Source organism: Phyllobates terribilis, unplaced genomic scaffold, assembly GCF_046119375.1.
Source record: "Phyllobates terribilis strain yellow unplaced genomic scaffold, ASM4611937v1 Scaffold_11__3_contigs__length_659146591, whole genome shotgun sequence".
Taxonomy (NCBI): Eukaryota; Metazoa; Chordata; class Amphibia; order Anura; family Dendrobatidae; genus Phyllobates; species Phyllobates terribilis.
The window spans coordinates 37,196,771-37,485,128 of NW_027362771.1; the positions used below are offsets into that span (position 1 = coordinate 37,196,771).

The window sequence follows — 288,358 nt, forward strand, 5'->3', positions numbered from 1 at the left end:
ACTCAGAACATAATAAAAAAATAGTAATTCCTGCTATTCCATTTGACTGGGCTAAACCTCTATGCCTTTATTGTCTCCCCCACCTCCCCCAATACATTCTACATTATTCTTAGTTGTTTTCCTTCATGTAGAAATAACCTACAAGGAAAGAAAGGGTTTATTTTAATTCCGATATTTATGTCCCATTGACTTGCATTGGTTTCCGGTATCGGAATCGGCGATATCCGATACTTTTTCGGTATCGGTCCGATCCAATCCGATCCGATATTTCCCGATATCGGAAGGTATCGCTCAACACTAGTCATAACGTGGAAATTGGAGGATGAATTTGAAAATAAATAACCTCCTTACAATATAGTTCACAAAAAAACGTTTTGGTGTGTCCTTCTAGTTAAAAATGTATAGGTTGAAGTCCAGGGGTAAAGCCCTACACTAAATATTATAGAAATAAGCAGTCATTCAGTCTCTTCCAGGAAATAAACTCTTTTGGGCTCTTTTAGTCTACAGCTGAACAAGATCTCTTAGGAATGAAGGATCATAAGGCAATTGGAACAGTTGGTGCAAATCTTAAGGGATGATTTATTAAGACAGGGGTTGTACATAAATGGTTTATTAAAGGAGTGTGATGCGGTAAGAATTAAATAAAAGGCACATGCCACTGAATAAGTTAGGCTCATCTTCTCCTCGCCAGTAATGCTACTCCAGTTAGGGACTGAAGCAACATTTCTAGGGTAAGGTTATGTCTCTTGAGTGGCAAAATGTATGACGAATTTAGCAGACAGGTGCCGCCACGCCACTTACTGCCAGTGCTCTACCAACTGAGGTGGATCTGGCCAGGAATGACCTGAAAATGCCAAAAGTTGCTCAAACATGTTGCTAATTTTCAAAGTGGTTTATGTCAGAAAACTGACGTTAACACTTTAATGAATCGGCTCCATAGTGTCTTCATGACGCAATATAGATTTTTTACAGACAGGTGCTCAACATTTAAATGTAAAGTTAGCATTATGAAGATGTCATTTTCAAAGATGTCAAAATCGGTTTTCTGTCTGGTTAATGAACGGCCTCCAAATAATAAAGCTTAGTGTAAAATGAATGATGGTAATTCTTGGAATGTGAGTTGATGTGTTACTGCAGCTAAAATGTGGAAAATGTTCGTCATGGATATACATTTACTAAAGGGCAAAGATGATTTGACCTATTCAAAAGAAAAGTGCTATCTTACACCGCAGAGCTCTAAGTGTCTTCAGATACAGACAGGGGATTGATCTTTGAACATACGAGCCTCGTATAACCAACTATGCTTTTGAGTTTTCCCAGAAGGATGGGTAGATTACAAAATGCATAAGTTTTCTAAAAGCATCTCATGAGACGGCATATGGAAATATTGCTGAACAGCACATGAAAACTTTGGGGAATTAAAAATTGGTGTGGCCTAATTATAAATATTGTACAAATATTGTACAAATATTGTACAGGGCTTATCCAGGCAGTAATTAAATGTGAAATATGCACAGCACACTGTCTTAATTTTCTGGTGTTGATGGGCAGTCATGAGACCATACCAGGCCCGAATTGGCAATCTGCCATGCCAGGCAAATGCCCGATAGGCTGGAGCACTAAAGTACAAAGTGGGTAGCCGGCCCTTTAAAACTTCTATATGCTCGCGCTGTGTGTGCAGCACACACAATGCCGCTGCAGTGCACAAAGTGCTGTTACCATAGAACAAACAATGATCTTCTATACAAGTAGACTCCCCATCAGAGAACACATATAACCTGCCGAGCACACAAAAGAGGTAATGGGATATATTCAAAAATAGTACAAAAGTTTATTTAAAGATACATATTACAAATACTGGTACACCTGCAGACAGGTGACCAAGATACATAATAGACAAAATATAGTCAGATCATAGAATTAACACATAAAAACTATATACCCCTATGTGCATGCATATCCAGTGTGTTAGTTATCAAGTCCATAGATGGCCATTATAAACTAAAGCTTGAGCTAATATTAGAAGATAAAATATCTCTATATAGATCAATATATATAAATTATAGCACATTTCTCACATAGATAATCCAAGAGATAGAGGTCAAAAAATGAGGAAACACCACACAAGCTCTAGCACCATGCATCTACAGATAAACCGTATGTTATATCATTGATCTAACAGTAATTGGAATTGCTAGAATATGCTTCTTTGTCGGAGGTCTTCTTGGTATAGCTGCTTGGGCCGGTGACCCTCTCCCTCACCTCCTGCAGAGCATAGGGCTATTTGTGCCCAATCTGAACCAATGACAGGACACAGCAGCCCCACTCTCAAGATTCCCAGAGGTGTCATTTACATTTCCAAACTGCCCTGAAAAACTAGAATCTTGAGGATAGATCTGCTGTGTCCTGTTATTGGTCAGATAGGGCACAACCATCCCTATCCATCTCTGCAGGAAGCGATGCAGGGGCACTGGCAGACACAGGCAGAAAGGACCTCTGTGCAAGAACAATATATGGGCCCTTTGCAGCCAAAAAGCTCATTATAATGCACAGTTCCCCCTGCTTTGGAGGTGGTAGTGGGCCCCTTTACCTCTTGGGCCTCTGCACCAAATTCTCTGCAGAAATAGGATATGTCCCCCCCTGTGCAGGGGACACAAACAGCGCACTGTGCTTATCATTATTTTATAGCCAGCTCATACACTCACTTCCCAGAGGTGTCATTTATAAACACACAAACATTATTATATATACAGTGAAGTAAATAATTATTTGATCCCTTGCTGTTTTTTTAAGTTTGCCCACTGACAAAGACATGAACAGTCTATAATTTTAAGTGTAGGTTAATTTTAACATTGAGAGATAGAATATCCCAAGGAAATCACATTGTATAAATTAGATAAATTTATTTGCATTTTGCAGTCAGAAATAAGTATTTGATCCCTCTGGCAAACAACACTTAATACTTGGTGGCAAAACCCTTGTTGTAAAGCACAGCAGTCAGACGTTTTTTGTAGTTGATGATGAGGTTTGCGCACATGTCAGGGGGAATTTTGGTCCACTCCTCTATGCAGATCATCTCTAAATCATTCAGATTTTGAGGCTGTCGCTTGGCAACTCGGAGCTTCAACTCCCTCCAGAAGTTTTCTATGAGATTAAGGTCTGGAGACTGGCTAGGGCACTCCATGACCTTAATGTGCTTCTTTTGGAGCCACTCCTTTGTTGCCTTGGCTATATGTTTTGGGTAATTGTCTTGCTGGAAGACCCAGCCACGACGCATTTTTAATGTCCTGGCGGAGGGAAGGAGGTTGTCACTCAGGATTTTACGGTACATGACTCCATCCATTCTCCCATTGATGCGGTGAAGTAGTCCTGTGCCCTTAGCAGAGAAACACCCCCAAAACATAATGTTTCCACCTCCTTGCTTGACAGTGGGGATGGTGTTCTTTGGGTCATAGGCAGCATTTCTCTTCCTCCAAACATGGCGAGTTGAGTTAATGCCAAAGAGCTCAATTTTTGGCTCATCTGACCACAGCACCTTCTCCCAATAACTCACAGAATCATCCAGGTGTTCATTGGCAACCTTCAGACAAGCATGCACATGTGCCTTCTTGAGCAGGGGGACCTTGTGGGTACTGGAGGATTTTAAACCTTTAAGGCGTAATGTGTCACCAATGGTTTTCTGGGTGACTGTGGTCCCAGCTGCCTTGAAATCATTAACAAGTTCCCTCCGTGTAGTTTTAGGCTGATATCTTGCCTTCCTCATGATCAAGGATACCCCACAAGGTGAGATTTTTCATGGTGCCCCAGATCGATGTCAATTGGCAGTCAATTTGTATTTCTTCCATTTTCTTACTATTGCTCCAACAGTTGTCTCCTTCTCACCCAGCGTCTTACTTATGGTTTGGTAGCCCATTCCAGCTTTGTGCAGGTCTATGATCTTGTCCCTGACATCTTTAGAAAGCTCTTTGGTCTTGCCCATGTTGTAGAGGTTAGAGTCTGACTGATTAATTGAGTCTGTGGACAGGAGTCTTTTATACAGGTGACTATGTAAGACAGCTGTCCTCAATGCAGGTAATGAGTTGATTAGGAGCGTCTAACTGGTCTGTGGGAGCCAGAACTCATAATGGTTTGTAGGGGATCAAATACTTATTTCTCACTGCGAAATGCAAATAAATTTATCTAATTTATACAATGTGATTTTCTTGGGATATTCTTTCGCTCAATGTTAAAATTAACCTACCCTTAAAATTATAGACTGTTCATGTCTTTGTCAGTGGGCAAACTTACAAAAACAGCAAGGATCAAATAATTATTTTCTTCACTGTATGTACACACACACATACATACATATAACACATGTCCCTTTCCATGTCTTTAAAAGTTAGGAGTCATGTCCTTCTGTGACTGCATGTATCTGCGGTGACTGCACTGTCACGAGTGTGTCAGATGCAACAGACAGTCGCTCTGCATTTGGCATTGGAGACGCCTTCTTAATCCTTCTGACTTTTGGACCCATTGGCAAACTCCCTCCTGCTCTGATTGACACTGTAACATACCTGGCGGCATGCTGGCTTAACATCTCCCACCATGCAAGATCGCCAAGTTACCTACCAGTCCAGGCTGTGCACAGTGCTCCTCTACTTGCTGTGTGATTGTCTCTTGTTTGCAGTCTTAGGGTGGTGGCTCTGGAACTTCCTGAGTCTTAAAGGGACAGTGCACACATTCCTAATGTGTCCCCAGCCTATTGCTGTGAGGCACTGGATACTTAAGGCACCCCCACCCAGTAGGAGGTGCCTGAGCAACACTTTCTCTCAGTGTGTTCTGTGCAACTGTGAGTTGCCAGGTCCTGTCCTGTATCTTGCCTGTTTCTGCCACACTGGGGGCTGAGCACCCAGGATTGTACCTGTGTTCCTGTATCTATCCTGTTCTGCCACCCTGGGGGCTGAGTACCCAGGCCCGTTACCTGTACCTGAGACTTCTAGCCTATTTCCGCCACCCTGGGGGCTGAATTCCCAGGCTTGTACCTGTATCTCGCTCCTGTGTCAGTTCCTGTCTGAACTGTGTCCTAGCCCGTTACCTGTCTCTATGTCCGATCCTTTCCTTTGCCTGCAGTGTCTGTACCAGAACCTATCTCCTACCTGTTGTCTCTGTACTCCAGTTTGTGAGTGTGTCCACTCACTACTTCATAGCAAGTACCTTGTGTGTATCTGGCTCTGCTTGTACCGTTTCCCTGCCCCTGTATCTACCTTCCATGTTCTAGCTACCTTCCAGTGCTTTCCCGCCTGGCCGCTCCTGCGGCATTCCCGTCTGGCCACACCTGCGGCTCTGCTCTGCCCCGCTTCCCGTCCGCACCTGCCGCTCTGCTTCCTGTCCGCACCTGCAGCTCTGCTTCCCGTCTGCACCTGCGACTCTGCTCTGCTTTCCATTCGCACCTGCGGACCTGCTTCGCCTCCGCACCTGCAGCTCTGCTCTGCTTCCTGTCTGCACATGAGGCTCTGCTCTGCTTCCCGTCTGCACCTGCAGCTCTGCTCTGCTTCTCATATGCACCTGCAGCTCTGCCATGCCCTGCTCCACTTCCCGTCTGCACCTGCGGCTCTGATCCTGTATCCCAGTCTGTACTGGTCCCTATCCAGCCTGTCTACCTGCCTGCCTGTATACCAGCCATGCCCGCCAGTACCTGCCTGTTCCTGCATACCCCGGTGTAGATCAACAGTTGTGTGACCGGGGTCTGCGCTGGAGTAGCACCTGGGCCACTTCCCTCCTTTGTTCACGGAGTCGACTAAGCCGCCGTATGAGCCAGGGTCGGATCTGGCGAGGCCCCTAGTCAAGGCCCTCCAGGCTCTCCTCGGTTTATGGCCCAGTGAGACCACTAACAGGCGTGAGCGTAACAGACACACCCTAGTCTGGGTGTTTATAAACTCTGTCTGCTTCAGGGAGTTGCCATTGATATTCTCATTTTCCCTTGTGAAGTTGACGCGCCCCCTGGGCCGTGGGGTACCCGGTGCCGGGCCGGTAGATGCTGGGGGTTGTAGTCACTGTGGCGGTGACCCGGTCCGTGACCCTGGGCGGTCAATCCAAGGGGAATTTATATGTATAGGTGTTAATGTCCGACTACGCCACCTGTGGAATGCGGCCATTGGAGACCGCCGCTGCGGAACAGTCCTCTGAAGCTGGTGGTTTTGCAGCAAGGGTGGTATAACTCCCCACAGGAAGAGTTAGCTTCAGGGCAGTGCGTGGATAATGGTGGTTGTGCAGGGTGTCAGTAATAACGACAGAGTCAGTATAGTGTAGTCCCAGGGTCTTTACTGATGACAATTAGACAAGCCTGGACTGGAGTACTGGCTAGAAGTAAGAGTCCGGTCAGCCTGGAAGCAAACATAGAGTCCTCCTTGCCAGATGGAGTTGTAGGCCTGCCCTGCTCACTATACTCTTTGGCTTTACTGATTGTAGCTGTGTTGTAGCCCACATCCCTGAGTGTGACGCTCTGTGCTCACCCGTATGGCTGGCAGCTCAGGCCTTCCTCATGCATTGCTCCCTTGTAGCGGTGCTGGTCCCTCTGTGCTGCTGAGCCTCCGGGCGTCTGATGGGGCCAGGAGACCTGCAATCTCCTGCCCTACGGTATCTGCTGCTGGACCTTCAGTGCCCCACAGCTTCGGTGTCCGGTCCTATGTGTATTTCAGCTAGGACGAGCTTCCTCAGCTCCAGTCCCTAGCTCCTCTCTCCTCGACGTCCTAAACTCAACTCCTGACACTGAGACTAACTAACCACGCCTCCAGATCCCAGTTGCCAAGGGGAGGGGGCTCTACTTGCTGGTCTGGAGCCAGGAAAGTGTTGCATATGTAGTGTACCGGACTAAAAGGACCCCTGCTTGCTTCCAGCAATGGCAGTACCTATTTTGAAGGAGGCAATACCACTGTGGCAACCGGACCCTCTGGGGTGCCACAAAGGCTTGGAGCTATTGCAGTCGGCTAGCTTCCTCTCTGGTGCCCTTGGAGGACGTTTGGTGTTATCCCTTTGGTGTCTGCTCAAGCTAAGTTTTGCCCCTTTATTTGTCTCCATTGTTGTCTTTAGTTTTATAGTGGGGACTGACCAGTGCTCTCCCCCTCCCTATCTAGGACCTATCTCTAGTGATATACAGGGATTAGATTTCCTGTTCGGCGATTGGTGTGGAACAAATATAGGAACAGTAGGGTAGGCAGGATGTTATTAGATCAGCCCAAGGGTCTCCGCTACCCCTTTCCCTAGTGTCTGGGCTTCCTTCCCCTCATCCCTTCGTGGTGCACGTAGTCTTTCCCACACTGTGTCTGGCATTACCACTAGCCGTATGTGTGTTTTGTTTTTTTCAGATGTGGGTTTTTTGTTTTTTTTTTCTCTTGGTTCATGGATCCCACTCACTATGCCGAACGCTACTGTGCTCTTTATGAGAGATTTTGTCAGGACTAAAGAATCAGAAAAGTGAAATTTCAGCTTATTTGAGGACACCATGTAAAAATGAGAACTAATGTATTTTTATTGAAGAATCACTGCTCTGTACCGCAGCACACTGTGTAAGTCTAGAACTAATCAACGGAGCATAAATTCCAACACTGCAGAAATTTAAACCTTTCAGTGTTAAACAATTATCCCATTTGGTTCGCGAAAAGTAAATGCCCCAATAGCGCAGACAAAAAAAACACTCAACTTCAAACTTACTCAAGTGAGAGATACTTGCATAAAACTAAAACCATCAGAAAAACACTGCATGTCGACAGTTATTCTCATCTTTTTATTATTTTTTATTTTCTTGGGTTGCTCTTCAGTGTAACGCCATGCTCCTCTTCACAACTCTTTTACCACCTGCTCACCAGAATGAACTACAAATCCTGCGCTGGCAGTGAAGTTAAGCACTGTACTGTAAATCAACCTAGGACTGTGTTCCTTTCATTCTGCTGGGCTTAGAACTCCACCGATCAAACATTGATGATCTATAATAGCTTAATTACCAACTATTGAACTTGCATAGAAGCAATGTGTGGTGGGCCTACTTTATCCTATACTTTACACACAGAAAGACCCGATACAGACAACGGCAGCGCTGGAACACAATGCAAACACGTTTTCTTCAGCGTTGCTCAAGGTGAGCTGAGTGTCAGTGGAGAAAATCTCTTTTAGTAGAGGATTTCATCCACTATAAATTCATGCTAAAACCTATAACTCTGCCCTTCATCTGGCCAAACAATCCTATTTCACCACCCTCATTACTTCACTATCCAACAATCCAAAACGACTTTTTGAAACCTTAAACTCCCTCCTGAGCCCTAAAGTACAGGCCCCCATCACCAACCTCAGCGGTGAGGATCTGTCCACTTATTTCCTAGAAAAAATCAACCACATCCATCAGGACATCTCAGCCCAATCTCCTCAGTGCCTGAATCCCCTACCCTGCCGCACTTCAAGCTCACTAGTCATCTTTGAACCTTTTACAGAAAAAGAAGTTATCCAGCTCCTCATTTCTTCTCGACCTACATCCTGCAACAGTGACCCCATTCCTTCACGTCTCCTGCAGTCTCTCTCACCGGTGGTCACAACACACCTGACTAAAATATTTAACCTCTCTCTCTCTTTAGGTATCTTTCCCTCCTCATTTAAACATGCCATAATAACCCCTTTACTGGACCAGAACTGCACTGCTAACTACTAGTTTTGAGCCACCCCCATAGTGTTCGGGTTCGGTTCGTCGAACACCGGCATGTTCGTCGAACGGTTTGTCGAACTATTCGTCGAATACCGTTAAAACCAATGGCAGGCAAACAAAAACACATAGAAACACATAGAAAACACCTTCAAAGGTGTCCAAAAGCTGACAAACTGCTCAGAATAGAATAGAATAGAGCATCACACATAGATTAGATATATATGTGACTGACATGTTTCTATCTATGTACAGTGACAGTGTTGGTTACTCTACTTGTCATTTAGTGTTAAAATAAAGGATTTATAAAAAAAAAAATGGCGTGGGGTTCCCCGTAAATTTAGTCTCTAGCGGAGGTTAAGCAGACGGCTGGGGCAGATGTTTGAAGCCTGGGAAGGGGGTAATACCCACGAAGCTTCCCAGTCTACTAATATCAGCCCCCAGCTGAATACCTAGCTTTTACTAGCTATTAAAATGGGGGACCCAAAAAAAAAATGATGTGGGGTTCCCCCTATTTTACTAGCTAACAAAAGCTAGGCAGACAGCTGGGGGCTGATATTAATAGCCCAGTAAGGGTGCCATAAATATTGGCCCCCTCCCAGGCTAGAAACACCAGCCGTCTGCCGCCCCAGAAATAGCTCATCCATAGGATGCGTCAATTCTGGCACTTAGCCTCGCTCTACCCACTGCCTTGTAGCGGTGGCAGTGGGGTAATAGGGCTGGGGTTGATGTCAGCTTATAATGCCAGCTGACATCAAGCCCAGGTTAGTAATGGAGAGGCGTCTATAAGACACCCCCATTACTAAACCCCAGAGTGAAAGTTAAAAAAACACAAACACCCAGAATAAAATCCTTTAATTGAAATAAAGACACAATTCTTTAATCTTCTAAATTAAACTCTAATTACCGTCACGCTCATTCCAGCTGAAGCCAATGTCTTCTGCAATAAAAGTAAAATAATAAACCAACCTCATCCTTACCTTTCCATGGTTCCCAGGATGGCTTCAGCTCTGCTACATTGACATGACAGGCTGGATCGCAGCAGAAAGCTGCCATCCAGCTTGCCATGCCGCAGACACTGAGAAGCGCAGGCATGCTTGCGCTCCTCAGTGTCTCGCTGTGACGGCATCCAGATGAGCCGAGTTCATGTCCAATGAACTCAGCTCACATCATGCACGTCACTGACAGCGTGAGAGAATTCTCCTGCGCATGCGGTGCCGGCAACTGATGTCACCGCTTGAGCAGGAGAATTTTCCCACGCTTGGACGGCATTGAGATGGCAGGCTGGACGGTAGCAGAACGTTGTCATCCAGCATGCCATCCTTCAGAGACACTGCAGAGTGCAGGCAATATCTCTGAAGGATGACAAGCTGGATGGCAGCATTTTGCTACCATCCAGCCTGGCATCTCAATGCCTTCCCAGCGTGGGAGAATTCTCCTGCTCAAGCGGTGACGTCATTTGCCGGCACCGCATGCGCAGGAGAATACTCCCACGCTGTCAGTGACGTGCATGAGGTGAGCTGAGTTCATTGGACATGAACTCGGCTCATCTGGATGCCGTCACAGCGAGACACTGAGGAGCGCAAGCATGCCTGCGCTTCTCAGAGTCTGCGGCATGGCAAGATGGATGGCTGCTTTCTGCTGCGATCCAGCCTGTCATGTCAATGTAGCAGAGCTGAAGCCGTCCTGGGAACCATGGAAAGGTAAGGATGAGGTTGGTTTATTATTTTACTTTTATTGCAGAAGACATTGGCTTCAGCTGGAATGGGCGTGACGGTAAGTAGAGTTTAATTTAGAACATTAAAGGAATGTGTGTTTATTTCAATTAAAGGACTTTATTCTGGGTGTTGTGTTTTTTTAAATACTTTAGTAGAAATTCATGGCAGTCATGTCTAATATTGGCGTGACCCCATGAATTTCGGGCTTAGGGCCAGCTGATAATACCAAGCTGGCCCTAACCCCTTTATTACCCAGTGAGCCACTGCACCAGGGCCCTGGATGAGTTGGGTACAGCTCCAGAAGGTGGCGCTTCTATGAACGCGCCATTTTCTGGGGTGGCTGCAGACTGCAATTTGCAGCGGGGTGGCCCCAGAAAGCTTGGCCACCCTACGCTGCGGATTCCAGCCCCCTGCTGCTTAGTTGTACCTGGCTGGACACAAAAATAGGGCGAAGCCCCACGTCAATTTTTTTAAAATTATTTCATGAAATTCATGAAATAATTAAAAAAAAGGGCTTCCCTGTATTTTTGTTTCAAGCCAGGTACAAATAGGTATCTGGGGGTTGGGGGCAGCCCGTTCGTGCCTGCTGTACCTGGCTGGACACAAAAATATGGCAAAGGCCACGTCAAATTTTTGGTGAAAAATTCATTAAAAAATTAAAAAAAAAACACATTTAGGGACTGCATCTTTATTAACCCCTCCACTTGAGGGGTTACTAAAGATGCAGTCCCTAAATTATTATTATTTTTATTTTTTTATTAATTTTTCCCAAAAATTTTGACATGGGCTTCGCCATATTTTTGTATGCCAGCCAGGTACAGCATCCAGGAACGGGCTGCCTCAACCCCTGCTGCCTATTTGTACCTGGCCGGACACAACAATATAGGGAAGCCCTTTTTTTATTATTATTTCATGAATTTCATGAAATAAAAAAAAAAAAAAAATGTGGGGCTTTGCCCTATTTTTGTGTCCAGCCAGGTACAAGTAGGCAGCTGGGGGCTGGAATCCGCAGTGCAGGGAGGCCCAAGCTTTCTGCCCCCCCCCCCCCCCCCCCCCCCCCCGCTGCGAATTGCAGTCCTCAGCCACCCGAGAAAATGGCTGGTTGGTTTTTAGAGGGCCTTTGGTTCTCTTGATTGGTAATTCACACTGTTTTTTTTGGGCGAATAGAAATCAAGGGGTTAAGGTGAATTGAATGTCTAAATCCTCCCACTGAGTTCCTCCATTTTGTATAAAAAGTGCCCTAATTTATCTTTTTCCTCGTAATTCCACCTGATGAAGGCAGCAGATCGCTGCAGAAACGCGTTGTGGGTATAAGATTGTCGAATAAAGAGGTTCGTTTTCTTTTAAATATCCTTCCAGTTGTTTTCCCAGTTCCTGGCGCCCGAATTTGACCACAATCTATCTGTACACTTTCTGTATTCCCCGCTGGGATTTGTGGCTCGGAGCTGCAGGGAACTGTATGCGCTCACTGGAACCAGGACCTTGATGACGTGACCGGTACCATACCCGGTACCACGTGATTGGCAGCAGACAGCGGTCATCAGAGGCCACGCACCATATGCTGCAGCAACTACCTTTAACATCAGAGGCTTCCATACCTGGGTTGTGCGGTTTGCACAACCCCCCAAAGGTGAGCAGCCTACCATTATTCGCATAGCAATTCCATTATCTATCGGGTTCACACAGGCACAGCGCTTCTAAGTTAGAGGGAGGACATGATGTTAGAGACAGCAGACAGACAATCCTTGGTATTTTGTATTAGGGTAGGGGTGATGTCAAGGGAAGAAGTGTAAAATTGGGTGTCGTCAGCATAGAGATTATAATGGAACCCAAATCTGCTGATTGTTTGTCCAATAGGTGCAGTGTATAGAGAGAAGAGGAGGGGGCCTGGGGACTGAGCCCTGCAGAACCCCGACAGTAAGGGGACGAGGAGAGGAAGATGAGCTGGCAAAAGATACAGTGAAGGAGCGGTCAGAGAGGTAGGAGGAAAACCAGGAGAGAACGGTTTCCTTTAGGCGTATAGAGCGGATCATAGTGAGGAGGAGCTGGTGATCCACAGTGTCAAATGCGGCAGAGAGATCCAGGAGAATCAACAGGGAGCAGTGACCTTTCGATTTAGCTGTTAGTAGATCATTAGAGACTTTAGTGAGGGCAGTTTCAGTGGAGGGTAAAGAGCGTAAACCAGATTGTAGAGGGTTGAGAAAAGAGTTATCTGAGAGATAGCGGATTAGACGGGAGTGGACCAAGCGTTCCAGGAGTTTAGTGATGAAGGGAAGATTAGAGACCGGTCTGTAGTTAGTAGTGTTGAGCCTCCCCCGTAGTGTTCGGGTACGGTTCGTCGAACACCGGCATGTTCATCGAACACCGTTAAAACCAATGTCAGGCAAACAGAAACACATAGAAAACACCCCTATATCCATTCGTTCACTCGCTCTTGTCACCTGCATCTTAAAAACATCTCCAGAATCCGACCTTTTCTCACCTTTGAAACTGATAAAACTCTTACTGTCGCTCTTACTCACTCTCGTCTGGACTACTGCAACTCTCTTCTGATTGGCCTACCTCTTACCAAACTTTCTCCTCTCCAATCCGTCCTGAATGGTGTTAGAATGGCCAAGTCAAAGTCCAGACCTGAATCCAATCGAGAATCTGTGGAAAGAGCTGAAAACTGCTGTTCACAAACGCCCTCCATCAATGAGCTCGAGCTGTTTTGCAAGGAAGAATGGGCAAGAATTTCAGCCTCTCGATGTGCAAAACTGATAGAGACATACCCCAAGCGACTTGCAGCTGTAATAGCAGCAAAAGGTGGCACTACAAAGTATTAACTCAAGGGGGCCGAATAATATTGCACGCCCCACTTTTCAGTTTTTAATTTGTTAAAAAAGTTTAAAATATCCAATAAATTCGTTCCACTTCACGATTGTGTCCCACTTGTTGATTCTTCCCCCCAAAAATAGTATTTTATATCTTTATGTTTGAGGCCAGAAATGTGGCAAAAGGTAGAAAAGTTCAAGGGGGCCAAATACTTTCACAATGCACTGTACCTGTATGACCCATAGTAGAGGTTTGATTGCAGAGAAATGTGTTTTTATCAACTCTGTTTTGCACATGCTTGGTGTCCCCCGGACGCCAAGAGATCCACGCCTATCTTCTTAGTAATCCCCGCCCATGTGTTTAGTTAGCATATTGCCCCCCTCCCCTGCACGTCACAGGGACCTGTGATGTGCACTGTTTTCCCTCAGTTCCCGAGCATGCGCAATCGAACCCTGCGGCGCAGTGCACTGACAAACTGGGCCGGGAGGGAACAAAGCCCGCTCTATGTGAGCGGCGCTTTGCACATGCGCGGGAACTGACGGAAAACAGTGCACGTCACAGAGCCCTGTGATGTGTAGGGGAGGGGGGCAATATGCTAACTAAACACATAGGCAAGGATTTTGGGGATTACAAGAAGATAGGTGGGATTTTTTGGTGTCCGGGGAACGCCAAGCATGTGCAAAACCGAGTTGATAAAAACACATTTCTCTGCAATCAAACCTCTACTATGGGCCATACAGGTATGTATAGATTTACTTTTCTATAACCTGTATGCCCATAGTAGAGGTCTGATATCTCCCAGGGGGTGACTGATTCCCTTTAAGGGATAACAAACTATACGCCAAACTAGAAAAGGGTGTTTTTGCCGTCCAGGAGGTTTTTGGGGTACCTGTTATCATCTTTGGGTTTTCGGATGGATCCAGAGAAGATCCGTGCTGTCCTTGATTGGGACCATCCCGAGAACCTGAAAGCTCTACAACGTTTCTGGGCTTTACTAATTTTTACCAGAAATTCATCCAAAATTATTCAGTAATTGTGAAACCCTTCACTTACATGACAAGGAAGGGATCTGATTTTTCCAAATGGTCGGATGCCGCCCTGCAGGGTTTTTCCTCCCTAAAGAGCTGTTTTGCCACGGCACCAATACTCAGTCAACCCAATGTTTCCCAATCTTTTATTGTGGAAGTTGATGCTTCGGAGGAGGGGTTTGGGGCTGTGTTGTCTCAGGGTCCGTCTCCTGGTAAATGGCGTTCATGCGCTTTCTTGTCTAAGAAATTATCTTTGGCTGAGAAAAATTATCACATGGATAATAGGGAGCTTTTGGCGATTAAATTGGGGTTTGAACAATGGCGACATTGGTTGCAGAGGGCTGTCCATCCTATTACTGTTATCACTGACCATAAGAACCTGTCATATCTTCAATGGGCTAAACGTCTCAACCCTAGGCAAGCTAGATGGTCCCTGTTTTTTACTAGGTTAAATTGTGTTGTCACTTTCCATCCAGGGGTCAAAAACATCAAGGCTGATGCTTTGTCCCGGAGCTTCCCTGGTGGTGGGGACCATGAGAACCCTGCCCCGATTTTACAGAAGGGGCTAGTCATTTCGGCATTGTACCCTGAACTGGAGGGTGAGATGTTGGAGGCCCAGGGGGACACTCCTGCCTCCTGCCCTTCAGGAAGGTTATTTGTACCATCTAATCTGTGCCGCAAAGTAATTAAGGAACATCATAACTCTGTGCTTGCTGGTCATCCAGATGTTAAGGCAAGTGCAGACCTCCCTTCTCATCATTTTTGGTGGCCGGGGTTGCATTGGGATGTGGTTGAACATGTATCTGCTTGCAGTATTTGCACACATTCTAAAGTATCGCATACCTGTCCGTCTGGTAGTCTTCTTCCGCTACCTATTCCTAGTAGGCCATGGTCACACTTGTCGTTGGATTTTATTACTGACCTACAGGCAAAACTGTGGTTTTGGTGGTTGTAGATCGGTTCAGTAAAGTGTTTCACTTCGTCGCATTACCGGCACTTCTGAATGCCAAGACTCTTGCTCAGGTGTTTATAAATTAGATCATGAAGCTTCACGGGGTTCCCTCCAATGTGGTGTCAGATCGTAAGACCCAGTTTGTGTCCAAGTTTTGGAAAGCATTCTGTTCTCGACTGGGGGTGCAGCTGTCCTTTTCCTCTGCCTTCCATCCTCAGTCAAATGGACAGACCGAGCGCGTTAATCAGAATTTGGGGACTTACTTCAGGTGTTTTGTCTCCAAAAATAAGGAGGATTGGGCATCCTACTTACCGCTGTCAGAATTAGCTATTAATAATCATAGTCAAGAATCTACCGGCACGTCACCGTTCTTCAGTGCACATGGTTACCATCGACAGTTTGGTACTTTTAGTGGGGGAGGGGCTTCGGGAGTTCCTGAGGAGGAACATTTTGCTTTGTCGCTCTCCTCAGTGTGGCGGGGGTTCTCAGTAATTTGAAGATCATGGCAGTAGTGTTGAGCGAGTATGTTCTGTTCAGAGTATGCTCGGGCGAGTTCCGAGTATTTACAGCAGCTCGGTGATATGTTTGAATCGCTCCCGTGTGCATGATTTGCAACTGTTTGACAGCTTTATTACATGTGAGGAATGTGTAAGAAATAGACATTCCTCACATGTAATAAAGCTGTCAAACAGTCGCAAATCATGCACACGGGAGCGATTCAAACATATCGCCGAGCAGCTGTAAATACTCAGAGCTCGGCCCGAGCATACTCGGCGAAAGGGTTAACAGAACATACTCGCTCAACACTACATGGCAGGTACAAACGTATGGCTGACAGAAAATGCTTGCCAGGTCTGTACCTGACTGTGAATGACTTTGTGTGGTTGTCTACCAGGAATATCAAGCTGAAGGTTCCTTCTTGGAAGCTGGAACCTAGATTTATTGCTCCCTATAAAATAACCACCATCATAAACCTAACAGCGTTTCATCTTGAGCTACCTCAGGCCCTTAAGATCCACAATGTCTTTCACAAGTCTCTGCTCAAAAAATATGTGGAACCTCTTGAGTCCTCACCCCTACCGCTGTCCCCAATAATGGTTGATAATAATCTGGAGTTTCAGATTTCGAGGATTGTAGATTCTCATCTCCATCGTTGTTCACTACAATACTTGGTGCACTGGAAGGGTGATGGTCCAGAGGAAAGGATGTGGGTTTCAGCATCAGAGGTGAATGCGCCCAGGCTGGTTCATTCATTCCACACTTCATCCTGAGAAACCTGGGCGTCAGGCCACTCGTAGAAGGGGGGGTACTGTCACAGGTGTGTCAGATGTAACAGAGTCGCTCTGCATCTGGCTGCAGAAGGTCACTGCATTTGACACTGCAGACACCTCCTTAATCCTTCTGACTTTTGGACCCATCGGCAAACTCCCTCCTGCTCTGATTGACACACCCTAGAGTCTGGGTGTTTATAAACTCAGTCTGCTTCTGGGAGTCACCAGTGATATTCTCATTTTCCCTTGTGAAGGCTTGGAGCTATAGCAGTTGGCTAGCTTCCTCTCTGGTGCCCTTAGAGGACGTTTGGTGTTATCCCTCTGGTGTCTGCTCAAGCTAAGTTTTCCCCCCTTTGTCTCCCTTGTGGTCTTTACTTTATAGTAAGGACTGACCAGTGCTCACCCCCCTCCCTATCTAGAGCATAGCTCTAGGGATATACAGGGCTTAGGTTTCCTGCTCAGCGATTGGTGTGGAACCAATATAGGGACAGTAGGGTAAGGAGGGTGTTATTAGATCTGCCTAGGGATCTCCACTTCACCTTTCCCTAGTGTCTGGACTTCCTTCACCTCATCCCTTCGTGTTGCACTTAGTCTTTCCCACACTGTGTGTGACACCCACCTGCTCGGACAAATATTTTAATTTTTGTGGTGGTGGTGGGGCCCAAGAATTTCTTTGTATGCCCCTGTCCCATATATAATGTATATACAGCAGTTGCAGTGTCTCCAATAAAATATATATAGAGCAGCCACAGTCTCCTATAAAATGTATATACAGCATCTATAAATATGCTATGCAAATTGAACAATTTTCTAAGTAAATATATATTTCATCATTGACATGGAATTCTCACCAGATTTTGGTAACAATCCATCCACAAAAGCAAAGAAATCAAACAGTAGATTCCATAAATTATGTAATAATGAGAAATGATGCGGGAAAAAGTATTGAACACGCTTACTGAAATTTAAGTAATACTTCATACAAAAGCTTTGTTGGTGATGACAGTGTCAAGATGCCTACTGTAAGGAGAAACTAGTCACATGCATTGCTCAGGTGAGATTTTGGCCCATACTTCCACACAATCTTCGAATCCTAAAGGTTCCTTGGGCTCCTTTTATGAACTCTGAGCTTTAATTCCTTCCAAAAATTTTCTATTGGATTCAGGTCAGGTGATTGGCTGGGCCATTCTAGCAGCTTTATCTTCTCTGAGACCAACTGAGTTTACTGGGCTGTGTGTTTGGGATCATTGTCTTGCTGAAATGTCCACCATTGTTTCATCTTTATCATCCTGGTAGATGGCAGCAGATTTTTTATCAAGAATGTCTCAGTACATTTATCCATTCATTCTTCCTTCAATTATATGAAGTTTGACTGTGAAGTATTCTGAAAAACAGCCCCACACCATGATGTTCCCACCTTCAAACTTCACTATTTCTATGGTGTTTTTGGGTTGATATGCAGTGCCTTCTGGCCTCCAAACATGGTGTGTATTATGGCATTCAAGGAGTTAAATTTTGGTCTCATCTGGGGTTAATGTATAACTTTTTCCTCACTTTGCTTAATATACAGTGGAAACTTTAGCCCTCATATACAATTACAATCAAAATTTTTGAACCAGTGTTGCAAACTTGGTTTATTAGCAGAATTCTCAAACTTACGCAGTATGGACTCATAGAAGTGTATTGCAGACACGAAACGGCAGTCGTCCTCGCTCTCCACCTCCCGCATACATACCCCTGTCTTCCGCAATCATGTCCTATTTGATGGATTAAAGGACTTATAAGGAAAAGAATTTGGTGAGTGCCGCTTTTCTTTGATCTTTCGCATTTACTGCTTGAATCTAAGCAGAGCACCACTAGTAACTTGGAAATGCTGAAGTCTTCATATATGGAGGTACAGAATCAGAAGCGGAGGGTAGTTTGGTGCTTGAAATCTCCTTCTTTTGGCATATTCACAAACTTTCTGTTCCCCATAATTTATTGAATCCGTTCTGCTCTCCACCCACTGCAATTTTCCAGTGCTTGAGGAATCAAAGCTGTTAGAACGTTCCTGTTTTTTTCCATCTTGTGTTTTGCGGTCACGTGACCATCAGCCTTTATATTCCAGCTCCGCCCTTTTGGCTGTGCTGGACTTCAGTGTTTGACTGTTTCTAAAGCCAGGTGCTTCTGTGCCTTTCTCCGTCAGTTCTTGGTCCTTCTGGGACCTCTAGTACCTATTTGTCTGTTTGTCTTTTTGTGTTCTGCAACAACTTCTCTGTTTAGGAGGTGTCCCATTTTTTGTTCCAGTCCTTAGTTCTTTTAGGGACCCCTCCCCTTATGCTATAGGTCTTCGTTCAGACTAGCCGAGGACTGAGGCGGGTCTGTTTGCTAGGAACAGGCAGCCCACTACATCGTACGGATTCAGCTTAGTCTTACTGTAGAGACAGTTTTCCCTTATCTTTCCTTAGTACTTGTTGCAGATCATAACAGTAAGTCCAGCCAAAAAAAAACAAAAAAAAACCTAAACTAAAAAAGGAAAGAAATTCGGGGATCAGTATGGTTTCCGTCCAGGATTTGGCTCAACGCCTGCAGGGATTGTCTCAGGAGGTAGCCAAGTTCCAGCAACACGTGAGTAGCTGTTCAGAAGTGCATTTTGTGGAACCCAAGGTAGGACTGCCTGATGTTTTTTATGGTAAACAGCAAGATTTTTTTTCCTTTAAAAATGCTTGTTTGTTATATTTTCGTTTGAGACCAAGGTCCTCTGGGAATGAATCACAGCGCATTGGTTTTATTATGTCACTTTTGCGCAAAGAACCACAGGGGTGGGCCTTTTCTCTCCAACCTAATGATCCATGTTTAAGGTCTGTAGAATTTTTTCTGCTATGGGGCTATTATTATATGACGATCCTGATCGAATCTCATCTGCTGAGGCAGAACTCAGGCGTTTGAATCAGGGGTCAGGTGATGTTGAAAATTATTGCACACACTTCAGAAGATGGGCCTCAGAAGTAAAATGGAATGATCCGGCTCTGAAATGTCTATTTCTTGCTGGTCTGAGTGAAAGGGTTAAGGATTTGCTAATTGCATTCCCCAAATCTGAGAATCTGAAGGATGCCATGCAATTAGCTGTTCGTGTGGATAGGAGACTGAGATTTAGACAGAATGAGGTAAAGACTCCTGTAATGCCAGGTCCTAGTCCCCAGAAAATCTGCTCTGACGACGGAGAACCGATGGAGGTTGGGGCGAAGTTGCTCCCCTCTCAGGAAAGAGACCGGAGGTTCGCCGAGGGATTGTCTCTTTATTGTGGTAAAGCTGACCATTTGATTAAGTATTGTGAGCTTCGTCTAAGGAAAGGAAAAAAAAAAAAAAAAGGTTAGTTACACCCGTATAGCTTGTTTACGCTCTGCAGGAGTATTTCTTTCTGGGAGTACTACTTTGCAGGAAAATTTGATTGAATTTCAGGTATTTGTGGATTGTGGTTCAACACTTAATGTGATTGATAAAGGGTTTTTGGAAAACCTTAAATTGAAATCCAAACCTTTGTCATCACCTATTTCTGTGATTGCAATTGATAACACTCCCTTGAAATGTATTACTCACAAGGTTGCTGCATTTCCCCTCACTATCAATAGAGTTCACCAAGAAATTTTGGACTTGGTAGTATTAGATAATTTACCCTCTTAGGTCGCTTTAGGTTTCCCTTTGGTTAAAACTGCACAATCCTTTGCTGGACTGGTCTACTAATGTGATTAAGTCTTGGAGTCCAAAGTGCTATGAAAAATGTTGTAATGGTCGCATTGCGGCTGTGGAAAAAGGGGAATTACCTGTACCTATTCAAGATTTTTGGAGGGTTTTTTCAGAGGAGGAGTTGCAAGTTTCACCTCCTCATAGGGATTATGATTGCGCCATTGAGTTTGTTCCTGGAGCTACGCTTCCCAAGAGTCGCTTGTTTAATCTGACTATCCCTGAAAGAAAGGCCTTGGAGGAGTACATACAGACTAGCCTGGCTGCTGGTCACATTAGACCTTCAAAGTCGCCTGTGGCAGTTGGATTTTTCTTTGTTAAAAAAAAGGACGGGGGTTTACGTCCATGTCTGGATTTTCGTGAAATTAATAAGATTACCATACGCAATTCCTACCCATTGCCGTTAATTCCTGACCTGTTTAACCAGTTGGTGGGGGCCAAGTGGTTCTCTAAAATTGATCTCCGGGGGGGCATACAATTTGTTATGAGTGAAGGAGGGTGATGAATGGAAAACTGCTTTTAACACTCCTGTAGGTCATTTTGAGAATCTGGTGATGCCTTTTGGTCTTACCAATGCACCTGCATTTTTTCAGAACCTTATTAATGACATCCTGAGACCTTTGATTGGTAAGAATGTGGTTGTGTATTTTGATGACATTTTGATTTATTCACCAGATCTAGAATCCCATTGGCAGAGTGTACGTGAAGTTTTGCAGTTATTGAGTGATAATTCACTCTTTGCTAAGCTGGAGATATGCGAGTTTGCTGTGCAGAAAATTAGTTTTTTGGGCTACATTGTCTCCAGCGAGGGCTTTGAGATGGACTCGGTGAAGGCTCAGGCTGTGCAGGAATGGCCTAGACCTATTGGTTTGAAATCTATACAGAGATTTTGGGGTTTTGCCAATTATTAAAGGAAATTCATTAAGAATTTTTCTGTAATTGTTAAGCCTCTGACCGATCTCACCAGGAGAGGTGCGAATACGGTCCAGTGGACTACTGAGGCCATTGAAGCGTTTGAGTATCTCAAAGAGAGGTTCAGTTCTGCCCCTATCCTTATGCAGCCTGATGAGACCAAGCCTTTTTCGGTCGAGGTCGATGGTTCATCAGTGGGGGTCGGAGCAGTTTTGTCTCAGGAGAACAAGGATGGAGTACATCCTTGTGCCTTCTTTTCAAAAATTTTTTCGGAAACCGAACTGAATTATGATGCTGGAAATCCGAAGTTGCTGGCTATTAAACTTGCGTTTGAACATTGGTGTCATTTTTTTTAAGGCGCTAGATTTCCTATTCAGGTGTTCACAGATCATATGAATTTGATCTATCTGGATGCTGCCAAGAGCTTGAATGCCCGTCAAGCTAGGTGGCCATTTTTTTTTTCTCGGTTTCATTTTTCTGTTACCCATATCCCTGGTACTAAGAATGTTAAAGCCGATGCTTTATCTCGCAGCTTTTCTCCTGCGGTCGGTGCCGAGGAGGAGGAGAGCATTTTACAGAAAGGAGTTGTGGTGGCGGCATTGGACTCCGTTTTGGAGAATGGGATTCTGAAAGCTCAAGATGATGCTCCATCTCACACTCCCCATGGGAGGTTGTTCGTGCCTAGAACCTTTAGGAGAGATTTGTTTGTGGAGTGTCATGAGTCTCGGTTGGCAGGTCATCCAGGAATTTCTGAGACTAAGAGATTTTATCAGTCGCAGTTTTTGGCGGCCTTGATGGCAGAAGGAAGTCATCAAGTGGGTGCGGCAATGTACTGTGTGTGCTAGGTCAAAGGCTTCACATACTCCTGCTGCAGGGTTGCTTTGCCATCTGGAGGTTCCTAGTGCGCCTTGGATGCATCTCACAATGGATTTTATTAGTGATCTTCCTGTGTCCGAGGGTTTTACTGTCATCTGGGTGGTCGTGGACCGTTTTAGTAAGATGTGTCATTTGGTTCCATTCATTAAGTTGCCCTGCGCCAAGACACTCGCTAAGGAGTTTGTTAAGGAGATTGTCAAGCTTCATGGCGTTCCCACGGATATTGTTTCTGATAGAGGACCTCAGTTTGTGGCTCGCTTTTGGCATGCTTTTTGTGACAGGTTGGGAGTCCATTTGTCATTTTCGTCTGGTTATCATCCTGAGTCTAATTGATAGACTGAAAGAAAGAAAGAACCAGGAAGTAGAACAGTTTTTGCGTTGCTTTGTGGCGGACAATCAAGACGTGTGGTCTGAGTTCCTGCCTCTCGTGGAATTTGCTCTTAACAATCATACATCCTCCTCTGCTGGGTGTTCTCCTTTTTTTTTGTACTGGGAGACATCCGTCTTTTGGTTCGTTCTCCAAATTGGAGTCGGCGGTGCCGGAGGAGGAGAATTTTTCCGGTGATTTGGAGAGAGTTTGGACTAATGTACGTTGCAACCTTCAAGAGGCTAACAAGAAGTCCAAGAAGTATTTTGACAGGAAACGTAAGGAGGTTTTGTTTACTGTGGGTGACATGCTTTGGTTGTCCTTCTCTGTTTAAGAGGTGTCCCATTTTTTGTTCCAGTCCTTAGTTCTTTTAGGGACCCCTCCCCTTATGCTATAGGTCTTCGTTCAGACTAGCAGAGGACTAAGGCGGGTCTGTTCGTTAGGAACAGGCAGCCCGCTACATCGTAGGGATTCAGCTTAGTCTTACTGTAGGGACAGTTTTACCTTATCTTTCCTTAGTACTTGTTGCAGATCATAACAAAAGCCACCCTAGAGCAGGAGCAGGGAAGGTATTCTTTTCAATGTATACTTCTTTTTTCTTCCTCCAAACAATGCTCTAGACCTGAAAAGTTCAGTTTTTGATTAATTGCTCTACACATCAGGATTCAATAACTTCTGTGGCTCATCTATATGGTTTTGAGCATATTGGAGCTAACTTTTCTTGTGCTTGTCGATCAATAGAGAGGTATGTCTTGTAGCTTGGGAATAGAAACCATCAACATTTAGTATGCACCTGAGGGTTAGTTCACACAAGCATATTTTCGGTCAGAGTGCGGTCTGGAAAAAATGAACAGCACTCAGACCAATGTTATATAGTGCAAAACAGATGAGCGTTTTTTTTTTTCCACTGACCAAACTTGCATGTGGGGGAAAACAAAATTATAAATAAAAGCGGATACCATGCAAAACCACAGTATAGCATCCGATTTTACGGATACATTGCATTTCTGTGACATAAGAAACTGTAAATGGTATTGTAAATTAATAGCAAGTAGGATCCTGGCACTCATGTGAAATTATCCGTTTATTGTTGTCTCAACATACAAGTCATCAGACATTTCAGCCCCTCCTGAGCTTTTTTTTTAATAATAAAGGAGGAGCTGAAACATCTGATGACTTATGTGGAGACAACAATAAACGGCTAATTATTTCACACATGAGTGCCAGGATACAACTTGGTTTGATCAGCATTTCCTCCAAGTGTACCGCAAGAACCATGTGGAGTGCTGACCAACCTGCCTTTTCCTTGTAAATTAATAGCAGTTGAAAAAAATGGGTTGCATAAGGACTGCACATGGATGATAAGTCAGAAAAAAAATCATCCTACTTTTCTGGATGAAACGCTGAACATTTTTTTTTTTTTTTTTTTATACACTCGTGTGAACCTACCCTTACTGTGTAAGTTACAGTTCCTTTGCAAATGCTGAAAGGTTTTTGACCACGTGCCTCCTCATGAATCTGGTGTAAGTTGGTGAGAGCTTCCTCAGCCTGCCATGCCCAGGTAGAGTAGCCAATGTTCCTTTAACTTTGAAATCCCAAAACACGAAGGCAAAAGAGCAGCACCACGTGCTTATAGTCAGTCTATAATCAGTTGTTTTTGGAATAGTCAACTGAGGCACCTCGCCCTATGGAGGCTAGGTGCTCTCTCAGGACAAAAAGTGAGTTCATCAACAATTCAACAAAAGAAAAAAAGAGCACTAACTGGTCTAAAATCATCCTTTAATTCCAGGTACTCCCTGGACCGGTAGAAGCGTAGTGTGCGCGAATCGGCCGTCTGATGAGGTGTACCGCTTACCCCCCTGCCATGGAATTTTAAATGGACGGAATTAAAGGATGATTTTAGACCGGTTATTGCTCTCTTTTTTTTCTTTCACTGAATTGTTGATGTACTTCCTTTAACTTTGAACCTGCAAACTTAGCTTACAACTGTGTCTCTAGGAGAATTACCATCTTTGGTATCGTTTTCTTTGCTTGTGCAAGGCAATGAGTTCTTCTTTTAAATTCTTGGACCATGAACTTAGCCATATTGTCAACATGTAATAATACATCATATTCAAGAAATGCCTACCCAGTCCAGGTATTTGAGGTGTTTAATCTCAAATACCTGATGCAACTTATGAAGAACTTGATTAGTTGTATCAAGTGCATGAGACATTTGATTTATAAATGCGTGCTCATAGTAGGGATTCTATTCAGGGGGATGAATAATTCTGAGACTGCAGTGGTCAGAAAAAGCAGAAATCTTGTAAATTATGTCATGTGACTATAATGAGACAACGCACCAACTTCGCAGGAAAAAAGCCTCCGGGAGGCCAAGTATGAAGTGTTTTTATTTTATGTGTTGAAGTTATTAAGGGGCTGTCCAGCAGTGCAACACCCCCTATAAGCGGGTGTTCATATCTGTCATATTTTACAGGAAAATTACTTCATATACTGCTATTTTTTTCGGTCAAAGCTATACAGACACTTCTGTAGAACCTGGCGTTGTTCATGCTGGTCTTGAGGAGGGGATGTGTTGGAGTCGGATGCTCCTGATTCAAGAGGAGGTGCAAGACTCTTAATGAACCTGGAGCATCTAAGGAGTGGCATGCACCTCTGTGTGCCATGCTAGAAATCTCACTACAGTCAGGTACTTCAGTGACACTTCTGGCATGGGGGGGGGTACCTCTACAGCTTGTCATGAATTAGATGAGCTTTAATGTTCCACCCCAGCCGCGCCCTTGTCCCAGCTTCGCCCATTTAGGCAGAGCTGGGAGAAGCTGGTGTGAAAATGGCAAAATTAGCAAAAATTAGGGTAAACTCTGAGTTGCTCCTAAATTTGGTTACTTGTCAAAGCTGTTATGCCAGAATTCTGGCCTGAAAGCTTTGATGAATCTGGCCCTTGGATTTAGTAACTTGCATGAACATCAGTTCACTTGACAGTTCATTTACCTGTTAGAATTGATGAACATTTCCTCATTACCACTGCTTGCAATGACATATTATCCCTATAAACATACAGGCAATGACTAACCAGCTGGCTTAAGTGGTTCATGGGACGTTGAGTCATGGTCATGGTCAACATCCTACTGGCATGTGGAGCAACAAGCAGCATTCATAAGGGAAATCATTATAGGAAAGTATATGGACAAGGTCTCTATTATCTTTACTTTTTGGCTTAGTTAAAAGATTTTTTTTACTCATAAAAGACCCCAAAGACCCCAATTAAATACAGATGTGCAATAAATAAGTTAAATAGGTCAGAAAGTTATAGTAGAGAAATATTTTCATTTCACACTTGTTTTATTACTTTTAGATCACAAAAATAAACTTTAACAGTTCAACCAAACTTTGCTTCACCCATAAGAAAACGTACAATGAAAGGAAACTTTGAAAATCCTTATCTTAGAAAAATGTAGCTGCTACACCATGGCTCACAATGCACTTCATCTGATAAAACCATCATGATTTTACTAGATTGTCTAATCAATGGACACTTAGAGCAGAACAGCAAAAAGGGTAACATAAAAATAGTGCCCGATAAAGTTTCCCTGTAGATCGGATGAATATATTTTTCCTTTAAGTGTGCTTCTTATCTTGGTTTCTATCATATTCATATTTATGAAAAATACTAAAAATAGGTAGCAATGTGTAATCTCTCTATGACATCAGCTACGCATCAGGTAGTGGTAAAATGATATGTAACAGAAACTTGGACTCACAAACCATCTGCATCCCACACCCAAGATAAGGGAAATAAATATATTCAGACCCAAAATATATGTTTAGCACCTTTTTCAATCATTTATCTTTGTTGTATTAAATGTAGAGTGGAATTGACTGTATGGCTTTAGCTTTCCAGAATCTCCCAAGGTTTCACTACTCTGGATACCAGGCGTGAATTAGAGAAATTGATAAAGTTCTAAAAACAGAATGTAAAAACAAAAATATAAACAAAAATAAAAAATCAATAATAGCAGGATATGATGCATGTCAGTCAACTTCTGTTAATCCACAAGGCCGTAGAAATTCTTGTCCTCGTTCATGAAACCATTTATTTGAAACTAGAAACAAAAACAAAAAATCAAAGCAGTGAACATTGCAATACATAAAAATAAATAGTGTTGCCTGCAGCATATCTTTACAATGATACAACCAACATAGTAGCCTCAAATACATAATTTTAAGATTTTTCTTCAAGGGGAAACGGTCAGCAAGTTTTCAAACCCCAAAGTAATGTCATTACAGTAAAGTACCAGCAACTGTAATTGTTTCCCCTGTAACGGTTTCCCCTGTACGGACGGCGCTCTTCTCCCTACCGTCAGTACAGCCTTGTAGAGTAGGGAACTTGTGCGCAGGCGCTGGGAAGGCTGGGCACAAGTTCCCTGCTCTAAAAGGCAGTACGGACGGCAGGGAGAAGAGCGCCGTCCGTACAGGAGAAACAGCGCAGGCGCGGGATCCGGCCGGGAACAGAACGTCACAGGGCCCTGTGACGTGCCGGGGAGCTGGGGTAAATATGATAATAGAGCTAGTAGGCGGGGATTTCTTGGCGTCCGGGGGATGACAAGCTTAGCAGAAATCATTTAATAAAAATGTGATTAAACAGAAACCAGACCGCTAATATGGGCCATACAGGTAAGTATAATTCATACATGAAGAAAGCGAGGTGGCACACCGATGTAATAAAATCTTCTTTTATTCCATTTCCATTAAAAATGCAGGGAAGCGGCGCCTTTTGCGGACGACGGCCGTTTCGCGTGTCTATCACGCTTCTATGGGTCCAGGAATAAAATGGAATAAAAGAAGATTTTATTACATCAGTGTGCCAACTCGCTTTCTTCATGTATGAATTGTGACTTACTTTGTTTCTGGAGGGAGTTGCACCCGATGGTAAGATTGATTGCTCCAGCGGATGAGGTCGAGCTTCTGGAGTCGCTGCACAAGGACTGAGTCGCTGCAGTGCTGGTTGCCTGTGCATTTGTATACAGGTAAGTATAGATTCACATTTCTATCACCTGTATGCCCATGTTAGCGGTCTGAAAAGTCCCAGGGGTTGACAGATTCCCTTTAAGAAGAATGACCATCCATCATTTTATTACAAGTATTATAAGTTAAAGGTCAGTTATCTTGTGCAGCGAGCCAATGATTTGAAGCACAGAAGAAAAGTCCACCTTTGACTTGCTCAAAAGAGACAAAATAAAGATTTTGGAGTGGCAGAGTTAAAGTCCTGGCTTGAATCCTACTTGGATGCTGTGGCAAGACCTTAAAAAAGTGTTCAATGTCAAAAGCCACCCAAAGTAGCAATTCTGCCTGCTGTGTAAAAAAGACTAATGACAAGTATTTGATAACATTTGTTACTTCGCCGGGGTAACACAGCAAGGTTTAGCAGAGGATTTACTTTTTCACATAGCACATAAAAAGGTTTTCAAAAAATGTTTATTTTCAATAAATAATCATATAAAATCGGCAGATTATGTTTACTCATGTTTTATTTATTAAAATAAATTGAATGATCTCTCATATTCACTGCACTTGCAACATTTTTCCATTATGAAAGAATTTCTAAAACAGTCTCATCTTAAATTATTTATGGAAAGATCTAACTAAAGAAAATAACACTTGGCTGTGAGTAAAGTCACTTCTACGACTCCAGACTGCCCATAGACCTACATTGGCACTTTAGCATGCAATTAAGTATGGTACCGACAAGCAAAACTGTTACTTGGAACGGAGTTAAAAAAAAACTCCAGCAGTGTCAATGAGATTTACCTACAACGATGAGTCAACCTATCTATGATCACTGCGTAAGGGAAAAAGTCCTTGGAAAAAATTATCTAAAAAGCATTTTTTGTTTGTGGTTCAAAAAGAATTGGTCAGAGAAAAGAAAAACTGAGAGCCAGTACTCAGCAAAGGTACATGGTGCACAAAGACATAAGATAGCCTTGCGCATAGGGCTGTAAGTTTATTAGATAGTATGCCACATTACAGCATGGATATCTAAATTCTAAATCCCCAGAAGGTATTTGGATAAGTTAATTGCCTCATTTCATGTGCTTACCATATCTAGATTGACATGTATCTCCATTATATACTCTATCCCTTCCTATGAAGGGGACTGGATAAATTCTTTAAAAAGTGTTTGGAATATAAATGTTTGCTTTAAAACATCTGTCAATGTAAAATAGAAATATTACCTGAAAATAACTTACCCCACTTACTGCCGACTAATACAGGACAAGCTGCGTGCCTTGTCCTATAGTCGCCCTCTCCACTTTTGAAAAGATTGTACCAAAAGACTGCAGTACCCTGCAATAAGAGAAGCATCAAAACTGCTTAAACAGTACTTCACAGCTAGCTATATTTTGGCAAGTTCTAGTAAGTGCTCAATAAATTATATATGTAGGAGAGCATTAAGGGTCCATAATACCGACAATTGGAGCTAGGCTTAACAGCCTCTAAAAATACCACTCCGACACAATGCCACTGTGCATCCATCCCAAATATTAGCACAGAGATCCCTAAAGCCCATTTGCCAAAACAGAGATCCATCACTCTGCTCCACAATGGTCATAAGTATGCCAAATGTCAAAACCAAGGAGATGGGTTGGCCCATTTCTTTGGTTTTGCTTTCATCCCTTGTACTCTGCACAAATATGGGGTGTGCCCCCACATTTTGGGGCTCTTTATCTGGTCTATATTGCTTTACATGGGCAGGAGCAAAACAGTTAGGCTTGGGTCCTGCTCTGTTCCAGTCTATTAAGGTCTGCTGGCACAGAGGCGAGGTACTAGAGATGGAACCATCCTGATTGGGTACACGCTGTCGCGGTAAGATGGCTTTTATGCCTTTTTGATCAAAATAGTGTCAACTAAGTACCCCATGTTATTTACATGTACTATTACTATATATTTACTTACTACAGAGTATTCGCTCAATGTTTTTATCCTAGGTTTTGTGTCTGCCAAATTACAAACTCTGCATGTCTCTGATTTGCTCATAACAAGGACACTTTAATCCAACCTTAAAGGGTTGAAGAATTATATAGACATGGAATCTTTCTTTTTTCAGCAAAAAAGGCACCACACCCATCCACAAGTTGTTTAGTATTGCAGCTCAACTCTATTTACTTCAATTGAGTGGAGCCTGTAAATTATAAAAAGTAGCCTTTTTTTCTAATCAGATACCCCCTTTAACATCCTTTGGAGATACTGGGACCACCATGCATGCATCCAGCATTTTAACAATTTCTTTGCCAAGAACATATCTCCTCACAGGAAAGCACTTGAGTAGACAGGAATATACACTGCTCAAAAAAATAAAGGGAACACTTAAACAACAGAATATAACTCCAAGTAAATCAAGTTTCTGTGAAATCAAACTGTCCAGTTAGGAAGCAACACTGATTGACAATCAATTTCACATGCTGTTGTACAAATGGAATAGACAATAGATGGAAATTATTGGCAATTATCAAGACACCCTCAATAAAGGAGTGGTTCTGCAGGTGGGGACCACAGACCACATCTCCGTACCAATGCTTTCTGGCTGATGTTTTGGTCACTTTTGAATGTTGGTTGTGCTTTCACACTTGTGGTAGCATGAGACTGACTCTACAACCCACAGAAGTTGCTCAGGTAGTGCAGCTCATCCAGGATAGCACATCAATGCGAGCTGTGGCAAGAAGGTTTGCTGTGTCTGTCAGCATAGTGTCCAAAGGCTGGAGGCGGTACCAGGAGACATGCCAGTACACCAGGAGACGTGGAGGGGCCGTAGGAGGGCAACAATCCAGCAGCAGGACCGCTACCTCCACCTTTGTGCAAGGAGGAACAGGAGGAGCACTCCTAGAGCCCTGCAAAATGACCTCCAGCAGGCCACAAATGTGCATGTGTCTGCACAAACGGTTAGAAACCGACTATGAGGGTGGTATGAGGGCCCGACGTCCACAGATGGGGGTTGTGCTCACAGCCCAACACCGTGCAGGACGCTTGGCATTTGCCACAGAACACCAGGATTGGCAAAGTCGCCACTGCCGCCCTGTGCTCTTCACAGTTGAAAGCAGGTTCACACTGAGCACATGTGATAGAAGTGACAGAGTCTGGAGATGCTGTGGAAAGCGATTTGCTGCCTGCAACATCCTTCAGCATGACCGGTTTGGCAGTGGGTCAGTAATGGTGTGGGGTGGCATTTCTTTGGAGGGAAGCACAGCCCTCCATGTGCTCTCCAGAGGTAGCCTGACTGCCATTAGGTACCGAGATGAGATCCTCAGACCCCTTGTGAGACCATATGCTGGTGCGGTTGGCCTTGGGTTCCTCCTAATGCAGGACAATGCCAGACCTCATGTGGCTGGAGTGTGTCAGCAGTTCCTGCAAGATGAAGGCATTGAAGCTATGGACTGGCCAGCCCGTTCCCCAGACCTGAATCCGATTGAGCACATCTGGGACATCATTTCTCGCTCCATCCATCAACTTCACATTGCACCACAGACTGTCCAGAGTTGGCGGATGCTTTAGTCCAAGTCTGGGAGGAGATCCCACAGGAGACCATCCGCAACCTCATCAGGAGTATGCCCAGGCGTTGTAGGGAGGTCATACAGGCACGTGGAGGCCACACACAATACGGAGCCTCATTTTGACTTGTTTTAAGGACATTACATCAAAGTTAGATCAGCCTGTAGTGTGTTTTTCCACTTTAATTTTGGGGGTGACTCCAAATCCAGGCCTCCATTGGTTAATAAATTTGATTTCCATTGATGATTTTTGTGTGATTTTGTGGTCAGCACATTCAACTTTGTACAGAACAAAGTATTCAATGAGAATATTTCATTCATTCAGATATAGGATGCGTCATTGAGTGTTCCCTTTATTTTTTTGAGCAGTGTATCTGATGCATCCTTTCAACTAGAGGCTTTAGCTTGGGTTAGCCAAAAAATAAAACCATGATTTTGACAATTCAGTCACAGTTTGAGAAGACTGAAGTGAAGCTGCAAAGACTTTCAGTTCTCACTTCTTCCCTTTTGCTCCTTTCTACAGACAGATGGGCTGACAGCATGCACAGAGATTGGAGGAAGACCTATCCTCTGTGTCCTTGTGTGACTTTAGATGTCTTCTTGATGACTATATACATACATATATACATACACACACACACACACACACACACACATATATATATATACAGTCACATACAGTAGAGCTCTGGCAAAAATTAAGAGACCACTGCACAGTTTTCTAAAAATCACCTTGTCTACATGTCTGACAGCCATTCCGTTCCAGTGTCAGTTGAATTCCAACCAAAGTACACCTCATTCTACTTAATGTGCTTCTGATTAGGTGATGACCTGAACCAAATCTTATGTAACGAGGGAAAGTATAAAAAAACACTGCTGTGGTCTTCACAGTCCTCTTGCAATAGGTCAAGCGGAATTGCAAAACAAGAGCTAGGAATAGCCCAAAAGTAATTTGAATGAAAAAATAACTTTTAACCATGCCAAAGGAGTTGAAAAGAAAAGTCTTGAGTAAGGAAAAGAAGAGCTCAATTCTGGCTCTACTAGCAGAGGGATACAGTGAGCGTCATGTTGCTTCCATCCTTAAAATTTCGAAGATGGCAGTCCATTCCAACAAGGTCAAGCAGCAGACATTGGGGACAACAAAGCTACAGACCGGCAGTGGGTGAAAGCTACTCTCCACTGACCGAGATGATATTCATCTTATTCAAATGTCACTCAGCAACCGCAGGATGACATCTAGTGACCTACAAAAGGAATGACAAATGGCAGCTGGGGTGAAAAGCGCGGCAAGAACAGTTCGTAACAGGCTCCTAGAGGCAGGCCTCAAGTCATGTAAAGCTAGAGAAAAGCCTTTAATCAATGAGAAGCAAAGGAGAGCCAGGCTGAAGTTTGCCAAGACCATAAGGATTGGACCATACAGGACTGGAGTACGGTAATCTTCTCTGATGAGTCTAATTTTCAGCTTTGCCCAACACCTGGTCATCTAATAGTTAGACGGAGACCTGGAGAGGCATACAAGCCACAGTGTCTTGCACCCACTGTGAAATTTGGTGGAGGATCGGTGATGATCTGGGGATGCTTCAGCAAAGCTGTAATTGGGCAGGTTAATCTTTGCGAAAGATGTATGAATCAAGCCGCATACAAGGTTATCCTTGAAAAACACTTGCTTCCTTCTGCTCAGGCAATGTTCCCCAACTCTGAGGACTGTTTTTTCCAGCAGGACAATGCCCCATGCCATACAGCTAGGTCAATTAATCTGTGGATGAAGGAGCACCACATCAAGTCCCTGTCAAGGCCAGCCCAATCTTCAGACCTGAACCCCATTGTAAACCTCTGGAATGTAATCAAGATGAAGATGGATAGTCACAAGATATCAAACTGCTTAAATTTTTGTGCCAGGAGTGGCATAAGGTCACCCAAAAGCAGTGTGAAAGACTGGTGGAAAGCATGCCAAGACGCTGTGATTAAAAATCAGGGTTATTCCACCAAATATTGGATTTCTGAACTCTCCCTGAGTTAAAACATGAGTATTGTTGTTTCTAAATGACTAAGAACTTGTTTTCTTTGCATTATTTGAGGTCTGAAAGCACGGTTTCTTTTTTTATTATTTTGACGATTTCTCATTTGCTACAAATAAATACAAAATTTTTAGCTTTGAATTTCGGAGACATGTCAGTAGTTTATAGAATAAAACAACAATGTACATTTTACTCAAAAATATACCAATAAAGAGAAAATTAAAATTTTGTAGTGGTCTCTTAATTTTTACCAGAGCTGTACATACGCGCACATACATATATATACATATATATATATATATATATATATACATACATATATATATATACATATATATATATATATATATATATATACACACACACATATATACATATATACAGTACAGACCAAACGTTTGGACACACCTTCCCATTTAAAGGTTTTTCTGTATTTTCATGACTATGAAAATTGTACATTCACACTGAAGGCATCAAAACTATGAATTAACACATGTGGAATTATATACTTAACAAAAAAGTGTGAAACAACTGAAAATAGGTCTTATATTCTAGGTTCTTCAAAGTAGCCACCTTTTGCTTTGATGACTGCTTTGCACACTCTTGGCATTCTCTTGATGAGCTTCAAGTGGTAGTCACCGGAAATGGTCTTCCAACAATCTTGAAGGAGTTCCCAGAGATGCTTAGCACTTGTTGGCCCTTTTGCCTTCACTCTGCGGTCCAGCTCACCCCAAACCATCTCGATTGGGTTCTGGTGACTGTGGAGGCCAGGTCATCTGGCGTAGCACCCCATCACTCTCCTTCTTGGTCAAATAGCCCTTACACAGCCTGGAGGTGTGTTTGGGGTCATTGTCCTGTTGAAAAATAAATGATAGTCCAACTAAACGCACACCAGATGGAATAGCATGGCGCTGCAAGATGCTGTGGTAGCCATGCTGGTTCAGTATGCCTTCAATTTTGAATAAATCCCCAACAGTGTCACCAGCAAAGCACCCCCACACCATCACACCTCCTCCTCCATGCTTCACGGTGGGAACCAGGCATGTAGAGTCCATCCGTTCACCTTTTCTGCGTCGCACAAAGACACGGTGGTTGGAACCAAAGATCTCAAATTTGGACTCATCAGACCAAAGCACAGATTTCCACTGGTCTAATGTCCATTCCTTGTGTTCTTTAGCCCAAACAAGTCTGTTCTGCTTGTTGCTTGTCCTTAGCAGTGGTTTCCTAGCAGCTATTTTACAAGGAAGGCCTGCTGCACAAAGTCTCCTCTTAACAGTTGTTGAAGAGATGTGTTTGCTGCTAGAACTCTGTGTGGCATTGACCAGGTCTCTAATCTGAGCTGCTGTTAACCTGCGATTTCGGAGGCTGGTGACTCGGATAAACTTATCCTCAGAAGCAGAGGTGACTCTTGGTCTTCCTTTCCTGGGGCGGTCCTCATGTGAGCTAGTTTCTTTGTAGCGGTTGATGGTTTTTGCAACTGCACTTGGGGACACTTTCAAAGTTTTCCCAATTTTTCAGACTGACTGACCTTCATTTCTTAAAGTAATGATGGCCACTCATTTTTCTTTACTTAGAATTTGTATTATGGCAAGAAAAAAGCAGCTAACAGTCTATTCAGTAGGACTATCAGCTGTGTATCCACCAGACATCTGCACAACACAACTGATGGTCCCAACCCCATTTAGAAGGCAAGAAATCCCACTTATTAAACCTGACAGGGCACACCTGTGAAGTGAAAACCATTTCCGGTGACTACCTCTTGAAGCTCATCAAGAGAATGCCAAGAGTGTGCAAAGCAGTCATCAAAGTAAAAGGTGGCTACTTTGAAGAACCTAGAATATAAGACATATTTTCAGTTGTTTCACACTTTTTTGTTAATATATAATTCCACATGTGTTAATTCATAGTTTTGATGCCTTCAGTGTGAATGTACAATTTTCATAGTAATGAAAATGCAGAAAAAAAATCTTTAAATGAGGTGTGTCCAAACTTTTGGTCTGTACTGTATATATATATACATACACAAACACATACTTTACAATCAAATCTTTATCCTAGTCAAGTTCTATAGCCATACACATTACATGATACTGTCACAGTAATAAGAATTTGCCCCTTTAGTGACAATCTGAAAAATTGCAGCAGTCTCGAAAGGACACCAACTGTCCATATGCCCAATAAGAGTATATAAATGTCGGGGGAAGGACTATTAGCTAGAACTTAAAGGGGTATTCCCATGTCTAAGCTCCTTTATCAATATGTAGTACATGTAATATTAATATTAGCAAAAACCTCCAGTTACAAATGTAGCATAGTTTTTCTGACCAGCTATGTCTTTTTCCTCATGTACAGGCATTGCAGGACCTTAAGTATCCATGGTTACGACCACTCATATAGTGACAGATAGTTGCTAGTGATTGTAACCATGGATACCTATGGTCTTGCAATGCCTGCACATAAGGAAAGAGACATAGCAAATCAGAAAAACTATACTACATTTCTAATTGGAGATATACAGTGGAGGAAATAAGTATTTGATCCCTTGCTATTTTTGTAAGTTTGCCCACTGACAAAGACATGAACAGTCTATAATTTTAAGAGTAGGTTAAATCTTAACATTGAGTGAAAGAATATCCCCCCCCCCAAAAAAAATCAAGAAAATCACATTGTATAAATTAGATACATTTATTTGCATTTTGCAGTGAGAAATAAGTATTTGATCCCCTACAAACCATTATGAGTTCTGGCTCCTACAGACCAGTTAGACGCTCCTAATCAACTCATTACCGGCATTAAAGACAGCTGTGTTACATAGTCACCTGTATAAAAGACTCCTGTCTACAGACTCAGTCAGACTCTAACCTCCACAACATGGGCAAGAACAAAGAGCTTTCTAATGATGTCAGGGACAAGATCATAGACCTGCACAAAGCAGGAATGGGCTAAAAAACCATAAGTAAGACACTGGGTGAGAAGGAGACAACTGTTGGTGCAATGGTAAGAAAATGGAAGAAATACAAAATGACTGTCAATCGACATCGATCTGGGGCACCATGCAAAATCTCACCTCGTGGAGTATCCTTGATCATGAGGAAGGTGAGGGACCAGCCTAAAACTACACGGGGGGAACTTGTTAATGATCTCAAGGCAGCTGGGACCACAGTCACCCAGAAAACCATTGGTAACACATTACGCCTTAAAGGTTTAAAATCCTGCAGCGCCCGCACGGTCCCCCTGCTCAAGAAGGCACATGTGCAGCAAGTCTGAGGTTTGCCAGTGAACACCTGGATGATTTTGTGAGTTATTGGGAGAAGGTTCTGTGGTCAGATGAAACAAAAATTGAGCTCTTTGGCATTAACTCAACTTGCCGTGTTTGGAGGAAGAAGAAGGAGGAGTACAACTCTAAGAACATCATCCCAACCGTGAAGCATGGTGGGGGAAACATTATACTTGGGGGTGCTTTTCCGCAAAGGGGACATGACGACTGCACCGTACTGAAGGGAAGATGGATGCAGTCATGTATTGCGAGATTTTGGCTAACAACCTCCTTCCCTCAGTAAGAGCATTGAAGATGGCTGGGTCTTCCAGCAAGACAATGACCCAAAACATAAAGCCAAGGCAACAAAGGAGTGGCTCAAAAAGAAGCACAGTGGCCTAGCCAGTCTCCAGACCTTAATCCCAAAGAAAACCTATGGAGGGAGTTGAAGCTCCGAGTTGCCAAGCCACAGCCTCAAAATCTTAATGATTTAGAGATGATCTACAAAGAGGAGTGGAACAAAATTCCTCCTGACATTTGCACAAACCTCATCATCAACTACAAAAAATGTCTAACTGATGTACTTGCCAACAAGGGTTTTGCCACCAAGTGTTAAACTGTTGCCAGATGGATCAAATACTTATTTCTCACTGTATAAATTAGATAAATGTATTTGCATTTTGCAATGCGATTTTCTTGATTTTTTTTCGGATATTCTATCTCTCAATGTTAAAATTAACCTACCCTTAAAATTATAGACTGTTCATGTCTTTGTCAGTGGGCAAACTTACAAAAACAGCAAGGGATCAAATAATTATTTCCTTCACTGTATATACTAATCTTATACCTACTACTAACTATTGAACTCGTTCTATGCCCGGGTGGCGAGCATTTTGTTTCAACTTTGTGTTTATTAAACATTTTTCATAAAAAGAAAACATTGTCATTCATTTTGCAAATAAATGAGGTACAGAGTCAGAGTGGGGAGACAATGATATGGAAAATAAACAGTAACAGTAAAGGGAGTAAATATATAATTCTAGAGTTCTCTCTTCGGTCTTGAAGTGAAACGTAAGATGTAAACAGAGTTCCACATGGCTTGATGAACATTCCTCACAGGTACACAATATCTATCATTGTTACAGGTTAGTGAGAACATAACAATGAACTTTTAAACATAGAAGGGTTATAGACGGAAAAGTTCTCTAAACAGGTCCCATAATCCCCATATTTTTTCGAAACCATCTCCAGTGTTGTGTAGGTTTCTAATCATTTTGGTGGCGAGCATTTTTATTGGTATATGCTCCCCCATCCTGCTACGTGCAGCCCCCATCCTGTTATGTGCAGCCCCCATCTGGAAGCCGAAGGAGGAGTGTGGCGCCAGAGTATGCGTGTGCCCATACCACGCTGTCCGGAACCAAGGTGTCTTCACTAAAATGGCGCCGGATAGTGCGCTATGCGTCGACTCAGACGCCGCACTCCTCCCCCAGACTCCAAAACAGAGGTGCCGTGGCAACATTTCTTCGGGTCAGGTACAGTACAGACCAAAAGTTTGGACACACCTTCTCATTTAAAGATTTTTTTCTGTATTTTCATGACTATGAAAATTGTACATTCTCACTGAAGGCATCAAAACTATGAATTAACATGTGAAATTATATACTTAACAAAAAAGTGTGAAACAACTGAAAATATGTCATATTCTAGGTTCTTCAAAGTAGCCACCTTTTGCTTTGATGACCTCTTTGCACACTCTTGATGAGCTTCAAGAGGTAGTCACCGGAAATGTTTTCACTTCACAGGTGTGCCCTGTCAGGTTTAATAAGTGGGATTTCTTGTCTTATAAATGGGGTTGGGACCATCAGTTGTGTTGTGCAGAAGTCTGGTGGATACATAGCTGATAGTCCTACTGAATAGACTGTTAGTATTTGTATTATGGCAAGAAAAAGCACCTAAGTAAAGAAAAACGAGTGGCCATCATTACTTTTAAGAAATGAAGGTCAGTCAGTCCAAAAAATTAGGAAAACTTTGAAAGCGTCCCCAAGTGCAGTTGCAAAAACCATCAAGCGCTACAAAGAAACTGGCTCACATGAGGACCGCCCCAGGAAAGGAAGACCAAGAGTCACCTCTGCTTCTGAGGATAAGTTTATCCGAGTCACCAGCCTCAGAAATCGCAGGTTAACAGCAGCACAGATTAGAGACCAGGTCAATGCCACACAGAGTTCTAGCAGCAGACACATCTCTTCAACAACTGTTAAGAGGAGACTTTGTGCAGCAGGCCTTCCTTGTAAAATAGCTGCTAGGAAACCACTGTTAAGGACAGGCAACAAGCAGAAGAGACTTGTTTGGGCTAAAGAACACAAGGAATGGACATTACACCAGTGGAAATCTGTGCTTTGGTCTGAGGAGTCCAAATTTGAGATCTTTGATTTCCAACCACCGAGTCTTTGTTTGACGCAGAAAAGGTGAACGGATGGACTCTACATGCCTGGTTCCCACCGTGAAGCATGGATGAGGAGGTGTGATGGTGTGGGGGTGCTTTGCTGGTGACACTGTTGGGGATTTATTCAAAATTGAAGGCATACTGAACCAGCATGGCTGCCACAGCATCTTGCAGAGGCATGCTATTCCATCCGGTTTGCGTTTAGTTGGACCATCATTTATTTTTCAACAGGACAATGACCCCAAACACACCTCCAGGCTGTGTAAGGGCTATTTGACCAAGAAGGAGAGTGATGGGGTGCTACGCCAGATGACCTGGCCTCCACAGTCACCAGACCTGAACCCAATCGAGATGGTTTGGGGTGAGCTGGACCGCAGAGTGAAGGCAAAAGGGCCAACAAGTGCTAAGCATCTCTGGGAACTCCTTCAAGATTGTTGGAAGACCATTTCCGGTGACTACCTCTTGAAGCTCATCAAGAGAATGCAAAGAGTGTGCAAAGCAGTCATCAAAGCAAAAGGTGGCTACTTTGAAGAACCTAGAACATAAGACATATTTTCAGTTGTTTCACACTTTTTTGTTAAGTATATAATTCCACATGTGTTAATTCATATTTTTGATGCCTTCAGTGTGAATGTACAATTTTCATAGTCATGAAAATACAGAAAAATCTTTAAATGAGAAGGTGTGTCCAAACTTTTGGTCTGTACTGTATGTACTTATGGCGCTGGAGCTCGCGGTATGCATTCAGTGTCTACGCATACCGCGATCTCCAGCACCATATACTTCTCTTACCTGTAACCGCTGGATGCGTTCTTCTGTCTGGAGCCAGACTGCACAGGCGCGTCGCACCTTTGCAGCCTATAGAGACTTCCCCCCCCATCCTGGTATATGGCACCCCTGATCCCCATCCTTATATGCAAGGCCCCCATCATTTTGGTATGCAAGGCCTCCCTCATCCCTATCCTCGTATGCATGGCACCCCTCATCCCTATCCTGGTATGCATGGTACCCCCTCATCCCCATCCTGGTATGCATGGTACCCCCTCATCCCCAGTCCTGGTATGTATATGTATGGCCCCCCTCATCCCCAGTCCTGGTATGTATATGTATGGCCCCCCTCATCCCCAGTCCTGGTATGTATATGTATGGCCACACCTCATCCCAAGTCCTGGTATGTATATGTATGGCCACACCTCATCCCAAGTCCTGGTATGTATATGTATGGCCACACCTCATCCCCAGTCCTGGTATGTATATGTATGGCCACACCTCATCCCCAGTCCTGGTATGTATATGTATGGCCACACCTCATCCCCAGTCCTGGTATGTATATGTATGGCCCCCCTCATCCCCAGTCCTGGTATGCATATGTATGGCCCCCCTCATCCCCAGTCCTGGTATGTATATGTATGGCCACACCTCATCCCAAGTCCTGGTATGTATATGTATGGCCACACCTCATCCCAAGTCCTGGTATGTATATGTATGGCCCCCCTCATCCCCAGTCCTGGTATGTATATGTATGGCCACACCTCATCCCCAGTCCTGGTATGTATATGTATGGCCACACCTCATCCCCAGTCCTGGTATGTATATGTATGGCCACACCTCATCCCCAGTCCTGGTATGTATATGTATGGCCACACCTCATCCCCAGTCCTGGTATGCATATGTATGGCCCCCCTCATCCCCAGTCCTGGTATGCATATGTATGGCCCCCCTCATCCCCAGTCCTGGTATGTATATGTATGGCCACACCTCATCCCCAGTCCTGGTATGTATATGTATGGCCACACCTCATCCCCAGTCCTGGTATGTATATGTATGGCCACACCTCATCCCCAGTCCTGGTATGTATATGTATGGCCACACCTCATCCCCAGTCCTGGTATGTATATGTATGGCCCCCCTCATCCCCAGTCCTGGTATGTATATGTATGGCCCCCCTCATCACCAGTCCTGGTATGTATATGTATGGCCCCCCTCATCCCCAGTCCTGGTATGTATATGTATGGCCACACCTCATCCCCAGTCCTGGTATGTATATGTATGGCCACACCTCATCCCCAGTCCTGGTATGTATATGTATGGCCACACCTCATCCCCAGTCCTGGTATGTATATGTATGGCCCCACCTCATCCCCAGTCCTGGTATGTATATGTATGGCCCCCCTCATCCCCAGTCCTGGTATGTATATGTATGGCCCCCCTCATCCCCAGTCCTGGTATGTATATGTATGGCCCCCCTCATCCCCAGTCCTGGTATGTATATGTATGACCCCCCTCATCCCCAGTCCTGGTATGTATATGTATGGCCCCCCTCATCCCCAGTCCTGTCATGTATATGCATGGCCACACCTCATCCCCAGTCCTGGTATGTATATGTATGGCCACACCTCATCCCCAGTCCTGGTATGTATATGTATGGCCACACCTCATCCCCAGTCCTGGTATGTATATGTATGGCCACACCTCATCCCCAGTCCTGGTATGTATATGTATGGCCACACCTCATCCCCAGTACTGGTATGTATATGTATGGCCCCCCTCATCCCCAGTACTGGTATGCATATGTATGGCCCCCCTCATCCCCAGTCCTGGTATGTATATGTATGGCCCCCCTCATCCCCAGTCCTGGTATGTATATGTATGGCCACACCTCATCCCCAGTCCTGGTATGTATATGTATGGCCACACCTCATCCCCAGTCCTGGTATGTATATGTATGGCCACACCTCATCCCCAGTCCTGGTATGTATATGTATGGCCACACCTCATCCCCAGTCCTGGTATGTATATGTATGGCCGCACCTCATCCCCAGTCCTGGTATGTATATGTATGGCACACCTCATCCCCAGTCCTGGTATGTATATGTATGGCCCCCCTCATCCCCAGTCCTGGTAAGTATGGTACTCCTCATCCCCATCACGCTGCACACACACAAAAAAACAAACTTCTACTCACCTTTCTTCCCTGTGCTCCAGCGTTGCGTCACGTTCTGCTGGAGGCCGCGGGAGGAGTGTGGCACCGGAGTACATGCGTGCCCATACTGCGCTGTCCGGCGCCATTTTGTTGAAGACACACTGCAAATGTGTCTTCAGTAAAATGGCACTGGATAGCGCGCTATACGCATGCGCCGATTTCGACGCCGCGGTCCGCCCCCAGCCAGAACAGAGGTGCCGCGGCAACACTCCTCTGAGCCAGGTAAGCATGTCCTTATGGCGCCGGAGATCGCAGTATGCGTTCAGTGCTTATGCATACTGCAATCTCTGGCTCCATATACTCCTCTTACCTGTAATGGCTGGATGCATTCTTCTGTCAGGAGCCAGACTGCATAGGCGCATCACGCATGCGCAGTCTATAGAGGCTTCGGACAGAGGGAGGCATCTACCGCTATATTATAGATATATTTGGATAGGATCCTGGAGATGGGAATACCCCTCTAAAGTAAGCCTAGATATGGTAGAGTTGAATAGCCAATATTACATGGTCACCCAATTGTTTCAGTAGATGCCTTGCAAAAGTACACACCAGTAACAGTGTCATTCCACAGCAATAACAGCTGGCTGCAGGAATTTACAGACACAGGGCACATAGAATGCTTCAATATGGTTAACCTATTACGGATGAGGCTCTTTTGAGCATTACAGGGAGTCTTGCCAGAGGTTTTCTACCCATTAAACCAACAATAGTGGCGGGAAGAGCCACAAATCAGAAGTCATAGCAATATTCCAGAATTCCACTACAGAGGCGTGAGATTATATCACTGAATAAAGTAATTAACATTGTAACAATCAATTAAGACCAAGTGAAATGTGTGGTGATGGGTATACTGAAGAGAAAGTGAGCACTTACCCCACCAATTGGCATTTACAACTTCTTTATCATATTGGATACAAGTAAGATTTCTCATTTATTATAACTCTATCAAAGACCATAAAGTTAAGTATAAGCAGATCAGTCACTGGGTTTCACAAAATAAATATTATTGATTAGATCTCTTAATGATAAGGTCGATATAACAGCAATATAATCAAATTAAAATGAGCATTATTAGTCCAGCAAGAGATAAGCCCAAACATGCTCACTTTAATATTAGGCAGGGATACTTTTAAAAATGACAAACTTTTTAAAAGAATTATACGGCTATTCTGACATTTACTTCTACAGTAAGTAAACCAGCTTCTTCAGGTCTAAGATGTGTTCAGTTTGTATTGTGAAATCTGGAAACAGATTCATTTTAACACTGCTATTTTCTGTGCTACTACACATTGAATGGGCAGAAAAAAGCTGACATACCATTTGAGGATGTAGGAATTATTTATTTATTGTTTTAATCACCACATTCAAAAAGCTGTACTTATTCATCAATGTAAGCAAATAAGGACCTACTTTTTGCGGTTTGTTTTTTTTCATCTAGTATTTAAAGTGCAGTACACATGACAGGTCACTTCATTCTGCTAGTCAAAACGATTACAATATCAAAATATAATTATTTTTGCTTTACTACTTTTGCACAATAAAAACAGTTTTCTATCAAGGGGCAATCTAGCATTTCCAAATGTACCTTTTTTTTAATTTGTGTCTTTTGGAGGGAACAAATGAACATAAACAGCCCCACATGGTCCTGCATACACAATAATGGGCCCCACAGAGTCATCAATACAGAATAATGGGCCCCACAGAGTCATACAGAATAATAGGCCCCACAAAGTCCTGCATACAGTTCAATGGGCCTTACATAGCCCTCCAAACAGTATAATGGCCCCACAAAGCTTTCCATACAGTATAATTGTCCCCATATAGTTCTACAAAAAACAATAATGGGCCACACAATGTTTTGGATGTGCAGTTTTCTTTTGTATGCACCCTCTTTGCATTTTGACGTTTTTCCAGAGACCATAGCTACCTTGTCACTTTACAAGCAACATAAAAAATTGTGCACCAAAATTTGTCACACATCAAACTGTCCTACTTTCTAGAGCGGAATATGCCACAAACTGGCATAAAATACTTTGTTGATGTTCTGTAGGCTTGTATATCTGAGAACTAAAAATTATTTTTTAAATTATTAATTTTAGCAATATGCTTTGAGTTAATTAGTTACCTTTCTGGGGTAGATTGCTGCTCCAAAATCTGGGAACACAGTTGCACCTCCCGACTGAACATCGCTCATCTATGAAAAGCCATGTGAAAGTTAAATTAAAAATCCAGAACTTCTAAAACCAAACTATATGTAATATGACCCCAACCACCTGTAGGGAAAAAAAAAAGATTTTCAAATCTACAGCCTGCATATGTTGAGGAGATGCTACAGATTTTCACAGCAGATGACACCAATTATATACGAATAAAGTGGAATCCGCAGTAAAGCTTTACCACAACCAGCATGGATCAAGTGTGAACATTGCTGTAGTAGCTACTGCAGATTAGCAGAATTTTTCTGCCGCATGTAAACCTAATGGTCTGCATTTACTTTCACTAATTTCTGCAAATATAATCTAAAATTAGTCTGTAGATATGCAAATTAATACTTATATTTAAATATCAGGAATTAAATAATTTACATGAAAACAATGTGCACATTGCCACAAAAGAGATTGCAGAGGCCTCAAAAATGTATTTGATGTTTTGTAAATAATTGAGAAAAAACAGTATCGAAATTTTCCAGCCAAGTGTACAGTCAGCCACATACATGGGTAAAGGTGATATTTTTATTTTTATTAACAATGACAGACAAGTTGATTTAAAAAATGCTACTTGTATATTGCATATTGTGCCCCCATAAGGTCATAAAACACCTATTAGGGATATTGAAATATTTTTATTTTCATCTTACTTTCCTTGTAACTGGGCTGGTATATTAGCTCCAGGTACAGGGGACTTCTAGTCTTCTGGATGCATAGCAAAGGTGCCTGGGTCTCCTATGTCCCAGCAGCTCCTTTCCTCCTTTATACACAGCAATTACTGTCCACTGAGAATGGAGGAAGCACCATCAACACTTCCTATCTCTGTGTACACAGCGCTTTTTTTAGTGCAGTGTATGAAACGATGGATCCCTGCTTTCGCAGCTACACGATCACATATAGTTGCGCCCTTATGTGGTGACATTTTAGATTGTCAATGCAGAGTAGGAGCAGGGCCGCCTGGATGTTTATAGCCCATGGCGGGCCAGAAGCAGTAAAAGGGAGTCTGTCAGCACAGAATGACTATTCAAAGCAAGTACAGGCGCTTGGTGCACTCTTGGCGTGGTCAAACATATACAGTGGGTACGGAAAGTATTCAGACCCCTTTAAATTTTTCACTCTGTTTTATTGGAGCTATTTGGTAAATTCTAAAACATTCATTTTTTTCTCATTAAAGTACACTGCACCCCATCTTGACTGAAAAAAAAAAATGTAGAAATTTTTGCCAATTTATTAAAAAAGTAAAACTGAAATATCATAGTCATAAGTATTCAGACCCTTTGCTCAGACACTCATATTAAGTCACATGCTGTCCATTTCCTTGTGATCCTCCTTAAGATGGTTCTACTCCTTCATTGGATTCCAGTTGTGTTTAATTAAACTGATAAGACTTGATTTGGAAAGGCACACACCTGTCTAATAAGACCTCACAGCGCATGTCAGACCAAATGAGAATCATGAGCTCAAAAGGAACTGCCTAAGGAGCTCAGAGACAGAATTGTGGGAAGGCACATATCTGACCAAGGTTACAAAAGAATTTCTGCATTACTCAAGGTTCCTAAGAGCACAGTGGCCACCATAATCCTTAAATGGAAGAAGTTTGGGACCACCAGAAGTCTTCCTAGACCTGGCCGTCCAGCCAAACTGAGCAATCGTGGGAGAAGAGCCTTGGTGAGAGAGGTAAAGAAGAACCCCAAGATCACTGTGGCTGAGCTCCAGAGATGCAGTAGGGTGATGGGAGAAAGTTCCACAAAGTCAACTATCACTGCAGCCCTCCACCAGTCGAGCCTTTATGGCAGAGTGGCCCGACAGAAGCCTCTCCTCAGTGCAAGACATATGAAAGCCCGCATAGAGTTTGCTCAAACACACATGAAGGACTCCCAGACAATGAGAAATAAGATTCTCTTGTCTGATGAGACGAAGATAGAACTTTTTGGTAATTCTAAGCAGTATGTGTGGAGAAAACCAGGCACTGCTCATCACCTGCCTAATACAATACCAACGGTGAAACATGGTGGTGGCAGCATGATGCTATGGGGGTGTTTTTCAGCTGCAGGGACAGGACGACTGGTTGCAATTGAAGGAAACATGAATGCGGCCAAGTACAGAGATATCCTGGATGAAAACCTCTTCCAGAGTGCTCTGGACCTTAGACTTGGCCGAAGGTTCACCTTCCAACAAGATAATGACACTAAGCACGCAGCTAAAATAACAAAGGAGTGGCTTCAGAACAACTCTGTGACCATTCTGGACTGGCCCAGCCAGGGCCCTGACCTAAACCCAATTGAGCATCTCTGGAGAGACCTGAAAATGGCTGTCCACCATCCAACCTGACGGAACTGGAGAGGATCTGCAAGGAAGAATGGCAGATGATCCTCAAATCCAGATGTGAAAAACTTGTTGCACCATTCCCAAGAAGACTCATGGCTGTACTAACTCAAAAGGGGGCTTCTACTCAATACTGAGCAAAGGGTCTGAATACTTATGACCATGTGATATTTCAGTTTTTCTTTTTTAATAAATTTGCAAAAATGTCTACATTTCTGTTTTTTTCAGTCAAGATGGGGTGCAGAGTGTACTTTAATGAGAAAAAAAAATGATTTTTTTTAGAATTTACCAAATGGCTGCAATGAAACAAAGAGTAAGCAATTTAAAGGGGTCTGAATACTTTCTGTACCCACTGTAAGTGCACATTCCTGCCTTCTTGTTTTCAATCTATCTCTGCCTCTACATAGTCCGATCTCTCAAAGACTGGGAGGGGGGTGGAGATCTAAAGAAAACATGTAGGTGGGAAGGTGCACGTAAATGTTGTGCCACACCATGATGCACCAAAAGCCTGCATTTGGTTTCAACAGTTATTCTGTGCGGAGACTCCCTTTAAGAGAATGGGTGGACTGGAGTACCTAGACAGATTACCAAACTTGGGGTTATTCAGTTTGGAAAAATGAAACCTTAGAGGCGATTTTATAATGCACAAATATATGATAGGACAGTATGGCAATGTTTCTAGTCATCTTTTTACACCTACAGGGTTGAAAACGGGGCAACTTGTACATCTAACGGAAAAGAAGGTTTCATCATCACCACAGATTGTGATTCTTTACTTTAAGAGCAGTGAGATTATGGACCTCTTTGCCATATGATGTTGTGACAGATTCATTGAACAAGCTCAAGGAGGGATTGGCTGTTTTTCTTTAAAAATATATTATTACGTGCTATGGGTACTAGTCCTAGACGTTGATCCAGGGAATTAGTCTTGACAGACCTATTTTAAGTTGGAAAGGAATTGATCCCCTAATATGGGACAGTTAGCATCTGCCCCATTGGACATCTTCCTTAATCTGGATTAATATGCTAAGACTTTGGGTTAACTTTGGACTTGTGTCTATTTGCATCCTTAAAATTACAACAAATTTACAATAGTATCCGTGCGCATCATAGTCTTATTTTTAATGGAAGAGCCTAATCCTAAAACGTGGGAACTCAAAAGGTTAAAGAGTACCTTTCACCAAACTCTTCTACATTTTTTTATCGTAATTATTGGGCAGTAAAACCTGATCTTACCTGTATGCCCAACGTTAGCTATTTTTATTGTCAGAACTAAACACACAATTCAAAACAGAATGATCTTACAATTTATGACAATATGTTGCCGCTTTAAAATAAAAAGGCAAAAATGAAAAGATGAATTAGGTGGAATTTTTTTTTTTTCTTAAAAAGGGGCAAAACCTCAAAAACTCTACAAAAAAAAGGCAAACGCAATAATGAATCGGGCCCTTAATGATAAGTACTCTTTACGGATCAAAGTGTTGAGGCACCATTAAAGTTAGTACTTTAAGAAGGGGTTCCTGCTGATAGAGTTCCATTTTTGAAATCTGAAGAGTCAAATCACTTTATAGAAAATGTCTCAAGGTGTTAAAAATGTTTCACTAAATGAACCGTAAGAGTTGGGACGCCAAAAGTTCTTGTCTCTTGAATGTTGCAGACCTGCAGTAGCAAATACGCCACACTGATAAGAGCTGGAGGTATACTGTGTTGTGTTTTAACAGGAATTTTTTTTTTTCTAATCCTGTATAACACTAAAATTTAAAATGCCCTGGAAAACACAAAATTAAAGGGCGGCTGCATATATCCTTGGTATAACATGAACTCTATCCCCTCTATCTATTTCTGTAGTCAAAAAGGAAATCAATCAGAAATTTTCCAAATGAGTTCAAGAGGTTGACTCATTTGGAAGTGTCCACGCTGGTGGAAACTGTAGGCAGTCAGTGGCAGCTGTATACATTATTATATGGCGCACACAAATAGAAGTGAGGGGGGCGAGTGGGAAAATTTTTTGTAAAGACACTCTACTCTGGTCAATAGAATGTGGTCATAAACTGGGGTCCACTTTCTTTCATGTGTATTCGACCTGAGCAGATGGAATAACATCTTTAACCCCTTAGTAATGGAACCAATTATGTCCTTAATGACCAGACCAAATTTTACAATTCTGACCACTGTCACTTTATGAGGTAATTACTCTGGAACGCTTCAACGGATCCCCCTGATTCTGATATTGTTTTCTCCTGACATATCGTATTTCGTGATAGTGGTAAAATTTGTTCAATATGACTTGCGTTTTCTAACTTTCAATTGTCATGCCTTTAAATCAGAGAGATATGTCACACAAAATAGTTCATAAATAACATTTCCCACATGTCTACTTTATATCAGCACAATTTTTGCAACAATTTTTTTTTTTTGTTAGGACGTTATAAGGGTTAAAAGTTGACCAGCGATTTCTCATTTCTCCAACAAAATTTACAAAACCATTTTTTTTTTTTTTTTTTAGAGACCACACCACATTTTAAGTGACTTTGAGGGGTCTATATAAAAGAAAATAGCCTTATGTGACACCATTCTAAAAACTGAACCCCTCAACGTGCTCAAAACCACATTCAAGAAGTTTATTAACCCTTCACGTGCTTCACAGGAACTGAAGCAACGTGGAAGGAAAAAATGAACATTAACTTTTTTCACAAAAATTTTACTTTAGACCCCAATTTTATTTTCACAAGGGTTACAAGAGAAAATGGACCACAAAATTTGTTGACCAATTTCTCCTGAGTATGCAGAGGGAAAACCACTATTTGGACGAACGGCAGGGTTCGGAAGGGAAGGAGCGCCGTGTGACTTTTTGAACGCAAAATTGACTGGGATAGAGAGCAGACGCGATATCACGTTTGGAGAGCCCCTGATGCGCCTAAACAGTGGAAGCCCCCCCACAAGTGACACCATTTTGGAAACTACATCCCTCAAGGATTTTATCAAGGGGTATAGTGAGCATTTTTGAACCCAGAGGTACGACACAGAATTTGATAACATATTCAATATGATGACCTAATGTTATCTCAAGTGACATGCTCGAGTCCCCACCCCACATGTTTCGCGACTGTTCGACACCCAAAAAAAGATGCGGGGATTTCCAGTGTATGGCAGGCAATCCCACGTGTTTTTGTTGGCTGTATAACGTGGGGTGGGGACTCAAGCATGTCACCCGCGATACTTGGTGCATACCTGAGCACCCAATGCAAACTCAAGCAGCGAGCACTTGCGCTCAAGACTAGTCATCATATCGTCATCATTTTTGTTTTCTTTACTTTTGAAAAAATCCCAACCCTAACCCAACACAACCCTAATCTAACCCAAACCCCAACCCCAACCCTAACTGCAAAGAATGGAAAATTAAATATTTTTTTATTTTTTAATTTTTATCTATTTTATCTAAGTATGGGGGTGACAAAGGGGGATTTGATTAATTTTTTTTTTGCTTTTGGGGTCCATCACAGTGATCAAAAGGAACAAATAGGGAAAATTCTGGCCAGCAGACCTCGGCGGGAGCATTGCGCATGCGCCCGCCTTTTTTTTTTTTTTTAATACAGGAAAAGGACGGAGGGCCGGATCAGGAGATCCGGGGAACAGCGGAGGTACAGAGTGGGCTTGGGGGGCAATCATTGTAAGCATGGGCAAACTTTTTTTTTTCCCCGTGATCGCCGTTATTCACTGAATAACGGTAAATCATGTGATCTGGGACCAGAAAAACCGTCCCTGATCATGTTCTCCAGGGTCTCAGCTAACCCCCGTAGCCGAGACCCCAGATATTTTCCGACGCTGGGGGGGCACTGCACTGTTATTCCTCAGCGCCGTTAAACAGCAGCGCTGAGGAATTAGTACCCTTAACGACAACCATGAAAAGGCATATCGGCGGTCGTTAAAGGGTTAAAATACCCAATATTACAAAAAAAAATAGACAAGTACACAAAAAATATCTTTTAGCAAACAAGCATATTACTATATGGTTAGCAGCTAGTAATACTTATTTGCATGTGCAGTAGGGGCTCAATATTTTCTACGAACTCTGCTCAGATGGAAACACCAACTAAAAGGGTCATTTCTTTCTAGGAAGCTATTGATTTCTCAAATTGCTGTAAAACAGGTTAAGATGTGGAAAATCCACTTTTTAAAATAATTCTAGAGAAACATGTTTGTACTGCTCTGACTTGTCACATCTCATGTGCATGTTTCCTGTTTATTTGTGGCTAACCAATTTTTATGAATGTAGTGAACATTTAACCAACATTTCCTGACTAGCAACATGTTTTCCATCAAACAGCACAGGCTGCAAGAGTAAACCATGTACTTAATAATGGTCGATGGTGGATCTGTATAACAGGGTATACAATATAAAAAGGTGCTACAAGGGAATACAAAGTTACCCCAAAAGACACTTTAATACTAAAATAAAAGCAACATGAGGCTGCTAAACTTGATGCTTGTGTTACATCTCAGAAGTAATTTTGTACAGACAAGTCAAAAGTAAGTATGGACAGTTTAAGAGTTTTTTTTTCATAACCCAACATTTGATATTCATTTAATACCATATAAAGATGATGTAGCTGATGAAAAGCTCTAACAAAGTGACTGTTCAAAATTATATTACCCGATCAGCATTGTGGCATTTTCCATTAGCAGCCTTCAGGGTCTGACATCTACAGTGGTTTAAATAAGTATTTGATACACTGCCGATTTTGCAAGTTTTCCCACCTACAAAGAATGGAGAGGTCTGTCATTTTTATCGTAGGCACACTTCACCTGTGAGACCGAATCTAAAAATAAAAACCATAAAGTCACATTGTATGATTTTTACATTACATATTTTATGCAATAAAATGCTAATTAATTCTAATTAATTAAGTATTTGATACAACAGAACTTAATATTCTTGACCAAGTTTGCACACAATGCAGCAGGGATTTTGGCCCACTCCTCCATACAGATCTTCTCCAGATCTTTCAGGTTTGGGAGCTGTTGCTGGGCAATATTGAGTTTCAGCTCCCTCCAAAGATTTTTTATTGGGTTCAGGTCTGGAAACTAACTAGGCCACTCCAGGACCTTGAAATGTTTCTTAAGGAGCCACTCCTTAGTCGCCCTGGCTGTGTGTTTCGAGTCATTGTCATGCTGGAAGACCCAGCCACGACCCATCTTCAATGCCCTTACTGAGGGAAGGAGGTTGTTGGCAAAAATCTTGCGATACATGACCCCATCCTTTCTCCCTTTAATACGGTGCAGTCATCCTGTCCTCTTTGCAGAAAAGAACCCCCAAATTAGGTTTCACCACCATGCTTCACGGTTGGGACAGTGTTCTTGGGGTTGTACTCATCCTTCTCCCTTCAAACACGGCAAGCAGAGTCTATACCAAAAAGTTCTATTTTGGTCTAATTTGACCACATGACCTTCTCCCATGCCCACTCTGGATCATCCAGATGGTCACTGGTGAATTAAAACGGGCCTGGACATTTGCTTGCATTAGCAGGGGGACCTTGCGTGCCCTGCAGAATTTTAATCCATGACTGCATAGTGTGTTACTAACGGTAACGTTTGAGACTGTGGTCCCAGCTCTCTTCAGGTCATTGACCAGGTCCTCCCGTGTAGTTCTGGACTGATTCCTGACCTTTCTCAGAATCCTCCTTCCCCCACGAGGCAAGATCTTACATGGAGCCCCAGACCCAGGAACATTGACCGTCATCTTTTGTTTCTTCCATTTTCTAATAATTGTGTCAACAGTTGTTGCCTTCGCTCACCAAGCTGCTTGCCTATTGTCCTATAGCCCATCTGACATTGTGCAAGTCTAAAATCTTGTCCCTGGTGACCTTACACAGTTCTTTGGTCTTGGCCATGGTGGAGAGGTTTGAGTGTGATTGATTGTGTGGACAGGTGTCTTTTATACAGGTAACAAGTTGAAACTGGTGCAATTAATACAGGTAATAGGTGCAGAGTAGGAGGGCTTCTTAAAAAAAAATAAAAAAAAAATACCAGGTCGGTGAGAGCCAGAATTCTTGCTTTTTGGTAGGTAATCAAATACTTAATTAAATTACATTTTATTGCATGAAATATTTAAAAATCATACAATGTGATTTCCTGGTATTTATTTTTAGATTCTGTCTCTCACAGCTGAAGTGTACCTACGATAAAAATTACAGACCTCTCCCATTCTTTGTAGGTGAGAAAGTAGTTACTTACCGGTAACAGGATTTATCAGAGCCCATGACGGCACCACGGAGAGAGGAGATCCGCCACCTCTCTCCCGCATCAGTTGTTTACAGAGCAGAGAGAGGACCCCCAGGTTAGTAGCACAAATTTTAACATTTTTAAAGGAGCTTACCAGACACACCCTGTGACTAAACATAGGTAAAAAATAAATGTGCACACCCATGCGTGAAGGGAGGGAATGTACGGGTGCCGTCATGGGCTCTGAGAAATCCCGTTACCGGTAAGTAACTACTAGTGTTGAGCCACCCCCGTAGTGTTCGAGTTCGGTTCGGTTCATCGAACACCTTCGAACAACGTTAAAACCAATGGCAGGCAAACAAAAACACATAGAAACACATAGAAAACACATAGAAAACACCTTCAAAGGTGTCCAAAAGCTGACAAACTGCTCAGAAGACATAACTAACACATGGAAAAGTGACAAGTACATATAGTCATGCGAAAAGAAAAGAGGTGGAGGAGTAAAAGGAGGGGGAGACACAGATATAGGCATGTCATGCCCTTCTAAAATCCAAAAAGTGAGAAGCCGACACGGCCAGTCCGTTCCTGCCCGTGCCACCTCCGTGTCGCCGGGTTTGTGCCAGAGCCACGGTGGACCCTGACGGCCAGCCCCCCCTCTCCCAATACTGGTGCCTGTCCGCTGGTGGGTCGAGCGAGCCCCCCTGTGGTGGAGGCAGCTCTAAGCTTTTTAATTTAAATTGTCTCTCTAATTTGAATGAATACACTTTAAATCCATTTACAAGGATCTATTGGAGGGCAAGTCTCATGCCAGCAGCCGCGTAATTCCAGCTCCAGTAGCGTCCACTAAAGCTGCTGCAGTTAAAAAGCTTTTATAAGGATCGAGCTCGGCTGTCCACCGCAAGGCATCCTACTGCCAGTCCCAGCCCCTATGCCTTGGGGTGCCTCCTGATGCTCTTCACTGAGTATCCCGTGGTCCCGAAGCATTTCCTTTGAAAAAATTAAGTGTCCAAACTACAGGTGGTGTAGCTTGCTTAACAGCCGGGATAATCCGCTGACTAGCAAACACTGCTACTAGGCACAAAGTATTTCCTGGGCTAGATGCAGTTAAAAATTTGTAATTAGATACTCTCGTTGGATGCTGAGAAAGCATTCCATAGAGTCTCCTGGCACGCCATATATTATTCTCTTAAAAAGTTTGGGGTAGGGGTCTAGGGGACCCTATTATAGCCAAAATCACGGCCCTGTATCGCAATACGTCACCTAGGCTGAAGATAAATGGAACTGTAGCACCCTGAGGGCTCGGTTGCTACAGAGGTATTGCACCTCACCCAGAGGTGTGATATCTCACTCTCAGGTAAGGATGGAGTGTGGATCAGGACCCGACACCTGCATGCATTACACCACATTGCCGTGGGGCAGGGCGACCAATATGCCCCTGAGATGGGCACGACAGTCCCTGTCCCTGGCTGGAGTGGGGGGAGGGAACACTGAGGAAGGGGAACCCTGTAGTGCAGGAGCAGGGAGGAAGCAGTTCCTGGGTGCATTGAGAAGGGAGTATAAAAGCTGGGCACCATCTTTGTTCCGTGCAGAGAAGTCTGAGCAGAAGTGACAGGGAGCAGGGGCTCTGCATGAGCTCTGCTCCGGAGGCGGGCCTAGTAACAGAGGCCCAGGCCTGGAAGAGGGAGAAGGAAGGAAGAGGAGCGGAGAAGGCTGCAGGAACGAGGAACGAAGGGATCCCAGGGGTGCGGACGGTCGAGTCGCCACCGCACGCCCGAATCCACCTGCGTGGAGGGGTCAGGCCAAAGGGGGAGACCGGTCCCCGAAACTAGTGGACGCGGGAAACGACCCTCAGCTAGAAACCAGAGGCTGTGACATTTTATGTGGCGCAGCCCCTCGCTACACCCGCTAGGAAGGCACCACATAGGGTCAGGGAAACTGGCGCCAAGTTTACCAAGAGGAGGCCCGAGGCAGCCGGACAGAAGGGTTGGTAAGAAAGGCCAGACAAAGGACACACAAAGTGGGTCCTGTGAAGCGCTCCAAAGTTATCTGGGAGTTGTCTGGGACCCTCACCTGGTAAGCCCAGTACGACGTGGGCAGCCGTTACCTGCAGACGTGGTCTGGATAATAAGAACTGTGAGTAAAGGCCCTGGACTGCATCACTGACTCCGTGTCGTTACTGCTGCTGCCCTGCACCATCACCCCCATCCTCCGCATACACTGCCCTGAGGCTATACTCCTCCCGTGGGGAGTTATGCTACGCTCTGCTGCACCCACAACACCAGCCTCAGCGGTCTGCCCTGCAGCGGCGGTTCACTCTGACCGCAATCCACGGGTGGCGTAGTCGGACATTTAAACATCAAAACCACATAAATAGTTCCGCCACTGGTTTGACCGCCCTGAGCCACGGAACCGGGTCGCCGCCACGGAGACTACAACCACCAGCATCCACCAAAAAGGGTCCGGCTCCGGGTGTCCCAAGGCCCAGGGGGCACGTCAGAACATTTTCATCACCTTTCACAATCACCAATGGGACAAGGCAGGGATGTCCTCTGTCCCCTCTCTTATACATCCTAGTGACGGAGCACCTGCTCTCATCAATTCGCCATAACCCCAATATTAGGTGGATTGAGGTGGGAGGCACCGAGTACAAGTGCTCTCTATTTGCTGATGATGTCCTAGTATATATGACTCAATCACATATATCCATCCCTGCTGTTATGGCTGAAATAGATCACTTTGTTACATGGTCGAATTTTAAAATCAATGCAGCGAAGTCTGAGGCCCTCGATGTCTCCCTCCCCAAATCCATACAGGATTCCATCCAGTCCAACTTTCCCTTTGCCTGGCCCTCACAGGGTATCAAATACTTAGGAATTCCTATTCATAGAGACCTCTCCCATCTATGTTATCTTAATTTTGGGCCATTTATTGAACAACTCCATACAGACCACGGTTGGCAAGTTAGAACTGTAAGATTCACTACGTGAACCACTGGTGTTTTGTGGAAAAGCACATGTACACTGTGTTCCAAATTATTATGCAAAAAGTGTTTAGGCGTGATAAGGGAAGAATTTGTTTGTCAGTTAAACTCATTGATGGTGATGTGTGTCAGGGCTCGTTATATCACTGTAAGCAATTGCAGACACCTGTGCTAATTAGTTTGGCAGGTGGGTCCAATGAAAGGCAAGACTACTTAAGAAGACTGTCCCACATTATTAAGCAGCCTACATTTTCTGGCAAAATGGGAAAGAAAAAGGATGTGTCGGCTGCTGAGAAGCAACAAATTGTGGAGTGTTTAGGTCAAGGCATGACTACAATCAACATTGTGCGATGATCAGGATGAAGTGTCTTGGCAATCAAGAAGTATGTAGCTGATTCACAGTACACACGTGTGCGTGCTGATAAGGGCAAATTGAGGACTCTTTCCTACAGGCAATTACGTCAGGTTAAAAGAGCAGCGGCAAAAAAGCCTTGTCATAGCAGCAGACAAGTTTTTGAAGCTGCTGGTGTCTCCAACGTCCCCCGAACAACAAGATGCAGGGTCCTTCAGAGGTTTGCAGCTGTGCATACGCCATCCTGTCGACCTCCTCTATTCACTTCACACAAGCAGAAACGGCTCCAGTGGGCCAAACATTACATGAAGACTGATTTCAAAACTGTTTTGTTCATGGATGAGTGCCGTGCAACGCTCGATGGTCCAGATGGATGGAGTGGAGGATGGCTGGTTGATGGACAACCCACGCAAACATGGCTACAGCGCCAACAAGGAGGAGGTGGAGTAATGTTTTGGGCTGGAATCATGGGGAGAGAGATTGTCGGCCCTTTTAGGATCCCTGAAGGGGTAAAGATGAACTCCATAATGTATGTGGAGTTTCTCAAACAGCACTTCCTGCCATGGTTCAAGAAGAAGAACCGTGTATTCCACAGCAAGATCATTTTTCTGCATGATAATGCACCGTCTCATGCTGCACATAACACATCTGCATCTCTGGCTGATATGGGCATAAAAGGGGACAAACTTATGGTGTGACCCCCATGCTCCCCTGACCTCTACCCCATTCAGAACCTCTGGAGCATCATCAAAAGGAGTGTTTATGATGGCGGGAGGCAGTTCACATCTAAGCAACAGCTCTGGGAGGGTATTCTGTCCTCATGCAAAACAATTGAAGCAGAAACCATCCAAAACCTGACAAATTCAATGGACGAGAGAGTTCAGAAGCGCCTTTCGAACAAGGGGTCCTATGTGCAAATGTAACATCACCTAGAATAAAGTTTTGAGTTGAAAACTGTTTGATTTCAGTTTCTAATAACCTGCTAATGCTTATAATTTCAAAAATGACAATTTTTTTGGTCTTTATTAAAATGAAAAGGTTGATCGAAGAGTGTGGGGGATCTAAGAGTGTGGCAACCCAGTAGTCAGGATTATTTCGAATTCTGACAATCTGAGGGTCATGTTGCAGGTAGTGCAGCAAGAAGGCACTTATGTGTCTTGCACATCTCGGAGCCCCAAAATTATTTTCCGGGCTAGATGAAGCTAAAAATTATTATTAATTTTAAATCTGGTGGAGCTTAGTATAGATGGCCTAATAGAATCAGTACTGCACACTGCTACAAAGCCCAAATTATTTTCCAGCCAAGATACAGATAAACATGATTAGTAATTTTAAATCTGGTGGAGCTTAGTATAGATGGCCTAATAGAATCAGTACTGCACACTGCTACAAAGACCAAATAATTTTCCAGCCAAAATACAGATAAACATGATTAGTAATTTGAAAGCTTAAAATTGTTGGTGAAGTGATTTTAACCAATCATCAAGCTTTTACTCTCCCCAGGATGACACAGGGGTAGAAAAGTCGTTTCGGATCCATGATTTGTTCATCTTTATAAACGTGAGTCTGTCTACATTATCAGTGGAGAGCCGCGTGCGCTTATCTGTCAGCACACCACCAGCAGCGCTGAACACACGTTCAGACAGAACGCTGGCTGCGGGGCATGACAAGATCTCCAAGGCGTAAGTGGCTAGCTCCGGCCATTTATCCAGATTGGAAGCCCAAAAAGAGCAAGGGTCCAGTGATACAGTCATGGCTTCAATGTTTACTTGGAGATACTCCTGTACCATCGTCTCTAGGCGTTGACTATGTGTCAGACTTCTTGTCTCCTGTGGCCTTGCAAAGGATAGGCTAAAAAAGTGGTGAAATGATTCCGCAAAATTGATGTTACCAGCAGATACTGTGTTTCTGTTACGGTTTGAGTGCTGAACACTCGACGGTCCCACGGTTGGCAAGTTGGAACTGTGAGATTCAGTACGTGCACCACTGGTGTTTTGTGGTAAAGCACATGTAAGATTCTGCAACAGTCTCTGCTGATACTCCTGCATGCGTGCATCCCTTTCTATGGCAGGAATAATTTCTGCAAATTTACTTTTGTACTGGGGATCTAACAGTGTGGCAACCCAGTAGTCAGGATTATTTCTAATTCTCACAATTCGAGGGTCATGTTGCAGGTAGTGCAGCAAGAAGGCACTCATGTGTGTTGCGCATCCAGGAGCACCAAGTCCCTGTTGTGTTGGTGGCGAGGTAACAATCATGCTTCCTTCCTCTGTCCTCTCCCCCCAACCTCGCACAACAGAAATGTGATCAAGGTCTCCCTCATCTGATGAGTCTTCCATCAGTTCGTCCTCCACTTCTTCCTGGGCTCCTGCACCTTCCTCACTAGTTTGGCTGCTACCATGCGCCCTGGTAAAATCATCTCCCCCACCCTCACATGCCTGCCGCCTTGGTGCTGCCGACCGTCTGGACCTTGCAGATGTTAGCCCTTCCGCATACAACTCCTCCTCCTCTACTTCCTCCACCTCCTCTTGTGCCACCACCTGACTCCGAATTCTGTTTAACATGTGCTCCAGCATGTAAATCACCGGAATAGTCATGCTGATAATGGCATCGTCAGCACTAAACATCTTCGTCGCCATTTCAAAACTGTGCAGAAGGGTGCATAGGTCCCTGATCTGAGACCACTCCTCCAGCGTGATTTGCCCCACTTCTGGATCTCGTTGGCCCAGGCTATACATCAGAACGTATTGCACCAGGGCTTGTCGGTGCTGACACAGTCGCTGCAACATGTGCAGAGTTGAATTTCACCGGGTAGGCACATCGCATTTTAGCCGGTGAAGTGGCAGGCCCAACAACTTCTGTAGAGATGTAAGTCGCTGAGCTGCGGGATGCGAACGGCGGAAGTGAGCACACAGCGACCGTGCCCTCTGCAGAAGGCCATCTTGTCCGGGATAGTGGGCTAAAAATTGCTGGACAACCAGGTTCAACACGTGAGCCATACAAGGCATGTGTGTGACATTGCCCCGGCGAAGGGCCGCACCCAGGTTTGCAGCATTGTCGCACACGGCCTTCCCTGGTTTCAGGTCCAGTGGAGACAACCATTCATGAAATTGGTTCTCCAGAGCTGACCACAACTCCTCAGCTGTGTGACTCACATTTCCCAGACATTTCAAAGTAAAAACCGCCTGATGACGTTGAGCCCTACTGCCAGCATAGTAAGGAGGTGTGCAGGATCCCTTCTGCGCAGTTAGAAAGCTTGTGGCATGACCAGACAGGCTTTGGGTGCAGGTGGAAAACCGAGAGGAGGTTGAGGAGGCAGAAGCAGTGGAGGAACTTTGACATAAAGAGGATTGACGCACAACTCGTGGGGACGGCAAGACTTGGACAGCAGCCCCTTGTCCTGCTGTCACCATAGTTACCCAGTGCCCAGTCAGCGACATGTAACGCCCCTGTCCATGCCTACTCGTCCAAGTGTCTGTGGTGAAATGCACCCTGTCACACACAGAGTTTCTCAAAGAAGAGGTGATGTTGGGTGCGACATGCTGGTGGAGCTCAGGCACACCTTTCTTTGAGAAGTAGTGCCGACTGGGCATCTGGTATTGGGGCACTGCGACGGACATAAGGTCTCGAAAATCCTCTGTGTCCACCAGGCGGAAAGGCAGCATTTCTGTAGCCAAGAGCTTGCAGATGGTGAAATTCAACCTCTTAGCTTTCTCATGGCTAGGAGGAAATGGTCTTTTACTTGTCCACATCTGAGGGACCGAGGGCTGGCTATTGTGCTTAGACGGGGTTGATAAGGGTGTCCCCGGCAAACTGCCGGTCTGTGAGGAAGATGCAGGCGGACATGTTAGGTTGCCTTGATCGAAAGGTGGTGCTATCGATGTCGGACAGCGCTCAACACCAGCTGGTGTTACCACCTCCAAAGAAAATGATGACCTGCCAATCACGCTGGCTGTTGCGGGTAAAGAGGTGGCAGGTCTGCGCCCCAAAACAGGTGTGACTGCTGTCCCCCCAGTCACAGAGGATGAAGAGGCCGCGGATGCACAAGATATGGCAGACGGTGGTTGGCCCGGCTGGCTAGGCCGCATTGTAGCACAGTGAGCTTCCCACTGCAACTTATGCTTCATGTCCATGTGCCGGTTCATGCATGAAGTACTCAAACTATGTATTTTTTGGCCTCTACTTAGCTTTTGCTGACAAATGTTACAGATAACACGAGTTGGGTCATCTTTATCGATCTGAAAAAATGCCCAGGCTATGCAAGGCTTAGCACCCATGCGACCTGAAGAGCCACCACGACTTGTGGTGAGAGGCAGAGTTGTGTTTGAGGATGCAGTTGTTGACGTGCTTCCAGTACTACGTCTCTGTCCAGGAAGGGGCAACCTGACCTCGTCGTCACTAGCATCCTCCTCCACCTCCTCTGCTGACCTCATCTCTTGGCTGACTGTGGGTTGACAGTAAGTGGGATCTCCAACCTCATCATCATCACCCTGTGCGTTATCACACCCGTCGTCCTCAGAGCCAACCTGTTCCTGCCCTGACAAAAAACTAAAGTTGTCGCTCCAATCAGGTATTTGAGTCTCATCATTGTCTTCCTCATTGTCTCCACCAACAGGAGTTACAGTTTGGGAATGAGGGTCTACATTATGGTCAGAACCTTCTGCGTCTGGTCCTGGATCCGACTCAAAGATTCTGGGCATCAGTGCAGATCATTTCCTCGTCTGGATTCACAGAAGCGCTGGAGTCGACCTCTGATTCCCAAGCTATAGTATGAGTAAACAGCTCTGCAGACTCAACCATCTGTTCTACCTCATACTCAGACGGGCAGCTGGAGATTTGGGAGCTGTGAGGAAGCAAGTGCGATTGGGGTGACACCTTTGAGGACTGGAGTATTTGTGATGTTGAAGTTGATGTGGAGGAGAGCCCACTTAAAGGAGCACTTGATATCCGTTGAAGCACCTGCTGTTTTTGTGCCTCATCTGGAATTCGTAGCGATTGGCGTGGCCGTAAGAAAGGGATCTTATCACATTGTCCGCTAAAAGAAGTAGACATTTTAGTTTGGCTGGAAGATGGTCTTTCTTCTGCAGATGTTACTGTTGCTTTAACACCTACCCCACGGACACAACCTTTTTTCCCCTTCCCAACACGCCTATTCCCCTTTCCACCAGCAGCAGGCCTTTTTCCACTCATTTTGGTGGTTAACTAATTCACAACTCTGGAGTTGTTTGCACAAAAAAACAATGGATGGGAACCGAGCAGAGCTGAGTGGTCAAACTGTGGTATTAGGCCAAAACTATTGGCTGGGTTAGATGCAGAAAAAAATTATATTCAATTTGCAACCTGATGGAGGTCAGTATAGATGGACTAATAGAACAAGTCCCACACACAGCTAGAAGCCCAAATATTTTTTCAGAGGTAGATGCAGAAAAAAATTATATTCAGTTTGCAACCTGATGGAGGTCAGTATAGATGGACTAATAGAACAAGTCCCACACACTGCTAGAAGGCCAAATATTTTTTCAGAGCTAGATGCAGAAAAATATTATATTCAATTTGCAACCTGATGGAGGTCAGTATAGATGGACTAATAGACCAAATCCCACACACTGCTAGAAGCCCAAATATTTTTTCAGAACTAGATGCAGAAAAAAATTATATTCAATTTGCAACCTGATGGAGGTCAGTATAGATGGACTAATAGAACAAGTCCCACACACAGCTAGAAGCCCAAATATTTTTTCAGAGGTAGATGCAGAAAAAAATTATATTCAGTTTGCAACCTGATGGAGGTCAGTATAGATGGACTAATAGAACAAGTCCCACACACTGCTAGAAGGCCAAATATTTTTTCAGAGCTAGATGCAGATAAAAACTATTTTTAATTTGCAACCTGATGGAGGTCAGTATAGATGGACTAATAGAATGATGCTATGCCCAAAAGGTTTTACTTCACTAGGTGCAGTAAAAAAATTGGTATTCTATACACAGGTGGTGTATCTTGCAACACAGATAGGCTACTCCACTGACTAACACACTCTGCAATAGGCCAAAAAGGATTAGCTTTGCTAGATTCAGCCAAATGCTGTGAAAAAAACTTGCACAGCACTGGCACAGACCTGCCTGGCAAAAACTGATAGGAACTGATGTAACTTAGTCCTGAAAAGGACTGCAATTACAATTAGTCTTTACTCCCACAACCTATCTATTTAAGAGCACAGCCCAGCCTGATAAAAGTCGTAGGAAATGTGTAACCTAGTCCTTAAAAGGACTGCAATCACAACTATTCCCTACTCCCAAGCTATCTGTAGATTTGTGCGAAAATTGGCTTGAAATTAACAAGGTACAGCGCACACAGCAACAGCGGTGCCGTCTAACAAGCAGCTGCAGCAGTGCGAAAATGGTGGCGACGGGGAAAATGGCTGGGTCTTATAGGGCAAGGACATGTGACATACACTGCCAATGACACATGCCCTTGCTTGTGTGAAAAAAAGCACTTCGCTCCGTGTGTGCGCTGCTGATAGGCTGACAGATTGCACCTCCCCACTGTAAATGCGGGAAAGAGAAAAAAAAATAGAGATCTTCATTATTCCTGCAGAGATCCATCCCCTGCCCCTCCCCCCGCCCCGCTGTACACTCAAACTGCGTATTAACATTAATTTTCATCATTACTGAGAAAAAATCCAGTTATGATTTTGGTGCACTGACCGTTATCGAACATAACCTCGAACAGCCGAATTTTTCTCAAATTGTTCGTGTTCGCCGAACGGCTCGAACACCGCCCAAAACAGCTCGAATTTGAGATTGGCGAACAGTTCGAGTAGAACAACGCTCATCTCTAGTAACTACGTCATTCTCCTTCCCCCATGACGGCACCACGGAGAGTATTTCAGAGAAGTGTCGTTTAGGGAGGGACCACCACTTCCAGAACCCTTCTACCAAAGGTAAGGTCCGAGGAAGAGGTTAGATCCAGCCGGTAGTGCTTAAAGAATGTAGAAGGGGAAGACCAGGTTGCAGCTCTACATATCTGTTTGATTGAAGCACCGGCTTTCTCCGCCCAGGAGGCTGCCACTGCCCTAGTCGAATGAGCCTTTAAATCCTCCGGGGCGGTCTCCCCGCTTGTTGAGTATGCCAGGGAGATGGCGTCCCTTATCCACCTTGCCAGTGTGCCCTTGGAAGCTTTCTGCCCCTTCCGAGGTCCCTAGAAGCACACAAAGAGAGACCTGTCCTTCCTATACTCCCGTGTGGACTCTAAGTACTGGATAATGCACCTTCTGAGCTCTAAGGTGTGTAGGTCTTCTTCCCCCGTTTTTAGGATTTGAGCAAAAGGAAGTGAGGGTGACCTCCTGCGATCTGTGGAAGTGTGATCCCACCTTAGGAAGGTATGCTGGGTCAGTCCTAAGTGTCACCCTGTCCTCTAGAATTTGCGTAAAGGGGGGCCCTGTTGATAAGGCTTGTATGTCGCTAACTCTACGTGCCGATGTGAGGGCTACTAGGAGAGACGTCTTAAGAGCTAGAACTTTTAGAGATGCATTCGCTAAAGGCATGTTTGGTTATGGCTGAAAGAACTAAATTTAAGTCCCAAGGAGGAATATTCCGGGAGAGGATGAGCCTAGACCTGTGTGATGCCTTGATGAACCTAGAAATCCACCTATTTCTGGCCAGGTCGCAGTTGTATAGGGCTTCTAGTGCCGCAACCTGAACCTTTAGAGTGCTTGTGGCCAGACCCCGCTCCAACCCCTTTTGCAGGAACTCTAAGATGGAAGTAATGGGGGCCTGCCCTAGTACCTTCGAACCCGCAAATGAGAGGAATTTTTTTCCAGGCTTTACTGTAAAGTCTGGTGGTTACAGGTTTCCTACTCTGTAGTAGAGTGGAGATTAAATTCGGGGAAATCCCTCTATCCCTTAAGAGCGCCCTCTCAAAATCCAGGCTGTCAAGTGTAGATTTGCTACCTGAAGGTGGAAGACCGGTCACTGAAAAAGGAGATCCGGAATCTCCGGAAGAACCCAGGGGTCGGAGGTGGACATTAGTTTCCTCAGCCAGGAAAACCAGGGCCTCTTTGGCCAGAAGGGGGCTATCAGAATTATGTTTGTCTCGTCTTCCCTGACTTTCCTCAGAACCGCCGGAATCAGAGCGATTGGAGGAAAGGCATAGGCTAGCTGGTGGTTCCATGGAATTGAGAAGGCATCTAATGCCACTGGGTTCTCCTTGGGGTTGATTGAGCAGAATATGTCCACTTTTTTGTTCTGCGAATAGGTCTATGGAAGGGTTCCCCCAAAACTCCGTGATTTGGTTGAACACCAACTGATTCAGCTCCCATTCGCCCTGTCTCAGCTGAGTCCAGCTCAAAGTCTGCGGTGATATATTCTGTTCCTTTTATGTGGAGTGCAGATAGGGACTCTAGATTGTTCTCTGCTACCTGGAGGATGGATTTTGACACCTGTAGTAGAGAATGGGACCGGGTCACCCCCTGGCGATTTAAGTATGCCACTACTACCCTGTTGTCTGAAAAAACTCTTACATGGTGTCCCCGTAGGGTGTTTAGGAATTTTGAGAGAGCGAATTTTACTGCCAGAAGTTCCTTCATGTTGGAAGATACCCCTTCCAAATCCTCAGACCAGACCCCCTGAGATATTTGGTCGTTTAGGTGAGCCCCCACCCCCCTAGGGCTTGCATCTGTAGTTAGGACCTGCGACACTGAGATTGTCCATGGAACGCCTCTGGTTAAATTGTACACCTCTGTCCACCATGTTAGGGAAAGCAAGGTTTTAGATGACAAAATTAGCCGACCTTCTAAGCGCCCTTTTAGTGACTTTTCTGCCCCCAAGATTTCCCATTGCAAGTCCCTGGTGTGCAACTGAGCCCAGCGGACCCCCGGGATGCAGGCAGTCATGGAACCTAGAAGGGACATTGCTCCCCGCAGAGTCATAGAGGGATGGTCTTTCACATGAGATATCCGGGCTATAATATTCTGGATTTTCCCTGCCGGGAGACGGCATTCCTGATTCCTCGAATCTAATAGGATACCTAGATACTCTTGTACTTGATCCGGCTCCATCCTGGACTTTTTTAGGTTCAGAAGCTAGCCTAAATTCATCAAGGAACCCATGACCCTTGCTAGATGGAGATGGTCCTTGCAATGGTTGAACGAGTTGCCTATTAGCAGATCGTCCAGGTACGGGGTGATCAGGATGTTTTGCTCCCTCAGATGAGCCATTACCTCTGCCACTGTTTTTGTGAAAACCCTTGGGGCTATCGCTAGACCGAAGTGAAGGGCCATATATTGGTAGTGTTTGACTATACCTTTTAGCGAAATCGCTACTCTTAGGAATTTCTGGTAATCTCTGTGTATGGGGAGATGATAATAGGCGTCCTTGAGATCCAGGACAGCCATAAAACAATCTGGGAACAACAATTTCACTGACGATTTTATTGACTCCATCTTGAAGGATTGCACCTTTAGAAATGTGTTCAATTTTTTCAGGTTTACAATTGTCCTGAATGTCCCGTCTAGTTTTTTCCTGAGGAACAGAGGGGAGTATAATCCTTAACCTTCCTCCTGTGCAGGGACTTCCTGGAGGACTGCTTTCCCTATTAGGCCTAGAATCTCTTGTTCTAGTGCTAGTTGTTCTACTCCTGATGACCTCATGGGGGTTATGACGAAGTTCAGACGGAGAATGGAGTGAAACTGGAATTTTAGTGAAACTGGAATTTTAGTCCTGTTTTTATCAGGTCAAAAATCCAAGAACTGTTTGATATTTTTTTCCCAGGCTGGGGGGAAATTAAGAAGTCTCCCCCCCACCTGGGGCTGACTCTCATTGGGCGGGTTTCCTGCTGTCGCTGGGGGGCCTGTTAAACATAAACCCTTTGGCCTTTTTTCTCCTATCCTCCCACCTATCCTGGTCTTTGGGGGGTTTTCTGCGCATAAATTTCCTGCTCCGAAAGGACTTCCTGTATGAAGTACCGGAGAGAACAGGGAAGCGTTTCTCGTCATCCCCGGCTTTGTCAAGGATATCATCCAGAGTAGATCTGAATAGGAACTCACGCTCGCAAGGAATGGAACACAGCCTAGATTTTGTTTGGTGGTCACCCGGCCAGCATTTAAGCCAGAGGGCCCGCCTGGCTGCGTTAGAAAAACTCGCAGCCCTGGCTGGCAGCCTGATGGAATCGGCTGATGTGTCAGCCAAAAAAGCTGCTGCGCCCTTCATTACTGGGATGGAGCCTAGTATGTTATCCCTTGACATTTTGTTTTTAACTTTCGCTCCTAGCTGATCTACCGAGACCATTAAAGATCTGGCTGTGCATGTGGCTGTCACTGCGGGTTTTAACCCTCCTCCTGCCGCCTCCCAAGCTTCTTTCAGGAAGGAGTCCTTCCTTTCCGGCTTTTTCCATTCCCTCTTAATAAGGGAGTGGACTTTATCATTAAGAGGGAAAGATCTCCTTTTCTTTTGTTCCAGGCCACTAAACATCATATCCTGGACTAATTTCTTAGGGCGAGGATCTACCAACCCCATAGTGGACATAACTGCCTTAATTAAATTATCCGTACCCTCTATAGGGAAACAGCTACGACCCCCACACTCAGAAGATGACGAGGACGAAGATAAGCAGGACGAATCTGAGTCTACCAACTCCCCGTCCGAACTGCTAGATCCTGATACAGGGGATAGGTTCCTGTTTTTTTCTCGTTTCTTCCCCCCCCCTTCTGCAGGAACCTGAAGGTATCCTCAACCTGGGATTTAATCACGGATCTGAGCTCTGAGGCGAACTTAGGGGTCTCCTCGCAGATTGTTTGTTCAATGCATGAGTTGCAGTCTTTTTTGCCATGTGGTGGGCAGATCCTCTGCGCAAAGCGCGCAGGTCCTGTGTTTGGACTTGCCCGTACTCTTCCTTCCCTGATGAGCGAAGAAAAGAGAGGGGGGGTCCCAAGTTACAAGTGAGCTTTCACGAAGATCACTTACCGTCCCATTGTAAGAGGGAATACCGGATTTGAAGAGGAACCCGTTCCAGTAGCTGGGTCTTTCCTCGAGGTTGACGCCACGCTGGAGTCCCGCTCATAGTCAAAAAGGTGCCAGAGTGTGCCAAGAAGCACTTCCCTTCTGCATTCCCGGCAATTTAACCACTATAGGGCTCCGCCCCCCCCCTCACCCGGCTTGTCCACCTGTGCACCTTCCAGCATGGGGGACCCCCCCTCCCCCCACAGGGGAGTCTATCCCTCCCCCCAATGCTTTCTTTTGATGGGCATCCCGGTTCCCTCGCGCACGTTCAAACGACACCCAATGGTGCACTGCGGCTCGCGTCAGAGGGAAGTTGTCAGCGAACGCGCGCGCGCTTACGCAATGGCCCCCGGAAGCAGCAGTGTATGAAATACTTATTTTCACCACTGTATAAGGAATTATTTCCGCTGTGTGTTTTTTGAGGGGTTTCTTACTGAATCTCAATAGAACCTAGATCCAGCATTTGACTTCAAGTGGTTGCCCCATGAACAAAGTACACTTTAATTAATAGTTCTAGGAATAAAAATAAGTTTCTCAATTGGATGTGTTAAAAAAAAATGTTCCTGTGCTGAGATAATCTTATAGATGTGCCCTTGCTATGTACTGTGTAATGACTGAGTCTTACCATGCAGGAACATGGTCTGATCACAAAACACTTCCTTGGTAGGAAAGGAAGCAAAAAGAGTGTACAGACAGGACAGCATGGGATCACAGCTGCTGCTTTTTGTAAAGAAAAACAATTCCCGGCCTGTTTAAAAACTTGTTTTACCTCACAGAAAGAATCAGCTGTGATACCATGCTGTCCTATCTGTATACTCTCTTTTGCTTCCTCCCCTGGCCAGGAGATGTGGTATGATCAGACCATGTTCCTGCACATTCAGACACAGCCATTACACAGTACAGAGCAGGGGCACATAACTGGAGGGGATTAAGTTTACAGTTGACTTCAAAGCAAATAACCAGGAGCCTTGTGGATGGTGGCTTTCAAAAGTCTGAATGCTAAAAGGAGAGTTAATCATTCTTTGAATATATAGTGGTGGGCAAAAGTATTGGCACCCCTACAATTCTGTCAGATAATACTCAGTTTCTTCCTGAAAATGATTGCAATCATAAATTCTTTGGTATTATTATCTTCATTTAATTTGCTTGCAAGGAAAAAACACAAAAGAGAATGAAGCAAAAATCAAATCATTGATCATTTCACACAAAACTCCAAAAATGGGCCAGACAAAAGTATTGGCACCCTCAGCCTAATACTTGGTTGCACAACCTTTAGCCAAAATAACTGCGAACAACCGCTTCTGGCAACCATCAATGAGTTTCTTACAATGCTGTGCTGGAATTGTAGACCATTCTTCTTTGGCAAACTGCTCCAGGTCCCTGATATTTGAAGGGTGCCTTCTCCAAACTGCCATTTTGAGATCTCTCCACAGGTGTTCTATGGGATTCAGGTCTGGACTCATTGCTGGCCACCTTAGAAGTCTCCAGTGCTTTCTCGCAAACCATTTTATAGTGCTTTTGGAAGTGTGTTTTGGGTCATTGTCCTGCTGGAAGACCCATGACCTCTTAGGGAAACCCAGCTTTCTCACACTGGGCCCTACATTATGCTGCAAAATTTGTTGGTAGTCTTCAGACTTCATAATGCCATGCACACGGTCAAGCAGTCCAGAGCCAGAGGCAGCAAAGCAACCCCAAAACATCAAGGAACCTCCGCCATGTTTGACTGTAGGGACCGTGTTCTTTTCTTTGAATGCCTCTTTTTTTTCCCTGTACACTCTATGTTGATGCTTTTTCCCAAAAAGCTCTACTTTTGTCTCATCTGACCAGAGAACATTCTTCCAAAACGTTTTAGGCTTTCTCAGGTAAGTTTTGGCAAACTCCAGCCTGGCTTTTTTATGTCTCGGGGTAAGAAGTGGGGTCTTCCTGGGTATCCTACCATACAGTCCCTTTTCAGTCAGACGCCGACGGATAGTACGGGTTGACACTGTTGTACCCTCGGACTGCAGGGCAGCTTGAACTTGTTTGGATGTTAGTCGAGGTTCTTTATCCACCATCCGCACAATCTTGCGTTGAAATCTCTCGTCAATTTTTCTTTTCCGTCCACATCTAGGGAGGTTAGCCACAGTGCCATGGGCTTTAAACTTCTTGATGGCGCACAGAAGACACAGGAACATTCAGGTCTTTGGAGATGGACTTGTAGCCTTGAGATTGCTCATGCTTCCTCACAATTTGGTTTCTCAAGTCCTCAGACAGTTCGTTGGTCTTCTTGCTTTTCTCCATGCTCAATGTGGTACACACAAGGACACAGGACAGAGGTTGAGTCAACTTTAATCCATGTTAACTGGCTGCAAGTGTGATTTAGTTATTGCCAACACCTGTTAGGTGCCACAGGTAAGTTACAGGTGCTGTTAATTACACAAATTAGAGAAGCATCACATGATTTTTCAAACAGTGCCAATACTTTTGTCCACCCCCTTTTTTAGGTTTGGTGTGGAATTATATCCAATTTGGCTTTAAGACAATTCTTTTTGTGTTTTTTCATTGAAGACAAATTAAATGAAGATAATAATGCCAAAGAATTTGTTATTGAAATCATTTTCAGGAAGAAACTGAGTATTATCTGACAGAATTGCAGGGGTGCCAATATTTTTGGCCACCACTGTATACACAGTATATAGCTCAGGCCCCTCGAAGCATAGATTGAACAAAACTTATGAGGGTGTCCTATTGTATCTGGCATGAACACATTAGTACCAGAAAACTTAGGCCACATTTCGAGAAAGCATAAACAGCATTTTTTTGTCTGGATTTTCTAGACAAAAAATTTACTGTGTTTTGCAGAAGCTGTATTGGGGATGAGATGGATCGGCGCTTTGGATTTGAAATTTGTGCATATTTAACCCTTTGCAATGCAAAGGATGAAATGGGTTGCCTACGAGTACCATTGTGTTACGATATCTGTAGACATTTTTGCAACAGCTGGATACCACAATGGTAAAAAAAATGTGTATATGCTTATGTGTGATATATTATCAAAATTCTAAGTAAATAAAAAGTAAATAAAAAGAAATCTAAATCAAATCAGTGTTGATGTGACATTCTTTTAACTTCAAAACATCAATTCTTCTAGGTAGACTTGCACACAGTTTTTGAAGAAACTCTGCAGCGAGATTCTTCCAAACATCTTGTAGAACTAACCACAGATCTCCTGTGGATGCAGACCTTCTGCCTCTCGATGTTATCCCACACAAACTCGATGATATTGAGATCAAGGCTCTGTGCGGGCCATATAAGAACTTTCAGGATTTCTGTTCTTTAACCTGAAGAGAGTTCTTAATGACATTTTCTGTATGTATGGAGTTGTTGTCCTGCTGCAGAATAAATACTGTGTATAAGGAAGCTATGTGGGGGCTTACAGTGTATATTTTATTGGGCTATGTGGGGGCTCACATTGTGTATAAGGAGGCTAAGTGTGGGGTCATATGGTATATCGGGGTGTCAGCATACTTAATTGTGCTCAATAGTAAGTGATACAATTTAAAATAATAATTTGGAAAATTAAATTGCCCACCCCTGACTTACTCTATACTTTGTATGTGTTTCAGACAAAGTGGGCATGACTTTATTGAAAGTGGGTGTGGGTTTGGCGGAAATTTCTGTCACAATATAAGCGAGCTACTAATTAGCCAGCTACAATAATGATATTGGAGCTTTGGTGACCTAATGTGAGGATTGCAGGTAGTTTAGTATTCCTTGTGGGCATTCCCTTTGTGATTGTAAATCCTTGAATCTGTAAATTGCTTGACATTACCCTATGAACAAATGTGACTCACTAAAAACCTATATGCATGCAGTAACAAAGACATGACATTTCTTACTAGTTTTCACCACTTTTGGTACAGAGGTTTTGGCCATCCAGAGAAGCAACCAACCAAATAAGGCTGAACAGCAAGTGCCACATCTGATTTATGAATAAAAGCAATAGCATTTTTACATCCCTTTGACAAAGTAAATTACGCTAAATGACCATCTATTCAGAGGAAAAACAGAAAACGTAAAATGCTAGGTCCTAGAAAAAAAATTAGGAATATACGCATTTATTAAAATATATGTCAGGAGACCAGATTGATTTTTTAAATTCAGATTATAGCAGCATGGGCAAGTTACATATACTACAAATGACAATGCCTATGAAAAAAAAGATGGAACTACGAGTGAATCGGATGACATTAGCCCATTGTGTTAAATGAATACTACCTCTGCTTCTTGCAACCATTCTATTATACTCGCCTATATTCCCGCTTTGTGGAGTACAACCTTCCAGATTTATTGGAGCTACCATACTTACGTAGTTCAGAAAGGTAGCCACACGATTGCCAGTCCCTAAACGCTTGAATACATCAGGTTCCTCTTTCTATAAAATTAAACATGAGAATAAAATGCAGACCTGAAGGGGTCGCAGGACAAGTAACATGGTACTTACATAGTTAAGATATGTTGCAAGCCTATTTCCATCCGATTTGAGATTGGAGTCAAAGGGACGCTGCAACAGATAATAACTTTAACCCAAAATCAGGAAAAAATAATCATGATCGTTTGTTTTTAAGTATTGAACACAAAATACAATTGTACTTTGCGTAAAAGTCCAGCCAAGAAATAGATTGTCTAGTGAGGGCACTTGATACCAAATTTGTGAGATTACACGTCTTAAACGAGGGAGAAGGTGAACAGCAAAAATATGCAAACCATGGCAAAGTGCCTAGCTTCATACAGTCATGCGTTGGCTTAAGCTCTGCAGCAAGTCAACAACTAAACCAGACAGGATTTTTGGTCAGCATTTCATCCGTATGAGCAAGCCAAAACAAGGAGCAGTATTTTGGCTTACTAATATTTATGCAAAATACCTATCAGCATAAAGGACATGTGAATAAGGTCTTAAGGCCACATTCACAATTTCAGTATATTACAACAGTATTTGTAAGCCATCAGGAGAGGAACAATCAGAGCAAAAGTCTAATAGAAACACGTCACCACTTCTGTATTTATCACCCACTCCTGGTTTTAGCTTACAAATACTGATGTAAAATACTGACCAAATACTCTACGTGTGAACAGGGCTTTAAAATGAATTTATGTGACCTAAATGTTGATGGCCTACAAACAAGCTAACAAGCACAACATCCCCTTCATTGTGTATACAAGCATAGCAACAAGCAGCAAAATCCCAAAGGCCTCCTTCACAGGTCAGTTTTCCAGTACGTGTTGTATCTGTTTTTTTTCATGGATACCACACCTACTCATGATAATCTATGGAGCTGTGCACATGTCCACATTTACACACGGATACACTGTACAAACCACACAGAGACATGTTAGTTTTTTCCAGCAGCACGGATGACAAGTGTCAATACAAGTATATGGCATTTGTGTGCTGTCCGTGTTTAACATTGCGAAGTATAGGAAAAGCTTTGTAATTCATTTATTTATCCATACCAAAAAAACTCTGATGACACACTGGTAGTAAAAACGGACACACGGATGACACTAGCACAGTTTTCTCACATACAGTGGGGAAAATAAGTATGTGATACACTGATTGTGCAAATTTTCCCACCTGCAAAGAATGGAGAGGTCTGTAATTTAGGTCTTGCCTATTGTCCTGTAGCACATCCCAGCCTTGGTGCAGGTCTACAATTTTGTCCCTGGTGTCCTTACACAGCCATTTGGTCTTGGCCTTGGTGGAGAGGTTGGAGTGTGATTGAATGAGTGGGTGGACAGGTGTCTTTTATACAGGTAACAAGTTCAAACAGGTGCAAATAACATAGGTAATGAGTGTAGAAGGAGAGCTTCTTAGGTCACAGCCCCACTATCAGTATTTGGTCAGTATTCGGTCAGTATTTTTTCTCAGGAGTGGGAGCCAAAACCAGGTGAGGAACAATCAGAGAAAAGGTATAATAGAAACAAGTCACCAATTCTGCATTCATCACCCACTCCTGGTTTTGGCTCCCACTCCTGAGAAAAACCAATGACTGATTACTGACCAAATACTGATAGTTTTTCTTTAAGGCCACAGCCCCACTAACAGGTCTGTGAGAGCCAGAATTCTGGCTGGTTGGTAGGTGATCAAATACTTATTTCATGCAATAAAATGCAAATTAATTATGTAAAAATCATACAGTGTGATTTTCTGTTTTTTATTTTTAGATTCTGTCTCTCACAGTTGAAGCGTAGACACGATAAAAATTACAAACCTCTCCATTCTTTGTAGGTGGGAAAACTTGCAAAATCGGCAGTGTATCAAATACTTATTTTCCCCACTGTACATGTTTTATTCGTGTGAAGGAGGCCTGATACTGTAGCTCATCCCAGTGAAGCGGCAGCACCAGGCATAGCTATGCACAGCACTCAAAGAATTCTCTCTCATTCCGCTGATCTGTGGGATTTATAGACATAGATATCCTGATCAACAAAAAAAAACAACAACAATATTTAGGTCACAGGAAAGCCTTCTATTCAATGGGACCATTTAACAGACGTAATTGACTACATGCTAAATATTGCCTAAAAGGCTTCTTCTTCACCCAAGAATCATACATGACAGAGAAACCCTGTAAGCTGCTTGTAGGTCTATACGGCAGATGACACATCTAAGTGGATTTTTGAAGGGGACCTGACAGCTGATGCATGGTCTCCTATCCACGGGCATCATTTATCAAACACTAGCTGCAGAATTTCAGCCATGTATGTTTAACTCTAACAAGGCAGACAGTTGAGTCCGCGGTGGCTGCTCCCCACCCGGGGCCCTGAGGGAGAGATCTCTCCTTATACACACACGTAGGGAAAAAAAAACAGTCATTCCGGGGCAGTGTGTCAGAGTTGAACATAGGGCAGCATGTATCAGCTGTCAGGTCTGCTGTAGATCTATTAAATTGTAAGCTCATACAGGCAGGGTTCTCTCATTTTGTATCTACATTATTGCTCTACACTTGTCTACCAAGCTTTAATTGCACCCTTTTTGCACCCCCCTACAATTGTACAGTGCGATGTAACCTGCACTCTTCCTCATAAAACAATGATAAAAATACAGCTACAGCCTTGTTCACATCTGTGTTGGAGCATTCACCACTAACCAAAACCATGATGGATTCCCAATGGACCCCATTATAATGGTTGAGGCTCATGAGGTGCGGCTGTTTTTTGTCATGTGCAGGTTCCGTCTCTGCTTTAGTTTGAAAGAGTGGTTGGTGGTTACACCTCCTCGTCAAAAGGGGCTTGTTAATTATATATACGTGATAGATAGATAGATAGATAGTACAGACCAAAAGTTTGGACACACCTTCTCATTTAAAGATTTTTCTGTATTTTCAGGACTTTGAAAATTGTCCATTCACACTGAAGGCATCAAAACTATGAATTAACACATGTGGAATTATATACTTAACAAAAAAGTGTGAAACAACTGAAAATATGTCTTTTATATTCTTGGTTCTTCAAAGTAGCCACCTTTTGCTTTGATGACTGCTTTGCACACTCTTGGCATTCTCTTGATGAGCTTCAAGATGTAGTCACCGGAAATGGATTTCACTTCACAGGTGTGCCCTGTCAGGTTTAATAAGTGGGATTTCTTGCCTTATAAATGGGGTTGGGACCATCTTGTGCAGAAGTCAGGTGGATATACAGCTGATAGTCCTACTGAATAGACTGTTAGAATTTGTATTATGGCAAGAAAAAAGCAGCTAAGTAAAGAAAAACGAGTGGCCAGCATTACTTTAAGAAATGAAGGTCAGTCAGTCCGAAAAATTGGGAAAACTTTGAAAGTGTCCCCAAGTGCAGTTGCAAAAACCATCAAGCACTACAAAGAAACTGGCTCACATGAGGACCACCCCAGGAAAGGAAGACCAAGAGTCACCTCTGCTTCTGAGGATAAGTTTATCTGAGTCACCAGCCTCAAAAATCGCAGGTTAACAGCAGCTCAGATTAGAGACCAGGTCAATGCCACACAGAGTTCTAGCAGCAGACACATCTCTACAACAACTGTTAAGAGGAGACTTTGTGCAGCAGGCCTTCATGATAAAATAGCTGCCGAGTCATTCCATGTCAAGTGGACCAGTGGTCCCCACTTGACCTTCTCCGATTTTGCTGAAAATTTATAAGGATGTACATGTATGTTTGAAAAGAGGTTCTGTAAATTTTTAGGGCCAGTTCTCAAATACATTGGGCATTGCTGCAATATCATGGTCAAATCATATGTATTTGTGGAAATATTCACACCCACATTTTTAGGTCAAATTTCTCAAAAAGGGTACCCCTAAAATATATTAATTCTGATATCATTAGAAAGAGCACATTTTTCTCTACAAGGATCATTGTTTTTTTTTAGTCTTCAGTTTAAGAAAAGAAAAATGCCACTGAACATGGTGTTATTTATTAATAAGCAATGAATGGTAACTGCACTATTCAAACCCTTGCGTTGGTCCATGGTGGTTATACCACAACCAATTCCCTAAGAATTGGTATTATAATCCTATTAAGAATTGTAATAATGCTGTCTTTCGAGAATTGGCAGCCCCATCGCCTAGGAGCCATGGCCGATAGAAGTGCAAGGCCAGCCGCGGGCGGTCTCTTTATCGCAGGTTCCGAAGCCTGAGGGTGGGTGTCTTTGTCTAGGATCCCAAGCCTAATAATGGGTATCTTTTGTTGGTTCCCAAGCCATAATGTTCAGTCTAAGTGGTCTGGAATTGTTGCTGAATTTGCAACATAATCTGTTCAGAGAAGCTGTATTGTCGGCCCATTGCTGTTGCAGCTGGTGATAGAATTATTGCAATGATTGACTACACGGGAATCCAGCATGTATCATTTCTCACAGGCCAGTGAAAGAAGCTAGCTGGTCCATGAGGATGCATAAAATTTATTAATGCATCATGGTCGTCGATTGAAATTTCAGAAATATTTCCAATCCACCAGTTCCTATCGTAAATGCAGGCAATGTATTGCCCTGGCTGGAGGTTTGCAATTGGCACAAAAGGCATTTCTGATCTGACAGATCTATCTACATGGGCAATGAAAGATGATGGGTCATTTGACACCCTTGAAATGCGAATCTTTTTGTCATCAATTGGCACAAACTGGTGATTTTCTCTTGTTCCACCAATTGTATGTCCATCTTTGAACCTTTCCTCTTGAACTACCTGTATTTCGTCAATTTTTTCTTTTGGAACAAAAAAAAAAATTTGATTCCATGCAGTTGCTCGTTGCAAAAGTTGAATAAATCCACGGGGTCAGTATTTGGTTTTCAGTTGGGCGTTGAAGACTGGCACGAGCTGCCAACCTCTTTGCTGTCCCTCCAATCCCATCACAGGGCGACTTTCCATGACTGGTACCAAAAAAATTCCATTCGGCGCTGATATTGAAATCAGCATTGTGGTGGCACAAGTTGAGAAAATTTTTCAAATTTTTGTACTGGGCTGCAGATCCATCGCTGAAGTAGTGGATATGACAAATCCCATAGATGAGAGTCTTGAGATACTCCACAATTACTGCTAAGAAAGTGTGGACTGCAACTGTGTCATGTCGTGAGCAATCACCGATTAGGCACAAGCTGATGTTCTGCGCAGCTTCACCATTTAACTCCTTGAAGTAAATTACAAATGGGTGTACTGTAGCTTGACTATTTTCCCAGTGGAAACCTTGAATGGCATCTTGAACAATAAATGAGTAATTTTCAGCAAAGTCCATAAGGATCACAAGCTCTCCAGGTCTCAGATTTTCCTTCAACGATTTCAAATAGCTACTTTGATGCTTGGCGATGTAGTGATGGCTACAAAGTTTAGAAATTTTCAAAATCAATTCTTCAATGAAATCTTCTATAGTCAGTTGTTTGGTATCAAGCGTGTCTCGATCAGTGTGAATCCATTGTTTGAACTCAATAATATCTTCAGGGTCACTGTTGACAAACACATTGACTAGAAATTCTTTTAAAACTTCAGGACCCGGGCATTTATCACAACGGCCAAGCATACAGTCCTTGGATTCAATTCCACAGACCATTTTGCATATGAGCTCTTTGTAGTCATCATTGATTGGGCATGCTGCAAGCATTAGTTTGACATTTTGGTGAATGGTACACACACAAACGGAATGTGTTCCAGCAGATCCAACGGTTACGCACCACTTTGGCCGAAGCTCACAAAACTTGGAAAATCCAATTTCAGGGCCATTCCGATCCCGATAGGCAACAAACATTTCCCTCATATTGCTCAGTAATAGTCGCTTTTGCATCTGCTTTTTTTCTCCTGCTATTCGCCCTGATACATAGTCTTTTTCACCAGGGCACATTCAACTGAATTCATCATCCTCAAAAAATGCCTGCACCTTTTTCTTCACTTCCTCAGAAACTTTCTTGCCACACTTGATTCTAGATAAGGCTAAGATCCCATGTTCACATTTAAGCTTTCGAGCTTGTTTGACCATTCGTTCAGAGACACCGAATTCGTCTGATATAGCCTTAATGGACCAACTTTTAGGTGCCAATGTCAAGATTTGGACCTTTTCTGCCCGACTGGACACCTGCAGCTTTTGCTTCAAATCTGCCAAAAGGTGATTGTAATCCAGACACATTTTGCACTGTGCTGTTTTTGTTTGCTCAATATCCTTCGGCTCAAGCCCTCCAATTGAAGCAATCTTGCTAGAAAATGCATTTTGTACCTGGCTTATCTTTCGCCTTACATATCCAAGTGAATCCCGCTGGCTTACCCGTGGATATTTCAGAGGAGAGATGCCAATGGATGTTAAGCTTGAATTTAGACTTTCAGGAGAACATTCCATTCCATCTGGATCTGATTCAGAGGAAACTGGATCAGCTGATTTTTTCCTGTTAGCAAATTCTTTTCGACATGATGCACACATCTTCTGGCCAATCTTCACATCATTCTTTGTAAATTCGTTCAACTGGTCAGCTGCTAACAAATTGATAGCTCGCAAATTATTTTTGGTGTTATGACCTTTCTTCCCAAAAGGATTGCAACACGATTTTTGCAAATGCTCATATTTGGTCAAGAATGAAGCTTCATGGTATAAACAGATTTGTGAATGTTCGTCAAAATTTAGTCCCACTCATCGACGCAGCAATTTCTGTTCATCCAATCCAAAGCTTGTAAACAATTTCAACTCATCTTTGCTATGGGTGAATGTCTTAAGGTGGCACTTTGAATTGTTCGCAAGGCCGATAGAGCACTGGGCCGATTCTTCATCGCTAAAAAATAAATATATGCATTAAAATGTAACAATAGTCAATAACTTTTCATAAACAAAAAGGTTTATAGGTTTTTGATTATAATAGACATTGCTAGCAACAATACAACTCTGTAACATGTGATAAGAATCTGAAAATTAAACACAAAATCAATGCATTACGTGCATAAATAACACCATGCTCAGTGGCATTTTTCTTTTCTTAAACTGAGAGACTCCAAAAAAAACAAAACAATGATCCTTGTAGAGAAAAATGTGCTCTTTCTAATGATATCAGAATTAATATATTTTAGGGGTACCCTTTTTGAGAAATTTGACCTAAAAATAGGTAAAATTCGTTTTTTTTTTTTTTTTTTAAGTTTTTCATCATATGTGGGTGTGAATATTTCCACAAATACATATGGTTTGACCGTGATATTGCAGCAATGCAAAGTCATGTAGATGTTTGGTGTACAGGGCAAAGCACCAGTTACTATTGGTTTTTGGTCTTGAGTTATATATGGGCAAAGTTTGGCATAAATTTTATGCGACGCGTTTTACAAGCTACTTTGCCACAAAATTGCGGCCGAAATATTGTTTTGTCATAGCCGGTAATAATTTTATCGTGTTTAGCAGCAAAAGGTGAGCTAGTATGCCAAATTTCAGCATCATAGCCAGTATAGAACTCTAATGGCTATGTGCCAAAGTTTGCAAAATCCTCTTAGCTGAAGCCGCAGGCTTGGTGGAACCTCCAGTGAAAGGTCAACAGTGCCCAATGTATTTGAGATCTGGCCCTAAAAATTTACAGAACCTCTTTTCAAACATACATGTACATCCTTATAAATTTTCAACAAAATCGGAGAAGGTCGAGTGGGGACGATTTTTAAAACTGGTCCACTTGATGTGGAATGACCCTGCTAGGAAACCACTGCTAAGGACAGGCAACAAGCAGAAGAGACTTGTTTGGGCTAAAGAACACAAAGAATGGACATTAGACCAGTGGAAATCTGTGCTTTGGTCTGATGAGTCCAAATTTGAGATCTTTGGTTCCAACCACCGTGTCTTTGTGCGACGCAGAAAAGGTGAACGGATGGACTCTACATGCCTGGTTCCCATCGTGAAGCATGGAGGAGGAGGTGTGATGGTGTGGGGGTGCTTTGCTGGTGACACTGTTGGGGATTTATTCAAAATTGAAGGCATACTGAACCAGCATGGCTACCACAGCATCTTGCAGCGCCATGCTATTCCATCCGGTTTGAGTTTAGTTGGACCATCATTTATTTTTCAACAGGACAATGACCCCAAACACACCTCCAGGCTGTGTAAGGGCTATTTGACCAAGAAGGAGAGTGATGGGGTGCTACGCTAGATGACCTGGCCTCCACAGTCACCAGACCTGAACCCAATCGAGATGGTTTGGGGTGAGTTGGACTGCAGAGTGAAGGCAAAAGGGCCAACAAGTGCTAAGCATCTCTGGGAACTCCTTCAAAATTGTTGGAAGACCATTTCTGGTGACTACTTCTTGAAGCTCATCAAGAGAATGCCAAGAGTGTGCAAAGCAGTCATCAAAGCAAAAGGTGGCTACTTTGAAGAACCTAGAATATAAGACATATTTTCAGTTGTTTCACACTTTTTTGTTAAGTATATAATTCCACATGTGTTAATTCATATTTTTGATGCCTTCAGTGTGAATGTACAATTTTCAAAGTCATGAAAATACAGAAAAATCTTTAAATGAGAAGGTGTGTCCAAACTTTTGGTCTGTACTGTATATCTGCCTTGCTATTTGCTAGTTTGAAATAGAAGAATGACAATAAAGCTGAAGACATGAATCAGGCTTAAATATGCATTTACACTACACTACACAACTTCCAGTGTGAAATGACTGGAGATCGGCTACATGTTTGATGGTCGGAGGTAATTTAAGAGCGGCTGACCGTATTTCCAATTTGCACTGAACAATCAGTAATAGATTGTTCAATGTTCTTAGCTGCACTTTTCATTTACACAATACGGTGTGCTTCCAAGAATGAAGATTTTTTTTAAGAAAACTTAAAAAAATTATTTCACCTGATGGAACGAGCATTTTGCTTGTCCGTTGGGTGATTGACAGCCTGTGTATCCAGAAATGAACAGTCTTAGTAATGCTGGTAATTGTGCAGACAACCTGCACCCTAAACTGTTTACATCAATTTCCATTTAGCATTCCAAGGTTTACTAGCTTTTCCTTCTGTCATGTCAAAAATTATCAAGCCAGACCAGCCAGACTTTAGCAAGGGGAAAAGCAACTATAACTTACTAGCGACATGTTAGCAAGCAGTGTGTGCTAAAGCGCACTGTATACATTCTCTAGCTTGCAGTGAAGAGCAGCTAAGCAAGCTAGCATAAGCAAATCTCTTTTATACTAATGAATTGAGTATTTTGAAGCTATGGCTATATGCAGATAGGTGTTTTCTAGTTAGAAGTACTTTAAGCTTCTGTATTACACGTCACACAATTTGGTTTTCTGTGCAAATTTCAATCAATTTGGAAAGTGACCAATTGCAAATCAAAGATCAATTGAATGACATAAACTTCATAGCCAGACAAGCCGCAAAGCAGAATTGCATCCTGCATCACCCACCACCAATAATAGCAATAAATTGGACATTTTGGCACAACTATTTACAATGACTATATAGCAGCACAAGAAGAGTAATCTCAGAAATGACTGCACAGTGTATAGGATTGGTATGTCTATGGTCCTGATACAGAGTCCCTTTGAAGTTGCAGGTCATTTTTTTTATTAATAGTTTCTTTAAACAGCTTGCAAAATATTTTAATTTCATGGGGAAAAAAATGACAACATAAATAAACGCCACCAGTGTGAACTCCAGGTACACAACATTTTTGCATTTCCACACAAAACAGAATGACTATCCTGAGGTTAATTTTCTAAAGAACAAGATTAGTCAAAAGATACATCGTTACTAAAATCATTTGCAGAATTTACATACAGAACATAATCTAAATCTGACATTCTAAAATGGTATTAGAGGGTCACCGAATAAGGAGACACCAACATCAAAGGAAATTGTCAGCAAACTGGTGTCCTAGGCAAGCAGAGGTACTACAGGGTAGGACAGTGAAAAAAACTTTCCAATGGTACCTTTTTTCATCCCCATCTAGAGCTCCCTTACTTTAAAATTCGTCTTTTATTCATATTCTAATTAGCTTTGCATGTGAACTGGTAGGCGTATCAGTGCACTTTCAGTCAATGGATCCTCTTAGCACTCCAGTGCTGCCCCCCACTTTTTGATTGACAGTTGAGAGCAGAGGTGACGTTATGCAGAAGAGCCTCTGTCTCTGCCGTCAATCATGAAGCAGAGATGGCACCAGCGGGGTGAAGAGAAGCCAAAAGGACTGCAAGTTCGCCCAACCATGCACTTGCAAAGGTAATTTGCATAGGACTAAAAGATTAATTTAATTTGGCGCTTTTTTGTGATTTTTTTTTTCTCGTGTTAACTGTTGCTGTTTTTTTTTTTTTTGCGCCAAACGCATCAAAATTGCGGACACAGCTTCATGAATTTTGTGCAAAAATCAAACAGGCTCGTTCTTAAATTACTTTTTTGTGCCTATTTACAGCAAAAAGTATCATGATCTATTAAAATGTTGCACATTATTATTATTATTCAACTGCAAAAAAAATTAAATTCAATCTTGTACTTAATTGGACTATTAGCGTACAACTGTGCAAAAATTTAGTGACGTCTTGAAAAGCGGTAAATTATGAAGTAGCCTAAAAGATCTGGATAAGGAAAACCATGAACACATTGTAAAAAAACCCCCGAAAAACACAAATGAGAGTATAAAGGCACAAATTAAAAAGTGAAAACGGTGCAAATAAAAAATCTCACTACTAGACCAAATTCGCACGAGTGTATAAAAAAAAAAAAAAAAAAAAAAAAAAAAAAAAAAAAAAATAGATAACCGGGTTTTACCTCCCCCTTATAAGTTCAAACGGTCATATCAATCCAGACAGTGTCACACTGTAGAGACGCACAACCAATTGATCAGGGCAATTATAATGAATGGCATTACATTTCCCGTAGGAAATAACAGGGAAATTACAGATTTAAAGGGATTTTCCCACAAACTAAATGTTCATTTTAATAAATAGATCTTGGAATAATAATAACTTCCACAATTGAATGTAGTTAAATAAAATGTTCCTGTGCTGAGATAATCTTATAAATGTGCCCCTGCTGTGTACTGTGTAATGGCTGTGTCTGACCGTGCAGGGACATGGTCTGATCATTCCACATCTCCTGGGCAGGGGGGAAGCAAAGAAGAGTATACAGACATGAGAGCAGGGGATCACAGCTGATTCTTTTTGTGAGGTAAAACATTTCCCTGCCTGTTTTTAAACAATGTTTTACTTCAGAGAAATAATCCGCTGTGATCCTCTGCTGTAATGTCTGTATACTCTTTTGCTCATAATATAAATAACAGTTAAGTGTTAGTCATAAAACACACACATACATAGATATAATATAGAAGCACAAACTAAAAATGAATAATTGTAAAGAAGCAGGTGAATGGAAGATATTGTGATACAAGTGTTGGTACAGCACTCCCTCTAGTGGTAAAGGTTTAAAATGCATCAGGCTGAGGTAGAGCGGATCTGTGGAAATCGTACTTATGATTTCAAGACAGCAAATATTTGGTATATAAACGGACAGCAGCATGATGTAGTGACAGAGAGACTGATTCCAGCGCAGTGCAGCAGCTGTGATAGAATCACATTTTTTTCTGCTGCAGTTCTAGCAGATCTCAGAATGATGAGCCCTGTATAATTCCACCCTCACCACTGAGTGCCAGCTTTCAGTGTATATCAGGGGCGTTGCTAGGGTCCTAAAAGATCAGGGGCCCAAGCCCAAAACATGTCTCCCCATACAACCTCCCCGCCACTTAAAAGAGGATCTATACATATATAATTACAGTACACCACGGTCGCTAACCAAAAATACACAATGCAAAGACCAAAATGACTACTATACAAGGTCAAAATAATACAGCTACACAATGTCCTCTACCATCACCACTACAGTGAGTACATAGTATTATAATATGACCATTAACTCTGCATAACAAAACAGTGTGCAAAAGTGTGTCCAATAATACTGCCATACACGTACCATTGCATGATTGAAATGCAATAAGTTGTTATTAAAGAAAAAAAACGCTATTGAAAAGACTGATATTACCACCATACAGTGACCATATAGTGGTAGATACCAGTCCTGCCAACCATATTACAGTGAATTTCTTTCTGATGGAGTCGTTTACTTTTCTCATCTTTCTCATTTGGTCCAGACCAACATGACGACTTCTCCAGCCAGGACTAGTCTGCACAGATTACAGCAAAGACACAACTGACTTCTCACATTCCCAGCACTGTCCCCATCTATTCCCAACCTGCACAACCTCCCCATCCTGCCTGCTCTTCCATCGTGGAATACTTCAAAAATTATGTCATTACTATAATTACCCCTCCACAAATTAATGATACAAAGACAATGTGCCAGATAGAGGGGGCCTATAAAAATAATAGCGTCCCATAGAAAGTAGTAAAGACCCACTGTGCTACCTAGGAAATAATAATGCCAGATATGCTTTTTTGAAAGTTATAATATCCGAAGTGTCCTCTCCAAGCAACCAATACCCTTGAGTATCCCCTTTAACCCCTTTAAAGCCCAATACGTACTAATACATATCTGTGCCCTGGGCTTTAACCCCTTAACGACCTTGGGTGTGTTTTTGCATTTTCATTTTTTGCCCCCCTTCTTCCCAGAGCCAGAATTTTTTTAATTTTCGTTCAATATGGCCATGTGAGGGCTTATTTTTTGCGGGACGAGGTGTCATTTTGAACAACATCACTGGTTTTACCATATCGCATGCTGGAAAGCGGGAAAAAAATTCCAAGTGCGGTGAAATTGCAAACAAAAAAATGCAATTGCACAGTTGTTTTTTGGGTCCTTTTTATACCACGTTCACTGATTGCTAAAACTGACCAGCCATTATGAGTTCGTAGATACCAAACATGTATAGGTTCTTTTTTATTTAAGTGGTGAAAAAAAAATCCAAAGTTTGCTAAAAAAAAAAAAAAAAATGACGCCATTTTCCGAGACCCGTAGAGGCTCTATTTTTCGGGATCTGGGGCCGGGTGAGGGCTTATTTTTTGCACGCTGGGCTGACGTTTTTATTGATACCATTTTGGGGTAGATCTGATGTTTTGATTGCCCGTTACTGCAATGTTGCAGCGACCAAAAAAACTTAATTCTGGCGTTTAGAATTTTTTTCTCGTTACGCCGTTTACCGATCGGATTAATTCTTCTTTTATATTGATAGAACGGGCGATTCTGAACGCGGCGATACCAAATATGTGTATGTGTTTTTTTTTTTTAATTATTTTATTTTGAATGGGGCGAAAGGGGGGTGATTTAAACTTTTATATTTTTTTAATATTTTTTTTTTTATTTTTTTTACTCTTTTTGCATGCTTCAATAGTCTCCATAGGAGACTAGAAGCAGCAACTGTCCAATCGCCTCTGCTACATAGAGGCGATGAGCAGATCACCTCTATGTAGCAGAAATGCTCCTGTGCTATGAGCGCCGACCACTAGGTGGCGCTCATAGCGATCAGCTCATGACAACCACTGGAGTCTGTTGCAGACCCAGGGTTGTCATGCCCACCCATCAGTGACCCGCGATCACCTGACGGGGTCACCGATGGGCGGGTAAGTGACGTGCTTCCGGCGCGGCGCTGTTAAATGCCGCTGTCAGAGATTGACAGCGGAATTTAACATGTTAACAGCCGCTGTTGCGGGCACATGTGGGCTGTAAGAATCAGCTGACATGTGCCCGATTCAGTGCGGGTTCAGCGCCGGAGCCCCCGCTGATCCGGCCTTTCCGACCTGGTGCATACTATTACTGACCAGGTCAGAAAGGGGTTAAGAGCCAGACCTGTATTAGTACGTCATGGCGATCGCGCCCGCACACAGGCTGTGCGGGCGCGATCGCCGCCGGATGTCAACTGATTGCCACAGCTGACACCCGATGCTATGTGTCGATCGCAGTATTGCGGTGGCAAGGGGAGGTGATCGCAATACTCACCACCTCTTCCGGCCTCCAGCGCTGTCTGCCACGGCTTCCCGGATGTCATCATGACAACATCCGGGTCACCAGACAGCAGGAAGATATTTTGGTCATGTGCAGTGCATGACCAAACTATCTTCTCCCTGTGCAGCGCTGACAGCCTGTATAGCACAGGGATGGTGCTCCATCCCTGTGCTATACAGGTGATCAGAATCAAAAAAGTGAAAGTCCCATAGTGGGACAAAGTATAAAAGTAAAAAGACTGTCAGAAAGTATATAAAAAAAAAAAACCACCAAAAAATAAAAATATAATGTACCCATCAATAAATATTATTATGAAAGAAAAAACAAAAAACAATAGAAGTACACATATTTGGTATCGCCGCGTCCGGAACGACTTGACCTATAAAATTGTCCCACTAGTTAACCCCTTCAGTGAACACGGTAAAAAAAAAAAAAAAAAACTAAAGCAAAGAACAATGCTTTATAATCATACCGCCAAACAAAAAAAATGGAATAACACGTGATCAAAAAGACGAATATAAATAAAATGGTACCGCTGTAAACGTCATCTCGTCCCGCAAAAAAACAAGCCGCCATACAGCTCCATCATCCGAAAAATAAAAAAGTTATAGCTCTCAGAATAAAGCGATGCAAAAAAATATTTTTTTCTATAAAATTGCTTTTATTATGTAAAAGCGCCAAAACGTACTGACCCGAAGAATAAAGCTACCTTATCAATTTTACCACACACTGAACAGAATAAAAAATTTAAGTAAAAAACAATTCCTGAACTGTTGGTTTTTGTTTATTCTGCCTCCCAAAAATCGGAATAGAAAGCGATCAAAAAATGTCACGTGCCTAAAAATGGCACCAATAAAAACGTCAAGTCATCCCGCAAAAAAACAAGCCGTCACATGACCCTGTCGGCCAAAATATGGAAAAATTATAGCTCTCAAAATATGGCGATGCAAAAACTAGATTTTACAAAAAAATGCGTCTTTTAGTGTGTGACAGCTGTCAATCATAAAAACCCGATATGAATCTGGCATCGCTGTAATTGCGCCGACCGAAAGAATGAAGTCGTCTAATCACTTACACCACACGAGGAACGGCGTAAAAAATAAACTCTGTGGTTGAGATTTTTTTCAAAAGTAAAAAAAAAAAAAAAAAAAAAAAAGGATGACGATATGGCAACTAGTGTTGAGCGCAAGTGCTCGCTACTTGAGTTTGCATCGGATGCTTGGGTATGCATGGAGTATAGCGGGTGCTCGAGTGACTTGCTCTAGTCTCCGCCCCACATGCTTCGCGGCCAAAAAAGCCTCGCGGGGATTGCCTGCCATGTACGAGCGATCCCCGCATTTTTTTTGGTTGTCTAATAACCGTGAAACATGGGGCGGGGACTCGAGCATGTCACTCGAGCACCCGTGATACATGGTGCATACCGGAGTACCCGATGCAAACTCAAGTAGCGAGCACTTGCGCTCAAGACTAATGACAACTTATTCAATATGATGACCTAATGTTATCAAATTCTGTGTCGTATCTCTGGGTTTAAAATGTTCACTATACCCCTTGATAAAATCCTTGAGGGGTGTAGTTTCCAAAATGAGGTCACTTGTGGGGGGGTTTCCATTATTTAGGCACATCAGGGGCTCTGCAAACGCGACATGGCGTCCGCTCTTGATTCCAGCCAATTTTGCGTTCAAAAAGTCACACAGTGCTCCTTCCCTTCTGAACTCTGCCGTGCGCCCAAACACTGTATTTTCCCCACATATGGGGTATTGGCGTACTCAGGAGAAATTGCACAAAAGTTTTTGGGGTCCATTTTCTCCTCTTACCCTTGTGAAAATAAAAAAATTGGGGCTAAAACATCATTTTTGTGGAAAAAGTTTGATTTTTTTATTTTCACGGCTCCATCTTATAAACTTCTGTGAAGCACCTGGGGGTTCAGGGTGCTCACCACACATCTAGATAACTTCCCTGAGGGGTCTAGTTTCCAAAATGGTGTCACTTGTGGGGGGTTTCCACTGTTTAGGCACATCAGGGGCTCCCCAAATGCAACATGGCGTCCGCTAATTATTCAAGCAAATTTTACAATCAAAAAGTCAAATGGCGCTCCTTCCCTTCCGAACCCTGCCGTGCGCCCAAACAGTGCTTTTTCCCCACATATGGGGTATCTACGTGCCCAGGGGAAATTGCACAACAAATTTTGGTGTCCATATTTCCTGTTACCCCTGCAAAGATAAAAAAATTGGCTCTAAATCTCTAAATTAACATTTTTGTGAAAATAGTTAAATGTTAATTTTTTTCTTCACATTCCAAAAATTCCTGTGAAGCACCTGAAGGGTTAATAAAGTTCTTGAATGTGGTTTTGAGCACCTTGAGGGGTGCAGTTTTTAGAATGGTGTCACTTTTGGGTATTTTCTGTCATAAAGACCCCTCAAAGTGACTTCAAATGTGATGTGGTCTCCAAAAAAATGGTTTTGTAAATTTTGTCGGAAAAATGAGAAACCACTGGTCAACTTTTAACCCTTATAGCTGCCTAATAAAAAAAAATGTTGGTTCCAAAATTGTGCTGATGTAAAGTAGACATGTGGGAAATGTTATTTATTAACTATTTTGTGTGACATATCTCTCTGATTTAAGGGCATGAAAACTCAAATTTTGAAAATTGCAAAATTTTCAACATTTTTGCCAAATTTCCGTTTTTTTCACAAATAAACGCAAGTCATATCGAAGAAATTTTACCACAATCATGAAGTACAATATGTCACGAAAAAACAGTCTCAGAATCAGGGGAATATGTTGAAGCGTTCCAGAGTAATTACCTCATAAAGTGACAGTGGTCAGAATTTTAAAAATTGGCCTGGTCATTACTTTGTAAACCACCTTGGGTTGTAAAGGGGTTAACAATGCCCCTCCCCAAAAGTAATAATGCCACCTCAAAACCACAATCAAAACTAATAATGCACCCATTTAAAAGAAAGATCCTAGTTACTTACCGGTAACAGGATTTTACAGAGCCCATGACAGCACCACCTGAGAGAGGGTATCCGCCCACCAAGGACAGGAACCTACTGAATAAAAAGGCGGTACCTCTCCTCCGCATCAGTTTTGTTTCAGAGCATGAGAGGGCCTCCGAAGACAGGTTAATACATAACCACCACCTCAACATATGTACTAAACACCTTAAAAAAGTGCACACCACAGTGATAAAGGGGAGGGAATTAATAGGGTGCTGTCATGGGCTCTGTAAAATCCCGTTACCGGTAAGTAACTAGGATCTTTTCCCCTTCTCCCATGACAGCACCACCTGAGAGATTTATAGAGATCAAATACCAGAGGGAGGGATCACCGCTTGCAACACCCTTCTACCAAAGGACAGATCAGTAGAAGAGGAAAGGTCAAGACGGTAATGTTTGTAAAATGTAGCGGGGGATGACCAAGTTGCCGCCTTACATATAATGTCGATGGGCACATCCGCCTTCTCAGCCCAGGAAGCAGCTACCGCTCTGGTGGAATGGGCCTTCAGGTTCTCAGGAACCGGCAGATTGCTAGAAGAGTAGGCTAAGGTAATAGTATCCCTGACCCATCTAGCTATGGTCCCCCTTGTAACCTTAAGTCCTTTCCTAGCCCCCTGAAAGGATATAAATAAAGCGTCACTCTTTCTCCAGGCTTTTGTCACTTCCAAATACTGGACTAACACCCTCTTAACATCTAAGGTGTGAAGCTTATGTTCCTCAGAATCCCTAGGATTAGGATAGAAGGAAGGGAGAGTGATTACTTGCGTCCTATGGAACTTGGAGGCTACCTTTGGAAGATAGGCCGGGTCTGGTCTTAAGATTACTCTATCCATACATACTTGAGTGAATGGATGGTTAACGGATAGTGCGTGTAAGTCACTGACTCTACGAGCTGATGTCAGGGCCACCAATAGAGCAGTCTTTAAAGTTAAGATTTTTTCTGAAACCTTCTCTAAGGGCTCGAAGGGAGGTTTGGTTAATGCTTCCAGAACTAAATTAAGGTCCCAAGGAGGCATTCTTGGAACAGGAATAGGTCTGGATCTATGACAGGCTTTAATAAATCTAATGATCCATCTATTTGCTGCCAAGTCATAATTATACAGTGCCCCCAGAGCCGATGCCTGTACCTTAAGAGTACTGGTGGCTAGTCCCATGTTTAACCCCTTCTGGAGGAATTCTAGTATGGCCTCAATAGGAATCCTCCCTTTGGCAGACTGACCCGAGGTAGACAAGAACTTAGCCCAGGTTCTACCATAGATTCTAGTTGTTATCGGCTTTCTACTTGCTAGAAGGGTAGTAACAAGATCCGGAGAAAACCCCCTTTGCGTCAATAGCGACCTCTCAAAATCCAAGCCGTCAAATGCAGGCCCGCTCTTTGGGGATGACAGACTGGGCCCTGCCTGAGGAGATCCGGGATGTCCGGAAGAACCCATGGATCTGCTTGGGACATTCTCTTCATCCAAGTGAACCATGGTCTCTTGGGCCAGAACGGGGCGATCAATATAACCCTCGCCCGTTCCTCTCGGATCTTCCTCAGGATAGTAGGGATCAGTACTAAAGGGGGAAAGGCATAAGCTAGAGTGAAATCCCACTGAATCTGCAGCGCGTCCACCGCAAACGCCCCCTCTTTTGGATTCAGGGAGCAAAAGGTTTTGGTCTTCCGATTGTGTCTGTTTGCAAACAGATCTATCTGGGGCTGTCCCCACCGATCCACAATCTGCTGAAAAACGGCTGGATTCAACTCCCACTCTCCTTGTTTCAAGATGTGACGACTCAAGAAATCGGCCTTTATGTTCTCTTCCCCTTTTATATGCAGTGCCGAGAGCGTAACCAGCCGACTCTCGGCAAACCTGAAGATCTGATCCGCTATTAACATCAGAGGGAGAGACCTGGTACCCCCCTGATGATTGATGTAGGCGACTGTTGATCTGTTGTCTGACATTATCCTGACGTGAGGACCCTGAAGAACAGAACTGAATTCTTTTAGCGCGTTTCTGGCTGCCAACAGCTCTTTCATGTTGGAAGAGAGACTTGTCTCGCTGTCCGACCAGAGGCCTTGTACAGAACGATCCCTTAGGTGAGCTCCCCAACCTTCCGCACTTGCGTCTGTTGTACTTGTATCAGACACCTGGAAGGTCCAAGGAACCCCCAAAGATAGGTTGACCGGAGATGTCCACCAGTCCAGGGAGTTGATCACAACATCTGGAAGAGATATTTTCCCATTCAGGCGACCTATGAGCCGCCTGTCCGCTCCCAGAATCTCCTGTTGAAGACATCTGGAATGGTGCTGGGCCCACTGAACCGCCGGGATGCAAGACGTCATTGTACCCAACAGAGACATTGCACTACTCAGGGTCATGGTCGGATTGCTGACAACCTGAGATGTTAGGGATCTGATCTTCAGCTTCTTTTCCTCTGGTAGAAGACAGGTTTGGTTTTCTGAGTCCAGAATGAGACCCAGGAAAGACTGAACCCTCTTTGGTTCCAGCCTTGACTTCTCCAGATTTAACAGCCAACCTAGGCGTCTTAGACTGGCCATGACGTCCGCCAGGGCTAGAGCACAGAGTTGACTTGATCTGCCCACTACTAAGAAGTCGTCCAGATAAGGGATGACCAAAATATCTCTTTCCCTCAAGTGCGCTGTGACCTCCAGAATGATTTTTGTGAAGACTCTCGGCGCCATGGAAATGCCAAAGGGAAGAGCTGCGAACTGAAAATGCCTTACGTGCCTGCCGAATTGTACAGCTACTCTTAGAAACTGTTGATGATCTGGCAAAATCGGGACGTGGTAGTAGGCGTCCTTCAGATCGAGGACGCACATAAAACAGTCCGGAAATAACATCTTTATGGCCGATTTTATTGTTTCCATCTTGAACGGCCTGTAGATTAAATGGTCGTTCAGTCTCTTTAAGTTCGCAATGGTCCTGAAGGAGCCGTCCGGCTTCTTTATTAGGAAGAGAGTCGAATAGAATCCTCTTCCTTGCTCGGGTGCAGGTGTTTCCACCAGAACTCCTTTCATGAGCAGAGAGAGAACTTCCTGCTGTAAGGCTATCTGTTCCGCTAAACCTCTGGGGGCTGATATTTTGACAGTGTTCTTGGGCCTGCTTTTGAACTCTAATGTGAGCCCCCTCCTGATTATCCCTAAGATCCAAGAATTGGATGAAATTTCCTTCCAGGCAGGCAGGAAGTGGGACAATCTTCCTCCCACCTGGGGGGAACTGTCACTTAGGGGCTTTCTTATTCTCGGAGGAGGGACCCCCAAACATGAAGCCTCTGTTATACGGCTTTCGGTCTTTCCAGCTACCTTGGTCTCTGGGAGCTTTACTGCGGCTGTATTTTCTCTTCCGAAAGGAACTGTTAAATCGGGAACCAGACACCGTGGGAAATCCATGTTTTTTGTCTGCGGCTTTATCTAGGATGTCATCTAGACCTTTGCCGAACAAGAAGTCCCCCTCACAAGGGATTGAGCACAGTTTAGACTTTGACTGCACATCCCCTGGCCAGCTCTTGAGCCATAGCGCCCTACGGGCTGCATTAGAGAGGTTTGCAGACCGGGCAGCCAGCCTAACTGAATCTGCCGATGCATCTGCCAGGAATGCAGCAGCTCCCTGCACAAGAGGAAGGTCTGATAGAATTTTCTCCCTGGACACATTCCCCCTGATCTGGTCTTCCAATTGTTGAAGCCAGATCATCATAGATCTAGCAGTGCAGGTCGCTGCTACTGCCGGTTTAAGGGCCCCTGCTGACGACTCCCAGGTTTGCTTAAGGAAGGACTCCGCTTTTTTATCCAGCGGGTCTTTTAAGGCTCCTAAATCCTCAAAGGGCAGAGTGGATTTTTTTGAAGATTTTGAAATGGCCACGTCAATCTTAGGGGTTTTGTCCCATTTAGCCGCATCCTCATCCTCAAAGGGGTATCTCCGCTTGGAGGATGACGGCAGCTGACGCTTCCTCTCCGGTTTCTTCCATTCCCTTTCTATCAGATATTTAATCCTGTCATTGACCGGGAATGAGCGTCTCCTCCTTTGGTCTAAGCCCCCGAACATAACATCCTGGACTGTTCTGGGCACTTTGGTATCGGTAATACCCATAGTCCCTCTGACGGCTTTAACTAGTCTCTCAGTATTATCAACCGAAAAACAAGGTCTGCCCCCCCCATCATCATCCGAAGACTCCGATGACGATGAGGAGTGATTAGAGGAGGAAGGCAGTTCTCTCGTAAAACGGGACTCCACTGATTCCTCTGATTCTGAAGAAACTAGTTTTCGCTTCTTCTTTTTGAGTGAGGTTAAGCCTCTTAAAGACTCTCTGACCTCTGTCTGGATTAGATCCTTTAATTCTAAAGAAAACCTGGGGGACTCCTCTGCAATGGTTTTCTGAATACAGTCCGAGCATAGGTTTTTGGCATAGGAGGTGGGAAGACCGATTTTGCATAAAGCACACTCCCTGTTTTTACTTTTAGCACTACACTTCTTCGCCTCCGGAGGCGGTGGTTGCCGTTCACATGAGGGCTCCCATCTGGCGGAGGTGGACTGACCAAGTCTTTTCTGACCAGTCTTGCCGGAACTCGTACGCCCCTCACTGCTATGACTTTGTCGATGGGAAGATTCCCGTTCCATTTGTTTGAGCTGCTTGCGCTGCTTTGATGGCTGTGGCTGCTGCTGTACTTCCTGTGGCGGTGACAGCTGCTGCCCAGGTGACTGCGGTTCCTCATCCATCATGGCGGGGATGCAGACACCGCCATCTTGATTGCTCCCCATCCTTAAAAGCAGTAGGGCTCCACCTCCTTTAGGCTCCTCCCCTTCCGGCAGCGTGCTCATCTCAATCTCTTTTTTTTTTTTTTTTTTTTTTTTTTTTTAAATTTTAGCCAGCTGGCGCGCTACCCGCAGATCCACTTGCCTCTGCGCGCTTGCAGCCCAGCGGCACCCGGCGCGCTTGCAGCGGGATGTCAGCTTCCCACCCGCGCATGCGCAGACCCGGCTTCCGGCGCACTCCGTGATAGGGCGCGTCAGCACCCCGCGCGTGCGCAGCCCGGACTTCCGGCGCGCTCCGTCACAGGGTGCGACGCGACCCCCACGTGCGCAGCCCGGAAGACCTGCCGGCCGGCGCGCTCAGCTCATCTTTGCGAGGCGCAGACCCGGCCGCAGGCCCCGGCGCACGCGGGGAGGAATCCAAAAAAAAACAGCACCTCCTCCCCACACGAAGACCCGGGCAGCAGCCAGACGGGCTGGGAACAGGGACCATCTGCTGCTTCCACGGCCTCCAGGCCGCACCGTCCATAATCCAGGTACGTGAGGTACCACCTGGTGAGGCTCCCATCAGGGACAGGAACCAAAACTGATGCGGAGGAGAGGTACCGCCTTTTTATTCAGTAGGTTCCTGTCCTTGGTGGGCGGATACCCTCTCTCAGGTGGTGCTGTCATGGGAGAAGGGGAAAACAATATTCTGAGTACCCCCACAGGCCCCCTATATATTGTATGATAGACCCACAGCTCTCTACACTGCGTGATGGTCTCCACAGCTCCCTGTGCACTGTATGATGATCCCCACAGCTCCCTATGCTCTGTATGGTGGTCTCCACGGCTCCTTATGCATTGTATGATTTCAGATATTACATGCAACCATATAGAAACACACACACACCCCCTCCCCGAGACACACACACAATGATATAGATACACACACACACAATAATATACACACATACACACTCTCTCTCGCTCATCTCCTATATCAGACCAGTCACACTGGGCAGATCACAGCCTCCTGCCTCATCCTGCAGTGCTCCCTCTGCTCTCCCCAGTCCTGTGACTTCAGCCTCTCCCCCTCCTGAGCCGACACTAGAGACAGCTCTGCTCACTGAGGAACGAAGCTGCACTGTACGGCATGTGCCCTCCTGTCTGCAGGCAGCCGGGCTCTTCTCTCCCACAGCGAGGGAATCACAGGCAGGGATCATGGCAGTGGGGCGGCAGTGGTCAGTTCACAGGCAGAGTAACTTTCACCTGACTCGCTGTCGCCCCCACTGCAGTCTGGCAGGAGATCCGGGGCTCTGGACAAAATGTTCAGGGCCGGAGCCCCGGATCTTTGACGCAAGCAGACGCCCCTGGTGTATATTGTATAGTGACATAAAGCTGCTAATCAGTGCTGGAGGTATGGTTAGACTAGGAGGCACGAGACACCTAGTCCTGAAGTTATAATCTCCTGCTGGTAAAAAACGGATTGTATTGCAACAGCAAAACACAACCTAGTAAGTGAATCATCACTGGAATCAGGGTCTCTACCACTACATCATGGTGCTCTCAGATTACATAGGAAAAACCTGTTGACAGATTCCCTTTAATTAAAAACATTCAGTTGTGACACAGCTCTGACAGTAATGTGACTTGAAGAGATGTCTTATGTACGTAGTGGATTTAATACCTTGAATATTAGCATAAGAGTAAAAAGAGCCACAAGGTGGTGATGGTGAGCTGCAGAGGGCCTCCACATATAGTAATGGTTCATTAATAAAATGACTACAAGGAGATCATGTCTAGTTACAAGAGTGATGTACTAATGCTTTAAATATAAATTGTTTGTTATGCATAACCAAAAAATGGATTCTTGAAATATGATGTATTAAAAAAAATGCACAAACATATGCAGAAATTAAATGTTCAAAAGTGTTAGAAGGCAATTAATAACGTTAATAAGGGAGGCGATTGTAAGAATATCAAAGGAGCACAATACATTCTTAAATGTACTTACCCTGGAAAAATCAAAATGTGGCTCATACTGACCTCCCATGCCATAGTTTGCTACCTGTCAGTAGGAAATGTATAATCAGAAGTCAGTTATCATTACATCATTTTATTGTATTAATTAACCTTTAAAAGTACATTTTCTTTGCAGAACTTTGTAACAATGATTATAGTGGCTGACAGCAGTTTTAAATTAGAAAGAATCTTCCACCAGGTTTATGCCGCCATGTCTGAGGCCAGCACAAAGTAATCACTGATACCCTTGTTCCAACCATGGAATAATTTGCTATATTCCGTAGTTTTCTAAGTCACTGTTCATCTCCTGCAGCCAGAACCAAGAGCTCAAATCCTTCCCATGATATGGAACCTGTTGACAGACTCCCTTTAATTTCACTTCTATTCCTATTATTTGTCGATGGGTCAGAAACAAGCCTAAAGAGTAAAATACAGTATATACTTTTAATTCACTGTATATAAAAGCATAGTCTGCTGCACTTTCTCTTACATTTGTGTCCACTCTTAGATTTTCAGAAATTTGGTTAAGGACTCCAATTTAAAAAAATAAATCAAACACAGAATGCCTTTTATGCTTTTTTGTTCAAAATAGTGTTAACCAAGTCCCTCGCTATTTACATGTACTATTACTATTTACTTACTACAGGGTATATGCTCATTGTTTTTTTCTTGGATTTTGTCTGTGAAATGGTTACAGTGTGAACATGCTCTTACACGTTACATATATACCAATTTATGCTTCAGCTCATTTCTTTGGCTTTGCTGATTCGCAAGAAGTTGCAATGCTCATCATAACCACTAGGCGGCCACACACGAAAGACCATTATGAAACGTGTGTCCCAGCATCCCATTATTAGACACAATTAGCAGCGTACATGCAATATTAGTAAGGTCTAGTGTACACAGAAAACATGAACTAATCACAAAAGAAGATATAAAGGAGATTATTTTCGCAGTACGTATATTTTTTATTTGGTTAAGAATCCCTGTGTAGGGATGTGAGGTAACAATATAGAATTAGAAAAACCTCATCTTCACTCAGTTGGGTAGGACTAAAAATGTATTTACTAGATTTTAAATGCATAACCAATGTCACAGATTAGATTAGAATTATTAAATTATTTTATTCAAGGGATTTTCCTTTTCAGCAGAGGTACAGATACAGAGCTGGACTCAGAGAGGGAGAGTACCAGTTGATTTTTAGAGTTTTTAAACAGGGCCAAAATGAATCACTTAAAAAAATATATATAAAAGTTGAAAAGTAAGTTAATCTGTCAGAAGGTTGTTGCTATGTAATCTGAGAGCAACATGTTGTAACAGCTAAGAGCCTGACTCCAGTAATGTGTCATTTATGGATCTGTCTGTCAGTAATTTATCAGCAGATATTACTACACGACTAGTTGTCTGGTGCCATGTGATCCTGCTGCTCTTTATAACCCCGCCCCCACCACTAATTAGCAACTTTCTGCCTATGCACAGTGTACACAAACAGCTGTCAAACAGTGGTAAGGGCGGGGTTATATAGGGTTCAGCATCCTGAGCACTGGTGAATCTGCAACAGAGAAAACAGTGATCAAAATGACAGCCAGCATGCAGACCAGCAAGTGACAAATCGCTGGAATCATGTTCTCAGCCCATACACCATACACCATGCTGCTCTCAGATGGGGTAGCAAAAACCTGGTGGCAGATTCCCTTTAATACTACTGCAATGATTGACACTGGTTATGTTTCCTCTAAAGTGATGGCTTCCATTGGATTTATTTTACCTGCAACAGTTCAGCGGTGTCAGCAGTTAGGCCCGTAATAGCTTGCATGCGGTGATTCACCAGTGCAACAACAGGATCATCGTATTCCTCCAACCAGGCACTAGATATCAACAAGTGTTACACTTCTGCATGAAGTCCATTTATGTACATATAATAGCAAATAGCAGTGGTTTCAAGAAAGAAAACTTGTCTACCCCAAAGATGGCACAACTAGCAACTAAATTCTGCATCTGGACGACAACCACCATCTGCCTCCATAATTTCACAGCATTTTAAAGAACATTAAAAAAGGGTATTCTCATGTCATACATTTGAGGCATATCCACATTGAAGTACCATAGGTGGGACCCGTATCATGTCTTATCCTGTGAAGATACCATACATGTACTAGGTGGGAATACTTCAAGTTGCTGGAAACCAGCTCTGACTGCAGTCCAGGACAGAGATCGTACAACATATAAATCAATATTGCACTGCTCCCATTTGTTGGGGGTTCATTTTATTTTGTAAGATATAGTGTATTTTGCCAACCATATAGGTGGATTTCATCTAGCATTCAGTACAAAAGACTTTCTTTCTTACCTTTTAGAAACCCTATAGTTTGCAGTGGTTAAAACTCCAGTTTTAGGGTCTCGAACTGTAGCTCTGGCCAGCTGAAAAAAAAACACAAACTATGTTAATTGATGTCACATCAGGCATATTGTCAAGGGTTATCTTACATGGCCTAGAGCCATTACAATGGATTGGAAGTCTAACAGATCCCAAAACGGTCTCTGAAAATGTGGTAGGCGAACTACTTCTGTAATCCAATGAAGCATAAACCTGATCTAAAACTTATATTGCTTTGTCCACAGCCGAAGATACACCTCCCACCCCGAGTTACCAGCAAATAGAGAAACAAATTGTTTCCAGGGCACCAGAAAGATAATTTTTTTCCTTCATTTATCCAAGTGCATCATAAAAGCAAATGTTTCAGCCAGAAAGTGGCCTTTTTCAAGCATACGCTTCATCTGCCATTTTGCTTATGCTTGTAAAAGGCCGATTTCTAGATGAAACGTTGCATTTATGATGTTTTTGGATAAATAAAGGAATGAAATTAACTCTTTGGTGCCTCTGAAACAATTTGTCTCTGTGCAAAAGTTTTAGGCAAGTGTGCAAAAAATTCTGCAATGTAAGAGTGTTTTCAAAAACAGAAATGTTTGCAAACTGTTCACTACTAAAAATAAATGACTAAGTGAATGAACAAAAGAAATCTAAATCAAATCAATATTTGGTGTGAGCACCCCTTTGCCTTCAAAACATTATTATTTATTATATTCCATGGCGCTTTACGTGTGAGAAAGGGGTATACATAGAGAAAACAATTACAAAAATCTTAACAAAACGAGTCAGCGACTGGTACAGGAGGAGCGAGGACCCTGCCCGCGAGGGCTCACAGTCTACAAGGGAACATCAATTCTTCTGGGTAAACTTGCCAGATTTTGAAGGAACTCGACAAGGAGATTGTTAAAAAATTTGGGAGAATTAACCACAGATCTTCTGTAGATGTGGGCATGCAAAATTCTCTCTCTTCATGTAATCCCAGGCAAACCCAGTGTTTAGATTAGGGCTTTGTGGAGGCAGAATACATCTGGAGTCACATAAGACACCTTCCTGATGGTATTGCACAATGGATAAGCATCTGCATACATTTCTCAGCATTGAGGACACCATTAATCTTGAAATGCAGTCCAAAGTTGTAGGGAACCACCACCATGCTTCACTATTGCCTGCAGACATGCACTGTTCCGCTCTCCAGCCCTTTTGGCAACAAACTACCTTCTGTTTCAGCCAAATATTTCATATTTTGACTCATAAGTACCGAGCACCTGCTGCCATTTTTTCTACATCCCAATTTCTATGTTTTCTTGCACACTTGAGTCACATGTCCCAATAAGACTACTTCTGGACAGATTTCTCTGAACAATAATTGGGTGTAGCTGAATCCCACTGGCTGCTGCCAGCTCTAATCTGATGGCACTGCTGGACAGCTTCAGATTTCGAAGTGATGCATGAGGTGTCTTATATCTGCTGCACCAAGTTTCCTTGGACAACCATTGCATCGGACCTCCATTTTGCCAATTTCTTGATGTCCTCAATGCAGAGTTATACAAGGAGATACTTCTCCTTCATGCAAAACCATCAGGGAGGCATCCAATTGGCTTCAAATTCATTCTGCAGGAGGACACGACCACCAAACAAAGCCGATGTCATTGCGAACTATATTCAGCATAAAGAAAAACAAGACATCTTGAAATGATATGGCCCCCAAAGAACCCTGATCTCAACATCATCGAGTCTGTCAGGAATTACATAAAGAGACAGCAAGCGCTACATCTGCAGAAGATCTGTGGTTAGTTCTCCAGGATCTATGGAGCAACCTCCCTACAGAGTTCCTTCAAAAACTGTGCAAGGCTATGTGCCCACGATGCAGAAATAAAGCAGAAAATTTCTGCAGCATTTCTGCATCTCCCTGGCAGAAAAAACACATGCGGATTGTACATGCGGATTGTACATGTGTTTTTCCTGCGAAATACATGCGGATCCACATGCGGGTTGATAAGCGCTTTCAAAATGATTTTAGCATCACTTGGAAAGTGCTTGTCAACTAGGTCACACTATATAAATCCATGCAAACGGCATGGATTTATATAGTGTGACCCGAGAGAATGGTTAAAAATAAAAAAATAAACCTATACTTACCTTCCGATGGCCCGGCGTGTGTTGCTGCGCTCCTTCCTGGCTGCCAGCTGATCGCGGGACACTGCACTGAAAGACCTGCAGTCACATGACTGATGTCACCGCAGGTCCTTCAGTCCTGCCCGCAAGCACAGGGAAGGAGACCGGGGGCGGTCGGAAGGTGAATATAATCTTTATTTTATTCTTGTTTTTACAGGTTCTATGATACCTGGGTGTGGAGGAGAGTCTCCTGTCCTCCACACCCGGGTACCATCCGCACATTAGAATGCGCCAATTACGCAAGTACAGATGCAGTCTTGCGGAATTGGCGCGTTCTAATGCAAGTCCATGGCGGCGAAAACGCAGCATTTCCGCAAAATAATTGGTAGTGCTGCGTTTTTTTCCACAATGATAATCCGCAGAGGAAATTTCCGCAGCATGTGCACAGCACATGCGGATTATCATTGGGGAACATTGCTGCCCTTCTACCATGCATTTTTAATGCGTTTCCGCAGCTGCAAAAATGCTGCGGAAACGCATTAAAAACGCATCGTGGGCACGCAGCCCAAGTGTAAAATAATTGATGCTGTTTTAAAGGCAAAGGGCGGTCATGCCAAATATTGCTTTGGATTTCTTTTTTGTTCATTCACTTTGCATTTTATTAATTGATATAAAATGAAAATATTAAATATTTTGTTTTTGAAAGTATTCCTAGTTTGCAGTATTATTTTGCACATCTGTCTTAAACGTTTGTACAAAATTGTATAATTATCTTTCTGTTGATGGGTATAATAAGAACATAACATTTTTTTGGCAACAACAAGAACAGTCTGACTTATACAAATTTATACATCAGGACTTTTATGGCAGTCTACTTGGCAGTAGATCATATGGAAAAAGACTTTTAGTTTAAAGGCCAAGTACTGTGATAAGCTCGCTCTGAAACAACCAGCTGGTTGGGATAGGATTAACTGCAAATATTTCCTCCTCTCCCTCAAATACAATGGCAAGGGTACTTTCTCACTGTGTGAACGTGCAGCAGATTTTCCATTGATGTGTGTGTTACAGTAGCAGCAGTAGTGTAGCTACTGGTGGGGCGGTTGGCTCAAGCTCGCGCTTAGAGGGGCCCACCCGGAGCTACTGCTAAACTTAATTATGTCCGTGTGCGCTGCACGCCAAAATACTTAGGCTCTGCAATGGAGCAGGGCGACACGATCTTAATGCACTACCACTCTCTGTTCCGTAGACCGCCGGTCGCTTTAAACCTGTTGGCTACAGAACAGCAGACTGGGGCACTGGCTGAGGCACAGAACATCAGAGTCCTGGCGCCGTGACATCATTGCACCGCGCTGGGACGCCGACATTCTGTTATGAGCGCCAGCGTTTTACAGAAGGACTCATCAGGATCCTGGATTAGGAGAGTATGTTTTTTATTTTAAATAAAACTTGTGGTGTGATTGTGGAGGCATCATAAACAATAGGGGACCCTCATACAGTGTGCTGGTTACTGTGGGAGACCGTGAAACAGTGTGGGGACCCTCACATTGTAGGGACTACTGTGGGGGTTCCTCAAAGTGTGGCAGCCATTATACAATGTGGGAGCTAATGTAAAGGCCATTATACGGTGTGGGAGCTAATGTGGGGATCATTAAACTGTTTGGAGACTACCTTTGAGGGACTCCTACAGTGTGGGAACCCTCATACAGTGTGGGGGACTCTCATACTGTGAGTGGGTCCGGCATACATCTATGGAAGGTCCTCAAATTGTGGGGGCGTTTATACAGTGTGAGATCTAATGTGGACGGCATTATACAGTTTGGAGACTACCATTGGGTCATTATACAGTGTGGGAGCCAATACTGGGGCCATTATACGGTTTGAAGGATACTGTGGGGGCCATCATATAGTGTGGGGACTACTGTGGAGGCATTTATACAGTCTGGGGGTGGGTTCTGCTGTGAGGGCCATTATACTGTGTTTTGAGGGAGCAGTGAGGACATCATACTGTGTATAAGTGAGCTGTGGGAACATTATGCTGTGTATAGGGGAGTTGTGGGTCCACCATACTGTGCATAGCGGAGCTTTGGGCCAATCATACTATGTATAGAGGAGCTGTGGGTGCATTATAATGAGTATAGGGGAGCTGTTGGCCTATCATACTGTATATTGAAGAGCTGTAAATTGGGAGATTTAGGGGACAGTATTAAAAGTTAAGTGGACACTTAAGCATTATTGTTATAGGAGCAGTCAGTACAGTGACCGTCAAAGGTGCACAGGGGACATTATTACTTTCTAGGGGCAAAATATGGGCAGTGTTTTCCAAAGTACTTGCACAGGGCAGTAATATTTTCTAGAAGGTAATGGAGGCATTATTACCATATAAGAGGCACAGTGGTGGGCATTATTACGTAGGGCACTAAGAGGAGCATTGTTTTTGTACCACACAGCAGGTCCAGTTATAGGGACACAGGGCAGAAGCGGCTCAGTATTGGGGTATCAGCAGGATGAGGAATTTGTGCAGGTTGGGAATAGATGGGGACGGTGCTGGAAATATCCGAAGTCAAATGTGTCTTGCTGTAATCTCGGAAGACGAGTTGTGGCAGGAATAAGTGGTCATGGCTGTCTGAGCCAGATGGAAAAAACTGAAAAAGTGAGCGACTACATGAGAAAGAATGTCACCTGCGCGTCACCATCTATAACTGTACTGTAATCTTTTATATGCTCTGCAGGACCCTCCCCCCCCCCCATCCCCCACTTGAGCAGCGTTGTGAGTGAGATTTTAAATCCACAAAAACGTCACATTTTACTGTGGATTTCACCCTTTTCAATAAAAAGAAAAATGTGCACCCAAACTGCACCTTTTTACAGTACAAACTGCAGATTTCATTGCAAAATCTCAGTCGCAGAAAAGTCGTGTGGATACAATGAGATTTTGGTACATGAACTGGTAACAGAGCTGAACCATTTTAAAAGGCCTTTGGCATATACTAAGCAGACATTTAATAAAAGTACAAAATGAAGAGGATTGTTTAGATCTTATATATAGGAACACTAAGTAAGAGGGTAAAGTGTTCTGTGGCTGCACAATGGCCAACATGAGTCAATCTTTCCCTCTCCAAGTAGAGCAACAACTGGCTACTCTGAAACTTGGACCAGTGAACCCATTATACTCCATTTTCCAGCTTATGAAAGATTTGTGAATAAGGAAGAAGCAAAAATGAGAAACTAAAGTTTAGTTTGACTTTTAATTTCCTTTTATTGTAGTGTTGATTTATCATGCATTTAATGTGTCCCAGCTGAAAGACTGTTTTCACTTCCCAGGAAAAATAGATATGTAATACATTTGTTACAAAATTCCCCATTTGAACCAATCACATGATTTTCTACCATTAGTAGTGGCTGTACCACTACCACAAAGTGTCCTCAGGTATATCGTCCCAACAATAGGTGTAAAACCCGGACCATACTGAAGTAAGCTAACACCTTTTTAGCACAATAATGTACTTGCGAGCTTGTTCTTTTGCTCTCAGTCTGGCACTCTGTTATTTAGTTATACAATTTTTTGTTGCCAAATCACTTGGAGCGGATTATCTGAATAGTATGAAATTCGTTTTCATCCCGTAGGTCAGTTGTCATGGAGAATAAACATACTAGGGATGTTTGGCAATTTCAGAATTTTGCACTCCAAAAAAGGCAGATGTGGAGAAGAAATACTGCTGTACCCATTAATACGTAGAACATGGCCCCATCTCCACAGAATTTCTACAGATTTAGTTGGCCCCATACGATAACTGTGTTGAAACATCGGGTCAGACAAGCATTATTTTAGCTGAACAGATTACAGATTTGTTATCACTTATTTAAACTATCATCTTCTGATATTAGAGGGGTATACCAATTTATGGCAAATTCACAGGACACCCCCAGAGATGGGATTCACACCTATCTCTACAATGGGGTCCCCTGACCCCAATGGAGAGTATGGAACTGTGTGATCATCAAACACAGTAGGCAATGGGAGCCACACATATCTTGAGCCACAAGAGTATTCAGTAATATGAATCTTTGTAGACATTAAGGGGAATTTTTCAGCAGGATTTCACCCCCTAAACTATTTACATGCACACATACAGTACAGACCAAAAGTTTGGACACACCTTCTCATTTAAAGATTTTTCTGCATTTTCATGACTATGAAAATTGTACATTCACACTGAAGGCAACAAAACTATGAATTAACACATGTGGAATTATATACTTAACAAAAAAGTGTGAAACTACTGAAAATATCTCATATTCTAGGTTCTTCAAATCAGCCACCTTTTGCTTTAATGACTGCTTTGCACACTCTTGCAAGTATGTGCTTCTTAATTAGTCGCATCTCTCATGCTATGCAACACTGCAAGAAATGACTGACGTACTTTTTGTGGTGTGAATGACAAATGTGTCATCCACACTCCATCTAGCGAGCTAAGCCCACTTTTCAAGAAGTAGGTAGTGTAGAGTTGGCCAGCACTGGTGTAAAAACACCAAACGTCTCGTCTCAAAACTAGGAGTTGTGCAAAAATTTTAGTGACATTTCAAACCAGTGTAAACTGCTTGATGAATTGTCTGCGTAAAACATATTCACAGGCGGAAAACTGGAAAATCTGCAAGCAAATCCGTCAACAGATTTCATCCAGTTCACTACAATAGGTTAAATACACAAAATAGGGAATTGCTAGGATTCTAAAATATGCATTTGCATTGAACAATATTTTCATCATCGTTCTGATGGGAATTTCATTGTTGCAAATTTTCAGCGATTTCTCCTGCCCTGAAGAACCATTGAATGTCAATCTGGCCAAACTGTTATCCTGATCCTGCACAACTTAAAGCAAGCTATACAACCAACATAAGAAGGCCTTCTCCCAGAAATGTGACAATGTAAAAAGTAAGGTGAATGAGTAGAAGAGAACTACCACCAGTCATTAGTGCTACTTGTATTCCTCACATCAGCTGACGGGGTGTGGAACGATTCTAGTACCCTGTGATGAACTTTAAGACGCCAAAACATTTCTGCCAAATAAAATATGGAATTCAGTTTGGGTTAAGTTAGATCAGCGTCTCCACTATTTTATTTTGATTCTTTCCATATTGAGAGTCTTTCTTCCATCTGCATTTTCTGGCTTTTATTTTCCATAATCTGTAAATGAAAGACTTGTGCTTTCCACGTACACACAGCAAAAACTGCTTCGGAAAACTGAAGGGAAATTGGACATGACTGATTTGCCTCCTTAGTTTCTATACTATGATTTCAATTTAAAGTTACTCTCTTACACTGTATACCAGAACAAGATTTAATCTGGACACAAGGAGGAAAAAAATGACGCAGGATGGATTTTTAGCTTTTTAAATACATTGCATTACTTATCTTGAATTAATTCTCTGTTACACGAATATTTTGCAGATTTTGCCATGATCGCTGCAACACATGTGCAACACTTATAACATTCAGATTTAAAACATCTGCTGCATGCTATGAAAGTCTGTTCATTATCATTGTACTGCAATTTGCTGCAAGTTTTTGGTGGGCAAGCCATCACAAAGCCATGGTCCAGTCAGATAAAATCAGAGGTGCTGTATCTAACTTGTGAAACACCTACATGAAAAGAAGGAGCAATACATAAGGGGCCAAACAAACGCGTCTCTTTGATAGGTAAAGTGTACTCCATGCCACTGTGCTTTACTATCGTTATGTGAAGGTTTATGTGATATCATTCTCTCTCTCTGTCTATATGTATGGACCTTAAAGAGCCATAACTTATACAGCACTGGCTATTTTGGCTTGTACTTTTTCATTATCCGTCCTAAATACTGTGATTACACATAATATAACTCTGTATTGATATGTAGTATTCACGCAAGGGAGTTTTGGTATCATCACTTACCTACCGTTAGTATTTCATAGGTCTGACTTTTGTATGTCTATTTTTATACTTTTAATTATTTTTCTTATCCAATAAAAAATATATATTTTTTTGATTTTGAGCTTTGCACATTTCTATGTAGGTATTCTTCTATCTATAACTTACAAGAAGCAAAATGAACATAAACCCTGCTATGAATAAATAAAAAGCAAAAGTGCATTTAAATAAAATAGGATTCTTAGTAACACTGTTTTTGACCAAAAATAGTATGAAAGCTATCCCACCAAGACCAGGTGAACCCGTTCGGGATAGTCCTACTCTGTCTAATATTAAAAACGCGGTCCTTTGTCTGAAATATCCAGAGATGTATGGTGCAAGAGATGAAACAAAATCATTCATCCAATGGATGTTTTAACAAACCCTATTTCCTGGACATCTGATGATAAAATCATGACACCCATGATATAAAAAAAAGAAAATAAAACCATAGGGGTCATACAGTATATGATAATTATAAAAGGGGTGTGACAGATTGCTCTAGACCGTTTTAGGCCGGGTTTAAATGTTTTAGTTTCACATCCGTGGCTCCATCAGGCCTTCAATCTGATGACCTGAAAAATGGTGTGTGACGAAGAGGCTTTTGAGTTTATTGAAGCAGACGGAGTCACTTTGTGCTCTTTTTTTCTCCTCTTTTTCAGTTTACACCTTTTTGACAACGTGACCCAATGTGTTTCATTAAACTCAATTGTCCAGCCGGCGGATATGCCTGAATCCCATGTTTCAGGGCTTTGGATGGAATCCCAAGGGAAGCCTGCGATTTGTGGCTAAAACATGATGTGAATGCGGCCTTACCTACACCATATTACAGTACATTGCACGGTTTGAGCTTCTTTCACTGTGTAAAGAGCCTGCGCCAGCAAGGAATGTTTGATCACATAGAGCCTGAAGACCTGTGAATGCAGCTCTGGATTGTATTTTAAGATCCAGGTATTCTTGTAACACGGCCTCTGGTGCCTTGGACCAAGAAGCAGTTGTTCACATCTAGTCCATGAAAGGCAGAGATGTGAAACAAGAAATATAGCTGTTCTCACCGTTTGAAAGCACACTGCATTTTTACTTTTACAGATTTATGGACTTTCACCCTCTCTCTGATCGGCTGTTTTCAGCTGAGCCGCAGTATCTGAGAACAGCCACTACATAATGATATGAAGCCATGCTGTTCAGATCCCACCAATCTGATATTGGTAACATATCCTAAAGATAAGGAATCAAAATCTAAGTAGGAGACAACCCCTTTAGTCCACTGCAGATTAGTTCCATCTGACTGTTGGACAACTAAAGCCCACCACTACTTAGCCAATGGGTTAAGGCTTAATCTTTTGACCCACTGCAGACAGGGTAAAGCCGGCAGACATCTGCTGCTGCCAGTTGTGTTAGAGCTAGACACAAGCGAGGATGAGGAGGAGATGGGGGCATTGTGGAGTTCTTTAGACACACACAGAAGAATTTAGATATCAGCTTTAAATATGTTCAAAGCAAAAGAGGAGATTAAAAAAAGAATCGCTAGGATAATTTTAACATTTTTTTGTCTATTTTCTGCATTTAGTGTTTGAAACCATCACTTGCCGTTTGCTGCCCTATTGATAAAGTTATTTACAGTATATACGTTTAGTGTATAATGCTTCGCCGAGTAAGAAAATCACAAAATATACTTACTTTTGGCTTAGCCAGCTCTTTAATTTTCTCAATTTCATCATTGGACAAAACATCCAGATAACGCACAATGCGTGGACTATCCCACTCATCTTCTTCCTTAATGGGTCTCAAAATCAGAAGAGGATTCCGGAATCCATCATGATACCGACAAAAGAGTCTCTTCTTTCTTCTGGGAGTCTGAAAATCAGACCAAATATAAAAATATGCAAGAATAGTTTAGCTAAAAATCAGAAGGCTAAGTTTATGCAAACTTAAGTCCAAAAGGAGTAGTAAAAAAGGCATAAAATTGTAAAATATTACAAACTACATACTGTTTAAGCTCATTTCACAGTTTAACAAATAGCAGACATTATAGCTTATGGCCCCGATTACTCAAGATCGGCATAACTCACACCCGTCTTGGTGAGGGGCTGTGGTGGAGTCAAGACACGCCGCAATGATTAAGAGGTGCTTGCCTTGCCTCAAGTGTGACTGAGATTTATTTATTTTTTATGCAATTTTTTCCATGAGTGATAAATAAAATTATATTTCAATAGTTTGAACTTTTCTGGATGTCCAAATAGGTTTCTCCTTTTGGTTTATATTATTTTACACTATGAATGGAAAAAGAGAAGTAAGGCTACGGTCACACTATCAGTATTTGGTTAGTATTTTACAACAGTGTTTGTAAGCCAAAACCAGGAGAGGAACAATCAGAGGAAAAGTATAATAGAAACACGTCACCACTTCTGCATTTTTGCCCCACTCCTGGTTTTGGCTTACAAATACTGATGCGAAATACTGACAAAATATTGATAGTGTGACCGTAACCTCAATATTTATATTTCATGCTGTGGTTTTTTTTTTTCTATGGACCACTAGGGTACTTGAGCTTGTGATCACTTGGTCAATGGTTTAATATAGCGCAATACTTCTGTGCATTGTCCTGGGTCAGGCCTTGACTGGAGTAACTATCAATGTGACAATGCACTGGCACTCTGAGATGGCACTATGGTTGGCTAATCGAGAGACAAAGGGACATTACAGACCATGGCATCTAAGGGGTTAAACTACTGTGATAAGAATTGATAATCCCAGTAGTTTAACCCCTTCGTGACCTTGGGATTTTCCGTTTTTGCATTTTCGTTTTTTGCTCCCCTTGTTCCCAGAGCCACAGCGTTTTTATTTTTTGGACAATATGGCCGTGTGAGGGCTTATTTTTTGCGGGACGAGTTGTACTTTTAAACGCCATTACTAGTTTTACCATATCATGTACTGGAAAACGGGAAAAAAATTCCAAGTGCGGTGAAATTGCAAAAAAAATGCAATTCACAGTTTTTTGATTTTTTTTCTTTCCACGTTCACTGGATGCTAAAACTGACATGCCATTATTATTCTCCAGGTCATTACGGGTTAATAGACACAAAACATGTACAAGTTCTTTTTTACTTAAGTGGTGAAAAAAAAAAAATATGGCGCCATTTTCCGAGACCCGCAGCGTCTCCACTTTTTGGGATCTGGGGCCGGGTGAGGGCTTATTTTTTGCGCGCTGGGCTGACGTTTTTATTGATACCATTTTGGGGTAGATACGATGTTTTGATCGCCCGTTATTGCAATGTTGCGGCGACCAAAAAAAAGTAATTCTGGCGTTTGGAATTTTTTCCTCGTTACGCTGTTTACCGATCGGATTAATTCTTTTTTTATATTGATAGATCGGACAATTCTGAACGCGGCGATACCAAATATGTGTATGTGGGGTTTATTTTTTATTATCTTATTTTGAATGGGGCAAAAGGGGGGTGATTAAAACTTTTATATATTTTTCAATTTTTTTAAAACATTTTTTTTAAACTTTTTGCTTGCTTCAATAGTCTCCATAGGAGACTAGAAGCAGCAACTGTCCGATCGCCTCTGCTACATAGAGGCGATGAGCAGATCACCTCTATGTAGCAGAAATGCTCCTGTACTATGAGAGCTGACCACTAGGTGGCGCTCATAGTAATCTTTACATGACAACCAATGGAGTCTGCTGCAGACCCAGGGTTGTCATGCCCATGCATCGGTGAACCGCTATCATGTGACGGGGTCGCCGATTGATGGGTAAGTGACGCACTTCGGCGCGGCGATGTTAAATGCCGCTGTCGGAGATTGACAGCGGCATTTAACATATTAACAGCCGTGGGTGGATCGCGATTCCACCCGCGGCTGTTGCGGGCACGTCAGCTGTAAGAATCAGCTGACATGTGCTCGCGGTTCAGTGCGGGCTCACCGCCGGAGCCCTTACTGAACCGGGGGTGATGGCCTGGGGCGTACTAATACGCCCCAGGCCAGTAAGGGGTTAAGGCAGGTGTCAGCTGTATAACAGACTGGGCACCTGCCACACATCAAGTAAGTTCAGCTACTGTGCCCGCTCCATAGATTTCTTTCTGACGTGTGATTTACGTCACACATCAGGAAAGGTTTAAAGAGATTTTTATTTTTATTCATTACATACCAAAAATATTTTCCACTAACTTAAGAAAAAGTAAATTTGTTTCCATTGTAGCAGTAATAAGGTAATTTCAAGCTTCCTGCTTCTTTCACTGCTTCCACAATGTAAGGAATGCCCAGATCATCAAGTTTTTGAAATCTGACCAGTGTCACTTTATGTAGTAATAACTCTGGAACGCTTCAACATATCCCATTGATTTTGAGACTTTTTTTCATGACATATTATACTTTATGATAAAGGTAAATTTAGGTTGATATGTTTTTTGTTTGTTTATAAAAATATCAGAAATTTGACAAAAATTTTAATTTTTTTTTTTAAAAAATAGCAATTTTCAAACTTTGAATGATTATCTCTTTAATTTAGTCAAACCACAAAAAAAAACATTAATACATAACATTTCCCTCATGTCTGCCTTACACCAGCACCATTTGTAAAATGTTGTTTTATTTTGTTAGCATTTTAGAAGGTTTAAAAATGTAGCGGTAATTTTTCATTTTTTCAAGGAAGTATGTACAAAACTTATTTTTATAGGGACCTGTTCAGTTTTGAAGTGACTTTAGGAGTCCTATATGTTGGAAACCCCGAAAAGTGATAGCATTCTAAAAACTGCACCTTTTAATGTATTCAAAATTGCTTTCAGGTTGTTCATTGACCATTCAGGTGCTTTTCAGAAATTAATGAAAAAAAAATATATTTTTACCACCTAAATTTTGATAACGTCTGCACAGGCCGCTATAGCCAGTGGACTCTAAGGCCATTATTTAGCCGTGACTGCTATGGCAAACATCAGGACCACACGATCAAGAGCTCAGGGTGTCGATGGGGTTAAAGAGGAAACCCCCACACTCTATAAAACAGGTAGATGCCATATAGTAGCTATAGACAGCAGCATTTAAGGGGTTAAACGGCCATGGTCGGTGCCAACACTGATCTTGGCTGATGCAGCAAGTTGTCAGCTATAGTGTACAGGTGACCGCTTCAGGATAGTCACCTGACAAGGAACGCTAGTCTCTTATATCGCAGGTCAGTAAAAAGACATATTGGTGGTCACTAAGGGGTTAAACAATTAGGAGGTTTAGATTAGGATACAATATATAAGGTTGGTTTCACACATTCAAAAAATTCATCTACTGACCAGAAGACAGGAAAATATTTCAGGAAGCGGAAAGTCGGAAATTACTTCTTTCGAAAAAATCCAGCTCTCTTAATGAAGGACCTATTCCAGTGTCCCCAAATATGTGAGCATGTCCTCTAATATTGCTAGGTCAATGTATTCTATCATAATTACTTATTAGCATGCTGCACTATTTTGGGGGGTAAAATGACAAACACTATGATGGAAACCTGTAGGACACCATTATAAGCCAATGGAGCAGGAAAGTGGAATCCAACTGAATAGTCAATCACTAAAATCTTTACTGACTGCAAAAATCTACCAACAAGCTCATGAGACAATGTTCTAATAGGATTATTAACCCCATTACACCATATAAGTGGCGATCAGTGAGCAATTCCTACTGTAGATGTGACAGATATTGCTGCTAAGCTCTTAAGCTCCTAACCTCTTGCCCGGAACCACGGTTATAAAATAAGGCTCATTTTTTGTATCTGTATATGGTATGTGATTTTAAACAAAAATGAAGTCTAAAAATCAAAAAGGCCCGATTCTGATAACTGTGTTATAATCTGATAAAATCATATTCATATTGCTACGGCAATGGGCTGATGCATGATACAATCATTTCATAAGTAACACTTCAAAGTTTTGGTACCATTTTCACTCCTTCCCCACGGCACAGGGCTTCATAAGTGTCCCGCTCTGGCAAGTAGTCCAAGGGTCTGGCATAGACACCAGAATTTGGGGTGGGAGGTTCCTTCTCCGCAGTCTTGTTAACCTGCACTTCCGTTCTTTGTTTCTCCAGAAGTCGCTCAAAATATCTCAGATTTGCTCCGGCTCGATCATGGCTGGAATCTATAAAGGCAGCAGAATAAAATCAGAATACATACACAATAATACACAATTTATTATGTTCAGAAATAACATTGGTTCTGATACAAACAGATTACTTATATTTTACATATAACCTTGTAATTGGATTCAAGCAGTCTAGATTTACCCTATAAAATATTCAATGGCAACATAAAATCCACAGAGAATGATCATAGCTAGTAAGCAAAGCAGCAAGAAGAAGGCAGAGGATGGTCCAGGGTTTATTTACTGCAACAGGAAAACCTGCAACCATTAAAGAGGTTATACATTATCAGGATAAAAGCCTACACCACATGTAGTCACAATTTCCTGGTATTGTAGGTGTGGGTGTTCGGTCAATGGACTGTAAGTATCTGATCTGCATGCTAACGGTCACATTCTAACTAAACTCATCCAGCTTCTCTCAATTCACTTGTATGGAAATAAGCCAAACAAGTCTAGTAGGCACATGATTGCAAGTGTGCAATACATATGGTCATGAGACCACCAGCTGGCAGGGGCAATACTGGTAAATCGTGACAGCATGAATCCCACATCGACTGACTGTACATTTCTGGCCCAAACCAGGAGAATCCCTTTAAGGAGACCGTTAAAAAGAGAATTATGGTAAAGCTGTACAGGCAAGCGATTGGCCAGTAAAATTCCTTTGGACTACAAGCTGAAGACGGAAGAGGGGACGGAGGTGGTGGATATGGAGGATATACTGGAAGATTTTAGACTGTTTTATGAGCAGCTATATTCTTCTGAATCAGGAGCCTCATCAGCAGAGATGGAAGGGTTTCTAGGGGCGGCGGGACTCCGTAGGAATGCAGAGTGTGACAGGAGGAGACTGGAAGAGCCTGTAACACAGGAGGAGGTTAAAACAGCTATAATGTCTTTGACAAATAATAGGGCTCCAGGGGCGGACTGACTCCCGGGTTAGATCTATAAACAGTTGGTTAAGATGGTAGCACCTAGACTAAAGGCGGTCTTCGAGGAGGCTTTGGAATGTGGTGCATTGCCGTTGTCGATGAGGGAGGCTGTGGTAGTGGTCATCCCTAAGGAAGGTAGAGATCTGAAGTTGGCAGAGTCTTACAGGCCCATTTCGTTACTGACGGTGGATGTAAAAATTCTGGCCAACCGATTGGTGAGTGTGGTGAAAGATCTTATCCACCCCGATCAATCCGGATTTATGCCGGATAGGTCTACAGCAATAAACATACGTAGACTCTTCCTTAATCTGCAGCTGCCGTCGGATAACAGCGGTCGTAGGGTGGTAGTGTTGTTGGATGCACGTAAAGCATTCAACAGCGTCGAATGGAGCTATCTTTGGAAGGTGTTTGAGTGCTTGGGATTTGGACCAACCTTCATATTGTGGATAAGGCTGTTGTACACATCCCCAACTGCTAGGGTCAGGGTTAATCGGCAGACATCCAGACAATTCGCTCTTTATAGGGGGACCAGACAGGGGTGTCCGCTGTCTCAACTGCCTTTTGCGTTGGCGGTGGAGCCCTTGGCGCAGACAATTAGAAAGGCAGCCTCTGTCAAGGGGTATAAATATGGATCTATAGAGGAAAAAATAGTTTTATATGCAGATGATTTGCTGCTTTTCCTGGAAAACCCTGATGAGTCCTTGCGGGGTGTGATGAGCATCCTTGGGAGATTTGGGGCTATGTCAGGCCTGGAAATTAATTGGGAGAAATCCAACATTCTAGCTGTGGACGATAGTGGTGAAGACCTTAGGATAGAGGGGGGTGGTAGTAGGTTGACGGTTGCGCGTCAGTTCAAGTACCTGGGCATTCAGGCATCATTCCCGCTCTCGAGCTATATAGACCTGAATCTGATCCCACTACTGAGTAAGTTCAGAAGCAAAGTGGGGGCGTGGTGTAGATTACATCTATCAGTGGTGGGAAGGAGAAACCTGATTAAAATGGTGCTCATGCCCCAGATGCTGTACGAGCTGTACAATGCCCTCATATGTTTACCTAAACGGTGGTTCAGTACAATCAATTCTATATTTAGGGATCTTGTATGGGGGAAAAAACAATTGAGGATTACATTGGAAATATTACAGAAGCCCAAAGATGAGGGGGGCTGGCACTCCCGAGCCCATGTATTTACTATCTATCAGCTCAAGGTCAACAGCTGAGGGGATGGAGAGAGACAGAGGGCATGGGTTCGGTGTGGCGGATATGGGTACTGGGGAGAGATTCATTGGTTCAAGGACTGGAGGCAGGTAGTCTTAGGAAACTGGGACTGTCATGCCCCACTATGGCCTTGATACACAAGGTATGGGAGGAGATTAAAAGGATTAGGGGAGTGGAGGCCCTGACTAATTATTCCCCTATATGGAAAAATGAAAAACTGCCGGAGTTTGACAAAATGGGGGAATTTAAAAACTGGACGAGGAAAGGAATTCAATACATGGCCCAATTACAGGACTAGCGAGGACTAGTGACTTTTGAGAAACTACACGAGGAATATGAGGTTTCTGAGATCTGTAGATTCCAGTATAGACAGTTCTGTCACGCTTACATAGCGCAGGGTAAGACGGTTATGTCCAAAAATATATATTGGTGGACTATGTGTGTAGTGATGGGGGAACAAAATGAGTTGTGTCAGGTATTTATAAGGACTTATATAAACCTTTTTAATAAACTATCCGATTAAGGCTAAAGAAAAGTGGGAAGACGAATTGGGACCGATGGAAGAGGATAAGTGGGAGTCGATTATGGAATACATACCCCAATTGTCACTGAGAGAGCCAGGTAAACTCTCACAAATACAAGTTCTCCATAGAGTATACAGGACCCCTGAAAGACTATATAGGGTAGGACTGAGACCGACTTCTGAATGCCCTCGTTGTCAGGCTGCTGGGGCCGGAATCTTACATATGTTGTGGCAGTGCTCCAGACTGGACTCATACTGGACAGAGATTAATAACACTATAGAGGGAGTGTATGACTGTAAAATTGAGAAGGAGCCTGTGGTTTGTATTTTAGGTTATGTGGATGAGATCCAGATTCAAAATCAGTTCAAATTGGCGATAGCTAGGTTGTTATACATTGCACGTAAATTAATAGCCAGGCATTGGATAAATGAAGAATAGCCGACGATACAAGAATATTTTAGACAAATCAGACTTTATTGTAAATATGGAAAAAGGTATTTATGCCAAAAGAAAAAAGGAAAAAACGTTCAACGCATTGTGGACACCCTGGGTGGAGAGACGATGATCCCGAAAGGAGGATGTCCTTCTGAGTATTGGTTGTTGATGTTTTTTATAAGGGAGGGGTGGAGGGAGGGGATGCGCTGTAATTGAAAATATGTGACCTTGTTGGACATTGTAATGTCTGTTTCTTTATTTGAATTTCGTTAATAAAAATGTATCTGATTCAAAAAAAAAATTCAATGGCTGACTAATTAAATGTTTAATTTATTTATTTTTAAATATATATTATTAATATACTTTATTTTGTATCCTGGCACTGTTCAGCATGTAGTTTCTTGGACAATGTGAATTTGTAAAAAGAAAATTATAATATCAACCAGATACATAAAATAAATAACAATATTCTCGTTTTTACTCGATTATACACTGTGTGCAGAATTATTAGGCAAATGCGTATTTTGATCACATGATACTTTTTATACATGTTGTCCTACTCCAAGTTGCATAGGCTTGAGAGCCAACTACCAATTAAGTAAATCTGGTGATGTGTATCTCTGTAATGAGGAGGGGTGTTGACTAATGACATCAACACCTTATATAAGGTGTGCTTAATTATTAGGCAACTTCCTTTCCTTTGGCAAAATGGGTCAGAAGAGAGATTTGACGGGCTCTGAAAAGTCCAAAATTGTGAGATGTCTTGCAGAGGGATGCAGCAGTCTTGAAATTTCCAAACTTCTGAAGCGTGATCACCGAACAATCAAGCGTTTCATGGCAATTAGCCACCAGGGTCGCAAGAAGCGTGTTGGCCAAAAAAGGCGCAAAATAACTGCCCATGAATTGAGGAAAATCAAGCGTGACGCTGCCAAGATGCCGTTCGCCACCAGTTTTGCCATATTTCAGAGCTGCAATGTTACTGGAGTATCAAGAAGCACAAGGTGTGCGATACTCAGGGACATGGCCAAGGAAAGGAAGGCTGAAAAACGACCACCTTTGAACAAGAAACATAAGATAAAATGTCAAGAATGGGCCAAGAAATATCGCAAGACTGATTTTTCAAAGGTTTTATGGACTGATGAAATGAGAGTGACTCTTGATGGGCCAGATGGATGGGCCAGAGGCTGGATCTGTAAAGGGCAGAAAGCTCCACTCCGACTCAGACGCCAGCAAGGTGGAGGTGGGGTACTGGTATGGGCTGGTATCAAAGATGAACTCGTGGGACCTTTTCGGGTTGATTATGGAGTGAAGCTCAGCTCCCAGACCTACTGTCAGTTTCCGGAAGACAACTTCTTCAAGCAGTGGTACAGGAAGAAGTCTGTATCGTTCAAGAAAAACATGATTTTCATGCAGGACAATGCTCCATCACATGCATCCAACTACTCCACAGCATGGCTGGCCAGTAAAGGTCTAAAAAAAGAAAAAATAATGACATGGCCCCCTTGTTCACCTGATCTGAACCCCATAGAGAACCTGTGGTCCATCATAAAAGGTGAGATCTACAGGGAGGGAAAACAGTACACCTCTCGGAGCAGTGTCTGGGAGGCTGTTGTGGCTGCTGCACGCAATGTTGATCGAAAACAGATCAAGCAAATGACAGAATCTATGGATGGAAGGCTGTTGAGTGTCATCACAAAGAAAGGTGGCTATATTGATCACTAATTTTGGGGTTTTTGTATGTCAGAAATGTTTATTTCTAAATTTTGTGCACTGATATTGGTTTACCTGGGGAAAATAAACAAGTGAGATGGGATTATATTTGTTTTTTATTAAGTTGCCTAATAATTCTACACAGTAATAGTTACCTGCACAAACAGATATCCTCCTAAGATAGCCAAATCTAAAAAAAAAAAAACACTCCAACTTCCAAAAATATTAAGCTTGGATATTGATTAGTCTTTTGGGTTGATTGAGAACATAGTTGTTGATCAATAATAAAAATAATCCTCTAAAATACAACTTGCCTAATAATTCTGCACACAGTGTATACCTCCATTAATTACCACAGCACTTTAGAGACATTATCGGCACTGTCCCCATTGGGGCTCACAATCTAAGTTCCCTATCAGTATTTCTTTGGAGTATGGGAAGAAACAAGAGTATCTAGAGGAAATCCACACAAATACTGGGAGAACATACAGACTCCTTTGTAAATGTGGTCCTTCGTAAGATTGGAGCACAGAACCCTAGTACTGCAAAGTAACATTATTTATTCCATACAACATAAGCTATAATGAAAAGAGGTTTAAAATGACAAAATTGCTGTTTTTCGGTTATCCAGCCTCTAAAATCATATGTACCCCAGTGGTAGCAGTAAAAATGATGCTTCCTTCTTCAAAAAGCAAGACCTCACATCAACGAAAAAAAAGAGATGGAATCGAACAGGTATTGCAACTATTGCAAGCTAATATCTGTATATAAAAAGTCTTATTGTACTTCTCTAGGTTAATAAACCAAAATTATGAGAAAACAACCGTGGTAACCACTTAGCCCCATGCTGCCCAATGTGAAGTGAATGATAAATTAAGGGTACTATAGAGCTAAAGTAATTATTGTCTTTCATCTGAATAATTTAATTTCAATTTCACTGCCATCTTAGCAAATTAACGACACATCAATGTATATGGAGCTACATCGGGGAAAGTTTCTGGTCTTTATACACAGAGTGATATTCTCACACACTTACCATAGACCAGAACCTTCAACATTGCATCAAATGGGTGGTCTCAAGAAAAAAAAAAAATTATTCACAGCATGTAAGTGTCTGAACTCAGGAGGTTCCACCAGTACAGTGCTCAGCTATTTGCGTCAGTCCCATAGACAATGAATGGAGCGTCAGTGAATATGTGCCGCTCCATTACATGTCAACAGCAGCAAACAAAAAAAGGCCTGAGGGAATAGCACCCCTGTTCCAGTGAACATTGGAAGTTCCAGCAGTTAGGCCATTAGCATTCAGACATTAAATACCCTGTCAATCGATACGCGTCTTCCATTGTAAAAACCCTTTAAGTTCATATTATCTCCCTTAGAGAAGGTCTATATCAGTTTTCACAAAACATACATGCAATATTAAATAGATCTCCTCGACCTGTTGAAGCTGATGTACATACTTTGAAAATCCCAGACACATTGGCTGAAGAATCCTTTTTAAATGTTCTGGTTTAGAATTAAAAGGAGCTCTAACTGGACTGAATGCTCATCTTCTTAACAACAGGATTATGAAGCCACTTTGACTTGGATTTTCAATCACACCAGTCCCCTTCAGGTTTAAAAGATCTACTCAATGTATGCAGTTCATATCGTGAAGTCTGGTGACAGATCTCTTAACCGTCCTCTTCCTCAGGGACCCAGGGGGACACAATAGGGGCCAGCAATTGAAGATAAAGGGTCAATGACATTTCTATATAGATCTGACATGTCAAAGACGTAGGCTCCTACCTGTGTCTCTCCTGCTGTTGTGTGAATAGTGCTTTGTGATTGTAAGCACTCTTGACGTTTTAGTTTCAGAAAAGCTAAAAACTGTATTATCCATGTGTGGAGACTACCACTGGCAACAAGAAACCGAGGCAGAAGCTTGTGGCTGTGCGGGTTCTGCCTTTTCTCCTCTCCATACTTTTCCAGACTTTATGGCTATCAAATGTAAGATTCAAGGAATTCATTGTATCAGAGATAACACCTTTCATAGCTTTGTTCACATGAACACTCATGGTAATCATCGTAGTTTACGTGGTTTATTTTGATGGCCTCTATGTCACACTATTCTTGCCTTACAGAATACTGGAATCCATCGAAAGATTTGGATTTTTCAATAGGCAGCTGATCCCTTGCATATGCTCCAGTGACCCCCTGGCAAACAGCTAAGTGTCATGGGAAGCTGTTGGTAGCCATGATAAAAACGGAATACAACTGAAGAGTGTTGCCTCACCTAGTGCTAGCAGTCGTCTTGTGAGCTCGACCGCCCTATGGAGGTCTCCCAGCTGGAAAACAGTGTAACTGAGGTAGTCAAGAACATCCACTTTAAGTGTGGTGGACTCTTCTCCCTCATCCAGCAGCTTCAGAGCTTCCTGCATCCACAGGACAGTATGGTAATAGTCTCCATCGTTGTAGGCAATTTTCCCCATCCCAAAGCAGTCATCCACAGATAAGGATGAGACATATTTACTACCTAAAATATAAAAGCAGAAAATCATTAAAAAAGAGCCAGCAACTGTGGGATCATCCAGGTTACAATAATATTCAAATATGTTAAAAAATTAACAAACTCCTCCACAGAACAGTGGTTAGATATGAGTACATGCCTCTCATCAGAATTCAGTACTATTCCCGACTTACATTAGAGATACATTTTGAATATATTTGTTAAACACTAATGGTTTCATGGTTTTTAAGGTTGAAGATAGACAAGTCCATCCAGATCAACCTATAACCAAACATGTTGACCCAGAGGAAGGCAAAGACCACATGAGGCAGATGCTAATTTCCCAATTCCCTAGATCAACGACCGACCCATCACAGAATCTAGTACCCATAACATGTAATATATTTTGTAAGAAAGGCATCCAGACCATTGTTGTACTTTTGTAGTAAATCAACCATTACAGCATCATGTGGCAGAGAGTTTCACATGATGCGTAATCTACAGGGTCTGAGCCATGGGACCACCACCATCAGTAGCACCAACAGGCTGTGATGCGTGCAGAAGCATCATGGCTTCTCAAACTGCAGCGCTCAAACACATACAAATTATCAATGTTTTGACCAGAAAACCCCTTTAATAATCCATTTTGAGCCATAAATAAGAACTTTTATTACTTAGAAATCAATACTACGAACTGGTTCATAGCCATGATGGCATCATATGTTTTACATACAGGTGCATCTCACAAAATTAAAATATTATCAAAAAGTTAATTTATTTCAGTTCAATACAAAAAGTGAAACTCATATTATATAGAGTCATTACAAACAGTGATCTATTTCAAGTGTTTATTTCTGTTACTGTTGATGATTATGACTTACAGCCAATGAAAGCACAAAAGTCATTATCTCAGTAAATTAAAATAATTAACAAAAAACACCTGCAAAGGCTTCCAAAGCGTTAAAAAAGGTCCCTTAGTCTGTTTCAGTAGGCTCCACAATCACGGGGAAGACTGCTGACTTGACAGATGTCCAGAAGGCAGTCATTGACACACTCTACAAGGTCACAGAGTTCCAATTTTCACTTGGAAATCAAGGTCCCAGAGTCTGGAGGAAGAGTGGAGAGGCCACAATCCAAGCTGCTTGAGGTCTAGTGTGAAGTTTCCACAATCAGTGATGGTTTGGGGAGCCATGTCATCTGCTGGTGTAGGTCCACTGTTTTATCAAGACCAAAGTCAGCGCAGCCGTCTACCAGGAAATTTTAGATCACTTCATGCTTTCCTCTGCTGACAAGCTTTTTGGAGATGGAAATTTCATTCTGCAGCAGGACTTGGCACCTGTCCACACTGCCAAAAGTACCAATACCTGGTTTATACACAACAGTATCACTGTGCTTGATTGGCCAACAAACTCGCCTGACCTTAACCCCATAGAGAATCTATGGGGTATTGTCAAGAGGAAGATGAGAGACACCAGACCCAACAATGCAGACGAGCTGAAGGCTGCTATCAAAGCAACCTGGGCTTACATAACACCTCAACAGTGCCATAGGCTGATCGCCTCCATGCCACGCCGCATTGATGCAGTAATTGATATAAAAGGAGCCCCGACCAAGTACTGAGTGCATTTACTGAACATACATTTCAGTAGGCCAACATTTCGGATTTTAAAAACATTTTTCAAGCTGGTGTTATAAAGTATTCTAATTTACTCTAATTGGCTCTATCTTGGATCTCCTCATACTTAACAGACAGGACATTCAGCGTCTCCCACTCACGCACCACCTCCTCATCTCGCCCCCTATCTGTCGGCGTCCCCCAAGGTTCAGTTCTAGGACCTCTGCTCTTCTCCATCTACACCTTTGGCCTGGGACAGCTCATAGAGTCTCACGGCTTTCAGTATCACCTCTATGCTAACGACACACAGATCTACCTCTCTGGACCTGATATCTCCTCCCTACTAACCAAAATCCCACAATGTCTGACCGCCATCTCATCCTTCTTCTCTGACAGATTTCTAAAACTCAACATGGATAAAACAGAGTTCATCATCTTTCCGCCATCTCATTCAACCCTCCCAACTGACCTAGCTATCAACATCAATGGCTGTTCACTCTCCCCAGTCCCACAAGCTCGCTGCCTTGGAGTAACCCTGGACTCTGATCTCTCCTTCAAGCCACATATCCAAGCCCTTTCCACTTCCTGCCGACTCCAACTCAAAAACATCTCCCGGATCCGTGCATTCCTCAGCAAAGACTCTGCAAAAACACTAGTGCACGCTCTCATCATATCCCGCCTCGACTACTGCAACTCCTGCTCCGTGGCCTCCCTTCCAACACTCTTGCGCCCCTCCAATCTATCCTAAACTCTGCTGCTCGACTAATCCACCTGTCCCCCCGCTATTCCCCGGCCTCTCCTCTCTGTCAATCCCTTCACTGGCTCCCCATTGCCCAGAGAATTCAGTTCAAAACTCTAACCATGGCATACAAAGCCATCCACAACCTGTCTCCCCCATACATCTGTGACCTAGTCTCCCGGTACTTACCTGCACGCAACCTCCGATGCTCACAAGATCTCCTCCTCTACTCCCCTCTTATCTCCTCCTCCCACAATCGTATACAAGATTTCTCCCGTGCATCCCCCCTACTCTGGAACTCTCTTCCCCAAAACATCAGACACTCGCCGACCGTGGAAACCTTCAAAAGAAACCTGAAGACCTACCTCTTCCAACAAGCCTACAACCTGCAGTAACCACCGCTGCACGACCAGCTCTACCCTCACCTACTGTATCCTCACCCATCCCTTCTAGAATGTGAGTCCTCGCGGGCAGGGTCCTCGCTCCTCCTGTACCAGTCGCTGACTCGTTTTGTTAAGATTATGTAAATGCTTTTGTTATGTATATCCCTATCACATGTAAAGCGCCATGGAATAAATGGCGCAATAATAATAATAATAATAATAATAATAATAATAATAATAATTTACTGAGATAATGACTTTTGTGTTTTCATTGGCTGTAAGCCATAATCATCAACAGAAATAAACACTTGAAATAGATCACTCTGTTTGTAATGACTCTATATATTATATGAGTTTCACTTTTTGTATTGAATTGCTGAAATAAATTAACTTTTTGATGATATTCTAATTTTGTGAGATGCACCTGTATATTAAAAAGCAGTTGTCATGCTTCTACAAGATATACAGATAAAGGGGCAGTCCATTTAAAAAAAGTTATCACATAGCTACAGAACAGATGACAAGTTACTCATCGCTGGGAGTCTTACTGCTGGATTTGTACCGGTTGGCCAAACAGGAAACTTTTATACCAGTCAGGGCACATTTATTCACGTTTCAAGATGGCGTGGCAGGTTGGATGCCCAAACACAACTCCATTTATTATGTATGGAGCCACCAGAAAGAGCAGAGTGCAGAGCTCGGCAGCCGTAAAGACAATGAATATGTTGCACATATGCACTACAACTCCATTCTAACAAAGAAAAAACACAAAATTTGAGCTTGGTTTAAGTTGGTATACATGCAGCACATAAATGCATGTTTCACAATGGCCATGAATCAGAAAAACCTACAAGAAGCAAAATGAACATGAACCCTGCTATAAATAAACAAAAAACAAAAGTGCATTTAAATAAAATAGGATTCTTAGTAACACTGTTTTTGATGAAAAATAGTATGAAAGCTATCCCACCAAGACAAGGTGAACCCGTTCGGGATAGTCCTACTCTGTCTTCCATAGCTATGGAATAAATAGAAAGACAGCCCTATTCAAGCATGTCTTTAGTTGCCGGTCTATAAAGAAAAGCTGGAGGAGTTCCTTTTCTTTTTCAGAGTGAATCTAAAAGAATAATGGACAGGTGCTGAAATCGGGACATCAGGACAGCCATTATCATTTACGGAAATCAGTAAGCTTAATCAATTTACACTTCAAACACATTAAAACAATGTTTTTATGTGGCTTTAACAAAACATACAATCCTTAAGCAGGAGTAGCACCATGTAACCAGAGGTAGGCTACTTAATAGTAATAGCAACAGACCAGTATTATGCCAGTGCTACAGGGGCAAACAAGGATAGAAAAGAAAATACGTCCTGTGCCACTGTGCTCAAACAAATCAAAAGCCACTAAGAGAGAGAGACCGGAAGGCACCGTATGTGATCTACCAGAGCATATACCCTGAGAATGCATAGCCAGGTACTATTTTGACAATTTATTCTGGTACTTTATGCCTGGTAAAGTGGCGTACTCATTAGCCAAAATTTAAGAGTGGACTAGTGAGAGGTGGCCATTGATTAGTGCTACATGTGCATGGTATATGTGGGATTTATGAATGATTATATTGTTAGAGCTAATACTATTTTTGCTCTGTAAATTTATTCTGTAAAATCTTGGTAATGTTTCAGAAATGTAATCTGCATTCTGCATCATAGCGGCTTAAGGATGGAAGATCCCCCGAGAAAGTGAAAAACGGAGGTAATAGGGGGAATTCCATGTTTTGGAAAGATTTAGCCACTAATGTCAGTAACATTCAGTGCTCGTGTCAAATGAGAACCAATTTGCAGCACAAACCTGGCAGTATTCCTCTTGCTATGACATCTGGATCAAGTCTGTAGGTGTCTTGTAGACGCATTAATGCTTTGGCTGCTCCAGTCTCATCTTCTTCACTTGGAAAGAACTCCCTCTGTAAGGTGAGGTTTGCAATAAAGCCTAAACCAGAAGAAACACAAGAATGAGTGACACAAATGGACATGGCTCCGTATGCGATGAGTAATAGAAATGCTAGTAAGCCATGACATAAGGGGTAAAAAATTCAAGTGTACAGATCAAAGTCTACCAAAAATCAGTTACAGACTTCATTGTAAAAAGGATTACAGGGAAGTTTACTGAAGCAACAGATAAAGTTGGTTCACATCTGCATTAAAGGGCTTCTTCGAGAAATGTATTCAAATAAATTAACTACATTTAAATATTATAAATTTTACTAAATACCTTTATTTAGATAAGCTTTATTTAGTGACTAGTCAGGATTTTAAACATGTCTGCTGCCATCTATAGCAGTTTCCCAGCTGACAAGTCTAGGACAGGTTGGGCAAAGACATCTGCTGAGACCGATGTGGAGTGAGAGCAGTCATGAGCATTCCTCTGTTCACTGAACCTGACAGGACAGGAGCTGCTGGAACAAACACCACAAGCTGTCTTCAGCCGCCCCGGGGAGATGACAGAATCCTCTCAGTATCTCCAGTACCCTGAGTAAACATCTATGTATTGTTTATTCCAGCAGCTCCATGCCTTCCTGCCCTCCACTAAACCTGTCAGGCTGCCTGAGATAAACGGTCAATCTCAGTCAGCTAAAGAAAGGTTCTCTTCTGCTTTAAGGCCCCGTAACACTTAGCGACGCTGCAACGATCCCGACAACGATACGTCCGCTCCACTCCTCCTGGTGTCCTGTCAGGTTCAGTGAGCAGAGGAATGTGTGTTCAGGAAGCCTGGCAAGACGCTGCTCCTATCCCAAGGTCTGTCTACAGCAGATGTATATACACAACCCGTCCTATTTAGCTAGGTGCCCACGATCAGGAACAGCAGCATTTTGGACGCAGCTCACCTGTGCTGTGTTCTACATTAGAAGCACAGTGGATGGATTTATAGAAATCCCATGCCCACTGTGCTTCTATTTAACGCTGTGTAAACTCACCCGCGGTGCAGGCTTACGATCCGCAGCATGTCAATTTCTGTTGAGACGCTAGACTCAGCTACAGAAATTTCCACAACAGAATGTCATTGGATGCGGTAAATCCGCATAGCTCACTGAACACATGTGGATTTAACTGTGTGATTAGAACGCAGCGGAAAAACACGGCTTCCAAAACACTGCTCTTCCCGATCCTCGGCACATAGCCTCACATGCCAGCGGGGAAATTGCTATAGATGGCAGCTGGAAGGTCTAAAATCCTCATGGTGAAGTATATAAAAATTACATTTTTGCATAATTTTTGCTAAATAAAAGGCATTTAGTAACAATTGTAATATTTAAATGCATTTTGTTTTATTTTTTGAGGGTGAACCCCTTTAAGAAAATAGTTTTCCTGTTCCGTCACAGGGGCAGAAAAATTTAGTGCAATACTCTGCCGAATCTGTCACATGACAAAACAGCAGAAATACATTTAGGCTATGTGGCCACGTTGCAGAAATGAAGCAGAAAATTTCTGCATGTCCTCTCCCGGAAAAACGCATGCGTAATTCTGCACACGTTTATCGTGCGTTTATCGAGCGATTTCCACATGCGGAATTGCCTTGCGTTTTTTATTGCATTGCAAAGGCAATTCCGCTTGCGGAAACGCAAAATTAATGGACATGCTGTGGATTTTTTCCGCGCATCAAAAACGCTGCGGAAAAATCCACAGCATGGGCATAGAACTTGCGGAATCCCCTGGGGGACCATGGGGGGGCGGATTACCTAGCGTTTCACAAGCGTTTACGCTGCGGAAATTCCGCAGCATATCCACTTGAAAAACACTACGTGGGCACATACCCTTACACGTACTTAAAGGGGTTGTCCAGTGAAAATAAGTTACCACCTAATCCAAACTATAGAGGAGAACTTGCTGATTGGTGGGGGTTCCAGTGGTTTTACACACACATATCGGCAAACTGGGGAATTTGTATCCATAACGGGGACCTTTTACACACATTTTAGATATGACCCCTAACTGCCCACTCTCTATGAGGCTGCTGGAAAAAGCCAAGTGCAGCGATCACCAGCCCCAAAGGGCATGAATGGAGCGCTGGTCCCACATGCACACTGACGCTCTAATGGATAGAAAGGTTCCCCATTCTGCCAGTGTGGGTCACAGCGGTTTTCACTGGACAAATTAAGGCTTAAACATGCCTTAACTACTCAATTTGCAAAGCTAAAGACTAGGGCCCTTTTAGGAAAAATGTAAGGCTGATCTAGGTAAACTTGCCAAAGCAGAAAAGGAACTAGCAAAAACCTAGCCAAACACAATAACAGTAAATACACAATTTGTGTCTTACCTAGCTCTTTATCCTACATAGAGCAAACTAAACTAGGTCTAGGTAGACTCTCTAAATTGAGCCTAGAAAATGTTTACACACACACAAACACTATATACATACATACATACATACATACTGTTATGCACACGCCCGGGCTAAGCGGCGTGTGCGTGTGATTGGTAGTGATTCCACTGGACCGTGCCGGAGAGTGAATGCCTGGAGGGGCGTGACTAAGTATTCACCCGATCCGACCAGGGTCGCACGACGGCATACGACGCCAGTGCACCAAGGAGGAACCGAGCAGAGGGACCAGGTGCTACTCCAGGACAGACCCCGGACACGGCTGTTGACCCACACAGGGGAATACAGGAACAGGCTGGTAGGCTGGCACACAGACTGGAGGGTATAGGCAGGCACGACTGGTATGCAGGCAGGCGGGTATGCAGGCAGGGGGGTAAAGGCAAGCACAGCTAGAGTGCAGACAGGGAGGCATTAGCAGGTAGGAACACAGGCGGGATAGGACCCAGTACACACCGGGACTCAGGAACAATACAGGCAGAGGGTTACAGGCAAGCACAGCTAGAGTGCAGACAAGGCTGAGCAGGGAGGACAGGGCTCTGTTCACACGGAACAGACAGGAAGGGAAAGACAGAGCCAGATACTCACACAGTACTTGCAGAGACAACAAGCAGGAGTTAGGTACGAGTTCAGACTCTGCAGAAAAAGGAAGGGAACGGACATAGAGGCAAAACAGGTAAAGGACAGGAGAGAGTTCAGACTGGAACTGAGTGTACGGAGGAGACCGACACTGCAGAGGGATACAGGAGCGGGTCTGGGAATACGGCCCCCAGAGAGGCGGAACGAACAGGCAAGGAGCGTGTTCAGACAGGACAGACCAGACGCAGGAGCGGGTCTAGGAAATCGGCCACTAGAAGGCGGAACAGGCTAGGAGCGAGTTCAGACAGGTCAGACAAGATACAGGAACGGGTCTAGGTATTGGGCCCCTAGAAGGCAGGAGGAACAGGCTAGGAGCGTGTTCAGACAGGACAGACAAGAGAACACAGAAAGGACTCAGTTCAGACACGGGAGCTGATACCGCAAGGCAGGAGACATACAGGACTCAGTTCAGACACGGGAACTGATACAAAAAGCAGGAGACAAGAGACGGGACCTGGCACCTTCAGAGTGCAAGCACACACTGAAGGAAACACTATGCTCAGGCAGGGATAGAAGGGAGCTGCTGAGCTATATACCAAGTGACAGACAGCAATAGGCTGAGGACGCACAAGGGGTGTGACCCACAGCAGGTACAAAAGGCAGGAAGTGATCGGGCGCCGCCCTTAAGCAGCAGAAACAGACACAAACAGACAGCATGGAGGGAAGCCAGAGAGACATTCTGGACAGGAGATCAAGTGCGCCCTCTTGCACAGTGGGAGATGGACCACCATGCAAGGACGCCGCCAGGTATGTTACAGTACCTCCCCCCTTACGCCCCCTCTTCTTCAGGCCTGCCAGAATCTTCCGCAGGGAATTCGAGGACCAGTCGTTCACTGGGTTGGAGGGGGACAGAGACTTAAGGGTAATCTCTGCTTCGAGGTACATCTTGTCAAGCTCACAGGAAGAAATAGACGGGTTATCAGGTACATAATGAGGAAAAGTCACTGTCTCTTTGTTATCTGGTGGTATCCCGGAGGATTCAGGAAACAACTGGAGGTCCTCCGCCGGGTCAGAAGAGTGCAGAGGCTCAGAGAAAACAACTGCTTCAGAGTACACTAGGTCGGACTCACTGGAGGAAGCAGGCGAGGTATCGGGTACCGAGTATAGGAAAGTCTCTGTCCATTCACCACCAGGTGGCACCCCGAAGGGTTCTGAACACAACTGGAGGTCCTCCGCCTGGTCGGAGGGGTGTAGAGACTCGGGAGTAACCTCTGCTTCGGAGTACACTAGGTTGGACTCACTGGAGGAAGCAGGCGAGGTATCGGGTACCGAGTATAGGAAAGTCTCTGTCCATTCACCACCAGGTGGCACCCCGAAGGGTTCTGAACACAACTGGAGGTCCTCCGCCTGGTCGGAGGGGTGTAGAGACTCGGGAGTAACTACCACTTTGGGGTACCCATTGTCAGGCTCACAGGACGAAGCGGACAAAGTATTGAGTACCGGGTGTAGAGAAGTCTCTCTCCATTTGTCATCGAGTGGTATCCCGGAGGATTCAGGAGGCAACAGGGGATCCTCCGCCAGGTAGTAGAGGTGCACAGACTCAGAGGTAACCACAGCTTTGGAGCATCCTTGGACATGCACACCGGTTAAAGAGAGAGAAGCATCTGATGCCGGGTGCAGGAAGTTCTCCTGTGTGGAGTCTGGATGGGCAGAAGTCTCTTCGGGCAGGAGAACTGGTGCACTACCCACGCACATTACCCATTGGGGTTTCTCCGGGATACAGGGAGATGAAGCTTCAGTAGGGACTTCAAGGTTGGGGTCAGGAGGTCTCAGGGAGGACAGACCCTGGCGTGACGGCTTGCCTCTAAGTCTAGCACGTCTGGACTGCCTCTTGAGGTTGAGAGAAGTATTCCGGAAAGCGTAGTCACCCTGTGAGGATTCTGGGTGGGCAGTAGTCTCATTGGGCTGGAGGACTATTGCGCTACCCACACACATTACCCATCGGGGCTGCTCCGGGATATTGGGAGGTGAAGCTTCAGCAGGAGCCTCCGGGTTAGGATCATCGAAGACCATTAGAAAGGCCACCAGGAAGGCCATTAGGTCCCGGAGGATCGGATCCTGTGTTTCATATAGGGGGTTGATCCATTCCAAGGCATCACCCGCCAGGTAAGACATAATAAAGGCCACTTTAGCCCAATCGGAAGGAAAATAGAGAGGGTAGGCCTTAAAGTGTAGCATGCATTGCTCCACAAATGCACGACACTGTCTTGGATCCCCATAGTAACGTGGCGGATCCGCAGGAACGAGAGCTGATAGATCCATCTGGACGGTGCGTAATTCGCCTGGAACTCAGCTAAAGGGGGAAAAAATTTATTTATTTTATTTTAATGCATGTATTCGCTGGAAAAACTTCTCAAAGAGCGAAGGCCGTGGGGCTCAACGGGAACCATGGCCTGAGCATGCTGTTATGCACACGCCCGGGCTAAGCGGCGTGTGCGTGTGATTGGTAGTGATTCCACTGGACCGTGCCGGAGAGTGAATGCCTGGAGGGGCGTGACTAAGTATTCACCCGATCCGACCAGGGTCGCACGACGGCATACGACGCCAGTGCACCAAGGAGGAACCGAGCAGAGGGACCAGGTGCTACTCCAGGACAGACCCCGGACACGGCTGTTGACCCACACAGGGGAATACAGGAACAGGCTGGTAGGCTGGCACACAGACTGGAGGGTATAGGCAGGCACGACTGGTATGCAGGCAGGCGGGTATGCAGGCAGGGGGGTAAAGGCAAGCACAGCTAGAGTGCAGACAGGGAGGCATTAGCAGGTAGGAACACAGGCGGGATAGGACCCAGTACACACCGGGACTCCGGAACAATACAGGCAGAGGGTTACAGGCAAGCACAGCTAGAGTGCAGACAAGGCTGAGCAGGGAGGACAGGGCTCTGTTCACACGGAACAGACAGGAAGGGAAAGACAGAGCCAGATACTCACACAGTACTTGCAGAGACAACAAGCAGGAGTTAGGTACGAGTTCAGACTCTGCAGAAAAAGGAAGGGAACGGACATAGAGGCAAAACAGGTAAAGGACAGGAGAGAGTTCAGACTGGAACTGAGTGTACGGAGGAGACCGACACTGCAGAGGGATACAGGAGCGGGTCTGGGAATACGGCCCCCAGAGAGGCGGAACGAACAGGCAAGGAGCGTGTTCAGACAGGACAGACCAGACGCAGGAGCGGGTCTAGGAAATCGGCCACTAGAAGGCGGAACAGGCTAGGAGCGAGTTCAGACAGGTCAGACAAGATACAGGAACGGGTCTAGGTAATCGGCCCCTAGAAGGCAGGAGGAACAGGCTAGGAGCGTGTTCAGACAGGACAGACAAGAGAACACAGAAAGGACTCAGTTCAGACACGGGAGCTGATACCGCAAGGCAGGAGACATACAGGACTCAGTTCAGACACGGGAACTGATACAAAAAGCAGGAGACAAGAGACGGGACCTGGCACCTTCAGAGTGCAAGCACACACTGAAGGAAACACTATGCTCAGGCAGGGATAGAAGGGAGCTGCTGAGCTATATACCAAGTGACAGACAGCAATAGGCTGAGGACGCACAAGGGGTGTGACCCACAGAAGGTACAAAAGGCAGGAAGTGATCGGGCGCCGCCCTTAAGCAGCAGAAACAGACACAAACAGACAGCATGGAGGGAAGCCAGAGAGACATTCTGGACAGGAGATCAAGTGCGCCCTCTTGCACAGTGGGAGATGGACCACCATGCAAGGACGCCGCCAGGTATGTTACACATACATACATACACCTAAATGCTAGGCAACATCTGGCACCTTGTGCCACTTACTGTGGACTCGTCAGGCAACCCCAACAGCTCTGGGCCACACCATGATATAAATACAGCCCGACAGAAACAATGGCTGCCACAACAGCACAAACACCAAGTGAACTGATCTCAAGAACTCACCTACTGATGCACTAACGGCAGCAGTGGGGCCCTTTTTTCGTGCTGTAGTTTTAATGTTGGGTTAGACTTTAAAGATTAGTTTAGATTGGAACCAGGTTCGTTAATAAGGCACACTCACTTGGATATAGTATTGGTTCATATTAGAGTCTGTTCACATTAGCATTTAGTGCTAGCAATGGGGACTAAAGGTTTTTCTCACTTTTAATGGCAATCGTGAATTGTGCTGCACTACTTGTGACCACAAACACAAGCCCCAACATATATCACTAAAGACAATGGAGGTCTGCTGCAAGCATTTGGAGACATATGACAAGAGATCCTACAGAACTTTCTGGCTTTCAGATAGCCCAGACAAGCACCTAACAAAAGCTCCAGCAATCAAGTGATTGCCAGGACCATTAAGAACAGCGATGCGATGAGCCATTGATCCTATACAATGTAAGCCCGCAAGGGCACAGCCCTCTCCCCTCTGTACCAGTCTGCCATTGTTAGCTTGTTCTCTGTAATTTATATCTGTATCCTGTCTATACCCCTTCTCATATACAGCACCATGGAATCATTGGTGCTTTGAAAATAAATAATCTGCAGCACCAGAAAAACACAGTGCAGCAGAATAGAGCCCCTTAAGGGCCACCGTAAAAAGGTGTTCATGTGGTTAATGGGAATCTGTCAGTAGTTTTTTTTGCTATGTAATCAAAGGGCAGTATGATGACTCTGTTTCCAATGACGTGTCACTTACTGGTCTGTTTGTTGTAGTTTCAGTAAAATCAGTGTTTTATTATCAGGAGATTATCACCACAGGACTAGTTTAATAGTTTAAGATTGAAAATAGACATAAATCTATCGAGTTTAACCAATAGCCCAACATGTTGATTCAGCATAAGGCAAAAAAAAACCATTAAGCAGATGATAATTGCCTCATATTAGGGGAAAAATTCCTTTCAGACTCCAGATATGGCAATAGTACTAACTCCCTCAATCAATGTCTCGTCACAGAATTTAGTAACCATAACCTGTAATACTATACTTTTCAAGAAAGGACCCAGGCCTTCCTTGAACTTTTGCAGTGAATCAAACACTACAACGTCAAGTGGTAGAGAGTCATGTAGTCTCACTGCTCTTACAGTAAAGAATCTTCTGTAATTAGGATTAAACTTTCTTATCTTGTCATTATCCATGTAAAACTGTGTGAACATATCCATCTCCATTACAACAGCGCAATATTTCTAAGCTATAATTAACACCATAAAGTACCTGCCTATGTTCAAGTTATTCTCTGGTGGAGTCCTGACGATCATAAGCTACTTTGCTTATAAAGCATTATACTGATACATGCTCACAATACTTCTGGAAAAGTGACACCTGGTCTATTAACTGTACAAGGGCTCGCACTGCACAGTGAATTACACCTATAAACCGTGCGGTCCAATCCATAAAAGACATTTTACAGCACGACTGTCAAGTGTGTAAAATCAATTCACATTACGCCTGTATTAAATTAGTCTTGAAAACTAAGTGCATTTAAAGCCAGATGCAACGTTCCAAGTTTAGAAAGCTGCTTTCAATATACTGGCGGCAAAATAAAGAGTAGGATATGAGGGTCAGGAATTATCTCTGTGGTAAGGAATGGCAGGGGAAAGAATATTCCAGCCAATTCTCTCCAGAACATGATCTAACTTTTGGCTTATAACAACGCCCTGTGAATCTGAGTACTAAAGCAGACTAGGGCTGCAGAGAAAACATGAGTTCGCTCTATGTGAAAGTAATTACTGTACGGTTTCACAGCGAACTCCCAGCCAAGAGACCATGGAACATGCATTCTTGTCTAGTATAAAACCCCTGGAGAAATGTTCTGTAATACTGTAATAGAAAATAATCCTGGACTCCTTAATCCTCTTCCTTGTGATCTTCTGTATGTAAATTAGCTTTCATGAGGCATGCTATTGGGTTCATAATTTATTGCAATATATTGATAGTGAAAAAGGTCAAAATGTGCTTAACAGAGGCAGAGAGAAATGTAAAATGTAAATAGGGTCTTATCCAGGTTATGCAGGGTAGGTAAACATGTAGTGATGCTCACCTGGTGGGGTCGCGTGTGAAGATATAAGCCACTGCAGTATCCATGGGAAATCAACGTGCCAAAATACCAAAAGTGGGTGGACTCATTCTGCGCTGCTGGATTATCAAACAAAGGGTCCGAGGACCAAAGATAGATAGAAGTGGTGTATTGTGAAAGCGTTTCCAAGTCAAACCGACTCCTTCTCCAGGACAACCACATAAGTTCACTGGACCTTTTACATGTGGTTGTCCTGGAGAAGAAGTTGGTTTGACTTGGAAACGCGTTCACAATACACCACTTCTATCTATCTTTGGTCCTCGGACCCTTTGTTTGACAATCCAGCAGCGCAGAATAAGTTTATTCTCTCCTGGTATTTTTTTTTACAGAGGCCTAAGCTGTCCATTAGGATTGTACAAGACCATAATTCTACCTTCCAGCCATCAACTGTACCCTACATTCTGAATTTACTGTTGTGCCGCCAAATGATGTACTGAGTATTACAATTCTCTACTCCATGCAGATTCGGATTAGATAGAAAGTACATTGTTGTGTTCTACATTGTAGCTATATAAGGGATGATAACAATAATTGATGGAATATGTGTATCTATGCAAATAAAACTCAGAAGAGTAAACTAGTGTCAAACAACTGAATCTTATGGAGGGATTCTACATACTCCAAACATGCTAAAACCCACCTTAAAAGACTATTTGGTTTGTTCTGGGTACCATACAGAAGAGCCCTCTTCCCATTGCTGAAAGCAGAAAACTGGGCCCACTGCAAGGCTGGTTTAAAACACCCACAAACCCTCATGGCCTCATGTAATCTGTTATTCTTAAAGGGAATCTGAAAGCAGGTTTCTGATATTTAATCTGAGAGCAGCATCATAGGAGCCTGATTACAGGGATGTGTCACATATTAGTCTGTGTGCTGTAATTTTAATAAAATCAATCAATCAATAGAATCAAGAGAATCAGTGTTTTATCAGCAGGAGATTATCACTACAGGCAGTCAGGCTGATCTGTGTAACCCAGCCCCCACCACTGATTAGCAGCTTGCTGACAATTCACAGAGTACACAAGAAGCTGCAAGTGATGAGTGTTATATGCAGCCCAAAAGTCTTCACTCTGCTACATCTGCATCAGACAAACAAGGATTCTATGAAAACTACACAAGTAAGTGATACATCAGTGGAATCAGGCTTTCTTGCCCTATATTCTGCTGCTCTCACGTATCACCTACAAAAATTCTGTTTACCTGCAGATATAGTAGCACTATTATATATTGTGGCAGTGTAACGAACAGAGGCAAAAGGGTCGCTTCCAGTCATTGAGGTAGTGTAGCCGATCTCTTTCAGTCATGAGAGCGGTGCAGGGAGCTGTAACATTCACTGCTAGCTACACAGTGGGCACAATGTGATCACTCCCCCTGCACTTGTGTGCAGAACAGGCAATCAATGTACAGTGGGTATGGAAAGTATTCAGACCACTTTAAATGTTTCACTCTTTGTTTCATTGCAGCCATTTGGTAAATTCTAAAAAGTTCATTTTTTCTTCTCATTAAAGTACATTCTGCACCCCATCTTGACAGAAAAAAACAGAAATGTAGAAATTTTTGCAAATTTATTAAAAAAGAAAAACTGAAATATCACATGGTCAAAAGTATTCAGACCCTTTGCGCTGTATTGAGTAGAAGCACCCTTTTGATCTAGCTCAGCCATGAGTCTTCTTGGGAATCATGCAACAAGTTTTTCATACCTGGATTTGAGGATCCTCTGCCATTCTTCCTTGCAGATCCTCTCCAGTTCTGTCAGGTTGGATGGTGAACAGCCAATTTCAGGAATCACCAGAGATGCTCAATTGGGTTTAGGTCAGGGCTCTGGCTGGGCCAGTCAAAAATGGTCACAGAGTTGTTCTGAAGTAACTCCTTTGTTATTTTAGCTGTGTGCTTAGGGTCATTGTCTTGATAGAAAGTGAACCTTCGGCCAAGTCTGTGGTCCAGAGCACTCTGGAAGAGGTTTTCATCCAGGATATCTCTGTACTTGGCCGCATTCATGTTTTCTTCAATTGCAATCAGTCATCCTGTCCCTGCAGCTGAAAAACACCCCCATAGCATGATGCTGCCACCACCATGTTTCACTGTTGGCATTGTATTGGGCAGGTGATGAGCATTGCCTGGTTTTCTCCACTCATACTGCTTAGAATTATCACCAAAAAGTTCTATCTTTGTCTCATCAGACCAGAGAATCTTATTTCTCATAGTCTGGGAGTCCTTCATGTGTTTTTGAGCAAACTCTATGTAGGCTTTCATATGTCTTGCACTGAGGAGAGGCTTCCATTGGGCCACTCTGCATTAATGCACAACTGGTGGAGGGCTGAAGTGATAGCTGACTTTCTGGAACTTTCTCCCATCTCCCTACTGCAACTCTGGAGCTCAGCCACAGTGATCTTGGGGTTCTTCTTTACCTCTCTCATCAAGGCTCTTCTCCCACAATTGCTCAGTTTGGCTGGATGGCCAGGTCTAGGAAGACTTCTGGTGGTCCCAAACTTCTTCCATTTAAGGATTATGGAGGCCACTGTGCTCTTAGGAACCTTGAGTAATGCAGAAATTCTTTTGCAACCTTGGCCAGATCTGTGCCTTGCCACAATTCTGTCTCTGAGCTCATGATTCTCATTTGGTCTGACATGCACTGTGAGCTGTGAGGTCTTATTAGACAGGTGTGTGCGTTTCCAAATCAAGTCCTATCAGTTTAATTAAACACAGCTGGACTCCAATGAAGGAGTAGAACCATCTCAAGGAGGATCACAAGGAAATGGACAGCATGTGACTTAAATATGAGTGTCTGAGCAAAGGGTCTGAATACTTATGACCATGTGATATTTCAGTTTTTCTTTTTTAATAAATTTGCAAAAATTTCTACATTTCTGTTTTTTTCAGTCAAGATGGGATGCAGAGTGTACTTTAATGAGAAAAAAAATGAACTTTTTAGAATTTACCAAATGGCTGCAATGAAACAGAGTGAAAAATTTAAACGGGTCTGAATACTTTCTGTACCCACTGTAAGTACTGGGAAGTGATTACAGTGCTCACTGTGTAGTTACTGTAGCAGTGACTGTTACATCTTCCTGCACCGCTCTCATGACTGAAAGCAAGCGGCTTTATGGAGAATAAAACTACATTTGCAGGTAAATAATGATTTTTGAAGGTGAGAGGTTCCCTTCAATCTTTTACAATATGTTTAAAGCTGGCAGGTTAACTACCACCCTTCTATAATTAGAAACATCCAAGCCTCATATCTACAAGTTGATTCAGACTATTTAGTATTTCTCTCTCTCTGGTTTTCTTTTCTTTACTGAAAGTTTGTAATTTGCCTTCTTTCCTCCAAGTACTTGCACAATAGGAAGTTATAAGCCAAGACTCTTCCTTTGACTGATGAGGAAAGTAGATTGCTGTACACTTATCTACATTAGTCCCAGACTTCAAATGAAACAGCAGTGCAACCGTTGCTCCACTCTAGTTGGAAATGCAGAACGCCTGTTCTCTTGATTTATAATGCCCTTGACAGCTAATAAGTTGTGATTGTAGGACACCCCTTTAGTGACGGCGCTAATTTAGCCCTTAATGACCATGCCAAATTTCTGAAATCTGACCAGTGTCATTTTATGAGGAAGAAAATCTGAGACGCTTCAACGGATCCCACTGATTCGGAGACTGTTCTTTTCGTGACACTGTAGTGGTAAATTTTAGTCGATATGATTTGGATATTTTTATGAAAATATCAAAAATTTGTCAAAAAAATTTGTTAATTTCGCAAATTTTCAAACTTTACATTTTGGCCATTGCTTAAGTGTGAGAAATATGAATTAATCCTGAATTGAACCTGAAGGGAACTGAAGGTAACTGGATACTAAGTCACAGTAAACAATGTTTGTCTTTGTTTTCACTCTCACCCCCTTAATCCTTCACTTCTTACAACCACCCCTAATCCCTACACCTAGTAATGAACTCTTCATCTCCCCCTCCACTCTCCCCACCTCCTCCTCAAAGCTATTCCTCAACATACAATCCTTTGTCTCCAAACACAGACAGCCATCTCATGCCCTCTCCTGCTCCCACCTACTAACGCTTTCTCTGCTCCTCCTCGCTGCCGGCGACATCTCTCCGCATCCTGGTCCTCCTCACCACATCCCTACAATCATTTCCACCTCCTACCCACGATCTATCCCAAACTCTCGTAACCCTTCTAACCTTATACTCATCCGCCCAGCCCATTTCCCCAGTCCCTCTAACAGGAGCTCTATGGAACGCTCGCGCCGTCTGCAACAAACTTTCCTACATTCACGATCTCTTCCTCACTAACAAACGTTCCTTCCTCAGCATCACTGAAACCTGGCTCTCCCCCTCCGACACGGCCTCTCCTGCTGCACTTTTGTACGGCGGATTCCACCTTTCCCATACACCCTGCCCCACAAGCAAGCATGGTGGAGGAATAGGTTTTCTCCTATCAGATAATTGCTCCTTCACCCATATCCCACTGCCGCCTTCCATTACTCTCCCCTCTGTTGAAGTGTACTGCGTGCACATCTACTCCCCCTCCAACTGGCTGTCATTTACCGCCCCCCAGGATCAACCACCAATTCACCACTTGGCTACTTCATTTCCTCTTCGTTGGCATCACCACTACCCTCATGGGCGACTTTAACATCCCCATTGACACTTACCTCTCAGCTGCCTCTAAGCTTCTATCCCTCACTTCCTCCTTTGGTCTTACTCAGTAGTCTTCCACACTCACCCACAGACGGCCACACACTGGACCTCATCTTCACCCGCCTCTGTTCCCTCTCTCCCTCTCTCTGACCACAACCTAATTACATTCTCTACCCTCTCCTCTCCAGGGCAACAATCCCCACTCCATAAACTTGCATACCCTCGCAGAAATCTTAAACACCTTGACCTACAGTCACTCTCTGAATCCATTCTCCCTCTTACAGACATTAGCTCCTTACATGAAGCAGATGTTGCTGCCACTTTATACAACACCACAACAGCTGCAGCTCTCAATTCGGTCGCCCCCCTCACACATACTAAAGCTCGCACAATCAACAGACAACCCTGGTACACCAGCCTAACTAAAGAACTGCGACAGGCCCCCAGGGTTGCTGAGCATAGATGGAAAAGGTCCCACTCCAATGAGCACTTCATTTTTTCAGTTATTTCACACTTTTTTGTTAAGTATATAATTCCACATGTGTTAATTCTTAGTTTTGATGCCTTCAGTGTGAATGTACAATTTTCAAAGTCATGAAAATACATAAAAATCTTTAAATGAGGTGTGTCCAAACTTTTGGTCTGTACTGTATCTATCAACGTTAATGGCGGCCCACTCTCCCCAGTCCCTCAAACTCACTGCCTTGGGGTAACCCTCGACTATGAACTCTCCTTCAAACCACATATCCAAGCCCTTTCCACTTCCTGCCGACTCCAACTCAAAAATATCTCCCGGATCCCCACATTCCTCAACCATGAATCTGCAAAAACACTAGTGCATGCCCTCATCATCTCCCGCCTTGACTACTGCAACCTCCTGTTCTGTGGCCTCCCTTCCAACACTCTTGCATGTGGCCTCCCTTCCAACACTCTTGTACCCCTCCATTCCATCCTAAACGCTGCAGCCCGACTAATCCACCTGTCCCCTCGCTATTCCCCGGCTTCTCCTCTCTGTCAATCTCTTCACTGGCTCCCCATTTCTCAGAGACTCCAGTTCAAAACCCTAACCATGGCATACAAAGCCATTCACAACCTTTCTCCTCCATATATCTCTGACCTAGTCGCCCGTTACATACCCGCACGCAACCTCCGATCCTCACTAGATCTCCTTCTCTACTCCCCTCTTATCTCCTCCTCCCACAATCGCATACAAGATTTCTCCCGTGCTTCCCCCCTACTCTGGAACTCTCTACCCCAACACATCAGACTCTCGTCCACCGTGGAAACCTTCAAAAGGAGCCTGAAGACCCACCTCTTCCGACAAGCCTACAACCTGCAGTAACCACCGCTCCACCATACCGCTGCACGACCAGCTCTACCCTCACCTACTGTATTCTCATCCATCCCTTGTAGATTGTGAGCCCTCGCAGGCAGGGTCCTCGCTTCTCCTGTACCAGTCGCTGTCACATTGTGTTCAAGATTATTGTAATTGTTTTTGCTATGTATACCCCTTTTTCACATGTAAAGCGCCATGGAATAAATGGCTCTATAATAATAAATAATGATAATTTTTATGCCCATAAATCAGATAGTTATACCATACAAAATAGTTAATAAATAACATTTCTCATATGTCTACTTTACATCTGCATCCTTTTTTTAACCGGTTCAGGACCGCCCACTGTACATAAACGTCGGCGCTGCCCGGGCTCTGTGCAGCGCCGACGTTTAAAAACGGTGGGTGGTCCCGCAGCGCTCAGGACCCCCAGGGTCCTGCTAGCGCTGCGGTACCGGTTCAGAGCAATAGCTCTGACATGTGGCATCATGGGGACCTGAATGGATCAGGTCCCCATGATGTTAACCTGTTCCTATCTTCTAGATGCCGCGATCCATAGCGATCGCGGCATTTAAAAGATAGTAACAGCTGGTGGTCGGCGATCGGGACCCCCCACATACCTCAGGAGCGGCGGGGATCCTGGTGCTGTGACCTCTGACATCATTGAGACCTGATTGGCTCAGGTCTCGATGATGTCAGCGTCACACCAGCCAATCAGAGAGATCACCAGGGAAGTTTGTTTTAGCAACAAACTTTCCCGGGCGATCTGCCTGATAAATACACTGTTTCTCCTCCGATCTCAGTGAGAGAGCAGAGGAGAAACAGTGTGACAAGAGCTGTGTCAGCCTTGCCACTGTGAAAGTAAAAAAAATAAAATAAAAAAGAAAGTAAGAGTTAGGGTTAGTGAGTCTGTCAGATCAGTCAGATCTGTCAGTCAGTCAGTCCTGTCAGATCAGTCCAGTCAGTCAGTCCTGTCAGATCAGTCAGTCAGTCCTGTCAGATCAGTCCAGTCAGTCAGTCCTGTCAGATCAGTCAGTCAGTCCTGTCAGATCAGTCAGTCAGTCCTGTCAGATCAGTCCAGTCAGTCAGTCCTGTCAGATCAGTCCAGTCAGTCAGTCCTGTCAGATCAGTCCAGTCAGTCAGTCCTGTCAGATCAGTCCAGTCAGTCCTGTCAGATCAGTCCAGTCAGTCCTGTCAGATCTGTCAGATCTGTCAGTCAGTCCTGTCAGATCTGTCAGTCAGTCCTGTCAGATCTGTCAGTCAGTCCTGTCAGATCTGTCAGTCAGTCCTGTCAGATCAGTCCAGTCAGTCAGTCCTGTCAGATCAGTCCAGTCAGTCAGTCAGTCCAGTCAGTCAGTCAGTCCTGTCAGATCAGTCCAGTCAGTCAGTCCTGTCAGATCAGTCCAGTCAGTCAGTCCTGTCAGATCAGTCCAGTCAGTCAGTCAGTCCAGTCAGTCAGTCAGTCCTGTCAGTCAGTCAGTCCTGTCAGATCAGTCAGTCAGTCCTGTCAGATCAGTCCAGTCAGTCAGTCCTGTCAGATCAGTCCAGTCAGTCAGTCAGTCCAGTCAGTCAGTCAGTCCTGTCAGATCAGTCAGTCAGTCCTGTCAGATCAGTCCAGTCAGTCAGTCCTGTCAGATCAGTCCAGTCAGTCAGTCCTGTCAGATCAGTCCAGTCAGTCAGTCCTGTCAGATCAGTCCAGTCAGTCAGTCCTGTCAGATCAGTCCAGTCAGTCAGTCCTGTCAGATCAGTCAGTCAGTCAGTCCTGTCAGATCAGTCCAGTCAGTCAGTCCTGTCAGATCAGTCCAGTCAGTCAGTCCTGTCAGATCAGTCCAGTCAGTCAGTCCTGTCAGATCAGTCCAGTCAGTCAGTCCTGTCAGATCAGTCCAGTCAGTCAGTCCTGTCAGATCAGTCAGTCAGTCCTGTCAGATCAGTCAGTCAGTCCTGTCAGATCAGTCAGTCAGTCCTGTCAGATCAGTCAGTCAGTCCTGTCAGATCAGTCCAGTCAGTCAGTCCTGTCAGATCAGTCCAGTCAGTCAGTCCTGTCAGATCAGTCCAGTCAGTCAGTCCTGTCAGATCAGTCCAGTCAGTCAGTCCTGTCAGATCAGTCAGTCAGTCCTGTCAGATCAGTCCAGTCAGTCAGTCCTGTCAGATCAGTCAGTCAGTCCTGTCAGATCAGTCAGTCAGTCCTGTCAGATCAGTCCAGTCAGTCAGTCCTGTCAGATCAGTCCAGTCAGTCAGTCCTGTCAGATCAGTCCAGTCAGTCAGTCCTGTCAGATCAGTCCAGTCAGTCCTGTCAGATCAGTCCAGTCAGTCCTGTCAGATCTGTCAGATCTGTCAGTCAGTCCTGTCAGATCTGTCAGTCAGTCCTGTCAGATCTGTCAGTCAGTCCTGTCAGATCTGTCAGTCAGTCCTGTCAGATCAGTCCAGTCAGTCAGTCCTGTCAGATCAGTCCAGTCAGTCAGTCAGTCCAGTCAGTCAGTCAGTCCTGTCAGATCAGTCCAGTCAGTCAGTCCTGTCAGATCAGTCAGTCAGTCCTGTCAGATCAGTCAGTCAGTCCTGTCAGATCAGTCCAGTCAGTCAGTCCTGTCAGATCAGTCCAGTCAGTCAGTCCTGTCAGATCAGTCCAGTCAGTCAGTCCTGTCAGATCAGTCCAGTCAGTCCTGTCAGATCAGTCCAGTCAGTCCTGTCAGATCTGTCAGTCAGTCCTGTCAGATCTGTCAGTCAGTCCTGTCAGATCTGTCAGTCAGTCCTGTCAGATCTGTCAGTCAGTCCTGTCAGATCAGTCCAGTCAGTCAGTCCTGTCAGATCAGTCCAGTCAGTCAGTCAGTCCAGTCAGTCAGTCAGTCCTGTCAGATCAGTCCAGTCAGTCAGTCCTGTCAGATCAGTCCAGTCAGTCAGTCCTGTCAGATCAGTCCAGTCAGTCAGTCAGTCCAGTCAGTCAGTCAGTCCTGTCAGTCAGTCAGTCCTGTCAGATCAGTCAGTCAGTCCTGTCAGATCAGTCCAGTCAGTCAGTCCAGTCAGTCAGTCAGTCCAGTCAGTCAGTCAGTCCTGTCAGTCAGTCAGTCCTGTCAGATCAGTCAGTCAGTCCTGTCAGATCAGTCCAGTCAGTCAGTCCTGTCAGATCAGTCCAGTCAGTCAGTCCTGTCAGATCAGTCCAGTCAGTCAGTCCTGTCAGATCAGTCCAGTCAGTCAGTCCTGTCAGATCAGTCAGTCAGTCAGTCCTGTCAGATCAGTCCAGTCAGTCAGTCCTGTCAGATCAGTCCAGTCAGTCAGTCCTGTCAGATCAGTCCAGTCAGTCAGTCCTGTCAGATCAGTCCAGTCAGTCAGTCCTGTCAGATCAGTCCAGTCAGTCAGTCCTGTCAGATCAGTCAGTCAGTCCTGTCAGATCAGTCAGTCAGTCCTGTCAGATCAGTCAGTCAGTCCTGTCAGATCAGTCAGTCAGTCCTGTCAGATCAGTCCAGTCAGTCAGTCCTGTCAGATCAGTCCAGTCAGTCAGTCCTGTCAGATCAGTCCAGTCAGTCAGTCCTGTCAGATCAGTCCAGTCAGTCAGTCCTGTCAGATCAGTCCAGTCAGTCAGTCCTGTCAGATCAGTCAGTCAGTCCTGTCAGATCAGTCCAGTCAGTCAGTCCTGTCAGATCAGTCAGTCAGTCCTGTCAGATCAGTCAGTCAGTCCTGTCAGATCAGTCCAGTCAGTCAGTCCTGTCAGATCAGTCCAGTCAGTCAGTCCTGTCAGATCAGTCCAGTCAGTCCTGTCAGATCAGTCCAGTCAGTCCTGTCAGATCTGTCAGATCTGTCAGTCAGTCCTGTCAGATCTGTCAGTCAGTCCTGTCAGATCTGTCAGTCAGTCCTGTCAGATCTGTCAGTCAGTCCTGTCAGATCAGTCCAGTCAGTCAGTCCTGTCAGATCAGTCCAGTCAGTCAGTCAGTCCAGTCAGTCAGTCAGTCCTGTCAGATCAGTCCAGTCAGTCAGTCCTGTCAGATCAGTCCAGTCAGTCAGTCCTGTCAGATCAGTCCAGTCAGTCAGTCAGTCCAGTCAGTCAGTCAGTCCTGTCAGTCAGTCAGTCCTGTCAGATCAGTCAGTCAGTCCTGTCAGATCAGTCCAGTCAGTCAGTCCTGTCAGATCAGTCCAGTCAGTCAGTCAGTCCAGTCAGTCAGTCAGTCCTGTCAGATCAGTCAGTCAGTCCTGTCAGATCAGTCCAGTCAGTCAGTCCTGTCAGATCAGTCCAGTCAGTCAGTCCTGTCAGATCAGTCCAGTCAGTCAGTCCTGTCAGATCAGTCGTCAGTCAGTCCTGTCAGATCAGTCCAGTCAGTCAGTCCTGTCAGATCAGTCAGTCAGTCAGTCCTGTCAGATCAGTCCAGTCAGTCAGTCCTGTCAGATCAGTCCAGTCAGTCAGTCCTGTCAGATCAGTCCAGTCAGTCAGTCCTGTCAGATCAGTCCAGTCAGTCAGTCCTGTCAGATCAGTCAGTCAGTCCTGTCAGATCAGTCAGTCAGTCCTGTCAGTCCAGTCAGTCAGTCCTGTCAGATCAGTCCAGTCAGTCAGTCCTGTCAGATCAGTCCAGTCAGTCAGTCCTGTCAGATCAGTCCAGTCAGTCAGTCCTGTCAGATCAGTCCAGTCAGTCAGTCCTGTCAGATCAGTCCAGTCAGTCAGTCCTGTCAGATCAGTCCAGTCAGTCAGTCCTGTCAGATCAGTCCAGTCAGTCAGTCCTGTCAGATCAGTCCAGTCAGTCCTGTCAGATCTGTCAGTCAGTCCTGTCAGATCTGTCAGTCAGTCCTGTCAGATCTGTCAGTCAGTCCTGTCAGATCTGTCAGTCAGTCCTGTCAGATCAGTCCAGTCAGTCAGTCCTGTCAGATCAGTCCAGTCAGTCAGTCCTGTCAGATCAGTCCAGTCAGTCAGTCCTGTCAGATCAGTCCAGTCAGTCAGTCCTGTCAGATCAGTCAGTCAGTCCTGTCAGATCAGTCAGTCAGTCCTGTCAGATCAGTCAGTCAGTCCTGTCAGATCAGTCAGTCCTGTCAGATCAGTCAGTCCTGTCAGATCAGTCAGTCCTGTCAGGTCAGTCAGTCAGTCCGGTCCGTTCAGTCCGGTCCGTTCAGTCCGGTCCGTTCAGTCCGGTCCGTTCAGTCCGGTCCGTTCAGTCCGGTCCGTTCAGTCCGGTCCGTTCAGTCCGGTCCGTTCAGTCCGGTCCGTTCAGTCCGGTCCGTTCAGTCCGGTCCGTTCAGTCCGGTCCGTTCAGTCCGGTCCGTTCAGTCCGGTCCGTTCAGTCCGGTCCGTTCAGTCCGGTCCGTTCAGTCCGGTCCAAAAATCTAAAAATAAAATGGCCCGTCAGACTTATACCGCAGAGGAGGTGTATGCCCTGCTGTGTTCTGACACTGATGACAGCGCAATCTGAGATGGAGATGTGGATTTTGAGGGCTTTAGTAGCGGCGACACTGAGAGCTCAGAAATGAGCAGTGATTCTGGTCAATCCTCAAGCCCAAGGACCAGTACAACAATAGGGGCAAATAGCGCTACTGGAGAAACGTCTCTAAATCAGGGAACACTGCCCAGTACAAGCGCTGTCCCTGCTACTAGTGAATTGGCGCACGCCAGTGTACAAGGGGCTTTGCCACATGATCTAGCATTTCCCAGATGGGAGGCTTCGGATTCGGCTGCTCCATTCCGCCCTGATTTCAACGCCACTCCTGGTATAAATGTGGAGGTGGAAGATTTTGGACCAATTCATTTTTTTAATTTGTTTTTTACAGACAGCTTGCTAGAGCATATTGTTGTGCAAACAAATTTATATGCATCCCAATTCATAAGCCAGAATCCCCGATCTTACTATGCTAGGGCAAATTTATGGACACCAACTAATGTCCCGGAAATAAAAAAAATTTTAGGACTTACATTTGCCATGGGGCTTGTTAAAAAACCGAGCATTCGATCCTACTGGTCCAACCACCCTGTTCAAGCCACCCCTATGTTTTCAGTCATTCTGCCTAGGACCCGTTATGAAATGCTCATGCGGTTTTGGCATTTTAACAATAGTCAATGCCTGCCCAGAAATGCCCCAGAACATGACAGGTTATACAAAATTAGACCCATCATTGAAAATTTGTCAGAAAAATTCTTAAGCCTCTACACCCCAACACAAAATATTTCTATAGATGAGTCCCTTGTAAAATTCAAAGGAAGACTGCACCTCAAGCAATTTATCCCATCTAAAAGGGCAAGGTTTGGAATAAAGATCTATAAAATGTGCGAAAGTTCAACCGGATACACATCCGCTTTCCGCATATATGAGGGGAAAGATAGCCAACTAAACCCACCAGGATGCCCTACTTATCTGGGGACATCTGCAAAAATTGTTTGGGAGCTGATAAGTCCATTTTTTCAAAAAGGCTACAATCTATATGTGGACAATTATTACACCAGCATACCCCTATTTAAAAGTCTGGTTGAACACAACATCGGGGCTTGTGGGACCATCCGTAAAAACCGTCAGGGGTTTCCACAACCATTGGTCAACCAAAAGTTCCAAAAGGGGCAGTCAGGGGCTGTACGCAATGGAGAGCTGCTTGCCCTGAAATATAGGGATAAGAGGGATATTTTTGTCCTCAGCTCGATCCACACAGATGCCACAAGGGCCACTGTAGAACTAGGATCCACCACTCCGAAGCAAAAACCTGTGTCAGTCATTGACTACAACAAACACATGGGGGGTGTGGACCTTGCAGACCAGGTTCTACAGCCATACCAGGTATCAAGAAAGTCCTATACCTGGTATAAAAAGTTGGTTATCTATTTGTTTCAGGTGGCCACATACAATTCTTTTGTGTTGTACAAAAAAGCAGGAAATTCAGATCCTTTTCTTGATTATCAAGAAAAGGTAATTGAAAATCTTGTCTTTCAAAGTGCTAGCCCCGCTCATCCATTAGAATCTGAGGATGTGAAAAGACTCACTGAGCGACATTTTATTGCACTTATTCCAGCAACGGAAACAAGAAGGAACCCCCAGAAAAGATGTCGTGTATGTACTAAGAGAGGAATGAGGCGTGATACCCGCTACTATTGCCCACAATGCCCATCATTGCCAGCCTTATGCGTCACTGACTGCTTTAAAATCTACCACACAGAACCACGTTTTTAAACTGTAAAAATGTATCCCAATTTGTCATTCAAACATTTGGTTCATTTAGTGAATGACATATTCGAGTAGAGCTCACTTAATTTCCAGGGGGGGTTCTCCAGAATCTAAACCTTCCATTGCGTGCTTATTTCTGGAAATCATCCATCGAGTTAAAATGGTCACTAAACCCATAGATGAATTCCCAGAGGGGTGTCATTTCCAAAATGGGGTCACTTCAGGGGGGATTCTTTAGCTCTGGTACTCTGAAAAGTGCCAGAACAGCATAATCCCCCCTGAAGTGACCCCATTATGGAAATGACACCTCTGTGGGAATTCATCTATGGGTTTAGTGACCATTTACCTACTTATTTTCCCACCACTAGATTAATTTATACAGAGGAGTAGATTGTAAAATTCGGTCACTTGTTGTGGGTTTCCTCTGTTTAGGCACCTCAGGGGCTCTCCAAATGCAACATGGCGTCCGCTATCCATTCCAGTCAAATTTCCATTCCAAAAGTCAAATGGCGCTCCTTACCTTCCGAGCCATGCCGTGCGCCCAAACAGTGGCTTTGCACCACATATGGGGTATCAGCGTGCTCAGGAGAAATTGCACAACACATTTTGGGGTCCATTTTTTCTGGCTGCCCTTGTGAAAATTAAAAATTTGAGGCTAAAGTAGCAGTTTTGTGAAAAAAAAGTTAAATGCTCATTGTTTTCTTCCACATTCCAAAAATTCCTGTGAAGCACCTGAAGGGTTAATAAACTTCTTGAATGTGGTTTTGAGCACCTTGAGGGGTGCAGTTTTTAGAATGGTGTCACTTTTGGGTATTTTCTGTCATAAAGGCTCCTCAAAGTCACTTCAAATAAGATGTGGTCCCTAAAAAAATGGTTTTGTAAATTTTGTTGTAAAAATGAGAAATCGCTGGTCAACTTTTAACCCTTATAGCTTCCTAACAGAAAAAAATTTTGGTTCCAAAATTGTGCTGATGTGAAGTAGACATGTGGGAAATGTTATTCATTAACTATTTTGTGTGATATATCTCTCTGATTAAAGGGCATGAAAATTCAAAGCTTGAAAATTGCAAAATTTTCAAAATTTTCGCCAAATTTCCGATTTTTTCACAAATAAACGCAAGTGATATCGAAGAAATTTTACCACTATCATGAAGTACAATATGTCACAAAAAAAACAATCTCAGAATCAGGGGGATCCGTTGAAGCGTTCCAGAGTAATTACCTCATAAAGTGACAGTGGTCAGAATTGAAAAAATTGGCCCGGTCACGAAGGCAAAAACAGGCTCTGGCGCGAAGTGGTTAAACAACTTTTTTATTTGTTAGGAAGTTAGAAGAGATTTTTTTTAGGGACCACATCACATTTGAAGTGACTTAGGGGGGCCTATATGACAGAAAATTCCCAAAAGTGACACCATTCTAAAAACCGCACCCCTCAAAGTCCTCAAAACCACATTCAAGAAGTTTAGAAAGCCTTCAGGTGCTTCACAGGATTTAATGGAATGTGGAAGGAAAAAAATTAACATTTATTTTACATTCTTTTTTCACTAAAAATTTACTTTAGCCCCAATTATTTTTACTTTCAGAAAGGTAACAAAAGAAAATGAACCATACAATTTGTTGTGCAATTTCTCCAGAGTACGCCGATACCCCATATGTTGGGGAAAACAACTATTTGAGCACACGGCAGGGCTTGGAAGGGAAGCAGCACCCTTTGACTTTTTGAACGCAAAAAAGGCTGGAATCAAGAGCGGAGGTCATGTCGCGATTAGAGAGCCCCTGATGTGCCTGAACAGTGGAAACCACCACAAGTGATCCCATTTTCAGAACTAGACCCCCAAAGAATGTATCTAGATGTATGGTGAACACCTTGAACCTTCCCCATATGCTTCACAGAAGTTTATAACATTGAGCTGCAAAAAAAAAAAAAAAATCAAATTTTTCCCAGAAAAGGTTTTGTTTTTTTTTAGCCCCAAATTTTGCATTTTCACAAAGGTCACAGGAGAAAATGCGCCATACATTTGTTGCGCAATTTCTTCTGAGTATGCAGATATCCCATATGTGGGGGAAAACTACTGTTTGGGCGCACGGCAGTGCTCGTAAGGGAAGGAGCGCCCTGCCATGCTTTTTGAACGCAAAATTTACTGGAATCATTAGCAGACGCCATGTCACATTTGGAGAGCCCCTGATGTGCCTACATAGTGGAAACCCCCAACAAGTGACCCCATTTTGGAAACTAGACCCCTCAGGGAATGTATCTATATGTGTGGTGAGCACCTTGAACGCACAGGTGCTTCACAGAAGTTTATAACGTTGAACTGTGAAAATGAAAAAATAAACATGCAGAGTGGAGACTCGAGCATGTCACTCGAGCACCCGCGATACTCTGTGCATACCTGAGCACCTGAGCCAAACTTGAGTAGCGAGCATTTGCGGTCAACACTAGTTGTCATTGTCATCATTTTTTTTTTTTTTTACTTTTAAAAACCCCAACCAAAATAAGCCCAACCCTAACCCCAAGCCCTAACCACAACCCGAACCCCCAAAAAAAGCCCAACCCCAAACCCCAAGCCCAGCCCTAATTGCAAAGAATGAAATAAAAATTCTAAAATAAAAAAAAATAATAATCTGACTAAGGAGGTGACTTGGCTTTTGATCACTGTGACAGGGTCTAACAGAAAAATATTCCTGCCAGTGCCAGTCGGCAGATATCGGCGGGCGCACTGCGCATGCCACTGCCATTTTTTTCAGAAAAAAGAGGCGGAGGGCCGGGGGAAGGAGCAATAGGGACCAGGGAATGGAGGAGGTACCATTGGGGGAGGGATTTTGGGGACATCATTGCTCTCTCGTCTGACATGTATATCATGCCATAAGAGAGAGAAATAATTTTAAATAGCAGGCACACTTTTTTTTACGTGATCGCCATTATTCATTGAATAACAGCAATCACGTGATTGGGGACCAGAAAATCTGGCCCGGATAGTGATTCTCCAGGCTCTCAGCTACCCCCAGTAGTGGAGACCTCGGAGATTTTCCGACTCTGGGGGGGGGGGAAAGGCGCTATTCCCTTATTACCGATCGGTGTTTTTAAAACGACGATGAGGTAATAAGGCCCCTTAGCGGCTGCCGTTTTAATGTGTATCAGCGGTCGTTAAGGGGTTACAAGGTCAGGGCCTATTCAACTGTGCCATAAAATGGGCACAAGAGATAGTGTGGTGGTTCCCGAGCCACGTTTACAATCCTTTGAGCAAAGTGAACGACAGCAAATAAATGCACGCAAACACTCCATGTTTTAAGAATTAAAAAGGGGTTTCTCCGTTTTGGTAAATGTCAGTCCTCGGCTGCAGATTATTATAAAGAAACAAACCACACTGTATTTGCCTCCCCAAGTCTCCACCGCTGTTTCCAGTCTCTGGCATTGGCTGCCTTGCTGACGTTACATTGACAGTTAATCAGTAAGCTCAGTGGCTCAGCCAGTGTAGATGGAACCCGCACTCACAAGCCCATTGATTGGCTGCCGCACTGTCAGTATCACAGCCAATGACAGACACTGGGAGCATTGGCGGAGACTCAGGGATGGTTACTACAGTGCAGTTTGTTTCTGCAGCCAGGGAAACCTGAACCTGAAAAGGGAACCACTTTTTTAAAAGGAGTAAAATGAAGTTGTTGCACAACTGTAAAGAGGCGCTGATAGTGTGTTTTTAACTATATTTTCTATAAAAATGGGAGAAGATGGCCTCATGAGTAATTCCTAAACTCAGGTGTAAATCAGCTCGTGGATAGGTATGATTAAACAGACTTGAAGGATAATATTCTTCTAAAGACGATTTTCAGTACAGATCCATACTACCTACCCTGAGTTGAATCCTGAAGCACCAAATTCTCAAGTGTGAGCCAGTCTGTATTTAGTCTCTTTACCAGCTTGTATGCATTGACGGGATGAGCGAGGTAGCCCTCTGGATCAGAGGAGGATCTGCTTGTAAGCTCTTCTACTCGAGAGGCCCAGCTGAAAGAGAAGGACTTTTACATCACAAGCTACCCTTTACATAAATACATGATAGAAAACATTATTTCTGCTCCTTGCCAAGTTCATGAGCATATAAAAACAGTCCAAGTATCAAGCAAAAAACTTGGAAGATTTTGATCTATATTGTCATCCGTGTGCTGTTTGTTCGTTTTTTATGTCTGTGTTGCATCAGTTTCATACATCAACAATTACAAAATGAACATGATCCAATAGTTTCCTGTGGTAATAGTGGCTATGTATCTGTAAAAAAAACAGATACTATATAGTTGATGGGATCCAATTTTTTTTTTTCTTCACACTCACGGACCTGAATAGGCAAACCTCATTCAACAAACGGAAGAAACTAGCACACGATGCAATTTTTTTTTCATGAGAAGGATTCATTCCATGAAAATAATTGCTGATCTGAACAGCCCAACTGGACAGTATTGCTGTCTGTGTGGTGTCAAATTTTTCACAGACCTACAAAAGGACCAAAGGTACATTCAGTACATGTGAATGAAAATACGATTATGGCTTTACAGTTAGAGCAATGAGACCATGGAATGCCCTACTGCAAGAGGCAGTAATGGCAGTACATCAGCATTTTAAAAAGGGTTGGATACTTTTCTAATAACCATTGGCATAGTGGGTTACAAGCAAGGCTGTGGAGCCGGTAAGTCAAACCTCCGACTCAATTTCCATGACACCGACTCCACGACTCCGACTCCCTCATACATGGCTCATGTTTAAGTGATAAATTTACTGTAGTAAAATGGTAACATCAGGCTTTTAATCATTATTAGGATACAATAATCAAGCTGTTTAGATAGAACATTAAATATATTTATTGGAATACAACTTTAGAACAAAAAACCTTTTGCATATTTACAATTTATTATACACTTCAGTAAGTGGAAAAAACAGTTTTCAACAAAAACGTACTGAATAACATTTGTGCAGTCTATGAATTTGTTCTGAGAAATAGTATCACCTCCATCAGATCCTCCTTCATAGATGACCTCAAATCTGACCTAATTATTTTAAGGCTAGAGAACAACCTCTCTACACTAACTTGGGTTGGTGGCAAAGCCGTAGCCACATGGGCAACATCTCTAACAATTTCCGGGTATAAAGGAATTGCCTCATGCACAGTCAGTTTTGATGAATGATTGAACTCTTCTACTTCTTTGAGAGCAAGTGAATAATTAGAATCTGAAATATGGTCAATCTGTTTTCTATGGGAGTGGAATCTTTTCCTCTGCGGCAACACTTTGTCTGCTCCATGTCGTCCAAATACTTTTTGAAATTAAACTCATCAGGCTGAAGAAACGGCAGCAGTAGCACTGGCAGGACCAAAGTCCTCTTGCTCTTGGCCATCCTGTAGCCCATTCATCCTAACTGCTACCTCAGTCAGAGCTTCCTTTCCTTTAGTAAGCTGTTGATCATCAAGCATTATACGATGACTGGGGTCCACATAAACAGCTGCCAGAAGAATGTTATTTTGTAATAACAGTGTCTCTCTCCGTTTCATTGAAGCAGCAATGCAATCTGTGATTAAACCTCCTCTTTGGGACAGGCAAAACAACAAGTTCTTCCACTCCTTTATAAAAATGCCAGGAGTTAAATCCTCAGCTTGTAATTTTTTAGTCACTGTAAATGGCTGATGAAGCAATTCCTTCAATTCAGCCATCTGTGTCCATTGACCTTCATTTAGAGTTGCCTGAGGGTTGGCCATATCTACAAGAAAGAGTTTCAGCTCAAGCAATCGCTCAATCATTAAATAGGTGCTGCCCCACTGAGTGGCAGTATCTGCAATTGCCCCTTTTCCAGCAAGTCTCTTCCAAGATGGAATAAATTTTAGGGATTCTATCAGCAATAGCCAATTTCCTCACATTGCTGATCAGAGTTGCAGCATGTTCCTCTTGCAGACTATCTCTTATTGCCAGCTGCAGCATGTGTACAACCCAGGGCATATGATGACTAGGAGAGAGGTGTAAAGTAGCTTAAACAAGATCGTCTAATTTGTAAGGGTATGTGCACATGATCCTTTCTGGCAGCGCTTTGAACGCAGCATACTTGTGCTGCGTCCAAAGCGCTGCACGCAGGTGAATCCGCATGTGTTCATTGAACACATGTGGATTCACCGCATTCTATACATTGCACTGATACTAGTCTCCCCAAGAGAAATTCTGTCTCCGCAAGAGAAATTGACATGCTGCGGTCTGTGAAGACGCGCCACATGTTCATCTCCGCGGGTGAGCCGCAGGAGCACGGAGACGAATAATGGGCATGGGATTTCTTGAAATCCCGTCCACTATGCTCTAACATCTGACCGCTACGGATTGCATCCAATCCACAGCGTTTACTGACAGTGTGCACATACACTAAAGAATCATTTTGCTGTTCTTCTGTAGTAATATCAGTTTGTTCCTCCATTATGAGAACAGGACTGTGGTCTTCCATCTCCAACATACTGAATCTGAAATGTTCTTCTAGCTGCTGTTCACCTTCATTATTCTCATTCATCAGTTTAATTGTACTTATCATGTTTGAAGCATTGTCCGTTACAATAGCAAGAACCTGTTCTTTTTTGAGTTCGTAATCTTGCAGAACTTTTTCCACTAAGGCCTGGAGAAACTGGCTGCTGTGATGAGCTTTAGTATCTTTTACTGCCAGTGTCTTGGTAACAATTTCTTTGTTGTCACAAACAAACGTTGATAGCAAAATAGTTCACTCTGAGGTGTGCATGCATCCATTTTAAGAAACAAAAAGCGTCTCTTGAGAGTCTTTTTAAGATCTTCCTTTTGGTTGAGGGCTTCTTCAATCACTAATTTTCTAATACTTTCTCTTTCCAGAGAAACACCAAGTTTGAGGGCCATTTCTCCATTAAGAGCTGTAAAAGCTGGTCATGCAAATAATGATAATGGTACCCCACAAACTGCATTGAACTACTGTACCCAATTTATTATATATTTTAGGAGTCAGAGTCAGTCCATTTTACACCAACTCCGATTCCACAGTAACAAGTAATCTAGTGATAGATAATACAGAATTGCTCGAGAGATATTTAACCTGATGACCTGTATCTTTTTTCAATCTATGCAACTAAGACAGTATATTAAAACATACAAATACTACAATATGAAAAAAAAGTCAAAAATTATAAAAAATAAAAAAATACATTTAACACAAAAATTGAATTTAGGAGAAACCATATGGAGTTAAGTTGACTAAAAATCCAAATTTTATTCAAATCTATTAAAAAATGTACAAAAATGTAAGACATAGACAGAACAAACACTAATACATAAAAAGTGGGTGTGCAGTGCTGCACAAAACCATACACTTAGACCAATACATCAATCAGGCAGGATGTCAGTATATCAAATACATAGATATTCACACAAAATCATCAGTAAAGGAGGGCAATGCTGGTGCATATAAAATCACTCTGTCAAAAAGTGTGTGTATCAAGTATAAAGAGGTGCAACCATAAGGGAGCACATACATTGAACACACATCATTAAATCAATAGGTGCATGCAAAGCCCTAGCTTACCCAATTAAATAAGTGATGGAAAGTGCAGGGAACTGCCACACACAGGAACCCCCAACCAAGACCTCTACGCGCGTTTCGCTGTTTGTTAGTGTTACTTCATCATGGGGGATAATTGGGTAAGCTAGGGCTTTGCATGCACCTATTGATTTAATGATATGTGTGTTCAATGTATGTGCTCCCTTATGGTTGCACCTCTTTATACTTGATACACATACTTTTTGACAGAGTGATTTTATATGCACCAGCATAGCCCTCTTTTACTGATGATTTTTTGTGAATATCTATGCATTTGATATACAGACATCCTGTCTGACTGATGTATTGGTCTAAGTGTATGGTTTTGTGCAGCACTGCACACCCACTTTTTATGTATTAGTGTTTGTTCTGTCTATGTCTTACATTTTTTGTACATTTTTTAATAGATTTGAATAAAATTTGGATTTTTAGTCAACTTAACTCCATATGGTTTCTCCTATATTCAATATATGTTATGTATGGAGTCCTATAGGGTTGCATAGTCGATACTTATCTAATTTGCTCCTGGCTATTCATATGAATAATGCTGTATCTGGGATTATATATACTAATTTAACACAAAAAACAAATTTAAAAATAGGTCGTTAATGATAGATTACCTTTAAGATAATACATCAGAATACCTAATAAAATAATGTCAAACAACGTGTATGTATCCATATCCAAATACCTTTTGATCTTAGAAAGGCGTTCTTCTTCCTCTCTAATGTACTCCTTTAAGGACTGTACGAGGTCTCTTTCCTTGTAAATAAGGTCTGTCATCTGACCTGTATTAGAAAAAAAAATAGTGAACTATTAGTAACAGTGTGCAGTCTTATTTCTAGAGAAAGCACCACCAGCCCTGCAGCGATATGTATACCTAAAGCAGTTTACCACTTTTTACTCTATAAAGTTTTATTCAACAACTTTAAAACACTTTGTTTCGATTACTAAACATTTCCTATATCTCTGCTTGCCTTTTGCAAGTGGAAACGTTCCGGTTTACTTTTGGAGGAATACATGCAGACATAGTCAGACGCCAGTGATCTTTCCAGAATGCAATCAGAAAAAAAAATAAAAAAAAAACAGTCTGAGTGTCATCAGCATGTCAGTTTTTGCCATCATTGATTCTCATGTAAGAAAAAAACAAAAACGCCAAAGCTTCGTCAATCTCGGACTGCACACTGATGACATCAACATTCTGTCCATGATTTTCACGAACCCATAGATATGCATCGGTAATTTTAATCCATGACTGGAACACAGACAGGTCTGATTTTTTTTTGCGGACACATGGCCTACAACACATACAGACATGTGACCAGCTCCTTAGATTATGGGATGCAAATTTCTACTCTGTCCTGCAGTTTCGCTACTCTGCAACTATCCTGTCACTAATTAAAAGACTCATCTGAAGCCAAGATTATTTATCTCAAGTCTGTTATGTTATTAAAAATTAAATAATTTAAAATAATTTAAAGAAATTACAAAAGTGAGAGAGTGTAGGGCGGGAGAGGTAATTATTGCTTCTTTTTTCAGTACACATAAGACTTTATTTTAATATACCATATCACATATTTAGTGGAAGTTTTGTAATATTAAGCATATTTGCCCTGTAAAAGCAGCCCCATGTAAATGGGAAAAAGTCCAAATGTCATTTGACAACAGTTCCAGGAATGACATGATTGCCAGAACTAAAAGGGGCAGTGTTGCAACCAGTAAATGATCTGCAGCACGAGAAAAACACAATGCTGCAAAATAGAGCCTGTAAAGGGCCACCGTAAAAAGGTGTTCATGGTCAGGGTGAATAGGTCTGCAAGTTTTTAGCTAAATAATCTGAGAGCAGCATGATGTTTATGACAGGTTGAGCAAAATCAGTGTTTTATTAACAGACTAGATGGTGGCCCGATTCTAACGCATCGGGTATTCTAGAATATGTATGTACTTTATTTATGAAGATTTAAGAATAATGCAATGAATACACAGGATTTTACGGGTAAAATATATACATTATTATTATGAATATCTAACTGTATATAAATAAATCATCAGACGAAAGAAGTACATCAACACTATAATATATTTGTTAACAATATCAACCCAAAATATTTTTGTACACTACATTTCTTGTGAATACGTTTTGACTATCTATAAGCAACTCTCCTTGTAAAGGGGTGTGAAGAACTTGCACCTTGACGTTGGATCTCATTTTAACTCTTGAAAATGCAACGTAGAGTTGTCCATGACCAAAAACGGGCTCCGTTAGATATATGACAACACAGTGTAGAGTTTGACCTTGTGACTTGTTTATTGTCATGGCAAAAGCTAGTTTTACTGGAAACTGTCGACGACGAAGCCTAAATGGAAGACCGGTGTCCGAAAGACATAAAACAATCCGTGGAATGAACACTTCGTATCATTTTGCTGATCCAGTGATCACTCTTGCTTGAATTACGTGGGAATGGAGTCCAGTAACAATAAGGCGAGTTCCATTACATAGACCATTTTTTTGTATTTAGATTCCGCAGCAACATTACGATTTTTCCAACTTTGAGTTGTAGTCTGTGGGATGGCATTCCTGATGGCACAACACTATTTAAAAATTCAACTGGATAATGCTCTCGTTCATCTTCATTGTCTACATCCACTGAATCATCACTTTTGTACAACTTATACTCTCCAGGCATTCTATCCATCACACGGGAATTTAGCAGAGCTACGTCATCGTTCTTGGGACAGAGAATTGCATGGGAAGAAGCCCTCTCAACACTGCTTTGGTCATTCACATCAATTTCAACGCATTGTCCAAAAACATCACTTACGATGCAGTCAGTGCACAACATGTCTTCTGGTATTTCAATAATGTCTTCTCCAAGGTTGTATTCATTGCTAAGTTCACCATTACCAAGTTTAAGAAGCCACTTGCTGTACTCTGGGTCAGAAGATCGCATGTTGTTAATTAGTTGGAGTTTATTAAACTGTTTCCAAAGGTCAGCCATTTTTAAGCTGGACTCGATAACATCTGTTCTTGTTCTATTTGGTATGACTGGAAGGCATTGCCTAAAATCTCCGCCAATGACAAAAACGTTACCTCCAAACAGAATTTCATTATTTTCAGCAAGATTTGTAGTCATTACTTTACGCAGAAGTCTGTCAATTAAGCTCAAAGCGTATTTGGGTGCCATGGTGCACTCGTCAAGTATCAAAAGATTTGCGTTAACTGTCTTCTTGCAAATGTGTCTTGTTTTATTCTGGAAACGGAGATTTCGCTGACTGGAACTGGTATCCCAAAGAGTGAATGGATAGTGCGACCTCCTCGTAAAAGGTTTGCTGCAATACCTGTTGTAGCCGATGGCAATACGACTTTTCCCAGCCCTCTAACATGATGCATTAAAACTTCATATAGGTATGTTTTACTGCTCCCTCCTCGACCGTCAATAAAGAAACATTTTGGCCTTGCATCTGCTTGGTTTTCTATAGCGCTCACAATAGTGTCATATGCAATCCGTTGTTGTTCATTTAAGGAGTTTCTCTTTTCTATTGCCAACAATAATTTGTAAGCTTCGTCATACTCTGGAACTTGTGGAACTTGAATTGCAGGCTGTGGCAAACTAAAGTCTGAAAACGTTTTTCCATGCAATAGTAAGACATTTTGGACATCTTGCATGGCATAAGATTCGCAATTTTGACAATTTCCACATCTGTTGAGAAGACGTAAGCAGGAATCCTCGATTATATGTTCTTTGAAATTTGTCCAAAGTTGAGCCGGATTTGTAGGCGGTCCAAATACGCAGATGTAGGCAAACAATTCACGAAGTTGCTTAGGCATATGTAGGATAACTGCGTCTTCTAAAGTAAGTCTCCACACAGTTATCATCCAATGGAAGTCCTAAAGCTAAAGCTGCAGCTTTAAATGTATCATGCAATACTCCGTTAACTGTTTTCAAATCGTCATAACTTGTAGCTCCTTTCACATGCAGTAGTAACAACCGAAGGCAATATCTTTCTTGATCCTTGACACTAACAGTATACATGCGTCCAATTATTCTGCTAAGTCCTCGTTGTCTTGTATTCCAAACGTAATGTTCTGGAATCTCTCGATACAAATACTGCCTTGCGTTTTCATCATGTTGTTTCAGCAAACATTATTCCATTAATGTTGACGTCGTGCTTAAAGTTTCTGAGACATCTTTGACTTGACCATCTTCAAAGAAATAAAGCTGCTGTTGATTTGGTAAATGAATAGCTAAACGTATAATGGCATGGAACTGTGAATGCATTGGAAACGCAAATATCCTCCAAGCAGCTTCTGGAGCACTCACATATCTTGAGTCAACAAAAGTTGATGATTCATCGTGATTGACTGTTTTCTGTTGTATTTCGACGTTAGCTTTGTCATGCCCCTTGTAAATGTACTTGAAAATATATTTTACACTTTTTGTTGAAGCACAGATTTCTACGTTGATGTGACAGTTGCAGCGTTTTGATAAGTACGCGTTGTATGGAACTATCCATGAGTTATTTATAATTTTTTTGTTGCGAACAATGGTATCTATGTGTTGTCGTCGGTACGATGGGTAGCCATCCAAGTCTTTAACAGTTTGCTGTTTGAACTCCTTTGGAAACCCTTTTGTACACTTTCCGTTTTTCATGCATGGACTTTTTGGATTTGCTACACCGCATGGGCCATGAACCATATGAGCGACTACAATATTATGCAGTTCAGGATACTTTTCTTGGTTAGGAATTTCAGCCCACACTATGTTGTCGATTTCTTCCTCCGTGCGAAACTTGGAATCCGCGTCTAAGATAATTAATATATGCGCATGTGGGAGACCTCGTTTCTGAAACTCTATGATGTGTACCATTGCTACGACTGTTCCAAAAAGCCCATTTTTGATGTCTTTCAAAAGGCTGCTGAGTTTCAGTGAAAATACGCGTGCGACTAAGTCCAGCCTGTGTTCAACTTGTTGCCAGGGTTCTAGATTTTCATTAATTTCCGGCCAATTAGGATTACAGGTCATTGTCACAAAAATGTCAGGTCTTCCATACTTTGTTACTATTGCCATTGCATCTTGATAACGCTGTTGCATGTTGCGGGGGCTACCTTCAAAACGACGACGGGAGAATTACTGTTTTTCAAATTGGAATTCCCTTTTGAATTGATTGTTTTTGCAAATGTTCTTGAAGAATGCAGTAGTCTTCAACTTTAAGTTGTTTTTGGTTGATTCGTATAAAATTTAGACAATTAGCTTCAATTTTAACGTATGCGTCGACTAAGTACTGTTGTGTCAGTTTCCCACCGTTTAAAATAGGATTGAAGTAATTTCGGACAGACAGAAGAAAACTGTAGTACTGTAGTTGTGTAATTCTTCTTGAAGTTCCTTGCTGGTGTAGGTTTTCATGCCACCCTTGATCACCTCTTGGAAAGAATAGCGGATACAGAAGAGCATCAAGGTTGCTGTGCAAAATGCTAATTCGTTGTGTCTTAGGAACCAAAGGGTTGTTTTGGTCTGGCTTAAGATGGACTAATATAACCCTTTGAAAAGGATGCTCTCCGTCATCGCTTTGAAAAACAACAGCGACCTCACTTACACGTGGTTTGTTGTAAAGTCGGGGATCCAGTTTACGTTCTTGTTTAATGGCCATGACAATAGAAGGCATTTCAGTCCCATTTTGTATAGCCCTCTGTTCCTCCTCAGCTGCGAAGTCTTTTAGTAAGCGATATGCGGCAGTAAATGGGCTGATTTTTTGCAAATGTACGGCAATTTGGTTCATCAGTTCAGCATCACACTTTTCGTTTTCTTTCAGGTTCATCCTTTGTTCTGTAGCCTCATTTGTATCAAGGATGTATAATTGTGCAAATTTTGGTGGTTGTCCTATTTCTGGGTGAAGTGTTCCAGTGTGGTGGTAGATCTGGCCGTGAATTTTAAAACCATACGGTAAGAATCCAGGGGGCGGTGCAATGTTGGCACCAAATGAAGCAAACACATGAGAACTGTTGATGCTTCTGATATTTTTCATAAAATTTCTACTGTGTTGATGCGTTCCTTTCATCAACTGCTCAAACAGATCTGAGTAGTGAGGTCTCGGTAGCATAACTTTTCCTTTTTGGCAGCATTGAGTAAACTGATTGTCAGATGGTTTTTCATCAATAAAATTCAGAGAGTCGCATTTAGAGCAAACTGCATTCATATTCCCACAGTAGTGTTCAATAATTGTAGTTTCGTTGTCTGTTAAGCAACGTGCAAGTTGTTGAATATTCTGCTGGGCTTGCCTTAGTTGGTAGAGCATTCGTTTTTTATGAATTTGGCGATCGTGTTGTCTGTTTTGCCCTGGATTGTGGAGATTCATTCACCCGACGTTGTCTGTGGGATTCCGCATCGTGTTCCTGCCTAGCGGCAGTGTGTTGTGGTGATCCCGACGTTGTCTCTGTGAATCAGCAACTTGTACCTGTCGTGTGGCAGTTTGTTGTGGTGTTTCCTGTTGGCGACGTTGTCTGTGAGATTCCGCATCCTGGGCTTGTCTGGCGGCAGTTTGTTGAAGTGTCTCTTGCTCTCAACGTTGTTGTTGCCTTGCTGCTGATGCTTTTCTGTCATCCTCATTGGCGTATTTTCGCTTACGACCCATTGGAAGACAGGAAGCGTAAATTGTGATAGCGTACAGTAAAGAAGTATCTGTTCAGCGCACTGTGACTGACAGAACATGTTCAGTAAACATGAGTGAACTATATCGCACTGTGACTGACAGAACTTGTTCAGTAAATGTGAGTGAACTACGTGGCACTGTGACTGACAGAACCGGCTCAGTAAACGTGAGTGAACTACGTCGCGCTTTGAATTCCGCGCCAATATCGGATTGGTCGCGGCCGACGCGACCAATCAGCGAAGAGGGGTTTAAAGGACTTGTCCACTACTTTAAATTAACCCCTTAATGTACACCCCCGGGGCCCCTAATGAATTTCATAAATACCTCATGTTGCCAATACTGCCTGCGCGCGGCGCTAGCGCTGACCGCGCACAGGCAGCACGTGACCCCCGGCTGCAGCCGGCTCTTGCTTCCGCTTACGTCACTACTATTTGCGGCTGCAGCAAGGGGTCTTCTGTTCCGCGTTCCACGGTGAGTGACAGGTTGTGGGCGGGGGTATCCCCCATCGAGTCACACTCGGCATCCACCGCGCACCCATTCATTGAGAGCGCGCACCTCATCTTGACTGAAAAAAAAAACAGAAATGTAGATTTTTTTTGCCAATTTATTAAAAAAGAAAAACTGAAATATCACATGGTCATAAGTATTCAGACCCTTTGCTCAGACACTCATATTTAAGTCACATGCTGTCCATTTCCTTTGTGATCCTCATTGAGATGGTTCTACTCCTTCATTGGAGTCCAGCTGTGTTTAATTAAACTGATAGGACTTGATTTGGAAACGCACACACCTGTCTATATAAGACCTCACAGCTCACAGTGCATGTCAGACCAAATGAGAATCATGAGCTCAAAGGAACAGCCCAAGGAGCTCAGAGACAGAATTGTGGCAAGGCACAGATCTGGCCAAGGTTACAAAAGAATTTCTGCATTACTCAAGGTTCCTAAGAGCACTGTGGCCTCCATAGTCCTTAAATGGAAGACGTTTGGGACCACCAGAAGTCTTCCTAGACCTGGCCGTCCAATCAAACTGATCAATTGTGGGAGAAGAGGCTTGGTGAGTGAGGTAAAGAAGAACTCCAAGATCACTGTGGCTGAGCTCCAGAGATGCAGTAGGGAGATGGGAGAAAGTTCCACAAAGTCAACTATCACGGCAGCCCTCCACCAGTCGGGCCTTCATGGCAGAGTACCCCGACGGAAACCTCTCCTCAGTGCAAGACATACGAAAGCCGGCATAGAGTTTGCTCAAAAACACACGAAGGACTCCCAGACTATGAGAAATAAGATTCTCTGGTCTGATGAGACAAAAATAGAACTTTTTGGTGATAATTCTAAGCGAAAACCAGGCACTGCTCATCACCTGCCCAATACAATCCCAACAGTGAAACATGGTGGTGGCAGCATAATGCTATAGGGAAAAACTTGTTGCATCATTCCCAATTAGACTCATGGCTGTACTAGTTCAAAAGGGTGCTTCTACTCAATGCTGCGCAAAGGTCTGACTACTTATGACCATGTGATATTTCAGTTTTTCTTTTTTAAGAAATTTGCAAAAATTTCTACATTTCTGTTTTTTTAAGTCAAGATGGGGTGCAGAGTGTACTTTAATGAGAAAAAAATTAACTTTTTAGAATTTACTAAATGGCTGCAATGAAACAAAGAGTGAAAAATTTAAAGGGGTCTGAATACTTTCCGTTCCCACTGTATATCAAAATCTAAAAAAAGATTTTTTTAACCACAAAAAAAAAAAAAAAAAGGCTGAACAACCAATCAAAAAGTTGCATCTATCCCAAAATGGAACTAATAAAAACGTTGTCTTGTCCCACAAGAAATAAGTTATCACACAGCTCCATCAGCTGAAAAATGAAAAGGTTGCGGGTCTCGGAAAATAGCGACAACCCAATAAAAACTTTTGCAAACTTCTGATTACTTTTTTCACCACTAAAATAATAAAAAAGAGTGACATATTTGGTATCGCCATAATTGTATTGATGAGGAGAATCATACTGCAAGGTCATTTTTACCACAAAATGTACACTGTAGAAACAATTCCCAAAAAACAAATGTCAGAATTGTGGGGGAGAAGGGGGGAGGGGGTGGGTCCCCAATTTCACCAAACTTGGATTTTTTTCCATTTTTCTAGTACACTATGTGGTAAAATGTATGTCATCATTCCAAAATACTATGCATCCTGCAAAAAAACTAGCCCTCACATGTCTATTTGGATAGAAAAATTAAAGTTTGGCTTTGAGAAGAGAAGGAAAAAAAGGAAAAGCAAAAAAAGGAAATTGGCAGCAGCGTGAAGGGGTTAAGAGCTTAAAGCGCCACCAACAAAAAACAGAACCTCTGCACTCTGGATCACCACTGTCTCATAACAGTGACTCTTTAATGATGGCTTTTCAGTTTGTTCCATGCGAATGTCAAGACCTGTAATTTATTGCACCATAAAGATCAGATCAATGTTTATTTTCAGAGCCTCCGATGAGAAAAAGGAATCTCACAGATACAGTTAGGGACTAGAAATGAAATGTGGCAAAGAAACGGAAGTGCCTCCCTTTAAATACTGCCAATTACATGCCCATGGCATGCAAGAGAGGCCTGCAGATGCCATACTAACCATACTAATTGAAAGGTGCATCTGAATGTGAAATGACTCATAACAGCAGGTGGCAAGGATGTGTCCTCAGTGTATAAATCAGGAAAAATATGTGAGCAACTGAGTAGTTCTCATGATGAGTACTTTTTAACGCTGGGTATATTCGCTGCGCATAAAATGCAGTGTATTACAGTTCCAGCAAACTGTATGGGATTTATAAGACATTCATGCCTTTCGATGACCTCCGTGTTTTTTTTTAATGCAGTGTAAACTGACTTGCAGTGCATTTTTTTAAGTCCACAAGTCTCTTATGGTAAATATGGGTTTTGTTTGCAGATTTTCCCCGTAGCTTTGAATAAGATTGATAACCGCCACATAAAATACACTTGTAATACGCAAGTGACAGAGCAGTAACGTCAGTAAGGTTACTGCAGGTAATCGGCTATGAAATGAGATAACCTTACTGATGTCAGCGCTCATAGCATCAGCCGGATTCACACGCTACTGTCAGGGTGTTCAGACGCCGAGCTGAGTGGTCAACATTACTGAGGTCACTGCTCAGCACACCATCCGGATGTAGCAGAGTCGGGGTTCTCCTTATTATGGATTAACAGCGGACCCCTTTGCATTATTTTATTTTTGAAAAAGTAATAAATGGATAAAAGAGGGTCAGAGACAATTAAAGGACTTTTCTCTGTATGTGTTAGTAATGGGGGTGTCTGATAGACGCCTCTCCATAACTAACCTTGGGATTGATGTCAGCGGACATTACACAGCTGACATCACCCCCAAAACAATAACCCCGATTGCCAACGCACCACGGCAATCGTGAAGAGCCGAGGTTAAGCGCCAGAATTGGGTGCGCCATTTCTAGGGCGGCTGAGGGCTGTTGTTATTAGCCAATATCCATGGCCCCTTCCAAGCCTATTAATATAAGCCTGCAGCTGATGTCCCCAAAGTCACCTTCCCCTCCTCCCAAGTCATTTTTTTGGGCCCCCCTTTTTAATAACCAGTAAAGACAAAGCATACAGCTGTGAGCTGATATTAATAGTCTAGGAAGTTTCATAGATACTGGCCTCTTCTGAGAATAATAACACCGGTCCCCAGCTGTCTGCTTTCCCTCAGCTGGGGATTAAAAATAAGGGGGACCACACGCCATTTTTTTCTTTTATTTCTTTATTAGCTAAATACATGTACAGTAAACTACACACATACTGCACTAGTTATATATCTCACTGACATCTTTCTATCAATTCTGACAAGTCACGCTGTGAATTTACTGTACTTGGCTGATGAAATGTCAGGTTTCCCTTGAGAAAGGTGCATAAAAATTTTTTTTTAAAAAAATCGGACGGCACACGAATTGTCTGTGTGCCGTGCGATTTCTTCTCTCACACCCATTGACTTGCATTGGTGAGTCTCGACCGTTTAACACAGCCAATTCCAGGTGAGAAAAAATTTGCAGATGAACACTGCCTCATTGAATAACATTGTTGTGAGTGCAATGTGATTTTTTTCTCACATAGCACTTACCGATTTTATACACAGACGTGAGTGAACCCTAAATAAAAAAAAAAAAAAAAAAAAAAAAAACAGCTAGTGGTGCAGAAAATAGGAAACATAAAAAAAAAATAATAATCATCACAAGATACTCATTCTGAGAATTTAGCCTAGCACAAATACATCTAAGGGCCAAGGTGTGCGCAACAGTCAATAGGATCACACATTGATTAAAAAGTAAAAGGGAAAATAATCTAACAACTAAAGCAAAATAACCCTTTTTCATAAAAGTGCCCATAAAAAAGTGACTGGGTGCAGGTAGTTATATGGATAATGACCCTAAGCCGACCCTGCCCCCACATCCCCGCCAGAGGCGATAAATACGATTTTTTGCCACTGGATGTACAATATCTTAGTGTGAGGTCTAAACATAAAGAAAACCCTTGAATGCATAAATCACTTATTTCAAAAACAGCAGGAAAAAAAATGCAGTTGGGGGATACATATCCGATGCTGATAAGTCCTACTAATCTTATCCCCCAACCAAAGATACAAAACAACATATCTGGGGTGTAGCCCACAAGATAAGTTCAGACACTATTCACACATCCTACTTCAGATGCATTGACCCTGTGGTTCCCTATGCTGCTTTCTGCAGGATGATTGGATCTTCTCCTGATGAACCCCCACTAACTGGGAAACGCGTCAAGAAGTACCGGGGGTAACCCAATACCTTTGCAAAGATAAGTGCATTTTCTAAATTCACTACATATTATGCTGCTATTATGTTATGGCGGATGTGGCAGTGACATCTGCCTGCCACTCTAAATAAACTGTGGCTCCACCAGCATATCTTGTGATGATTATTATTATTATTTTTTTTTTTTATGTTTCCTATTTTCTGCACCACTAGCTGTTTTTTTTATTTAGGGTTCACTCATGTCTGTGTATAAAATCGGCAAGTGCAATGTGAGAAAAAAATCACATTACATTCACAACAATGTTATTCAATGAGGCAGTGCTCATCTGCAAATCCAGTGGCAAAAAAATCGTATTTATCGCCTCTGGTGGGGGGTGTGGGGGTAGGGACCGCTTAGGGTCATTATCCATATAACTACCTGCACTAAGTCACTTTTTTTATGTTGTATGTGTCATGTTATGATTATTAAAGATTATCTTTTATGAAAAAGGGTTATTTTGCATTAGTCGCAACAGTCAATACCAATATCTACTTTTTATACCATGTGTCCCCCTGTCTATAAACGTATTAATAAACAGTTTAGAAATACAAGGGCACTATATAAAAATAGTTTCTTTATATAATATTTAGTTTATTTCCTTTGTATCTTTTAGAAAAAAAAAAAAAGAGGAAAAAAAAGGCAAATTGGACATAATTTGACACAAAACCCCAAAAATGGGCCAGACAAAATAGTTTGTACTCCATTTAATATTTGGTTGCATACCCTTTGGAATAAATCACAGGTTTTTCAAGAAACTTCAGCTTCAATACTAATCTAGCCAGGCTGTGTGCCCACTATGCGTTTTTTCATGCGCTTTTGATGCGGAATTTCCGCAGCGTAAATGCTTGCAGAACGCTTGGTAATCCGTGCTCCATGATCCCCAATGAAAATCTACATGTTCTGTGCCCATGCTGCGGAATTTTACGCAGCGGATTTTCCTTGCGGAAAAATCCGCAGCATGTCCATTATTTGTGCGTTTCTGCATGCGGATTTGAGGTCCCAATGCACTTGAAAAACGCAAGTCAAATCCGCAAGTAAAACCGCGTCAAAAACGCGTGTAAAATCCGAAGCGTTTTTACTGCCAAGAACATGCAGAAACGCTGCCGAAATGTTCTGCTTCATTTCTGCATCGTGGGCACATAGCCTTAGGTTGTGTGCCCACTATGCATTTTTCAAGCGTTTTTTATGCGGAATTTCCGCAGCAGAAACGCTTTAAAAACGCTTGGTAATCCGTGCCCCATGATCCCCAAAGTAAATCTGCATGTTCTGTGCCCATTCTGCGGATTTTTCCGCAGCGGATTTTCCTTGCGGAAAAATCCGCAGCATGTCCATTATTTGTGCGTTTCTGCATGCAGATTTGAGGTCCCAATGGACTTGAAAAACACAAGTCAAATCCGCATGTAAAAACGCGTCAAAAACGCGTGTAAAATCCGCAAGCGTTTTTGACTGCCAAGACCATGCAGAAACGCTGCAGAAAATTTCTGCTTCATTTCTGCATTGTGGGCACATAGCCTTAAGGTTACTGTATATGGTCTGACAGCATGAAAAGAATGCTAAATGATTAAACTAGATTAGCGTAGACTCAATTAATGAAAATATCCCAAAACCATACAAATTTACAATTGATTGTTGAGATAACTAGTGTCCATCTAGAGATGTTGGATTTACCCAACAAATCAATTACCAGTATTTGTCCTACATAAAGACTAGGTGGCTATGCAGCCATGTTCACAAACATAAAAATATGCCATGCCCACCATAACCAAGGAAATTCTTATCCTAGTGATGAGGGTGTTTTTAGCTACCAGTAAGAGACACTGCAAAAGCAGCTCCAATTCGGTGGAATTAGGCACGATGGATAAAAATGCTACATTTAATACGTTAAATGCTAAACAGTAACTGTACGACTACAGCTTCCACTGCTAACTCGAGTACATCAGTAGATTTCAAAGAGGAATCAAAATTAGCACACACTTTATACCCAAGGCTAGACCGCCTCTCTATTTATGCCTCAGACCTGACCATACATTTTATAAAATTAAAAATGGAGAACAAAATTAATGACACTTAGGGTATGTGATCACAATGCATTTTTAAGGTGGATCCGCTCAGAAACCAACCAAAAAAAAAAAAAAAAAACGCTCAAAAGATTGCATTTCTATGTCAAAGCAGCTCACTATTCACATATTAAAGTGATTTTCCCCATGAACAAATGTCATTTTAATCACTAGATCTTGGAATAATAATAATTTACACAATTAGATGTGTATAAGAAAAAAAAGTGTTCCTGTGCTGAGAGATATAGTGCTACTCACCATTATTGGCACTCCTTCATTTTTTCATAAACTGTACAATATCTTCAGAAATAGATGGAAATGTCCTCAGGATTTTATAATTAGTGGTCCACAGTAATACAACATTGCTTTTCAACTTACATGTTGCAATTTCAAACAAGAAACAGAATAAACAGCATGTGCCACAATAATGGCAGCCCTAATTAATACTGGGTTGCACACCCTTTGTCATTGCTGACAGCCTCCAAACGTTTCTTGTAGCCATCTATAAGCTTCTTGAACTTTTCAGCTGGAATTTTCTCCCACTCTTCCTTTGCAGTTTGTCCAAGCTCTTGAATGTTTGCAGGGTTCTTTTTCCCAATGGCAGATTTCAGCTCACCCAAAAGATATTTAATGGGAATTGAGGTCAGGACTGATTGCTGGCCATTTTAAAAGAGTCCATTTTTACTTTCAACCATTTCTGTGTACTTTTGGATGTGTTGTTTGGGTCGTTGTCTTGCTGGTGGACCATGATCTTCGACTCAAACCAAGTTTTCTTATACTTGGTAGAACATTTTGTCTAAAAATCGGTCAAGGCCTCCAGTTCCAGACGCAGTAAAGCAACCCCACAACATTAGGGATCCTCCACCATTCTTAACTGTTGGTAAGGTGTTCTTTTCCTTATAAGCATCATTGTGCTGCCTGTAAACAAACTGTTGCTTTGCATTACCAAAAAGCTCTATTTTTGTTTCATTGTCCATAGAACTTTTTCCTCGAAGGATTGTGATTTGTCAAGGTACTCTTTGGCAAAGATCAGTCATTCCTTTTTATGTCTTTTCTTCAGCAATGATTTATTCCTTGGCCTTAACCCATAAAGCTCTGCCTGGTTTAGTGTGCGACGTATGGTACTTGTTGAAACCATGACCCCAGACTGTTCCAGGTTGGCCTTCAGGTCTTTGGATGTTTGACGTGGTGTTTTTCCACCATTCCCACTAACCTTTGAAGACATCTCTTGTTAATTTTATGCTTTTCCCCACATCCAGGGAGGTTCTTGACTGTTCCATGCTTGGCAAACTTCTTAACATTGCGCACTGTTGAAACTACGATACCAAGGTCTTTGGAGATGGCCTCATACCCTTTGGAAGTTTTGTGTTTGTCAATAGCAGTTCTGATATCCTCATACAGCTCTTTTGTCTTCACCATTGTGACAAAAATCAGGGCCTACCATGTGGCTTTTTAAAACACTGAAGCCATCATTCATTGGCTAATTCATGTCACATGGGCACCGACAATTAATCACAGGTGAATCTCTTTTGTGATTTACCACAGGCAAGTCAAAATGTGTTTCTATACTAAATTAATGTAAAGGGTGCCAATACCAGTGACACAGCAAGCTTTAGGTTTTTCTATTTTTCCCTCCCATTCTTTTTTGGTTTTAAAATTAAATTATTGTTTATCATTTGCTCTTTTGTATTTAACATGAGTGCTCTATACAAAAAAAAAAACTGTCAATTGATTCATTTTTTTCAGGAGATATTCCACATTATGTACTTGAACTTCATGGGTGCCAATAATGATGAGCAGGACTGTTATCTTATAAATGTGCGCCTGCTATGTACAGTGTAATGGCTGTGTCTGACCGTAACATATCTCCTGGGCAGGGAGGGAGAAAAAAAAAAGTACACAGACAGGATAGTATGGGATCACAGCTGATTCTTTAACCCCTTAAGCCCCGCGGGTGGTTTGCACGTTAATGACCGGGCCAATTTTTACAATTCTGACCACTGTCACTTTATGAGGTAATTACTCTCGAACGCTTCAACGGATCCCCCTGATTCTGAGATTGTTTTTTCGTGACATATTGTACTTCATGATTGTGGAAAAATTTCTTCGATATCACTTGCGTTTATTTGTGAAAAAAACGGAAATTTGGCGAAAATTTTGAAAATTTTGCAATTTTCAAAATTTGAATTTTTAAGCCCTGAAATCAGAGCGATATGTCACACAAAAGAGTTAATAAATAACATTTCCCACATGTCTACTTTACATCAGCACAATTTTGGAACCAAAATTTTTTTTTGTTAGGGAGCTATAAGGGTTAAAAGTTGACCAGCGATTTCTCATTTTTCCAACAAAATTTACAAAACCATTTTTTTAGGGACCACATCACATTTGAAGTCACTTTGAGAGGTCTTTATGACAGAAAATACCCAAAAGTGACACCATTCTAAAAACTGCACCCCTCAAGGTGCTCAAAACCACATTCAAGAACTTTATTAACCCTTCAGGTGCTTCACAGGAATTTTTTGAATGTGGAAGAAAAAAATGAACATTTAACTTTTTTCACAAAAATGTTAATTTAGACCCAATTTTTTTTATTTTCACAGGGGTAACAAGAAAAAATGGACCCCAAAATTTGTTGTGCAATTTCCCCTGGGCACGCAGATACCCAATATTTGGGGAAAAAATACTGTTTGGGCGCACGGCAGGGCTCGGAAGGGAAGGAGCGCTATTTGACTTTTTGATTGTAAAATTTGCTTGAATAATTAGCGGACGCCATGTTGTGTTTGGAGAGCCCATGTGTGCCCAAACTTTGGAGCTCCCCCACAAGTGACCCCATTTTGGAAACTAGACCCCCCAAGGCACCTTTCTAGATGCATAGTGAGCACTTGGAACCCCCAGGTGCTTCACAAATTGATTCGTAACAATGAAAAAGTGAAAAAAAAAAACACTTTTTCATTTTTATGAATCAATTTGTGAAGCACCTGAGTGTTCCAAGTGCTCACAATGCATCTAGATAGGTGCCTTGGGGGGTCTAGTTTCCAAAATGGGGTCACTTGTGGGGGAGCTCCAATGTTTGGGCACACAGCGGCTCTCCAAACGCAACATGGTGTCGCTAACAATTTGAGCCGATTTTCCGTTAAATTTGTTAGAGGACACCATGTTGCATTTAGAGAGTCCCTGTGTGCCCAAACATTGGAGCTCCCCCACAAGTGACCCCATTTTGGAAACTAGACCCCCCAAGGCTCCTATCTAGATGCATAGTGAGCACTTGGAACCCCCAGGTGCTTCACAAATTGATTCGTAACAATGAAAAAGTGAAAAAAAAAACACTTTTTCATTTTTATGAATCAATTTGTGAAGCACCTGGGGGTTCCAACTGCTCACTATGCATCTAGATAGGTGCCTTGGGGGGTCTAGTTTCCAAAATGGGGTCACTTGTGGGGGAGCTCCAATATTTGGGCACACAGCGGCTCTCTAAATGCAACATGGTGTCCGCTAACAAATTTAACGCAAAATTGGCTCAAATTGTTAGCGACACCATGTTGCGTTTGGAGAGCTGCTGTGTGCCCAAACATTGGAGCTCCCCCACAAGTGACCCCATTTTGGAAACTAGACCCCCCAAGGCACCTATCTAGATGCATAGTGAGCACTTGGAACCCCCAGGTGCTTCACAAATTGATTCGTAACAATGAAAAAGTGAAAAAAAAAACACTTTTTCATTTTTATGAATCAATTTGTGAAGCACCTGGGGGTTCCAACTGCTCACTATGCATCTAGATAGGTGCCTTGGGGGGTCTAGTTTCCAAAATGGGGTCACTTGTGGGAGAGCTCCAATGTTTGGGCACACAGGGACTCTCTAAATGCAACATGGTATCCGCTAACAAATTGAATGGAAAATCGGCTCAAATTGTTAGCGGACACCACATTGCGTTTGGAGAGCTTCTCTGTGCCCAAACTTTGGAGCTCCCCCACAAGTGACCCCATTTTGGAAACTAGACCCCCCAAGGCACCTTTCTAGATGCATAGTGAGCACTTGGAACCCCCAGGTGCTTCACAAATTGATTCGTAATAATGAAAAAGTGAAAAAAAAAACACTTTTTCATTTTTACGAATCAATTTGTGAAGCACCTAGGGGTTCCAAGTGCTCACTATGCATCTAGATAGGTGCCTTGGGGGGTCTAGTTTCCAAAATGGGGTCACTTGTGGGGGAGCTCCAATGTTTGGGCACACAGGGACTCTCTAAATGCAACATGGTATCCGCTAACAAATTGAATGGAAAATCGGCTCAAATTGTTAGCGGACGCCACATTGCGTTTGGAGAGCCCCTCTGTGCCCAAACTTTGGAGCTCCCCCACAAGTGACCCCATTTTGGAAACTAGACCCCCCAAGGCACCTTTCTAGATGCATAGTGAGCACTTGGAACCCCCAGGTGCTTCACAAATTGATTCGTAATAATGAAAAAGTGAAAAAAAAAACACTTTTTCATTTTTACGAATTAATTTGTGAAGCACCTAGGGGTTCCAAGTGCTCACTATGCATCTAGATAGGTGCCTTGGGGGGTCTAGTTTCCAAAATGGGGTCACTTGTGGAGGAGCTCCAATGTTTGGGCACACAGGGACTCTCCAAATGCAACATGATATCCGCTAACAATTTGAGCCGACAATTTGTTAGCGGATATCATGTTGCATTTGGAGAGTCCCTGTGTGCCCAAACATTGGAGCTCCCCCACAAGTGACCCCATTTTGGAAACTAGACCCCCCAAGGCACCTATCTAGATTCATAGTGAGCACTTGGAACCCCAGGTGCTTCACAAATTGATTCATAAAAATGAAAAAGTGTTTTTTTTTTCACTTTTTCATTTTTACGAATCAATTTGTGAAGCACCTGGGGGTTCCAAGTGCTCACTATGCATCTAGAAAGGTGCCTTGGGGGGTCTAGTTTCCAAAATGGGGTCACTTGTGGGGGAGCTCCAAAGTTTGGGCACAGAGGGGCTCTCCAAACGCAATGTGGTGTCCGCTAACAATTTGAGCCGATTTTCCATTTAATTTGTTAGCGGATACCATGTTGCATTTAGAGAGTCCCTGTGTGCCCAAACATTGGAGCTCCCCCACAAGTGACCCCATTTTGGAAACTAGACCCCCCAAGGCACCTATCTAGATTCATAGTGAGCACTTGGAACCCCAGGTGCTTCACAAATTGATTCATAAAAATGAAAAAGTGTTTTTTTTTCACTTTTTCATTTTTACGAATCAATTTGTGAAGCACCTGGGGGTTCCAAGTGCTCACTATGCATCTAGAAAGGTGCCTTGGGGGGTCTAGTTTCCAAAATGGGGTCACTTGTGGGGGAGCTCCAAAGTTTGGGCACAGAGGGGCTCTCCAAACGCAATGTGGTGTCCGCTAACAATTTGAGCCGATTTTCCATTCAATTTGTTAGCGGACACCATGTCGCGTTTGGAGAGCCCGTGATGTGCCTAAACAGTGGAGCTCCCCCACAAGTGTCCCCATTTTGGAAACTATACCCCTCAAAGATTTTATTAAGGTGTATAGTGAACATTTTGAACCCAGAGGTACGGCACATTATTTGTTTACATTAGGTCATCATATTGAATAAGTTTTCATTATTCTTGAGCGCAAGTGCTCGCTACTTGAGTTTGCATCGGGTACTCAGGTATGCACCATGTACAGCGTGTGCTCGAGTGACATGCTCGAGTCCCTGCTCCGCATGTTTCACGGTTATTAGACACCCAAAAAAAAACATGCGGGGATCGCTCGTGCATGGCAGGCAATCCCCGTAAAGTTTTTTGGCCGCGAAGCATATGGGGCAGAGACTCGAGCATGTCACTCAAATACCCACGATACTAAATGCATACCAGAGCACCCGATGCAAACTCAAGTAGCGAGCACTTGCTCTCAACACTAGTCGCCATATCGTCATCTTTTTTTCTTACTTTTGAAAAAAATCCCAACCCCAGCCCTAACCCTAGCACAACCCTAGCCCCAGCACAACCCTAGCCCCAGCACAACCCTAGCCCCAGCACAACCCTAGCCCCAAACCCAGCCCTAACCCTAGCCCAATCCTAACTCAAGAGTTTATTTTTGACGCCGTTCCTTGTGCGGTATAAGTGATTAGACGACTTTATTCTTCGGGTCGGTGTGATTACAGCAATGCCAGAATCATATGGGGTTTTTATGACTGACAGCTGTCACACACTAAAAGACGCATTTTTTGTAAAATCTAGTTTTTGCATCGCCATATTTTGAGAGCTATAATTTTTCCAAATTTTGGCAGACAGTCATGTGACGGCTCGTTTTTTGCGGGATGACTTGACGTTGTTATTGGTGCCATTTTCAGGCACGTGACATTTTTTGATCGCTTTCTATTCCGATTTTTGGGAGGCAGAATAAACAAAAACCAACAATTCAGGAATTGTTTTTTTTTTTTTTTTATTTATTCTGTTCCGCGTGTGGTAAAATTGATGAGGCAGCTTTACTCTTCGGGTCAGTATGTTTACAGCGGTACCACATTTGTATAATTTTTCTATGTTTTGGCGCTTATACACAATAAAAGCTATTTTATAGAAAAAAATATTTTTTAGTATCGCTTTATTCTGAGAGCTATAACTTTTTTATTTTTCGGCTGATGGAGCTATATGGCGGCTTGTTTTTTGCGGGACGAGATGACGTTTTCAGCGGTATCATTTTTATTTATATGCGTCTTTTTGATCGCGTGTTATTCCACTTTTTGTTTGGCGGTATGGTGATAAAGCATTGTTTTTTGCTTGGTTTTTTTTTTTTTTTTTTTACCGTGTTCACTGAAGGGGTTAACTAGTGGGACAGTTTTATAGGTCAGGTTGTTCCGGACGCGGCGATACCAAATATGTGTACTTTTATTATTTTTTTTTATTTTTTTTATAATAATATTTATTGATGGGTACATTATATTTTTATTTTTGGTGTATTATTTTTTTTATTTTTTTATAATATTTTTGCACATTTTTTTTTTTTTTTTTTTTTTTTTCCACTTTCACACAGTTTATACACTTTATTACTTTGTCCCACTCTGGGACTTTCACTTTTTTTTTTCTGATCGCCTGCATGGCACAGGAATGGAGCACCATCCCTATGCCATGAAGGCTGTCAGAAGTGCACAGTGTGAAGATTGCTTGGAGATGCACTGCGCATGTCCAAGCAATCTTCCTGCTCTCTGGTGACCCGGATGTTGTCATGACGACATCGGGTCGTCATGGCAACACCCGGGAAGCCTTTGCAGACTGCGCTGGAAGCCGGAAGAGGAGGTGAGTATCGGCGATCACCTCCCCTTGCCCCCGCAATGCCGCGATCGACTTCGATCGACTTCGATCGCAGCATCGCGGGGGTTAATGTGCTGGGAGCGGTGCGTGACCGCTCCCTGCACATAGTACCGGGTGTCAGCTATGACAATCAGCTGACACCCGGCGGCGATCGCGCCCGCACAGCCTGTGTGCGCGCGCGATCGCCATGACGTACTAATACGGGTCTGGCTCTTAAGTCCCAGGGCACAGACGCGTATTAGTACGTCAGATGTTATTAAGGGGTTAAAGGAAAAACGTTTCCCAGTCTATTTAAAAACTTGTTTTACCTCACAGAAAGAATCAGCTGTGATCCCCTGCAGTAATGTCTGTATATACTCTTTCTTCCTCCCCTGCCCAGGAGCTGTGGTATGATCAGACCGTGTTCCTGCACAGTCAGACACAGCCATTACACAGTACACAGCAGGGGCACATTTATAAGATCTCAGCAGAGGATCATTATTTAAACACATCCAATTGTGGTAGTTCTTATTATTCCAAGCTATATCGATTAAAATGTACTTTGTTCATGGGGAAAATCCCTTTACATCCTTAGATTGTTTTGTTTTTTTTGTTTTTTTACTTTTGTGTGTTTTGAAACCTAAAGTGAAAAACACCTAGAACAGTTAAAAGAAGTGACATGACAATTTTTCTAGCGGCTTGGAAGACGTCACAAACTATATAATGATCTCTATAGTAAGCCCAAAGAGATGGAAGATGCAAATCCCCTTTGGAGCGTTTTTAAAAATCTAGTGGCATTTTCTGAAATGGACTCGGTGTGAAAAAAAAAAAAAAAAACTTTGCAGCTCTGCCCGAATTTGAAAGACATTGTGTGCACACACCCTCGTAAGGAACCCAGGAGCTTTGTTGTTTTTGCAGGAGTATTGGAAATATTCACCTTTCCTGGGAGTCTACCAGAAACTCGAGAGCTGGCAAGGAAGCATCAACAGGTTATGGTGTTTCAAGACTAGGACCAAACATCATCCACCATGGGCTTTTCCAATGAATGCAGAAGAGGGGAAGCGCCCGGTGGATGCTGGGCTGTGACGCGTGGGGAAACCCTGCTCACAGCCCATCAATCAGCACGTCACTGTGTCACGCCCAGCTGCAGCCGGAACTTGACGTGACATCAGCGAATGTCGGAGGTGGCTGCAGCCGGGGTCACGTGATACCTGTGAGCGCTCAGAGATAGCGCCGCTGAAAGGCTAGATTGACATTGCAAGGTATTCGCTAAATCTTATTTCCACCGTTTACATCAATGGGGGGCATGTTCCATAGTAGTGGACAATCTCTAAGTTTATCGCAGTGTCAACTTCTTTGAGGAGACAGACTTATTTTACTCGCTTATATAGCGCCATTACTTCCACAGCGCTTTACAGATATCATCATCAATCATCATCACTGTCTCCATTGGGGCTTACAATCTAAATTCCCTATCAGTATGTCTTTGGAGTGTGGGAGGAAACCAGAGAACCTGGAGGAAACCCACGTAAACACATACAAACTCCTTGCAGATGTCCTTGGTGGGAATTCAGAACCCCAGAGCTGCAAAGCAACAGTGCTAACCAATGAGCCACCACGCTGCCTATACTGTATCAAATAGACAAACACAGCTGTAATTACATAGCTAATGTAGCAATCTGCAACAAAGGACTAGCTCGCTAGTGAAACACGCTCCCAGAGAAATCACTTTTATAGTTATCAAGTCTCTCATTATAGAGTGCAAGTATGAAATATAAATATATATAAGAAAATACATACCTATTGATGTGAAAAATTCTGCATGTACCCGCCATTGGCACAAGATGTTTGTGAGGAGCAACAAAATACCAAGTAGACTCTTCATCTTTATATAAGAAGATGGAGAAATTCAATCTAAAAGGCAAACAAAATTGTGACATGAAAATTAAACATTTCTTCATTTCCTTTTTAGATCAATGACGCAACCAAAAAATGGTCACCGCTTGTTAAATTATCATCAGATGCTAAGTTATGGTATACCTTCACCATTCGAAGGCTAAAGTCATCTCAGATAACAGCTGTTAAACATTTAGAAGGAAAAAAATCTTCAACTTCTCTTGATACTATTCTGACTGGCTATGCCCAATATTCCTGCATTAACTACAATGGCAGTGAAAAATTGTACTAATTACTATACCTTTCTATTGTTAAACAGTAAAATGCATTTTCTATCTAGAGGTCCTTTGTACTATGTATAAATGTGGAATATGTGAACACTATCACAAAGGCAAAGCATAAGAAGAGTATTAGTGGAACAAAATGGAAAATATTCTGCATAACAGTGCAGACATTTAATATGTTACAGGTGCATTTCTTCAAAATTACAATATCATCAAAAAGTTAAATTTATTTCAGTTCTTCAATACAAAAAGTAAAACTCATTATATAGAGTCATTACAAACAGATCTATTTCAGGTGTTTATTTCTGTTAATGTTGATGATTATGGCTTACAGCCAATGAAAACACAAAAGTCATTATGTCAGTAAATTAAAATACTTAACAAAAAACACCTGCAAAGGCTTCCTAAGCGTTTAAAAAGGTCCCTTAGTCTGTTTCAGTAGGCGCCAGAATCATGGGGAAGACTGCTGACTTGACAGATGTCCAGAAGGCAGTCACTGACACACTCCACAAGGTCCCAGAGTCTGGAGGAAGAGTGGAGAGGCCACAATCCAACCTGCTTGAGGTCTAGTGTGAAGTTTCCACAATCAGTGATGGTTTGGGGGGCCATGTCATCTGCTGGTGTAGGTCCACTGTGTTTTACCGAGACCAAAGTCAGGGCAGACGTCTACCATGAAATTTTAGAGCACTTCATGCTTCCCTCTGCGACAAGCTTTTTGGAGATGGAAATTTCATTCTCCAGCAAGACTTGGCACCTGTCCACACTGCTAAAAGTACCAATACCTGGTTTATACACAACAGATTCACTGTGCTTGATTGGCCAGCAAACTCACCTGACCTTAACCCTGTAATAGTGAAGAAGGGTGTAACCTTCGTAACTTTCCTTTGGTACTAAAGTAGATAGAATAACATGTTCCCATAGTTAGGTCTCTCTGAACTGCTGTTAGGTCAAGTTAAGGTGTTAGCGTCAGTGGTACAGTCAGTAGAGTAGAGGGGGGAACGCAGTGTCTCGGTCAGGCGTGGAGTATATCTGGAGTTTAGTTTGACATATTTCCTTGTGGGGCTGTAGTACTTTTAATCGGCCACAAGATGCCACTGTCGGGCGCAGCTGTTAGGGAGAGCCTGCTTCCAGAATGACAGTGAGGAATTAACAGCTGCAGGGGGCGGGGCATCCTAGGTAACATCTGGAGAATTTTCCAGAAAGTGTCAGTTGGAGTCCTGTCAGAGTTGTGACAGGAAGCATTACGGGTGGACAGCCAGGGAAATTGGCTGCTAGGGTAGACGGGGGCTCACTACCCTCAGACAGTGGATCAACAGTGTAAATATCTCTTCACGCAGGAGTCCCATTAGCCGGCCAGAGAAACTCAACGGAGGTATTGAGGACCTGGGGGCACGTCTAGTCTGCAGGTAGCAGAGGAAGATAGGACTCCAGGTTAAGCCGTGAGGGAGATATAGGATCCGGATACACTGTTGCTGGTGAGGAAACTTTTCTTCAGCTAGAGAATAGAATTAGAGAGATGCTTCACCTAAAGAATATGGGAGATGAAAACCAATCCAATGTACCTGACTGTAAATACTGTATATACTCCTCTCCCCCAAGTAAAATCCCAGTTATGGTTAAGAACTTTGGGTCCTCTGAATTTATTGCTGCCCTGGTCCCAGAAGAGAAATGCATGGAGACAGCCGATCGGATGGCTTGAAGTGAAGAATGTCACATACCCAGCCACACATCAGAGGGAGGACATAAATTGTCTGTAGGGTGTCAAAGCGAGCAGGGGCTACAGCTCGCCCATGACTACCTCGCTGATGCACCTTACAACCCCATAGAGAATCTATGGGGTATTGTCAAGAGCAAGATGAGAGACACCAGACCCAATAATGCAGATGAGCTGAAGGCGGCTATCAAAGCAACCTGGGCTTCCATAACACCTCAGCAGTGCCACAGGCTGATCGCCTCCATGCCACGCCGCATTGATGCAGTAACTGATGCTAAAGGAGCCCCGACCAAGTATTGAGTGCATTTACTGAACATACATTTTAGTAGGACAACATTTCGGATTTTAAAAACATTTTTCAAGCTGTTATAAAGTATTCTAATTTACTGAGAAAATTACTTTTGTGTTTTCATTGGCTGTAAGCCATAATCATCAACATTAACAGAAATAAACACATGAAATAGATCACATTGTTTGTAATGACTCTATATAATATGAGTTTCACTTTTTGTATTGAAGAACTGAAATAAATTAACTTTTTGATGATATTCTAATTTAGTGAGACGCACCTGTATATATGATCCGAGGAAAAAAAGCAACCAAAACAGCCAAGGGAATAGCTAGCACTGAAGAGGAGCGAAGTAACGTAGAAAAGGCTGACTAAATTACTTGTCATGTTATGTTAATGTGGGTTGGCAGACAGACTGGCATGATATGCCCTTCTCTTCGCACGGAAATGCCCATTAGTTCACTGAACAAGGCAATTTTCATTACTAAGCATGTATTCGTTCTAGCTAGTCACACAGGAGGGATGCATCATGAATATTGCTGCCCCCAGGAGACACATTCTCCTTCTATCAGACTTCACAATAACGTGTCAGAACAAATATATCCTGCACAGCAGATGAGTAAGTGGGAGTCTGGCCAGGACGCCACAGCCATCACTCTCCTCGCCAACAGTTGGAAGACACGTGGCAGAGAGACCCAATAACACAATGATTAGCAGGATAGCTTTCCTTGCAAAATTCGGCACACACAAATATTTACCGTCATAGGAGATATAATGAGATCAGTAAATATAGATTGAGCCAGAATCCAAAGCATCATGGCTTACTCAATCTGAAACCATATAGGAAAGGGGCACGGAGCAAACAAGACCTAATAAGACATTTGCAATCCCTTTGGCCTGACAAAGGAAAAGAATGTGAATCAAAATGTCACATCTAATTTTTCGTGGATTGCACACAAATAAAACGTCTCCTCTACTACATAAAAGGAGTGCAGAGTAATTGATCCATTTTCAATGGCACAATCCAACAACTTTAAAAAAAAAATAAAATAAAGGATTAACTTTGAGGCTTATCAGTATCTTTGCTACTTGTTGTTTCAACAGGAAATTATAAGCCTTTTTAGGTTCTATTGGAAAGTCTTAGATGAAGTTCTAGCCCCAGTTCATAGTTTTAACGGGCACATAATAAGAAATTACAAGAAATCTCACAATGGACGTATTCTCTAATTATAGTTGGGAAAAGATCAAGAGAAAAGGTCATTAACATATTGTAAAATGGTGATAATATTCTCAGAACCAGCTGGGTGCAAACTAGTTCAGCTGCTCCTACTTTTCCCTTGGGTGTAAGCTAACCACAGGGCCAAGTAGACTCTGATCTCATTCTCAATGAATACATCTCTAAGAAATGCTTGGCTCATTGAAGTCACTGTCTGAATGTTCCTATAAAATGTGCAAAACAGAATGAAGGAAATCCTAATTCAATCTATGCTGGCACAAATCTAGGGGAAGTGCAGTCTATACTTCTGCATCAGATTACAGAATTTAAGGTACAGAGCTATTCTACCCTGCATGTGGCGTGTACTGTGCATTATAACAGTGCCTTGTCTCATTCATGACTGGCGTATTTCAGTTTTCAGGAGGTTGATGAAGTTCAAGTTGAACACAGACACTTTATAGGAGGGTTCCCCTCCCCCTATATACACATACTTTCTGCTTGAAAAGACCAGGAATGCTAGAAATGACCTAAAAGTTAAGATTTCACAGTAGGCGAACCACAGTTTTGTTACATAGATATAATGCATTTGAACATTTCAGCCTTCCATCTTCTGCACATGCATCAGGTGGCCATACACTGGTCTGCATGGAATGCATTTATATTTTGGGAGGAGAGGAGAAGTAATGTGCTGTTACACGTGAGATGTACAGCTACTTGTATACAAGAGGATCATCAAAGATATTTAATCATAATAAATGTGTAACTACTCTTCAACAATGAAATTGCAACACCACGATGTTAAAGTCAGAGTTATGGAAATCACAGGGTAAATACACGTTAATGATATGCAACTGATGAAAAAATGGCAACAAATTTTCTAAACATCTCGACTTACTCAGTATCAATTTGAGCTCCACAAGCAGAAATACATCACACCTCAGCATGATATTAATGACGTTATTAATGGCTGTCCAGCCACACTGAATGCTCTTGAGCAAGAACATCAACAAGATCCGCTGCTGGCAGCTCTTTGCAATTACTGAAAAATTAAGTTCCAGGTGGGAGACAAGTTCAGAGACCTTGCAGGCCATGGTAGCACATTTAGGCTTAGTGCCCACGATGCAGAAATTAAGCAGAAATTTTCCTGAGCATTTCTGCATCTCCATGGCACAAAAACGCGTGCAGTTTTTACATGCGTTTGACGCGTTTTTGCAATGCATTGTGTAGGCAAATAAGCATGCAGAAACGCACAAGAATTGGTCATGTCCGTAGTTTTTCTGCGAGTAAAATCTGCGCAGAAAAAATCCTGACCATGTGCACAGAACTTGCAGAATGTCATAGGAAGTCATGGGATAAGGTATGCAATGCGTTTCTGGAGCGTTTACGCGCTGAAAATGCGCACCAAAAAAGCTTCGTGGGCACACAGCCTTAGGCCATGCAGGCTGCTAATGGTAGCACAAGCAACATGCGGCCTGGTATTGTCATGTGGAACAACAGGGTCTGGGACACTTTGAAGACGAATCTACCGATTTAATTTTACCTGCTTATTGTGCAGCAGTTTGGCCATACACAAGGATCTCTTTCTTGTACGCTTTTGTATGTATCACAAATAGAAATTCGAGTCTCGCATATCTTAAAGCAATCACATAAAATATAAAAAATAAATAAAAAAAAACACCACATTTTCAGTATCTTATCTGCTACAGCATGATTACATGAATAAATATTTGGCTTCATGAACTGGAATTTGATGATTCTGCAATGAACTTGATTTCACTTATTAAGTGAGCCAACTAGTTTATATTCCACCCTGGTTATCCGCTGCATATTGGTTGTGGAACACAGATGTCCATGAGATCTGGGTATTCCTGCAGCACACTACACAGGGCACCCTGCTGATTTTAACATTCATGCAGTGTACTTGAAAAGACTTGGAAAGTTTGATATTCTATAGTGCTTTAAAGCTATTGCTGCCACTTAGTAATGTAAAACATTGGCATTTTATTATACGTTTTGCTGCAGAAGGAAAGGTGATTGCTTAAAGGGAATCTGTCACTCCCTGGCACTTATCTGACCTCTAATATGGGCATACAGGGTATAGAAATGTAAATCTATACCTATCTGTATGCCTCATATTAGAGGTCTTGTTGCTGAGAAATGTCTTTTTATTCAATCAAGTATCTGATGCTTGCAGGCCCAGGGCCCTGAAGAAATCCCCACCTCCTGTGGTAATTATGTTTCCCCCCTTCCCCTGCATGTCACAGTGCCCTGTGATGTGCAGTTGCCACGGCCAAATCCAGGCACTGTGACATGCAGGGGATGGGGGAAACATAATTACCACAGGAGGTGGGGATTTCTTCAGGGCCCAAGGCTTGCAAGCATCAGATACTTGATTGAATAAAATGACATTTCACAGCAACAAGACCTCTAATATGAGGCATACAGGTAGGTATAGATTTACCTTTCTATCACCTGTATGCCCATATTAGAGGTCTTATATCTCTAAGGGGGTGACACATTCCCTTTAATCTAGTATCTAGAGGAGCCCGGGATAGAAAACACACACTCAGCTGAGCCAAGCGTTCATGTGTATGGAGGAAGTCCAGCAGCAGTTGCTGCTACTACTACTTTTCAGTGGAGTTCCCATAGTGGTTACAAGTGCCCATTTAACATGTTACTTTCAGGGTATGTGCACACGATCCGGAGCTGCTACGTGTCTATGCAGCATCAAACCCACAGCGGTCATATGTTACAGCATAGTGGATTGGATTTCTTGAAATCCCTTATCCACTATGCGTCTATGTGCACCTGCAAATGACCCGCAGTTGACCCTTTCAGACCCGCAGCATGTCAATTTCTCTTGCGGGTCCGCGTGTGGACTTTACCCATAGACTTTATATCTATGAGGAAAGTCCACATGTGAGGGGGGGGGGGGGGGGGGACTGCTCATTTCCATATTGAAGGCAGAAGCCGCGCAGCTATTCACCAGCTTCGGGGCCATAGGCGGCTATGGATTGTGGGAACATACCCTCAGGATCAGGTGTTTTTTTTTTTCCCAACAGGACAAACGGAGATGGTCTTATATTCTAGATCTTTTTTCTTGTACAATGCAAGTTTATGGCAACAAAATGCTATATCTTATTTTTTGTTTTTCTATCGCATACAGAAATAAACTTAGTGTAAACTTAGTCTCATGCATTATTTTTCTGCAATTTAATGACAGAAGAATAGTTTCTAGCTCCTATGGGACCATTTGTGTTATGGATTGTTAGGGAGGCCCAGGATCCCTGCTCATGTAAATACTTAGACAGCACTGACATAAAACATGACTGCAGAGAGAAACTCATGGCCTTTATCTGTGCAGCCAGTGAGTGAGTAGAATCATCTGTAGCTGCCATTAACGGATGTCAAGTCAATGTGGCAATGTTGAAAAACTGCTGATAGTAAAGATGCATAAAATCATGACGCTTCTTTAAAAAGAAACACAGCTACTTATGTAGAAAGACGGGTATGTAGCGCCAAATGTGAGGAGGTGGGGATGTGAGAGCCCGGGCTTTCACATCACTTTATCCCTACAAGTGGTTCTACTATAGAACCTCTTAAAGATAGTAGGGGTAAGGGCTCTTTCACACATCCATGTTTGCAGTACGTGTGGTGTCCATTTCCACACATACAGGAGACACTGACACACACAAACCCATTCAGAATGGATCTGTGCACATGTCAGTGTGTTTGCAAGGACTGTGTGTCCGTGGGCAAAACACGCTGACATGTCCGTTTTTTACCTGCAGCATGGGCCGCAAATCGTACCACACATGTGCACACTGATGACACACTGATGACATCCGTTTCTCATCCGTGTGACACATACCGGCGCCTGGGAATCAGCAGCACAGATCGCGCTGTTCCCAAGCACCGGGTGCTGCAGGCATCTGTCTTCATTGTCCCCTGCTGGCGCTGAGATCAGCGCCATCAGGGGACAATGATGACAGTTGTATTCTACCCCCGCTGTGTCCAGCAAGTGTAAAATAAGAATAAAATAAAAAACATTATACTCACCTTTACAATTAATTCCCAGAAGCCATTTTTCCCTGTAAAAAAAAACAACTATAATACTCACCTGTCTGACATACTGTCCCACGCTGTAATCCATCCATCTCAGCGCAGGCCCCTGACCTGCGCTGAGCGCACGGAGTGACAGGACACAGCTCAGTGACCTCAGAGCAGTTCAGAGGCCTGCTCGCTGCAGCGGGTCATTCTGCCCTGCTCCTCAGCATGTGCGGTCAGGGTGGGACACTTATTTCACCTTCGAACAGGTGAGTATAAGGATTTTTTTTTATTTTAAGTCTTATTTTACACTAGGAAACAGTGGGAGCAGAATACTACTCTCAACATTGTCCCTCTTTGCTTTGCTGCTGGCAATTTTATTTTATTTTCTTTACTTCAATGTACAACATAGTGACCAGCTTCAAATCACAAGCCGCCTGAATGGCCAGGTCACCTCTTTTAACCGCTTTACAGCTTTCAAAAGCTGAAGCAGTTAAAAGAAGCTCAAAAGTTCATTATTTTTAGCATTTTTTAAGTGCTAAAAACACACATCCCCTAACTGGAGAATTCCTGCATTGTAAATCGACATGCTGAAGATTATAAATCTATCCTACAAATTCTACTGCTGAATTTTCACCAAATCAAGACTGAAATTACACAAGGTATCCACCCCTTGTGAATATTCCTGAGGCTACAGTCAGACGGCCGTAGATTCCCTACCTGAGAGAATCGGGCCGATTATATCACAGCTTCTGATGGCCCCCGGTGTCTTTATCCGATGCGTCCTGGCTTGCCGGCAACTCGCGATGGTCTGAAAAGGACCTGCCGTGACGTCATTTAGTCATGTGCCGGGTCACGCGACCGCTGACGTCGGCAGGTCCTTTAGTCTACCGCGAGCTGCCAGCAAGCCGAGAAGCATCGAATAAAGACTCCGGGGGCCATCAGAAGGCAAGTATAGATTTATTTTTTTATTTTTTACCATTCTTTCGGTCACATTATATAAATCCATGCCGTTTGCATGGATTTATATAGTGTGACTAAGTTGTCAAGCACTTTCTAAAACTGCGTGCCCACTCTGCGTTTTTGAAGCGTTTTTGCCACGAAATTTCTGCAGCGAAAACGCTTAAAAAATGCTTGGTAATACGTGCCCCATGGTCCCCAATGATAATCCGCATGTGCTGTGCAAATGCTGCGGAAATTTCCGCTGCGGATTATCATTGCAGAAAAATACCCAGCATGTCCATTAATTTTGCGGACACGCAGAGTAGTCGCCGCCATTGACTTGCATTGGAAAGCGTGACATCCGCATCATTGCATCTGCACAAGCGGATATCACACGGTTCAATGTGCGGATGGTACCCAGGTCTGGAGGAGAGGAGACTCTCATCCAGACCTGGGTACCATAGAAACTGTAAAAAAAAGAATTATAAAAAATAAAGATTATACTTACCTTCTGATGTCCTCCCGGTGTTTTCTCCCCTCCGTCTGGTCTGCTGTATGGGTCGCGGTGTTGTGAAGGACCTGCCACATGACTCAATGACGTCACCGCAGGTCCTTCACACCAAGGCGAGCCGCCCAAGACACCGGACGCAGCAGAGAAAACACCGGGAGGACATCGGAAGGTGAGTATAATCTTTATTTTTTCTTTTTTACCATTCTTATTCTTTTTTCCAGTTGCATGGATTTATATAGTGTGAACAAGTTGTCAAGCACTTTTCCAAGTGATGCTAAAAGAGCTTGGAAAAGAGCTTGATAACCCGCATGCAGAAATGCATGCAAAAACGCTTGACAAACGTGTTTTTCCCGCCAGGTAGAAGCGGAAAAAATCTGCAGCATTTCTGCATCGTGGGAACATAGCCTAAATATATAAACTAATTCATGACACAGGGGCAAGATAACGGCTGCAGGGGACCCTGTGCACCACTGTACAGCCTCTCCCATACATTTGTGCAATTTACAAACATAAAGACCACTTTACTATTTATTCATCATTCCAAAGCGATAAAGGATCCTGAGGTCCTTGAGCGCTACCATGTTACATTCTGAATCAGTGTAGAAAGGCTGTTTGCTGTATATAAATCAAGCTGGAAGTCTTGTTTGTAACATTTACGCTTCTAGCTCCAGAATTACCATCTGTGAACCAAACTGCCTGCATCATCTATTTCCCAGCCAAGAGCGATTTATCTCTGCTAATAATTACAGCCGAAGAAATAGAAAAAGTTTTCAAATATACAGAACAAAGCAAAGAGACTAAGGCGTCCCCTCCAACCCTGCAAGATTTATCTCCACAGTGCTAGAACTGATTTAAATGCCATTCTCATGACTGAACAAATGAGTTTAATATTTCAAAGGTGATGTTTTATACCGCAAGGAAAGAGCCAACGTCTCCACAGGATCAGGACAGGCTATGGATTTAAGGTTTAATAGCAAGCCATTTCATAAAGATTGACATTTTCATGAGTGAGGAACCAGGAGGTGAGACCCCAACCGATCACTGAAAAAAGGGCAGCGAAGTTCAGCCTAGTGTGCCACTTCAACTCTGATTGACAAAGTGCTTCAAGAGTTAGCAGACTCCGAATTAGGCCATGTGCACACATTTAGTATTTGGTCAGTAATTTACCTCAGTATTTGTAAGCCAAAACCAGGAGTGGGTGATAATACAGAAGTGATGACGTGTTTCTATTATACTTTTCCCCTGATTGTTCCTCACCTGGTTTTGGCTTCCAAATACTGAGGTAAAATACTGACCGTGTGCACGTGGCCTTACTATTTGTCCGCAGACCACTCCGCCCACTCTCTAAGGGCACTTGAGCTGAGCAGAGTCTAGAAGTATACAAAAAACTGTGAGGAAAACAATGGCCTGGGAGGGGTATATTGATAATGTATTTACAAGATAGGGAGAACCCCAAAACTCCACAAATCTTTGCCAGTTTCCCATCCCCTGATGACGCCGCACATGTGGTGAAACATGTTGGGGGACTTGTGCGGTGAGTACAGTTTGGTTGAATGAAGGCACCCGGGTGCCGCTAATTGTATGTAGAAATATGAAATACCACTATAAAATACTAAAGGCAGATTAGGGACAAAGTTTTTTTTTGTTTTGTTTGGGTTGTTTTTTTTATATACCCCCTAGGCGTTTTTAATCAAATATGAAATAAAAGCTACGTTTTATGGCTTGTTAGATAGGGGTCTCTTTTGGGGGTTCTCCCCATTTTGTAAATACAGAGTCTAGGAAGCACAGACCTCAGCCAAGTGCTTCTGCACTTTCGTTTCACAAAAAAAATAGGCATCTCAGCACCTGGTCATGTACTGATCAGCACTGTCATTTTCTCATGCGAATAATTTTCTGAATTGATAAGTAGTACTTCACTACCAGGATGGAGATACTAAGAAAATAGTAAAGAACTAAAACACAAGTAAATACCCAGCTAAAAGGGAACGAGTGGTGCACAACTACCCACTCATCTGGATATTTTGGGGGAAGGTAAAAGAATAGATGCATGCAAACTGTTCACGTGATCACTGCTGGTTCAGGGGCTCCTGTGAGTGCTCTTTCCAGCTGGACAGACTCAAACAGCCAGTGGGAGTTCTCACATATCCCTCCTTGGCGTGGAAAGGGTTTACATGAGCCATCTGCATGCGGTGCTGGCAAACTTAGCTCCCACTGTCATGTAACATTCTCTTTAAACATGATATGCGGGAACTGCATCTTGAGCAGGTCTGTAATATAAGTTTATTATCAGCCTTGTTCCTTTTGGAAGAAGAAGCGACTTTGATCAAATGAGAAACCAAATTCCCCTTTGCAGACATGTAGCAATGTTCAGAAGACAGGCACTAAGACTACAGACTGAACCCCTAAGCAGATGCTCCAGCTCGTGGTTATAAACCTTTCATCAATTCTTTGATAACAGCACAATAATGACAGTATTAGATCACCTATTTCTTATGCCGGATCTTCAGTCCTAGATCCCCTAGTCATTAGCAATCTGTACATAAACTGCAAACTGACATGACTAAAAGTAGCAAGTTATTCAGCATGTGCCATTTGCACCATTTTTGCAATCTAAATTGATATACATTACTATATTATTTAAAAAAAAAAAAATCTCCCCCAGTACGTAATAATATTATGGGTATTACACACAGCTGGATTGTAGTGCCCGATAACATGATTGCTCAGCAGCAGCCAGCTGTAAATCCTTTGGAGATACTTTTTTTTGGCATATGGTGGTACCATAAGTTACAGAGTATATTATTTTCATTTTAGCATATTTGTAAACATATTGGCCAAAACGGAACAAGTAAACATTGCCTACTCTACATGTGATCTGTGGCTGATGTATAAGAGAAATAACATGACCAGTCCATCCAACACATTAGCACCAAAAAAGTGAGGGCCAACCACAGGAACAGCAAGTGATCTAGAGTTTATGGAGGCAGCCTGACAGTGCCCAGAAGATGTTGGACAGAAGGGTCAGTACATTCCTAATGATGACATTTGCAAGACCTTCAGTTAAAAGGCATCTTCCACTAAATTTGATACTGATGACCAATACTTTGGATAGGTCATTAATATCAGATCGATGAGGGTACGTCACCCAGTGGTTGGATGTGAACAGTGTAGCATTCATCTGCTCTGTACACTGATTATTGGTTGTTGCTAAGAACTGTAGCTTAGCTCCTATTCAATTGAAGTGTCAGACCCCCATTGACCTGATATTGATCTCCTATACAAAGGATAGGTAACCAGTATCGAAGTAGTGGACAACCCCTTTAAGTGCTACTTTAGCTAAGGCCTCTTTCAGACAGGCATATTTGTATACTGTATTTTATGCAATACTCAGGATTGGAATACAATGCTAATGTAAACCAAAAGGGCTAGTTATATAGCTCAATTTTTTCAAATGCACATCATGTGCTACATTAATTTTACAGAAAGAATATATCCATCAATGTCTATTTAATGCTTAAAATACAGATCCATTAGTAATCTGCTTCAGATCGGTTTTTGCATTTGGTTTTGCATTCCCTGCTATTAGGTTGTATTGGGCTAAAATTGATTCATTTTTGCTTTATCTGAAATAATAATAGCAATGAATGGAGATACAGAAGGAATACTGATACATCCTGTTTCATTATGTGTCCGTATTGTGGGCGAGATCTAATGGTATGTGCACACGGCGTCTTTTTCGGGCAGATAAATAGCTGCAAAAAATAAATTTAAAGTGCGCCAGTGTCAAAACGACATTGCTGGGCACATGTTCAGTTTTTACTTACTTATTTAAACCCCTTCAAGGTTTGGAAACCATGAAGCAATTAAAAGTAGTAGCATGTTTATCTAATGGGCGCTTCTGCTAGGGAGCCGCCTGCTAGGTATAGTTTAATAGGGAAAAAAAGCTGCAAAAAAATAACGGTAAAAAGTTCAGCAAAGCTGCTTTAGAAAAGGACTGTCGGCTGCTTAGAAAAACCTCAGCAGAAGCGGCAGCATCTAAAAGATGTTGCGTGGACATACCCTAAAACAGCAATTGACAAGATGGATTTTTCCTTTTGTTTCTCCCAGAATTTAGCAGGCCAGAGGGGCCCAGCAGCTACTTATCCCCCCCATTCTCACTCCACTGAAACAACATGCACATTCCTTGGATGAGCCACTGATAGCTCTTGGCCAAATGATGGCTATGTGAACAGATATCCTAAAGTATCAGAGTCATTCTTCTGCTGCCTCCGAGAAATAAACGTATAAATAACCTTACACCGACTTAAAACTTCTAACATTGAAAGCAGTCATACACATTAGGCTAAGGCTACATGACCAAAGTTCGCTAGGTGTCACTGCTACATTGTAGCGCAATACAGGTGAATGGGGTTGATTACGACCCTCAGGAATTTCAACTATGATAAGCAAATCATAAAAAATCCGATGCGGGTAGACTTCTCGTGACTTGATTGTTGTGGTCACAATGCGACCTCGTTCACTTGTATTGTGCTGCGATTTAACAACGACACCTAGTGAACTTTGGCAGAGTGATGAAACCAAAGTCGCAGTGTAGCCCCAGCCTTAATAATAGTTAGCCTAAAGAGGTTTCTGCTGTCATTTAACAAGCTAACATATTATTTCCATTTACATAAGCTTCCTTCACACAATTTTTGACTTGGTTTTCTTTTTTGCTAGGAAAAAAAAAAAAGCTATAAAATGTCAAAATATTTTTGTGCTTTTTTTGCTGTGTTTCTCAGGTAGTTTTTTTTCTATAAACAAGCCTGTGCTAAACAAAAAAAAAATGTCACTACATGGCACACCCAGGCAAGTGCCGGGACCCTGTAGGAACGGGTAAGGAGGACCCACTGACCGTCGGCAGGGACAAAAACTACCGCTGTCGCTGTTGCGACCGCCTGGGCCTGGCGGGTGAGGGGCCTGCTGATGCCAGCAAATACTTCAGCTGGAGGTGCATCCTCGAACACACATTTAGCTGAAGTGTATTTCAGCGCACAGACCCATCCGGTCCGTGCACAGCAATACTCATTGCCAGCCAATCAGAGGCCAGCAGATGACGTTGGCGTGCACGTGAACGGGGGCGCATGGCAGTGATGTCAAGCGCTCCGGTCACTTGCACGCTTAAGTCAGCTGTTGGCTTCAGAAGAGGACGCGGCGCGGCAGGGGAGCAGAGGGAAGGTGAGTACACGGTGGTCATACTACTATAGGGAGGACTGCGGGCTGCGCGTTATACTACACTGTGTTCCAAATTATTATGCAAATAATATTTTCTCAGATTTTCCCAAATTACCTATATGAATTGCAGTCATTGTAATTTTCCAGTCAAATAACTATTAGAGTACAATTGAAAGGTTTTTGTACAAACAGTATATTTTTAAAAAAATAAAAAACTCAAACTGCACTCAAAATGCATGTTCCAAATTATTATGCACAGCAGAGTTTTTAACCTTTTCATTATAATAAAGAACAAAAAAATGGTCATTTTTGAAATTATAAGCATTAGCAGGTTATTACAAACTGAAATCAAACAGTTTTCAACTCAAAACTTTATTCTAGGTGATGTTACATTTGCACATAGGACCCCTTGTTCGAAAGGAGCTTCTGAACTCTCTCGCCCATTGAATTTGTCAGGTTTTGGATGGTTTCTGCTTCAATTGTTTTGCATGAGGACAGAATACCCTCCCAGAGCTGTTGCTTAGATGTGAACTGCCTCCCGCCATCATAGACACTCCTTTTGATGATGCTCCAGAGGTTCTCAATGGGGTTGTGGTCAGGGGAACATGGGGGCCACACCATAAGTTTGTCCCCTTTTATGCCCATAGCAGCCAGAGATGCAGATGTGTTATGAGCAGCATGAGACGGGGCATTATCATGCATGAAATGATCTCGATGGTCCAGATGGATGGAGTGGAGGATGGCTGGAGGATGGCTGGGTGATGGACACCCCATGCAAACACGGCTACGGCGCTAACAAGGAGGAGGTGGAGTAATGTTTTGGGCTAGAATCATGGAGAGAGAGATTGTCGGCCCTTTTAGGATCCCTGAAGGGGTAAAGATGAACTCCATAATGTATGTTGAGTTTCTCAAACAGCACTTCCTTCCATGGTTCAAGAAGAAGAACCGTGCATTCCGCAGCAAGATCATTTTCATTCAAAAAGAAGGAATTTTTATATACTTAATTGCAATACAGACATTTCGGTTCACAAGACCTTCATCAGTGTACAGACTGCTCAGGACAGAAGTTTAGTAGGGATTAGTGTTGAGCGAGTATGTTCTGTTCCGAGTATGCTCGGGCCGAGCTCCGAGTATTTATTACATGTGAGGAATGTGTAAGAAATAGACATTCCTCACATGTAATAAAGCTGTCAAACAGTCGCAAATCATGCACACGGGAGCGATTCAACATCACCGAGCAGCTGTAAATACTCGGAGCTCGGCCAGAGCATACTCGGACAGAACATACTCGCTCAACAGTAGGGATAGAAAGGACACAGTATCCTTAAGGATAATAAAATTCAGTAGCAGGAATTCAGGAGCTGTCAGGTGGGTTACTGCGGGGGACATCTCCAGACAGGTGAGTATAAGGAATTTTTTTATTTTATTCTCATTTTTACACCAGGACACAGCGGGAGCAGAATGCTACTGTCAACATTATCCCATGCTCGCGCTGATCGCCATCCGTGTGTCATCAGTGTGGCACATTTTGCGGCCTGCGAGAAAACAACGGACATGACAGCGTGTTTTGCCCACGGACATGGTCCGTGGAAATACACTGACATGTGCAAGGAATGGGTCTGTGTGTGTGTGTGTGTGTGTGTGTGTGTGTGTGTGTGTGTGTGTGTGTGTGTGTGTGTGTGTGTGTGTGTGTCTCCGGTACGTGTGGAAACGGACACCACACATACTCAAAACACTAACATCTGATTTTGAGGATCAGAATAAGAAATGCTCAATGGGTCTATGTGCTGTCCAAGAAAAGAAAAAAAAAAAAAAAATCGGGGCAGCACACTGAGACTTCACATGGATACAGGAATGTAGTCTTATTATGTATAGTACAGTCTGTTAGTATATAATGTACTTTCTTGTTATATATAGTGCCGTCCCTTAGTATATAATGTACTTTATTGTTACATATAGCGCCATCCCTTAGTATAGAGCAGGGGTCTCAAACACGCGGCCCGCATGCGGCCCCTCCGGCTGCTTCTTGTGGCCCACAGGCACAGACCCCGTAACTATCGCGGCTCTCTCCAGCAGCCGCCGACATCAGCGCTGTAGTGCAGTGTATTGCCATGCAGAGACCGGCTCTCTGCACAGCAATACCAGTGCCAGCCGCCGGCCTATCGGCGGCCAGCAGCTGATATCTGCGTCCCAGCGCAGCGGCGTATGACGTCACTGCCATGCGCAGATGTCAGATGCTGGCCTCTGATAGGCTGGCGGCTGACACTGGTATTGCCGTGCAGAGAGCCGGTCTCTGCATGGCAATACACTGCATTACAGCGCTGATGTCGGCGGCTGCTGGAGAGAGCCGCGATAGTTACGGGGTCTGTGCCTGCGGGACGCAGCTGCAGAAAAGACGCCGAGGGAACTTTTTTTTTCTCTTGTCAAGTGAAATACAGCACAGGGGACCTGTGCTCAGTATAGGGGGGGGGGGGGGGCACTGTGCACAGTATGGGGGGACGGGGACCCTGAGCGCTGTACGGGGGGGGGGAGGGGGGGGGACCCTGAGCGCAGTACGGGGGGGGACCCTGAGCGCAGTACGGGGGGGGGACCCTGAGCGCAGTACGGGGGGGGGGACCCTGAGCGCAGTACGGGGGGGGGGGACCCTGAGCGCAGTACGGGGGGGGGGGGACCCTGAGCGCAGTACGGGGGGGGGGGGGACCCTGAGCGCAGTACGGGGGGGGGGGGACCCTGAGCGCAGTACGGGGGGGGGGACCCTGAGCGCAGTACGGGGGGGGGGGACCCTGAGCGCAGTACGGGGGGGGGGACCCTGAGCGCAGTACGGGGGGGGGACCCTGAGCGCAGTACGGGGGGGGGGGACCCTGAGCGCAGTACGGGGGGGGGGGACCCTGAGCGCAGTACGGGGGGGGGGACCCTGAGCGCAGTACGGGGGGGGGGGGACCCTGAGCGCAGTACGGGGGGGGGACCCTGAGCGCAGTACGGGGGGGGGACCCTGAGCGCAGTACGGGGGGGGGACCCTGAGCGCAGTACGGGGGGGGGACCCTGAGCGCAGTACAGGGGGGGGACCCTGAGCGCAGTACGGGGGGGGGGACCCTGAGCGCAGTACGGGGGGGGGGACCCTGAGCGCAGTACGGGGGGGGGGACCCTGAGCGCAGTACGGGGGGGGGGACCCTGAGCGCAGTACGGGGGGGGGGACCCTGAGCGCAGTACGGGGGGGGGGGACCCTGAGCGCAGTACGGGGGGGGGGACCCTGAGCGCAGTACGGGGGGGGGGACCCTGAGCGCAGTACGGGGGGGGGGACCCTGAGCGCAGTACGGGGGGGGGGGGACCCTGAGCGCAGTACGGGGGGGGGACCCTGAGCGCAGTACGGGGGGGGGACCCTGAGCGCAGTACGGGGGGGGGGGACCCTGAGCGCAGTACGGGGGGGGGGGGACCCTGAGCGCAGTACGGGGGGGGGGGACCCTGAGCGCAGTACGGGGGGGGGGGGGACCCTGAGCGCAGTACGGGGGGGGGGGGGGACCCTGAGCGCAGTACGGGGGGGGGGGGGACCCTGAGCGCAGTATGGGGGAGGGACCCTGAGCGCAGTATGGGGGAGGGACCCTGAGCGCAGTATGGGGGAGGGACCCTGAGCGCAGTATGGGGGAGGGACCCTGAGCGCAGTATGGGGGAGGGACCCTGAGCGCAGTATGGGGGAGGGACCCTGAGCGCAGTATGGGGGAGGGACCCTGAGCGCAGTATGGGGGAGGGACCCTGAGCGCAGTATGGGGGAGGGACCCTGAGCGCAGTATGGGGGAGGGACCCTGAGCGCAGTATGGGGGGGGGACCCTGAGCGCAGTATGGGGGGGGGACCCTGAGCGCAGTATGGGGGGGGGACCCTGAGCGCAGTATGGGGGGGGGGACCCTGAGCGCAGTATGGGGGGGGGGACCCTGAGCGCAGTATGGGGGGGGGGACCCTGAGCGCAGTATGGGGGGGGGGGACCCTGAGCGCAGTACGGGGGGGGGGGACCCTGAGCGCAGTACGGGGGGGGGGACCCTGAGCGCAGTACGGGGGGTGGGGACCCTGAGCGCAGTACGGGGGGGGGACCCTGAGCGCAGTACGGGGGGGGGGACCCTGAGCGCAGTACGGGGGGGGACCCTGAGCGCAGTACGGGGGGGGGGGGGGGGGACCCTGAGCGCAGTACGGGGGGGGGGGGGGGACCCTGAGCGCAGTATGGGGGGGGACCCTGAGCGCAGTATGGGGGGGACCCTGAGCGCAGTATGGGGGGGGACCCTGAGCGCAGTATGGGGGGGGACCCTGAGCGCAGTATGGGGGGGGGACCCTGAGCGCAGTATGGGGGGGGGGACCCTGAGCGCAGTATGGGGGGGGGGACCCTGAGCGCAGTATGGGGGGGGGACCCTGAGCGCAGTACGGGGGGGGGGACCCTGAGCGCAGTACGGGGGGGGGCCCTGAGCGCTGTATGGGGGGGGGGGCCCTGAGCGCTGTATGGGGGGGGGGGGCCCTGAGCGCTGTATAGGGGGGGGGACCCTGAGCGCTGTATGGGGGGGGGGACCCTGAGCGCTGTATGGGGGGGGGGACCCTGAGCGCTGTATGGGGGGGGGGGACCCTGAGCGCTGTATGGGGGGGGGGACGGGGGGACCCTGAGCGCTGTATGGGGGGGGGGGCACGGGGACATATCTGCAACATAAGGCCCAGGATGGGGGACCATGTCTGCAATATAGGGGACCTGGAAGGGGGACCATGTCTGCAATATGGGGGACCTGGATGGGGGACCATGTCTGCAATATGGGGGACCATGTCTGCAATATGGGGGACCTGGATGGGGGACCATGTCTGCAATATGGGGCACCTGGATGGGGGACCATGTCTGCAATATGAGGGACCATGTCTGCAATATGGGGGACCTGGATGGGAGACCATGTCTGCAATATCTGGGACCTGGAGGGGAGACCATGTCTGCAATATGGGGGACCTGGAGGGGAGACCATGTCTGCAATATGGGGGACCTGGAGGGGAGACCATGTCTGCAAGATGAGGACCAGTTCAAAAGGTGTATAGAAAATAAAATGGGATCACTAAAAATGTCACTTTGTCATGCAAATAATGCGGCCCCCAAATTAAATGTTTTTCCGTGTGCGGCCCATATGCCCAGCTGAGTTTGAGACCCCTGGTATAGAGTGTACGTTCTTGTTATACATTCCGCCGCCATTATTTACATAATTTCCTCTTTTATTATGTATTATGTCCCTTATTACATAACATCCTTTCTATTTATGTATGGTGCTGTCCTTTATTATGTAGCGTCCTCTGTTATGTGGAGAGCCGTCCATTATTACATAGTATCATCTCTTGCCATCTACAGCACCGTCCCTTACTTTGAGTATTCTCATTATTTTTGTTATTCACAGTGCCCTCTCTATTACATAGAGTACTCTCTGTTAGATATAAAATTACTGCTGATGGAGCAGCATCTCACCAGAAGACGAGTCCATCAGTTCCTCCATCAGAAAAAAAGCTTTCCCATGCTCCATCGGCAGTCAATTTAGTTTATATCTAACAAGAGAGGACGATATGTAATAAAGACAGGGCGCTATAAATAACGAGAATCCGATATGTACGGTGCTGGACCCCACAGCACCACCTCCGCGGGACCCCACAGCACCACCTCCGCAGGACCCGGCGGTGTCCTCAGCAGATCACACCCTGTGGACCCCTCATAAGCTGCGTCAGGTTGTACACATGAGATGTTATGGGGCAGAAAAGCCCATGAACAGCATTCCAAGTCCTATGTAATAAGTTGTGCCATGACACAGCCAGCATGTACAGTGCGTCTACACCACAATAAAGTGCCCCCGTCCCACTGTGCACATTCCCACGGTGACCCTGGAGAGGAGTACACGTTACTACAAGTTTGTGCCCCTCCTGTTCCGCGCACTGTCCCCATCACACTCCCCGCTTACCGCAGGATACACAGGTCCCACAGTGACAGGCAGCTCCGTCCTCTCAGCCCGAGGGGCGGTGTATACTATGGCAGGCTGTGTACATTGTACAGGGGATTCCTCCTAGTCTGGAGCCCGCCCTAGTCACGTGTCATCCGGGCCCGCCCCCTCCAGTGCAGGTCGTGCAGGGGCTCACGCTGCCTCTGGAGATGAGCACGTACGTGTCGCTGCTGTGTGCTGGGGGCCATTGGATGTAAAGCCGCCGCCTCATGGAGCGTCTCCCCCCAGTGCATAACATGTTAGGGCGCATTCAGACATCAGTGCTTGTACCGAAACCGGGCGTGCGATATACAGAGAAAACTATGATCGATAGCTGGACACCGGCTCTGTGTATATCGCACTCCTGGTTTTGTTACAAACACCGATGAAACATCATTGACGTGTGAATGAGCCCTTAGACACATGTCCAGCTTCCATCTACCTTGTACATGACATTATACATAGATGACAGTAATAAAGTAATAGGGGCCATTGTCATGGCTGCACGTAAAAGCCTGTGTGATGGTCACATAGTTAATAGGATTGAATAAAGACAAATGTCCATCAGGTCAACAGAGGGATGAGGAAGGAGCACACATACAAAGCATGATCCTGTCTACCCCTAAAGATAATTCATCTTTCCCTCCTAAGCCCAATTGGCGATCCACTGGACAGAACAATGGAAGTTGTCGTTACATGGAGATTGAATGATCACATTGAAAACCGCATACACTGATCACTTATTGGCTATCCTCACTGAGATACTCTGATCATTTATTGGCTATCCTCACTGAGATACGCTGATCACTTATTGGCCATTCTCACTGAGATACGCTGATCACTTATTGGCTATCCCCTGAGATCCGCTGATCACTTATTGGCTATCCCCTGAGATCCGCTGATCACTTATTGGGTATCCTCACTGAGATACACTGATCAATTATTGGCTATCCTCACTGAGATACACTGGTCAATTATTGGCTACCCTCACTGACATACACTGATCACTTATTGGCTATCCTCACTGAGATACGCTGATCACTTATTGGCTATCCCCTGAGATCCGCTGATCACTTATTGGCTATCCTCACTGAGATACACTGATCACTTATTGGCTATCTTCACTGAGATACGCTGATCACTTATTGGCTATCCTCACTGAGATACGCTGATCACTTATTGGCTATCCCCTGAGATCCGCTGATCACTTATTGGCTATCCTCACTGAGATACACTGATCACTTATTGGCTATGTTCACTGAGATATGCTGATCACTTATTGGCTATCCTCACTGAGATACGCTGATCACTTATTGGCTATCCTCACTGAGATACACTGATCACTTATTGGCTATCCTCACTGAGATACGCTGATCACTTATTGGCTATCCTCACTGAGATATACTGATCACTTATTGGCTATCCTCACTGAGATACGCTGATCACTTATTGGCTATCCTCACTGAGATACGCTGATCACTTATTGGCTATCCTCACTGAGATATGCTGATCACTTATTGGCTATCCTCTCTGAGATACACTGATCACTTATTGCCTAGCTACTCTTAGATACACTTATCACTTACTGGCTACCCTCTCTCAGATATGCTGGTCACTTACAGTGACATGTAAAAGTTTGGGCACCCCTGGTCAAAATTACGGTTATTGTGAACAGTTAAGCAAGTTGAAGATAATATGATCTATAAGCATACATTCACACGTTCAGGATTTGCGGCAGTTTTGATGCTGCAGAATTTCCGCACCATTTCCACACCTATTATGCAAATTTGCGGACACGCATTTTACGTTTTTTACACATGTGGATTTTCCTCATTAATGCAAGTCTATGGGGAAAATCCGCATGCATACTCGAAATAGAAATTAACATGCTGAAAGGCCGCATATCAGTTTCCACAGGTGATCCGCAGGTGCACATAGACACACAGTGGACATAGAATATCTAGAAATCCCATCCATTATGCTGTAACATCTGGCCGCTGTGTTTTTGACGCTGCATAAATACGCAGCATCAAAACCGCAGCAAATACTGTAATTTAAAACTTACACATTTCCTTTGTATTTTAAACAAAAAATATATATATTGTCATTTTTTTCATTTTAAAAATTACAAAAAGGAAAATGGGCCATTGCAAAAGTTTGGGCATCCTGCATGGTTATTACCCAGTAGCACCCCCTTTTGAAAGTATCACAGCTTGAAAACGCTTTTTTGTAGCCAGACAACAGTCTTTCAGTACTTGTTTGAGGAATTTTCATCCATTCTTCCTTGGAAAATTTTTCCAGTTCTGTGAGATTCTTGGGTCGTCTTGCATGCACTGCTATCTTGAGGTCTAGCCACAGATTTTCAATGATGTTCAGATCAGGGGACTGTGAGGACCATTGTAAAACCTTCAGCTTGAGCCTTTTGAAGTAGTCTATTGTGTGTTTTGACATGGCCTTGTGTGAACATGCATTTAGATTTTGCATGCACATCAATTTATGTTTCAGTTCAGACTTCTAGGTTTTTTTCTTTGTAGTTCAGTGTGCTTTAGTACATATAAGGGTGTGGCCGCCCTTGGTCTGAGCTGAAAGGCTCATTCTGCCTCAGGTCTATGCTTCTACTAGGGGGTCAGTCTCTCTGCCCTTATCCATATGTACGTCACTTGACAAATGGTAAGGTTTTAATATTAGAGTTAGGACTGTCCCATAAGGGTTGCCGTGACGTGGCGGAATACCTTTTACATTATTTTGATCAAAATTATGTTAACTAAATACCCTTTATTATTTATCATTATTTTTGCACTGTGCGATTTACCCATTTACTTCTAGTTACTTGGGTATTTTGCTTGTCTTTGGTTTTTCTTTGTCTAGTGGCCTTGTGTGAACATGCATTTACATTTTGCATGCACATCAATTTATGTTTCAGTTCAGACTTCTAGGTTTTTTCTTTGTAGTTCATTTTGCTTTAGTACATATAAGGGTGTGGCCGCCCTTGGTCTGAGCTGAAAGGCTCATTCTGCCTCAGTTCTATGCTTCTACTAGGGGGTCAGTCTCTCTGCCCTTATCCATATGTACGTCACTTGACAAATGGTAAGGTTTTAATATTAGAGTTAGGACTGTCCCATAAGGGTTGCCGTGACGTTGCGGGATACCTTTTACATTATTTTGATCAAAATTATGTTAACTAAATACCCTTTATTATTTATCATTATTTTTGCACTGTGCGATTTACCCATTTACTTCTAGTTACTTGGGTATTTTGCTTGTCTTTGGTTATTCTATTGTTATTACCCAGTAGCACCCCCTTTTGAAAGTATCACAGCTTGTAAATGCTTTTTTGTAGCCAGACAACAGTCTATCAGTTCTTGTTTGAGGAATTTTCATCCATTCTTCCTTGGAAAATTCTTCCAGTTCAGTGAGATTCTTGGGTCGTCTTGCATGCACTGCTATCTTGAGGTCTAGCCACAGATTTTCAATGATGTTCAGAACAGGGGACTGTGAGGGCCATTGTAAAACCTTCAGCTTGAGCCTTTTGAAGTAGTCTATTGTGGATTTTAACATATGTTTAGTATCATTAGCCATTTGTAGAAGCCATCCTCTTTTCAACTTCGGCTTTTTTACAGGTTGTGTTATGTTTGCATCAAGAATTTGTTGAAATTTCATTGAATCCATTCTTCCTTCTACCCGTGAAATGTTTCCCGTTCCATTGGCTGCAACACAACCGCAAAGCATGATTGTTCCACCCCCATGCTTAATGGTTGGCAAGATGTTCTTTTCCTGAAATTCTGTGCCGTTTTTCTCCACACATACCTTTGATCATTGTGGCCAAAGAGTTCTATTTTATCCTCATTAGTCCACAGGACTTGTTTCCAAAATGCATCAGGCTTCTTTAGATGTTCTTTTGCACACTTTTGATGTTGAATTTTATGGTGAAGTTTTCTTCTAATGACTCTTCCATGACGGCCATATTTGTGCAGGTGTCTCTGACAAGTAAAACAATGTACCACAACTCCAGAGTCTACTAAATCTTTCCGAAGGTCTTTTGCAGTCAAGCAGGAGTTCTGATTTACCTCTATAGCAATCTTACGAGCAGCTCTCACTGAAATTTAGCTTGGTCTTCCAGACCTTATCTTGACCTCCACTGTCCCTGTTAACTGCTATTTCTTAAATACATTTCTAACTGAGGAAAGGGCAACTTCAATACGCTTTGCTCTCTTTTTATAGCCTTCTCCTGCTTTGTGGGCCTCCACCATTTTTATTTTCAGAGTGCTAGGCAGCTGCTTAGAAGACCCCATGGCTGCTGTTTTTTGGCACAAGGTTAGAGAAGGCTGGGTTGTTATAAAGCTGGGAAATTTGCATCACCTGACCTTTCCTAATGATGATAGTGAACAAGCCATAACCCTAACAGACTAAATAACTTTAACCAAGCTTTCAGACCTTATCTGAGCACACAAATCTCCAAGGGTGCCCAAACGTTTGCATCGGCCCATTTTCCTTTTTGTAATTTTTTTTTCCTAAAATACACAATTACTGTTCACAATAACAGTAAGTTTGATCAGGGGTGCCCAAATTTTTACATTCCACTGTATTGCCTAGATGCTCTGAGAAACGCTGATCGCTTATTAGCTACAGTATCTTCTTTGACATACTTTGAGATACGCTGATCACTAATTGGCTAGCCTCCCTGAGATACGCTGATTTCTTATTACCTAGCCGCTCTGAGATACACTTACTGGCTACTCTCTTTGAGACGCCCTGATCACTTAATTCTTAGCTGCTCTGAGAAACGCTGATCACTTATTGTCTAGCCTCACTAAGGTATGCTGATCACTTATCAGCTACTCTCTCAGATATACGCTGATTACTAATTGGCTACCCTCTCCGATATACACTGATCACTTATTGCCTACCCTTTCTCATATAAACTGATCACTAATTTGCTACCTGTCACTAATTTGCTACCTGTCAGAAGTGACAGACAGTCGCCCTGCAGTTGGTTGCAGGAGATCTCTACGTTTAGCATTACAGACATCTTCTTAGAGGCTGTCTCTAGGACCCAGTGGCTACCTTCCTTTGGCTAATTAACTCCCTGGTCTGGAATATATATCTGCTGTGTATCAGAGGGAGGTGCCGGCAATATTCATTTACTCCTTGTGAAGGCTTTAGCAAGAGCAGTACTGCTTCCTCTCTGGTGCTTGAGGTCGTGCGCACATTTGTCTGGAGTCGTCTAAAGCTAAGCTATTTCCCCTATTTGTCCTCCCTTGTTGTCTTTAGTGTTCAGTGGGGATCAACTAGTGTTGATCTCCTCCCTTCCCTAGCCTGAGTCTAACGCTAGGGAAAGACAGGGCGAGGTACGCGTGCAGCGATTGGTGAAGAGCCAATATACGGTCGATAGTTGAGACAGGGTGACACTAGACCAGACTAGGAGGTCTCCACTTACACCTGTCCCTAGAGTCTGGGCTCCCTTTCCCTCTTCCCTCTGTGTTGCACTAAGTCTTTCCCACACCTTGCGTGACATTATCGCCGGCCGAGCACATTTTGAAAAGGAAAAAAAAAAAAACCTGACACTTTGTTTTTTTTTCTCTGTATGCTTTTGGGCGTGGACCTTTTTTTTTACTTTTCTCCCTTGGTATGGGTTCAGTTGCAGAGCTCACAGAGCGGCTGCACAGACTGTCTCTGGAGGTGAATGACCTCCGCGATGAGGTTCAGCAGCAGCATCAGCGGCTACAGATCATCAATGTGGGGGTCTCTGCAGGTAGGCCTGCCCTGCCTGAACCAAAGGGTGCCCTCCCGGACAGGTTTTCTGATGGTCGGGACAAGTTTTTTGTATTCAAGAATGCCTGCAAACTGTATTTTAAACTTTGTCCCTATTCCTCTGGAAATGAGGAACAGTGAGTTGGAATTGTGATCTCTCTACTGCAGGGAGATCCTCAGTCGTGGGCGTTTTCTTTACCGCAGGCCTCAGTTTGTCTCCAGTCTGTGGAGGGGTTTTTCGGGGCTCTGGCTCTCAACTATGATGACCCTGACCGAGTCACCTTGGCTAAGTCTAGGCTACGTCGCCTTCAGCAGGGGAATCAGTCAGTGGAGACGTACAGTTCGGAATTACGTAGATGGGCAATGGTTCCAAATGGAATGACTCAGCCCTTAGAAGTGAATTTTGTGAGGGGCTTAATGAAAGGTTAAAAGATGCCTTGGCATATGAAACCCCTCAGTCCTTGGAGGCTGCCATGTCGTTGGCCATACGTCTTGATAGACGCCTTCGGGATAGATGGCTGAGACCACCATCTCTGGGGCCTTCTTCTCGGGGTTGTGTACCTTTGCCGGAGGAGCGGTCTGCGGATGAACCAGTACTGGGGGAGGTGGAGGAGCCCATGCAGTTAGGGGGTGTCTCTGCATCATACATCTCCCCGGTGATTCGCAAGAAAAAAGGCATATGTTTTTATTTGTGGGAAAAAGGGACATTTTGTTGGGACCTGTCCTTCAATTCCTAAACAAAAGGAGACTCAATTAACTCTTAGTAGTCTGGAGTTGGATAAACAAGGGGTGCATTTGTGGCCAAACTGCAGTTCCCGCTTTGTCCTGAAAGCAGAGATGGGGCTAGAGAGCAAAACCAAGAAAATGTCTGTGTTTGTTGACAGTGGAGCCGGAGTCAGCATGGTTGATGCTGAGTTTGTGAAGACTCATGGTCTTGCTTGCTGTACTTTAGATAAACCTATTTCCATTTTCGCCATCGACTCCGCACCACTTGCACAGACAGCATTTACTCAGATTGTACATAATGTAAAACTGAGGGTGGGGTCAGTTCATTGTAAAATTATCCCTTGCTATGTTCTGGACAATCTTCCCACACCAATTGTTTTGGGCATTCCGTGGCTTGTTAAACATAATCTGTTGTTGGATCGGCAAACCAGAGAGATTATTGAATGGGGAGATTACTGCCATGAGAACTTTTTAGATATTTCCCTTGCTACTGTCACTACTACAGAAAATATTACCTGCTTTTCTGTCTGGTTTTCAGGACGTTTTTTCTGAGAGGGAGTGTCAGGATTTGCCTCCTCATCGTGCTTATGACTATCCTATTAACCTGACTTCCGGAGCTAAACTACCGAAGTCCAGACTGTATAATCTTTTTGGCCCTGAGAGACAAGCCATGAAGGATTTCATTGCGGAAAGTCTGGAGAAGAGACATATCAGACCATCATCTTCGCTCGTGGCGGTAGGGTTCTTCTTTGTGAAGAAAAAAGATGGCGGTCTACGTCCCTGTTTAGATTTCTGGGAATTAAATAAAATTACTATCCGTGATCCATACCCTCTTCCTCTGATTCCTGATTTGTTCAGCCAGGTTGTAGGAGCGAAGGTATTCTCCAAGTTGGATTTAAGGAGAGTCTACAATTTGGTTAGAATCAGAAAAACAGCGTTCAATACCCTGGAAACACATTTCGAGAGTTTGTTTATGCCTTTTGGCTTGACCAATGCACCTGTGGTATTCCAGTATTTCATAAATGATATTTTTCTTCATTTGGTGGGGAGGTTTGTGGTGGTCTATCTGGACGATATTTTGGTTTACTCACCTGATTTTGAGACACATCGGGGGCATGTTAAGCTGGTGCTTCAGATATTAAGGGACAATAAGCTTTATGACAAACTGGAAAAATGTGTTTTCACTGTTCAGGAGGTGCAGTTTTTGGGGTACTTCAGGTTTTCAGATGGATCCGGAGAAGAGCCATGTAGTTCTTGTTTGGGAACGTCCTGAGAACCTGAAGGCTCTACAACGCCTTCTGGGCTTTACTAATTTTTACCGGGAATTCATCCAAAATTACTCTGTAATTGTGAAACCCCTTACTGATATAACTAAGAAGGGGGTCTGATTTTTCCAAATGGTCAGATGCCTCCTTCCAAGCTTTTTCTTCCTTAAAGAATCAATTTGCCACTGCACCTATACTCAGTCAACCCGATGTTTCCCAACCCTTTATTGTGGAGGTTAATGAGTCGGATGTCGGGGATGGGGCTGTGTTGTCTCAGGGTCTGTCCCCTGGTAAATGGCGTCCATGCGCCTTCTTTTCAAAAAAATTATCTTCGGCTGAGAGAAATTATGACATGGGTAATAGAGAACTTTTGGCGATCAAAAAGGGGTTCGAAGAATGGCAATATTGGTTTTACGGGGCTGACCATCCTATTACTGTTACTACTGACCATAAGAACCTGTCATATCTCCAGTCAGCTAAACTTCTCAACCCTAGGCAAGCCAGATGGTCCCTGTTTTTTACTAGGTTCAATTTTGTCACTTTTCGTCCAGGGGTAAAAAATGTCAAGGCTGATGCTTTGTCCCGGAGCTTCACTGGTGGTTGTGACCATGAGAACCCTGCCCGATATTACAGAAAGGGGTAGTCATTTCGGCACTTTATCCTGAACTGGAGTGTGAGGTGTTGGAGGCACAGGGGGACACCCTGTCTCTTGCCCTTCAGTAAAGTTATTTGTACCATCTAATCTGCGCCGCAAAGTAATTAAGGAACATCATAACTCTGTGCATGCTGGGCATCCAGGTGGTAAGGCAACTGCGGACCTCCTTTCTCGTTGTTTTGGTGGCCGGGGTTGCATCGGGATGTGATTGAACACGTAGCTGCTTGTAGTATTTGCGCGCATTCTAAGGTTTTGCATACCCATGTCTGGTACTCTTCTCCTGCTATCTATCCTTAGTAGGCCATGGACACACTTGTCCATGGATTTTATTACTGACCTACCGGTTTCTACAAGCAAAATGGTGGTTTTCGTGGTAGTAGATAGGTTCAGTAAAATGGTTCACTTCGTCGCATTGCCTGCACTTCCAAATGCCAAAACACTTGCTCAGGTGTTCATAAATGAGATCATGAAGCTTCACGGGGTTCCCTCCAATGTGGTGTCAGATCGGGGGACCCAGTTTGTTTCCAAGTTCTGGAAGGCATTCTGTTCTCGACTGGGGATGCAACTGTCCTTTTCCTCTGCCTTCCATCCTCAGTTGAATGGACAGACCGAGCGTTTCAATGAGAATTTGGAGACCTACCTCAGGTGTTTCGTCTCCGAAAATCAGGAGGATTGGGCATCCTACTTACCGCTGGCAGAATTTGCCATTAATAATCATCGTCAAGAATCCACTCGCAGGTCACCGTTCTTCGGTGCATACATTTATCACCCACTGTTTGGTACCTTACGTGGGGGAGGAGCTTCAGGAGTTCCTGAGGAGGAACGGTTTGCTTAATCGCTCTCCTCGGTATGGCAGGGTGTGCTGAGTAATTTAAAGATCATGGGAGACAGGTATAAACGTATGGCTGACAGAAAACGCTTGCCAGGTCCGGATGTGGTTGTCTACCAGAAATATAAGATTGAAAGTTCCTTCTTGGAAGCTGGGACCTAGGTTTATTGTTCCCTATAAAATAACTGCCGTCATTAACCCAGCCGCGTTTTGTCTTGAACTTCCTCAGGCCCTTAAGTTCCGCAACGTGTTCCACAGGTCCTTACTCAAAAAGTATGTGGAACCTCTTGAGGACTCACCTCTACCACTGCCCCCAGTAATGGTTGATGGTAATCTGGAGTTCCAGATTTCGAGGATTGTAGATTCTCGTCTCCAACGTCATTCTCTACATTACTTGGTGCACTGGAAAGGCTATGGTCCAGAGGAGAGGATGCGGGTTTCAGCATCAGAGGTGAACGCTCCCAGGTTGGTTCGTTCATTCCACACCTCTTATCCTGAGAAACCCAGTCCTGAGTGTCCGGGGGCCACTCGTAAAGTGGGGGGTACTGTCACAGGTGTGTCAGAAGTGACAGACAGTCGCCCTGCAGTTGGTTGCAGGAGATCTCTACGTTTGGCATTACAAACATCTTAGAGGCTGTCTCTAGAATCCAGCGGCTACCTTCACCTGGCTAATCAACTCCCTGATCAGGGTGTATAAAGCTTGAGTCTAATGCTAGGAAAAGACAGGGCAAGGTACGCGTGCAGCGAGTGGTGAAGAGCCAATATAGGGTCGATTGTTGAGACAGGGTGACACTAGGCTAGACTAGGTCTAGGTCTCCACTTCCCCCTTTCCCTAGAGTCTGGGCTCCCTTTCCCTCATCCCTCTTTGTTGCACTAACTCCCACACCTTGCATGACACTACCCTCTCTGATATACGCTGATCACTTATTGCCTACCCTCTCTGATATACGCTGATCACATATTGGCTACCCTCTCTGATATACGCTGCCTAGCTGCTCTGAGATACACTGATAACTAATTGATTTGCCATTTGCTGATCACTTCTTGGTTAATATTTCTGAGATACCCTGATCACTAATTGTTTACCCGCTTTGAGATTCACTGATCACTTATTGCCTACCCGCTCTGAGATACCCTGATAGCTTACTGATTTGCCACTCTGAAATATGTTTACCATTATTTTGATAGCCTCACTGAGATATATTGATCATTTATTGTCTAGCTGCTCTGACATATGCTAATAACTTATGTCCCTTTTTTCCCCTGTGACCAACTCTTGTTGTAGACCATTCCACAGATTAATAGCTCTTATTGTTTGGGTGTGCTGAGCTGTCAGTGTGGTGAGTGACAGTTGAGTCGCCCAATCAGGGCCGGGATGTGCTGGGTTTCCTACAGATGTCTCTTGTTTGGAGTGATTCCTAGGCTATTTAGCTGGCTGTCTGCCTTTAATCTCTGCCAGTTGTAGCTCTGCTCAAGTTGTGTGTCTGCTCTGTGCTTTAAGTTCTAGTATTGTTGCCCTACCTTGGATTTGCCTTTGACCTTCCGTTTGCCTAGCCCTTTTGTCTTGATTCTCTACCTCAGACTTTTTATCACCTACTCCTGGTTTTGGCTTCCACTCTTGAGAAAAAATACTGACCGAATGCTGACCAAATACTGATAGTGGGGCCATGGCCTAATAGAAAAAAAATATTTTCCTAGTTAATATCAGCAAGAACAAATGACCGCCATACACAACACAATCTACTATACCAACACCAATAATACCACATAGAAAAGGGACAAATATCGCCACACCATGACCAGACCACATATTACCACCACAAAGTGACCGAATAATACCACATACAAGGAACAAATACTGCCACACCATGACCGGGCCACATATTACCACCACAAAGTGACCAAATACTACAATATTGATCATGAATCCAAACCACAATACTAACAACACTGCTATTACCACCAGCGACATTATACACAGGAGCTCTGTATATATTTTGTCAGTGTACAGGTAATACAGTGATCACCAGTGACATTATAAACAGAAGGTCTGTATATAGTGTATAGGTAATACAGTGGTCACCAGTAATATACACAGGAGCTTTGTATATACTATATAGTGTAAGTGTACTTGTAATACACTGACTCACCAGTGACGTCTCTATGTGAAGTCCTTCATCTTCTCTTTTCTTCTTCATCTGACACCGACGGCCATCTCTTCTTCCAACCAGGAATCATCTCAGAAAATAACACAGTTATCAATAACTGATCTCTTCTAGAGCACATTCCCACTTTTTCCCCCCGACTTCTACACTATACCAGTTGAAGAAAAAAAGCGACATAGTGCCGCCTTACACGGTAACAGGACCCCCCTTTTGTCCCCTCCCATGGAAAACAGTTTGCTAAAAAGTAAATTATATTACCGAAGTAATAATGTCCCTAATTGGACTCGAAAGTAATAATGTTCCCCACTCGCCACTATAAACTAATAAAGTATGTTCCTCAACCTGGCCCCCAAACAGTAATTAAGTCCCTTGTCCAGCCTGGCCCCCCCCATATATCCATCCTGACACCCCCCCCATATATCCCTTCTGGCCCCCATATGTTCAGCGTGGCCCCTCCATATATTTATCCTAGCCCACGTGTATTGAGCCTGCCCCCCCATATATCCATCCTGGCCCCCCATGTGTCCAGCCTTCCCTCTCCCATTTATCCATCCTAACCCTCCCATGTGTCTAGCCTGCCCCCCATATATCTGTCCTGGCCTCCATGTGTCCAGCCTGCCCTCTCCCATATATCTGTCCTAGCCCCCCATGGGTCCAGCCTGCCCCCCCCCATATACCCATCCTGGCCTTCATATGTCCAGCCTGCCCCCCATATATCCATCCTGGCCTCCATATGTCCAGCCTGCCCCCCATATATCCTTCCTGGCCTCCATGTGTCCAGCCTGACCCCTCCTATATATCTGTCCTGGCCCTCCCATGTGTCCAGCCTGCCCCCTCTCATATATCCATCCTGGCCTCCATATGTCCAGACTGCCCCCCCATATATCCATCCTGGCCTCCATGTATCTATTGGGTGGAAAGCTTATCATCCACGTCTAATTCATGGTTTATTGGAGGATGATCCAGACAGGCGGCTGCAATTTAGTGAGATTATGCTTAACAAAATTGAAGAAAATCCAGTAATTTTAGATAACATTATGTGGAGTGATGAAGCTTCTTTCAAATTATCTGGCCATATTAACAGACATAATTGTATTTACTGGTATAATGAGAACATGCATTTAACATTAGAGCGACAACTAAATGAGCCTGGTGTCAATGTTCGGGGTGGTATTTCAAGTTTTGCTCGTTTAGGACCAAAACACACCAGCAAGTCCACCTCTGAATGGCTTAAGAAAAACAAAATTAAGACTTTGGAGTGGCCTAGTCAAAGTCCTGACCTTACTCCGATTGTGATGCTGTGGATGGATGGGATCATGTATCGCAAGATTTTGGCCAACAACCTCCTTTCCTCAGTAAGAGCATTGAAGATGGGTCGTGTCTTCCAGCAAGACAATGACCCAAAACACACAGCCAAGGCAACAAAGGAGTGGCTCAAAAAGAAGCACAGTAAGGTCATGGAGTGGCCTAGCCAGTCTCCAGACCTTAATCCTATAGAAAACTTATGGAGGGAGTTGAAGCTCCGAGTTTCCAATCGACAGCCTCAAAATCTTAATGATTTAGAGATGATCTGCAAAGAGGAGTGGACCAAAATTCCTCCCGACATGTGCGCAAACCTCATCATCAATTGAAAAAACCTCTGACTGCTGTGCTTGCCAACAAGGGTGTTGCCACCAAGTATTAAGTGTTGTTTGCCAGAGGGATCAAATACTTATTTCTTACTGCAAAATGCAAAAAAATTTATCTAATTTATACAATGTGATTTTCTTGATTTTTTTGGGGGGATATTCTATCTCTCATTGTTAAAATTAACCTACCCTTAATATTATAGACTGTTCATGTCTTTGTCAGTGGGCTAACTTGCGAAAACAGCAAGCGACCAAATAATTATTTCCCCCATATATGACGTTTTTATTTTCAGGCATATAAAATACAAAAATGTCTACTCTTAGATGGCTACTCTTAGCAAGCACTTGTACGTACACACCTATTTTCTGTTTGGAAGTGATGGTCAATCTTTTTATATTTGTATACATAGTCTCTCTATCTGAGCACGCCACCCCTAAGCCCTCAGGTGGTTTTAATTATAGCAGGATCCTACCTTCACATATTAATGTGGGCTTTATCCTAAGAGAGGATTCACACTAGATAGGTCACAAGCAACAAGAGTCATTTTTACTGTGGCTGCTGGGTACACATGAATCGGCCTATTTATGCGCTAAGTATTTTCAATTATTCCTATTTTCTAAAGCAGTAATGCAATTCAAATGTTATATATTTCATGTTTGCATACTATAGTGCTACAGAGTGGTGCTTTATTTGTTAGTTTTTATTTTCAGGGGCGCGGTGAATAGTGCGACAAACTCTGCAGTGATCACATCACGTCTTTAAGACGTCAATAAGAAAGTTTAACAAGATGGAGAAGAAACAAAGAAAATGGCTGTAATCAGGTGAGACATCAGTAGTAAGTTACTGGCTGCAAATATTTATTCTGTATCTGCACCATACAAGGTTTACACGGGTGAACAGTGGCACTAAACGACCACTGATCCGTAAACCATGATCATTGTTCTTGGCAGTGCGACTTCTGTTTACAGAGGACGATGATCTTTTGTGCTGCACAAGAAGTAAAATAAGCTTTTTCCTCATTCACCGAGTGATCGTCAGCCTGTTCACACTGAAAGGATATATCATAAGAACGTTTCTTCAACTTCACTGCTCAAAAAAATAAAGGGAACACTTACAACAGAATGTAACTGCAAGCAAATCAAACTTTTTTGAAATCAAACTGTCCAACACTGATTGACAATCAATTTCACATGCTGTTGTGCAAATTGAATAGAAAATAGATGGAAATTATTGGCAATTATCAAGACACCCTCAATAAAGGAGTGATTCTGCAGGTGGGGACCACAGACCACATCTCAGTACCAATGCTTTCTGGCTGATGTTTTGGTCACTTTTAAATGTTGGTTGTGCTTTCACACTCGTGGTAGCATGAGACGGACTCTACAACCCACAGAAGTTGCTCAGGTAGTTCAGCTCATCCAGGATGGCACATCAATGCGAGCTGTGGCAAGAAGGTTTGCTGTGTCTGTCAGCGTAGTGTGCTGAGGCTGGAGGCGCTACCAGGAGACAGACCAGTGCACCAGGAGACATGGAGGGGGCCGTAGGAGGGCAACAACCCAGCAGCAGGACCGCTACCTCCGCCTTTGTGCAAGGAGGAACAGGAGGAGCACTGCCAGAGCCCTGCAAAATGACCTCCAGCAGGCCACAAATGTGCATGTGTCTGTACAAATGGTTAGAAACCGACTCCATGAGGGTGGTATGAGGCCCCGACGTCCACAGATGGGGGTTGTGCTCACAGCCCAACACCGTGCAGGATTCTTGGCATTTGCCACAGAACACCAGGATTGGCAAAGTCGCCACTGGCACCCTGTGCTCTTCACAGATGAAAGCAGGTTCACACTGAGCACATGTGACAGACGTGACAGAGTCTGGAGACGCCGTGGAGAGCGATCTGCTGCCTGCAACATCCTTCAGCATGACCAGTTTGGCAGTGGATCAGTAATGGTGTGGGGTGGCATTTCTTTGGAGGGGCGCACAGCCCTCAATGTGCTTTCCAGAGGTAGCCTGACTGCCATTAGGTACCGAGATGAGATCCTCAGACCCCTTGTAAGACCATATGCTGGTGCGGTTGGCCCTGGGTTCCTCCTAATGCAGGACAATGCCAGACCTCATGTTGCTGGAGTGTGTCAGCAGTTCCTGCAAGATGAAGGCATTGAAGCTATGGACTGGCCCGCCCGTTCCCCAGACCTGAATCTGATTGAGCACATCTGGGACATCATGTCTCACTCCATCCACTATCGTCACGTTGCACCACAGACTGTCCAGGAGTTGGTGGATGCTTTAGTCCAGGTCTTGGAGGAGATCCCACAGGAGACCACCCGCAACCTCATCAGGAGCATGCCCAGGCATTGTAGGGAGGTCATACAGGCATGTGGAGGCCACACACAATACTGAGCCTCATTTTGACTTGTTTTAAGGACATTACATCAAAGTTGGATCAGCTTGTAGTGTGTGTTTCCACTTTAATTTTGGGGGTGACTCCAAATCCAGGCCTCCATTGGTTAATAAATTTGATTTCCATTGATGATTTTTGTGTGATTGTGGTCAGCACATTCAACTTTGTACAGAGCAAAGTATTCAGTGAGAATATTTCATACATTTAGATCTAGGATGTGTCATTTGAGTGTTCCCTTTATTTTTTTGAGCAGTGTATTATCTTTCAGTGTAAATGCAGCTTTATTTGCAGAGAGATGATTGAAGTATTACTTTTGTTTGCAAAAGAATCACCCTTATTATGTAAATCACCGTTCCTTAGTATATAGGGTCTTCCCTTGTTATGTTCAGCGCTGTACGTAAGGGAAAACATTTTCCCTTCTTCCATAGCATCCTCCCTTGTTATGTATAGCCCCATCCCTTATTACATAGCATACCCTCTTGTTATGTATAGCCCCGTTCCTTATTACATGGTATCCTATATTTTTATATATTTAGCGTCATACGTAAGGGACAAAATTTTGAAAAAAATGTCCACCAGAGCACCTGTGTGTTCATCACGTGACCTGTAACATGACCTCCCAAAAATATCATGTGACATGTCACATGATACATCGGGGGCTGGGGGGCCCTGGGGACATCATAAACAGAGGAGTGAGACAAAGGCATAGTCAGGTCACAGTCCGGGGTCAGAATTCCAAGAATTCCACTTACAACCAGTAACCATTCAGAGTAGCATTCATTCATCACAACTCTATCTGTGATCTTTGAGCCAGTTTTCAGTCCAATTACAAACCTTACTTTCTAAGGACTCATTCAGACGTCCGTGCAAATTGGTCCCAGATCAGATGGCAATGCACAGACTGGGTCTCCCGGCAGCTTCATAGAAGTACATTATACTGTCACGATCGGGATTGATCAGCAAGTCCTTGCTCTGAGTGATTGGCACAGATGTCTGAATGAGCCATTAGCCTAGATGTCTGAATGAGCCATTAGCCTGTAGACCTTAATATTAATGTAAGGATATCTGACTTGTTTTTTTTTGTTACTGTACTCAAAAATCTAGCCAACAAAATGTCAAAAAAGTATATATTTAAAGCAGGGTTGAGGAATCTTTTTTCTGCCAGGGACCATTTGTATATTTATACCATCACTATACCATCAAATTTATCCTGCTATATTTGGTCAAACATTTAAATAACTCACCCCTACTATGATGGCTTGAACTGCTTCTCTTTGGTGCGGCTGTGATGTTAGGTGATATTGATAATGTTGCTACTCGCAAGTGCCTTTCCAGATTTGCAACAGTCTGGAGCACAGTCGACTCTTTGTGATGAATTTTGAAAATAACTCTCAGCAGTGAGTTCTGAACACATGTATATTATACTTCAAGTCTCCTCACTGTGGGAAATTCATCACTGCTCATTTGACATTTCTAGAACTCAAGCAGTGGGAGGGGTCTGAAGTATATACATCACATAGGAGACACTGAGACTCCTCTATATACACCACATAGGAGGCACTGAGACTCCTCTATATACACCACATAGGAGGCACAGGCTACTGTATATACATCACATAGGAGACACTGGGGCTGCGGCATATACATCACATATTAGACAGTGGGGCTGAAGCATGTACATTACACATGGGAGGCTGAAACTAGAGCAAATACATTATACAGGAGATGCTGGGACTGGAGAATATACATCACATAGGATACAATGGGGCTGGGGCATATACATCATAGGAAACATTGGGGCATATACATCACAGGAGACATGGGGCATATACATCACAGGAGACGCTGGGAGCATAGATATCACAGGAGGGGCTATGGCATATATATCACAGGAGGGGCTGGGGTATATACATCACAGGAGAGTCTGGAGGCATATACATCAAAGGAGGGGCTGCAGCATAAACATTACTAAAGGGGTTGAGAACACATACATCACAGGAGACGCTGGGGCACATACATCACAGACTTTTAGGGGCATATACATTACAGGAGATGCTGGGGAATATATATTACAGGAGACATGGGGGAATATACCTCACAGGAGACGTTGGGGCATATACATGACATGAGGGGCTGGGGGCATATGCATCACAGAAGGGGCTGGGACATGTACATCACAAGAGGGGCTGGAGGCAATTTACGTCACAGGAGGGGCTGGGGCAATATACATCACATAGGATATGCTGGGGCTGGGGCATATACATCACAGGAGATGCTGGGGCATATACATAATATGAGACATTGGGGCATATAGATCACAGGAGACGCTGGGGGCATAGACATAACAGGAGGGGCTGAGGCATATACATAACAGGAGGGGCTCGGGCATATACATCACAGGAGGGGCTGGAGGCATATACATCACAGGAGGTGCTGGGGGCACATACATTACAGGAGGGGCTGGGCATATAAATTACTAGAGGGACTGGGATCACCTACATCACAGGAGACGCTGGGGGCATACATATCACGGGAGTTCAGGGGCATATACATTACAGGAGATGCTGGGGAATATACATTACAGGAGACATTGGGGCATATACATTACAGAAGACATTGAGGAATATACCTCACATTAGACATTGGGGCATATACATCGCAGGAGGGGCTGGGGGCATATACATCACACGAGATGCTGGGGGCATATACAGTAGTGGCAAAAAGTATTGTCACCCCTGCAATTCTGTCAAATAATACTCAGTTTCTTCCTGAAAATGATTGCAATCACAAATTCTTTGGTATTATTATCTTCATTTAATTTGCTTGCAAGGAAAAAACACAAAAGAGAATGAAGCAAAAATCAAATCATTGATCATTTCACACAAAACTCCAAAAATGGGCCAGACAAAAGTATTGGCACCCTCAGCCTAATACTTGGTTGCACAACCTTTAGCCAAAATACAGTAACTGCGAACAACCGCTTCCGGTAACCATCAATGAGTTTCTTACAATGCTCTGCTGGAAATGTAGACCATTCTTCTTTGGCAAACTGCTCCAGGTCCCTGATATTTGAAGGGTGCCTTCTCCAAACTGCCATTTTGAGATCTCTCCACAGGTGTTCTATGGGATTCAGGTCTGGACTCATTGCTGGCCACCTTAGAAGTCTCCAGTGCTTTCTCTCAAACCATTTTATAGTGCTTTTGGAAGTGTGTTTTGGGTCATTGTCCTGCTGGAAGACCCATGACCTCTGAGGGAGACCCAGCTTTCTCACACTGGGCCCTACATTATGCTGCAAAATTTGTTGGTAGTCTTCAGACTTCATAATGCCATGCACACGGTCAAGCAGTCCAGTGCCAGAGGCAGCAAAGCAACCCCAAAACATCAGGGAACCTCCGCCATGTTTGACTGTAGGGACCGTGTTCTTTTCTTTGAATGCCTCTTTTTTTTCCTGTACACTCTATGTTGATGCTTTTTCCCAAAAAGCTCTACTTTTGTCTCATCTGACCAGAGAACATTCTTCCAAAACGTTTTAGGCTTTCTCAGGTAAGTTTTGGCAAACTCCAGCCTGGCTTTTTTATGTCTCGGGGTAAGAAGTGGGGTCTTCCTGGGTATCCTACCATACAGTCCCTTTTCATTCAGACGCCGACGGAGAGTACGGGTTGACACTGTTGTACCCTCAGACTGCAGGGCAGCTTGAACTTGTTTGGATGTTAGTCGAAGTTCTTTATCCACCATCCGCACAATCTTGCGTTGAAATCTCTCATCAATTTTTCTTTTCCGTCCACATCTAGGGAGGTTAGCCACAGTGCCATGGGCTTTAAACTTCTTGATGACACTGCGCACGGAAGACACAGGAACATTCAGGTCTTTGGAGATGGACTTGTAGCCTTGAGATTGCTCATGCTTCCTCACAATTTGGTTTCTCAAGTCCTCAGACAGTTCTTTGGTCTTTTTTCTTTTCTCCATGCTCAATGTGGTACACACAAGGACACAGGACAGAGGTTGAGTCAACTTTAATCCATGTTAACTGGCTGCAAGTGTGATTTAGTTATTGCCAACACCTGTTAGGTGCCACAGGTAAGTTACAGGTGCTGTTAATTACACGAATTAGAGAAGCATCACATGATTTTTCAAACAGTGCCAATACTTTTGTCCACCCCCTTTTCTAGGTTTGGTGTGGAATTATATCCAATTTGGCTTTAGGACAATTCTTTTTGTGTTTTTTTCAGTGAAGACAAATTAAATGAAGATAATAATACCAAAAAATTTGTGATTGCAATCATTTTCAGGAAGAAACTGAGTATTATCTGACAGAATTGCAGGGGTGCCAATACTTTTGGCCACCACTGTACATCAAACAAAGGGCTGGGGCATGTACATCACAAGAGGGGCTGGGACAATATACCTCACAAGAGGGGCTGGGGGCATATACATCACAGGAGGGGCCGGAGCACATACACCACAGGAGACGCCGGGCACATACATCACAGGAAATGCTGGGGCATATATATTATAGGTGACACAGGGGCGCATACATCATAGGAGATGCTGGGGGCATATATATCTCAAGAGAGGCAAGGGCATATACATCACAGGAGGTGATAGGGGCATATACATAACAGGAAGGGCTGGGGGCATATACATTACAGGACAGTCTGGGGTCATAAACATCACAGAATACACCAGGTCTTATAGATCACAGGAGACACCAGGGCATATACAGTCATGGCCGAAAGTGTTGGTACCCTTGAAATTATTCCAGAAAATGAAGTAGTTCTCCCAGAAAATTATTGCAATTACACATGTTTTGTCATACACATGTTTATTTCCTTTGTGTGTATGTGAACAACACAACACAACATCCAGTAGGGGGTGCCTGAGCAACACTTTCATTCAGTGTGTTCTGTGCAACTGAGGTGCCAGATCCTGCCCCGTATCTTGTCTGTTTCTGCCCCTGGGGGCTGTATACCCAGGCCTGTTACCTGTATCTGTGACTTCTAGTCTGTCTCCGCCACCCTGGGGGCTGAGTTCCCAGACTCGTTCCTGTATCTTGTTCCTGGTTCAGTTCCTGTCTGAACTGTGTCCTAGCCCATTACCTGTTTCTCTCTATGTCCGAACCTTCCCTTTTCCTGCAGTGTCTGAACCTGCATCTAACTCCAACTCGTTGTCTCTGAACTTCTGTTTGTGAGTTTTGTGTACACTTGCTACTTCATTGTAAGTACCTTGTGTATATCTGGTTCTGCTTGTTCACCGCACCTGCGGTTTTGCTCTGCCCTGCTTGTTCACCGCACCTGCGGTTTCGCTCTGCTCTGCTTGTTCACCGCACCTGCGGTTTCGCTCTGCTCTGCTTGTTCACCGCACCTGCGGTTTCGCTCTGCTCTGCTTGTTTACCGCACCTGCGGTTTCGCTCCGCTCTGCTTGTCCACCGCACCTGCGGTTTCGCTCTGCTCTGCTTGTCCACTGCACCTGCGGTTTCGTTCTGCTCTGCTTGTCCACCGCACCTGCGGTTTTGCTCTGCTCCGCTCTGCTTGTTCACCGCACCTGCGGTTTCGCTCTGCTCTGCTTGTTCACCGCACTTGCGGGTTTCGCTCCGCTCTGCTTGTCCACCGCACCTGCGGTTTCGCTCTGCTCTGCTTGTCCACCGCACCTGCGGTTTCGCTCTGCTCTGCTTGTCCACCGCACCTGTGGTTTCGCTCTGCTCCGCTCTGCTTGTTCACCGCACCTGCGGTTTCGCTCTGCTCTGCTTGTTCACCGCACCTGTGGGTTTTGCTCTGCTCTGCTTGTTTACCGCACCTGCAGACTTTGCTCTGCTCTGCTTGTCTACCGCACCTGCCGGTATTGCTCTGCTTTGTTTGTCTATCGCACCTGTGGGTTTTGCTCTGTTCTGCTTGTCTACCGCATCTGCGGGTTTTGCTCTGCTCTGCTTGTCTACCGCATCTGCAGGTTTTGCTCTGCTCTGCTTGTCTACCGCACCTGCGGGTTTTGCTCTGCTCTGCTTGCCTACCGCACCTGCGGGTTTTGCTCTGCTCTGCTTGCCTACCGCACCTGCGGGTTTTGCTCTGCCCTGCTTGTCTACCGCACCTGCGGGTTTTGCTCTGCTCTGCTTATCTACCGCACCTGCGGGTTTTGCTCTGCTCTGCTTGTCTACCGCACCTGCGGGTTTTTCTCTGCTCTGCTTGTCTACCGCACCTGCGGGTTTTGCTCTGCTGTGCTTGTCTACCGCACCTGTTGGTTTTGCTCTGCTCTGCTTGTCTACCGCATCTAAAGTTTTGCTCTGCTTTGCTTGTCTACCGCATCTGCGGGTTTTGCTCTGCTCTGCTTGTCTATCGCATCTGCGGGTTTTGCTCTGCTCTGCTTGTCTACTGCATCTGCGGGTTTTGCTCTGCTCTGCTTGTCTACCGCATCTGCAGATTTTGCTCTGCTCTGCTTGTCTACCGCACCTGCGGGTTTTGCTCTGCTCTGCTTGCCTACCGCACCTGCGGGTTTTGCTCTGCTCTGCTTGCCTACCGCACCTGCGGGTTTTGCTCTGCCCTGCTTGTCTACCGCACCTGCGGGTTTTGCTCTGCTCTGCTTGTCTACCGCACCTGCGGGTTTTGCTCTGCTCTGCTTGTCTACCGCACCTGCGGGTTTTTCTCTGCTCTGCTTGTCTACCGCACCTGCGGGTTTTGCTCTGCTCTGCTTGTCTACCGTACCTGCGGGTTTTGCTCTGCTCTGCTTGTCTACCACATCTGCGGGTTTGCTCTGCTTTGCTTGTCTACCGCATCTGCGGGTTTTGCTCTGCTCTGCTTGTCTACCGCATCTGCGGGTTTTGCTCTGCTCTGCTTGTCTACCGCACCTACGTCTCCGTTCCTGTGTCCCAGTCTGTACTGGTCCCTATCCTGCCTGTGTTCCTACCTGCCAGTACCCGCCTGTCTGCATGCCAGCCGTGCCTGCCAGTGTCCACCTGTCTGCATACCAGGCGTGCCTGCCAATACCCACCTATCTGCATACCAGCCGTGCCTGCCAGTACCCAACTGTCTGTATGCCAGCCTAACCTGCCTGTTCCTGCATTCTCCGATGTGGGTCAACAGCTGTGACCGGGGTCTGACCTGGAGTAGCACCTGGTCCCTCTGCTCGGTTCCTCCCTGGTTCATGGAGTCGACTGAGCCGCCGTGTAACCTTGGTTGGACTGAGTTGATACTTAGTTACGCCCCTCCAGGCACTCCTCAGTTCATGGTCCAGTGGGATCACTAATCATGCTCACGCCAGTCAGTCCGGGCGTGTGCGTAACTCCGTTTTTGGGGTACTTGTTGTCATCTTCGGGTTTTCCGGAGAAGATTCGTGCAGTCCTTAATTGGGAACTTCCCGAGAACATGAAAGTTCTACAACTGCTTCTGGACTTTACTAATTTTTACCGGAAATTCATACAAAATTACTCTGTAATTGTGAGACCCCATACTGACATGACAAAGAAGGGGTCTCATTTTACCAAATGGTCGGATGCCTCCCTCCAGGCTTTTTCTTCCTTGAAGAATCATTTTGTCACTGCACCTATACTCAGTCAACCCGATGTTTCCCAACCCTTTATTGTGGAGGCTGATGCGCCGGATGTCACGGTTGAGGCTGTGTTGTCTCAGGGTCCGTCCCCTAGTAAACGGCATCCATGCGCCTTCTTTTCTAAAAAATGATCTTCGGCTGAGAGAAATTATGACATACAGTACAGACCAAAAGTTTGGACACACCTTCTCATTTAAAGATTTTTCTGTCTTTTCATGACTTTGAAAATTGTACATTCACACTGAAGGCATCAAAACTATGAATTAACACATGTGGAATTATATACTTAACAAAAAAGTGTGAAACAACTGAAAATATGTCTTATATTCTAGGTTCTTCAAAGTAGCCACCTTTTGCTTTGATGACTGCTTTGCACACTCTTGGCATTCTCTTGATGAGCTTCAAGAGGTAGTCACCGGAAATGGTTTTCCCTTCACAGGTGTGCCCTGTCAGGTTTAATAAGTGGGATTTCTTGCCTTATAAATGGGGTTTGGACCATCAGTTGTGTTGTGCAGAAGTCTGGTGGATACACAGCTGATAGTCCTACTGAACAGACTGTTAGAATTTGTATTATGGCAAGAAAAAAGCAGCTAAGTAAAGAAAAAAAAGTCGCCATCATTATTTTAAGAAATGAAGGTCAGTCAGTCCGAAAAATTGGGCAAACTTTGAATGTGTCCCCAAGTGCAGTTGCAAAAACCATCAAGCGCTACAAAGAAACTGGCTCACATGAGGACCGCCCCAGGAAAGGAAGACCAAGAGTCACCTCTGCTTCTGAGGATAAGTTTATACGAGTCACCAGCCTCAGAAATCACAGGTTAACAGCAGCTCAGATTAGAGACCAAGTCAATGCCACACAGAGTTCTAGCAGCAGACACATCTCTACAACAACTGTTAAGAGGAGACTTTGTGCAGCAGGCCTTCATGGTAAAGTAGCTGCTAGGAAACCACTGCTAAGGACAGGCAACAAGCAGAAGAGACTTGTTTGGGCTAAAGAACACAAGGAATGGACATTAGACCAGTGGAAATCTGTGCTTTGGTCTGATGAGTCCAAATTTGAGATCTTTGGTTCCAACCACCGTGTCTTTGTGCGAAAAGGTGAACGAAAAGGTGACTCTACATGCCTGGTTCCCAAAGTGAAGCATGGAGGAGGAGGTGTGATGGTGTGGGGGTGCTTTGCTGGTGACACTGTTGGGGATTTATTCACAATTGAAGGTATACTGAACCAGCATGGCTACCACAGCATCTTGCAGCGGCATGCTATTCCATCCGGTTCGCATTTAGTTGGACCATCATTTATTTTTCAACAGGACAATGACCCCAAACACACCTCCAGGCTGTGTAAGGGCTATTTGACCAAGCAGGAGAGTGATGGGGTGCTATGCCAGATCACCTGGCCTCCACAGTCACCAGACCTGAACCCAATCGAGATGGTTTGGGGTGAGTTGGACCGCAGAGTGAAGGTCAAAAGGGCCAACAAGTGCTAAGCATCTCTGGGAACTCATTCAAGATTGTTAGAAGACCATTTCCAGTGACTACCTCTTGAAGCTCATCAAGAGAATGCCAAGAGTGTGCAAAGCAGTCATTAAAGCAAAAGGTGGCTACTTTGAAGAACCTAGAATATAAGACATATTTTCAGTTGTTTCACACTTTTTTGTTAAGCATATAATTCCACATGTGTTAATTCATAGTTTTGATGCCTTCAGTGTGAATGTACAATTTTCAAAGTCTTGAAAATACAGAAAAATCTTTAAATGAGAAGGTGTGTCCAAACTTTTGGTCTGTACTGTAGGTAATAGGGAATTTTTGTCGATCAAATTGCCGATCAAAGAATGGCGACATTGGTTGAAGGGGGCCGTCCATCCTATTACTGTTATTACTGACCATAAGAACCTGTCATATCTCCAGTCTGCTAAATGTCTCAACCCTAGGCAAGCCAGATGGTTTTTACTAGGTTCAATTTTGTTGTCACTTTTCGTCCAGGGGTCAAAAATGTGAAGGCTGATGCTTTCTCCCGGAGCTTCCCTGGGGGTGGTAACCATGAGAAACCTGCCCCAATATTACAGAAAGGGGTACACATTTTGATACTGTATCTTTAACTGGAGGGTGAGGTGTTGGAGGCTCGGGGGGATGCCCCTGCCTCCTGACCTTCAGGAAGGTTATTTGTACCATCTGATCTGCACCGCAAAGTAATTAATGAACATCATAACTGTGCTTGCTGGGCAGGTGGTAAGGACCTCCTCTCTCATCGTTTTTGGTGGCCGGGGTTGCATTGTGATGTGATTGAACATGTAGCTGCTTGTAGTATTTGCACGCATTCTAAGGTTTCGCATACCCGTCCGTCTGGTGCTCTTCTTCCACTACCTATCCTTAGTAGCCCATGTACACACTTGTCCATGGATTTTATTACTGACCTACCGGTTTCTGCAGGCAAAACGGTGGTTTTGATGGTAGTAGATAGGTTCAGTAAAATGGGTCACTTCATCGCATTGCCTTTGCTTCCAAATGCCAAGACACTTGTGACGCGCCCCCTGGGCCGCGTGTGTGTGGGGATACCCGGAACCGGACCTGTTGCGGATGCTGGGGGTTGTAGTCCTTGTGTGGTGGGGACCCGGTCCCGTGGCTCAGGGTGGTCAACCCAAATGGCAGTCTATTTATAGGGTTTTGTGATATTAAATGTCCGACTACGCCACCCGTGGATTGCGGTCAGAGTGAATCGCCGCTGCAGGGCAGACCGCTGAGGCTGGTGTTGAGGGTGCAGCAGAGGGTAGTATAACTCCCCACGGGAGGAGTATAGCCTCAGGGCAACAAGTGTGGAAGTTGGGGGTGATGGTGCGTGGGAGCAGCAGTAACGATGTTATGATCTGCTACAAGCACTAAGGAAAGAAAGGAGATCTGTCCCTACAATAGAACTAAGCTAGATCCCTACGATGTAACGGGGAACCTGATCCTGCGATCAGAACCGCTAAAGTCCTCGGCTAGTCTGTACGAAGACCTATAGATGCAAGGGAGGGATCCCTACAAGAACTAGGGACTGGGATAAAGTTGGGCACCTCCTAGCAGAAATTGTAGCAGTAAAAGACAAACACACAACATAGAACATTAAGGTCCGAAGACCAAGCTAAACTGACTGAGAAAGGTAACTAAGCACCAGGCTAACTTAAGAGTAGAAATTTCAATGAAGTCCAGCAAGGCCAGGAGGGCGGAGCAGGATTAAATAGGCAAACAAGGTCATGTGACCAGCAAGATAGAAAAAACCTAACAGGAGAGTTCTAACAAACGACACAGAGTCCTGTAATGCAGTCCAGGGTATTTACTCACAGTTCTTTATCCACGTTACTACAGCTGGTCATAACATCCCACGTCGCACTGTGTTCACCAGGTGAGGGTCTCGGCCTACTCCCAGATAACATTGGAGCATTTCACAGGACCCCCTTTGTGTGTCCCTTCTCTGGCCTGTCATACCCCGCCAGTGACCTCGCTTCTGTCCGGCTGCCTCGGGCCTTCTCTGGTAAACCTTGGCGCCGGTTTCCCTGACCCTATGTGGTGCCTTCCGAGCGGGTGTCTCCCCCTTTGGCCTGACCCTTCTACGCAGGTAGATTCGGGCGTGCGGTGGCGACTCGCCGGTCCACACCCCTGGGGTCCCTTCGTTCCTTGTTCCTGGAGCCTCCTCCGCTCCTCTTCCTTCCTTCTCCTTCCTTCTCCTTCCTCCAGGCTCCGGCCGTCCTCTCCGGCCTGCCTGCGGAGCAGAGCCCATGCAGAGCCTCTTCTCCCAGCCTCCTCCTCTCCCAACTACTGAACCGACTGACTTCACACTGCACTAAGATGGTGCCCACCTTTTATAACTCCCTCTAGGTGCACCCAGGAACTGCCCTCTCCCTCCTATGCACTACAGGGTTCCCCCTTCTTCGGTGTTCCCTCCCCCCACTCCAGCCAGGGACAGGGACTGTCGTGCTCTACTTGGAGCATATCGGTCGCCCTGCCCCCCGGAAATGTGGTGTAATGCATGCAGGTGTCGGGGTCCTGATCCACACTCCATCCTTACCTGGAAGTGAGATATCGCACATCTGGTTGAGATGCAATACCTCTGTAGCGGCCGAACCCTCGGGGCGCTACATTTCGCCCTGGTAAATCACAGCATGTCAGCGGGCTGGAACAGAGCAAAAGACAATGCAAATTAGGACATGCAAAATTTTTTTTTTTTTTTAACTGCAACTGCATATCACTTCCCTTTATGGGAAACATTTTCTCTTTTCACCAATATATAAAACATTCTTTTCAGTAGCAAACATATAAAACATCATCAGCAGCATATCAACGGCGAAGTCTCTTTTCAACAGGTCACAGTTCTCTCCGCGATCATGTGCCCATTCTTCTTAAGGTGCAAACTTCGCAAAACTTTTGAACATGAGGGACCCGTTCGCAAACCCTCAATGTAGGCCCTGGGCGTGGCTGCAGGGCATAGGTGATCCGGCTGTTGGACCACGTCTTCTGCCACGCCAAACGGGTTTTTGTTCTGAGGTCTGTTGTTGCAATATTTATAAAACCAATAGAAGGCACTTTAGGAAGTGCAACTATTTACATGGATTGGCTGCTCCCAGTCCTCAGCCGGATAGTTCACAGAAAGTTGGCTGCTCCCAGTCCTCAGCCGGATATTACTGAAAGTTGGCTGCTCCCAGTCCTCAGCCGGATATTACTGACCCGTCTCCGGGTAACTTTAACTAAACAAATGAACAACAACCCTTAACCGGGCAAACTTCTCATAATCTGGAAAACGGCGTGTCCTGTAACTCTTCACCCTGGCGGGCAACTATTTACAATTAGGCTGTCGCCCATCAATAGCGATGTCCTCCTTGTTGACTCTCCTCCTCCTCACCGTACTCTTCAGACCCGTCCGGGTCCTCTGGGTAGTAGTGTTCAAGGTAGTGTTCCTCCTCTACCCGCTGGACATTGAGGGCGTACCACCCCCGTAGTCCTCGATGTTGGGTGTAGGACACCAAGTCCCCCGGATACAGATCCCGTCCCCGGTGACCCTCAGGCAGGTGGCTCTCCACGTCCCTCCTATTGACAAAGAGGTCCATGTCTGTAGTAGGGTCCCGGATGAACCCCCATACCTTCTCCTGATGGAACTTTACCACGGTCCCAGTAATTTTAGGACCGCGTGCAGCTTGAGGGTTTCGGCGGGTTCGCGACTTCTCCTCCGCGCTCCGGCCTGCAGCTGCTCCCTCCTCTGGCGCCGCGTCTGCGCCTCCTTCTCCAGCTGCCTTATGTCCCGCTGGCAGAATTCCCGCCTGCGAGCTGTGGCCGCCCGCGTCTCCTGCGAAAACCCCATCAGGTCCTCCCCGGTCTGGTCCCACTCGATCTGGACCTCTTCCTCCGGGAGCTGGGGGATGGCGACTGGCTGTGGAACGGGCAGGAGCGGAGCAAGCGGGGCCTCGGCCTCTGCGGACAGGTTCTTCCACTGACGAGGGTGAACCCATCCATCTGGTAAGGGGACCGGCTCTCCATCGGGCCCGGCGAGCTGGCTGTACAGGTCGGTCCCTAGGGGTGGCAGTGTCGGGATTGGGGGCACATGCTGCTGGAAGGCGCCTGGGGAGGTCAGGCCTTGCGACAGGGCCTGGAGCGGGCCGCTTCCGACCGCACCCGGGGTCAGGGGGCACGGCCTGGGGCTTGATCCGGCGACGGTGCTCACGGCTCGGGGCCTGTGTGCCGGCGGCGGGAGCAGGGGAGGTGCAGCGACTCCCGGGACGTCTGGCTCCGTGACGGGGTCCAGAGGCAGGTTGGTAGCATCAGGGCTGGTGGCAGGGGTGTCCCCCTTACCTGCCTCCAGGGCTGCGCTGCTCTCAGCTTCCGGCCTCCGCTCCTCGTCCTCAGGGGCTGGCTTGCTGGCCGGTGCTGGCGGCGTCCCATGCTGCTGGGCCGCTACCCGCCGGGCCATCTCTTCCCTCCATTCCGCTACAGCTTCCCGCTGCGCCTGGACCGTCCTCCGGTCCAGATCCTCCAGCGCAGTTCGAAGGAACTCCGGGTCTTCTCCAGGGAGCTGAGCCATCAGCTCCTTGAGGCTGTATGGGGCCACGATGGCTTGCAGCAAGCCACCCGTCAGGGTGCTGGAGTCGGTGCTGCTCGCCATCTCCGAGTGTGGTCTGCCGAGACTGAACCAAACCACACCCTGCCCCCCGGTTTTCTTCTCCTTCCTCCCCTGTTGGGGGTAGTCCCGGGGCAACCTGCTGACAATCACCCTCAGGGGCAGCCCCCCCACGTTGATGGACATCTCTACAGCCGCACTCAAGGCTGTTGGGGGTGGGCTCCTTCTTTGGCGCCATTCTGGGACCTGGCCCACGATGGGAGGTGGCTTCTTGTTGTCTTTTGGCGCGCACATTATTGCGTCCTTTCTGCTGGGGCGGGCGCCATATTCAATACAGTAAAACAGTCTTTTTTCAGGCACACAGTACCCGGTGGTTGCGGGCACGAAATCCTACCAACTACGCCAAAAGTTGACGCGCCCCCTGGGCCGCGTGTGTGTGGGGATACCCGGAACCGGACCCGTTGCGGATGCTGGGGGTTGTAGTCCTTGTGTGGCGGGGACCCGGTCCCGTGGCTCAGGGTGGTCAACCCAAATGGCAGTCTATTTATAGGGTTTTGTGATATTAAATGTCCGACTACGCCACCCGTGGATTGCGGTCAGAGTGAATCGCCGCTGCAGGGCAGACCGCTGAGGTTGGTGTTGAGGGTGCAGCAGAGGGTAGTATAACTCCCCACGGGAGGAGTATAGCCTCAGGGCAGCAAGTGTGGAAGTTGGGGGTGATGGTGCGTGGGAGCAGCAGTAACGACACAGAGTCCTGTAATGCAGTCCAGGGTATTTACTCACAGTTCTTTATCCACGTTACTACAGCTGGTCATAACATCCCACGTCGCACTGTGTTCACCAGGTGAGGGGCTCGGCCTACTCCCAGATAACTTTGGAGCGTTTCACAGGACCCCCTTTGTGTGTCCCTTCTCTGGCCTGTCATACCCCGCCAGTGACCTCGCTTCTGTCCGGCTGCCTCGGGCCGTCTCTGGTAAACCTTGGCGCCAGTTTCCCTGACCCTATGTGGTGCCTTCCTAGCGGGTGTAGCGAGGGGCTGCGCCACATAAAATGTCACAGCCTCCGGTTTCTAGCTGAGGGTAGTTCCCCGCCTCCACTACTTTCGGGGACCGGTCTCCCCCTTTGGCCTGACCTTCTACGCAGGTAGATTCAGGCGTGCGGTGGTGACTCGCCGGTCCACGTCCCTGGGGTCCCTTCGTTCCTTGTTCCTGGAGCCTCCTCCGCTCCTCTTCCTTCCTTCTCCTTCCTTCTCCTTCCTCCAGGCTCCGGCCGTCCTCTCCGGCCTGCCTGCGGAGCAGAGCCCATGCAGAGCCTCTGCTCCCAGCCTCCTCCTCTCTCAACTACTGAACCGACTGACTTCACACTGCACTAAGATGGTGCCCACCTTTTATAACTCCCTCTAGGTGCACCCAGGAACTGCCCTCTCCCTCCTATGCACTACAGGGTTCCCCCTTCCTCGGTGTTCCCTCCCCCCACTCCAGCCAGGGACAGGGACTGTCATGCTCTACTTGGAGCATATCGGTCGCCCTGCCCCCCGGAAATGTGGTGTAATGCATGCAGGTGTCGGGGTCCTGATCCACACTCCATCCTTACCTGAAAGTGAGATATCGCACATCTGGTTGAGATGCAATACCTCGAAGCGGTACACTTGCTCAGGTGTTTATAAATGAGATTGTGAAGCATCACGGGGTTCCCTCCAATGTGGTGTCAGATCGGGGGACCCGATTTGTTTCCAAGTTCTGGAAGGCATTCTGTTCTCGACTGGGGGTGCAGCTGTCCTTTTTCTCTGCCTTCCACCCTCAGTTGAATGGACAGACCGAGCGTGTCAATGAGAATTTGGAGACCTACCTCAGGTGTTTCGTCTCCGAAAATCAGGAGGATTGGGCATCCTACTTACCGCTGGCAGAATTTGAACGATGATAATTTCCTAAAGGAGAAATAACGTGGTGCTATCTAAGCGTAGTAAGACTTGATCAATTAAAAGGGTGAGTATCTATAGGATCACCTGATGCGGTTGTGCAAACAGAGGCACAACTCCCGCTTGTAGTATGGATGAATTTGCAAAAGACTGCAGCCGACCTGGTGAGGTGGAATTGAACTCTGAGATAGGAGTATCCCACAAAGAGGATGCCAAAATGGAGAACCAGGTGGTGGCGCTGTCTTTGTCACCAAGTGAGATCAAGGTGCAGGAACTTCAGGTTGCTCGTAAGTAAAAAAAAATATATTCACACTAATATAAAACAAATAAAAACTATATACACATCGCGTTTCGGCTGTTTGCAGCCTTCTTCAGGTGTATGAAAAAAATGAATTTGACCCTTCTTTTATAGCCCTTTGCCAGAGTGAGAGAGGGAGTGGTTACAAAATAGGAAGAGGAGGAGTGCTTCATCCTGCATTGTTCTCAGTTTTTTTTAATATATATACATATATATATATATATATATATATATATACATATATATATATATATATACATATATATATATATATATATATATATATATATATATATATATATATATATATATATATATATATATATATATATATATATATATATATATATATATATTGTAAGGCAGCTCTAGTCATCATACTGGGGGACACTCGCTGCACCGGGTCAATTTAAAGCACGCCAGCCACGTTTTTCCAGTATTCACAATCCAGCAGTTTATTGCACTTCATAACTGCTTATCACACAGTCCATCTTAGTGGCTCACCGGCATATTACACACATGACATTCGGGAGCCTTTCAAGTGGCAGACAGGCCCATTTGGCTCCAGTTACAGCCTTCAGCAAAGTCACTTATATCAATGTCCATATAACGCAGTGCTTTTACCTTTGCCGGGTCGCAGCTGCTTCAGTCCGCTTTGTTCTGCCACAGCTATGGCTCTAAGGCTTACCAAACGTGGTCTCCAGCCCTTTTGCCTTCCAAGCCTCTGGCCCTCCAAGGCTGCGGGCATCTCTCACACACAAGGATCCAGCCTTCGTACCTTCCAGGCTTCACCAGGCTTCACCAGGCCTCACCAGGCCTCACTAGGCCTCACCAGGCCTCACACTAATGGTGTCCCACACAGGGAACAGGCCTCACGCCTTTCACACCCTGTCTCAGATCTACCAGGGTTTATATATCTTCCAGTGCACACACAGGACCTCTGCTGATGTCACAGTCATGTGCTCAGACCTTCTGTGTGCACAGGACCTGTGCTGATGTCACAGTCATGTGACCAGTCACCTGGGGGGAGGTACATGGTCGGCCAAAACACATCCTGGACCATTACAGTAATGCCGCAAGCCGCTGCATTACATATCCCCCCCTTTGTTCAAACTTGTGGGGTTGAACACATAATATACACAATCACATCATAATCCACAGTTCACACAGAGACCATGTACTTCACAATTGCGCTGTTCAGCCCCTGGAACATTAGTCAACGACATTAGCCCATTCCTTAGGGACCTATCATCTGTCATTGTCACTGACTTCGTCACGTCACATTTCCGGGTCGTAACCTTGTCAGACCTCCCCCGCTCCCAACAGTCAGTCGTAACCTTGTCAGACCTCTCCCGCTTCCAACGGTCCATACAGCAGTGTGACTCACACGCCCTGGTATCTAAGGTCCGGTTAGACTCCGTACTGTACCGTCCTCTATTGGGTCGTTTGTATGGGCCACTCAAACCTGAGTTACTGGAGGTCTCACTACCTCTAAACCCATGCCCACTACTCTCAGGACACCTTGAAAGGTCCCTAACTTCAGCTGTAGCTGTTCTGTTATTTAGGTGACCCTTTTTGCAGTGCATGTCACTTAGGATCGCCACCCTCTTCACTGTGACTTCGGTCGTGGACAGGACCACCAGCTGTTTAGCTTCTGAGGTCGAGTACACCTTACAGGCTCCCACGGCCTTCTTAAACTCTTCATGCACGGACTCACTGGTGCTTTCTTCTCTCAAATCCTCGGTACATCTATGAGGCACTTGTACCGAGAGGTTTCTGTCTCACCAGTGGTCTCCAAACGATCATCTAGCTCAGGTTTCAGGGGCAACTGACTTTCAGCTTCTTCACCCTGTATACTTCCCCTGAGCTGACTCACAGCTACAAATTCACAAATTTTCGTCTTGACCAGTTCAATTTCATATTTATCTTCTGTTAACCCTCTCTTAGCTCTCCTCAGGTCCACCTTCTCATGGTATAAGGGAGTGAGTGCAACTTGTTTGCCCTTTTCCTTTTCCAAGGAGGCCTCGTTCACTGAGTGATATTTTGCTAGGCGACCTTTGAGCTCGAAAACTTCTTCCTCTAGCTCAGCTACTCGCCTCTCAGCAGCCCATCTCTGAAGCTCTTCCTGCTTCAACTACTCCTTTAACAGTAGAGTTCTCTCAGACCTCTCTGTCTCCAATGCGCCCACTCGGCTCTCAACAGCCAGTCTCTCAAGCTTCTCTTGCTTCAAATGGGCTTGTAGCGTCTCCTTGAGCTCCTTGATCTCGGCTCTTACATCCACCGAATCACCCGAGCTCGTATTATTCGAGGAGGTATCTGTTTCATACCTCCCATCTCCAGTGGCCAACTCCTGGCCCTGGTCCGTGGCTTCTCCGATAGACTCCTCCATCTTTTTCCGCTCAGCTTCCATCTTGCTGATTCTTTCCTTAAGACACGTCTCTGCCCTCTGGAGATTATCACAGAACGTCTGCACCTCCTTCACCTGATCTTCCAGACCTAGGGTCTTTCTGCGGAGATCACCACTTTCATCACAGTTGTCCTGCAGAGTGGTCTCAACCACTTGGCGCATGTGCTCTGCATCCGCCTTATCATCCTCTAGTTTTTCTTTAACCCTGAGGAAATCCTCATAGTCTCTCTTAATTTGTTGCAGTTCCCCACTGCGTTCACCATATTCCTTCTTGGATTCACACAGCTCCCGGTTGAACTGTTTGCGCAGTAGTTCTAGGTTTTGTTCACGCCCAGAAACTTCATCCTACAGCGCCTCCTTCTCAAGCTTCAACTGCAAAACCTCCTCCTTGGTTTTGCGGCGGTCCTCCTTAATTTCCTGGAACATTTCCTTCCATTGGTTAATTTCCTCGTTGCTTCCCTCCAGGTCTCGCTGTAAGTTCCTCACAACCTGGTATATTTTCTGCCGTTCAGCCTCCAGGCTCCGCTGGTCTGATGACACGTTCTCCAGGTTTTCCCAAAGTTGCTGCACGTCATTCTGACACTGCTGCCTGATAGGCTCCAGCTCTTGGTCATGACTGGCCGCCTCCTCTGTCAGATCCTGATCCTTCTGTCTCAGTACTGTACCGGAGGTTGCTACTGGCAACGTCACCTCCTTTTCTGCCTCTAAAGGAGGATCCACACTTGAAACAAAGTCACACAGTACTACATTTTCTTTATTTTCACTGTCAGCAAAGACTACAGGAGCAACCTTTTTGTGGCCCTTGCGCCGTCGACGACGAGAGGGGGACTCTCTCCCCTCGTCTAGCCCCTCTTGACTGATCTCTCTTTCTACTTTCATAGTGTCACCGTCAGCTATGGGGTCTGTGTCACTCCCCATGGATTTGTGAACTAACAGGTCACCTCCCACTTTGACCTCAACCCCTTCTACTGGAGCTACCCCGTTATCAACGGTCAAATCATCATTTTAGGCGGTACCAACCCACAACCAGTAACAAAATTTGGTTTTCTATACTCCACGCTCTTGTGAAAAAAAGCCCCCTTTTGAGACTCCGTCCCCTTTTGGACACCCACACCTGTAGGGGGATTTTTACAAAAAAAATCAGCAATAGTCTTAGGACTCAGTTCACAACATCTCTTACCACCTCCCCGGGCACTCTGGGACAATACTGGCGCCCCCGGAGAGTTCACAGAATGGTTCACTGCTGCCATTCTATACGGTGCCCACAGCTCCTGCCGTTCCTGCACCATGTCCTGTAGACGTTTCTCAAATACCAGCTGCGGTTTTAACCAGCAGTTTAATCGCTCAATAGCTTCATTTTCTTTTGCTGCTCCGTTCACAGCCATCGCGGTATACTATTCACACTAGACACTTCACCGCTTTCTCCGGAAAAATTTTCGTGGCCCCGCCGAGCCACAGCAAACCAGGTTTGAGTGCGAAGACAATTTTCGTAACCCCGCTGAGTTACAGCAAGATGCTTTAATCTTCGTGACCCCGCCGAGCCACAGCAAACCAGGTTTGCGTGCGAGGACAATTTTTGTAACCCCGCTGAGTTACAGCAAGATGCTTTAATCTTCGTGACCCGCCGAGCCACAGCAAGATGCCTGTATCCACACTCGTCGTCCTGTGACGTTGCCCCTAGCAACCGGGCTGCAGTTGCCCCTAGCAACCAGTCTGCAGTTGCCCCTAGCAACCGGACTGCAGTTGCTCGCATTCTCGAACCACATTGTAAGGCAGCGCTAGTCATCATACTGGGGGACACTTGCTGCATCGGGTCAATTAAAGCACGCCAGCCACGTTTTTCCAGTTTTCACAATCCAGCAGTTTATTGCACTTCATAACTGCTTATCACACAGTCCATCTTAGTGGCTCACCGGCATTTTACACACATGACATTCGGGAGCCTTTCAAGTGGCAGACAGGCCCACTTGGCTCCAGTTACAGCCTTCAGCAAAGTCACTTATATCAATTTCCATATAAAGCAGTGTTTTTACCTTTGCCGGGTCGTAGCTGCTTCAGTCCGCTTTGTTCTGCCACAGCTGTGGCTCTAAGGCTTACCAAACGTGGTCTCCAGCCCTTTTGCCTTCCAAGCCTCTGGCAATCCAAGGCTGCTGGCATCTCTCACACACAAGGATCCAGCCTTCGTACCTTCAATGCTTCACCAGGCTTCACCAGGCCTCACCAGGCCTCACTAGGCCTCACCAGGCCTCACTAGGCCTCACTAAGCCTCACTAGGCCTCACACTAATGGTGTCCCACACAGAGAACAGGCCTCACGCCTTTCACACCCTGTCTCAGATCTACCAGGGTTTATATATCTTCCAGTGCACACACAAGACCTGTGCTGATGTCACAGTCATGTGATCAGACCTTCTGCGTGCACAGGCGATGTGCTGATGTCACAGTCATGTGACCAGTCACCTGGGGGGAGGTACATGGTCGGCCAAAACACACCTTGGACCATTACAGTAATGCCGCAAGCCGCTGCATTACAACATATATATATATACAGGGTGGTCCAAAAGTAGGTGGACAGAAAGTGTAATAAGGTTATGAAGGGGGAGATGTATCAAACATGGTGTAAAGTGAAAGTGGCTCAGTTGCCCTTAGCAACCAATCAGATTCGACTTTTCATTCCTCACAAGTCCACAGAAGAGCCTCTTTGGAATTGGGAATTTCACGAGCTTCTATCATGCGAATCCTGAAATCTATTGGGTGGAAAGCTTATCGTCCACGTCTAATTCATGGTTTATTGGAGGATGATCCAGACAGGCGGCTGCAATTTAGTGAGATTATGCTTAACGAACTTGAAGAAAATCCAGTAATTTTAGATAACATTATGTGGAGTGATAAAGCTTCCTTCCATTTCTCCGGCCATATTAACAGACATAATTGTATCTACTGGTATAATGAGAACATGCATTTAACATTAGAGCAACAACTAAATGAGCCTGGTGTCAATGTTTGGGGTGGTATTTCAAGTTTTGGTGTTTTACGACCAATATTTTTTGATGGAACAGTCACTGGAGATAAGTATCTCGAAATTCTAATGAATCAAGTTGTTCCCCAGTTACAGCAACAGCCTAATTCAAATGACCTTTATTTTCAACAAGATGGAGCCCCTCCACATTATTCAAGAGTAGTCCGCGAGTATCTTGATGAAACATTTCCTAATAAATGGATTGGTCGAAGAGGCCCACTTGATTGGCCGGCACGTTCACCAGACTTGACCCCAATGGATTTTTTCTTTTGGGGAGTACTCAAGGACAAAGTTTATAGTCGAAAACCAAAAAGTGTCAGTGATTTGAAAAATTACATAAGAGATTTATTTCAAGAAATTAATACCCAAAGAGACTTGTGCAAAAAATGTTGTGGAAGTGAAAGAGGCGACTTCAAAGCTGTGCAAATTGTAATGAAAAACAGTTTGAGCCCCTGCATTGATAACATTTAAGGGCTTTTGTATTATTGTTCAGAATAAAATTTAATTGCCAATGTTATGCTTGTGTTAGTAAATATAATTTTATATATAAATCAAAATAAATGTTATTATTTTCTGGCCTCCTACTTTTGGACCACCCTGTATATATATGTGTATATATGTGTATATATATATATATATATATATATATATATATATATATATATATATATATATATATATATATATATATATTGTATATATAAAAATCATAAAAACATATAAATATTATATATAAAATAACAAACCTCTTTTGTAAGAAGCTAAAAACTATCACTTCAACATAGAAATACAAATACACATCTGTTCTTTTAGTGATAAAAAATATTGAATAATAAATAAATAAAGAATAAAAATAAAAAAAAAATGAAAAAAAAACAACAACTTTTTTTGGGGAAAAATATAAAAAAAAATTTTTTTCTCATTTTTCCTTTTACTTTTCCCCTCCTTCTCCTTGGGGATGAAAGAAAAAAATGTATATAAAAATAAAAAAATATATAAATAAATACTATTTTTAAATTGAAGTGGGAAAAGATACATAAACGGGGAATGTTTTTACATACATGGGGAATGTTTATACATACATTGGTACTTTGCTAATTAGATGTAGGACTTTAAATTACAAATACTCATATATTTTTCAAAAAAACAGAGATTCATAATAAAACTTATTTGTTTTTCAATCATTTTTATTAAACTTTTAAAAGGGTATGATAAGGGGGTAGGGAAGAAATAACAGGAAACAGAGGGTGTGTGGAAAGGGGATAGGGAAAGGAAGGGATGGGAGGGGAGGGGAGATTTAGAGAACTCAATTGCATAATTACAAAGGGTAATATCGTAACTAGTGATGAGCAAGCATGCTCGCTACTGCTCGGTGCTCGCCGAGTATTTTCGGGGTTGCTCGGCGGGAGCTCGGGTCCACTCCCTGCATGTTTGGCACTCTTTAGAGAGCCAATCAACATGCAGGGATTGCCTGCCACTCATTGTAATGCCGCAGCCATGGTGGTTGTGGCTTTACAGTGATTCGCTGGCCGCACAGAGTCATCAGGTGTATATCAGACCTGGCGCCGCTGTGCTCGTCACAGTCACTCTGGAATCAGGCAGAGTAGGGAGAGGTGCTGCTGTGTCAGGGAGAGATTTGCTTGTGTATTAGGTAGTGTAGGGAGAAAAACCGTACATTACACATATCCATCTTAACAAACAGTCCTTTTGAGGACTAACTAATCCATCTGCAGAGATATCAGGCAGGCAGTGTATAAAGGCAGGCAGGCAGGCTATATAGCAGTCTGCAGTGCATATAGCACAAGAGGCTCCATTCCAATTCTGCCTTCTGCTGCTGTTAGATATTTCTATACAAAGGCCCAGGTCTCAGGGGCCAGGAATACTTTTTTTGGATCTTAATCCTCATTATTTGCTTAAAAAGCAATCCAGAGAACACCGTTTTTCTGCGCCATTTGCTTGTTGGCACTGCAGAATACAGCCAGGTCCTTTCCATATTGCAGCGCTAGAAATCCAGCTATTTAAAACTGTGTTTTCTCCGTCACACGGATGACATATACGTTTTCAGAAAATACTGCCATTTTTGGCCTCCATTCCAATATTTTTTCACTGTGTCAGCGACATTTTTGACACCGGCTTGCTGTTCAAACTACTTACCTACAGGCCAGGTATTTAAAACTCTGTTTTCTCCATCACACGGATCACATATATGTTGTCAGAAAATACTGCCATTTCTGGCCTCCATTAAAAATTTCCTTCAGTGTGTCAGTGAAGCAATTATTATTATTATTATTTATTATTATAGCGCCATTTATTCCATGGCGCTTTACACATGATAGGGATATACATAGCAAAAACATTTACATAATCTTAACAAAACGAGTCAGCCATGTATTTAAAATTCTGTTTTCTCCATCACACGGATCACATATAAGTTCGCTCCAAACTCAGTCATTTGTAGTGAGCGTGGAAGATACTGTCTTCCATTTAAAATGGGCAAGGCACGTGGCAAGGGACGAGGAACTGGATGTGATGGTGATGATGCATGCAGAGGCCGAGGACAAGGCCGCGGGCAAGCTGAAATTGTGCCACAACAAACACCCACATCTTCTTGCCCGACCTTCCTGTCCCAATTCCTAGGGGACAGCAGCACACCACTATTGAACCCAGAGCAGTGTCAAAAGGTTGTTGGTTGGATAGCGGATAATGCTTCCAGTCACTTAGCCACCACCACCATCCTGTCTTCCACACGGTCAAGTATCAGTAGCTGTGAGTCTGGACTGCATATTCCTACCCTGATCCTCCTTCCTTCCACCATGCCGAGTGCCCGGAGACAACTGATCCCACACTTGGACACATTGAAGAGCTGTTCACTTTTCCATTTATAGATCCGGACCTCTCGCCCGGTCCACTTGAAGCGGGGCAAGAGGAGATCGCATGTAGCGATGCCCAAATATTTGAGCAGCCACGATCACACGAAGTCGACAGTGGGAAAGTGTCACAAGAGGTGGACGACACGGTCACACGAAGTCGACGGTGGGAAAGTGTCACAAGAGGTGGACGATGATGAGACACAATTGCCAGAAAGTCAGGAGGAGGACCAGGGTGCGGAAGTGGAAGACGAGGTGGTGGATGATATAGTAACTGACCCAACCTGGCAAGAGGACATGCAGAGCGAGGACAGCAACACACAGGGGGAGGGAGGCAGAGCACCCCAACAGGCAGGAAGAAGCAGTGTGTTGGCCTCAGACAGAAAGCAGGCAACGGTTCCCCGTAACACCAACACAAAGGAAGTTGCCAGTACAACCGGTAGGTCTTCCAGAGTCTGGAATTTTTTTAAAGACTCTGCTGATAACCTCAAAAAGGCCATTTGTACCACCTGCCAGGCCAGCATCAGCAGGGGTGACAAAACTACCAGCCTGACCACCACCAGCATGATCAGGCACATGTCAGCAAAGCACCCGACTTTGTGGGGCGAACCCCAGGGTCCACGACCAGTGTCAGCGGGTGTCACCACTGCTTCATCCGCTGTTGGCGTGTAAGAGAACCCCCTGTTGTGCGTGCAAGGCAATCCCCTGTCCATACTGCATGCAAAGATGCCCCCTCCTCTCAGTCTTCACTTGTTATGGCAGTTTCTCAAGAAACAGCATCAAAGTCCACGTCCACGTCCCACCGCAGCGTTCAATTGTCCATATCCCAGAGCTTTGAACGAAAACACAAAATCGCAGCCAACGCCCCACAGGCCACAGTCCTAAATTCGCACATTTCACGACTGCTTGCGTTGGAAATGCTGCCTTTTAGGCTGGTGGAGACGGAATCCTTCCGCAACCTTATGGCGGTGGCCGTCCCTCGGTACTCGGTCCCCAGCTGACACAATTTTGCCCGGTGTGCCATCCCCGCACTACACAAGCACATGTCCCAAAACATCTGCCGTGCCCTCAACAACGCAGTTACTGGGAGAGTCCACCTGACAGTGGACACGTGGCCAGGGACGGTACATCTCCCTGACGGCACACCGGGTAAACATAGTGGAAGCGGGGACCCAGTCGGACCTTGGGACGGAACACATCCTCCCCACACCGAGGATTGCGGGCCCTATGTCAGTCAGAGTTGCCCCCACAGTGTACAGCTCCTGCGCATCATCCTCCTCCTTCTCTTCATGTTCAGCCTCCATCTCAGATATCACCACATCAGTTACAAGCTGGAAGCACTGCAGTACTGCCTCAGCCAAGCGGCAACAGGCTGTGCTGAAACCCATAAGCTTAGGTGATAAACTGCTTGTGAGTTGTGAACAGCTGTGAAAGAGCAGGCAGATCTGTGGCTGAGACCGCTGAACCTACATCCAGGCATGGTCGTGTGTGACAATGGCCGTAACCTGGTGGCGGCTATGAGGCGAGGCGAGATCACACACGTACCATGCCTGGCTCATGTGCTTAACCTCATGGTTCAGCGATTAAATCGTACCCCGAGTTGCCAGATCTGCTCGTCAAAGTACGCCGCATGTCAGCTCATTTTTGCAAGTCGGCTACAGCTTCCGCCGCCCTTGCTGTCTTGCAGCAGCGTTTGCAGCTTCTGGCACTTCCACTGTTGTGTGATGTCCCCACACGTTGGAACTCTACCCTCCACATGTTGCAAAGGATTTGTGAGCAGAAGAGAGCAGTTGTGGAGTACCAGCTGCAACAAGGCCGTCGATATTCAGGTCAGACTCCACACATAAGACCTCAGGAGTGGACCTGGATGTCTGACATATGTACCATCCTGACAAACTTAGAGGAGTCCACCAAGATGGTGAGTGGCGATGACGCCATCATTAGCGTCAGCATCCCACTTGTCTGTCTTTTTCAACGCTCTCTGCAGAGAATTAAAGAGGAGGCATTGCAGCCAGAGTATGATGAGATAGTTCAAGAAGCTGTTGCGGGCGATTACACACAGCCCAGCCTCATCTCATCCCAACGTGCATTGGGGGACAATGAGGGAGAGGAGGAGGAGGAGGAAGAACAGGAGCGGGTATCATGCGCTGCAGACGGTAGTACCTGTACAACTGTCATACAGTTGGTTCAGCGTGGGTGGCCTGAGGACAGGGGGGAGGAGGAGGAGGAGGAGGAGGAGAGCATGGTCAGTCGTCATCTTAGTGAGGACACAGAAGTCTTGCCCTTTACCAGTTTGGCACGCATGGCTGACTGTATGTTACGCTGCCTTAACCGTGACCCTCGCTTTGTCAAAATGTTGGTTGTCAGTCATTCCTGGTTGGTGACACTTTTAGACCCCCGCTACAAGGATAACTTTCACTCTCTTATTCCTGAGGTGGAGAGGTCTACAAAAATGGGGCAGTACCAGAAGGCCCTTGCAGAACTGTTAAAAAAATTCCCATCTGAACACGCTAGCGGCAGAGGTCACAGTTCGTTGCCCAACCAAGGTGTACAGGCGAGAGAGATGCAACTCCAATCCAGCAGAGGCAGGGGAACACTGTCAACGTTCTGGGACAGTTTTCTGAGACCCGCCCAGCTTACAGGCCCGCGGGGTTCTCTCACAAGGAGTGGAAAGTTTCAAAAGATGGTGAGGGAGTACCTTGCTGACAGTACCAGCGTCCTCCGTGATTCCTCTGTGCCTTTTTAATTATTGGGTATCCAAGCTGGACACTTGGAATGAACTCGCTCTGTACGCCTTGGAGGTCCTGGCCTGCCCTGCCGCTAGTGTGTTATCGGAGCGTGTTTTTAGTGCCGCTGGGGGAATTATAACTGATAAGCGCACTCACCTGTCAACTGAAAATGCTGACAAGCTGACACACGGCCGCGGGGTGGCTGGGGACCGAGTATGGACACCCGGCCGCCCCCTGGCGGCTGGGGACCAAGCGTGGACACCCGGCCGCCGGGCGGCTGGGGACTGAGTATGGATACTAGGCCGCCGACGCAGCCATGACATGGTGGCCGGCGTCTGCCTCCACAAGCCTAAAGGCCTCATTTCAAGTTCAAACAAGCTAGCAGTATGGTATTGCAGCCTGGGGGTGCGTGGGTGGCAGGCTGCACACTTACACTTGCATTCCAAGAAAACAAAGCAGATGCTAACTTCCATCATCATCATCATGCTCCTCACCTTGGCACTCTCAACTCCCCTGATGGAGAAGCCAGGGCCCACGGGAGGAGTCTGGCTGTCTGGTGGGCTCGTCCAATGCTGCCCTAAAGCAGGCCAGGCTAAGAAAAGTGTGGGGAAGGTTACTGGGACAAATAGTGGCGGCTGGGGACTGAGTATGGAGACATCGCTGCCGAAGCAGCCATGAGGTAGTGGCCAGCTTCGGCCTCCTCCAAACTAAAAGGCCCCATTTCAAGTGCAAGCTAGCAATATAGTATTGCAGCCTGCGCGTGGGTGGGTGGTTGGCTGCATATTTGCGCTTGCATTGCAAGGAATGGGGGAGGTACAATTGAACACTGCCCTGGGACAAGGACTTGCACGGGGATAGTTGCAAGTGTGCATCTTCTGATGCGGCAAGGATCACTTCTGATGGGCACACTTTTAGGCAGTGACCTTGGTGTCAGAGATGCTTCCAGTGGTCTTCCCCATGCTGTTCCCATGTCTTTTCAGCACTGTATGCATGTGTAACACAGCACATGGCCAGATAAGCTTGTAAAATGTTAAAATGACATTTCCCGGTGAATGCATTTGTCACGGTTGAAAGCAATACAAAAGTGCAAAAACGCATAAAAAATGCTACTTGTGAACATAGCCCAAGGTGTGGAGGAGTATTTTTGTTTTTGGTTATTTATTTTACCTTATACACAAGTCTTTACCCTGGAAAGGATGTTCCTTAACATATTTCACAGGAAAGAAGTTTCAGTTTCGTTTTTGAACGTTTTATTGTAAGCCCTTAAAAGTGGCTTAATACCTCTGACCACGTTGTTGACAGCAGTGATCTGGGGGTCAGAAATGCTTCCTGGGGTGATCCCCATGCTGTCCCCATGTCATTTGAGCACTGTCACTATCGTTTTGGGCACTTTTTAGGCTTTCTACAGACTGCCGGGGGTGCCGCCGCAAAAATGTTCAGGTCTCCCATAGACTAACATTGGGCTCGTTGCTCGGGTCGAGCACCCGAGTATCACGAGCTTCGAGCACCTGAGCATTTTAGTGCTCGCTCAACACTACTGTCCACGTGTTTGTGATTAGGCGGTTCTTCCCAGTAAGTGCACTGGGGAGGGCACAGGTAATGTTGTGGGACCCGTGCTTGTGGAAGGCGGAGACGACACTGGGAGAAACAGTGGCGGCTGGGGACCGAGTATGGACACCCGGCCGCCGCCGGCATGAGGTTATGAAAAGCTTCTGCCTCCACAAGCCTAAAAGGCCACATTTCAAGTGAAAGCAGCTTTAGAGGACTTCCTGGGAGAAATGACAGCTGGGTAGATATGGTTTCCCAAGTCCTTTCGCCATGCTAAAGAATATGGCTGTGGTGAAATACAACTCAGAAAAAAAAGCTGTGGACTGGCTCTGTACCGTCCCTGACCACATTCACCTGTCCACGTGTTTGTGGTTAGGCAGTCCTTCCCAGTAAGTGCACTGGCGAGGGCACGGGTAATGTTGTGGGACCCGTGCTTGTGGAAGGCGGAGACGACACCGGGAGAAACAGTGGCAGCTGGGGACCGAATATGGACTCCCAGCCGCCGCAGGCATGAGGTTATGAAAAGCTTCCGCCTCCACGAGCCTAAAAGGCCACATTTCAAGTGAAAGCAGCTTTAGAGGACTTTCTGGGAGAAATGACAGCTGGGTAGATATGGTTTCCCGAGTCCTTTCACCAAGCTAAAGAATATGGCTGTGGTGAAATACAACTCAGCAAAAAAAGCTGTGGACTGGCTCCGTATCGTCCCTGGCCACATTCACCTGTCCATGTGTTTGTGGTTAGGCGGTCCTTTCCAGTAAGTGCACTGGGGAGGGCACGGGTAATGTTGTGGGACATTACCTGTGCCCTCCCCAGTGACGACACTGGGACAAATAGTGGCGGCTGGGGACCGAGTATGGATACCCGGTCGCCGCCAGATTGTGGACAGCTTCCGCCTCCACGAGCCTAAAAGGCCACATTTTAAGTGCAAGCAGCTGTCAAAAATTTGGCAGTATAGTATTGCAGCCTGTGGGTTGGTGGGTGGCTGGCTGCATACTTGCGCTTGCATTCCAAAGAATGGGGTAGGGACAACTGAACGCTGCACTGGGACAAGGACGTGGACGGTGATTGTTTCAAATCTGCAATGGCGGGAGGCATCTTTGCATGCGCCAAGGATCACTTATGATGGGCACACTTTTAGGCAGTGACCTGGGAGTCAGAGATGCTTCCAGAGGTCTTCCCCATGCTGCTCCCATGTCTTTTCAGCACTGTATGCATGTGTCTGATGATGTGTCACACACCACATGGTCAGATAAGGTTGTAAAATGTTAAAATGACATTTCCTGGTGAATGTATTTGTCTTGGTTTAAAGCAATGCAAAAATGCATCAAAAACACTACGTGTGAACATAGCCCAAGGTGTGGAGGAGTATTTTTGTTTTTGTTTATTTATTTTGCCTTATATACAAGTCATTACCCTGAAAAGGATGTTCCTTAACATATTTCCCAGGAAAATCCATTTTGGTTTAGTTTTTGTATGTTTTATTGTGAGTCCGTAAAAGTGGCGTAATACTCTGACAACGTTGTTGACAGCAGTGATCTGGGAGTGAGAGATGCTTCCAGGGGTCTTCCCCATACTGTTCCCATATCATTTGAGCACTGTTCCCATCGATTTGAGCAATTTTTAGGCCCTCTGCAGACCGCCGGGGGGAGCCACCTGAAAAATGCTCGAGTTTTCCATAGACTTACATTGGACTCGAGTACCCGAGTATTCCAATGTGCTCGACCCGAGCAATGAGTACCCGAGCATTTTAGTGCTTGCTCATCACTAATCGTAACATATGGTTAAACATATAATAACAAGACAAAAACATAATAAAACATAATATAATCTAGTCAGACTTAATAAAGTGTGGTCTTTGTACCATGGAAGAAAGGAGGAACCGGTATAAAAGTAATAATGTGGAACACAGGTAAAGCGTTTAGGGTAGATAAAACTAAGCATTGGGAAACGTGGAAATCCAGCGATCCCATTTCTTAGAGTACTTTTTCAGACAATTATTATTAATGGCAAATCGGAGTTTGAGTGAGTTATGTAAGGAAATGTTTGAAGCCTGGAAAGGGGGTAATACCCACGGAGCTTCCCAGGCTACTAATATCAGACCCCAGCTGAATACCTAGCCTTTGCTAGCTATTAAAATGGGGGACTCCCGAAAAAATGACGTGGGGTCCCCCCTATTTTAATAGCTAGCAAAGGATAGGCAGACAGCTGGGGGTCTGATATTAATAGCCCAGGAAGGGTGCCATGAATATTGGCCCCTTCCCAGGCTAGAAACACCAGCCATCAGCCGCCCCAGAAATAGCGCATCCATCCGTGGGTATTACCCCCTTCCCAGGCTTCAAACATCTGCCCCAGCCGTCTGCTTAACCTCCGCTAGAAACTAAAATTACGGGGAACCCCACGCCAATTTTTTTTTTAATAAATCCTTTATTTTAACACTAAATGACAAGTACAGTAATCAACACTATCACTGTACTTCTTATATATGTGACTGACATGTTTCTATTTATCTAATCTATGTGTGATGCTCTATTCTTTGTATTCTAAATTGTCGGGTACTGATGCTGAATTGCCGGCCGGCTTTTTTAAAGAGACGGTGCATGAAAACACTATTATTTTTTTTAATAAATCCTTTAACACTAAATGAGAAGTACAGTAAGCAACACTGTCACTGTACTTCTTATATATGTGACTGACGTGTTTCTATCTATCTAATCTATGTGTGATACTCTATTCTTTCTGTTCTAAATTGTCGGGTACCGGTGTATGCCGCTGCTGAATTGCCGGCTTTTCATGTAATACATTCTACATTATTCTTAGTTGTTTTCCTTCATGTAGAATTAACCTACAAGGAAAGAAAGGGTTTATTTTCATTCCGATATTTGTGTCCCATTGACTGGCATTGGTTTCCGGTATCGGAATCGGCGATATCCGATATTTTTTGGGTATTGGTCCAATCCAATCCGATCCGATATTTCCCGATATCGGAAGGTATCGCTCAACACAAGTCATTAGTTATGATTTTAATGATATTTTCTAAGTTGGCGGAAATTGTGGACTTTATATTTTTTGTGAAGGTTATACCCAGGTATGGAATCTCTTTCTCCTCCCAACTGAATGTTGTTAATTTTTTTATTTTGTTAATTATGTGGTCACTTAAATTAAAGTGAAGTATTTTTGATTTTTTGCAATTAATTTTAAGATAAGAGACCTTTGAAAAAGAGCCAAGAATTGTTAGAAGTTCTCTGATAGAATTGAGAGGGTCTGATAGTGTAAGCAGAAGATCATCAGCAAATAGACTGATTTTGAAGTGACGTGATGGAATCTGGATTCCTGTGATAGATGGATTGTTTCTATTTTTTTGTGCAAGGGGTTCCATAGCCAATACAAATAAAAGGGGGGAGAGGGAGCATCCCTATCTAGTCCCATTTGTGATTGGGAATGCCATGGACAAGTCGCTGTTAGTATAAATTTTCGCGCTTGGATTGGAGTAAAGAGCAAAGATGAATGATAAAAATTTGTCATTAAAGCCATATTTAGAGAGAGTTATCTTTTGATATTCACAGTTGATCCTATCAAATGCCTTCTCAGCATCAAGGGTGAGAAAGACTGAGGAGGAATTTGAAGAGTTGGCTAGATTAATGATGTTAATGAGTCTCCTTGTACCATCAGATGCTTGTCGGCCTTTTACAAACCCAATCTGGTCATTGTTAATTAAGTAGGTTAGGATGTTTTTCATCTTGTCAGCTAATATCCTGGAATAAATTTTTATGTCACAGTTAATAAGGGAGATGGGTCTATAATTATGTACCTGGTCAAGCTCTCCTTTTGGTTTCGGGATCATAACGACTGTTGCTCCTAACATTTCTTTGGGGAAAGAGCCTTGAAGGGAAGCTAGGTTAAAAACTTTGGTTAAATGGGGAGATAGTAGTTGGGAAAAAAGTTTAAAATATTCATTAACAAACCCATCAGGGCCTGGGGATTTTTGAGGCTTTAATTTCAAAATAGTATCTACTATTTCTTCTGTGAAGAATGGGGCTGATAAGAAATCTAAATCTAGGGGGTTGATCTTTGGGAGATTTAGGTCTGACAAAAATGATTTGATAGCGTTTTGGTCTGGACAGAGTATGGTGGAGTTTAATTTTAGGTTGTAAAGGTTATGGTAGTAGTCAGGGTCGGACTGGGGTGCCTAGGGCCCACCAGGGGAACTGACTCTAGGGGCCCACACTGCAGCCCACCATAAACGGTTTTATTACTTGTTATGCTTGTCTATAATGCACTATAGTTACATGATTGGCTGCGCTGTGGAGCACCAAGCGGCAGGACTTTGTTCGAACAGTCATTCCGTCCTGCCAGAATCCCTTTAATGGTAACTTGTCACCTTGGCTTGAAAAACGCTATTTATCTGCAGATATAGGGGTAATCTGCAGGTAAATAGGGTTTAAAGCCTGGTTAGACGGCTTAATGGAAAACCGTTGGCTACACGGAGAAAATTACGTTTTATTCTCCCTGCCGCCACTCGCTTCCTGTCATAGGATCGGTGCAAGGAGGGAGACATTACAGTCACTGCGAACTACAAAGTGAGGGTGCTGCAATAACGTCCGGCACCTGGATTGTGACACTTCCATGGAGGCCAACCTCAGGCTGAGCTTCATTGAACGACTAACATGGCAGCAGCACCTGGTAACTAGTGCTGAGCGAGAATGGTCAGATAAGGTGTGATCCCAGCATGCTCGGGTGTTATCCAGGTATCTTGTAGTGCTCTGCTAATATGCTCGAGTCCCCAGGGTAGCATGTTTTGCGGCGGTAGACAGACGCAACACATGCAGGAATTGCCTGTTTGTTAGGTAATCCCTGCATATGTTGCTTCTGTCTACCGCCGCAAAACATGTTACCGCAGGGACTCGAGCATATTAGCAGAGCACTACAAGATACCTGGATAACACCCGAGCATGCTGGGATAACACCTTATCCGACCACGCTCACTCAGCACTACTGGCAACCCATCAGCAATCTGCAACTGCGTCACAGGGGGCTGAAGGGAGCAGGTGACTGCATGCACCGGCCATCATGCTACCTAAATGCCGCTGTCAGTGATTGACAAGGGCACTTAAACACTCAAAACAGCAGCAATCAAGGCGAGCTCTGATCACTGCTGTTACAGGCAGACGCCGGCTATGTAACACAGCCGACATCTGCCCAGTATGGAGCAGGCTCAGCTCCTGAACCCGCTCCATACAAGTACAACCCTATGGTTATGACAAGGTTAGCAAATTTCACTTGTCTGTTCCTAAATGTGGAAAGACAAATGGAATTCCCTAACACATGTGAGTGAGTCCTAATAGATTTAGTAAAGGTGCCTCAAGCATATGAATGTTATTACACACCACAATGGACTCTTACATACACGCATCTTACAAAATACATATTATTCCAGATACGTAGACGCGCACAAACACGCAGAAGCGCACAAACACATCAGTACATGAATACATCATCTGCACCACCATCATTTGTAATGTCAGGTCAGACCCATATATCTATGTATCACATAAACCTACAACTCCCAGTATGTAACTAACAATAGAGATACTGGGAGTTGTTATCAGTCATCATCAGACTGCGGACCATACAGGAACCACAGTACTGATGAGACGCAGGCAGGATCACAAATGAACATTTACATCCAGGTATCTTACCTGAGACGTCTTCTCTGATTAGAGTCGTTCTCTTTCTGTTCTTCCTCTTGTCCAGTCTCCATGATGACTTTTCTCATCCACAGCTCGTCTCTGCAGACTTCCATCTTCTCCGGTCTTCTGCAGCACATCCAGACACGATGCCCTTAAAGATAGCAGTGTCATTATAATGCTCCTGAATAAAAATATCTACACTGAGCCCCTGAATAAACCTAACTCTTACAATGCTCCCTGCACAAAACATGACATACACTCTACCCCCCTTATGGTACCTGCTCTCCACACTGTCCTCTCCTTACCATACTGGGCCCCCTCTTCACATTGTCCTCTCACATGGTGTCCCCCCTATACTGCCCAGTCTCTATACTGTGCCCCTTCATCACACTCCCCCTCCTCAGCATACTGTTCCCTCCTTTCTGTGCCCTCACACTGTTTCCCCCATACTGCCGCATCTCTATACCTTCCCCCTCACTACCTAGTCTCTGTGCTGTGTCACCTCACACTTTTCTCCCTCCATACTGTCTCCTCACACTATTCCCCCGCTCTCCATACTGTCTTATACATCCCTTCCCCATTCTGTTCCCGCACCCATTCCCACCCCTCCCCTAGTTCACCATACTGTTTCTTCACATATCTCCCCATTCTGTCTCCTAAAATTTCTCTCCCATCTCTCTCCAAATATAATAAATCTTCGAAGAGCACACAGACATGCAGAAGCGCGCTTACACACAAGAAAACAAGCGCACACGGACACATACTAAGGGCTCTTTCGCACGTCAGTACATGCGGTGACCGTTTCCACACGTACCAGAGACACTGACACACGTAGACCCATTCACATGAATGCGTATCTGCACATGTCATTGTGTTTCCACTTTCTACAGATCATGTGGTGTCCGTGGGCAAAACACGCTGGCATGTCTGTTTTTTACCTGCTGTCCAGACCGCAAAAAGTCCCGCACACTGATGACAGTTAGCACCCGGTGCTTGGGAAGAGCGCTGAGCGCTGCCCTCATCATAGATCCCTGCAGGCGCTGCGATCAGTACCAGCAGGGTCAATGATGAGAGTAATAGTCTATACAAGCTGTGTCCAACTGTAAAAAGAATAAATTAAAAAAAACCTTATACTAACCTCTACTAAGTGTCACCCACTGTAATCCGTGCGAGCGCTCACGCCGAGGAGAATGTCTCCTGCAGCGAGTGGGCTCCGGAGCTGCGCTCAACAAGCGGTGCCCTGTCATTCACTAAGCGCAGCTCTGGAGCAAGCTCACTGCAGAAGTCATTCTCCTCGGCGTGAGCGCTCTCACGGATTACAGCAGGTGACACTTAGGAGAGGTGAGTATAAGGATTTTTTTATTTTATTCTTATTTTTACAGTTGGACACGGACACGGTGGGAGTAGACTACTACTCTCATCATTGACCCCGCTGCTGCTGATCACAGCGCCTGCAGGGATCTATGATGAGGGCAGCGCTCAGCACCCGGCTCTTGGGAACAGCGCTAACTGTATACTGATTCCCAAGCGCCAGTATGTGTCACTTGGATGACACATAGGTGGACACGGATATCTCCAGTCCCGTAAATATCAGGACATGTGAAAGAGCCCTAATATACACACGCAGATACACATACTCACAGAAATGGGGACACGTACACACGCAGTCAAGCACACACAGAAATGCACAGACACACTCAGACAATCACACACAAAAATGCAGACACGCAGGGAAGCACACACACACACGTATGTGTGAAGACACATAAACACACAGGCATACACAATGGACACACACAGGCATATACACACACACACCGGCATATACACACACAGGCATATACACACAGACACATACAGGCATATATACACACACAGGCATATACACACACTGTACACACACAGGCATATACACACACACACAGGAATATAAACACACACACACACAGGCATATAAACACACACACACAGGCATATAAACACACACAGGCATATAAACACACTGTACACACACACACACTGTACACACACACACAGGTATATATACACACACACAGAGACATACACACACACAGGCATATACACACACTGTACACACACAGGCATATATACACTGTACACACAGGCATATACACACACTGTACACACAGGCATATACACACACTGTACACACACAGGCATATACACACACTGTACACACACAGGCATATACACACACTGTACACACAGGCATATACACACACTGTACACACACACACAGGCATATACACACACTGTACACACATACAGGTATATACACACTGTACACACACACAGGCATATACACACACTGTACAGACACACAGGCATATACACACACACTGTACACACACACAGGCATATACACACACACTGTACACACACAGGCATATACACACACACTGTACACACACAGGCATATACACACACACTGTACACACACACACAGGCATATACACACACACACAGGCATATACACACACACGCATATACACACACACTGTACACAAACACAGGCATATACACACACACTGTACACACACAGGCATATACACACACACTGTACACACACACACAGGGATATACACACACACACAGGCATATACACACACACTGTACACACACACGCATATACACACACACGCATATACACACACTGTACACAAACACAGGCATATACACACACACTGTACACACACAGGCATATACACACACACTGTACACACACAGGCATATACACACACTGTACACACACACATGCAGGCAGCATATACATAAAAATCCATACAAACACACAAATATTACAGTACCTTGGCTTGTCTCCAGCCCACAGACACGCTCCTAATGTGGGAGACTGCAGTGCAGGGCGCGCTGTGACGTCACTTTTAGCAGACGTGCTTCCCTGTCTGCTGAGTGTGACGCTGCAGTGCAGCCCCTGCTCTCCTGCTCCCAGGCCCCTCCCGCTACTGTCCTGGGCATCGCGTCGGTGAAAGTGCGTGCGCGCGCCCTTAAAGGGCCCACGACCACTTTTTTTTTTTAAATTCTTCAGTTCCCTCTGCATGGGGCCCGGGGCCCACCGGGAAATTTCCCGACGCCCCGCCAGGCCAGACCGAGCCTGGTAGTAGTCCACAAATGTATTTGCAATGTCTCTGGTGTGAAATTTGGTCTCGCCAGTAGGGGATTTCATTTTGTCTATTCTACTTTTGATTCTGTCTTGTTTTAAGCGTCTCATCATAAATCTAGTGGGTTTGTTGAGGGAAGAGCATATTTTGAATTTTGAAGATTTAATAAAGGAGCCATAGAAGGAGAAAATTTCAGACCTGAGCTCTTGTCTCAATTTAAGGATCTCCAGATGGGTGTTAGAGGAAGGGAGAGGGAGGGTAGATTGCAAGACTTCTTTAGCTTTTATTTGGGATTGAAGAAGTTTTATTTTATCTCTATTTTTATTCTTGTGCCTTGAAGAAATTTGAAACAAGAGTCCTCTTATTATTTCTTTATGTGCGTTCCAAAAAGTGAAGGGATTAGTTTAGTTGGGAGAATTTTCTTGAAAATAGTTTTTTAACGCGGTTTCTATTTCAGCTTTGTAATCTGGGATTTCTAACAAAGTTGAGTTACATTTCCATAGGAAATTATTTTGTATGAGGGGGCCTAAGTTAATTTTCTCAACAACTAGGGAGTGATCTGAGATGGATTTACTTAGGATGTTGATTTTGTTAAATCTAGATAAAGTAAATACATCAGTTAAAATTAGGTCAATACGAGAAGAAGTTTTATGTACATCTGAGTAGTGAGTGTATTCTCGTGACGAGGTGTTGATGCAACGAAAAGTGTCAAATAACTCGTTTTGGATAAGCCAGTTGTTGAGTGTCTGATAAGAATGATGTGAGGAGGAAGTTGAGTCTAAGTATTCGTCTGGTACCATATTGAAGTCTCCAAGTAGGATTAAGTCTCCCTTTCTAATAGTTTGCGTTTTTTTCAGTAGCTTGTCGAGAAATTGGAGATGTCTCCTGTTTGGTGTGTAGACATTCACTATAGTGCAGAGACGATTATTCAAGTAACATACCAAGATGTGATAGTTACCTTGGGGGTCACGTAGTTCTTCAACTAATTGAAAAGGAATAGTATTTTTAATAATAGTAGCTACTTCAGACTTTTTTTTTTGTATTAAGTGATTCAAAGATGTGTGGGTAATTGTTATTATAAAATTTGGGATGGTTATCTTTAGCAAATTTTGTCTCTTGTAAACAAATAAGATCTGCATGGCTACTCTTAATTTTTCTCCAGAACGTAAATCGTTTGTTTGGGCAATTTAGGCCTCTGACATTGTAGGACAAGATTTTAACGCTCATGATGTTAAAATGTAGGGTAGTAGTAATACTGGTAAGTTGTAAATAGACCACAGACCTGTATGAACAATATACAATAAGTTACAAACGCAATAAGCTTGATCAGAACAGTTTTGAATAAACTCAAAATACAGTAAATACAGTAAATATAGTAAATTTAGGTTACAATAAATGTAAACAGGGTGTTTTTATGAGCGAGGCTACAAATAGTCCTCCTGAAGGAACCCAACGTCCAGTGGGATCTCTTCTGTTTTGGGAATAAGTCTGTGGGTGAGGTCTCCACAAAACAACCTTGGTGGTGTTAAGAGGTATCAAATATAAATAGAAATAATTCTAACTGAATTATATAGATTCTATAACAATCTTAACAACTTTAAAGATATAGAATGAGAATAAGGCTATGTGCCCACAATGCAGAAATGCTCAGGATTTTTTCCTGAGCGTTTCTGCATCTCCCTGGCAGAAAAAAACTCATGCGGATTGTACATGCGGATTGTACATGCGGATTGTACATGCGTTTTTCCTGCCAGGGACATGCGGATGTGAAGCGTTCTTCACATGCATTTCCGCATGTGGGTTGACAAGCGCTTTCCAAGCGATTTTAGCATCACTTGGAAAGTGCTTGACAACTTGGTCACACTATATAAATCCATGCAAAAGTGTGACCGTAAAGAATGGTAAAAAATAAATAATAAATCTATACTTACCTTCTAATGGCCCCTAGAGTCTTGATTCCATCCGTCCTGGCTTGCCGGCAGCTCGCGGTACACTGAAGGACCTGCCGACGTCAGCGGTAGCGTGACCCGTCACATGACTAAATGACGTCAGCGCAGGTCCTTCAGTCCACCGCGAGCTGCCGGCAAGCGAAGACAAAGACACCGGGGGCCATCAGAAGGTAAATATAATATTTATTTTTTATTTTATTCTTTTTTTTACAGGTTCTATGGTACCTGGGTCTGGAGGAGAGTCTCCTCTCCTGTGATGCTTAATCCATGCGTTCCAATGCAATTCAATGGCGGCGAAAATGCAGCGCTTCCGCAAAATAATTGGTAGTGTTGCGTTTTTTTCCGCAATGATAACCCGCAGCGGAAATTTCCGCAGCATGTGCACAGCACATGCGGATTATCGTTGGGGAACATGGCAGGCCTTCTGCCAGGCGTTTTTTAAGCGTTTCTGCAGCGGAATTGCCGTTGCAAAAACGCTTAAAAAACGCATCGTGGGCACAAAGCCTTAGACTTATTCAGGTGACTAAACCTATCAGAATTTACATAAGTTTTGTTGGACCGAGGAGGAGACCCAAGAAAAGGGTGTATATAATTGAGAAGGCTGATCAGCGGATAAAACTTATTTGTGATCAAACTTGTTTTAGTTTATCGTTCATGCCATCCAGAAATAAACTTTGCAATTTAAATATCCCAAATGAATCTTTAGCATTCAATGTCTTTTTGGGTTGTGCGACCCACATATTGTAGACCACAGACACAGGCTACCACATAAATCACGTGACCGGAATTGCATGTTAGATTTTGTGAGATCTTATGTTTTTTCCCGTACTATTGCAATTAATTTCTTTAGCTCCATGATTTATAATCCTGCAGCAGCAGCATTTTTTTTAAGAAAGCATTTAGAGACTCCCCCCTCCTCTTTTGGGGTCTTTTCTTCTTCAATTTAATGGGAGCTATCATGTTTTTTACCGTTGTACCCCTTCTTAAAGTGATTTTTGGTTCTTTTGGTAAAATTGTTTTCAATATAGGGTCCTTTTTAGTGTTGAGCGAGCACTAAAATGCTCGGGTGCTCGAAGCTCGGGCCGAGCTCACCGTGATACTCGGGTGCTCGACCCGAGCAACCAGCCCAATGTTAGTCTAAGGGAGACCCGAGTATTTTTGCGGCGGCACCCCTGGCAGTCTGTAGAAAACCTAAAAAGTGCCCAAAACGATAGTGACAGTGCTCAAAAGACATGGGGACAGCACGGGCATCGCCTCAGGGAGCATTTATGACCCCCAGATCACTGCTGTCAACAACGTGGTCAGAGGTATTAAGCCACTTCAACCGGCTCACAATAAAACGTTCAAAAACGAAACTGAAACGGTTTTCCTGTGAAATATGTTAAGGAACTTCCTTTCCAGGGTAAAGACTTGTGTATAAGGTAAAATAAATAACCAAAAACAAAAATACTCCTCACAAGTAGCATTTTTTATGCGTTTTTGCACTTTTGTATTGCTTTCAACCGTGACAAATGCATTCACCGGGAAATGTCATTTTAACATTTTACAATCTTATCTGGCCATGTGCTGTGTGACACATGCATACAGTGCTGAAAAGACATGAGAACAGCATGGGGAAGACCCCTGGAAGCATCTCTGACACCCAGGTCACTGCCTAAAAGTGTGCCCATCAGAAGTGATCCTTTCCGCATCAGAAGATGCAGACTTGCAACTATCCCTGTGCAAGTCCTTGTCCCAGGGCAGTGTTCAATTGTACCTCCCCCATTCCTTGCAATGCAAGCGCAAGTATGCAGCCTGCCACCCACCCACCCCCAGGCTGCAATAACATACTGCTAGCTTGCTTGCACTTGAAATGGGGCCTTTTAGTTTGGAGGAGGCCGAAGTTGGCTTCTACCTCATGGCTGCTTCGGCAGCGAGGTATCAATACTCAGTCCCCAGCCGCCCGAAGGCTGGGTGTCCACACTCTGCCCACAGCCAACAGAGGGCGGCCGGGTGTCCATACTCGGTCCCCAGTGACCCTGCGGCCAGGAGTCCATACACGGTCCACAGCCACCTGGGGGCGGCCGGGTGTCCATAAATGGTCCCCAGCCGCTCCTATTTCTCCTTGAAACTTCCCCCACTCTTTTCTTAGCTTGGCCTGCTTTAGGGCTGCATTGAACGAGCCCACCAGAGAACCAGACTCCTCTGGTGGGCCCTGGCTTCTCCATCAGGGGAGTTGAGAGTGCCAAGGTGAGGAGCATGATGATGATGATAGAAGTTAGCGTCTGCTTTGTTTTCTTGGAATGCAAGCGCATGTATGTAGTAGCGGCTAGGCCTGAGGTGGTCAGTGTTTTGACGCATATCCTACCTCATCCGAGGATTGCTGGATGTTTTCCTGCTACTATCCCAGTTCTATGACTCCCGTTAAAACAAAGCTTCAGATGATGAATGATGGGTGAGGTGGTGGCAAAGGAGAAAGAGCAGGAGGAACAGGGACCATTCACATCAATATCAGGCCAGTCAACCACACATGTCTTGTAGGATATGTTTCTGTACCAAAAGGAGCGGTTCGGCTACACAGTTATAGGGCATGAAGTGAGTGCAATGCCTAACAAAAATTTTGAGGCACTCCAATGACCCCTGGAAGTGACATGGAGGTCAGAGGGCCTTAACTAAACCATTTTTTCCATTTATAGCAACTGGGTCTCCTGTGCACTGTTGGCCTAAGCAGTGAATGGAAGGCTTTCTAAAAATTATGAGGAACTGCAATGCCCCTTGAAACAGATGTGGATTACAGCATACTAAAAACCTTCTACCCATTATTGGGGAGTGGGTCTCCCTTAGTGTTCGTCTATGCATTGAAAATACAAAGCTGACTAAAATTAGGAGGAAATGCAATGCCCGTTGGAAGAATGGTGGAGGTCCCAGAGAAATAAAAAGACAATATCAATGCCCCTTGGAAAAGTGGTGGAGGTCGCAGTAGCTTAACAAGACGGTTTTAATGCCCCTTGGAAGAGACGTGGAGGTTGCAGTAGCTTAACAAGACGGTTTTAATGCCCCTTGGAAGAGATGTGGAGGTTGCAGTAGCTTAACAAGACGGTTTTCATGCCCCTTGGAAGAGACGTGGAGGTTGCAGTAGCTTAACAAGATGGTTTTAATGCCCCTTGGAAGAATGGTGGAGGTCGCAGTAGCTTAACAAGATGGTTTTAATGCCCCTTGGAAGAATGGTGGAGGTCGCAGTGGAATAAAAAGACAATATCAATGCCCCTGTGAAAAGTGGTGGAGGTCCCAGTAGCTTAACAAGACGGTTTTAATGCCCCTTGGAAGAGACATGGAGGTTGCAGTACCTTAACAAGATGGTTTTAATGCCCCTTGGAAGAATGGTGGAGGTCGCAGTAGCTTAACAAGACGGCTTTAATGCCCCTGGGGAAAGTGGTGGAGGTCACAGTAGCTTAACAAGACGGTTTTAATGCCCCTTGGAAGAGACGTGGAGGTTGCAGTAGCTTAACAAGACGGTTTTAATGCCCCTTGGAAGAGACGTGGAGGTTGCAGCAGCTTAACAAGACGGTTTTAATGCCCCTTGGAAGAATGGTGAAGGTCGCAGTAGCTTAACAAGACGGTTTTAATGCCCCTAGGGCAAGTGGTGGAGGTCGCAGTAGCTTAACAAGATGGTTTTAATGCCCCTTGGAAGAGACGTGGAGATTGCAGTAGCTTAGCAAGACGGTTTTAATGCCCCTTGGAAGAGACGTGGAGGTTGCAGTAGCTTAACAAGACGGTTTAAATGCCCCTTGGAAGAAACGTGGAGGTTTCAGTAGCTTAACAAGATGGTTTTAATGCCCCTTGGAAGAATGGTGGAGGTCGCAGTAGCTTAACAAGACAGTTTTAATGCCCCTGGGGAAAGTGGTGGAGGTCGCAGTAGTTTAACTAGACGGTTTTAATGCCCCTTGGAAGAATGGTGGAGGTCGCAGTGGAATAAAAAGACAATATCAATGCCCCTGGGAAAAGTGGTGGAGGTCGCAGTAGCTTATCAAGACGGTTTTAATGCCCCTTGGAAGAGACGTGAAGGTTGCAGTAGCTTAAGAAGATGGTTTTAATGCCCCTTGGAAGAATGGTGGAGGTTGCAGTAGCTTAACAAGATGGTTTTAATGCCCCTGGGGAAAGTGGTGGAGGTCGCAGTAGCTTAACAAGATGGTTTTAATGCCCCTTGGAAGAATGGTGGAGGTCGCAGTGGAATAAAAAGACAATATCAATGCCCCTGGGAAAAGTGGTGGAGGTCGTGGTAGCTTAACAAGATGGTTTTAATGCCCCTTGGAAGAATGGTGGAGGTCGCAGTAGCTTAAGACGGTTTTAATGCCCCTGGGGAAAGTGGTGGAGGTCGCAGTAGCTTAACAAGACGGTTTTAATGCCCCTGTGGAAAGTGGTGGAGGTCGCAGTAGCTTAACAAGACGGTTTTAATGCCCCTTGGAAGAGACGTGGAGGTTGCAGCAGCTTAACAAGACGGTTTTAATGCCCCTTGGAAGAGACATGGAGGTTGCAGTAGCTTAACAAGACGGTTTTAATGACCCTTCGAAGAATGGTGGAGGTCGCAGTAGCTTAACAAGACGGTTTTAATGCCCCTGCGGAAAGTGGTGGAGGTCGCAATAGCTTAACAAGACTGTTTTAATGCCCCTTGGGAGAATGGTGGAGGTCGCAGTGGAATAAAAAGACAATATCAATGTCCCTGGGAAAAGTGGTGGAGGTCGTAGTTAGTGTTGAGCCACCACCGTAGTGTTCGAGTTCGGTTCGGTTCGTCGAACACCCGTGTATTCGCCGAACTGTTCGTCGAACTGTTCATCGAACACCTTCGAACACCGTTAAAACCAATGGCAGGCAAACAAAAACACATAGAAACACATAGAAAACACCTTCAAAGGTGTCCAAAAGCTGACAAACTGCTCAGAAGACATAACTAACACATGGAAAAGTGTCAAGTACATATAGTCATGCGAAAAGAAAAGAGGTGGAGGAGTAAAAGGAGGGGGAGACACAGATATAGGCATGTCATGCCCTTCTAAAATCCAAAAAGTGAGAAGCCGACACGGCCAGTCCGTTCCTGACCGTGCCACCTCCGTGTCGCCGGGTTTGTGCCAGAGCCGCGGTGGACCCTGACAGCCAGCCCCCCTCTCCCAATACTGGTGCCTGTCCGCTGGTGGGTCGAGCGAGCCCCCCTGTGGTGGAGGCAGCTCTAAGCTTTTTAATTTAAATTGTCTCTCTAATTTGAATGAATACACTTTAAATCCTTTTACAAGGATCTATTGGAGGGCAAGTCTCATGCCAGCAGCCGCGTAATTCCAGCTGAAGTAGTGTCCACTAAAGCTGCTGCAGTTAAAAAGCTTTTATAAGGATCGAGCTCGGCTGTCCACCGCAAGGCATCCTACCGCCAGTCCCAACCCCTATGCCTTGGGGTGCCTCCTGATGCTCTTCACTGAGTATCCCGTGGTCCCGAAGCATTTCCTTTGAAAAAATTAAGTGTCCAAACTACAGGTGGTGTAGCTTGCTTAACAGCCGGGATAATCCGCTGACTAGCAGACACTGCTACTAGGCACAAAGTATTTCCTGGGCTAGATGCAGTTAAACATTTGTAATTAGATACTCTTGTTGGATGCTGAGAAAGCATTCCATAGAGTCTCCTGGTACGCCATATATTATTCTCTTAAAAAGCTTGGGGTAGGGGTCTAGGGGACCCTTTTATAGCCAAAATCACGGCCCTGTATCGCAATACGTCACCTAGGCTGAAGATAAATGGAACTGTAGCACCCTGAGGGCTCGGTTGCTACAGAGGTATTGCACCTCACCCAGAGGTGTGATATCTCACTCTCAGGTAAGGATGGAGTGTGGATCAGGACCCAACACCTGCATGCATTACACCACATTGCCGTGGGGCAGGGCGACCAACATGCCCCTGAGATGGGCACGACAGTCCCTGTCCCTGGCTGGAGTGGGGGGAGGGAACACTGAGGAAGGGGAACCCTGTAGTGCAGGAGCAAGGAGGAAGCAGTTCCTGGGTGCATTGAGAAGGAAGTATAAAAGGTGGCCACCATCTTAGTTCAGTGCAGAGACGTCTGAGCAGAAGTGACAGGGAGTAGGGGCTCTGCATGAGCTCTGCTCCGGAGGCGGGCCTAGTAACAGAGGCCCAGGCCTGGAAGAAGGAGAAGGAAGGAAGAGGAGCGGAGAAGGCTCCAGAACGAGGAATGAAGGGATCCCAGGGGTGCGGACGGGCGAGTCGCCACCGCACGCCCGAATCCACCTGCGTGGAGGGGTCAGGCCAAAGGGGGAGACCGGTCCCCGAAACTAGTGGAGGCGGGAAATGACCCTCAGCTAGAAACCGGAGGCTGTGACATTTTATGTGGCGCAGCCCCTCGCTACGCCCGCTAGGAAGGCACCACATAGGGTCAGGGAAACTGGCGCCAAGTTTACCAAGAGGAGGCCCGAGGCAGCCGGACAGAAGGGTTGGTAAGAAAGGCCAGACAAAGGACACACAAAGGGGGTCCTGTGAAGCGCTCCAAAGTTATCTGGGAGTTGTCTGAGCCCCTCACCTGGTGAGCACAGTACGACGTGGGCAGCCGTTACCTGCAGACGTGGTCTGGATAATAAGAACTGTGAGAAAAGGCCCTGGACTGCATCACTGACTCCGTGTCGTTACTGCTGCTGCCCTGCACCATCACCCCCATCCTCCGCATACACTGCCCTGAGGCTATATTCCTCCCGTGGGGAGTTATGCTACGCTCTGATGCACCCACAACACCAGCCTCAGCGGTCTGCCCTGCAGCGGCGGTTCACTCTGACCGCAATCCACGGGTGGCGTAGTCGGACATTTAAACATCAAAACCACATTAATAGTTCCGCCACTGGTTTGACCGCCCTGAGCCACGGAACCGGGTCGCCGCCACGGAGACTACAACCACCAGCATCCACCAAAACGGGTCCGGCTCCGGGTGTTCCAAGGCCCAGGGGGCGCGTCAGAACATTTTCATCACCTTTCATAATCACCAATGGGACAAGGCAGGGATGTCCTTTGTCCCCTCTCTTATACATCCTAGTGATGGAGCACCTGCTCTCATCAATTCGCCATAACCCCAATATTAGGTGGATTGAGGTGGGAGGCACCGAGTACAAGTGCTCTCTATTTGCTGATGATGTCCTAGTATATATCACTCAATCACATATATCCATCCCTGCTGTTATGGCTGAAATAGATCACTTTGTTACATGGTCAAATTTTAAAATCAATGCAGCGAAGTCTGAGGCCCTCGATGTCTCCCTCCCCAAATCCATACAGGATTCCATCCAGTCCAACTTTCCCTTTGCCTATTCCTCACAGGGTATCAAATACTTAGGAATTCCTATTCATAGAGACCTCTCCCGTCTATGTTATCTTAATTTTGGGCCCTTTATTGAACAACTACATACAGACCACGGTTGGCAAGTTAGAACTGTAAGATTCACTACATGAACCACTGGTGTTTTGTGGAAAAGCACATGTACACTGTGTTCCAAATTATTATGTAAAAACTGTTTAGGAGTGATAAGGGAAGAATTTGTTTGTTTGTCAGTTAAACTCATTGATGGTGATGTGTGTCAGGGCTCTTTATATCACTGTAAGCAATTGCAGACACCTGTGCTAATTAGTTTGGCAGGTGTGTCCAATGAAAGGCAAGACTACTTAAGAAGGCTGTCCCACATTATTAAGCAGCCTACATTTTCTGCCAAAGTGGGAAAGAAAAAGGATGTGTCGGCTGCTGAGAAGCAACAAATTGTGGAGTGTTTAGGTCAAGGCATGACTACAATCAACATTGTGCGATGATCAGGATGAAGTGTCTTGGCAATCAAGAAGTATGTAGCTGATTCACAGTACACACGTGTGCGTGCTGATAAGGGCAAATTGAGGACTCTTTCCTACAGGCAATTACGTCAGGTTAAAAGAGCAGCAGCAAAAAAGCCTTGTCATAGCAGCAGACAAGTTTTTGAAGCTGCTGGTGCCTCCAACGTCCCCCGAACAACAAGATGCAGGGTCCTTCAGAGGTTTGCAGCTGTGCATACACCATCCTGTCGACCTCCTCTATCCACTGCACACAAGCAGAAACGGCTCCAGTGGGCCAAACATTACATGAAGACTGATTTCAAAACTGTTTTGTTCACGGATGAGTGCCGTGCAATGCTCGATGGTCCAGATGGATGGAGTGGAGGATGGCTGGTTGATGGACACCCCAGGCAAACACGGCTACAGCGCCAACAAGGAGGAGGTGGAGTAATGTTTTGGGCTGGAATCATGGGGAGAGAGATTGTCGGCCCCTTTAGGATCCCTGAAGGGGTAAAGATGAACTCCATAATGTATGTGGAGTTTCTCAAACAGCACTTCCTGCCATGGTTCAAGAAGAAGAACCGTGTATTCCACAGCAAGATCATTTTCATGCATGATAATGCACCGTCTCATGCTGCACATAACACATCTGCATCTCTGGCTGATATGGGCATAAAAGGGGACAAACTTATGGTGTGACTCCCATGCTCCCCTGACCTCTACCCCATTCAGAACCTCTGGAGCATCATCAAAAGGAGTGTCTATGATGGCGGGAGGCAGTTCACATCTAAGCAACAGCTCTGGGAGGGTATTCTGTCCTCATGCAAAACAATTGAAGCAGAAACCATCCAAAACCTGACAAATTCAATGGACGAGAGAGTTCAGAAGGTCCTTTTGAACAAAGGGTCCTATGTGCAAATGTAACATCACCTAGAATAAAGTTTTGAGTTGAAAACTGTTTGATTTCAGTTTCTAATAACCTGCTAATGCTTATAATTTCAAAAATGACCATTTTTTTGGTCTTTATTAAAATGAAAAGGTTGATCGAAGAGTGTGGGGGATCTAAGAGTGTGGCAACCCAGTAGTCAGTATTACTTCGAATTCTGACAATCTGAGGGCCATGTTGCAGGTAGTGCAGCAAGAAGGCACTTATGTGTCTTGCGCATCTCGGAGCCCCAAAATTATTTTCCGGGCTAGATGCAGCTAAAAATTATTATTAATTTTAAATCTGGTGGAGCTTAGTATAGATGGCCTAATAGAATCAGTACTGCACACTGCTACAAAGCCCAAATTATTTTCCAGCCAAGATACAGATAAACATGATTAGTAATTTTAAATCTGGTGGAGCTTAGTATAGATGGCCTAATAGAATCAGTACTGCACACTGCTACAAAACCCAAATTATTTTCCAGCCAAGATACAGATAAACATGATTAGTAATTTGAAAGCTTAAAACGGTTGGTGAGGTGATTTTAACCAATCATCAAGCTTTTACTCTCCCCAGGATGACACATGGGTAGAAAAGTCGTTTCGGATCCATGATTTGTTCATCTTTATGAACGTGAGTCTGTCTACATTATCAGTGGAGAGCCACGTGCGCTTATCTGTCAACACACCACCAGCAGCGCTGAACACACGTTCAGACAGAACGCTGGCTGCGGGGCATGACATGATCTCCAAGGCGTAAGTGGCTAGCTCCGGCCATTTATCCAGATTGGAAGCCCAAAAAGAGCAAGGGTCCAGTGACACAGTCATGGCTTCAATGTTTACTTGGAGATACTCCTGTACCATCGTCTCTAGGCGTTGACTATGTGTCAGACTTCTTGTCTCCTGTGGCCTTGCAAAGGATGGGCTAAAAAAGCGGTGTAATGATTCCGCAAAATTGATGTTACCAGCAGATACTATGTTTCTGTTACGGTTTGAGTGCTGAACACTCGACGGTCCCAGGGTTGGCAAGTTGGAACTGTGAGATTCACTACGTGCACCACTGGTGTTTTGTGGAAAAGCACATGTAAGATTCTGCAACAGTCTCTGCTGATACTCCTGCATGCGTGCATCCCTTTCTATGGCAGGAATAATTTCTGCAAATTTACTTTTGTACCGGGGATCTAACAGTGTGGCAACCCTGTAGTCAGGATTATTTCTAATTCTCACAATTCGTGGGTCATGTTGCAGGTAGTGCAGCAAGAAGGCACTCATGTGTCTTGCGCATCCAGGAGCACCAAGTCCCTGTTGTGCTGGTGGCAAGGTAACAATCATGCTTCCTTCCTCTGTCCTCTCCCCCCAACCTCGCACAACAGAAATGTGATCAAGGTCTCCCTCATCTGATGAGTCTTCCATCAGTTCGTCCTCCACTTCTTCCTGGGCTCCTGCACCTTCCTCACTAGTTTGGCTGCTACCATGCGCCCTGGTAAAACCATCTCCCCCACCCTCACATGCCTGCCGCCTTGGTGCTGCCGACCGACTGGACCTTGCAGATGTTAGCCCTTCCGCATACAAATCCTCCTCCTCTACTTCCTCCACCTCCTCTGTGCCACCACCTGACTCCGAATTCTGTTTAACATGTGCTGCAGCATGTAAATCATCGGAATAGTCATGCTGATAATGGCATCGTCAGCACTAAACATCTTCGTCGCCATTTCAAAACTGTGCAGAAGGGTGCATAGGTCCCTGATCTGAGACCACTCCTCCAGCGTGATTTGCCCCACCTCTGGATCTCGTTGGCCCAGGCTATACGTCAGAACGTATTGCACAAGGGCTTGTCGGTGCTGCCACAGTCGCTGCAACATGTGCAGAGTTGAATTCCACCAGGTAGGCACATCGCATTTTAGCCGGTGAAGTGGCAGGCCCAACGACTTCTGTAGAGATGTAAGTCACTGAGCTGCGGGAAGCGAACGGCGGAAGTGAGCACACAGTGACCGTGCCCTCTGCCGAAGGCCATCTAGTCCGGGATAGTGGGCTAAAAATTGCTGGACAACCAGGTTCAACACGTGAGCCATACAAGGCACGTGTGTGACATTGCCCCGGCGAAGGGCCGCACCCAGGTTTGCAGCATTGTCGCACACGGCCTTCCCTGGTTTCAGGTCCAGTGGAGACAACCATTCATGAAATTGGTTCTCCAGAGCTGACCACAACTCCTCAGCTGTGTGACTCACATTTCCCAGACATTTCAAAGTAAAAACCGCCTGATGACGTTGAGCCCTACTGCCAGCATAGTAAGGAGGTGTGCAGGATCCCTTCTGCGCAGTTAGAAAGCTTGTGGCATGACCAGACAGGCTTTGGGTGCAGGTGGAGGACCGAGAGGAGGTTGAGGAGGCAGAAGCAGTGGAGGAACTTTGAGATAAAGAGGATTGACGCACAACTCGTGGGGGACGGCAAGACTTGTACAGCAGCCCCTTGTCCTGCTGTCACCATAGTTACCCAGTGCCCAGTCAGCGACATGTAACGCCCCTGTCCATGCCTACTCGTCCAAGTGTCTGTGGTGAAATGCACCCTGTCACACACAGAGTTTCTCAAAGAAGCGGTGATGTTGTGTGCGACATGCTGGTGGAGCGCAGGCACACCTTTCTTTGAGAAGTAGTGCCGACTGGGCATCTGGTACTGGGGCACTGCGACAGACATAAGGTCTCGAAAATCCTCTGTGTCCACCAGGCGGAAAGGCAGCATTTCTGTAGCCAAGAGCTTGCAGATGGTGAAATTCAACCTCTTAGCTTTCTCATGGCTAGGAGGAAATGGTCTTTTACTTGTCCACACCTGAGGGACCGAGGGCTGGCTGTTGTGCTTAGACGGGGTTGATAAGGGTGTCCCCGGCAAACTGCCGGTCTGTGAGGAAGATGCAGGCGGACATGTTAGGTTGCCTTGATCCAAAGGTGGTGCTATCGATGTCGGACAGCGCTCAACACCAGCTGGTGTTACCACCTCCAAAGAAAAGGATGACCTGCCAATCACGCTGGCTGTTGCGGGTAAAGAGGTGGCAGGTCTGCGTCCCAAAACAGGTGTGACAGCTGTCCCCCCAGTCACAGAGGATGAAGAGGCCGTGGATGCACAAGATGTGGCAGACGGTGGTTGACCCGGCCGGCTAGGCCGCATTGTAGCACAGTGAGCTTCCCACCGCAACTTATGCTTCATGTCCATGTGCCGGTTCATGCATGAAGTACTCAAACTATGTATTTTTTGGCCTCTACTTAGCTTTTGCTGACAAATGTTACAGATAACATGAGTTGGGTCATCTTTATCCATCTGAAAAAATGCCCAGGCTATGCAAGGCTTAGCACCCATGCGACCTGAAGAGCCACCACGACTTGTGGTGAGAGGCAGAGTTGTGTTTGAGGATGCAGTTGTTGACGTGCTTCCAGTACTACGTCTCTGTCCAGGAAGGTGCAACCTGACCTCGTCGTCACTAGCATTCTCCTCCACCTCCTCTGCTGACCTCATCTCTTGGCTGACTGTGGGTTGACAGTAAGTGGGATCTCCAACCTCATCATCACCCTGTGTGTTAGCACACCCGTCGTCCTCAGAGCCAACCTGTTCCTGCCCTGACAAAAAACTAAAGTTGTCGCTCCAATCAGGTATTTGAGTCTCATCATCGTCTTCCTCATTGTCTCCACCAACAGGAGTTACAGTTTGGGAATGAGGGTCTACATTATGGTCAGAACCTTCTGCGTCTGGTCCTGGATCCGACTCATAAAGATTCTGGGCATCAGTGCAGATCATTTCCTCGTCTGGATTCACAGAAGCGTTGGAGCCGACCTCTGATTCCCAGGCTATAGTATGAGAAAACAACTCTGCAGACTCAACCATCTGTTCTACCTCATACTCAGACGGGCAGCTGGAGATTTGGGAGCTGTGAGGAAGTAAGTGCGATTGGGGTGACACCTCTGAGGACTGGAGTATTTGTGATGTTGAAGTTGATGTGGAGGAGAGCCCACTTAAAGGAGCACTTGATATCCGTTGAAGCACCTGCTGTTTTTGTGCCTCATCTGGAATTTGTAGCGATTGACGTGGCCATAAGAAAGGGATCTTATCACATTGTCTGCTAAAAGAAGTAGACATTTTAGTTTGGCTGGAAGATGGTCTTTCTTCTGCAGATGTTACTGTTGCTTTAACACCTACCCCACGGACACAACCTTTTTTCCCCTTCCCAACATGCCTATTCCCCTTTCCACCAGCAGCAGGCCTTTTTCCACTCATTTTGGTGGTTAACTAATTCACAACTCTGGAGTTGTTTGCACAAAAAAACAATGGATGGGAACCGAGCAGAGCTGAGTGGCCAAACTGTGGTATTAGGCCAAAACTATTGGCTGGGTTAGATGCAGAAAAAAATTATATTCAATTTGCAACCTGATGGAGGTCAGTATAGATGGACTAATAGACCAAGTCCCACACACTGCTAGAAGCCCAAATATTTTTTCAGAGCTAGATGCAGAAAAAAATTATATTCAATTTGCAACCTGATGGAGGTCAGTATAGATGGACTATTAGAACAAGTCCCACACACTGCTAGAAGCCCAAATATTTTTTCAGAGCTAGATGCAGAAAAAAATTATATTCAATTTGCAACCTGATGGAGGTCAGTATAGATGGACTATTAGAACAAGTCCCACACACTGCTAGAAGCCCAAATATTTTTTCAGAGCTAGATGCAGAAAAAAATTATATTCAATTTGCAACCTGATGGAGGTCAGTATAGATGGACTAATAGACCAAGTCCCACACACTGCTAGAAGCCCAAATATTTTTTCAGAGCTAGATGCAGAAAAAAATTATATTCATTTTGCAACCTGATGGAGGTCAGTATAGATGGACTATTAGAACAAGTCCCACACACTGCTTGAAGCCCAAATATTTTTTCAGAGCTAGATGCAGAAAAAAATTATATTCAATTTGCAACCTGATGGAGGTCAGTATAGATGGACTAATAGAACAAGTACCACACACTGCTAGAAGCCCAAATATTTTTTCAGAGCTAGATGCAGAAAAAAATTATATTCAATTTGCAACCTGATGGAGGTCAGTGTAGATGGACTAATAGACGAAGTCCCACACACTGCTGGAAGCCCAAATATTTTTTCAGAGCTAGATGCAGATAAAAATTATTTTTAATTTGCAACCTGATGGAGGTCAGTATAGATGGACTAATAGACCAAGTCCCACACACTGCTAGAAGCCCAAATATTTTTTCAGAGCTAGATGCAGAAAAAAATTGCATTCCATTTGCAACCTGATGGATGTCAGTATAGATGGACTAATAGAACAAGTCCCACACACTGCTAGAAGCCCAAATATTTTTTCAGAGCCAAATGCAGAAAAAAATTATATTCAATTTGTAACCTGATGGAGGTCAGTATAGATGGACTAATAGACCAAGTCCCACACACTGCTAGAAGCCCAAATATTTTTTAAGAGCTAGATGCAGAAAAAAATTATATTCAATTTGCAACCTGATGGAGGTCAGTATAGATGGACTATTAGAACAAGTCCCACACACTGCTAGAAGCCCAAATATTTTTTCAGAGCTAGATGCAGAAAAAAATTATATTCAATTTGCAACCTGATGGAGGTCAGTATAGATGGACTAATAGAACAAGTCCCACACACTGCTAGAAGCCCAAATATTTTTTCAGAGCTAGATGCAGAAAAAAATTATATTCAATTTGCAACCTGATGGAGGTCAGTATAGATGGACTAATACACCAATTCCCACACACTGCTAGAAGCCCAAATATTTTTTCAGAGCTAGATGCGGATAAAAGTTATTTTTAATTTGCAACCTGATGGAGGTGAGTATAGATGGACTAATAGAACAAGTCCCACACACTGCTAGAAGCCCAAATATTTTTTCAGAGGTAGATGCAGAAAAAAATTATATTCAATTTGCAACCTGATGGAGGTAAGTATAGATGGACTAATAGAACAAGTCCCACACACTGCTAGAAGCCCAAATATTTTTTCAGAGCTAGATGCAGAAAAAAATTATATTCAATTTGCAACATGATGGAGGTCAGTATAGATGGACTAATAGACCAAGTCCCACACACTGCTAGAAGCCCAAATATTTTTTCAGAGCTAGATGCAGATAAAAATTAATTTTAATTTGCAACCTGATGGAGGTCAGTAAAGATGGACTAATAGACCAAGTCTCACACACTGCTAGAAGCCCAAATATTTTTTCAGAGCTAGATGCAGGTAAAAATTATTTTTAATTTGCAACCTGATGGAGGTCAGTATAGATGGACTAATAGAACAAGTCCCACACACTGCTAGAAGCCCAAATATTTTTTCAGAGCTAGATGCAGAAAAAAATTATATTCAATTTGCAACCTGATGGAGGTCAGTATAGATGGACTAATAGACCAAATCCCACTCACTGCTAGAAGCCCAAATATTTTTTCAGAGCTAGATGCAGATAAAAATTATTTTTAATTTGCAACCTGATGGAGGTCAGTAAAGATGGACTAGTAGACCAAGTCCCACACACTGCTAGAAGCCCAAATATTTTTTCAGAGGTAGATGCAGAAAAAAATTATATTCAATTTGCAACCTGATGGAGGTCAGTATAGATGGACTATTAGAACAAGTCCCACACACTGCTAGAAGCCCAAATATTTTTTCAGAGCTAGATGCAGAAAAAAATTATATTCAATTTGCAACCTGATGGCGGTCAGTATAGATGGACTAATAGAACAAGTCCCACACACTGCTAGAAGCCCAAATATTTTTTCAGAGCTAGATGCAGAAAAAAATTATATTCAATTTGCAACCTGATGGAGGTCAGTATAGATGGACTAATAGACCAAGTCCCACACACTGCTAGAAGCCCAAATATTTTTTCAGAGCTAGATGCAGATAAAAATTATTTTTAATTTGCAACCTGATGGAGGTCAGTATAGATGGACTAATAGAACAAGTCCCACACACTGCTAGAAGCCTAAATATTTTTTCAGAGCTAGATGCAGAAAAAAATTATATTCAATTTGCAACCTGGTGGAGGTCAATATAGATGGACTAATAGAACAAGTCCCACACACTGCTAGAAGCCCAAATATTTTTTCAGAGCTAGATGCAGAAAAAAATTATATTCAATTTGCAACCTGATGGAGGTCAGTATAGATGGACTAATAGACCAAGTCCCACACACTGCTAGAAGCCCAAATATTTTTTCAGAGCTAGATGCAGAAAAAAATTATATTCAATTTGTAACCTGATGGAGGTCAGTATAGATGGAATAATAGAACAAGTCCCACACACTGCTAGAAGCCCAAATATTTTTTCAGAGCTAGATGCAGAAAAAAATTATATTCAATTTGCAACCTGATGGAGGTTAGTATAGATGGACTAATAGAACAAGTCCCACACACTGCTAGATGCCCAAATATTTTTTCAGAGCTAGATGCAGAAAAAAATCATATTCAATTTGCAACCTGATGGAGGTCAGTATAGATGGACTAATAGACCAAGTCACACACACTGCTAGAAGCCCAAATATTTTTTCAGAGCTAGATGCAGAAAAAAATTATATTCAATTTGCAACCTGATGGAGGTCAGTATAGATGGACTATTAGAACAAGTCCCACACACTGCTAGAAGCTCAAATATTTTTTCAGAGCTAGATGCAGAAAAAAATTATACTCAATTTGCAACCTGATGGAGGTCAGTATAGATGGACTAATAGAATGATGCTATGCCCAAAAGATTTTACTTCACTAGGTGCAGTAAAAAAATTGGTATTCTATACACAGTTGTTGTAGCTTGCAACACAGATAGGCTACTCCACTGACTAACACACTCTGCAATAGGCCAAAAAGGATTAGCTTTGCTAGATTTAGCCAAATGCTGTGAAAATAACTTGCACAGCACCGGCACTGACCTGCCTGGCAAAAACTGATAGGAACTGATGTAACTTAGTCCTGAAAAGGACTGAAATTACAATTAGTCTTTACTCCCAACCTATCTATTTAAGAGCACAGACCTGCCTGATAAAAGTCGTAGGAAATGCTGTAACCTAGTCCTTAAAAGGACTGCAATCACAACTATTACCTACTCCCAAGCTATCTGTAGATTTGTGCGAAAATTGGCTTGAAATTAACAAGGTATAGCGCACACAGCAACAGCAGTGCCGTCTAACACGCAGCTGCAGCAGTGAGAAAATGGTGGCGACGGGGAAAATGGCTGGGTCTTATAGGGCAAGGACATGTGACATACACTGCCAATGACACATGCCCTTGCTTGTGTGAAAAAAAGCACTTCGCTCCATGTGTGTGTAGCGCCCCGAGGGTTCGGCCGCTACAGGGGTATTGCACCTCTGCCAGAGGTGTGATATTCCACTCCCAGGTAAGGATGGAGTATGGACCAGGGCTCAGTTAGCTGCATACAGCACACACACCCCATTTCCGAGGGACAGCTCAACGGTGCTCCCACTAGACAGAAGTGCAGCTACGACCGACCATGTCCCTGCTGGAGTGGGGAGGGAGGAGTGGAACACCCAGTGCTGTAGGGGCAGATAGGGGGCGGTTCCTGAGCGTAGGAAGGAGCCCATTGGTTGCTGGTCACCTGGGCTCATGGCCAGGGGGAGGTATAAAAGGTGGGCACCATCTTAGATCTAGGTTCAGTTCTGTGGAGAGGAGAAGACAGGGAGCAGCAGCTCAGGCTGAGTGCTGCTCCAGAGGCAGGCCTAGGGAAGAGGCCGGGGCCTGAGAGGAGAAGGAGAAGTGGGCCTGGAGAAGAGGCCGAGGAGGAGGGGAAGGGGAGCTGAGATTCTGGCTCATCTCAGCTCCAAGAGAAAGGAACAGAAACAGAAAGGAACTGCAAAGAAGGAGAGACAGAGAAACAGAAGGGCTCAGGAACAAGAAGGTGGAAGGGACCCTAAGAACCCACGAGAATCCAGGGTGCAGGGTCAGGCAGATTAAGGGTACCGGATCCCAAGTTGGTGGAGGAGAAACAACCCTCAGCCAAAGACCGGTCGTCGTGATCATATATTGGTGCGACACCTCATCAAACCTGCTAGGAAGGCACCATATAGGACAGCGGAGGACGGGGCCCACGTTTAACCGCACAGGTCCGCGGCAACTGGACAAAAGTGGGTCACTGGTGAGGCAGGCCAGAGAAAGGATAAAAGGGGTCCTGTGCCATGCTCCTGAACTGCCTGGGAGTTGACCGAGCCCCTCACCTGGTGGACGCAGCACGGCTCGGGCGGTCACTGCTGGCCGAAGTGACCTGGAACAAACGAACTGTGAGTAAAGACCCTGGACTGTAACTTGTTGTCTGTGTGCTCCTTCGCGCCTCCAGCACTATTAGCACCGGGACCCGCACTACCATCACTCCCAACATCCACTACACTGCCCTGGGGCTGCACTCTTCCCGTGGGGAGTCACATCACCCCAGCTGCACCCATCATCAGCCCCAGCGGACTGCCTTGCAGCGGTGGTTCCTAATAACCGCAATCCACGGGTGGCGTAGTCGGACATTATTTGGAGCGCATAGCAGACTACCATTGGCCTGACCACCCTGAGCCGCGGGACCGGGCTGCCACTACTACTACCCTCATCGTTCCCCTATCGCCCAGATTCGCGTGCCCCACGGCCCAGGGGGCGAGTCATGTGCGCTGCTGATAGGCTGACAGATTGCACCTCCCCACTGTAAATGCGGGAAACAGAAAAAAAAATGGAGATCTTCATTATTCCTGCAGAGATCCATCCCCTGCCCCTCCCCCCGCCCCGCTGTACACTCAAACTGCGTATTAACATAAATTTTCATCATTACTGAGAAAAAATCCAGTTATGATTTTGGTGCACGACAGCCGAATTTTTTTCAAATCGTTCGTGTTCGCCGAACGGCTCGAACACCGCCCAAAACAGCTCGAATTTGAGGTTGGCGAACAGTTCGAATCGAACAACGCTCATCTCTAGTCGTAGTAGCTTAACAGGACGGTTTTAATGCCCCTTGGAAGAGACGTGGAGGTTGAAGTAGCTTAACAAGACGGTTTTAATGCCCCTTGGAAGAGACGTGGAGGTTGCAATAGCTTAACAAGAATGCCCCTTGGAAGAATGGTGGAGGTCGCAGTAGCTTAACAAGGCGGTTTAAATGCCCCTGGGGAAAGTCGTGGAGGTCGCAGTAGCTTAACAAGACGGTTTTAATGCCCCTTGGGAGAATGGTGGAGGTCGCATTGGAATAAAAAGACAATATTAATGCCCCTGGGAAAAGTGGTGGAGGTCGCAGTAGCTTAACAAGACAGTTTTAATGTCCCTTGGAAAAGACAATATTAATGCCCCTGGGAAAAGTGGTGGAGGTCGCAGTAGCTTAACAAGACGGTTTTAATGCCTCTTGGAAGAGACGTGGAGGTTGCAGTAGCTTAACAAGACGGTTTTAATGCCTCTTGGAAGAGACGTGGAGGTTGCAGTAGTTTAACAAGACGGCTTTAATGCCCCTTGGAAGAGACGTGGAGGGTGCAGTTTCTTAACTAGACAGTTTTAATGCCCCTTGGAAGAGACGTGGAGGTCGCAGTGGAATAAAAAGACAATATCAATGCCCCTGGGAAAAGTGGTGGAGGTCGCAGTAGCTTAACAAGACGGTTTTAATGCCCCTTGGAACAATGGTGGAGGTCGCAGTGGAATAAAAAGACAATATCAATGCCCCTGGGAAAAGTGGTGGAGGTCGCAGTAGCTTAACATGACGGTTTTAATGCCCCTTGGAAGAGACGTGGAGGTTGCAGTAGCTTAACAAGACGGTTTTAATGCCCCTTGGAAGAGACGTGGAGGTTGCAGTAGCTTAACAAGACGGTTTAAATGGCCCTTGGAAGAGCCATGCAGTACAGCATCTTAAAAACATTATTCCCATTATTGGGGAGTGGGTCTCCCATAGTCTTTACCTATGCCTTCCAAGCAAAAGCTGCCAAAAATTAGGACGGAGGAACTTGCAATGCTGGCAACACGGACCAAGGTCACCCTGGTGGTATAGTGGTGGTGGAGGCTGAGGATAAGGAGAAGAGCAAAATACAGCCGAAATGAGGAAGCGTATACCCATGTGTGGGTGTGAAGCGGTGCATGGGAATACACCTCCCGAAATAACACAGTGGATTTGACTTTATGTTACTCTGCTGTCATTTGATGGTGATGAGAAGTCTGGCCCAATCCAGCCCTTGTTCATTTTGATAAGGGTCAGCTTGTCAGCATTGTCAGTTGACAGGCGAGTGCACTTATCTGTTATAATTCCCCCAGCGGCACTAAAAACACGCTCCGATAACACGCTAGCGGCAGGGCAGGCCAGGACCTCCAAGGCGTACAGAGCGAGTTCATTCCAAGTGTCCATCTTGGATACCCAATAATTAAAGGGCACAGAGGAATCACGGAGGACGCTGGTACGGTCGGCAAGGTACTCCCTCACCATCTTTTGAAACTTTCCACTCCTTGTGAGAGTATACCGCGCCTCAGGGCCCGTAAGCTGGGCGGGTCTCAGAAAACTGTTCCAGAACGTTGACAGTGTTCCCCTGCCTCTGCTGGATTGGAGTTACGTCTCTCTCGCCTGTACGCCTTGGTTGGGCAACGAACTGTGACCTCTGCCGCTAGCGTGTTCAGATGGGAATTTTTTTAAGAGTTCTGCAGCAAGGGCTTTCTGGTATTGCCCCATTTTTGTAGACCTCTCCACCTCAGGAATAAGAGAGTGAAAGTTCTCCTTGTAGCGGGGGTCTACAAGTGTCACCAACCAGTAATGACTGTCACCCAACATTTTGACAACGCGAGGGTCACGGTTAAGGCAGCGTAACATAAAGTCAGCCATGCGTGCCAGACTGGTAACGAGCAAGACTTCCGTGTCCTCCCCAAGATGACGACTGACCATGCTCTACTCCTCCTCCTCCCCCCTGTCCTCAGGCCATCCACGCTGAAACGACAGTATGACAGATGTACAGGTACTACCGTCTACAGCGCATGATACCAGCTCCTGTTCTTCCTCCTCCTCCTCCTCTCCCTCATTGTCCCCCAATGCACGTTGGGATCAGATGAGGCTGGGCTGTGTGTAATTGCCCGCTACGGCTTCTTGATCCATCTCATCATACTCTGGCTGCAATGCCTCCTCTTTAATTCCCTACAGAGAGCGTTGCAAAAGACAGACAAGTGGGATGCTGACGCTAATGATGGCGTAATCACCACTCACCATCTTGGTGGACTCCTCAAAGTTTGTCAGGATGGTACATATGTCAGACATCCAGGTCCACTCCTGAGGTCTTATGTGTGGAGTCTGACCTGAATATCGACAGCCTTGTTGCAGCTAGTACTCCACAACTGCTCTCTTCTGCTCACAAATCCTTTGCAACATGTGGAGGGTAGAGTTCCAACGTGTGGGGACATCACACATCAGTCGGTGTGCCGGAAGCTGCAAACGCTGCTGCAACACAGCAAGGGCGGCGGAAGCTGTAGCCGACTTGCGAAAATGAGCTGACATGCGGCGTACTTTGACGAGCAGATCTGGCAACTCGGGGTACGATTTAAGAAACCGCTGTACCATGAGGTTAAGCACATGAGCCAGGCATGGTACGTGTGTGATCTCGCCTCGCCTCAGAGCCGCCACCAGGTCACGGCCATTGTCACACACGACCATGCCTGGATGTAGGTTCAGCGGTCTCAGCCACAGATCTGCCTGCTCTTTCACAGCTGTCCACAACTCACAAGCAGTGTGAGGTTTATCACCTAAGCTTATGAGTTTCAGCACAGCCTGTTGCCGCTTGGCTGAGGCAGTACTGCAGTGCTTCCAGCTTGTAACTGATGTGGTGATATCTGAGATGGAGGCTGAACATGAGGAGAAGGATTATGCGCAGGAGTTGTACACTGTGGGGGGCAACTCTGACTGACATAGGGCTCGCAATCCTCGGTTTGGGGAGGATGTGTTCCGTCCCAAGGTCTGACTGGGTCCCGGCTTCCACTATGTTTACCCAGTGTGCCGTCAGGGAGATGTACCGTCCCTGGCCACAAGCACTTGTACACGTGTCCGTTGTCAGGTGGACTCTCCCAGTATCTGCGTTGTTGAGGGCACGGCAGATGTTTTGGGACACGTGCTTGTGTAGTGCGGGGATGGCACACTGGGCAAAAATAGTGTCGGCTGGGGACCGAGTACCGAGGGACGGCCACCGGCATAAGGTTGCGGAAGGATTCACCTAAAAGGCAGCATTTCCAACGCAAGCAGTTGTGAAATGTGCGAATTTAGGACTGTGGCCTGTGGGGCGTTGGCTGTGAATTTGCGCTTTCGTTCAAAGCTCTGGGATATGGACAATTGAACGCTGCGGTGGGACGTGGACGTGGACGTTGATGCTGTTTCTTGAGAAACTGCCATAACAAGTGAAGACTGAGAGGAGGGGGCATATTTGCATGCAGTATGGACAGGGGATTGCCTTGCACGCACAACAGGGGGTTCTATCACACGCACAACAGCGGAAGAAGCAGTGGTGACACCCGCTGACACTGGTCGTGGACCCTCGGGTTCGCCCCACAAAGTCGGGTGCTTTGCTGCCATGTGCCTGATCATGCTGGTGGTGGTCAGGCTGGTAGTTTTGTCACCCCTGCTGATGCTGGCATGGCAGGTGGTACAAATGGCCTTTTTGGGGTTATCAGCAGAGTCTTTAAAAAAATTCCAGACTCTGGAAGACCTACCGGTTGTACTGGCAACGTCCCTCGTGTTGGTGTTACGGGGAACTGTTGCCCGCCTTCTGTGTGCGGCCACCACACTGATTCTTCCTGCCTATTGGGGTACTCTGCCTCCCTCCCCCTGTGTGCTGCTGGCCTCGCTCTGCATGTCCTCTTGCCACATTGGGTCAGTTACTAGATCATCCACCACCTCCTCCTCTTCCACTTGCTCACCACGATCCTCCTCCTCACTTCGTGGCAATTGTGTCTCGTCATCATCCACCTCTTGTGACAAATTTCCAGCGCCGACTTCCTGTGGCCGTGGCTGTTCAAATATTTGGGCATCGCTACATGGGATCTCCTCTTCCACCACTTCAAGCTGAGCAGGCGAGGGGCACAAATATGGAAATGGACCAGTGAACAGCTCTTCAGAGTGTCCAAGTGTGGGATCAGTTGCTGTCTGACGACACTCGGCATGGTGGGAGAAAGGAGCATCAGGGTGAGGAGGAGTATGCGGTCGAGACTCACGCCTACTAAAATTTGACCGTGTGGAAGACAGACCGGAGGTGGTAGTGCCCAGGTAACTGGAAGTATTATCTGCTATCCAATTAATAACCTGTTCACACTGATCAGTTCGCAATACTGGTGTTGTAGTGTGCTTCCCTAGTAATTCGGTCAAGAAGTGGGAGCGAGAAGATGTGGCTGTTGGTTGTGGCACATTTTCACCTTGGCCACGGCCCCGTCCTCTACACGCACCATCACCAGAACGTCCAGTTCCACGTCCCTTGCCACGCGCCTTGCCCATTGTAAATTAAGTAAAATAGCTTACACTCGCACTATCAATGGAAAAAGGGTAACAAAAAGGAGATTAGAACTGTGGAAGAGGAAAACCACAGGTCTATTTGTCTGGCCTACACCAGAATCTTTTAAACAGATATATTTGTGACTGAACAGACAGGGATACTCTATTACTGTTTCTTTTTTACGTAAAACAGGCCAAAAGCCGGATAATACAGAGATTTGAACCATGGAACTGCAAAACCACGGTTCTAATTTACTGGCGTATACCAGACTTTTTTAAATAGATATATTTGGGGCTGAACAGTCAGCGACACACTCAAACAGTTTTTTTTATGTAAAAAAGACCCAAAAGTGGATAATACAGAGATTTGACCCGTGGAACTGCAAAACCACAGTTATAGTTATGTGGCGTACACCAGAATCTTTCAAACAGATATATTTGTGTCTGAACAGTCAGGGAGACACTATTACATTTTTTTTACGGCAAAAAATGCCAAAAGCAGGATAATACAGAGATTTGACCCGTGGAACTGCAAAACCACAGTTCTATTTTTCTGGCCTAGACCAGACACTTTTAAACAGATATATTGGTGTCTGACCAGTCAGGGAGACACTGTTACTGTTTCTTTTATGGCAAAAAATGCCAAAAACAGGATAATACAGAGATTTGACCCGTGGAACTGCAAAACCACAGTTATAGTTATGTGGCGTACACCAGACTCTTTTAAACAGATATATTGGTGTCTGACCAGTCAGGGAGAGACTATTACATGTTTTTTTTAGGGCAAAAAATGCCAAAAGCAGGATAATACAGAGATTTGACCCGTGGAACTGCAAAACCACAGTTATAGTTATGTGGCGTACACCAGACTCTTTTAAACAGATATATTGGTGTCTGACCAGTCAGGGAGACACTATTACAGTTTTTTTATGGCAAAAGATGCCAAAAGCAGGATAATACAGAGATTTGACCCGTGGAACTGCAAAACCACAGTTCTATTTTTCTGGCCTACACCAGACTCTTTTATACAGATATATTGGTGTCTGAACAGTCAGGGAGACACTATTACTGTTTTTTTTATGGCAAAAAATGCCAAAAGCAGGATAATACAGAGATTTGATCCATGGAACTGCAAAACCACAGTTATAGTTATGTGGCGTTCACTAGAATCTTTTAAACAGATATATTGGTGTCTGACCAGTCAGGAAGACACTATTACAATTTTTTTTTACGGCAAAAAATGCCCAAATCAGGATAATACAAAGATTTGACCCGTGGAACTGCAAAACCACAGTTCTATTTTTCTGGCCTACACCAGACTCTTTTAAACAGATATATTGGTGTCTGAACAGTCAGGGAGACACTATTACTGTTTTTTTTATGGCAAAAAATGCAAAAAGCAGTATAATACAGAGATTTGACCCGTGGAACTGCAAAACCACAGTTATAGTTATGTGGCTTATACCAGACTCTTTTAAACAGATACATTGGTGTCTGACCAGTCAGAGAGACACTATTACAGTTTTTTTTACGGCAAAAAATGCCAAAAGCAGGATAATACAGAGATTTGACCCGTGGAACTGCAAAACCACAGTTATGGTTATGTGGCATACACCAGACTCTTTTAAACAGATATATTGGTGTCTGACCAGTCAGAGAGACACTATTACAGTTTTTTTTTTGGTGGGGGGAAATGCCAAAAACAGGATAATACAGAGATTTGACCCGTGGAACTGCAAAACCACAGTTCTATTTTTCTAGCCTACACCAGACTCTTTTAACCACTTCGCGCCAGAGCCTGTTTTTGCCTTTGTGACCGGGCCAATTTTTTCAATTCTGACCACTGTCACTTTATGATGTAATTACTCTGGAACGCTTCAATGGATTCCCCTGATTCTGAGATTGTTTTTTCATGACATATTGTACTTCATGATAGTGGTAAAATTTCTTCGATATCACTTGCGTTTATTTGTGAAAAAATCAGAAATTTGGCAAAAATTTTGAAAATTTTGCAATTTTCAAACTTTGAATTTTCATGCCCTTAAATCAGAGAGATATGTCACACAAAATTGTTAATAAATAACATTTCCCACATGTCTACTTTACATTAGCACAATTTTGGAACCAAAATTCTTTTTTGTTAGGAAGCTATAAGGGTTAAAATTGACCAGCGATTTCTCATTTTTCCAACAAAATTTACAAAAACATTTTTTTAGGGACCACATCTTATTTGAAGTGACTTTGAGTGGCCTTTATGACAGAAAATACCCAAAAGTGACACCATTATAAAAACTGCACCCCTCAAGGTGCTCAAAACCACATTCAAGAAGTTTATTAACCCTTCAGGTGTTTCACGGGAATTTTTGGAATGTGGAAGAAAACAATGAACATTTAACTTTTTTTCACAAAAATGTTACTTTAGACCCAATTTTTTTATTTTCACAAGGGTAACAGGAAAACATGGAATACACAATTTGTAGTGCAATTTCTCATGAGCGCGCTGATAACCCATATGTTAGGGAAAACCACTGTTTGGGCGCACTGCAGGGTTCGGAAGGGAAGGAGCGCCATTAGACTTTTTGAATGTAAAATTTGTTTGAATAATTAGCAGACGCCATGTTGCGTTTGGAGAGCCCCTGATGTGCCTAAGCAGTGGAAACCCCCCACAAGTGACACCATTTTGGAAACTAGACCCCTTAGGGAACTTATCTAGATGTGTGGTGAGCACCTTGAACCCCAAGGTGCTTCACAGAAGTTTATAATATTGAGCTGTAAAAATAAAATTTTCACATTCTTCCCACAAAAACGTTTTTCATCCCTTAATTTTGCATTATCATAAGGGTAATAGGATAAATTGCACCATGAAATTTGTAATGCAACTTCTCCTGAACACGCCGATACCCCATATGTGGAGGCAAACCACTGTTTGGGCGCACGGCAGGATTTGAAAGGGAAGGAGCGCCATTTGACTTTTTGAATGTAAAATTAGTTTGAATAATTAGCGGACGCCATGTCTCATTTGGGGAGCCCCTAATGTGCCTAAACAGTGGAAACCCCCCACAAGTGCCACCATTTTGGAAACTAGACCCCTTAGGGAACTTATCTAGATGTGTGGTGAGCACCTTGCACCCCCAGGTGCTTCACAAAAGTTTATAATATTGAGCTGTAAAAATAAAATTTTCACATTTTTCCCACAAAAAATGTTTTTCATTCCCTAATTTTGCATTATCATAAGGATAACAGGAGAAATTGCACCATGAAATTTGTTGTGCAATTTCTCCTGAGTACGCCAATACCCCATATGTGGGGGAAAACCACTGCTTTGGTGTACGGCAGGGTTCGGAAGAGAAAGGAGCGCTATGTTGGCTGGGATAGGTTGCAGACACCATGTCACATTTGAAGAGTCGCTGACATGCCGAAACAGCAGAAACCCCAACAAGTGACCCCATTTTGTAAACTACACCTCTCAAGGAATTCATCTAGGGAAGTAATGAGTATTTTTTAATTTTTAAATTTACACCATTGGGCAGTGAAAAAAACAATTATATTTTTACCACAAAAAAAATGTTTTACCCTCAGATTTTACATTTTTACACAGGGCAATGGGTAAAAATGGTGCCGAAATGTGTCACACAATTTCTTCTAAAAGTGTCAATACCCCATATGTGGCTGTATCGTACCGCTTAGCCATACGGCGAGATCTAGGAGGGATGGAGCACTATTTGACAATTGGAGAACAAATTATTGTAGAATAGGCATGTGGATTTGGGAGCACAAAATTTTCTGAATTTCTTTTGGGGGGCAAGGGCCATTTCGCTTTTCCAGAGCCTTTCTGCTACCAGTAACTTGGAATATTTTGTAACAGATGACGGACCTGAGTGGGGACTAGCTTTTTTTGAGGACTGAGTTGAAGCTTTTATTGGGAACATTTTACGTAACATTTATCCGGCGCTCGAGGCTGAGCACTTACATCGGGGTTTACATCTAAATTTCCAAGTGATGTAATTCAGATGAAACCCCTGCGGGATCCATTCACTGTAATGAGGCAGCAGAGTTACTCTGGACTCCATCTGGCCTCAGTTTAGTGGTGTCCTTTTTTTCAGAAGTGCACAAAACTGTGGCCAACCGCACTTTTATGCACGCCTAACAAAACTGACACTGTGGGATCACAGGCCAGATGGCATCCACAGTGGCCTATATCTGCCTCATTACAGGGAATCTTCCGTCATGGGTTCCGTCTGAATCACGTATTTCAGAGATTTACACGGAAACTCTGGTGTAAGTGCTCAGCGCAGAGCGCAGGATAAATGTGAGCAGAGCCTTACTGCGATCTTTAGAAGACATAATAAACAAATCAGTAGCAGGTGAAGAATTGGTTTTATTTATTTTTTACGCCATTCCTCGTGCGGTATAAGTGATGAGATTACTTTATTCTTCGGGTTGGTGCGATTACAGAGATACCAGATTTACACTGTGTGCAGAATTATTAGGCAAATGAGTATTTTGATCACATGATACTTTTTATACATGTTGTCCTACTCCAAGCTGCATAGGCTTGAGAGCCAACTACCAATTAAGTAAATCTGGTGATGTGCATCTCTGTATTGAGGAGGGGTGTTGACTAATGACATCAACACCCTATATAAGGTGTGCTTAATTATTAGGCAACTTCCTTTCCTTTGGCAAAATGGGTCAGAAGAGAGATTTGACGGGCTCTGAAAAGTCCAAAATTGTGAGATGTCTTGCAGAGGGATGCAGCAGTCTTGAAATTTCCAAACTTTTGAAGCGTGATCACCGAACAATCAAGCATTTCATGGCAAATAGCCAACAGGGTCGCAAGAAGCGTGTTGGCCAAAAAAGGCGCAAAATAACTGCCCATGAATTGAGGAAAATCAAGCGTGAAGCTGCCAAGATGCCATTCGCCACCAGTTTTGCCATATTTCAGAGCTGCAACATTACTGGAGTATCAAAAAGCACAAGGTGTGCGATACTCAGGGACATGGCCAAGGTAAGGAAGGCTGAAAAATGACCACCTTTGAATAAGAAACATAAGATAAAACGTCAAGAATGGGCCAAGAAATATCTTAAGACTGATTTTTCAAAGGTTTTATGGACTGATGAAATGAGAGTGACTCTTGATGGGCCAGATGGATGGGCCAGAGGCTGGATCAGTAAAGGGCAGAGAGCTCCACTCCAACTCAGACGCCAGCAAGGTGGAGGTGGGGTATTGGTATCATCAAAGATGAACTTGTGGGACCTTTTTGGGTTGAGGATGGAGTGTAGCTCAACTCCCAGACCTACTGCCAGTTTCTGGAAGACAACTTCTTCAAGCAGTGGTACAGGAAGAAGTCGGTATCGTTCAAGAAAAACATTATTTTCATGCAGGACAATGCTCCATTACATGCATCCAACTACTCCACAGCGTGGCTGGCCAGTAAAGGTCTGAAGGAAGAAAAAATAATGACATGACCCCCTTGTTCACCTGATCTGAACCCCATAGAGAACCTGTGGTCCATCATAAAATGTGAGATCTACAGGGAGGGAAAACAGTACATCTCTCGGAACAGTGTCTTGGAGGCTCTGGTGGCTGCTGCACGCAATGTTGATCGAAAACAGATCAAGCAACTGACAGAATCTATGGATGTAAGGCTGTTGAGTGTCATCATAAAGAAAGGTGGCTATATTGATCACTAATTTTTTTGGTTTTGGTTTTTGCATGTCAGAAATGTTTATTTCTGAATTTTGTGCACTGATATTGGTTTACCTGGTGAAAATAAACAAGTGAGATGGGATTATATTTGGTTTTTATTAAGTTGCCTAATAATTTAGTACAGTAATAGTTACCTGCACAAACAGATATCCTCCTAAGATAGCCAAATCTAAAAAACCCACTCCAACTTCCAAAAATATTAAGCTTTGATATTTATGAGTCTTTTGGGTTGATTGAGAACATAGTTGTTGATCAATAATAAAAATAATCCACTAAAATACAACTTGCCTAATAATTCTGCACACAGTGTATATCGGGTTTTTATGATTGACAGCTGTCACACACTAAGAGACGCTTTTTTTTGCAAAATCTAGTTTTTGCATCGCCATACACTGTGTGCCGAATTATTAGGCAAATGAGTATTTTGATCACATGATGCTTTTTATACATGTTGTCCTACTCCAAGCTGCATAGGCTTGAGAGCCAACTACCAATTAAGTAAATATGGTGATGTGCATCTCTGTAATGAGGAGTGGTGTTGACTAATGACATCAACACCCTATATAAGGTGTGCTTAATTATTAGGCAACTTCCTTTCCTTTGGCAAAATGGGTCAGAAGAGAGATTTGACGGGCTCTGAAAAGTCCAAAATTGTGAGATGTCTTGCAGAGGGATGCAGCAGTCTTGAAATTTCCAAACTTTTGAAGCGTGATCACCGAGCAATCAAGCGTTTCATGGCAAATAGCCAACAGGGTCGCAAGAAGCGTGTTGGCCAAAAAAGGCGCAAAATAACTGCCCATGAATTGAGGAAAATCAAGCGTGAAGCTGCCAAGATGCCATTTGCCACCAGTTTTGCCATATTTCAGAGCTGCAACGTTACTGGAGTATCAAAAAGCACAAGGTGTGCAATACTCAGGGACATGGCCAAGGTAAAGAAGGCTGAAAAATGACCACCTTTGAACAAGAAACATAAAATAAAACGTCAAGAATGGGCCAAGAAATATCTTATGACTGATTTTTCAAAGGTTTTATGGACTGATGAAATGAGAGTGACTCTTGATGGGCCAGATGGATGGGCCAGAGGCTGGATCAGTAAAGGGCAGAGAGCTCCACTCCGACTCAGACGCCAGCAAGGTGGAGGTGGGGTACTGGTATGGGCTGGTATCATCAAAGATGAACTTGTGGGACCTTTTTGGGTTGAGGATGGAGTGAAGCTCAACTCCCAGACCTACTGCCAGTTTCTGGAAGACAACTTCTTCAAGCAGTGGTACAGGAAGAAGTCGGTATCGTTCAAGAAAAACATGATTTTCATGCAGGACAATGCTCCATCACATGCATCCAACTTCTCCACAGCGTGGCTGGCCAGTAAAGGTCTAAGGCTATGTGCCCACAATGCAGAATGAAGCAGAAAATTTCTGCAGCATTTCTGCATCTCCCTGGCAGAAAAAACGCATGCAGATTGTGCATGCGTTTTTCCTGCAGAATACATGCGGATTCACATGCGTATCCACATGCGTTAACGCATGTGTTTCCGCATGCGGACTGACACGCACTTTCCAGGCGATAGCATCACTTGGAAAGTGCTTGACAACTAGGTCACACTGTATAAATCCATGCAACCAGCATGGATTTATATTGTGTGACCGTGAAAATAAAAAAATAAAGCTATACTTTGCCGCCGATGCCGCCGCGTGTGCTGTCGCGCTCTTTCCTGGTTCCTTCCTGGCTTGCCGGCATCTCGCGAGACAGCCTGCGGTCACATGACCGCGACGTCATCTCATGTCCTGGAAGGAGAAGCGCTGCCGGCCCGCGAGAAGGTGAATATAAACTTTATTTATTATTTTATTCTTTTTTTCACAGGTACAATGGTACCCAGGTCTGGATGAGAGTCTTCTCTCCTCCAGAACTGGGTACCATCCGCATATTGAAACGCATATAATCAGCGTGTAAAAATGTACAGACACGGATTATATACGTCTCAATGCAAGTCAATGGCGGCAATTCCGCTGTGCTTCCGCAAAATTAATGAACATGCTGCGGATTTTTGAGCGCCGCAGAAACGCTGCGGAATAATCCGCAGCATGTGCATTGACATTGCGGAATGCCATTGAGGACCATGTGGTGCGGATTACCATGCGTTTTTGATGCATTTCCGCTGCGGAAATTCCGCAGCGGAAACGCATGAAAAACGCATCGTAGGCACGCAGCCTAAAGGAAGAAAAAATAATGACATGACCCCCTTGGTCACCTGAACTGAACCCCATAGAGAACCTGTGGTCCATCATAAAATGTGAGATCTACAGGGAGGGAAAACAGTACATCTCTCGGAACAGTGTCTGAGAGGCTGTGGTGGCTGCTGCACGCAATGTTGATCGAAAACAGATCAAGCAACTGACAGAATCTATGGATGTAAGGCTGTTGAGTGTCATCATAAAGAAAGGTGGCTATATTGATCACTAATTTTTTTGGTTTTGGTTTTTGCATGTCAGAAATGTTTATTTCTGAATTTTGTGCACCGATATTGGTTTACCTGGTGAAAATAAACAAGTGAGATGGGATTATATTTGGTTTTTATTAAGTTGCCTAATAATTTAGCACAGTAATAGTTACCTGCACTAACAGACATCCTCCTAAGATAGCCAAATCTAAAAAAAAATCCAACTTCCAAAAATATTAAGCTTCGATATTTATGAGTCTTTTGGGTTGATTGAGAACATAGTTGTTGATCAATAATAAAAATAATCCACTAAAATACAACTTGCCTGATAATTCTGCACACAGTGTATTTTGAGAGCTATAATTTTTCCATATTTCGGCCGACAGAGTCATGTGACAGCTTGTTTTTTGCGGGACGAGTTGACATTTTTATTGGTACCATTTTTGGGTACGTGACATTTTTTGATCGCTTTCTATTCCAGTTTTTGGGATGTAAAATTAACAAAAACCAACAATTCAGGAATTGTTTTTTGAGGGTTTTTTTTATGCCGTTCTGCGTGTGGTAAAAGTGATAAGGCAGCATTATTCTTCGGGTCAGTACGTTTACAGCGATACTGCACTTACTGTATATTTTTTTTATGTTTTGGCGCTTTTACGCAATAAAACAATTTTATAGAAAAAAAATTTTTTTTGCATCGCTTTATTCTGAGCGCTATAACTTTTTTATTTTTCGGCTGATGGAGCTGTATGCTAGCTCTTTTTTTGCGTAACAAGATGATGTTTTCAGCGGTACCATTTTTATTTCCATTTTGCTTTTTGATCGCATTTTTTTCCACTTTTTGTTTGGCGATATGATGAAAAAGCATAGTTTTTTGCTCCGTTTTTTATTTATTTTTATTACGGTGTGCACAGAAGGAGTTAATTAGTGGGACAGTTTTATAGATCGGGTTGTTTCAGACGCGGCGATACCAAATATGTGTACTTTTTTTATTTTTGCATAAATATACGGATTTATTGGTTTAATATTTTATTTATTTATTTTTATTTATTTTGTGATTTTTTTTTAACAGTTTGAAAGCATTTTTTTGACTTTTTTTTTACATTTTTACTTAGTCCCTGTATGGGACATTCATTTTTATTTTTCTAATCACTGATGGCATGCAATGTAATAGACATGTATTACATTGCATGACATCTTTGCTGACTGTTTCACAGTCAGTGTCTCCAGCCAGGCAGGGGGCCGTCGGAGAGGTAAATTGACGACCCCCTCTCCTCTCACTATCTTCTATATGCCGCGATCACTATAGAAGATAGCAAAGGGTTAACATCATTGGGACCTGATCCAATCAGGTCCCGATGATGTCCCCTGTCAGAGCTATCGCTCTGCACCGGAACCACAGAGCTTGCAGGACCCTGGGGGTCCTGAGCGCTGCGGGACCACCCACTGTTTTGAAACGTCGGCGCTGCACAGAGCCCAGGCATCGCCAACGTTTATGTACAGTGGGTGGTCCTGAACCGGTTAAACAGATATATTGGTGTCTGAACAGTCAGGGAGACACTATTACTGTTTTTTTTTACAGCAAAAAATGCAAAAGCAGGATAATACAGAGATTTGACCCGTGGAACTGCAAAACCACAGTTATAGTTATGTGGCGTACACCAGACTCTTTTAAACAGATATATTGGTGTCTGACCAGTCAGGGAGACAGTATTACTGTTTTTTTTACGGCAAAAAATGCCAAAAGCAGGATAATACAGAGATTTGACCCGTGGAACAGCAAAACCACAGTTATAGTTATGTGGCGTACACCAGAATCTTTTAAACATATATATTGGTGTCTGACCAGTCAGGGAGACACTATTACAGTTTTTTTTACGGCAAAAAATGCCAAAAACTGGATAATACAGAGATTTGACCCGTGGAACTGCAAAACCACAGTTCTATTTTTCTGGCCTACACCAGACTCATTTAAACAGATATATTGGTGTCTGAACAGTCACAGCCACACTCAATTTTTTTTTTTTTGGGGGGGGGGATACCAAAAGGTTAATAAGACGCGTATTTGGACAGTCTGACTGAGGAAAAAAAAAAATACAGGATTTAGATGAAAAAAAAATAATAATTTTTCCTGGCCCCTGAGACCGGGGTGATAAGTCTAGCAATTTGACCAACAGGAGCACACAGGACTGTAATGCAGCGTTTGCTGATATAACCACTGTGTCTCCTATACAGCCTGCCTGCCTGCCTGATATCTGGGATGGATATTAGTCCTGAGAAGGACTGTTTGTTTGATCTGGCAGGCTGTAGAGACCCTACACTATCTATTTCGCACTATATATCTGATGCTCTCCCTGGGCCGTGTGTGCACGTGTGTGGGATACCCGGAGCCGAGTCTCTGGGGGTTGTAGTCTCCGTGGCAGCGACCCGGTCCCGTGGCTCAGGGTGGTCAAACCAGTGGCAGTCTTTTATAGGTTTTAGGTTAATTGTCCGACTACGCCACCCGTGGATTGCGGTCAGGATGAACCGCCGCTGCAGGGCAGACCGCTGAGGCTGGTGTTGTGGGTGCAGCAGAGTGTAGTACAACTCCCCATGGGAGGAGTATAGCCTCAGGGCAGTGTAGAGTGATGATGGTGGTGGTGGTGCGGGGCGTCCCAGTACTAGTAGTGCTGACGCGGTGAGAAAGCACAGAGACAAGGTGTTGCAGTTCAGGTTCTTTACTCACAGTTCTCATCCAGGTCACTTGTGCACAGATAGGACTGCCCGAGCCGTGCTGCGTCCACCAGGCAGGGGGCTCGATCAACCCCCAGGCAATTCCGGAGTGTGGCACAGGACTCCCTTCTATCCTTTCGTCAGCCGTGCCCCACCAGTGACACTACTTCTGTCCAGCTGCCTCGGGTCTTCTCCTGGGAGGACTGGGTGTCCACTTCCCTGACCCTATGTGGTATGCCTTCCTAGTAGGTGTAGTGAGGGGTCGCACCAGTAAATGATCACGACCACTGGTTCTTGGTTAAGAATTAGTCACCTCCACCAACTTGGGATCCGGTACCCTGTTCTGCCAACCCGTCACCTGTAATCTCCTGGGTCCTTAGGGTTCCTTCAGCCTTCGTGTCTCTGGGCCCTTCTGTACTTTGGGTACTTCTCTTTCTTTGCTGTTCCTTTCTGTTTCTGTTCCCTTCTTTTCCTTTCTGTTTCTGTTCCTCTCCTCTGGCTCCTGCCTTCACCCTAGGCCTGCCTCGTGGAGCTGGGCCCAGACTGAGCCACAGCTCCCTGTCAGCCCTCTCTGGCTGAACTCCTTCTCTCACTCCACTGACTGAACTGAACTTCTTCTCTCTGAACCAAGATGGTGCCCACCTCTTATACCTCCCTCTCTGTGTATTAGCCCAGGTGACTTGCAACCAATGGGCTCCTACCTATGCCCAGAAACCGTCCCCTCCTGCTCCTACATCACTGGGTTTTCCTCCCCCCTCCCCACTCCAGCCAGGGACATGATCTGTCGTGCCTGCATTACTGTACTAATGGGAGCACCGTTGAGCTGTCCCCCGGAAATGGGGTGTGTGTGATGCATGCAGCTAAATGAGTCCCGGTCCACACACCATCCTTACCCGGGAGTGGGATATCACACCTCTGGTTGAGGTGCAATACCTTTGTAGCGACCGAACCCTTGGGGCGCTACATATCTCTCCCTAACTCAGCAGCACTGACCCTACACTGGCTGATCCGGAGAGACTGTGTCCAAGATGGCGGCGCCGGGTTTAAATACTCGAGGTGACGCTGTGCGGCCAGCCAATCACTGTAATGCCCACAAACAACATGGCTGCGGCATTACAGTGACTGGCTGGCAATCCCTGCATGTTCATTGGCTCTGTAAAGAGCGTCAAACGTGCAGTGCGGAGACCCGAGCTCCCGCCCGAGTAACCCGGAAATGCTCGGTGCTCGCCGAACATCCCGAGTAGCGTGATGCTCGGGCGAGTAATGAGCAGTGTCGAGCATGCTCGCTCAACACTAGTCCTTTTGCAATAAGTATCAATATTTCTTTAAAGTGTTGCGGATATTCTGATTACCCCGGTTATATGCTGTAATGAAATTGTGTCTCCAAAGGTTTTTATTCTCCTTACTTTCTTCTCCCTTCTTATTTTGTTTATTGAGACAATCCGATTGCGTTAAATTTTAATTTTTTTGAAAAGCTGTTTCTACAATTCCCATGGGATATCTTTTTTCTTTGAACTTTTTTACAAGAATTTTTGATTGATTTATGTAATCAGATGTTAAGGTACAATTTCTCCTGATTCTGAGAAATTGACTTGATCGAATATTCTTTTTCCATTTCGGGAAATGAGCACTATTGAAGTCTAAATACCCATTTCCATCAACTGTTTTAAAGTGTGTTTTGCTCATGATGGTCTTATCCATATGAAATTATTCCAGATCGAGATATATAATTTTATCACTTGCTATATGAGCTGTGAATGTGAGGCCCCATTCATTGGCATTGAGACCTCTCACAAATTTTATAGCCTCCTGTTCCGTACTGCTCCATATAATAATCAGGTCATCAATATATCTACGGTAGTATTTGATGTATGCTTTATATTCATCTGACATAATTGACGATAAGGACTCGAATCGCCCCATGAACAGATTTGCGAAACTTGGGGCCACCCGAGTCCCCATTGCGGTCCCAAGCCGCTGCAGGTATAGTTTATCCTTAAACATAAAGTGGTTGTGCTTTAATATAAAACACAGATCTGACAGCAAAAAAAGCTTTTGCTACGATTTTAAGGTAGGATCTGTGTTCCGGTAAAATTCTACACAATCTAGTCACAATTTGTGTCCGATATTGGAATAGAGCGCTGTGATATCCAGTGTTATAAATAAATAATTTTCCTCCCATATGATTTCTTTTGTCTCTTTGATCAATTGTGCCGAATCTCTTGACTAAGAGGGAAGTTAGATGACGAACTCCTGTAGATAGAGATCTATATAGTGTGATAGGGAGCTAGTTACGGATCCTATGCCCGATATAATGGGGCGTCCTAGGGGTTCTTTTAAACTCTTATAGATTTTTGGGAGATGGTAGAATAGTGCTCTAGTTGGAGCAGAGTTGGTCAAAAAAACGTTTTTCTTTTTTGTTTAATACTTTTTCTTTGTAGGCTTCGTTTACCAGTTGTAAACATTCTAATTCAAATTGGGGTATATATCATGGAGCTAAAGAAATAAATTGTAATAATACGGGAGAAAAACATAATATCTCACAAAATCTAACATGCAATTCCGATCACGTGATTTATGTGGTAACCTGTGTCTGTGGTCTTCAATATGTGGGTCGCACAACCCAGACTCTGAGATCACGCATGAATGGCCACAGACATAATGTAAAAAATGGTTTCTTGAAACAAAGTCTACCTAGACATATAGTGATGAAGCACAATAAAAACTTTGATGTGGTCAAAGTTACACCACTGGAACAAATCAATATAGAATCACTAAATAGAAAAAGGACATTGAATACTAAAGAATCATTTTGGATATTTAAATTGCAAAGTTTATTTCTGGATGGTCTGAACGATAAACTAGAATAAGTTTGATCATCATCACAAATACGTTTTATTATGGATCTCTGTTTTATTATGGATCTCTGTTTTTTCGATAAATATGTAAGTATTTTGTAATGTAAAGTCCTACATCTAGTTAGCAAAGTACCAATGTATGTATAAACATTCCCCGTTTATGTATCTTTTCCCACTTCAATTTAAAAATTTTATTTATTTATATATATTTTTATTTTTATTTTATTTTTTTTCTTTCATCTTCAATGAGGAGGAGGGGAAAAGTAAAAGGAAGAAAATTTTTTTATTTTTTTATTTATTTATTTTTTTATTCGTTATTTATTTATTTAGTAATCAATATTTTTTAACACAAAAAGAACAGATGTGTATTTTTATGTTGAAGTGATACTTTTTAGCTTTCTAGATAATAGGATGTTAATCAGATTGACATGTTTCTTACAAAAAAGGTTAGTTATTTGATATTTTATACATAATATTTATATGTTTTTATGCTTTTTTTTATATATATTGTAAGGTGGCTAATGGTCATGTAGTCCATGGGAGGTACAATATGTATCGCAGAGATGGCTGCTTTCTGTGATGTAACCCGATGTGCACGCATGCACTAAGAGGTCTAATTGTTGCACCTGGGAGTCAGGGTATGGGTTGCTAGGAGAGATGGGTGGGTCCAGCAACCCACATACCTCACCTCTGGGTGTGGTTAACAGCCTATAAAATGGAGGCTGCTGTTTGCCCCATGGTCTGTGTGTCTGGAGGGAGAAGGCCTCCTGTGTATGTTTTGCCT

General features: G+C 44.3%; 1 protein-coding gene across 5 annotated transcripts; it reads right to left on the minus strand.

Annotated features, from left to right (window-relative positions):
• Positions 1–25,653: 25,653 nt before the first annotated feature.
• P4HA2 (prolyl 4-hydroxylase subunit alpha 2) lies at positions 25,654–196,168 on the minus strand. Of its 5 annotated transcripts, XM_073651198.1 has the most exons (16): positions 196,019–196,168; positions 175,751–175,864; positions 153,813–153,909; positions 149,394–149,545; positions 123,243–123,380; positions 118,444–118,683; positions 111,156–111,355; positions 106,914–107,090; positions 97,153–97,223; positions 96,571–96,670; positions 94,795–94,848; positions 71,143–71,202; positions 71,008–71,073; positions 43,701–43,769; positions 28,581–28,677; positions 25,654–26,435 (listed from the first exon to the last, which is right to left on the minus strand). In XM_073651198.1, exons 2-16 carry the CDS (start codon positions 175,833–175,835, stop codon positions 26,365–26,367), a joined length of 1,677 nt encoding a protein of 558 aa, XP_073507299.1. In that variant the 5' UTR covers positions 175,836–175,864; positions 196,019–196,168; the 3' UTR covers positions 25,654–26,364. The 5 variants fall into 5 exon arrangements, with proteins under 5 accessions (XP_073507299.1, XP_073507300.1, XP_073507301.1 ...); XM_073651199.1 differs by lacking the exon at positions 71,143–71,202; XM_073651200.1 differs by lacking the exon at positions 71,008–71,073.
• Between the last annotated feature and the right edge of the window lie 92,190 nt (positions 196,169–288,358).

Bases quoted from the DNA above. Each gene is read 5' to 3' on its own strand.
- P4HA2 (XM_073651198.1), bottom strand. From the start codon at position 175,835: ATGAAGAGTCTACTTGGTATTTTGTTGCTCCTCACAAACATCTTGTGC. The intron at 149,546-153,812 runs GTATTTGGATAT...CTTCTCTTTCAG, and splicing joins CGCCTTTCTAAGATCAAAAG to CTGGGCCTCTCGAGTAGAAG. The intron at 118,684-123,242 runs GTTTGTGCTGCA...TTTATATTTTAG, and splicing joins AGCAAGAGGAATACTGCCAG to GTAGTAAATATGTCTCATCC.